The 288,358-nt window shown below is 37.4% G+C and overlaps 2 protein-coding genes and 1 long non-coding RNA gene across 3 annotated transcripts; all 3 read right to left on the bottom strand.

Moving 5' to 3' along the window:
• Positions 1-78,963: 78,963 nt before the first annotated feature.
• On the bottom strand, positions 78,964-81,376 carry LOC123647962. The gene is made up of 2 exons (XR_006738443.1): positions 79,562-81,376; positions 78,964-79,198 (listed from the first exon to the last, which is right to left on the bottom strand). It is a non-coding gene; the product is annotated as an uncharacterized LOC123647962 (long non-coding RNA).
• A 7,438-nt stretch (positions 81,377-88,814) lies between these two features.
• COMMD10 (COMM domain containing 10) lies at positions 88,815-254,611 on the bottom strand. Its single transcript, XM_045565625.1, has 7 exons — positions 254,498-254,611; positions 251,819-251,909; positions 247,955-248,065; positions 246,415-246,570; positions 217,227-217,337; positions 90,365-90,424; positions 88,815-89,639 (listed from the first exon to the last, which is right to left on the bottom strand). The coding sequence occupies exons 1-7, from the start codon at positions 254,536-254,538 to the stop codon at positions 89,601-89,603; spliced, it is 609 nt and encodes a 202-aa protein (XP_045421581.1). The 5' UTR covers positions 254,539-254,611; the 3' UTR covers positions 88,815-89,600.
• Positions 254,612-272,689: 18,078 nt separating this feature from the next.
• On the bottom strand, positions 272,690-277,712 carry ARL14EPL (ADP ribosylation factor like GTPase 14 effector protein like). Its single transcript, XM_045566068.1, has 3 exons — positions 277,617-277,712; positions 275,822-275,961; positions 272,690-272,912 (listed from the first exon to the last, which is right to left on the bottom strand). Exons 1-3 carry the CDS (start codon positions 277,710-277,712, stop codon positions 272,690-272,692), a joined length of 459 nt encoding a protein of 152 aa, XP_045422024.1.
• Positions 277,713-288,358: the final 10,646 nt, after the last annotated feature.

Here is a 288,358-nt window from a genome sequence, read left to right as displayed (position 1 = left end):
GCTTTGCACATGAAAGACTCCCTGGGCTAAGCAAGCTGACCAGCCCTGGGAGAAACTGGTTCCTTCAGGATCCTGCTCTGCTGAGAAGCTGGAGGGCAAGCTAGTCTAGACCTGGCTGTCTGCCGGGTGTTGAATAGGAAGTAAAAGCCCATCCTTCTTGAAGGGCGGAGTAAGATGGATAAGACAATGTCTGTTACGCATGTAGAGCATCTTGGAACGATGGCGCTCTGTGAAGCTTATAAACTCTCTGTCTGCCCTTAGTATGCCACGCTGTCCGCACGATGATCATCCGCTCCCTCCAACCTCTGCAATTGCTCCTTTCTCAGACCCAGCCCAGGCCTCCTGATCTCTAGCACGTACTAAAAGACTCAGCTGTGTGGGTCTGAGTTTAATTACACTCGTCAGGCAAGGGATTTGGGGAGCTTTAATTTAAGGCTGTTGTTGAATGCTTTTGAATTATTTTAAATTTTCTGAGGCACCCAGGTGCAACACACATCTTTTATAAATTACAGAACAAACACTGTGGAGGTTGGGTGCACAGAAGGGCCAAGGATGGGAACAGATCCCCGAAGGATGAAATATATTTCTAGCAACAAGGAAGAGCTTCGTGCACACCTATCATTATTGTTAATGGGACTGGAGTGGTTGGCTTGCTCTGGAGGCGCAGCACAATGCAAATTTGGCTCTTGGAATTCAGTTCTCAGCGCTCCCTGCCTGCTCAGTAGCACCGAGCCCCAGTGAAATGTGTGTCAGGTTCTTCAAAACAATTATTGCTGCTGGAGGAAAAATGATCAGCGAAATACTCTGAAGTTAACACCTCCTCAGAGCTGGAAATGGAAATGGAAATGAATTCTGGAAATGTTTGCATTCTGTTTAATATGAATCCGCAGACATCTCGGCTGCTGTGTGCAAAATGAGAGATGAGGTTTTAACAGATGATAACGAGCTTAGGAAGGAGCTTGCAAGGTGTACCGGCCAGAGCAATGGACTGGTGGTCACACTCCGAGTTCTTGCCATGGTTCTGCTGTGTGGCTTGGATGAGCTACTTAATCTCTCTGGGCCTCTTTTTGTAAGCCTGACTCACAAACGTGTTTGGACCAATAATTTATATTAGAATCTAAGTAACCATGCAAGATACTGGTAAAAATGGCTAGAAGTCCCATCGGATGTGACTGAAATCCTCCAACTGAGCAAGGAGCAAGGCATCTGAACGAACACTCCTGTGGAAAGGTAAGTGTTTCTATCCCCAGAACCACAGTGGCCCAGATCCTATTGGTTCCTCAACAGAGATAACTGGGGGAAAGGCCCAAGGATGGAATGGGAGATGCCTCCACCAAGAACATGCTGCTTATTGTGGAAGTAGAACCAGAAAATTCTGGCATGGACCACAGGGCATGGACTGGGATGTTAAATGGGACTGATTAAGTATCAGTGAACATTAGATGGCAAGAAAGCCCCAATTGAGAGTGAAGTGCCAGACCACTTATGCCAGCCATTGTGAAGGATTGTCCCCTGACCATAATCTTCCTGGAGGATATAAAAGGGTTGGGGGTAAGGGAGCTGCCTGACTGTCCTTGGAGAGTGATGAGAGTGTGCTCTGAGTTCTGCAGATGCCCTGTCCCTGCACTGGGGTTGAGAAGGAGGGGTGACTTTCCTCCTTTTACTCCAGCTGAGACGGGCTTCAAAAGAATCATTTAGAGAATTTGACCTGTGGCCCCTAGAGTATGTGGGGTCAGACTCATACCTGAAGAAGACCAAGGGAAGAGGCTTGATGAAGCAGCCTGGGTGGCAGGGTAGAGAGAGCAGATCAAGTGCAAATTACACTTCTGTGATACAGTGATAGATTCCCAAGGATTAGATAGGGGACCCCAGGAAAGGAGCTGGCTTAGTGAAATCTTAAACTCTGCCCACATGGACACCTGGAGAGGAAATGGGACCCAGAAGGACCAAGTGAACTGCTGACTGCGCAGGGGCTGGAGGGGCAACGGTGATGTCCACTGCGGTGAAAATTGCTCAAGCAGAGAATGTCCCCCACAGAGACCAATCAAAGGGTCTCCCTTGGGAATCTGCCCAACCAAGAGTTAACAATGTGGGTTACAGCTACGGCAGTGAGAGACAACAACATTTCCCACCCCTCACCTCTCCTGCCTCCACCACCTCAAAGCCCTGCAGGAGCAAGAAGCAGCCTGGTGAAGGGGGAGGAGGAGAAGGACCAGGCAGGGGGAGCACAGGGAAGAGCCAGCCACTCTCCCTCCCCTACTGCCCAGGCCCCAGCTGGGAGGAGGGAGAAGATTTAACTTTTGAATTAAGTTAGAGGTTTTAATTATTAGGGCAGGCTGAATATTTTAATTATTGAAATGAAGCTATCCATGTAACTTAAAGTGACCAGAGAATTTTTTGTTATCTAGGAATGACAGGAAAAGCCATGGGACTTGCCTGGTCATTCATCCCATGGGTGGGGAAAAATGGTCCACAGTGAAAAAGAATGAAATTGTTTCCTGCCTGTACCACACCAAGTTTAGGTCAATGTGCCAGCTATATACTCTTCAGAGACTACAGGTGTATTAGCAGTGATTAAAGTACCACCCTCTGGTAGAGGTCTGACTTGGTGAAAGCAGTTAGTCAACTCACTGACCCAACTGGACATAGGAGATGGCTCACGGTGACAGTGAAGCCACTGTTCCCTGGATGCCGAGCCCAGAAATGTTTAGAGATGTGTTGTTTCTATCCAGTCCCTGAATGTTTAGTTGATGTTCCAGAACAAATACACTTCCAAAAGTGCTTCATTGCCTCTAGAATGTATATTTGAGTCATAAATACTCTTTGATAAAAGAATATCATTTTAATTATACACTAAAGCTCAGAGAGGTTAAGGCATTTGCTAAAGTCACTGTCCTTTTGATTGTAAATGGCAAAATTAAGCTAGAAATGGAAGGAAGGAAGGAAGGAAGGAAGGAAGGAAGGAAGGAAGGGAGGGAGGGAGGGAGGGAGGGAGGGAGGAAGGAAAGAAAGAAGAAAGGGAGAGAGAAAAGGAAGAAGAAAAATGCAGAGGAGGGGAAACATTTATTAACTCATGTGTTTGAAAACTCCAGGCATTACTTGCTGCAGGTATGGCTGCATCCAGGTGCTCAATTAATGTCCCAAATGTATCTTTCTTCATTTCTTGGCAACGCGTTTGCCTTTCTATGAAGTCACAAAAAATAGCCACCAAATGCTTAGCTTTATAGTCTAGCCACTGTGCAGCCCCAGTGAAAATTAAGAGATTCTTCTCAGTAGTTCCAGTAGAAGTCACAGATTGAATTTCACTGGCCTAGTTTAAATTGCATTATCGAGTGCTGAACTGATCACCATGACTCTGAATGTCCCTAGGGCTGGAGGGAGAATCAGGTCCAGGGGAAACATGGATTGTGGGTGGGAAAGCGCTGTTGCTACTTGAAGACAGGAAGGTGGGTGACAGACGGTCAAAACCAACAAATGTCCACTCTGGACATAGACCCAGTAAGGAAATGGCAACGCCAGAGTTAGGAATTACATCTCTTAATTCCTAATTCAAAGATCTGTGTAGGTCCAAAGTAATTTCATTCATGTGTCCCTTTGAAACATTTTCTTAGCCGGTATAAATACAGTAAATTTGAGGTTCAAACACTAAATTTATCCTGCACTCCCAGGTAAAGAGCCTGCTAAAAATAAACCCATGTAAACAATATCATTTCATATACAAGACAGCAAATGGAACCATCAGGCTCATTTTATTATTATTCAATAAAATCATTTGTGCTCTAATTTACTCTGACACTAGAGAAAGCTCTAATTTGATAAGCTCCTGATTCAGGATTACAAAGTAATGTTGCTTTCACATGAGTAAGAAAAAATTTAGAGTAAGCTGGGAATAGAGTCCAATGTATTCTTCAACACTCTCTGGAGTTCTGTCAACCTTTCACAATTAATTTCAAAAGTGAAGAGCTTAATATGGCTTGTGGAAGTGACGAAGTTGTTAATTTGTCAGACAAGAGATCAAGAGAATAAATATTAATAGAATGTCTAATGTGAAGTTTGGGGTTTTTTGTTTTGTTTTGTTTATTTACTTGTGCATAATAAAAGAAAACTTTTTTTCCCAGAGATTTTTAAAAATCCATATCCCTGCTACACAAAACTTCGAAGCTGCAATGAAACAGGCGTTGGTTCATCCTGGTGGTTGGCCAAGCCTGGTCTGGCCATGCAGTGCCTCACCTGGAGAGCAGAAGCACAGCGGTGGGAGGGCGGTGGGCTCTGATGCAAATGGAGTGGGAGTTTTATAACCCTCCAACTCCTGCTTCATGGGATTAAACTCAGGATTGAAAATCCACACCCTGATCTAGCCCAGCCTGAGATGGAGTGAGAGAGAGTTGGGAGCTGGAGGGCCCCGAAAAAGACAAACTGAGGGTGATTCCTGCTGTCTGACTTGTGCAGGGCTACTAGTCTAATGACAGGACTAGGGCTAGGTCCAAGTTTATCAATTACTAGTCCTAGATCTAGAGGTCTGGCCTAGGGCCAAGCATTCAATGAAGGCCTCTTTAAAGCTTGATAAACTTCCATCCATCCTTCCACCCATTTGTTCATTCATCTGTCTGGCCATCTATCCATCAATCCACCCAACAAATCTCCCCTTAGCGCCCACATGTGCTAGACCGTGCGAACGAGACTTAAGCTCTCACCTTTTGGAGCACATAGCATGAGGGAAGCAGCCATTGAATGAGTCATTCCAGGATTGCTGAGTATGGTAGGTGCACAAGGCCCTGACCTAGTCTCTGGGGTCCTGCTTTCAGGAAACATGACTGCCCCAGGTGTGAATCTCTAAGAGTGTCACAGCCAACGTGGGCCAACACCCGGAAGGATGAGGCCGCTCAGGGCGCCCTGCACAGAAGGAAGGCTTTGTGCTAGCTCAGTGTGGAAACTCTGAGTCGGGGCAGTGTGGGCTTTCAGATGGATTTCCTATCATTTATCTTCTTATCAAAAGGTTTAATCACTTTCCTCTCTCCTGACCGTAAGGGAATAATGAGCTTATTCTATCCCTACCAATACAATGCACAATAGAAACAGTTCAGAGACTCTTTGGCCTTCTAAAATGAATGTTTTTATTGTGTAAACATCATTAAAACCACAGTTAAAGGAATGTTTAAAGAAGAAAAATCAATCTCAGTAATCCCACGCACAGCTACTTCGTCACTGTATGTAGACTGCTGGTCTTTGTGTGAACACCAAAATGCATTCTATGTGAAAATTAGTTGTCATCTCATTTCCCCAAGAAGCTGAATGTATTCTGACATGTTATAGACCTGTGGTTTTTGGAAAAGAAAGCATACTCCCTCATGATTTTCAACTTCTCTGTCCAGAATGAAAAAGTACTTAAAAATGGAAAACTAATTGCTGTGGTTTCTGAACAGAGTTCAGAGCGACTCAAGTCTTGTTCTGGAAACAGTTAAAAATTGCATTACATTCCTTGAGGGCAAGGTCTATATCATATACCTTGATGCTCGATTAGCTCACCCCCCTAAACAAAGCTTCTTTGTGTGAAGTCAGACATATTAAATAACAAATGCAGCGTGAAACTCGAGACATTCTAAGAGGCATTGGTCACTAGGACTTGTTTAGCGGGTCCTGTGCAAAACGGTTGAATCTTCGAAAGTGACTCTGGCTCACCCAGACTCCTTTTTCTGGCCTCTCTCCCAGGTCAAGGTCAGGGCCCTCATCCTCCCCCCACCATCAAAAAGGGAGAGTTCTTTGCAAGTCATCAGTCATCTTGTCCTGTGAAAAGATTTATCATTGATACTGTTACTCAGGCTATGTTCAACTTTTTATCGAGTTGTACAATGAAGGTGGATTTAGGCACTTGCAAGTAAGTGAAGAGGTATTGGGGGGGCGGGTAGATGGTCCCTAAAAGCACCGCAAGGCCTTGCTGCTCAAAGTGTGGTTCCAGGACCAGCAGCATCAGCATTCCCTGGGAGCTTGATAAGAAGTCAGAAATCCAAGCAGTACCAAAGGGAAGCAGCACTGCAACAAGACCGGGGGTGGCGGAGGAGGCGGGGGGTTGGATTTTGCTGGTCAGGGACCACACTTTGAGAACCGCTTTCTTGGAGCTAGTCAGGGAATCCACACCCTAAAGTAATCCTCCTGGGTGTTTTGTGGTGAGGGCAGAAGAGGCAGTTTATTGGTTTTCACTGCCTTGCTGTTGGAGGAGACCAATTGGCAGGCCAACGCTTCACTTTGCCACCAGCGGTTTCCCAGCTCCAGCCTCCCCTGCAGCCCTGCCTCTGCTCCTCCTCCCCCTGCAGGATCTCCAGCCTCAGTTATCAGGCCCATGGGGCCTCCTTTAGTTATCACAGCATGGCCACATTTCATAAAAATCTTCATTGCGCAAATCTGAAGCTGTGCCATGTAAAACAGTATTGGTAAAGTCTCATGTTCTACACAACATTGGAATTAATGTCAATCCTCCAAAATTAAAAAAAAATAAAAATCCATGAAGAATTGCACAATTCTAAGACTGGCAGAGGTCTTTGGAAACAGTTTGCACTTTTTTCACATGTCAGGCCACAGAGATGCCTGCTGTCCTTTTTCAGAATCTGTAGCCTGTGAACCTTTTTATTGTTTACCTATATCAAAGAGTTTGTTATTATAGTATCTGGGTGACTATTTTGCTATTATGTTTACCTTTACCAATAAAATTTATTATCTTTTAAAAGTCTGTGAGAGCAATATCATCTAAAAACCCCCTGATCGGGGATGCTCATGCTAAGGCTGATAAAAAGTTCCCCCAAATCAAAATCTTAGCAAGGGCAGTGGGATGTGGAAAAATGCCTCAGCAAGGCCCAGCCACACTCGCTGATGTACTGTTAATGTGGGAAAAGGCTCTGCAAAATATTAAAAATAATGCTAAGAAAATAAAAAGCAGCTTTAAAGCAAAAAAAAAAAAAAGTAGTAATTACAGATTTATGTTTTCCTGGAACACATCCGACTTTACATTTATTGCTATGGAAAAATTTGTCTTGAATTATGCAAGATCTTCAGAAAAGCATCCGTTGCATAAAATGCGAGCACCACATCTATGAGAATATTTTATTCCTCAGGTAGCTGAAGCCAGAAATATATCCTGATGTGTCCAACATGATTTCTTCACTTGGTTATGGAGCCCATCCCTCACTGGGCAAGGCCTTGCAGTCTCCCTTTGTCCCCTGCGGCCCCATACATCACACTGCAAGCAGTGGACACCCAATCACATGATAATTATGCCATTACAAGAGAACTGGCTTTTAATTCACTTTGTTTTTTAATCTAGGCTGATAATTTTTTTTTTTTTTTTTTTTTTTTTTTTTTAGAGGCAGGGTCTTGCTCTGTCACCCAGGCTGGAGTACAGTGGTGTGATTATAACTCACTGCAGCCTGGAACTCCTGGGCTCAAGCGATCCTCCCACCTCAGCCTCCCAAGTAGCTGGGACTACAAGCATGTGCCACCTCACTCAGCTAAATTTTTAAATTTTTTGTAGAGATGGAGTCTCACTATGTGGCCCAGGCTGGTCTCCAATTCCTGGCCTCAAGTGATCCTCCCACCTTAGCCTCCCAAAGTGCTGGGATTGCAGGTGTCAACCACCGCACCTGGCCTTAATGCAGGCTGATGATATTTTTTGAGCTCTGGTGTTGAACAGGGCTCTTGTCCACTCTGCTCAATGGGTGTTTTACTTATTGCTGCCTCAATTTCCCATCTGCACAAAGATTTGCCCTCTGCCTGACAGTCATTGATGGAGGGAGTTGTATGAAGACATTTGAAGATGGGGCCCTTCACAAGTGAGGAGAGGCAGGGGCCTCAGCCGTGTCTGCAGCCAGTGGGGGTGGGGAGGTACTGGTCCATCCTCACCCTCACCTTGTGGCGTGGAGGCCATCACAGGGGGGAACACAACCATCACATTCTTTTCCCTTTTGCAAGACCTATGGCAGGACCTCCTTGACGGAGGAAAATGAAGGGCTGTCTCTTAGGAGAGAGGGTAGGGTTAGCTCTGGGGTCTCTGGGAAGTGGCAGGTTGAAACTGTGAGTGGCTGAGCCCTGAGTGTTACGAGGTAAGGACCAAACAAGGTGGCGCCATGGGAAGCCCTCCTGCCTGAGGAAGGAGAGGAGGAGGAGTCTGCAAAAGAAGAACGGGGGAGAAACTATCAGGCAGGTGGAGTGACGGGAGCCCCGACAGGACAGGCCTCTTGCCCTTCTCTGCAAACTCCTCCTCAGCCCTCACCCCCCGTGGTGTGAACTATATAAAATTGCCGTTCTTAGGTAAAAATGGTTGACTATTGGCAATTTCATGTGGTTTAACCTAAAATTGCCTAGTGGGAAGGCTTGGAAGAGAAGGTGGGACCTCTGCGAGTAGTCTGTGGCGGGAGGAGGGCACGGGAAGGGTGGCGGCGAGTGCAGCTGTGCAGTGGGGGGGGACTGTGTCCCACCGTGGGAAGGCAGCCTCAGGTGGGAGTGGGCTTCAGACACGGATCCACCTCTCCGGGTGGTGGCTGCGCATGACAGAGAGGATTGTTCCTATGAGCTGCCTCCACACCAGTGGTGCCCCCTTTGCCCTGCCGTGTCCTGTTTTGTTTTCAGGTATATTCCAGGGGCAGGGACAATATCTTAGTTTCCAATGTCCTCCTAGTACATGGCCTGGGGGGCCTGACCCACAATGGAGGCTCCAACGAATGGTGACGAAATTGAAGCAGAAGCCCGCTCATGTTGATGAAAGGTCAATAAAAAGGAAAACCTCCTTATTGTGGATTCCAATAATACAACAATTCTTGGAAAAACTAGTACCTAGGAATCTCTGAGAGTAAGGAATAGGATACAGTATTTCTTAAAACTATTTGACCACATAATGTGTTGTTTTCATGGAGCATCTCCCAGGACTGGTGTCCCCAGAATGTATTTTGGTCATTCAGACAGGAGCTGGGCTGAAATACCTATGCACTGCACTGTCTATGAACAAGAAACTAATAGTGTAAACTAGATTTCTATTTTCCATAGAAATATTAAAATACTTAGGGGGAAAAAACTGTTTCCAGAGACCTGGGAAGTATTTCAGAAGCACCAAGTACATATGAATAATTGAAATAATATTAATAATAAATTAATTATTCATCAAAATAGGTTCCCTAAAGATATGGACGAGGCAAGACTAGATCAGCCTAGTTGAAGATACATACTTGAAAGTAATATGACTATGTTGATTCAAATATATCAGACTTTTCAATAATTCCAATGAGTTCCACCATTTTACTCTGTACCTTAATGATTTTGATCTATTCATTTAAAGCACTAATTTATTTGAAAATATGTGAAGAATACAGTGCTGGGTATCCTGAGGCTACAAAAATGAATCAGGCAGGAAATTTGCCTTCAAGGAGATTTCTATAAGAAGAGGTGCTAAACCAGGTAGATTAGACTAAATGAATGTTCTTCAAAGTAGAAAGTAATTATATGGTAGATGAAAGACAGGTAAGTGCTAAGGGCTTCTGAGGGAGGGAAGCTGCTTCTAGCTGTGGAATGAGAGATGACTTTGGGAAGGGAATTCTACCTGGGGACGCAGGCGAGGAAGGGCTTTGCAGATGGCGTGAATGGCCACAAGAAACAGCGTCCTTTGGTGGATGCCATGGGCTGTGTTTGGGCCCCTGAACACAATGTTAGTCCAGTCAAGTAGCCAAGCTAAGGTTTAGGACTTGATTCTGTAGGTGATAAGGAGCCACCAATGTGTGATCAGAGGACAAACCAGCCTGTGACAGAGTGTGTATGGGAGGTAGAACTGACAACTGCAAACTCAAAGAGCAGGAGATTGTGAGAAGCTTTAATGGAAAGTCCTGAGTTAAAAGAAAAAAACATGTAATTTGAAAATATATGAAGTCCCCAGATCGGCTCTATCTGCCTTGGTATCAGCTTATTCCACCAACACACACCTGAGAGTAACCAAGGGTATTCTGGCAATTTGCCAAATGAATGAGAGTGGAAAGTGCCCTTTGGGGTCCCCCTATTTAAAATCGTGTAGGAACAAAATAAATGCGGCTGGGCCATTTCAGTGTGAGGACACTGGGAAATGTCCGGCCAGTACCACACCCACCTCACATTGGGTCACCATTCATGGTCAGTGGCTCTGAAAAGGCACTGCCTGCGAATGGTGCCTGAGCAGGCACGGAACAAGACCACATGGTGCACGGGCCATTGGTGGACTACAGCCGGCGTGACCACATGACTGGACGTCAGCCATGTGTTTCTGTTAATTTTCACGTCAGCCCCATGTATTATATTATTCCCATTTTATAGATAAGGACACTTAGGCTTATAATAGTAAAAAAAAAAAATTTAAAAGATACAACTTTGCAAGCCAGGGACAGGCCTCCATTTGAATCTAGGCCATTTGACCCCAAACCCAGGACTCTACAAAAGTCTCACCTTTTCCCAGCGCACACCAGCTCCCTGTCTTCCATCTGTAAAATGAGAAGTGAGTGTGCGGGAGCAGTAGGCAGCTACTAAGCCTGCTCACCTTACTGGGCCATTTTGAAGCTCAAGTGTGGAAATTTCAATTCTGAAGTCGGGACTTGATTAACAGGTGTGTTTTGATCAAGGGATGGAGCGCTGCGGGGGCTGCGCGAGGCAGGGACTCCTCTGAGAAATGGCAGAATCGGCACAGCTGGGCAGACAGGGCAGGGACATGCATTTAAGGGGGTGGTCTGGAGGAAGTGGCCCTGAGAGAAGCTGGAAGAATAAAAAGCGAATGCCTCAGGCTCTCTCTGAGGCCAGCTCTGGGTCCTAACTAAGTGGGCTTGGAACCCCCTCCCCCTTCTGTTTGCCCCTGAGGCTTTGAGATATAACTCCCAGGCCAGGGCTGGGCTGCAGGATCACCTCAGTCACCCACACAGAGTCTTCCCCGGCTGGCCTGGCCCCAGCCTCTGGCCAGGTGCTGAAGCTGATAGACGGCCCCGAGCCAAGGCCACCACCAGCAACACTGCCAAGGGGGTTGGTCTGGGGCCATGGAGCTTGTCCTGTCACTGGGAGAGAAATGTATTCAAAATGCAGCCAGGATGCCTTCCTTTCTCTGCTAGCAGAGGGGGCTATGGCTCCCCACCGTCTGCGTGATAAATCAGCTCAAAGACACCAGCTTCCAGACCATCAGCGGCCTTTATTATCACAGGCCAAACACAGAATCAGTGCTGCAGGATTTATTTTCTAGCTCGTAAATCTTGGTTGATTGGAGCATGTCCTCCCAGCTTTGCTGAGCCCCCTCTAGCAGGAGCTGTGCTCAGAGCCAAGAGCTATGGCATGGCTCTCAGCCTTTGCCTCCCGTCCCCAGGCCAAGAGTCTAGGGCCAGCAGAGAAAGTACCATTTACCTAGCAAGCAACAGATTTTTGGTTTGAATTTCCAGTATAAATAAATATTGGAGGGAGGGAGGGAAGGACAGAGGGAGAGAGAGGCCCTACCTAAATTATCCAGAAAACGGCCTCTCCTGCTTGGCTTGGTGTGTGGAGAGTTGCTCTTTGGGGCTTTGGGTCGACCACAAGTTTTTCCTGGGCTCCAGACTTTCAGCAGGCCTTTGGCGGGGTGTGAGCTGGTCCATGAACTTCCTGAAGTTGTCAGGGACATGTCTGCATTGTGTGTGTACCCGTGAGAATTCCCACTGGGACACTATAGGGTCCACAGCTTTCTTATTTCTTGAGGGAACCATGATCCAAAAATAGTTATGAACTTGTGCTCTAAGGAGATAAACCACCTGTGTTCTTCCTCTCTGAGAAGCAGGGCCCTTTGCTCCCAGACTTCATGAGCTGTTTTCACCTGCCTGGAGCATGAGCTGCAGACAGGTTCTGTGGCTCTGGAGTTGGTATCTGGCTTCTCAGAAATTGGCAGCACTTTTTGGCAGCATACTCTCCCTGACTCTTGCAAGGACGCTCAGCCTCACCCTTCCTGGCCCTTCTTATAATAAAGCTGGTTTCCAAAAGAGTGGAAACAGACATTCAGATGCCCCTGGAGTGGGTACCGACCAGATGGCTGCAGGGGCCTTCTGGGGACAGAGTGCAATCTTCAAGGAGACTCAAGAGCCTCCTTGCATTCTGAGGCCTTGTGAATTGGAGGAGCCGCTGACTAGCCCCAGGAAAAGAATGTAACAGCTTGCACAGAGCTGAGCGTGCTACATAATCCTGTCTTAAAAGAAGGAATACCCCCTAGAGGTAAACAAGAACTATCAGAAGGCCTCAGAGAAGCAGCAGCCACCCTAGCCAGAAGAGACATGACAACAGCAGAATCGTAACGAGCTGGCTGAAAACAGCACAAGGATGTGTCTAGATGCAAAATATTTCCAGTGCAAAAAAGAAAAAAGCCAATTTCAGAAGCCAGGGGGATTCAGGCAGCAGAAGTGCCTCTCCTCCTGTCTCCTTCTGGAAGCGATGTCCTGGGGGTCCTTGAGAGCCGGTAGTGCTCCCCAGAGAGGCAGGGAGGGCTGAGCCCAGCCGTGCTCCAATTAAAGCCCAGGAACCCTGCAGCAGCCCAGCTGTGCTGCCGCCGCACTTGGGAATGCAGACCTGGAACAGCGCTGCCGTTCAGGAAAGCTCCAGGTCCACGTCGCGGTGCTCGTGCGTAATATAAAACCCTGAATCTTCCAGATCCACTCTTTTGAGCAGCTCAGTGCATCTCTGCTGCTGTCGCCTGCTTCTTCAGAGGGAGAGGGGAGGGCGTGGAAAACAACTCTTCCCAGCAGTCTCCTATCTCTTTTTAACAGTGTGCTCGGCTCCCAGCTCTGTTTCCCAAGGGGGTGGGGATGGGGCAGCAGTGGGCACCTCTGATCTTGCAGACCCGCTTTTACCATCCTGCAATCTGTGAGCAAGCCCAAGTAGGACTGCAGCAAATGCAGGGCAGCCTCCGCCCCAGTGGCTTGTTGCCCTGATAGAATGTGCACTCCATGTCTTCAGATGGGCTGGTTTTTCAAGGCAAGCAGGGAATCTGTGTTTGTGAGTGAAATGTTCCCTTTGTATTGATTGATTCAAAAACTTAAAGGGTTGTTCTGTAGGACAGACTCAACCAGAGCTCTATTCTCTGCTCCCCCTGCGCTGTAGGGAGGAGCTCCCACAGGGACGCGTGCTGTGGAACCCCAGCCAGCTATTTCCTCTCCTCGCCCACGTGAGCAATGTGTGCTCGCAGGGCACAGCCTGTGTGGCCACCCAGAGCAGCCACCTTTAGGAATTCTTGAGGCTAAAGAGGACATGTCCTCCTTCTGTGACATGTAGAATCTGCAAAGGCACAGACCCACTGATCCGAGCAGTAATTCTGGCCCCTCCATGATCACTATTTCTGGTCTGGAACAAGTTATCATATCCTTGTCAGCTGTAGAATCTGAAACAAGAGATGGTAGAATGACACCCACTTTTGCCTTATGCAGCTATGATGGAAGAATAATAGCCTTTAGGTATTCAGAAATCCTCTAAAAACAAATCATCATAATCGCTTCATCATAGCATACTAACATAATAGTTATCGGCATTATTACAAAACCCTAATACTCTTAAGGCACGATACTCTTGCCATATCTCGGTGAAGTACCAGAGAAATCTGCTCTTTTCCCCATTTCATTATGTTGATTGAAACCGAGGAATGAAAAGTTTAAGACTTCTCAGAGCCCCCACCTGCAGTCAGGATCAGGATTTGGGCCTCAGGGGTCTCATCTTAATATCATTACATGGGGTTTCTTCTAATCCCCCAAGTCCTGCAGACATTCCTTTTTTATCCTGTGGCAGGATGGGGCTTCCTTTCCCTCTCTTTCCCTTCTTTTCTTCTTCCCTTCTTAGAAAGTTAGAGCAAATATTCAAAGTCTTAATTCTTAGAATAATCTATTAAAATTTTGCCCCCAAGAGGAGGTCAATATTAGCAAGGTGGTTTTATGTAGGGGCCAGGGAAAAGCGTTCCCTTTGCCCTCTGAAGGTTTGCTGAAAAATCAACAAAAGGCAGATTAATAAGAGAAATGGCATACACATTTATTAATGTGTACACAGGGAGAATTACCCAATATCCCATGGGGTATAGATGCTTATATACCCTACTTCCTAGGGGAAAGGGAGATGGATGATTTTAGGAGGATAGTAAGTGATTATGAGTAGAATTTAATGGGTTTGAAGAATATACAATGGCCTGAGACAAAGTCTGTTGGGCTCACAGAACAGACAACGGTTTGTGACAAAAGTCTGTTGACAAAAGTCTGTCCATGTTTGTCGACAGATTTTAGTCTGTCCTCTTGCATATAAGTTTAGTTAATAAACACTCAGAGAAGGGACCAGAAGTAATTGTTTCCTTTTTTTTTAACAGATCCAGATTTTAGGTGGATAAAAAACCTTAGACCAGTGGTCCCCAACTTTTGTGGCACCAGGGACTGCTTTCATGGAAGATAATTTTTTATGTGGTGGGGGGCATGGTTTCAGGATGATTCAAGCACATTGCATTTATTGTGCACTTTATTTCTATTTTTATTACATTGTAATACAATGTAATGATACAATGTAATACAATGTAATACAATATAATGAAATCATTATACAACTCACCATAATGTGGAATCTAATGCTGGCGCCGATCTGACAGGAGCCAGAGCTCAGGTGGCAACGTGAGCAATGGGGAGTGGCTGTAAATACAGATGAAGCTTTGCTTGCCCTCCACCTGCTGTGCAGCCTGGTCCCTAACAGGCCACAGGCCGGTACCAATCCACAGCCCCGGGGGTTGGGGACTGCAGCTTTAGAGAAAACTGTATCCTGTGCTTCGGCAGACACAGAGGACTGAGAGACGGGAGGATGGGGGAGAAGGTCACAGAGTCCTTATGACTTCTTCAGTTCTGCAAGTCAAAGTGCCATATTGTGGGGTATCAGTTTCTGAGCCCCAGCATTTGCTAATAGATGACTTACTGTGGATAAGCTGAGCCCAAATCCTCCTTCAGTGACATGGTTATGGCCTCACTGACCAGATTCTTGGACACTCAGCCCCCTCCACAGTCCTTTGGGCCCCGTGAGTACTCATGACTGTTGAATGGACAAACTTACTTTCTGGCAATGGGATGACCATACCCACATCTCCTTCTAAGTATTACAAACAAAAACAAGGAATTATCCACTTGCATACGTTTCTTTGCGAAGCATTTACAATATGAAGCTGAAGCAGATGCAACTAGGAGAGTCCTTTCAACTTCCCTTTAAGTACATTGCTCTCTGGTTTACTAGGCTATTACATATATTTCATAAGGAAATGAAACATTTCTTGTATCAAATCGTTCAGTCTTTACAACAGAATTATATACAGTCATCCCTGGGTATCTGTGAGGGATTGAGTACAGGACCCCAAATCCACGGATGCTCAAATTGCTGATATAAAATGACGTGGTATTTGCATATAACCTACACATGTCCTCTTGTAACTTTAAATCATCTCTCAATTACTTCTAATGCCTCATACAATGTAAATGCTATGTAAATTGTTGTTGTACTGCATTGTTGAGGAAAGACATGACAAGGAAAAAGTCTGTACGTATTTCAATACAGACGCAACCATACATTTTTTATTTTTCAAATACTTTTGATTTGCAGTTGGCTGAACCTAAGGCTGCAGAACCCACAGATACAGAGGGTCTCCTGTAATTACAGTGAGTAATATTATACCCATTTTACAGATGGAGAATTTGAAGTTTAGGGGGACAATCAGGATTATACTTATATGTACTGACTTTCTTCTCTCTAGGTAACTTATTGGAGAATTTTAAAAACAAAACTCATTTCAGAGACAGCGATTTCCTCCAAATATGCATTGCGATGTCTGATATTTAAGCAAAGGAAAGGGTGCTATCATGCAGATCTTATTTATTATTTTGCCTCATTACACAATCAAATTAAAGCTGCTGATATATTGAAGTGTGAGCCCAGTGTTTCGTTTCGGTTTGCTTTGTTTTGTTAATCCCACAATGGGGTTTCTGGTCTACTAATCAACGCTACACCCAGCCTTTCCTCCTCTGGAGTGCTGTCTCAGGAAGGAGGAAACGCTCTCTGTTGGAGAAGCCCACCTGGCCAGCTCTGGGCGATGGCGATCTGAGCAGGCCCAGGACCCTGCCCTTCTGCCTCTCACTGCCAGGTCTGCGCGGCCCCATCCCCGTCCCTCCCTGCTGAGCGCCTGTGCTGCCCTGAGAGGAAGAGAGGGCACCAGTACTTTCCTCCCACTTCAGATTCTTCCAGAAGGGCTGCTGCTGGCTTCCTCATAGCTCTTTTGCAGCCTCTTCCTCCTGCTTTGAAACACCCTGATGATTTCAAAATAGAGGCTATGATCTTCAAAACGAACCCACACCAAGACAGTCCTTATAAGGGTGCAGGATATACTCCCAGTTTCCTTTTATGCTGAAAAATAAACTTGGGAGGACAAAAGACTGTTAGGGAGCCGAGGTCCCCTGGTGTGGTAGGGTTGCCATGCATTGCTGTGAGCAGAAGGGGCCCTGCTTGGTTTCAAGAAGAGCATTAACAGAGCTGGGAGTTTTGCTTGCTTGCTTTGTTTAGCAGTTCTTCAGATGTTCTGTTTGTTTGTTTTAGAAGAAATGAATTTATATGTCTTTCAATTTAATGTAATTTTTTGAATAGGAAATACTTTGCATAGTTCAAAAGCCAAAATAATATAAAAATGAATACATGGAGAAATCTTTCTAAACCCATGCCTCCACCTCCTCATTCCCTCCCCTCCTTCTAGGCAACCATTTTTATTGTTAATAGTTTCCTATGTATCCTTCCATTTTTGTTGTGTAATATACTTATTTTCTCCTTTTCTTATTGAACAGGCATTCTCAATAGCGGTGAGATCACCCCCAAGGGGATGATAATTGGCTTTTGGAAGTGAAAAATTCTTATTCTTTTTTTGAATAAATCACAGATATACATTATATACACAGTACATAAACATATATGCATGGTATTAAAATTATAAGGGAGGGTGGGGATTAGGAAAATATGTCTTAAGGAGGCTTCTTAGGTGAGTGATAATGAAAAAAAGATTGAGCAATACTAATAAAAAGGAGTGCACTATATGGATAGTTCTGAACCGTGCTTTTGTCACTTTATAATATATCCTGAAGACAGTTCCATATAGATTATATAGATTTATCTCATGCATAGTGTTCCACTGTGTAGATGTACCATTATTTATTTAACCAGTTCCTTACTAACGACTGTTTGGGTTGATTCTAATCTTTGGCTACTATAATGTCAAGGTGAATAGTCTTTACATACACTGAATACATTCAGAGGTGTATCTGTACATAGATCCCCGGAAATGGGGTGTTAGGTCCAAGGGTAAATTGCCAGAGTTGCCTTTGTTTTGAACTCCCAACTTTGTCTATCATCCCATAAATAAGAAACAGCTTACTTACCCTTAAAATGGCATTGTCTGACTCCTCCTAAGGATCATGTCAGTCATCGCTGGGCTAGGAGCAAGGTGGTCATTGGGGTTCTGGAGCCTTCTTGGGGCTGTACGACACTACCTCAGACAAAAAAGGGGATCCTGCATCTTGGATGAAGAGCTTTCAAGCTATTAGAAAAAGCATTACTTGGAATAACCTCAGGCCATGATGTGAGATTTAGCACCCCTCCCCCATAATCTGGAGCCTCCCACTTGTGAGCTAGCAGCTCCCTAGATGAGCCGAACACAATCCAGCCTTGACTTTCTCATGCCTGGGAGCACAGGGCCTGGCGAGGGAGATTGTTACTGCATGGAATCTTCAGGCTGCCACACAGCTCCACTCCTGAGGCAATTCCCTTCCCACCGTCGTCCACCTGCCGCAGCTGTGCAGGAAGGGAGTCAGGTGGGCAGCAGCCTCACCCTCCCTGGGCACCGGATGGCACAGGCAGGCAGGACCACGGCAAGTGCAGTGCCCTCGGTGCAGCCCCGCTCCCCCTGTGATCAGAGCGGCGATTAACTGCCAGCTCACAGGCCAGACATTTGTGCTTAACACCTAAACTGATTCTGCAAAGACTTGATCTGGTCCTTAAGTTATTTGAAACAATGTGATCATATTTGTTTCCAACAGAAATCTGCTGTATTCACAAGTTTGACAGCGGCCAAAGGAAACCTCTGGGCGAGCTCGCTGCTGCTTTGGGTTCCGCATCTCCCCCGGGAGGCCATCACCCATCTCAGCGTTCTCCTTTCCCTGGTGCTTGTTAACTGAGGTCAGATAAATCACAAAATACAGAAACTTTGTGCTGCATTACAATCACATCCACGCTATTGCTGGGCAGGATTTTGACTCTTATAATTTATTCACAGCTTCCTCTCCTTCCTTGTTTCCCAGTCGACTCTCTGAGCCCACCGTCTTTCCTGCCTAGTTTTGTAAGGAACTCTGGACTCCCACCCTGCTCAAAGGATACTTTTTGGTTGAATGAATGAATTTAAATAAACAAACATCGGCCATAAACAGAGATGAAGTGGGCACGGCCCCTCCCCTTGCCTCTGCAGCATCTTGGAGTGCAATAAAGCTCTGTGGCCGTCAGAAACATGATAGAAGTGTCAAACTACATAAATTGCAAATCATAAGTCACAGTTCCATTTCCTCTGCCACAGTGTAAAAATTGCAAATTTTTCATCACGAAAGAAGAGCGATGAGCACCTCGGTATAACTCAGCTGCCACGACACCTCCGTCACCCACGCCCACCCAGCCGCCACACCAGCTCTGCCCCGCAGCCCGCCTGTCTGGGCCAGCACCTACACAGCTTGTCTTCCCTGGGTGCACACCTTCTTCACCTCCTTCCGTTGATCAATATTTCAGACAGGTTCCATCGTTGTTGCATTCATTGTAGCAATAGTGGAAAAAGATGTCAAAATTGAAATCTCTTCTTTTTCTGCCTGGTCATTTTCTCTGTGGTCATTACTCTCCAACACTCCGCAGCAGCTAGTGCTCACTCACTCTCACCCTCTCTCGCTCTCCCTGCCCCCACCATCCCTTCTCTCCCCCATCACCACATTTTCTTCCACCTGCCCCGGAATTCCAAAGAGAGATGGGACAGAAAACAGCAGGGTCCCAGGCTTAAGAGAAACAAAATGATCCTCGGTACTTATGTGAGAGCACCCCCAATATTTGAGGGGTCACACTGTATCTATGACAAAAATTCCATGGTTTCCCCAAGGCCATTCCTAGATATGAGTGCTCCTAAATCTTGAATTTCTGCTTCCAGCCCCCACCGCTGTCTGGCCTAACTGGCCGATCTCTACATACCGGGCCAAGCTACGTTGCCAGATGCCAAGCACTACTGGACGGGTCTAGGCCCAGCAGGGATTTATTTCTTACCGAGCTGTGGCTAGAAGGTCTGGTTTGGGTTATGGACTCTCAGAGGACCAGAACCAGCTTTATGCCACCTAGAGGGTCTCAATATTACCCCTGGGCAGTGATAGCATAAGATGGCATTCTGAGATGGAGAGTGCAGGATAGTTTTCCAGGCAGCCTTGGGCCAATTTAGTTCTTCCTCCGTTCCCACTTGTAGTTCTCAAGGACAACTGTAGAATGTGCTGGGGATGCAACATCCGGAGGTAAGGGGGAGCTGGCTGGAGCAGTGTGTGCTCTGTTCCAGTCCCCCCTTAGAAACAGGATGACCGTCAGTGTTTTAACCTGGAGTATAAAACCAGTGTGGGCTGCTCTCCCAAGTCCCACAGCTGTGATGCAGGTGGGACACACGCAGTGGAGACTCCATTCACCACTGTCAGGGTGCTCTGAGCACTCCGGGGCTCTGGGGAGCCAACTCTCAGTGAACCTCACTCAGCCTTCTGTTGTCCCTTGCTGCCCATCTGTAAGTGATAAACCCACTTCATAAACTCGTCATGGGGGGAGGTGTTTTGTCTTACTGGACTCAGACAAGTTGGTAACCAATGCACAGTGAACCTGCTTCACAGAAAGGATGACCATCTGATGTATTAATATTATATTTAAGAAAATGTGTTAATACTGTCATCTGAAATCTAAATCAGTTTTACTGAGTTCTCTGTAGCTCGTAACTAATGGAGGAAATTAGATCAACTTGTAAAGAATAAAAATCTTATTTATTCTTTGGCCATCCACTTATCTATTTTATAAACATGTATCAATATGCCAGGCACCATGTGGTGGGGTGGAAAGATAGACAAGATGAGCCTCCGCCATCAGGAAGTTGAAAGGAGAAGATACAATAACAACAATGATGATAATGAACATAGTAATAACCACAGCTAGCGTCGCTGTGCACTGCCAGTCACTGTTCTGCACACTCAGCCTGGATTTGCTTATTGGATTTGCACAAAAGTCCCATATGGTAGTTTCTCATTATTTTCCAACTTACCTATGAAGAAATCGGTGCACAGAGAAGCTAAGTCTTTGCCCAAGGTCACATAAATAATGCCTAAGCAAGGATTTGTACCTCGAAAACCTGCCTTCAGAATCCACATATTATACTTAACCACTATGCTATGAAGCTAGACGTCCATGAAATGATGCAGAAATTAATGAGATCCCAAAATAGGCTGAAATGAATAGCTGTCAGAGTCTAGAGGAGAAGGCGATCACCTTTGGGGTGGGGAACAGGGGCGCTGGGGTCTCAGCCAAGGCTTCATGGAGGGCGTGGCATTTGTGTTCAACCTTAAGAATGGGTGGGTTTGGAAAACGTACTGTCAGATGAGCTTTCCAAAGTAGAGATGATGTGGTCTCAGAATCAACAAGGAAGCACATGGATTGCACAGGAACAGTAAAATGTCCAGCAAAAAGAGTTTAAGGGAACTTGTGAGGTAGGACTGAAAATGATTGGTGAGAGGAGGTCATGCATTTTATATTGTAAAACAAATCTTCCAAGCATTATAGGACTCATTTGGGCCTGCTTCCCTCACAGAGAAGCCCAGAGAAGACAGGATGTAAGAGCATCCGGGGTGCTAGGAAAAGTGGGGTGTGAGCTGGGGGCACCCAGCAATGCAGTATTGTTGTGGTTTCAAAACTCTCCCAGTGAAACACAAGTTTTTATTATCATAGTCAGAGTAGACTCAAGCCCATGCCTCAGATTGGCTCAGTTCCGTTTTTAAGGTGAAATGTCATCAAGTTGCAAAGAGAAATGACTTGATCTTAGCCGACGGCTGCTCCGGCTGACTGGGACAGTCTGCGGCCGTGTCTTTCTGCCCCGAGTCTCAATGCACGTGTGCCCTGCTGAGACGGCTGGCAGCTTCTTTCCTCAAGTTGAGTGGCTTGTCTCACTGCTGAAAATACCATTCTTGCAACAGTGTGGCCTCTGATAATCCGTTCAGGGTTGTCCCAGCCCCTGGGTTACAAGCAGAGCGACCCCCCAAGAGCTGACGCCTTGCAAGCCCGGACAACATAGGCTGAGAGGTGATGCCTGAGCCCGGCCTGCAGCTCTGGCCTGGCCAACGGTGGGAAGATTCACCCCAGTGATGAAGTTTCCAGTGGTCCCGAGACCGAGGAGGCCTGGCCAGAAAGCACAGTGAGGGAAGGCGCAGGAGCCTGAGGATGATCGTCAGACTCCTGGTTGATACGCTCTCAGTTGCTCACTTGACTAAATATCAAACTTAGGCAAACAGATGGTAGTAAGATAACATCAGATGCTTCCACTTCCTCTCCCTTCTCCTTCCTTGTCCTCAAGAGAGTTCCAAGGGTTTTTGTTTTGTTTTGTTTTTGTTTTTTAACAAAGGAAACTAGACAAAGCAGAACATAGAAATCTCTGGCACACGGTGCGGAAGGGAGAGGGGAAGTATGTTGTCTTTGCAGAAGGACAGCTGGCATTCTCTTCTGCTCTGCACGGATCAGTGCTCAGGACAGGAGCTACACTAGCAAAGAGCAGACGGGTTCCTGTTCCTGGGCATGAGACCACATCAGGCAAATTAATGGGCCTTCTGCGCTCAGCCGAAATCTATCGCAGGGCCGCGCGTGGCGACACGGGGGAGGCGGCACGCGCTGAGATACGCATCCCAGCACCACTTCTCCACCCGTGCTGGGGAAAAGAAAGCATTTTCTTACACGTTCGTTCGTCAGACATCTTGGGCTTGCTGAGGTGAGAGAGGGAAAAAAATAACAGACCTGAAAATAGCACAGCATTGCGTGGGAAGGATGATAAAATTGTGGCACTCTGAATGGTGACAGACATGGAGGCTTCATTTTGTCACTCTGTAAAGTGCGCCTTGGGAGGCTCGCTGTTTCTACTCCTCTTCTTCCTCCACGTCCCCATGTTTGCCTCACATGAATATGCACATCGTGGAATATTTTACTTCACTGTTGGCTGCTTCGCCCTCGTCTCTCCCCGCCTCACAGCCACGCAGCCCTGCTGCTCAGCGATGGCTGAGTCTGCCCCGCGCAGCGTGGGAACGGTCCCCAGCCCTGCGTGGCGAGGGGCCACTCCCAGGGAAATGCTGGCAGCCCTTGGCTGGCCTCCGGGCCACATCATTCAAAGACCAAGTAGGCTGCTGCCCCTCTGAAGGCAAATGCAGCCCCTGAAGCTGGGAAATGGACTCCCTGGTATTTCTTCTCACCACCAGTTCACAGGAGCCAAGCACTGAAAATCTCCTGAACTGAAAGGAAACAGCTACGTGCAGCTCTCTGCCAGCCACGGCAATCTGCAGCAGCTCTTGCATCTCACCATCCCAGTTTTGTTTTGAACAGGTTGTTCCCCCAGTTGCGGTCATGTGCACAGAGTCCACCACTTCTCCATCAACCCCGATCCTAACCTGAACGGCCCAGGGTGATAGGGAGCCTGCACAGAGCAATCACTCCAGAAGTGCTATCCATCTGCTGGAGCAGACAGGGTTAGATCAGAGAAGCACAAGCACACATGCTGTAGATGACTTGGAATAAGGAAGGACTCTTTAGCGTTTGCAGGGCTTGGGCCTTCTGCAAGGGTGGTGGCAGACTACGTAGTGATGCAGTCTACACAGGCCTTGCCTCTGCGTCTACTGCTAAGGGTGGTGGCAGAGTACATAGTGATGCAGTCTACACAGGCTTTGCCTCTGCATCTACTGCTAAGGGTGGTGGCAGACTACGCAGTGATGCAGTCTACACAGGCCTTGCCTCTGCGTCTACTGCTGAGTCTGCAGTCACTACTGGTCAGCCAGAGCATCAGCTGGAAGGAATTGGAACCTGCAAAGATGAACTGAGACTCACATGACAACTGGAACCCAGAGGGACAAACTGGAACCTGTTTCCATGTCTCACCACCTCAATGCCGGAGGTGACCTGCAGGAGAAGCTGGTGCCCATTGCCAAAGTGTGGCATAGTCACCTGGCACAGGGCTCGGAGAAGCTGCAGGAGGAGATCCGGTAGGAGTTGGAAGACCTGCCGCCACAGGTGCTGGCCCACACCTAGGCGAGCCAGCAGGTCAGCATATGCACTTGGTGCCCTGCGCCCACACGCAGAGCTTAAGAACTGTGGCTCCTGCTTCACCTCCACCTTGCAAATTTTATTCAAAATGCTCACCAGGAACTCTACAGGGTAGGGAATTCAGGGTACTGTGATTCCAACTTAGCCAAGTTTGTACAGTACAAACACCACGACACTTAGTAAGAGAGCCGCAACCTTTCACCTCCGCCTCCCTCACCCCGACCTGCTGAAGAAATACTGATTCAAATATGATGTGTTCATTTCCATCAACACCTGCTATGACACTGTAAGGGCCCTGAAAGCAGGGAGTGATGTGTGTTTTGTTCACTGTTGTATCACTGTGCTCCATACAGTTTGGCTGAAGGAGTCAATGCCAGAGATAATCAGAACAAACGCTGATCTTTGCTCGTCTTCAGCCTGCTCTGCCTGTGTTTTTACATCAGTTTATGCATTAACAAACATTTACTGAGCACTTATTTTGACCCAAACACTGGGCTAGATTCTGAGATGAAAGCAAAGAAGTAGAAAAAGCCACTCACGCCTGAAAATGTATCCATCTTGCTTACAAGGTAATTCATCTAAAGCTAAATGATATCACAGTGTTACCTTTAATAAGTGGCAGGGAGTGCTAATAAATACTACAGGAATTCCAAGGCAGGAGCCATCCTTAGGGGTGGCTTCAGGGAAGGCTTCCCAGAGGAGGTGAGACTTCAGCCAGCATGTGAAGACAGAAAGCAGAGAGGAAGAGGAAGGAGCAAAGGAGATGAAGTCAGAGTTCCAAAGGCCCACTAGGGCTGCAGGAAGCCCTAACCGGGCTGGCTTTGCCACTGTGCCCGGAGGTTAAGAGGACAAAGTTGGGGTTCATAATCAAAGATGACACCAGGACTGCCTGAGCTCTCCCAGCATTAAGAATGGAAAATGAGCTCATGTGGAGCTTCAGTGATGATTAAAAATAGCTGTCATCACTAAGCATTTACAATACGCCAGTGCTAATACGTCCATCACTTCATCCCAAACTAACCATCAGGTAGTCATTATCCCCATTGATGGATGAAGAATCTGAGGCTTAAAAAGATGATGTTCCTTGTCCAAGTTCACCCAGCTCCTCAGTGGCTGAACTGGGACCTGAGCCTGTGCCAGCCAAATTCATGCCTGTGCCCTCCCTCCCTAACTGCGTGAGGACTTCCCAGCCAGGGCTGCAGCGGGAAATTCTAGTGAGGGAGATGTTGCTGCAAATGCTAAGCAACCAGCCAAATGCTAAATTCACGAGGGCTTTCTGTCGTTTAATTCCAGTTTTGATTAGGAAGGAAACACCCTAGAATTTAAACCAGCTAAATTATAAGAGAATTCTGCTGCCTAAGATAGTGGCTTTCTCTACCCAGAGGGGTGGACTGGGGAGAGAGCCTATAGTATTTTGCTTGAAATGAGCACTTGGTACCTTTTTGCTTTTGATGTTTCAGGGTTTTCCCTTGTAGATTATAGGTTTCTATTGTGAAAAATGTTTTCAGTTCATAAGGTTGAAACACACTTGTTAATGCTGGTAATGAAAATGTGCGTGCACACAGAATTTGTCACCTACATGTCCAGCCTGCCACCGCCCTCCAGGCAGATCGGAGCCTGGCCCTGTCCCGGGGAGCCCACCCCACGGGCTGAGAAGCCCGGCAGTGAGGCGAGGCCCCGCTGAGGTGACAAAGCTGCCGGAAAGGAGCTCAAGCTAGTAAATGTGTCAATTTATTTGGACTCCCTGCAATTGAGAAGCTGATTTCAAAGAAAAATTGCTTCAGGCTTCAGACTCCTTCTGTTGTTGCCAACTGTGGCCCATTTTTACAGCTGACTGACCACCATCTGAAAAGGGTGCCTGGTATCACGGCAACCTTGATAGCTCCCGGCCACCTCCGCTGCCGGGAGCAGAAGTCATAAGCATAATTACAGCTAATGGAGGCAGGCTGGGGCAGGCCAGCCCCGAGTCACCGCCACCTGCTTCCCCAAGGACCTGGCCGTGGCTTGCACGCGCAGCTGTTTGTTGCGAATCCCAAGTCAACAGCTGACATGATTCATTAGAACTTCACAGCCCTCCACGGCGGTCCCCACACCTCACACACAGCCCCGGCCACAGCGTGGTGCCCCTGTCCCCGTCCCTCCCTCGCCCCACGCGACCTCAGGGGTTAATTATGCCGCCTGGAGGCCTCCACCCAGAAGGAAAATAAACAGTCTGACTTTGCTGGGAGTGACTAGATGGAAGGGACAGGGGGAAGAAGTCCGCCCCCCGCACGCATAAATCACAGCACAGGCCTTTTTCTGAGCAGCCTAAATCTGAGGTTGCCTCATTTAAAATCCGTCTCTCCCACTGCCAGCCTGAGGTTGGGGATAAGGGGTTATCGGACTGCTCTGTGGTAAGAAGGAACACATTAATCTCAACCTAGTTTCCAGAGAGATTTTTTTTTTTCCTTTTGGTTCAGAAAGGGCAGTTATTTAAAAAGGGTTGTTTGGAGGGTGAACCATTAATACGTTGTCCCCGCAACAAACCCTTTAAGAACCTATTAACAGAGCCTCAGTTGTTCAGAGGGGCGACTCCTCTGCGCGGCCTATCTCGGGGCAACTGGAGGATGCACAGTGTCTGCTGAAAGAGAGCCTGTTCTGGGGAAACAGGCTCCCCGGGAAGCTCTGAGATGGGGCCTCCGCCCGCAGGGTTATCCTAGGCCGAGGTGAACCGCGGGAGGCCAGAAGCAGCTGGCAGGGGCCCCAGCCGGTGGGGCCCAGGGGACCGCAGGGCGGGGCCGACGACCTTGCTCCTCTGCAGCATCCCAGCCCAGGGTCTGCACTTTCTCCTTCTGTGAAGACAGCAGTCTAGACGCTGGAGATAACCTTTCCAGACCAGTCCCCCACGCAACCTTTGGCTGGGACATTTGCATGCCATTCTTATGGAAAGGTCACCCAGAAAACTCTGTGGTCAAAGAGCATCCTTCCAAACAACAAATGTGACAATTAAAACAAAGCACCCTTCTCATCTGAGGGGGAGGAAGCAGCTGGGTTTCAGGACAGCTTGGCTGGCCCAGGCCTGTGGCATTTGTTACCTGAGGGAAACAATAGCAGCTCTGTGGGCATTTCTGCCTGAAAGGGCAGGAGCTGCGTGCCTGCTTCTCCGGATCAGGCCGGCAAGAAAGGAGCATCAGGAGGCTTCCCATCAAGGCCGCAGGCCAGTGTCACATCGTCCCCAACACCCCGTCTTCCAGTGTGTGTGCACGTGCGTGTAGGTGACGAAGACACACTGTTCTGATTCCAGAGCAGGACTTGAAGTGGGAGCACAGGGCAGGCCTAGAGGCTGTGAGTGTGTCTTTCATTCCACTCGGAAATAGCCAGATCGTCCATGGCTTTGTCCTTGAATTGCAAAGGTAGGTTGGACTGTTATTTCTCACCTTCTCCCTTTTCCAGTCTCCTGGGGAACCAGGTCTTCGTGGAAATGACAGCTTATGGGTAGCTGATGGCTCCTCTAAAATGACTGCCAGGTGCCCACACATGCTGGCTGTCTTGGTGGGTGCCCGGTGCCTGCCGGGACCACACTTCTTTCAAAGGAAAGCTGGCCCGAGTAACGCCCCTGCTGTTTAGGGGGTCTAGTTGTGACCCATTCCTTTTCAACCACATCCCACCCACACAGCTGATTGAACCACGGATGGGAGCCCTAACCCACAAAGAACCGATTGAAACTTTTACAATGACCCACAACCCACATGTTTAAAAAGAAATAAAAGAAGGGGGAGGAGGATGAAGAATGGAACCAATTAAATTCTCTCTCGTGTAAATCATGGATCAGAGAAGAATTTCCTACGGACAGCAGTCAGCTCAGAACCCAAGAGGCCAAAATTAAGGGCGAGCAGAGCCGGGCGGTGGGGGGCGAGCCGGGAGCGGTTGACGGTGGGCGTGAGAGAGAGGCCGTGGTGCGGAATGGAGGCATTTCATGGCAACGTGAGTGAGGACCCCCTAGCGTCTCTGGCAATGGCTGTAGAGCCCCTGCCCCCTGCCCCCTTGAGTCCTTGTGTTCTAGTTCCAGGGGGTTCTGCCCCAGGGTTCCCAGGAGCCCCTGGCCTTCCTCATCGCCCCACAAACACTTTAGCATCAGCGCCCCTTTACCCACCCTGGCCTGAAGAGGTCTGTGCTCCTTCCCTAAAAACAAGCCTGGAAAACAATAACAAACATCTTGGGAGACTTGTTTCCCAGGGCCCAACAAGAAAAGAGTGATTACATTACAAATACATTTAATTGTTGTTGTTCTATTTGATTAAAGGAAGGAAGACAAAAGCCCTGATTTATGAGGCCATCACCCGTGCCAGGCAGGAGAATCCGGGCAGCCAGAGGCAGTGTCATTGCTGCAGACCGAGTAACCCGATGGCTGCTGCGGGAGGAGGACAGGTGTCTGAGCCCTCCCACCAGCACAGCTGTCCATGTGGAAACTTGAGAAGCTGAAGCAATGCCAGGCGCTCTCGGGTCTCTCCCTGGGCAGGGCTCGCCACACCAGGCACCACAGCAGACGTGGCCCGGGAAGAGGTCAAAACCCTGCTCTGCCTCATTCCCTCGGCTCTCAGAACCTGACAGAAGATAAGAGGGTGCAGGAGAGTCAGGTAGCTTCATGCTCTAGGCTGGGTGTCAGGCACTGAGGTGCTTTATCTTTTTGATGTTTGATTTACAGTGGATATGCCCGAGGCTCGGGAGAATGCACAGTAATTTTATAAATATCAAGAAGTTTCCATGTCACTAAATATTCTTCACAACTTGTTTGAGGAGGCTAGTAGAACAAAGAGCAGTCCATAGGGTGTGAAAAGACCTCAACTAACCGGAATTCAGCATTCAAACTTCTCAATTAACCAGATATTTTACTTTCTTTTTTTATAAACATCAAAGATCAAATGACCCAGAAAAATCAATTTAAAAATGTCAAACTATAAGATATTCACAGAGATTTCTAGAATGATGACCTTGAGCTATTGCAGCATCTTGAATAATGTGAAAATGTCAGTTATGCTCATTAAACTCTACTTACTAAGGCATGGATGTGGCCAGAAAAAATTTGGAAAGATGTGTAACTAGACAGATTTCTGTTTTCATGGCAGCAGAGAATTGGATATTTAAATGCCACCCATGAGATACTAATCACCATTCTTTAACACTATGCAACATCAGGAACATCACGTTTTTTTCTGAGAGGGGGGATTATGAGGAGGGATTTGCCTGAAGGCCCTTGAGCCAGATAAGGACCTCAAGCACTCAAAGGCATGAATGAGCCACTGGACACAAGCAACTCTTGAGATTTGGACAAGGGAGTCAAGAGGCATGGGTTCAGGCCAGGCGCAGTGGCTCACGCCTGTAATCCTAGCCCTCTGGGAGGCCGAGGTGGGAGGACTGCTTGAGGTCAGGAGTTCAAGACCAGCCTGAGCAAGAGTGAGACCCCATCTCTACCAAAAAATAGAAAGAAATTATCTGGACAACTAAAAATATATAGAAAAAATTAGCGGGGCATGGTGGCACACGCCTGTAGTCCCACCTACTCAGGAGGCTGAGGCAGAAGGATTGCATAAACCCGGGAGTTTGAGGTTGCTGTGAGCTAGGCTGATGCCACAGCACTCTAGCCCAGCCAACAGAGTGAGACTTTGTCTCAAAAAAACAAAAACAAACAAAAAAAAAAGAGGCATGGGTTCAAGTCTCAGCCCTGTCACTCAAGATATGACCTTGGGAAAGCCCCTATGTCTCAGTTTCCTCAGCTGTAAAATGAATAAAATGAAGAGACTGCATTGCATTAAATGATCTGTCTCCAAAGATTAGCTCACTTCTAAAACTCTGTACCACTATTTGAAGAGATAGTTTAGAGGCTGCTTGTCTTCATATGTAGCCCTGATCTCCAGGCAAGTTGTAGGAGTGGGTATCTTTCACTGAATCTCATGTTTTTCATTATAATTTCACCCTTTGAGGGAAACTTCACCTGGCATAATATTCCCGCATGGCTAGTTCTAGCTCACAAAGTCCTTTTATGGAGGCACAAAGATCTTGGAGATTCTACAAGATTAAATGCCTAGATGTGGCATTTAAAAATACATTCCACCCACAGTAGGGACCTCCTGACCAAACCTGAAATGATATAGCCAGAAGACTCCTTTCTATTCCACAGGCCCTTAAACTCAGGCCAAAGCCAGGAGTTCTTCCAAATCCACGTGGAGGTGAGGAAGTGGGAGGCTCCATTTGGGGAAATGATGAAGTGCTTCCTTCCTCTTGGGGCTGAGTGAGCTGCCTCTTCAGGACTCCCACGGCCTCAGAGGCTAAGGTTCAGGGGTCTGAGAAATAGGGAAGACTCAGGTTTCCCTTTAGACCACAAACAGCAGGTCCGATTCCAAACTCAACCCATTGCAACACATGTGCCTAATGACATCAAAGCGGAAGAGAGTAGTATTTCTAATGATTACCCTCTTAGGCTCTGGGGTCACCTAATTTAAATAAGTGACTTCTTCCACTTAAGTTTTAGTCCCTCATCTGTAAAACAGACCTAGTAAAAGTCTTCTCTTCCTAAGGTTGGTGAACAAATTCAATGAAATCATTCATGCCAAGTACTGGGATATAGAAAGTATAGTTCTTGCTTATGCTGTGTCCCCACAATCCTAAAACCCATTCTTTCTCTGTCTCCTCAAAGTCTCACCTGAGGACAACGTATCACCGGAGCTAAATTTGATATGACCTACATGTCTCATCTGTGAGAAGGGGGAGGGACTGCAGAACCTTCTGGTTTGGGGTGGGCATGAGCCAGTTCACTGGTTGTGAACCACAGCTCTGATTTTTGCACCTGTGATTTCACTTCCCTCAAAAGCCCCAAGGTACCAGCTCATCCATTTGTAGATAGAGGTGAGAAATGAATCATTTTCACCACCCTCCTTAAAGCCCTGATCATTTCAATCACACCTATGTTCATTCCTGTTCCATGTGAAACATAAAATCACTTTTAATTGAGGTTTCAAATGCACTCAAGCTGAAACAGAAAAGAGGTGGTATAATTCCACACAAAGAACAGCCAGTGGATGAACCAGTGGGATGGAGGATGCAGCCGTGATTCACTCATCCTGGCTCTGTCACTTGCCAGCTGCAGAGTGTGGGCAAGTTGTTGAACCTCTCCAAGCCCACATTTCCTCCTTTATGAAGGAGAGAAGGGAAGAGCCTCGGGCAAAAGCCTTCCTAGGGTCACGAGAAAGACAGTGTTGTGTAGCTAAGTATTTGTTGCTACAGTTGAGTATTGCTTATTCGAAATGCTGGGGACTAGAGGGGCTTCAGATTTCAGATATTCTCAGATCTTGTAATATTTGCATTGTACTGGGTGAGCACCCTTAATCCAAAATTCAGATTCTGAAATGTTTCAGTGAGCATTTCCTTTGAGTGTCATGTCAGTTCTCAAAAAGTTCCAGATTCTGGAGCATTTCAAATTTCAGATTTTTGGATTGGGGCTGCTCAACCTGTACTGAGTCCACTGAGCTTCTGTCCCAGACGCCTGGTGGCCAGTAGGCTCATGTGTTAGCCGTTGGTATTTTCCCAACGACAGCAACCACAGGCAGGCAGCAAATCCTCCCCTTGGGCCCATCTTCAGCTTGCACCATGGGCAGTACCTGAGGGACCCCAAATCCAACACCAGCAAAGGTGCATTTTCTAGTCACCCACATGTCATCAGTCTGGGGATGAGTTGGAACCAATAGAACAAGAACCACTTTCACCTGATTCCCACTAGTCATCTCTTACCCCTAGAGAGAGTCCACACCCAGCTGGAATCTGGTGGGGACAGCTTGGGGGGAGGGGATTCTAGCTCCAACAGCATCCAGAAAAAGCCTCCTTCCCTCCTTCCCTTGACTACCTCCAGGTCCTCCCGTGGGACTTCCTCTGATGTCCTTCAAGTCTTGGTCACAGCCCTTCCTCCTTTGACTTACTGTTCACTTAGTTTTTTCTTACTATTCAATTTTTAGTCATTAATAGCATGGCTTAGACTACCTGAGTTTAAATGCTCCTCTTCCACTTACTACCTGTGGGACTTTAGCCAAGTTATCCGGCCCCTCTGTGTCTGTTTCCACATCTGTAAAATGGGGGTAATAATTGCCGCTCTTTGATAGGGTTGCTGTGAGGCTTAAATTGGCTTATGCAGGTAAAGCACTCAGCACAGTGTCTGGAACATAGTAAGCAGCATATGTGTTCACTATTTTATTCTTGCTTTCTTATGCCTCAGTGACGTCTCGTAATTAGCAGGGTTCATCCGAGGTCTCATCCCTCAGGACAGAGAGGATAGCAACTGCCCAGTCAGCTCTTCACTCAGGACATTGAGTTAATCCATCATCTCGTAACCCACAGTTGGACTCTTTGTGCCTGTTTATTGTGATCCCAGAGAGACTCTGGTCCTTCCTGTTCACGGGACAGTTCCTCTTTTTCCGGAACTATCTGTTTACTCACATTTCTGTATATCCACCCTTCCCCACTTAAACAGAGAGAAATACATATCTATATTTTCCAACAGATATGAACTTCATTTAAAAAAATCCAAATCCTGAAATATATCAGCCCCACCCCCACCATGCTCAACCCTACACCATGACCCAAGAAAAAGGACAGCTCTGTTATGTCCCTAAGTCTCCACAAATATGAGAGGCACATAGGAGATCACATTGGGTTTTTTAAATATTTCCCCTCAATAGCTATCTTTTCTAAAGCCACAACAACAGAGGGGTTGAATTAAGAGTTCTCTAAGGTAAGTTTGTCTTTTTTGCCACTTGAGTAAAACATATGGAAATAATATTCCAAAGCACCACATGACCCCCTGTCCCTACCCAGACCCCCAATCCTCAGGGTGCACACAGCCCCTTGGGAGCAGAGTCCATCTTCACATGAAACACCCCTGAAAGACTCAGGTGGAGAGAGGCGCCTGGCCTATGACCATGTGCCTTCCCCTGGGTGACCGAGCACCCCCTCGCTTCTCCCGGCCTGTGTGGCACAAGACACTTGGTAAAACAAAAGGCCATAAATTGGCACTTTCTTTTCTCTCTCTGCCCAGGCTGTTCATGCAGGGAAAAAAAAAAATATTTCAAGTCTACAAGTTGAAAAAAGCTTTTTTTCTTTAAAAGCAGCTACCCACATTAAAGGAAGACTGTTTAATTCTAGATCTACAGCTAGAAGATCAAAAATAGGAATAATTAAAGCCTGAGATGTAACTGTTAAGAAAGGCATTTTTTTTATCCTCTTTGCCAAGTCCTTAAACAGGTAAACCACATATTTAAAGAAAGCACGAAGATCTGAAAATCCCAAAGGGAATTATTTTTATGTTTAAGACGTAATGAATTCAGTCTTCAGAGACCATGAAGCTGGGTTTGTTAAGCTCTCTGAACTGTCAGCTGAATAATTATGTAGCAAAGCCCGCGTGGAGGTGACTCCCTGTGATTCAGCTTCTTTCCTGTTTTGAAACAGAAGGTGATTAACCTCTGGAACAAAATTTGGCAAAGTCAGGGAATGTCAGTTTTATGCAAACAGTATTTCCTTTTTGTGGCCTTCCTTTTTGTCCTATGATATTTGATTTTTAAAAGTCTTATAAATATACTGAATTCTACTCAAATACCCTTTCCAAAGGCCCCCAAGAGCAGGTGGAACTTAAAAGAAAGAAAACAAACAAAAGAAAAGAACAACAACAAAAAAATCTCCCTTTTCCAGGGTGGCCGGAGCCAAATGAACTTTATGTCAAAACCCACGAACAGTCTGCCTGGCGATTTATATTCCAAAGAGAAGGTGAGACAGGCACATTATGGGTCGTATGCAAAATAAGAATTCGGGAAATAAATCTCATTACTGCCAAACCTGTTGGTTAGTTTAATATGATTATAATTTTAAATTGTGGCTTTAAACACTGTCTGAGTATTTGGATGTTATTGCTTTAAAGTCTTCACTTGAGAGGTTGTGGCGGTGGTTTCCCTTTTACCTAAAAGTAATCCGGACAGCTGAATAATGGGCTCACCCTTTTGTTGCACGGACCTGTTCATCATATTTTGAAACTAACTTATTCAGCCTCCTTTCCCACAGGATGCAAAGTACCTTCAAGCAGAGACAATGCATGTCATTATCCTAACCTGACTGAAGGAAAAGCTAAGCAATGAACTTGAGATCAGATGCAAAACCTGAAATGGAGCAGAGCCTGGCTTGCTGGTGTCCCAAAAGAATCTTGTCCGGGTGTTAGACAAGGCTGTTGACTATACCTGACCAGGCAGGAGATGTGGGATTTGCAGAACAGAGCACAAAACCTCAGTTCATTGCGTGTAAAGAAAGAAAATTAACAGCCCACCTGTTCCAGAGCTCGCCAGCTTCCCTCAAGCTGAGTCAAACAGGATATTTTGTTCTCTGCTCTAAAAACAGAAAACTACCTACTACTGTTACTGCTGCTGCCTGTGGCATCTGCCACATGTCAAAATGAGCCTGAAGTAGGCAGGTGATTTCCTGCTTTGCTCTCAGAGTGGGAGTGGAGTTGGGAGAAGGGCAATGAACAGGAATGCTACCCTGTTCCCAGCTAAAAATAAATCGCCTTAGCTACACAGTCTCCATTATCCACGTAGATAAAGGTGGTTAGCAGAAATGGACAAATCCCCAAAGTGATTGCAGCTATTCGTGATAGGACCTTATTTCTAGACTGATTAGCCTGGGCTGTGCTTTGCAGAATGGAACCCAGTAGGCACGCCATCAGTAGTCATTGGACAAACCAGCAAATGAAAGAACAAGCATAAAGAAGCAATTTTGCAGCCACATGTTGGTAGTTTCCTCCTGGAACCAGGAGTTAAATTGTTAGAGTGCTTTATTTTACCCTGACTTTTTTCAGGTCACCCAGCCCTGGAAAGGCACATGTCTGTGACTTCCTCTCACCTCAAGACAAGCTACCAACTTCTTGGGAAATTTCTCTATCCTAACACCTATACTTCAAAGTTTGGGGTTGGCATTCATCTCCTCTCGTTATTCAGGCTGCTTGATTCTCGGTGTTCCAAGCACCTTAAACATCAAAGCTTCTTTGACTGTTTCTCTCCCTAAATTTCAAAGCCCTCATCAAAACTGACTCCCGAGGTCTCTGTCCATCAGATCTTGGAGTTCCCAGCCCAGATGTGAAGATTGGGCCCTGATTAGTCTGCAAAGCCAGTTTCCAAGGTGTGGCACATACACATACACCCAGGAGAGCTTGGCGGCTGCGACCTCAGTGCCAGCTTGCCTTTGCAACGAGGGAAATGCACAAGCACTCAGTCCACAAGAGTTGCTGAGACAGTATCTCACATATCCAGAGAATGAGGGTTCCTTTAACCCCCTATAGTTTTTTTTTTTTTTTTTTTTTTTTTTTTGAGACAGAGTCTCACTCTGTTGCCTGGCTAGAGTGAGTGCCGTGGCATCAGCCTAGCTCACAGCAACCTCAGACTCCTGGGCTCAAGCCATCCTCCTGCCTCAGCCTCCCGAGTAGCTGGGACTACAGGCATGCGCCACCATGCCTGGCTAATTTTTTTTGTTTCTATATATATTTTTATCTCTCCATATAATTTCTTTCTATTTTTAGTAGAGACGGGGTCTCGCTCTTGCTCAGGCTGGTCTCGAACTCCTGAGCTCAAGCGATCCACCCGCCTCGGCCGCCCAGAGTGCTGGGATTACAGGCGTGAGCCACTGCGCCCGGCCAACCCCCCTGTAGTTTTTTAATAACATTAACTCCATGGGTCTGGTGATCACAGCTGTTACCAAATCCTACTGCAGCCAGTCGCAGTCTTTCCCTGCTGCCTGAAGTCCAGGGAGAGCTGTCTTCATCCCTCCAATCCACACTCTTTCTCTCTAGAAAACTGGGACAATTATATGACATGCTTGAACTGACCAGTGCATACTTGGCAAGAGGTCATTTTGAGGGATATCTTTCAGTTCTTCAAAACCTATCAAAACAAAAAATACAACAGCTTGGTATCATCAGGGTACAGGATGGAAATAATAAATATCTAATTTTGAGAGGTCAATGAAACTATCTTTTGAAATTTTGGCAAACCTATCTGAGAAAGAGTAAACTCATGGCCTTGATAGAAAGTCATGGGTCAAATATTACAATGTGAACTGAGCTCACCCAGACAGATCCCATCAGAACTCCTAGGTACACTGATACCTAAGTAATTCTTTATAGATTTCCTTAACTCTTTAGAAAATTGTTTTTGATTTTTTTCCCATGCAGGTCTTACACATTTTTTATAAAGTTTATTCCTGGGTACCTTAGAGTTTTCTAAATGTCATCTTTTTTCCCTCATGACATTTTCACAATTGCTTATTAATGAGGTATATAGTGTCTGGCTAACTTGCTGAATTCTCTTATTAGTTCAAATAATTCTTCAGGTGATTTTCATGGATTTTCTAAGTAGACAATTATCTTGACTGCAAGTAAAAACAGTTTTGTCTCTTCCTTTCCAATATTTATGTTTTATTTCTTTTTATTGTTTTATCCCTTTAGCTAGGATGTTGAATAATAATAGTGTCAGTGTCTTATTTTCTTTGTTTCTGATCTAAAACTAGTGATTCACCATTGAGTATGATGTTTGTGTAGGGTTTCTTTTCTATATTAAAATAAAGCTGTTTTCATTTTGATTTCTAGTTTAAATTTTTTAATCATAAATGAGTCCTTGTTAAATTTATTAAAATTTTCTTCTAAATCTATGAAGATGATGTTATGACTTTTCCCTCTTAATTGTTGATCAAATGAATTATATTGGTAGATTTCCTAATGTTGAAATATGCTGCCATTCCAAGGATAAGCCCTATTTCATTAAGATATATTGTTCTTTTAATGGATTTAATTTGCTAATGTTTTATTTGGGATTTGTGTACCTTTGTTCATAAATATGATTGATCTATAGTTTTCTTTTCCCACGTTATCTTTTTTCGGTCTTGGTATATGGCTATGCAGTCCTCACAGATGAGTTGAGAAGCTTCCAATTTTATTCTATGTACTGAAGGAAGTGATATAGCCCAAAAATTATCTGTTCTTGGAGCTTTATGACTAACTTTGACTAACTTTTAAATGATGCTGTAAATTCTTTTTTTTTTTTTTTTTTTTGAGACAGAGTGTCGCTTTGTTGCCCTGGCTAGAGTGAGTGCCGTGGCATCAGCCTAGCTCACAGCAACCTCAAACTCCTGGGCTCAAGCGATCCTCCTGCCTCACCCTCCCGAGTAGCTGGGACTACAGACATGTCCCACCACGCCCGGCTAATTTTTTCTATATATATTTTTAGTTGTCCAGATAATTTCTTTCTATTTTTAGTAGAGACAGGGTCTCGCTCAGGCTGGTCTCGAACTCCTGACCTCGAGCGATCCACCCGCCTCGGCCTCCCAGAGGGCTAGGATTACAGGCGTGAGCCACCGCTCCCGGCCTGTAAATTCTCTTTACAGTTAATGTTATAATTTATATTTACCTAGAAAATCATTCTTTTTTAAATCTGGGCTTTCAAATTTATTGTAATGAAGTTGAACATTGTATGTTTTTATATTTTAAATTTCCCGAAAGGATATTAGTGTCTTTTGTCATTTCTAATATTGTTTTATGAATTTCCTTCTTTATCATAATCGTAGCCTTGCTCAATTTTTATTTTTTTCCTTTTACTCCATTAACCCCTGCATCATCCCATGTTTATCTATTCTTTCCTTCTACTTTTGGGGGGGTTTACCTTATTATTTGTCATCTAGCATCTGATCCATAAAATTTAGTTTATTTTTAAAAACTTTTTTCATTATCTAATTTGAACATTTAAAGCTATAAAATGTCTTCTGAGTATAATTTTGTACACATTTTCTGAGTTTTTTTAGTGCTGTGCTCACATTTTCACTTATTCCCAAGTTGTTTGTAATTTCAGTAAGTTTTCTTCTTTAACCCAGAAGTTATTTAGAAATCTGTGTTAAAATTTCCAGGTTAAAATTTCCTGGTAGATGTATCTAGAACACAGTAAAAACACCTACAAATTAATACTGAAAAGACAAATAACCCATTATAAAAATGAACCTAAATTTGAACAATCTCCTCACAAAAGAAGTTATTTAAATGGCCAATAAACTTGTGAAAAGGTGTTGAACATTACTAGTCATCAGGGAAATGCAAATTAAAACCACAATGAAATGTCTTACATTCTCTCTCTCATCATTATATGATATAATAAGATGATGATGAGAGAGAGAATATAAGATATGATCTAAAACCTCATGGAGCTTACCTTATAGTGGAGAAGCCTAACTTTTTATCAAATAATCACACAAATTTGACTCATTTACATATATCGTAATTACTGATGATTGGATGTATCTCTACAATCTTATTTTCTGTTTTTCATTTACCTAGTTTTTTTTTTTAAATCTTGTTAGTTTTCCCTGTTTTACCATTTGTTTAATTTTAAATGTTTTGAATTTTTTTCTCTAGTAGGTTGGGCATTATAGATCCTATTTTTATTTTTTTCTGGTGATCATCCTTAAATTTTAACACACATTTAAGCATATATTTTTCTATGACTATCTAGCATTAGTCAATATCTCTATACTCTGCCTGAAAGGTTATCTGTTGATTTGACACAATTCCAAATTAGCCTGCTCTCACTTTCCCCACATCCACTCCATCCCAAAGTCACCATGCTGAAATCATCTGGGACTTTTGTTCCAGTTTAGTTCTATTAATTATCTTTTTTTCTTTTATTTTCTGTTTAAAAATATTATGGGGGTACAAATGTTTTCAGTTGTATGAGTTGCTTTTATAATGCTTGAGTCAGGGTTATAAATGTGCCCGTCACCTGGATAGTGCTCACTGTAACCATTAGGTAGGTTTTCACCTGTCCCCTCCTCCCCCCTTCTCCCGATTGATTTGTGTTGAATTGTACTGCCCTCTGAGCACATGTGTGCTCATCACCTAGTTTCAATTTAATAGTGAGTAAATGTGGTGTTTGTGTTCCATTTTTTAGATACTTTGCTTAGGATAATATTCTCCAGTTCCATCCAGATTGTTGCAAAAGGCATTAAGTCATCCTTCTTCATGGCTGAAAAGTACTCCATGGTATACAAATACCACATTTTGTTAATCTACTCACTAACTGATGGGCATTTGGGTTGATTCCACATCTTAGCAATTGTGAATTATGCTGCAATAAACATTTGAGTGCAGAGAAGAAGAAGAAATTAAGGGTATCCAAATAGGGAAAGAAGAGGTCAAACTATTGCTTTTTGCAGATGACATGATCTTATACCTGGAAAACCCCAAAGATTCCACCAAGAGACTCCTGAAATTGATAAATAAATTCAGAAAAGTCTCAGGTTACAAAACAATGTACATAAATCAGTAGCATTCCTATATACCAATAACTGGGAAGCTGAAAATCAAATCAAAGACTCAATACTATTCACAATAGCTACAAAGAAAATAAAATACCTAGGAATATACTTAACCAAGGAGGTGAAAGATCTCTACAAAGAGAACTATGAAACACTGAGGAAAGAAATCTCAGATGATACAAACAAGTAGAAAAGCACCATGCTCATGGATTGGTAGAATCAACATTGTTAAGATGTCCATACTATCCAAAGTGATTTACAGATTCAGTGCAATCTCCAACAAAATACCAATGTCATATTTTACAGATCTAGAAAAAATAATTCTATACTTCGTGTAGAATCTGAAAAGAACTTGGATAGCCAAAGAAATCTTAAGCAAAAGGAACGAATCGGAAGGCATCCCATTACCAGACTTCAAACTATACTACAAGACTATTAGTAAACAAAACAGCATGGTATTGGCAGAAAAACAGAGACATAGACCCATGAAACAGGACAGAAAACCCAGATACAAAACCATCCACGTACAGCCATCTGATCTTTAATTATCTTTCACATTGTGCCAACAACTTTTTAGATTTAACTTATAATTTTACAGGTTTATTAATTTATTACTTTCTTGTTACTTTTTGACCACTTTCTTAGTTTCATTTTTCTTCTTGCTAGAAATGCTTGAGTATATCTGCTCGGAGAAGGTCTATGGTGGTTATCTTTCCAGTCCTTGCATGTCAATGGTTTTATTTTGCCCTTCAACTTTAATGCTAGATTGGCTCAGCACAGAATAGTACTTCTCTTGTAGCTGTTCTCTTTTCTGCAGTTTAAACCAGTGAATTCCCCTAAATTGCTGTCATTTTTGTTCTGCTGCTTTTCCTTAGATTTCAGTTTAACAAATGCTTGTTGAGTCCCTACTATGTGCCAGGCACATTTCTAGGCACTGTGTTCAGTGTGCTGGGTTCATGCCCCACTACTGCCCCTGTTCTCCCTGAGTTTCTTCCAGTGACCACCTTCTCTCCAACGGGCCACCTTCCTCACGGGAAGCCAATGGTGAGGCTGGGCAGCAGCCAACGGTGTGGTCTGACATTCAACAAACAAAACAACTGAGCTGCGCTGACTCAGTTCTCATTCTTATGCATGAATGGGGAAATGCCCAAAGAATGAAGCTGTGAAAAATAATGCTGCCTGCTCTTTGGCCACCTGCCCACTAAGGGCAGAGCTCAGGGCATCTGGTCTCTTCTGATAAATGCTCTGACCCAGCTCTGACTGAAAAACCACATCTTTCTCACTATCACTTTCTGAGCACTGACATTTGGCAGAGGGAAGACTAGCTTCTTGGCCAAGTAACTCCCTGAAGAAAGAAAATAGGGCTGAGAATGGAGGGAGCATTTAAGAAATTACCTGGGGAACTTTTTCAAATGCACATTCTTGACCCTAACCCCCAGAAAATGAGATTTGACCTCCTGGGGGGCCCTAAATACATATGTTTTAAAAAAAGTGTTTTGAGAAAGTATCAAATATATTTTATGCATGATCAACCTGCCACCTCCAAGTGGACAACCACTGATGTTATCTAACACTTTCATTTTCCAGAGGAGAAACCATGGCCCACAGAAGAGAGGTGACTGATTTGTCCAAGGCTACAGAGCTGGTTAATAGCAGAGCCAGGATGAGACTTGAAGACATTTGTACTCTTAGAGACCCAGTGCTTGTTCTGACATCACCTATACTTGCCCTTTAACTCTTGTTTTTCTGGCAGTGACCACCACCATCATCATTATTGTCGTGGTCATCATCTTTACCAGACACTCTACTAGACACATTACATAAAATTATCTCTCAAGCTTGAAATAATCCTACAAGGCACATATTATCTCCATTTCTCATTCCCAGTCTTTACATACTGTGTATCCTGAGACACGGGATCTGTCATCAGCAAGTTCCCCTACATCTTTTGTCCCTTTTCATAAGGTCTCTTCATAGCTTGCCTAAATGGCAATTTGGCAGCCCCCTGCAAATATCACTTCATCTGCAGTCTTTCAAGTGAACACATTCTTGCCCTGCCCCTATTCTCCTTATTATAGAAGGCCTGAAAGTGGGGTAGACATCTCAATGTACTTTCAATTCAATTCTCTTCTCTCCTCCTTCAAAACCCCCAGATCCTTTGAATTGTAAGCCACCAACTTTATCATCTACCAACCTACTCCCCTTCATTCATTAATAACTTTAGCACTTGGTGCTCCACCCCTATTCCTATCACCACTCTTGGTGACTTTCAGCAACCTTGTAGAGTATTGACTGATTCAATACCTTGCCCTCTGAGTTCCCTGACCTCCTTACCTCCAACAATCATTGATCTCTACTCCACCTCAGCCACATTCTCATGCTTGTGTCCCTAACCCTGTCATCACCAACTCCAAAATCTGTATTTCAATACACTCCATCTTAGGAAATCAATCCATTGACCCTACATCTTTATCTCTTTATAAAGATATAAAATATATATACTATATATATAAAATATGTTTGGATGTGTGTGTGTTCTTATATCCTCACTTCCCTTCTTGTTCTGCTTAATTCTGTGGCTCAGCATTATAACTACTGCTTTATAAATTCTCTTATTTTTCTTGCCTTTCTCTTTCTGTCAAACTTGTCTGGCAAAAGTTCATTGAAGATTAAGTCTATATTCACATATCTCAAGACTACACCCGAGATGCCTGAAGTTGTGGCAGAAAACAGAAAGGTGCTAATGGGTTTACCTTAGACACATTACTGCACACCCCAAGTAGGCACCCAGCACACCTGGAAATTTTATGATACTTCTTTTAATGTGCGCACTTTGCCACTCTGTGATAATACTTTTTCACATCCTCCCCTCCTTCCTTATTAAACTTTACACATGGCTGTCTTAGCCTGGGTTCCCCTAAAAGCCATGCCTGAGACACAGGCCTACCTGGAGGTAGTTTTGGTGGGAAGTGAGCTCAGGGATCCAGAGAGAAGACCCAAAAAAAAAAGAAACAGGAAAAGTGGGAAAGGCAAAGATGTGTGACTGAGTTGGCTGCTCCCAGGGACAACTGATGATGAGTCCCTGGGGACTTTCTGAAGACCCTGATGGGATGCAGCTCACATTTCTCTGCCCAGGGAATGAAATGGTTGGACATTTATCCATAGGCTCCTGTCTTCCACTGGTCAGAGGGGGCCCTTCGATACTAACTCCCCTCCATCTCTAGACTGTCTGTGGTGAGTGCCCAGCGGATTCTGTGGGCATCTGGCACAGCAGCTTTGGGGAAGTCCTGGGGCAGATACGACCTCATCACTGCAGGGCAAAGCTGTTTTGAGGCCTGTACAGAACTGGTCACTACCACAGTCAGTAGAGTAGGAAGCGACAGAGGGTTTGAAATGGGGCACACGATAAATCCCTTGCACTTCTCATATCTGTCATGGATCCTCTAAGCCCAATCTGAGTCTTTTTCAAGGCTGCAGCCTCTGCCAAGACTTAATGCAAGAGCACGAGTGACACAATCTCTGAACCCCGTCTCAGCTGATGTCAAGGCCATAATTGATATTCATCACCTACTTCTACCACCCATTCTCCGTGTCCCTCACCCTCAGTCAGCACGTAGTTGGTGTGAGTAGCTTGTTTGGGGCAGTGACAGAGACCCTTTATCCTCAAGAGGTCTGGTCCCTTACATGTCCTTCCCGGGTTGTGGGCGCTGAATTGTGGGTCTACCACAGTTTGGGTAAGAAAGTACTGAAAATCACGCCGGTAGATCCCGGGGTTCAGACAGAAACCTCCCGGCACTGGTTGGCTGGAGAGCAGCAATCCAGCCCCTCGGGACAGTGGGCTGCGACCACGTAGGCAGCATCTGGGCTCTGGCCCTGGGAGAAGGTGAGGGAGACGGATGGTCCCAGAGTTTTACATAGCAGTTGGGGCAAAGACCTTCGAAGTTAACTTCACAAAGAAGGGCCTATCAGTTCTTGAGGACCTACAACGTGCCAGGTAGTTTGGGTGACTTGTTTCTACACAAGAGTGTCCTTGTTATCCCAGTTTTTGTAAGGGAAACTGCAATTCAGAGCAGAGAACTAACTTGCTGTGAGCTCGAACTCGCACCGGCAGGGACCCAGAGCCCCTCCTCTCAGTCCCCAGCGAGCTGCCTCTGCCCGGGAGGGGGACGAATAAGAGGTGACATGTGAGAACGCTCCTTTCAAGGCCCAGAGAGCTCAACCTGGCTAGACTTGCGTGTAAAATGTAAACAATGACGTCCTAAGGCACTGCCAGGGAGTCGGCTAGTGACAAGGCCAGCCGCACGGCATGTGGCCTCTCTCCCTCCGCCCTTTCTCCGCTCCGCCTCTTCGCGGCTTCCCTCGCTGTTGTTTTGGGAGCGCGGACCGTCTCGGGCGATGGCGTGTGATCCCTTTCAAATGCATCCAGTAAACGCACTTTCTCCTTCTTCAAGTCGCGCTCTCTTGCCAGGAGCTTCCCGGTCCACCCTCGCAAACCTGACACCCGAGCAGGTCACCTGTCGGGTGGCCCTGGGGCCGGCGGGGCCTGGCCGCGTCCCCTCTGCGGAGCCGCCGCGACACCCCGCGGCAGGGGGCGTGCCGGGCGGACCCGAGCTGGAGGAGTCAGGACAGGCGGGGACCGCAGCTAAGTCCCCCTCGAAAGCACCAGGCGGCCGGGCAGGAGCAGTCAGGGGGAGGAGCCCTGAGTCCGGAGCTGTCTGGAGCGGGCCGCGGCGGCGCCAGGCCACGCTGTCGGGCCAGGGGACGTCGCCGGGGCTGACTGCGGCCGCAGCGCGGGCCCGGGCCGGAAACAGACTGCGGGTCTCAAGAGCGCCACCAGGAGGGCAGCCCGGGTGCCCGCGGAGGGAGGACGGCCTGGAGGTGGGTACAAGAATAGACACGGCCACCGACCTTGTTTCCCAGCCTCATTTGCCGCGAGCCCTCCCCGCCCCCGCGGGCTGTCCCCCTCCCTGTCCCATCCTGCCGACCTTGCGGGTGCAAGCCGCGCGCCCCCTGCCCGGACTCCGCCTCCTCTTCCTGGGTCTCTGTCTTGAACTCTGCTTGCTGGTCCCCGATGCCATTATCCTTCCAGATGGCAGCCAGAATGACACGCTGACCCTGAGGTAGTAAGAGCAAGGGCTACTGTTCCCTGTGTGCCTCCCCTGGCCAGGCCTGGCACCAGGAGCACCCCAGGCTTTGCCAAAGGCGGGAGAGCACAGGCCCCCTGTGCGGGCTCCGGGCCAGACTCCCCGCCCGGAATCTTCCTCTTCCGAGGCTTACGGACTGTGAGACCTCGGACAAGTCACTTAACTTCCCTATGCCTGTTTCCTCCTTCATAAAACAGGGATGCCCAGGGTGATGCTACTTCCCTTCTACGGTGGTGTGGATTAGCGATGTGCGGAGTCCTTAGACATGTGCAGAGCTGATGTGTGTTTTGAATTACTTCATTTACTTCTTAGAACAATGTGTGAATTGTCACATTTTACAGATGGGGAAACTGAGGCTCCAAGGTGAATGGAATGACATACATCTAGCAGGAGCTGAGATCTGAAACCCAAACTTTGTGACTGTAAGGCCCATGCTCTTTTTGGTCTCTTGAAGTCAGAAACACAGAAAGATAGACAGGTAGACAGGCAGAGAGAGCCCCTGACGTGCCTAGGCTGGCCCTGGACCCCTGCCAGAAGCAGGGATTCCAAGTGGTGCTGCTTCACTTTTACTTGTACTCAGTACCTTGGAACCAGACCAGGGTCTGGGGCCAAAATTCCTCCTGCAGAATGAGAGGTCTGACTCCAAATTAGATGGATAAAAGAATAGACACAGGTAGCCTTTTCCAGCTCTTTCCTTCTCCCCTCCCCACAATCAGCACCTCCTGGCACCCTGGCCACCTGCTAAGAAGCCACAGGCTCTGCGGGAGGAAGATGGAGCACTGTGGGGCTTGTACTAAGGCAGGAGTTGCAATTAGTTTCAGCATCACATCGAAGTCCTTCCCTTGGCCTTTCTGAGGTTCTGTTTCTGGACAGAAACCAAGTGGAGGAACAGAAGTTGTGGAATTACACAGTGTGAAGCTTCCAACCAACCGCATTCTTTTAGCTCTCCCAGTCCTTGCCTTCCTCCTCAGTTTACTTCTTGCAGCCCTGTGCCAAGCATTCAATTAACCACCCTTCTCCTTCCCTCTCCCCAGTCAAATGGGTACCAGATGCACCATGTAGACCTCAAAGTGGGGAAGAAAAACTTTACTCAGACAAATCAGCAGAGAAAACACAATTAGGCAAAGCAAACAGAGCTGAAGAGGCAGTAGGCAAGCCGAGTGTCCAGGAGCCCACCTGCAACGCATTTCCAGGAGCCCCTCGAAAACCATCCCCTTCTAATGGGGGCCATATGGAAGCCCCTGCCCAGCAAAGCGAGGCTCTGAGCATAGCCAATCAAGACAGATGCCATGCCAGGGGCTGGGGAAGTGGAAAGAGGTAAATTTGCTTGTGTTCCACCCGGGAGTCTCCAGGAAGGATGTAGGGCCTGTGGCTGCTGTAAAAACACAAGAGCTCAGTGCCAAAAAGTAACCAGAAAATTGGCCCAGCTCCTTCCTTATCTTGCAATCTAGACCTCCAGCCAGAGCTGGGAGTTGCAATCACTGGAAGAGGGAGCGGTAAAGGCCAGGTTTGTAATAACTCTTTCTTCGGGAGGCCTGCTCAGATCCCTACGCTGGAAATGATAAATAGCAGCTGCTACCTGGGGGGCTGCCTGATGTTCTGCCAACAGACAAACACCCAGAGCACTAGGCGGTTTGGTCTTGCCACTCTCTGGGAGCAGCAGCTGAGGTGCGGTACTCATTCACCCTCCACGAACACCATGGATACTAAAGTGAGATGTGCAGAGCTGCCTCTTACCTCACAGAGCAGTGCAGTGCTAGGAGGAAGTGCTGGGGCAGAACCTTTGGGATCAGACAGATATAACCTCAAATGGCAATTCCACCTCTTATGAGCTGTGCAATCTTGAGCAAGTTGCTAAACCTCTCTGGGCTTATTTTGTCATTTGCAAACTGGAGATAATAGACGTAATACACCTAAAGTTGCTAGGAAGATTAAGGGAGATATACACATGTGTGGTGCAGAACACATACCTGGTGTGTGTGAGCACTCAATAAATGGCAGCAGCTTTGTGCCGAGCTCATTAGAAAGACCTAAACACCTTAGAAATGGGGAGGTGGGAGAGAGAGGAATGAATATTAGGAATAAATCTGTAGCTGAGAGGTGTGAGGAGATAAAAGAGCTATAGTTGGAAAAAACACAGCAAAGTGTCAATAGAACCACGTCATCCACACCCTCTTATAAAAAGAGAAACATAGCTCTGCTAGCTTATTAGCAGGGAAATGTTCTATTTTAAAAAGCAAACCAGCCCAAAGTAGACGTCAACTGTACTGCATCTACATGGCAGGAAGGATCACCCAGCGCTTTTCCTATTCCAAAGCCCTGCATGCTACCTGCTTGGCTCTGCTCCCCTTTTGCCCACAAGGGCTGCTTTTTTTCTTTCCTACCTACCATCTTTGCACAGAAATGATTCCAGATGAAAAGTGGTGGGTGGATTCCAATTAACAAGGAAAAAATTCCAGTGTCCTGCTGGAGACTCAGTTTTGTTTTGTTTTTTTTTTTTGAGACAGAGTCTTGCTCTGTTGCGTGGGCTAGAGTGAGTGCCGTGGAGTCAGCCTAGCTCACAGGAACCTCAAACTCCTGGGCTCAAGCAATCCTACTGCCTCAGCCTCCCGAGTAGCTGGGACTACAGGCATGTGCCACCATGCCCGGCTAATTTTTTCTATATATATTTTTAGTTGGCCAGATACTTTCTTTCTATTTTTAGTAGAGACGGGGTCTCACTCAGGCTGGTCTCGAACTCCTGACCTCGAGTGATCCACCCGCCTTGGCCTCCCAGAGGGCTAGGATTACAGGCGTGAGCCACCACACTCGGCCTCTTTCTATTTTTTTAGTAGAGATGGGGGTCTCCCTCTTGCTCAGGCTGGTCTCGAACTCCTGAGCTCAAATGATCTGCCCGCCTCGGCCTCCCAGAGTGCTAGGATTACAGGCGAGAGCCACCACGCCCGGCCAGAGACTCAGTTTTATGGCTGAGTCCCAGGAGCTGGTCTTGACAGCCCAGAGGTCTGGCCAGGGCTCACCACCTCTGTCCATAGATCTGACACACCCACACCCACCAGTGCAGCCTGTATCTGCTCTGTGCCTCCCCCAGGCTGGCCAGAGCTACAGACCTCGGCACTCACAGGGATAGCTGGAGGGGGAATCACATGGCTGAAACCCCGGAAAACCTGGCCAAGTGTTATCACTCCAAGGAGCTTGGATTTGGGGATTTAATTTAACAATGTAACAATAAATCTCACTGTGGAAAATTTAGCTTTATTTTCTTTAAATTTAAAATCCAAGCATAAGCTGCCAATTCAAGTGTCTGGTAAGAGAGATTCAGTCCAGCCACTGTCAGGACCCTTCCCTTCCCAGGCTGCACCGGAATCTGGGGAGGCATATGTTGCTCAGAAGATTGGGGGTGGAGGGGACCACGAGTGGTTCGAGTCTCCGGCTGCCTGCACATCAAGGTTGCCTCTCACCTCTTGCAGCCAAACCCACTGTGATCCCTTGAAATCTCATGGCTCTTGGCTGAGTGACAGATTCCCTGTCAGGCTGGGAGTTGAGGATGGAGGACCTTGGGCTCAGCCTGCTAGGTGTACCCTGCAGCCATCCCCTCCGACTTTTGAATGTGGCTACCAAATGGGACTGAGGTTTCACTCTCTCCACCCCCACAGCTCCAACATTGTTCAGTCAAGAGAAAAAATTCTCCCTCTCCTCACTCGTTGCCCACTTAGGCTCTTTAGTGGTTGAATGGTATTCCTCCAGAAGATATGTCCACTTGGAACCTCAGAATGTGACTTTATTTGGAATAAGAGGTTTTTTCAGATGAAACTAACATAAAGATCTCAAGATGAGATCATCTTAGATTAGGGTGGGCTCTAAATCCAATGATAAGCATCCTTATAAGAGACACAAAACACGGAGAGACAGTATGGAAGGCCACGTGGAGACAGAGCCAAGGACCACGTCAAGGGTTGCTGACGGCCTCCAGGAGCTAGCAGAGAGGCATGGAACAGATTCTCCCTCAGAGGCTCCGAAAGAAACCAACCCTGCTGACACCTTAGGTTTGGACTTCGGTACTCCAGACTTATAAAGAATAAATTTCTGTTGTTTTAAGCCACCAAGCTCATGAGTAATTTGTTACAGCAACTCTAGGATATTCACACAAGCCCTAAGGATTCTTTCTTTAATTACCTTAGGCTTTTGCAAAGGACAGCCTTTTATCTCCAGTAGCTTTTGCTTATTGACTTGCAAAAACCTCTAAGGCACAGAAATATTAAGGCACAAGCTCCCTGCTAACAAAGGCGTGGAAGAGATAAGTACAGAGAAAGACATGCAAACTAAACTCTCAATAAATTATACTGTCTCAAAACATTTATGGAACCTTCACTTGGAACAAAGAACCGTGGTGAGAGATATGTCACAGGACACACAGCTTAAACCATTAAGCACCTGGGCTGAGTCTGGGCTTCCAAAGACGAATATTGGAGGTTGGAGGTTTACAAGTCTGATCTGGTGACATGGTTGATGGTTCATTTGCCCAGGAAGTCTAAGGCATCAAGCCAGGCAAATCCACCTGGTTCGGAATTTACTCATAATTCGCATAATATGCTGCTGTGAGAAAGTTGCAACTATCGGGGACCAGTGGCCTTGGTGAGAGCTTTTGACCCAGGCAGATAGACTAGATATGAAGGATAAGAATAAAGGAGAATATAGATAAGCTCTTTCTCTCCTCCCTTTGGCTCCATTCCTGGGTATTTATGCCTGGGATTGATACTGCTCCCAAGTAGTGCAATATTTTTCCTAAACACACCTAACTCTTTCTAAGTAATACATAGTGTTAATTTTAGTCTCTAAGAAGTGAATTAACATGGGTATCTAGCAAGATTTTAAAGAACTAATGATTTATGGATATAAATGGCTGCTTTCTGACTAATATAAACTGTTTTTGTTTATGTTTTTTCCATGTATCATCTCAGAAAACCTTATATTTTTTAATCCAGATCTCTTGGTTCTCCATAGGTATCCACAGATAACTTATGACGTCAATGTCAGGAGTTCTATGCAACATTCGAAGGCTTCTTTAGCATTTCTTCTGCCCCCATAAAATGCAAATGGGAAAAAAGCAACAAACCAGAAATGAGCTTCTAGCCAACTTTAATCAGTTGTTGTTCAATTGTTTTGATCCCTCTTGATCAAGTGAGTCCCATGCCTCCATGGCCCTGGCTCCCGATCTGTCTAACCTCACCCTTTGACATGGCCCTCAGCACTGCTTGCCTCACTGCCTCCCCTCCATATTTGGCAGAACAGTTACAATTTGAACTGGCTTAGCCAAAAATCCAAATCCTTTGTAAGGGAAGGAGCTGACTCTCAGAGCTAATGGAACAAAGGATATGAATTTTACAATGTTTCTTTTGTTCCAGTTCCCTCTCTACTTCTCTCTGGTGTCCAGTTCATTTTCTAAGATCAGTTTCCTTCACATGGTTGGAAGTTGGCCATCAGCCACTCACACAACTCAACCCTTTCATCAGAGAGGGATCTAGCTCTTTCTACAGCACCAATTAAAAAAAAAAAACAATCCTAGGGAAAGATTCTGATTGGCTTGGCTTGGCTTAGGTTATGTGCCCATTCCCATGACTATTGGGTTTTATAATTGACAGCACCAAAAAAAACCCACATATATGGTGGAAGAGTAGTCCAATTTCCCTTTGATAGTCAAGATTAATCACCTCAGCCACTACAGTAACTTCCTGCTTTGCCTATTATTTCAGAGCCACGAGGAGCCCAAATTGGCTAGTTGGCAGTCTTAACTCCCAGTTCAATGGAATACTTGTTGCATTTCCTGGTGGAAGCGTTTCCCTCTCTGGAATTAAGACCTCTAGACTAGGAGAGCATAAAGTCACAGGAACAGAAAAAGCAATTTTTGCTAGTGGGTCACTGGGCATAATAGCGAGTGGTGCCACTCTCATTTTTACATCTTGATTCCTAGACGCTCAATCCTGACTATGGGGGAAACACCATGCGTTGGATGCTAGATGTAGAACATATACAGCCTTCTGGAGACCTTGCCCCAACCCTGCAAGGCACTGCCACCTAGCTGGTGCTGTCACTGAGTCATCAAAAGGCCACTTCACTGTTCTATCAAGCCAGCTGCTTCAGGGTGGTGAGCAGCACTCTCTGTCTGGTTGGCTCCTTAGTGCTTTAGCATTGTGATTTTTTATATTGCATCTAGGATTTTAGTTTTCCTCAGCAGAAAAGTTTGTCTGAATATCTTAGTTTGCCATTGTAAGTGTTATTATATCATATGTTCATAAAAAATATTAAAACAAAAAATAGGAAAGAAAAAAAGAAAAGCAAAATCATTCAAAATACCATCCTCATAGATGGTAATAAAATTAAAGATATTTTTAGAACTCTTTCTATACATAGACTCACATGTAAATTATTCTACATAAATGGAAACCTGTATTACTAGTGAGTCTGTAACTTTTGCTCAATGTGATCATTTTCCATGTTAATATAAAAATTACAATTTATAATGTTTGCATAATAATACAGTTGACCTTTTAATACACATATTTGAAATGCATGGGTCCACTTACACATGAATTTTTATCAACAAAATATATTGGAAAAGTTTTTGCAGATTTGCAACAATTTGAAAAACTCACAAACTACATAGCCTAGAAATATTGGAAAAATTAAGAAAAAGTTAACTATGTCATGAATGTGTAAAATACATGTAGATAATAGCCTATTTTATCATTTACTACCATAAAATATACAAAAACTGCTATAAAAAGTTAAAATTTATCAAAACTTACACACCCAAAGAGTATGCCTAGAGCCATTTGCAGTTGAGAGAAATATAAACAAATGTAAAGATGCAGTATTAAATTATAACCACATAAAATTAACTGTAATAACATACTGTGCTACTGTGATAACTTCACAGTCCCCTCCTGTTGCTATTGTGGTGAGCTCAAGTGTTGCAAGTATCCACTTAAAATGTGTGATGCTAATCATCTTTGTGTGAACAGTTTGTCTCTCCAGTAAATTATGTATTGCAGTAAAAAGTGGTATCTCATGATTCCTGCATATTTTTCATCATGTTTAGTGCAATACCATAAACTTCAAATAATGGGACCCACACAAAATGCCACTAGTGATGCTGGCAGAGTTCCCAAGAAGCAAAGTCATGACATTACAAGAAAAAGTTGAATATACCATAGATTGAGGTCTTCAGGTGCAGTTGCCTGCCATTTTAAGATAAATAAATCCAGCATAAGGACCATAGTAAAAAAAATAAAAGGAAATTTGTGAAGCCATGGCTACAGCTATGCCAGCAAGCATGAAAACTTTGCACATTTTGTGAAATGTGTTTATATCTCATATTGAAAATGCAGCTTCTTTGTGGATGCAGGGTTGCTGTAAGAAAGGCATACCTATAGACTCTAATATTATGTGAGAGAAAGTGAAGTCATTATGTGACAAATTAAAACAACAGGAAAGTGAAGGATCTAAAGCTGGAAAATCTACTGCCAGCAAAGGATGGCTTGATAATTTTAGAAAAAGGTTTGGCTTAAAAAATGTCAAGATAATAGGAGAAGCAGCTTCTGCCAACCAAGCAGACATGTTACCAGATGCCATTGAGAAAATCATTGAGGGTCTTCTTGTTACGACAAGGAGGTCCATTCATCATCTGTGGTGAATGTATCTTACTCTTGCTCTGTAAGCCTATCTTGTCCTTCCTCAATAAACTTCATTTCATGCTTGGCTTATTTTCGGTGTGTCCGGTCATTCTCTGGCCAAGAGCACACCAAGAACCAAGAACAGACAAGATTTCTGACCCTGAACCCTGAAATTTTGTTGCCATGACTCGAATGATTGTGTCTAGGTAAGCCAGCTCGCCTTTTCCCACGAAAACTCTGTTGCTTTGGATCTTCCCACTTTGCAGCCAGCACTTGAGGGGGCTGTGGTGTTTGCTTTCGCTTTTCCGTTCTTGGCATTTCTCAGCTTACTCTTACTCTGTCAACCTATATCTTGCTCTTGCTCTGTAAGTCCATCCTGTCCTTTCTCAACAAACTTCATTTCATGCTTTAATATATATCTTTATGTACTTTTTATTTTTATTTATCTCTTCAGAGAAAATTCCAACAAAGAAAATTGCCATGTCAAGGGTATTGTGTGTGTGTGTGTGTGTGTGTGTGTGTGTGTGTGTGTGTGTGAAAAATTAGAAATGACATAGATGTCCCATGAAATAGAAACAGTTTAAAAATTTGATTTATAAATTTTAAAATTATAAATTTTGGTACATATTGCCAATCAAACCTCCAAAAAGGTTTACCAATTCACAGTCCCTCCATTAGTTTATAAAAGTGCCCATGCATTGACATCCTTTTTAGCATTGAGGTTTGTCAATATTTTCTTTCTCTGCTGCTCTGAGCATTGAAAAACAGGGTTCTCATTATTTGCATTTCCTTTCAAACTGTGTTTATTGAACTGTTACTGTCTAATGAGCTGTCTGGATTACCATTTGCTGCCTTTCCTCCATGGAGCCTTGGCTTTGACTCTGCTTTTTTCTCTTCATCAGTTTGTCCCAAGGAGAGTTCAACTTTTTAGTTATGCTTCGTTTCAGAACAGAAGCAGCCTTCAGGATACAGGATCACCCAGAATCTCTCATAACCCGCGAGTTCTGTTAGGATGTGGTTACTTAAGTGACCAAGATGCTAATTTCAGAGCTGCTACTCTTTGCTCCTCTTATACCCCAGAATCTGCTCACTTCCTCTCTCCTTTCTAATCAATGAGTCTTCTAACAAAGAAACCGCACGGCTGGCAGTATCCCAGAAGTTTTTTCCCAAGCCTATATAATCTTCTACTGAGTGTGTGAGCTTTTAAACCTGTTACGCTGCTAAAAGTGACCCACATGGTTCATCTAAAAGCTATGTTACAGTCAAACTTCAGTCTAGCAACCAAAACAGAATTTTCAAGATAATATTAATGTATTAAAGAATGTTCCTTTCCTTTGGGTATAGGGAGGACACCTCTGGAAGGCTTTATGACCACTTCAGAAGAAAGCTGGAGAGTTCTTTTTTGTCCTGCTTCAGTGGAGAATCAAGGGAAGGGGTAACAGTGAATTTCTTGCTTCTGCTGTTTCCTCAGATGCCAAGAGCCATATTTGGGGGTAGCATATCCTGAACCTCATCATAAACATGCGAGTACGTGTACACACAAACCTCCATGGGAAAACTGGAGTCATACCATGTGTGAAACTGTGCACCTTACTTTTTATTCACAGTATTTTGAGCATGATGTTAAGTATTTTGTTCCAAATTATTTCAAATAGCTGTGTATTATTCTGTTGTGTGACTAAATCAAATTTATTTAACTATTTCTATTTCATTTGACATCTAGGTTATTTCTAATTTTTCACTGTTATAAATAACACCATAATAAAGATTTTGTATATAAATCTTTATTTTCAACTCTGCTTATTTTCTCAGGATAGGTATCAAAAAGTGCATTTGCTAGATTAAGGAGTAAAACCCAAAGATTATTGTTTCATATTATCAAGTTGTTTTTGAGAAAAATAATTCCAACTCAAAGAATGATCCATGATATGTAAAACACCCTCTCTGACAACACGCTGGTGTTTCTATGACAAATAAATTTAAATTGTATTTATTTGTTGAATAAATAATACTGGACATAGTGCAAAATTTAAAAAAATTTAAAAGCAGTGAAACTTTTCCTCCCATTCTTGTCCTCCAGGCAAAACTCTCTCCAGAGGCAACTGTTACTTCTTCTGAATACTTTCAAAGACATTTTGTGCATATGTTAGCAAATATATGTAAATGTATTCTCTTCTCCCCCTCACAATCTTGCTTATTTCAGTTAACAATATTGAATGGATCTCACTCCATATTTGTGCATAAAGGATGTTCTCATATATTTTTGTTTTGTTTAAAAACCCTGTGCAGTCGAGAAGAATGTGTATTTTGCAGCTGTTGGACAGAATGTTCTGTAAATGTCTGTTAGGTGCATTTGGTGTATGATGTAGTTTAAGGCTGATGTTTCTTTGTTGATTTTCTGTCCAGATGATCTGTCCATTGTGGAACGTAGGGTGTTGAAGTCCTCTACTGTTACTATATTGTGGTTTCTCTCTCCCATATGATATTTGCTTCATATGTTTGGGTACTCTGATGTTGAGTTCACATATACTTAGAATTGTTATTTTCCTCTTGTTGAATTGATTTCCTTATCATTATATAATGACCTCTTTTGTCTTTTTTGAAAATAATTTTTGACTTAAAGTCTATTTTGTGTGATAAAAGTATGGCTACTCCTGCTGCCTTTGGTTTCCATTTGTGTGCAATTTCTTTTTCAATTTCTTCACTTATGGTCTGTCTTTAACAGTGAGATGAGTCTCTAGTAGGCATCATATAGTTAGGTTTTTTTAATAGGTTTTATTTAATTTTATATTGCCCAGGCCAGTGTGCATTGGCTATCACAGGCTGATCACAGTGCTCTACATCCTCAAACTCCTGGCCTCCAGGGATCCTCCCATCTCAACCTCATTAGTAGACAGGACTGCAGACACCCCCACACCCAGCCAGGTTTTGTTTTTAAACCCATTCTACCACTCTGTACCTTTTAATTGAAAAATTTAATCTATTTAACATTCGAGATTATTATTGATAGGTTAAGGGTTTAATCCTGATATTTTGTTAATTATTTTCTATTTGTTTTGTAGATCCTTTGTTCCTTTCCTCCTCTCTTGTTATTTACCTCTGTAGTTCAGTGATTTTCTGTGGTACTAAGCTTTGTTTCCCTTGTATTTATCATTTGTGTATCTGTTCTTTTTCTTTTTTTGGTAATTATCATGGGGCTAAAATAGTCTTGTAGTTATGATATACTTTTTTTTATGAAGGGGTAAGGGGTTGTGAGGAGGGGTGCTCACTTGCCTTGTTTGTTTTTGTTGAGACGGAGTCTCACTCTGTCGCTCTGGGTAGAGTGCAGTGGCATCATTGTAGCTCACTGCAACCTCCAACTCCTGGACTCTAAGCGATCCTTTTGCCTCAGCCTCTCAGGTAGCTGGGACTACAGCCATGTGCTACAACACCAGCTGGGTTTTTTTTTTTTTTTTTTTTTTTTTTTTTTTGGTAGAGACAGGGTCTCACTTTTGCTCAGGCTAGTCTGGAATTCCAGAGCTCAAGAGCAATGCTCCCAGCTCAGCCTCCCAGAATGCTAGGATTACAGGCATGAGCCACCATGCCTGACCTATAATAGACTATTTTAAGCTGATAAGAAATTAATTTTGGTCACGTAAAAACTACTCGACAGCCCCCCTCCACCATTTGTATTTTGGTTGTCTTAATTTACATCTTTATCTTTTGTGTATTTCTTATCTACTGATTATAGCAGATGTTTTTGAACTCTTTGACTTTAGACTTTCATACTAGAGGATTGAAAGATTTACTTAGCACCATTACAGCACTGGGGCATTCTGAAATGATTATGTATTTACCTATATTGGTGATATGCTTTCATGTGTTTTTAGGATAGTAATTACTGTTCTTTCATTTCCAGTTGTAGCACCACCTTAAGCATTTCTTGTGCGTCAGTCCAGTAGTGATGAATTTCCTTAGTTTTTGCTTGTCTGGGAAGTTCTTTATTTCTCCTTCATTTCTGAAGGGTAACTTTGCCAGGCATAGTATTCTTGGGTGACAGGTTTTGTTTTTCACAGCACTTTGAATATATCATCACATTTTCTCCTCGCCTGCAAGGTTTCTGCTGAGAAATTTGCTAATAGTCTAATGGAGATTCCCTTATATGTGATTTGATGTTTTTCGCTTGTAGGCTTTAGAATTCTCTCTTTGTCTTTGTCTTTTGACAGTTTGATTATAACGTGCCTTGGAGATAATTTTTGGGGAGTTGAATCACACTGAGGGCCTTTGAGCTTCCTAGATCCAGATGTCCATATCTCTCCAAAAACTTGTGAAATTTTCAGCTATTATTTCATCAAATAGGTTTTCTATGCCTTTCTCCATTTCTTCTCTCTGTCTCTCTCTCCCTCACTCCTATAATTCAAATATTTGTTCACTAATTATTTCCCCTAAGTTCCATAGGCATTCTTCATCACTTTTTATTCTAATTTCCTTTTCTCCCTCTGGGTATTTCAAAAGACTTGTTTTCAAGTTTAGAAATTCTTTTTCTTAATCTAGTCTGTTGTTGCAGCTCTCAATTGTATTTTTTATTTAATTCATTGAATTCTTCAGCTCCAAAATTTCTATTGGGTTTGTTAAGATGTCTATGTCTTTGCTAAATTTCTCATTAAGATTATGAATTGTTTTCTTGATTTTACTGATTTTTCTGTCTGTATTCTCTTAGAGTATCTTGCTGAGTTTCCTTAAGGTCATTATTTTAAATTCCTTTTCAGGCACTTCATAAATATGCTTTTCTTTTGGGGGCCTGTTACTGGAGACTTATTGTGTTCCTTTGGAAGTGTCCTGATTCCTTGCTTTTTCATGTTTCTTGGTTCCCTACATTGATATCTGCACATGTAGTGGAATAGTCACTTTTTCCAATTATATGGAGTAGCTTTTGTATGAAGAGACTTTTTTTTTTTTTTTTTTTTTTTTTTTTGGTAAATGGATCCCAGAGTATCAGTTAGGAATGGTGTATTGACTTTGGTTCTGGGTGGATTCAGTTGTGTGGTCCCTGTACAGATTCTGTCTGTGATTGTCTCAACAGCATAGGCTGTGGGAGTTTGTGACAGTGGTGGTGCAGTTTTGCTGGGAGCAGAAGTGCTAGGTTGGTTTTGGGCTGGGTGTGTGTGGGTGTGGTGGGCCAGCAGGCTGTATCATGGGCTTTCTGAGAAGACAGGGCTGCCTCTTAGCTGGCTGTTGGTCTGGGCATAGATATGTGTGGGCCAGGCAGGTGTGCAGGGCTCTATCCAGTGGGGTAGAGCCACCTCTGGACTGGTTGTTGTGCTAGGGGCCAGCCAGCCAGGTGGCTGCACTGGTCTCTCTGTAGTAAGGTGAAGCTGTCTCTGGGTCGGCTGTTGGGCTGGAGATGGGTCAGCAGCTACACAGGACTCTCCCTGGTAAGACAGAACTACTTCCTAGCCAGCTGTTGTGCCAGGAGTAGTCATATACAGGCCGGACAGTTGCATGGGGCTTCTCCATTGCACAGGTCTACTTGTTTCCCTGGAGTTTATGGTGCCTCATGGGTTTGGATGGCAGAGTCTTAGTCATTTCTTTAGGTCTAGGTTATGGGTAGCCAGGAATATTGGTCTGCAGGCACTTGTGAATGTAGTGAAATGATGGGAGGGTCATGGGGATGGGGGTTTCATGGCTACTGTCTCCCAGAGCAGGACACAGTACACCTGTGGGTCCTGTTTCAAGATGGTGCTCTGCCATAGCAGCTTATGTCCAAAGGGTGGGCAGGTACCAAGGAAGTTCCTTGGGTAATGCAGCCATGCAGATTCCCAGCAACTGTCCACACTAGATTCAGAGTGTGTGAGGGCTGGGGAACCCTCCTGGAAATTATTGCTGGCACCTGTGATGGTGATGGGGCCTGCCAAAGGTTTTTTGTTTACCTGCCTACCATAAGAAGAAGCGCCCCCCAACCCTAGCAGGGGAGACAGTGTGGCAGAGGCAGGATGCCTTGCTTCCCTTTCTGTTGTGCCATCCTGGGCTTCCATGCTCCACAAGGATTTTCCCACTCCCCTGGTGCTCTCCAGTGTACTTTCTCAGTAACTCCAGTTGAAATATAGCTGTTTAATTGTTGTTTTTGTCGGCAGGGACAAATACCAGGCAACTCTAGTCAGCCATCTTTCTGCTGTCACATTGTTCTCATATACTTTAACAGCTACTTGGCATTCCATTGTGTAAAATGTACTGTAATTTTTTAAGCCAATACTCTATTGACAGACATTTGTGCTATTGCAAAAAAAAAAAAATCATGTCATTTCACATATGTGCATGAATATCAAGGCCATGTTCCTATAAGCAGAATTATTGCTGCAAATGGTGTGTGTAACTAATAACTTTGTTAGATATTAACCAAATAACCAATTGTGCTACTTTATATTCAAAACAATAGTAGCATGAGAATGTCTATTTCTCCACACTCTCACCTGGTGTATTGGTAAATAATTAACAACTGGCTTTCTGGGGGAGGGAAGGAGGGACTTGATATATAGCATTTATCAGTTTCCATGACATAAATACCTATACTATGACTGATTTTGAGTTATCAACATGAAATCACTGTATGGGGAGTTTGAAAAAGATGTCCACAATCAGTCATTACATTGTTCTTGCCTATACAGTGTGTTAGCAAACAGTTTACTCTTTATCAATCTGACATGTGAAAAATGATATTTTGCATCAGACTGAGTATTCTTTCATATATTTAAAAATATTTGCTTTTCCAAAAGCTATTTTTTAATGCTATTTGTTCATTTTTCTTTTGGGTTAGGGGTCTATTTCTTATTTGTAGAATCACTTCATATAATATTATCTTTACTTATATGATTGAAGTAGCAAATATTTCTTTTGGTTTATTTATATTTTGACTTTACTTATAATGATTTTTACCATGAAGAAATTTTTATTTTCATATAATTATATTTACACTCTTTTCTTTATATTCCTTACAGTTAGATCTTCTCTAAGATTTTTTAAAAAACCTACTAATTCTCACTTTTTTTGTACTTTTATCATTTCAATATTTTTTTACACACACAAAAAAATCTTTGAAACTTTTTTCCCGTTTTATTTTGGGAGCACATTCTCTAAGTCAAATAGGTCAAGTTAGTTCATAGTATTGCTCAAGTCTCCTATATACTTTCTGAACTTTTTGGTCCACTGGTTCTGTGAATTGAAATGTTCAACTATATCTGTGGGTTTTTCTTTTTTCCTTTCCATTCTATCAGTTTTTGCTTCATGTCTTTTGAAGGTCTATATTTGGGAACTACATACATATGTAAGTCTTTATTTTTGTTGATTTTTTGATGCCTTTATTATTATGTAGTTGTTTTCTTTCTCCTGGAAATATTTCTTGATTTGAAACCTACTTTGTCTTATATTAATATAGCCACCCTAAATTTCTTTTAATTAGTGTTTATATGGTATATCTTTTCCCTTCTTTACTTTTAATCTATACCTATCTTTATATTGGAAGTGTGTTTCTTATAAATTATTACAAAGTTGGTTCTTATTTTTAATTTTATAATCTCTGTCTTTTAATTGGAGTGGTTAGACCACTTATATTTAATGTAATTATCAGATTTGGTTTATAGCTATTATATTTCTATTTGTTTTGTATTTATCATATTTGCTGCTTGCTTCTTCATCCTCTTTCTTTTTGTATTAATTTAATATTTTTAGTATATGATTTTATCTCTATTAGTTTATTAGGTATCTCTTTATATTTATTTTTAATAGTTGCTCTAAGCTTTACCATATATAGCTAAAATTTCTCACAGTCAACTTTCACATAATATTGTACAAATTTATGTAAGGTTAAAGAATCATAGAACAGGATACTTCCATTTCCCTCTTTCCATCTTTTGTGCTACTGTTTTTATATATTTACTACTACCTATATTGTAAGCCCCACCACTGTTACTATTTTTGTCTTAAACAGTCAATTATATTTACATGACAGTAAAGATTAGAAAGAGTATTTTTTATATTTACCTACATATTCACCATTTCCAGTTCTCTTCATTATTTTGTGAATGTGTGTGTGATTTCAAATTTCTATCAGAAACCATTTCACTTCAGCCTAAAAAGCTTCCTTTAACATTGATTTCTCATGCAGATCTGGTAGCAATGAATTTCCTTAGCCTTTCTTTGTCTGAAAGTCTTTATTGCGGCTTCATATTTTAATAATGTTTTCATTGGGTTTAGAATTCTAGGCTGACAGTTCTCTCATTCCCCTCTCCATGCACTTTAAAGATGTCATTTAAGTGTGTTCTCAAGAAGTCTCCTGTCATATTTATCTTTATTTCTCTGTATATAATGTGTATGTATTTTTGTACTGGATGCTTTTTATCTTCACTTATTCCCTCTCTAATGTACTTTCTTTCTTTATACAGATTCAAGTTTCTGACCTATATCATTTTCCTTCTCTCTGAATAACTTTTTAAAAACATTTCTTGCAAAACAGGTCTACTAGCAACAGATCTCCTCAATTTTTGTCTGAGAAAGTATTTCTCCTTCACTGTTTGTTATGGTCTGAATGTTTTTGTCCTCTCAAAATTCATATGTTGAAACCCTAATCCCAATGTGCTGGTATTTGGAGGTGGTGCCTTTGGGAGGTAATTAGATCATGAGGATGGAGCCCTCATGAATGGCATTAGTGCCCTTCTAAGAGGCTAGAGAGCTAGTTAGCTGCCATTTGTAGATACAAGAAGTTTGCCATCTGCAATGCAGAACAGAGTCTTCACCAGAAATTGACTATGCTAGCACCCCAATGTTGGACTTCCAGCCTCCAGAACTGTGAAAAACAAATTTCTGTTGTTTGTAAGCCAACTAGTCTATGATGATTTTTTATAGCAGCCAAACTAAGACACTTTTGAAGGATAATTTCACAGAATACAGAATTCTAGGTTGGTGTTTTTATTTTTTTTTTTCTCACAACACTTTAAATATTTCACTCTACTCTCTTCTTGATTGCATGAGTTCTGAGGAGAAGTCGGATGAAATTTCTATCTTTGCTCCTCTATACATAAAGTATTTTTGTCTTCTGCTTCTTTCAATACGTTTTCTGTTCCAATTTTTTCAGTCTTTCAGTTTCAGAAGTTTCTATTGACATATCCACAAGCTCACAGATTCTTTCCTCAGCTGTGTCCAGTCTACTAATGAGTCCACCAAAGGCATTCTTCATTTCTGTTACAGTGTTCTTGATTTATAGCATTTTTTTTATTCTTTGTTAGAATTTCCATCTCTCCGCTTACATTAGCCATCTGTTCTTGCATATTGTCTACTTTTCCCACTATAGCCCTTGGCATATAATCATAATTGTTTTCAATTCCAAACCTGATTATTTCAACATCCTTTAAGTCTAGTTCTGAGGCTTGCTCTGTCTCTTCAAACTGTATTTTTTCCCTTTTAATATGCCTTGTAATTTTTTGTTGAAAGCCAGACATGCTGTACTGGGTAAAAGAAACTCTGGTAAATAGGCCTTTAGTTACATGGTGATAAGGCATGAGGAAAAGGAAAGCATTCTTTAGCCCTGTGATTAAGTCTCAGACTTTTAGTGAGACTATGCATTTGGGCTATGAACTTCACAATGGCTTTTCAGTATTTTTCCCCACTCAGGTGGGATAGGATGTCTAGAATGTGCTGGAGCTGGGTATTTCTCTCCCCCCAGGTTACCTTGGCTCTAATAAAACCCCAATAGGTTGGGCTCTGGAAAAATAGTTTCCCCTGGGGGCAGTTGTTAAGAATAGAATGCTTTGGCATATTTCAAGATAATTACTTTTTCCCTCCCACTGCCAGAAGCATGAGGGAATTTTTTCGTCAATATTCACTGTGCAGACCTGGTGAAGCTCCTGAGGTAAAACTTGCAGAAGTGAATTTTGTGACTCACTTTTTGAGTCACACTCACTTTTATGACTGGTGCCACCTGGAGTTTTTAACTCTCAGACTTGTCCATACCCAACCTCCAGCAATTTGTTAACTATAGTTTAGTTTTTCCTACCCTGGTACTAGTTCCTCCAGAGGTCTCTGCTTATGGGTTTCCGCTCTGGTGAGTTGCAACTCTCTGTGTTTGTCTGTCTGTCTCTCCAGTTTTGGCGGCAGTGGTTTGTCCCAGACCTCACTACTCTGACAGATCCAAGAATAGTTGTTGATTTTTCTGTTTATTTAGCTTTGTACTGTTAAGATGGAGTGATGACTTCCAAGCTCTTTATGTGCTGAACCAGAACCATAAGTTGGATGCTTTTTAAGATTTGTCTTTTTATCATTGGTTTTCGGCAATTTGATTATGATGTACCTCGGTATGTTTTCGGTTATGTTTCTTTCTTTCTTTTTTTTTTTTTTTTGAGACAGAGTCTCGCTCTGTTGCCTGGGCTAGAGTGAGTGCAGTGGCGTCAGCCTAGCTCACAGCAACCTCAAACTCCTGGGCTTAATAAATCCTACTGCCTCAGCCTCCCGAGTAGCTGGGACTACAGGCATGCGCCACCATGCCCGGCTAGTTTTTTCTCTATATATATATTTTTAGTTGTCCAGATAATTTCTTTCTATTTTTAGTAGAGACGGGGTCTCACTCTTGCTCAGGCTGGTCTCGAACTCCTGACCTCCAGCGATCCACCCACCTCGGCCTCCCAGAGTGCTAGGATTACAGGCGTGAGCCACCGTGCCCGGCCCTGTTATGTTTCTTACGCTTAGGGTTCATTGAGTTTCTTGGGTCTGTGGGTTTAAAGTTTTTGTCAAACTAAAAAAAAAAAATTTGCCCACTACTTTTTCAAATATTTTTTCTGTTCCCTCTCACTGCCTCCCTTTCTGATATCCCACTTACATATATGTTTGACTGCTTAATATTGCTCCATAACTCACTGATGCTCTGTTCATTTGTTCAAGTCTGTTTTCTCTCTTTTGCATTTTGGGTAATTTATATTTCTATAACTTCAAATTCACTGATCTTTCCCTTTGCAGCATCATCTGCTCTTAAACTCAGTGTATTTTTCATTTCAGTCATTGCATTTTTCATTGTTTGAAGTTCCAATTAATTCTTCATCTCTTCCATTTCCCTAATTATGTCCATTTTTTAAATTAGTGGAACAAACAGAACATATTTATAGTAGGTGTTTTGACATCCTTTTCTAATAATTCAATCATCTCTGCCATTTTCAGATTTATTTGTATTAACGGATTTTTCTTCCAGCTATGAATTGCATTTTCCTAATTCTTTTATTGGCACTCAGACATGTGAATTTAAAATTACAGAATGCTCAATTTTGTTGTATTCCTTTAATTAGTGTTGAACATTTTCTGCCAGGTAGTTAAGTTACCTTCATATGAATTTGATCTTTTTGAGGTGTTTTTTAAAAACTCTATTTAAAAAGGAGTAGAGGAGCCCTTATTTTATGGCAATTTTGCCCCACTTTTAAAGCTTGGCCCCTCTCACATTTCTGTTGAATGTCCTTGAATTCAACAATATCTATTCATTCTGGTTGGACAGTAGTCAAATAATCCCAGTCCTGTGGGAGCTCTGGGAATTTTTTATCTTACAGTTTCCCTGTAATTATTTTACTTTTGAAGCTGTTATTGCCCAACTTGATGGGGTGTCTTCCCTTTTTCTTCTCATTATGTTTATGTTTTCCTTTAATTTTCTGAACAAACAGAGCATACACAGATTTGTAATCAACCAAAGACTCAAGGAATTCCTGTGCACACTTCTATAGCAGTTAATACTTCATGCACAGAAACAGAAGTCACTATGTCTATGTTTCATTGGGATGGAGGGAGACGCAGAAATTTTGTACCATATTTTTGCCCTCAACTTCTCATATCCCACTCAAGTGATCAAAGGTTATTTTTGAAAATATTCTCCAAAATATTTATGTATTAAGTATTTTCCTATGGTTTGAATACTTTTGTCCTCTCCAAAACTCTTGTTGAAATTTAATCCCCAATGAAACAGCGTTGGGAATTGGGGCCAAATGGGAGGTGGTTAGGTCATGAAGTGTCTGCCCTCATGAATAGATTAATGCCATTATGAAAAGGCCTCAAGGGAGTGGGTTCACTTGCTTACACTGTTGCCCTTCTGCCTTACATCATGTGATGGCTCAGTGAGAAGGCCCTTGTCACATATAGGGTCCTTGATCTTGGACTTCCCAGACTCCAGAACTGTGAAACAATAAATTCCCATTCATTATAAATTACCCAGTCTCAGGTATTCTGTTATAGCAGCACAAAACTGACTAAGGCAGAAATATTCCCTATCCTTAGAGATAAGCCATTCAGGACCATATCTAAACTTTTTTTATATCCAACAAAACTTGTGCTCTCAGGATCCTTGCTTGACATAAAGCAACAAATACATGATGAAAGGGGTTCATACCTGAGCACAATAAATGGTCCAGCTTTATAAGAGATAGGAAAAATCTATTACGCACTTCTATTTTCTTGTGAGTGGGGCTTAGACTTTAACTTCTATAATCTATCTGAACCAATCCCCACTACTCCAAGCCACTGAAAAAATTTAGGGACAACAAAACAACTGCACATTCTCCCCTCTTGTCTTCTATCACTCTGAACGGAGATGCTCAGAGAAGTTATATTATTACAAAGACCTCTGACTGTATCTCCAAATGTTTCCTGGGTTATCCAAGACTTCTTATGTCAACAGCCTAACACCCAAGTCTTCTCTGACCTGTGAACAGCTCTGGCAGGGCTGTAGCAGGATTTTGGAAAGAGAATTCACTGCCAGAGAGACCTCAGCAGCAATTCTTATGGTTTTTTTTCCCTCAATAAGTAGCACAGAGCTGAATCCTGATAGCACACTCAGTCCTGATCTCTTTTCTACTAAAGATAGAAAAATTGGGAAAACAGTATTTTCTGAGATGAAATAGTGGAATGGAAATAGATTATTCATAATCATTTTAAATGTTGGTATCAGCAGAGCTGGAAAAATCCCCTGGCTAAATCCCACGGTAAAAATTTGCTAATTTTGAGGGGATTACATCAAGTGAATAGTTTTGGATGGGCAGATAATGAAAGCAGCCATTCTGACACTTAAACTACTCCAGGAGGAAGGAAACTTAATTTTCAAGTCTCTAAAAATAATTGCAAGTAGAATTTGGTATTTTTTAAGCCACACAACTGGGACTATTTCTTATGATAAAATTTACATTTCTATAATCTCTGCATGCCAGTAGTGTTAACATTTTATTCATATAAATATATAGTTTAACTATTACTGTTTGGAAACCATTAGATAGTAATCTCTCCATTTACCTTATCAAAAAAGGACCCAGGCCTGCTTGGATCTTGTTGATATAATAATCCCCCTAGAAGATTTTCTTTCACATTTTCAACACAGTGGTAAAGCTCTGAGAATGATATTAATCTAGTGACCAGAGGACAGTGGCCTGTGGGGCCAGTTTCAAACTATGAGGAACACAAAACTTTCCCAGTTCTCTTGCTTACAACTTTCTGCCCGGTCAGCACTAACTGAAAAGATATAAAGTTGGCAGAAGTTACAGGCAGGAAAGAAAAACAAAGAACATCTCATTAAGCATATTACTAAAACTCTTCACTGAGCAACTGCTAGGCCATCAAAATTGCAGAAAAAGCTGTGATGAGGAGTTGGGAACGCCTCTGGGGTAGAGATTTGTGTTTCGTTTTACTCCTGCATCCTCAGTGCCTAGTACACAGAGCAGAGGTTGAACACATAACTGATGCATCATCAGTGGCAGAACCTTGGGGAGCCCCCTCTCTCTGAGAAGAGATGAGCCTCCCTTTCTTCCTTTGCGAAGGCAGTGGTCAAGAGGAGGAAATAGGCCCAGATGGGGCTCACTCCTCCTCTCCCCAAAGACATGTCTTCCCTGATGGACTTTTATGGACTTCATTTTTATGGCCAAAATGTGAGGTCTTACTGTTTCCACCTGTCTCATGTCTTGTTTGAGAATTAGGATTTTTCCAGCAGAGGAAACAAGATGTGGTAAGGTAGGCAAGCAAAAACACTGCAGAGCACGTTTGTGAAATTGTTGGCTCTTGGGCATTCTCCCCCTGTCCTTTTTCCTGTCTGGGCTGTCTAGAGCAAGTGAAGAGATTAGAGTGAATCGTTCTCCTTTACTCATGCTATATTATCATGATTGGGCTGTTTAGGTTTCTCTATTGTTTTGTTTATGTAGCTATTACTTTTCTTGTAAATGGGCTTCTGTCTTGTGACAAAGGCTCCCATTGATTATTACATTGATAACAGATAACCCCTGTGACAAAAAGTCATATGAAAATTTTTAAAAAGAAATCATTTGTATAAAGACATCTGAGGGGATAAGGTTCTGGAGAGAGACTGAAGAGAAGTGTACTGAACCCCTACAGCTCCTCTTCCTTAGGAGGCATCTGTTGATTGTGGCCAAAGGCCAAGAGCCTGAGAATCAGGCTTTGCCTGAGCACAAGCAGAAAAACTGGCAGAACCTTTAGGCAGTCTCACAGGGCTAGAGCCCTGAGGGGCCTCAACATACTTCCAGTTTTCCCTGAAGACATTTGCCAAATTTTGAAGATGCATTAATTGGGAGCCTGAAAAGCTTAATAAGAAAGCCTTTGAAAAGCGGAATGTAGTTTGGGGTGGTCTCACAGTGTGGAGGAAATAAAGAATAGAGTCTAGGACTTAGCAAAATGAGGGCTGCAATGACCACACCAGGCTCACAGTGGAAAAATTCGGAAGGCTCGAGGTGAATTCTAGGTAGACAGAGACTTATAAAAATTGCAAGTAAACATTTTCTTAGCTCAGCTTCTGATTGGATCAAGAAATCAGTACCCACTCTATGTCTAATAAAGAAAAGGGTGAAACAACTCTGGTAAAAGATATTCATCATTTGAAGTCTCTAAAATTTTTAAAATCCACAATGTCTAGCATAAATAAAACTAGAGTTAAGAAGCAGGAAAGTGATTGATAATCAAGGGATTAAACAGTTAATAGAAGTAGATGGAGAAATGAACCAGATGCTGAAGTTTGCAAACAAGGACTTCAACATAAATAAGATTAATAGGAAAAAAAATAGACGAAACGCATGTATGGAACAAATGAAACATTGTAATAGAGAATTTGAACCTGTATTTTAAAAGAGTCAAGTTGACATTTTAGAACTGCAAAATATAGTATCTGGGAGGTTCTGCCTCTACTATAGAAGGAGTGAGCTCCTAGTGCAACTGATCCTTTTTCAAATAACAGTTAAAATACTTTAAAAATACAAAACAAAAAAAACTATCTAAAAGCTCTGGAGATTAAAAAACACAGGCTGATTATGGAAGGGAGCTGAAATTTAAAAAGTGATCAGCACAGAGTGAATTTCTCATTTTTAAGTTACTTTGCTCTAAGCTCAGCAATAGCTTTAGTAACAACAGTGCCAGGTCACCAAAATACTGATAGAAAAACCCACCAACTGATTGTCTAGAAGAAACAGAAAAAAAAAAAAAAAAAAAATCCTGGGATAACTAGAGTCACTGAAGAGTGAATGGGGAATCTTGGAAAATAGAGGGCCAGAGAAAGAAGTTCTACTTCCATGTGCAAATTTTGCTCAAGTCTATGGTTGACCAATGAACTATGCATGCTTGGGAGAAACAGGAAGCAGCATGTAGATAAAATTTAGACAACCAAGCCACCACAGATATGACAGTATGCCATTTGAGTCTAAATATTAATGAATATACTTCTCCATGTTTGCACTCTTGAGGTTAGAATGGGCTCAAATCAAGTGGGGCTGTCAGGATCATCACAAGAGCTGATAATTAATAGGAGTCTGTTGGGACTCTTATGGCTTTAGCTGTCACCAGTTATGGAAAGAGGCTTCAGGAATATAGTTTTAGTTATTCTATTATTTACCAAACCCCTATGTCTCATGATAACCTGGCTCTCTGGACTCGCCAACATGCCATTCTCTACACTTAGCAGTATATAAATCTGCAGCGGAGATTTGGCCTGAGCTCCTACAGAAAATTGTTTTATTTTAGTTTCTTGACTGTGAGAGGATGATATTCTACTGAGTCTTGAGACAGGCAATATGTTTTGTGTGCTGCCATATCCCCAATGCCTAGCACAGTGCCTGGCCTAGGGTAAATGCTTGCTTAATAAATATTTGCTGAATTGAACTTTGGAGAAAAATTTAGTGACTTTATCCCAACTATCCAAGAACGTATTTTTCCTGCTCCCTGCCACCTGTAACAGGTAAAACTTATAAAATCTCTGTGTGGAAGTTCCTCAGGCTTATGTATGTAGATTGACAGCTGCTGTGTGGTTACCAGAGCCTTCATATACTTCATGCATTTAATGTGGGAGTTCCAGTTGTTTTCGATCTTTGTCTAAGATTCAGATTCCTGCTGGAATCAGCATAGATTGTGTTCCCGGGCTTAGGCCATCTCCACTTCCCAAGAGGTGGACAACGCCATGTATGAATCAAAGTTCTGACTACTGGGAAGATTTTTTTCTACCCTACTGTCTTTCCAGACACCTTGATTGGGACAGTAACATTTGCAGCATTTGCAGCTGCCAACATGTCATGCAAAATCATCTGTAATTGATCCTGAATTTCAATTTGTTTTCTCCTCAGGTAGCTGGTCATAGGGAACTTTCCATGAGGCCTGTAAGATGTGGCAGGCCCTGATTTCAAAAACGTTACTTCCTGTAATGGAAAGCTTCTTGGCCTGCTCACTGTTATAGACAGAGAAAGCAGAGAGCATTCATGGTGGGTGGTTTGGATCATGTGGTCACCCAGCAGACCCAATAGAGTCCAGTAAAGAGCCAGGGCAACGTTTCACAGAAGAAGAGTTACTTGTCAAAGAGGCTCCAAAACCTTAAAGGCCTCACCACAGGCTTGATATGACACCCCAAGCTGTTGCAGATACCACAAGACCTTTTGGAATACGCTGGGTTTCTAGCACTGATGCCTGGGCTCACTGGAGAGCCTTTTCTTATCTTAAGAACTACTTAAATCTCAAATTTCACAGTTTTAAAAAATCACATGTCAGATGAAGGCTACAGTATCCACTAAATGAACAGAGTATATTCTTAGGGGGAGAAAAGAGACAGACAAACAGAAGGAGAGAAGAATATTGAATGATGACCTTTAATGAACATGTCTAGATTTTTTGAAATCTGAAAACCTAGAAAAAATTCTTTAATTTTAACAAAGACATAATTTGTGCCTTTTTGTAAATTAAAATTTTATTTTGGATTACATAGCAAAATAATTTCAGTGCTTAGGTACTTGAAAGGTCTTAACCAGATATTTGATAAACTGGCCGAAGCAGCCACCCCGATGAGAAATATTTTACCTCCAGAAACCAAACAAGTCCACCAAGCATCATGCCCCCTCTTTAGTAGAATGGGCACAAGATTCAGCAACTTGTTTGGCATGTACCTGACCCCTGGCCAGATCCTCTCCTATTTAACTGAGTTGAAAACTCTCTATATTTTCAGGAATGTAGCTCTTTCCTGTTGACTCATGTATCTTTTCAATCTTCAAGCTGTAAGCATCCTAGCTGAGAGTTCAGAAATCCTCTACGGTTTACTCCAGTGTGGCAGACAAATATTTCTTGTGTGTAGCACGATGTGAGAGAAAGTTTGAGAGGCACTGAGGTCAACATACTAACAGTGACATTTGGTAAAAAGGGTTCTTAACGTTTCCTTAGGAGCTGTACTGAATTTTGCCCTAGCCTGGGTATCATACTCCTCTCAGTGAAAATTATTAATAAATACTTCTAAAAAAACACATTATGATTTAATAGTTATAATTTTGTAGAAAATGCTTCAATATTGGCTATGTCATTCCTAAGGACAACCTAAGCCCTGTGCCTATTTTCTTACCACAGGCATCACCATTCAGCTAGAGACAGGCACCAAAATTCAATCCTAGAGCATAGAAACAGTTAATCATGACCTATAAAGTTTATCCTTGTAACTCAAAGCTTTTAATGATGGAGAATGTCACCTAAGGAGAAAGGAAATCTTAACTATACTCACTAAAACCTCGTGGCTACGATACTCTGTGTTTCAGACCCAATGTGTCTCACTGCTTGACTGAGGTCAGAGGGTAAGAAGAATTCTTTTATCTATGAACCCCCAGAATGGTGCCTAGAACCACAATGGTCTGTGGAATCCATGATCAAATCACAAAGACTTTTAGCCTTTTTGTCCTGGGATTCTCTCCTTGGGTCTCTAAGGAGGTGGTTCAGTTTTCAGTTTCATCTTTTCAGTTATCTTCCTAGCATTGACATATAAAAGGTGATTTTTGTTTTCTCATTGAGGCTTTTCTAATGCAAAGAATTATAGGTGGGGAAGATCACAGGGAGATTCTTATTGCTAAAGCAAAATAGACAAATAGCAAGCAGCTGTACATGTTCATGTTCCAAACATGATCTCCAAGGGGTGTGGGGGAAGGCAGTCACACAGGCCCTTTCCTCTCCTCTGCACGATCCCCACAATGCAGGCCGAGCTGGGCTACCTCGTGAGGGTCCGAGAAAGGAGATACCAGAGTGCCACCCTCAGTCTCATCTCTTTTCCTGGGTTCCTGCACTGCGGGGGTGGGGAGAGGGGCTGCGAAAGTGTTACCCTGAACACTTTCTCCAAAAGTAGTACCTTCAAGATCCAGACACTGTTAAATGGGCACAGGCTGGTGGCTCTTTGGTTCCCCAGTGGTAGAACCTGGTCAGCCCTGGGTTTTCTTTCCTGTGGGGAACAGGCCCCAGAATCCTTTTGGCTGCATTCAGAGAGCATATCCATGAGAGCTAGTGGATGATCTTTAAAAACAGTAAGCTGCATGTAGCTGAGGCTTCACTTAACAGATTCTGGGAGATTCCTTACTACTACATAGTGGAATAAATCATTGTGAGGACATGAGTATAGTCACACAAATCTCTTCTGTGAGCAATCAGTGAGACATACATTTCCACAATCTAAGAGCTCAGGTAGAATATGTGCTTTAGTGCTTTTTGTCTAAAACAGAAATTTTTAGAATGTTTTTCATCCCCAAATTCCTCTGCATTATTATTAGAGTTACTTATTTAAATTTAGTTGTACTACAATTTCAATGTTTTCAGCTTCTAGATGCAGAGAGCAGAGATCTGGACTAGTGCAGGCAAGTAAGGCACTTACCTCAGTAATCAAAATAAATCATATCTTAGCCATTGCACTCTAGCCCAGGCAACAGAGCAAGACCTTGTCTCAAAAGCAAAAAAGTCAGAATTGGTACTCACTTTTTGGAAGGCAATACTAAAAATTTTAATATTCACATTTTTGACCCCACAATTGTACATCTGGAAATTTTTTCTAAAAATGCAAAAAGATGTATGTTTAGAGATGTTCATTGCAGCAGTGTTTATGGTCCATCTATTTATAGAGGAAAATAGGGAGCCACTAAAAGAGGTAGCTGGAGTCTGCTCATGCTCATGCTGATCACATGTCTATATATATATGTAAATTGTATATTGTGAGTATGTAATCAAAATAAATTTTTGAAAATAAAAATTAACAAAAAATTTATAATGAAGAAAATAACAAAATTTTTAAAAAAGGATCAGTAATAGTGCCATTCTGAGCCACATCAGAATCTGAGACAAATGAAAAATTCAGAAATATTTTGTTCATTACGGACACATGATCTCTTCATATTATACAAAGAGATAATTATCAGAACTAGACTCAATTCACATGTTGGAACTACCAGACAATTTAAAACAGCTATGATTACTAATGTTAAAAGCTCTAATGGAAAAGATAAACAATATACAAGATCAGACAGGTAATTTCAGCAGAGAAATGGAAACTATGGGAAAAAAATAAATGCAAATGTAAAAAATAGAAAAACACAACAGATAAAGATTACCTTCTACAGGCTCAAAAGGAGACTTCACACAGCTGGGAAAAAAGACTCCATGAACTTAAAGACAGGTCAACAGAATTTACCCAAACTGAAACACAAAGACAAAGAGGGTAGGGGAAAAAAACTGGAACAGATATCAAAGGGCTGTGGGACACGATCAAATGTTCTGGTGTGTTTGTAAGGAGAATACTGAAGAAATAATGCGTGAGAATTTTCTAAAATTAGTAACAGACAACAAACAGAGATTCAAGAATCTCAGAGAACAACAAAGAAGATTACAACAAACAAACAAACAAAAGCAAAAGAACTAGGCATATCATAGCCAAACTGCAAAAAAACAAAGAGAAAGAGAATGTCTTAAAGGAAGTCAGGAAAAAAGGACACATTAACAAGGGAACAGGATAAGAATTACAGCCAATATCTTCTCAGAAACCAAACGAGCAAGAAGACAATGGAATAAGATGTTAAAGGACTGAAAGAAAAACTGTCAATCCAGGATGCTGTATGAACTAAAAATATCCTTTTAAATGGAGGAGAAATAAAGACTCTCAGACAAACAAAAATCAGGGAACAGAGGGATTTCATTGCCAGCAGAACTACTCTATAAAAAATGTTGAAGAAAGCTTTTCAGGCAGAAGGAAGATGACATAGGTTAGAATTTGGGTCTACACAAAGAAATGAAGAGGGTTAGAAATGGAAAAAAATGAAGATAAAATGATGATTATCTCTCTTATTTTAAAACATTGCCCTGAAAGGTAACTGATTCTTTAAAGCAAAATAGTAACAATGTATTATGTATTTATAGCATACCTAGAAGTAAGATATATAACAACAATAGCACAAATGAGAAGTGGGAGGCATACAGAAAGTGATAAAATATTATTTGAAGGTAGATTCACGTTACTTTAAAAATGTATATTGTAAATTCAAAGAAACTCACTGAAGTTTTTAAAGCATAAATAGTAAGTCATTAGAGTAGATAAAATGGAATAATAAAAAATGCTCAGTTAAACACAGAAAAGGCAGGAAAAGAGGAAAAAAGAAACAAAGAACAAATGGATTTTAATCCAACCATATCAATGGTAACTATAAACGTAAATAGTCTAAAAACAGCTAAAAGAAGAAGAATGTCAGTTGGAAGGAAAAGCATGGTCCTGTATGGACTGTATTCCATAAACCAAGAAACCCACTTTAAATATAAAGACCTAGATAAGTTAAAAGTCAAAAATGGAGACAGTTGTATTACTATCATGCGGAGACTCATGCTTTCCCTCTAAGATAGGGAACAAGGCAAGGTTGTTTGTTCTTATCACTTCTATTTAATACTATCCTGGAAATTTTAGCTAGTGCAATAAGGTAAGAAAAAAATTGCATAGAGATCATAAAGGAATAAGTAAAACTGTATTTTTCCCACACTACATGGTCACATGTGTAGAAAATCTAAAGGAATCCTCAAAAAGCTACTGAGCTTATCAAGGTCACAGGATAAAGATTAAAAAACAAGCACTATTCACAATAGCCAAGATATGGAATCAACCTAAGTGCCCATCCATGGGTGAATGAAGAAATAAAATATGGTACATATACACAATGGAATATTATGCAGCCAAAAAGAATGAAATCCTGTCATTTGTAGCAATATGGATGGAACTGAAGAACATTATGTTAAGTGAAATAAACCAGGCACAGAAAGATAAAATCTGCATGTTCTCACTCATATGTGGAGCTAAGAATTTAAAAAATTGAACTCATGGAAATAGAGAATAGAATGATGGTTACCAGAGGCTGGGAAGGGTAGTGGGTGGGGTGGGGAATAAAATGGGCATGGTTAGTGGGTACAAAATGAATAAGATGTAGTATTTGGTAGCACAATAGGGTAACTATAGTTATTAATAATAATAACTTACTGTAGATTTTAAAATAACTAAAAGAATAGAATTTGAATGTTCCTAACATAAAGAAATGATAAATGCTTGGGGTAATGGATACCTCAATTAACCCAATTTGATCATTACACATTATATGACTACATCAAAACATCACATGTACCCCATAAATATAAAGAACTATTATGTACCCATAATTAAAAATTTAAAAAACTAAAATACAAATGAGTTGTATTTTTACATAATAGCAGTGAACAACTAGAAAATAAAATATAAAAAATAACATTTAATGCAGCATTAAAAAGAAATGAAACCATAAGGGATAAATTAAATAAAACAATAAAGACCCAAATAAATCCAAATTGTTCAGTAGATTAAATGCAGTCTCAATACAAATCCCAGACTTATTTTTGTGGCAACTGACAAGCTCATTGTAAAATTTTTAGGAAAATCCAATGACCTAGGACATCCTAAGCACTCTTAAAAAATTATAAAAAAGTTTATTTCATGACTTACTATACAGCTACAATTATTAAGTAATGTGGATTTGGTGTAAGGATAGATATATGTAATATATGGTACCAAATAAAGAGTTCAGAAATAGATCTATAAAATTAGTGGTCAAATGATTTTGACAAAAGTACTAAGTTCAACAGGGGAAAGATATTCTTTTTCACAAATGATGCTGGAAAAACAGGACATCCATTTAGAAGGAAATGAACCTTGGCCTTCTCTCATATCATTTATCAAAATTATCTTAAAACAAATTATAGATTTAAACATAAAAACTAAAACTATAAAACTTAAACATTGTGACTTTGGAGACGGCAAATATTTCTTAGGACACAGAAAGCACAAATCATGAAAGAAAAAAATTGATAAGAGTAGACTTTTAAAAATAAAGCATTCTGCTCTTCAAATGCAAGGCACTGACAGGGAGAAAATATTTTCAATAGATATATCTGAGAAAGGAGTTGTTTCCAGGTAGCATAAAGAACTCTTATAAATCAACAAGGAGACAACCAACACAACTTTTAAAATGAGAAAAATATTTGGAAGGACAAGTCTCAAAAGAAGATATATGAATGGCCAATAAGCACAAGAAAAATTGCTCAATATCATTAGTCACCAAGGAAATGCAAATTAAAACCACTACACATCTTCTTGAAAAGCTAAATTAGAAAGAGTCACAACACCAAGTGTTGGTGAGGATATGGATCACTAAGAACCCTCATAGAAGGGTGGTGGGAATATAACATGGGACAATTATTTCAGAAAAGTTTGGCAATTTCTTATAACATTAAACAAACACTGTCTATATGACTCATCCCACTCCTAGGCATTTCCACAATAGAAATGAAACCATGTGTCTCCCAAAAGACAGACACAAATTTTCATAGCAGCTTTATTCATAATAGCCCCAAACTGGAAATAATCCAAAAGCCTACCAACAGATAAACAGACAAACATTTTGTAGCATATCCACACAGCAGAACACTCTTCACCAATAAAAACGAACAAACTGGATACACACAACAAAGTGATAAATCTTAAAAATATGCTAAACAAAAGAAGCCAGACACAAAGTATACGTATTGTATATTTCCCATTTGGCTGAAGTTCTAGGATAGGCAAAACTAATCCATCCTAACAGAAAGGACATCAGTTGTTGCCTGGGGCCAGGGTGGAGGAGACTGTCTGCAAAGGAGCACACAGGATGTTTTTGGATGGCAGAAATGTCCTATCTCAACTGCAGTGGTGATTACATGGATCTGTGTATACACTTGTCAAAACTTATTGAACTACAGTTAAAATGATCTATTTTATTATATTTAAATTAAATCTCAATAAAGGTGACTACAAATAAATTCTATTTTTTTTATTTTTATTTTTCCAATAGCTGATCTCAACATTCAGGATAATGCATTGCAATAGAGCAAGCTATACCATTCCGAGGCCAGAGCTCTACTAGCCAGCTGCTGGACCAGAGCCTTGAGACTGCCTTCCTTTCAAACTTGATGACATCCCAGGTCTGAAAGTCCACTATTCTCAATGTCTCTGTTACAGAATCCCATACTAGGTGTTAAGAGAGGATGGCAAAGTCTTAGCTAACACAGAAGTCTCATGAAGGGCTGCTGTATTCCCAGAGTTTAGCACAGTGTCTTTTGAATGAATGAGTAAGACAAAAGTAAAAGAAGTGTATTTTCAGAGAAAACCTTAGAGCTCTAGAGTGGTATATATGCAAAGACTGAGAGTCAGGGGAAAAGAGTAGGAGAAAAATAATGGTTTTGTGAAAACCATCAGGCCAGAAAATGTCTCAGTACTGGCTCGTAATAGCAATCCCAGGCTATGAAGTAGAAAGCCTAAGTAAGCATTTCCAAATCCTGGCAATGTCTTCCTCACTGATCTCACTGGGCCAGGCAAACAGAACCATCCTCACTGTAGCAGACCCCCCAGTGATGGATATTTTGTGTCCCATGCACCTGCACCTCCCAATGAGACACATCTCCAGCCAGGACTCACCTGCAAAGTACAGCTCTCGTTTCACGGGAACTCCCTGCAGAGCATCTGGCCTCTCACAGGACGCTCACAGGCAGGTACATTTTCCCTGGACCCACGTGTCTCTTGCTTCCCAAACACAGGGGTGTATGCACATCCCAAACCAATTAATCAGCACGGGCTCCTTCCCAATGACAACCAACAAAGACATTCTAAACATGGCTTGACTAGGCTCATAAAGCTCTTGCTACTCCACATTCCTCCTTGGCTCATATGTGACCCATCTGTTAATGAAAAATTAATGAAACAGTGTGTCACATATGCCCATACGTTCAATGGAGGAGTCAAGCTAGAAGTCATGCTTTGCGGGAAGCTTCAGAAGAGTATGCGAAACAGGCTCTATTGGCTCTCCCCCACTTAATAACGGATTCCATGCCTTGGCTCCCTGGAAAAACATCTGATCTGAAATAGCAGAATGTCCTGCTAAGTAAACCAACATGATAAAGGAAGATCATTAGCATAATTAAGCTGCAGATGTTGGAAAGAAATGATGCAGAGGCTTTACATAGGGGTAATAAGACCAAATCAGAGAAACGAGTGATGCTCTGAGCAGGGTAGGACAGGGAACATATTGCTGTGCCTCAGAAGCCTGGGATGCCGTGGTTTTACAGGTGACTGATTACCTTGAGGGGAGCCAAATTCCAAATTCAGCATATTTGACTGCTAGCTGCTTTGGTAATAGCATTGGCAGGGAAATTTCTTGAATCCCCCAAATGGACTTTTTTAGAACTACTAGAGATAACCATATTTTGGGGTGTTTTATTTATTTTTTTTACCATTTTCCACGATGGCAGTGTATTCCCACCCCTTTTCCTCCCGCTTGGAAAAGCAACACAGTGTAATAGCAAAGGTCTGGACTGAGGATAAGGAGACCTGCTTTTTACTCCTGGCTCTGCCACGAAGGGGCCACATGACACGGGACAAGTCACTTATCTTCTCTGAGCCTCAGAAGTGGTTAGACCACTTGGTATGTCCCTGGTTCCTTCCAGATCATTCTATGTTGTTTTCATTCCTTCCTCCTGAACATTCCCTTAGCTTGTCCACTAGTAGCAACCATTTACTTGACCCCCCAGCTGGGGGCTAGTGCTGCTGTTTGACCTGCTGCTGGGACCGATGCTGCTTATCTTAGTCAGAATCAATCAATTTTATTGAACAAACGAATGATCACATTCATAAACAAATTTCTGACTCTGTGCATGCTGGTCCTCTCAGTGGGCTGCTATTACATCCTGTCAAACAGGGGTGTGAAAATTAACTTAAACTGTGTTCAGTTAATCAGTACTTATTCAAGACTTTCTATGTGTCAGGCATCAAAGTAGGCAGGTGCTTGTAGTGATCAAAAATATATGACAAGATCTCTGCCCGCAAGAAACTTTAACTCTTTCCTTTATCTTATCTGTGACTTCACACCAACGTATGGTGAGTGCATCAATTTTGGTCCAATAGGAGACAGGAACCACACAGTGATTTAAATAAGGGATGCTTAATACAAAGCATTATTAAGTCATCATAAAACAGTAATATAAGATGTAAGAGAACGTCATGGGGTACCACAGGGCTGAGGGAGAGGGCCTAAGGAGGGATGAACTTGGAAGGGGATCACCCCTCAAGGCTAAGGTTCATACCTGGCTGGAGAAGATGTAGTTGCAGTCCACTGGATAGAAGAGAAATTTGCTGACTTGCCGTTCCAGAGCAATCCTCTAGGTAATAAGTGAGCCACACAGGTGCACAGGGAGTGCCACTGTGCGTAGGAGGCTTGGCATAGCTGGTGTCCATGTCAAGACAGCAAATCTTAGGGACAGGGTGCAAGTGTGTCATAGTTAGTGGGCAGCAGAGTGGGCATGCAAAGAGGCTGGAGGTCCTGTCTGGGCAAGAGGCCCAGAGTACCCAGTGTCTGTGCTGGGAGGGCCACGGGAAGGCGATCACTAGGCTAGGACAGGGCTGCAAGTTCAGCAAGGGACTCTGTGCTCTGGGCGTGGCTGGGGCAGGGCACCACCAGATGCTCTCACATTCGTACCAGTGACCGACCGTACAGTTGCTGGAACTTGCAAGAGAAGTCCCTTCCTCCTGCATTGTTCTTCCAGCAGCCTCTACTGAGAAAGCTTAACATGGCGCTCACATACAGGAGAAGGGTGTAAAGGGACTCCAATCATTATTGCAAAGCAAATATCAAAGGGAAAATTTGGAGCCAAGAGGCAGAAATTGATAACTGGCACAGTGAGGTATCAAAAGGGATCAGAAGTTCTGAGTTCAGCTGTGTGATATTAGGCAAGTGACTTAGGTGTCCTAGTTTTAGTTTGTTCATTTATGAAATGGAAATAACACTTATCCAATTTATTAAAGAAGAATACCATGAGGATCAATTGAGATCAAGCATATGAAAGGGCCTTGCAAACTGTAAAGTGCTACAAATTTCCAATGGGTCATTGCTGTGGTAGCTGTATTCAGTATCACACTCACTGCTCCGTCAAGGTGGGTAACGTCCCGCCTAGTATTAAGGCCACAGAGACGAGACTGTCTTATTTTCAATCCATGGTACCTAGCACACTAATTGGAACAAAATAGGTAGTCTTTGTTACCAGAACTATCCTGTTTTTCTTATTTATTGATGGATATTCTCACTAGCTAAGGAGCAGAAAGTAATGCTGTGTCTGACCAATCAAGGACCAACCACTGTCCCTCAGAGGTGGCCCACACTAAAGTTCCCCCATCTTTCTTCCTACCAGATTGCCGCTGGAGAAGTCAGTAGGAAGAGCTTCGTCCTGATCAACTTCTATCTGAGGACCTGGGCAATGCCTTTATTGTGGATCCTGATATGCAAGTAAAAGAAAATTCCTGCAGTACCTCACTTGCTGGCCCATTAAATAGTTAGTGGATAAATAAATGTATAAATGAATGAATGACTAAGTAGAGCCGCCCAGCTAAGGCCTTGCCCAGCATCCTATTTGAATATGATAATCATAAGGCCACCAAAAAACATTTTTTCTTAAATATAATGCCTTTAAATATACACACATAATCTTTGTCAATTTCTTTCTTCATTCCTCCCTCCCTTCTTGTTTTGTAATAAAGTAAAAACCTGAGTATATACGCATAACAACTGTTGATTTATTGACTGACTAACTGATTGTTTGATTGTAGTTTCGCTGCAAAAACTTCACAGTAGAATATACCAGGGTTCTGTGCGGGCATCTTGGGCACTGCTGTCTGAGATCTGAAGAGTCTCTCTCTGCGTGAAGGGTAAGTTCCTGGTGGTCTGTGGCTCCCACTCTGCCTTTCCTGGAGCTGCTAATGATTCCTGCAGGCAGGAAGCTGGGAACAAGCTGTGGGTGGAAGGGGCAAAATACTGAGGACACGCTGACTGGTCTGGGGGAGGACCCTCTGCCATCTGGCTCTCCTCCCCCGCAATGGTAGTCCTAAAGAAGCAGCAGACAGAGGCAAACAAGTTTAATTACTCTGAAACATATCCTGCAACATTTCAAAGCCCCCTGCAAGGAACTGAAATGTTGCATGTTCTTCAAAGCTAAACGTCATTAATTAGAATTTTTTTTTGTACTGCCTTATTGTTGTTCAGCCAACAAGCACGATTTTGGCATCGTAGTAGTTAATTGTTTGAGGCAGAAACAACTTGGCATTGCAGAATCAGTTCGTCCTGCCTTTGATACACAGTGAGATGGGTTAAATACCTTAGGATTAAAATAACATGTGGAGGAAGACTTTCATTCATTCATTCCCCTGTCCAAAGCACATCCTGTGGGTTTCATGTGATGTCAATCAGGCCTATTCGCAGATGACCAAATACATTTAGAAAACAAGGCACAAAGGTAGACCTGAAGTGGCTTGGACATCTGTTACTGGAGCACACAAAGGTAACTTCATCCGTCAGTTAACATCTCATCCTTTCTTTTTCTTGGTTTCCTACTTAGCTGTGTTGCATTGCAAACGCTTAATCTGGAAAGAGAGGATCAATGTTTTCTATTGTTCTTTTTCCTTCCACAAATGAAGCAAACCATCAAAAGGCAGAATCATGTCAGGCTAACAAGGGCACATTCCATACCTCCTTACTTTCCTAGGGAGCTTGTTCAAGTTCTCACTCAGAAGCTTAGAAGGTGTGTGTGAGGTCAATTTCCATTCCACCAAGAACTGGGAGCGAAGCCTCTCACTCTGCTGTGGCCAGTGGTTAACCAATGAGCCTTTGAAACTGACCCAGCAACGTCCCCCCTCTGCTTTTAGAGAAGTGGAAATTTCTGCTTATTTGGAATGGAGGGTTAGAAATGTTAAGGGGTCTTCTTTGGAAGGAGTCAGAGTCATTGATTTCAAAGCTGCCTTCTCTTACTCAATGCCCACGTGAGAGTTGAAAGGTTTGAATGATGCCTTTGATATTTTTGTCCATAGCTCTCTATACATGTTTATCACTGAAAAATAAGACAGATCTGCCAAGAAGAGGTGTATGGGATAGAGGTTGAAATTGTGATCACATTAATCGCACTTGACTAGAGAACCTTCAAATGGCCAAATCTTGTCCTACCATTTATTCCTCACCCCAGAGAGCTGCACAAAGAAAGAACGAGAGCAAATGGGAAACAAAGCGACACTTTATCACTATCTTTCAGAGGTTGGCAAGGTTGGGGTAGAGCACATGGTTCACTCTTAAGGCCTGAGAACACCCTCCACCCTGCACCAGCCTCCCTTTCCCCACACACTTCAGCTTCCCCTCAAATTTTGGACTAAGTCTAGTCCCTGCCAGGTACACGGCATGAAACTAGAGAAATAACTATTTGCTGAAGCAGGGAAAGACAGCCAGACCCTGAGGGATCCTTGGTATTGGCAATTCCAATCCGTGGAGCTGGGCTCTTTGTCAGAGCTTTGGTGCTTCTTACTGCAAAATATGTTCTGTCCTTTACTTGTGTGTTTTAAAGTAACCAGAGTATATAAAGAAAGTCAGAGTTTGGATGCATTAGCTTTCTGGACTTGCAAATTACCTGATGTAGGCATTCCTCACACAACAGGCTTGGAGGGCTCTGGGGCTGGCCACCTTTGCTAGATATGCTATTAACCTCCCTCCAGTGTTTGGGTCAGCATTCTTGTGAAGTTCTGCTTGGCAGTCTCAGATGTGTTGATAGGTGCCCTAAGCTGATTGACCAGGAGAGTGTGACCACCATCTGTGAGGTTATTCCTTCAGGTTCTCAATGAGCAGTTGCCCAAATGTTCTGATTTTACAGTGCTCTGTTCTCCTATACTGGCTCCCCTGAACCACTCATCTCCACCTTTGATTTTCCTGGATCATTTTCCTTGGGTTAATGACAGTCCCATAAATGCATTTCCTATACATGAATTTCTATGTTTGGACCCCTTTTCTTTAGTTTACACCTTCAATTAAACTTGTGATCAAGATAATCTTAAAAATATTTTAATTCTTACATTGAGCTCCATATTTTATGCAGTGGGTTCAGGGTTATAAGAGTTTGCCTGAAAAGAAGGGGGCCACAACAAATGAAATTTTCTTTCCACAGAATCAAATTTTTGAGATGTGAAAAATTCTCCTATAATTAAGTAATAACTCCTTATTTCAACAGCTAAGACTAAATATGTATTTCAGGGTTTACTAAAGGAAGCCACCTCACTTCCATCAGCTTCTCTGAATAAGGTTTCTAATAGAACACTTTTATGGGGAGAGGGTAAATGTTTTACAGGGGAAGAAATGCTTCTGCTTCTCCACTTAATTCCCTATCAGCCCTCTTTCTAGCTCCCCTGCGTCCTTTGAGGAAGAATGATTTGCCATTCTGTTTGGTCAGTTACCATGCTGGCTGGCCATGTCCACTGATGGACAGAACAACTGTCTATGTCCATGGATGGTGCTCCTCTCTTGCACTTCTTGGTTGCATAGGGAAATTTTAAACTAAAATGTTACTGAACAGCTTGCTGCATGGCTCTCAGCACCTTGCCTGCATTCTGCATTATCTACGTGAACTTTTTCAGATTTTTGTCCAGTCAGTACATTTGCGATAACTTGGAACAATCTTTGCCATGTAAAGGAAGACTTCTTTTTAAAACTTTGTCAGAATTGTCTCTCATCAGCGAGGAAAGCATCTTTGTAGGCAGTGTGTCTATGTGTGTGTGTGTGTATATGTGTGTGTGTGTGTGTATGTATGTATGCCTGTCTTTAATCAAGACACACTCTTTTCAGTAGGAAATTAAAATTTTCTGGGTAATGAACTCACAAAATCTATACAACTGAACATATGTCTCAGTATAAGAATGTTGATGTCTCTCTGGAGCACTTCATTTGAACCTGTCACATAAGTCACCTCTGAATTTGGTAGGAATGTAATTGTTTTTCAGTCTTTGCAGCATCAGTACCCAGAAGCATGTCCGGGTCAACTTCATGACTATCATAAATCTCTTCCCAGCTATGGGAGAACTTGCTCTAGCCTTCTGGACAGCAGAAATCTGGGTCGCTAGCTGGCTATAAGGCTTTATTCTGCTCATGTATCTCCTGGTCAATGAATAAATGGATCAGTGACTTCAAGAGATCCTCCCCAGCAGAGATGTGGCTATTCCCTAATGGAATTACCAATGTATTTGCTAAAGCAGTTTGAAAACTGCTCTTGTACATCTTGAGCTTTACAATGATTTTAAGAATTTAGATGGTACTGTGCAAATAAAGGGAGGCAAAAGGAGAGAAACCATTAAGGTGCTCCATTAATTCATTCAGCCAATATGTCTTAAGAGTCCCAGTGTTCACAGAACTACTTATATCAGCACGTAATAAAGCGAGAGGCTGGATTGCAAAGCAGAACACATGGTCTGGGATGCTTGAGTCACTCTTCCTCCAATCATTTGGAAAATTACCGTGCTCCTCTGCCAAAGCATAACCATATTCCTGGATGGGGAGAGATGCTGGAACTTCCAATGTTGAAGTATTAAAGCAGCTTTTTGCTTTGTCACCTTAGGTAGCCTGGTTGAATCTGTGGAAAGAATCTGAAATGTGGACTAGAAACAGATCATAAAGGAAACAGAAATCTTAGAAGCAAGGAGATAGGAGTAAAGACCTTGAGAAATCACTGAGCTCCATGCCTCACAGCAAATCCACATTGATTATAGATGAGAAAAACTTTATTATCAACTTTTCTTTAAACAATTTAGGTAGAATGTATTGTGTTCTTTAAAACTCAATTTCAAAAATAAATGTCTATAATTTTTATTTGTAAATTAAAAAACAAAAAAACAAAATAAATCAGAAAAAAATGAATAAATGCAACTAGTAAATTTCCTATCAACTACTTTCCCCTGCTTTCCTTTACTTAGATTTCTTGGAAGGAAGAATATTTTTAAAGCATCAGGTCATTTAAAAAATGAGATTCTAAGATCTTATTAAAATATGCTAAAAATGACTGAACTCTGGTTTTACTAAAGGAACAGTATTGTATATTCATTATTTTTCTGCCTTGGAGAATAAAACCATCTAAGCCAATAGCACCCTCTTCCTCACAAATTTATAGACTGGACCTGCTTCACCTTTCTTGTCTTTGCAGACAATTTCTTTTGAAATACAAACCAATAACTTTCCATTTCAAATAAAACAAAGCAGGCTATGAAAACTGCCGTCACTTAGACTTGGACTGTAGGGCTCCATATCAGCTAATACAATCTCATACTTCAGAGAAAAGCAAAAGAGCTTTTCAAAAAGATTTCCAGAGTGCATGTGTATGTGGGGAGGGGAGAGCAATGATAAAAATCCTTCAAATTCTCCAAAATTATAAATTCCATTAAGCTTTACTATAAAATCCCTCAAATTAATGTGTTCCTAATTTTAGCATTAAATGAGGCTGGTCTATTGAGTAGAACTATTTGCATAATGATGACAAAAAATCAAAGTTTTAGGGAAGCAAAATTGACTGATCTGAAACTTAAATTCTAATTCCTGAGCTGCTTCTGACTAATGAGCCTGAACAAGTCAGAATTGTCCCAGGCTGCTTCTTCAACAGTAGAAAAGGAATTATCTAAAGACTTTGGGGGAAATTTACAATACATACCTATGGTTTCTCAAGCTTTTATTTCAAAGTAGCCACACTGGGGGAAGAGGGTGAATAATATGTTCCCAGGAGCTCTGAGAATTTAGCTTGAAGTTGTAGGCTGCATTTGAAGTCTCCCATTTTCTTTTTAACATGTATATGTATTTTGAACTATATGCCGCAAAATGTTCATCTCTATTTAAAAATGTTTTAAATTACTGGCCAATTAAAATTATGTTACTATCATATTAGTTAGGCTACAGGCTAAACTGGTGCTTCTACCCTAAACTGACCCCAAGTATAATTGTTCAAACAAGATCTTTTATTTCTCTTGTAACAACTCTGCATGTCAAAGGCGTGTAGACATTAGTGCTCCATGAGGATATTCAGGACCCAAGTTTCTTCCATCTTGTTGCTCCCTACCTCTTAAGGCATCATCATTTTTGTCTGCTCAGTTAAAGCTGACACAGCTGCAGATCTGTTTCAGTCACCGAAAGGGGGAGGGAAAAGTAGAGAGGAATATCATTTTCACTCGCAATTCACTGATAAGACTTAGTCACATGACTGCAGTAGCTGCAAAGGAGGATGGAAAATGTAATTTCTAGTTGGATGGCTATGTGCCTAACAGAAACTGAAGTGATGCTATGGAAACATATACCACGTCCATCTTAAAACTTTGTGTTCCTGACCAACTGCTACATTCCTCTAGAGATGCCCTAGTTTAGGGAGCACAGTATAAAGCAAGGGTCTGCATATGTTTTTCTGTAAAGGGCCAGGTGGTAAATATTTTAGGCTTTGTGGGCCATATGGTCTCTGTTGCAACTAATCAACTCTGCTGTTGTAATGCAAAAGCAGCTACAGACTATATGTAAACAAAGAGCATGGCTGTTGTTTTACCTGTTGCTGTGTTAAAAACTACTACAAAGAGGTTTAAAACAACGCACAGTTACCATCTCACAATTACCTCGGGTCATGAATTCAAGCATGGCTTAGTTGGGCCCCTTGTTTAGAATCTTACAAGGCTACAAATTTAGGAGTCAGTTGGACTGTGTTCTCATCTGGAAGTCTGACTGGGAAAAAATCTACTTCCCAGCTCATTCAGATTGTTTGCAAAATGTATTTCCTTGAGGCTGTAGGGTTAAGGGCCTCAACTTCTTGCTGGCTGTTGCTGTCCCTCAGCTCCTAGAGTTCCTTGCCATGTGGCCTTGTCCATAGCCTCTCTCATATCATGGCAGATTACTTCTTCAAAATGAAGAAGGGAAAAAGTCTCTAGAGTGAGTTTGGCAGTAAGACAGCTGTGTTTCAATAAAATATGATTTATAAAAACTAGTGGTAGGCCACAGCCATCATTTGCTGTCCCTTAGTATAATGAATAAAATGTAGAAGACATTATTTAAGGTAAGAAGAAATCAAAATTCATTGAGTAGAGTCATAGAAAAAGTTAGATTTCTGAGAGACAGAAGAGCCATATGGAAAGGTACTCACAGAAAAATATTTCTTTCATTCGAATCCCATAATACACCTATAACCTTACTTTGTTAATAAATAAAGTGGGACTGGCATTGCATTAGAATCCAGTTATTACAAGATAGAGCTGTCATTAGAATTCCAAATAAATTCAAAGTGAAGGGGCTTCATAGCAAGCTTCTTGCAATTTTGACTTTAATTAAAACCTTACCTGGAACAATTTCAGCAGAAGCCTGGTTATTTTCTTAGTGATTATAAAATGACAGTTAATACTTATTATATGATTGAGAATCAGGGATTATGCAAAATGTTTAACATGAATCTCATTTAATCTTCAAAACACTCCTATGTTATTTAGGTTATTATTCTTCCTATTACAAAGACAATGAAAGTGAGCTTTAGCAAATTAAGTAACTTGCTCGACATGTATACACAAAGTTGTAGAACTAGGATATGCTCTTGCATTTCCTGAAGGGCCAGATCATTACATTTTATTTGATGTGTAATGGGATCCTTTGAAGGATTTTAAACAGGGAGATGGTATAATTAATAGGATTACCATTTTAAAAATTAGCTTTGTATGAAGACTGGACTAGAGGAGGGTTAAATTAGAAGCAGGACAGTCCAAGGCAAAGATGACGGTGGCTTGGACAGAGTAGTGCCCTAGAGATACATTTGCAATATATCTTGCTGGTAGAAATGACAAGACTTGGTGAGAGAATGGCTCTTTGTCTACCTCTAACTGTAGAGCACTCCACTGTGCCATTTGTTCACCTCACTTTAGTATCTAGAGTGTAGTGATCTGTGGTTCCTGAAATGCGCTAAGCCTTTTCCAAGCTCTGGGATACTGCATGGACTATTCTCTCTGCCTAGAATGCTTGCCACTCTATTCTTCTATTGTGTCATTCTAACTCCTTCTATTTGAAGAGTCAGCTCAAATGTACTCCTCAGAGAAGTCTTTCTTGATGTCCCAATGTAAGTTTGATCCTATGTTCAGTTTTTTCTTAATAGAATTCAATTATATCCTATCCCATATTTGTCAATTTATTCCATACTTATTTGCTTTTTTAATTGACTAACACATATTTCAAGAAGCTAAACATTATATTTATTTTGTTCCTCACTGTTAACATGGTGCCTAGCATACACAGTTCCTGACACCATAGCCACTCAGTGAGTATCTCTTGAGGAAATAAATGTCTGACTTCCAAGTTCTTAAACTTAAATACTGTGCTATTGCCTCTCACATTTGTTAATTTTTGAAGACTTCCTTTTCAATCCTTTTGGAGTTATCAACATGACATCACCCAATTAGTAAGCGATGCTCCCATCTCCAACTCACCCTCACCCTATGCTCTTCTCAAACCCTGATCTCAGGTTAGAAAGAATGTTGAGGGTGAAATGTATAGCAGGAACAAGGGACTGATGGAGATGGCTTTAGGTATGTGAATTCTCATTCATTGTTGATGAGAGTATAAACTGATATGATTCTTTGGGGAAACAATTTATCACTATATATCAAAAGCCTCGAAATAAATGTAAACAAAATTAAAAAAATACACAAGAGGTGTATATATTTGTATCATATAAGATGTCTGAAAAGATATTTAATATAAACCAAAATGTTTGTAGTATTAGGTAGGTACTTCTAGGGAGTGAAATGGCAAAAGAGAACAACTTTATATTTTTAAATGGGCAACTATTATTTTCATAATAAAAATCCTATTAAAGTTAAAAATAGAAAATAAATCCTCATACTTTGGTCATAGTAACTTGAATTCTAGGAATCTATTATGAGAGATGTGGTCTAGGGTTTATGTATAATGATATTTACTCATGAGTTCCTTATCATTTTCAAAAATTAGAAATAATCTAAATGTCCAATAATAAAGGTGTAACTAAAGTATAGCTCTCAAATGATAAACTATTTAATATATGCTGAAATTATTTTAGATAATATTTAAAGATATAAAAATGCTTTTATAATGCTATATAAACAAAGCTAAGTATGAAACTACATTTATGATATTATGTCAATTTGTTAGGAAAATAAAAAAAATGGAAAAGACATGTAAAGAAAAAAAACTGCAATAAAATCTACCAAAATGACATTAATGGCCATTTCTGAATGATGGGACTCTGTAAGTTAGGTTAGTTTCTTTATGATTCTTTTGGACTTCCTAATTAAAAATAATCATATGATAATTATTCAGAGAAGAATTGCAAATATTTGTAGTTGGCATAAACATAGTACATTAGTCCCTTTTTCTAACAAGTAATTCTATTTCTATCCGTTCCTCATGTCAAGCACTCACAGAAGACATATGGCATGTTTATTTTCTAAGATGGTAGGTTTCAGTCCCCACTAATCCCCCAACCCATCTTACTTTTGCAAAAAAGTAACATGCATTTAATATTGTTTGGAAATGTCACATTTTCTTTAACTTGCACATCATAACAATAGTAATACCTTAAGGAATAAAGTTATCTTCAATTAAATATATTTCAGAAACAATTATGTTCTTAGTTGGAATTAGACCTTTTACTTGGCCCTTTCTTCAGTGTCTTTGAGTCAGACTTTGTTCAACTAGGAGAGAATATATTTATCAAGTTTTTGTACAGGTTTAGATATACTCTTAGAGAGTATAAAACTAGCTCTTTTAGAGAGCATAAAACAAACTACTTTTAGAAAACTTCACTTTTAATTTTTTTATGAAAACTTCATTTCTAACCATTATATTTAATTTAGATACCTACACTGAGAATTAAGTTTGACCATTAAACCAATTAAAACTTCTACCTATCTATATGGCCACTGTCAAAAATGCCAAATTCAACTTGGGATGATACATATTTATACATACATGATGGAAAGTCTGAAAGAATGTTTACCAAAATGTTTATAATATCTCTGGGGACTGGCAAAACAGAGCATAAAAAAGTAAGAGAGATCCTACAAGCCACATATAGAAACAAATCCCATTACATTACAAACATGCCTTCCAGATATCCTATCAATAGAACTTTCAGTTTAAAAACTTTTAAATCAACCAATGATGGACAAAAATTATAATATTTGCTTTCTGAAATAGTCTAAACTCTCAATTCTTTTAAGCAACAACATACAAATACACATATAAACAAATGTGGGCATAAATTTCATATACTGGACATCTATTTGAGAGACATTTAATACTGGTATTACCTCAAATGAGAAATATGCTTCAATTTCAATGGTTTTATTTCACTATATTTCTAAAATAAAATTCCTTCATGTGAAGAAAGTCATGTGTGAATCAATCTCTCTCTCTCTGGAAATAATACAAGATAGATATTTCATTCACAAAAAATTCAATTGATTTTTTTACAGGCAACCATACTCACATTTACATACATTATTAGCATAAAATATACTATAAAATACATAAAATAAAAATACTGCACATTTTAGTCCAACTAATCCTAAGATACCAAATTTTATTAACTGAAATCAATTAACATTTACAGAAAGAAAATGTAAAAGTTACTAGATTTGAATAAGGATGCCCATTTAGAACTCATTATAATTATTTTTATTCATGATCTGAATCTGTCTCCCACACTATGAAGTGAATCATTATTAATGTGAAGTACAAAGAAAAACACATAAAAACATGCACTGTTAATAAATCATTAAACTCAAAGAAAAAAATTAAAATTAACAGAGAAGCTCACACTGGAATTAATTGATATAATACTCCTAGCTCTATTTTAAATTTCTTTCCTATATTATTTCCCAAGCAAAATATACACATCATATTCAAGGAAAAAATGCCATAATGTATTTGATTACATGTGGCTATATTCTTAATTTTATTAACGTAATAATGAAAGCTCTGTATTCTGCTAGGGTACACATTATACTTTGTATCCATGGATCCTCCCTGATATATAAAGATGTCATCAAATATGTAAAAAATAAGCAGGTCAGGCAATAAAGCAACAGTATTCACTTTTGTTCCTTTTAAAGCAAAAGCATTCTTAACAATTGCTGTTGGCTCACAGAACTAGAGAAAGTATATTAGAACCTCAGTACTGTTAACAGTGATCTCCCTTGGCTGTCATTTGTCTAAGAAGTGATAAGCCATATAATTTACAGAAAGAAAGCCACTGAATCCTTCAGAAAACACAACCTGGCAATCTATCTTCAATGCAAAATAATGAGGTGGCAGGAGTGTGATGCAAAAACCAGTCTTCGAATACATCATGTAAGGGAATCCAGCTGTGCTTGTATGGTCTCTAGCTATTTACAAAGACAAAGAAAAAAGAAAGTTAGTGAAGGGAACAAGATTCACATGAAGTGCTGTTTAGAAACATGCAAATAGAAAGTAAAGAATGGCATTGGTAACTATGCATATTAAATCCATTCAAATAGCAATAAAAATACCACAGAATATTTTTCTTTTTATGTGAAGATATTAGGATTCATGCTTGCAATTTAAGTTTCAAATTTGTAAAGAAAGAGGATTACTAAACACTGCAGTTTTAAATACCCCCAGCTGTTTCATTTTAACTTATCACTACATGATAAGATTTTAAAGTTGGGGGTATGGAGAGAGTACATTTTCCTGGATTACAAAATCAGTATTTGGAAGGAAATATGAAATATACTCAAAGATAAATCCCTAAAGGCATGTTTCCCTTCAGATTTGGGGCCAGAAATTAAAGTATTTAACATTATCTATATTTAAAGTGTCAGTGTGGCTAGGTATGACATAGTTCATTACTTAATGCTTCATATTAAAGCAACAATCCTATTGCTTTAATTAAAATCATTTCCATTTTCTTCCTGATTTAGTTCTTCAGATCCCCTTTACTTTGGCTATTGCTTCCTACTATGAAGATAAGGTGCTTATAAGGGAAGTTTAAAGAACTCCATTGAACAGGACATTTAAAAATAAGAATTCATAAAATGAAGGAAACAACACAAAAAACCCACATATCAGAAAATTATTTTAAAAATTAGACCTTGTTATAGAAATCAAACAACTCCTTGTGACTGAATTCCACAAGAACTTTCTCCAGGTTCTGTAAAGAAGAAAAACAAAGAAAAGACAATTTAGTTGCATGCAATTTACATTGCATTTTTTCCTCTCCAGCAAGCCTCTGAATATGCTATAATATCATTCCCAGAGTGGTTTTTAAAAAAATACTTACCTGCTCTACTCAACCCTACAATTCCTAGAACTCACCAATGCACTTAATAACACTCCACTTTAGCAAAAGGTTTCAACTCTACAGGGACGTCTGTTCTTTAAGTTGATTCTACAAAGGTTAATAAAATATATGCCAGCAAGAGAACAATTTCATTATCTATTTTTTCAAGATGGAAAGATAATACATGAAATTATATTTCATCTTTCTCAGCAGTCCATTTGAAATCTAGTAAATACCATTACACAAAGACACTGGAGACAGCATCTCTGACTGAACTCATGCAGCCGTTAATGCCTCACATCAGCACAGCTACTGCCTCCAAGCACTAATCTAGCAGTTATGGTCTTAACATGCTGAGACTGTTACCTTCTTTAATGTACAGACTCAGCAAAAGTTCACAATTAACACAACAGTTTCAAAGCTGGGACTTAAACACTCTCCTTCCTTTCACCTCACATACATTAGAGAAACCTTTATGGGTGCTACAGATGCCAAATAATATTGTGTGTGTGTATGTACATATGATGGGGTAGTAAAGTATGACATTAAAGTAAACCCTGCCCAACTCAACCCTACCTGCTTTTGGTTGATTCTGTACACTGAGGAAACAATTCAAACTAGTTGCTAAGGATTGTTCACGTGTTAATTTTATTCAAGGTCCCTTTGGAGAAGTGAAAGTTAATGAGGAAAGAATGACAATAATGTGCTACCTGCTCTGACCCCACTGCTGTGCTGGAATGACACAAAATGGGTACCATGAACTGAAGAAGTGAAAAATTGCTGCAAATAGTCATTGATTCATTCACAATTTGCGATCATTTCCAACTTATTATTAATCCTAGTTCCCAGATTCTATGTTCACTTTTTTGGTTCATTTTATCTGTTTTAATGATTTCCGTTTCTTTTTTCAAAGCCAACATTTTCATACCAAGGTATCTCCAGCTAACTCTAGGAGACTTAATGGGGCTATGTTCAGAAATAGCACGTCTCTCTTCACGAAGCTAAGGCATACGGATCAAATTTCACACTTTTTCATTTACTCTCATTCACCTAAGTACTTAAACTTTAAAATGAATGATGAAGTAATCTGCTTTAAAGCCTCTTCCTTTAGCAACTATTGTCACAGGAAAGTAATTCCCAATGCTGGGAATCACTTGAAGTCCAAGTGGGTCTTTGGCTTCACGCAAGAAAGAATTCAGGAGCAAGCCGACAGTGTAAAGTGAAAGCAAGTTTTATTTAGGAGGTACAGAAAATCTACTCTACAGGCATAGTAGAGGCTAGTTCACCCTGCGGAGGAGAACAGCCACCATGTTTCCTTTAGCCCCTCTAAGCAACAGCTTAATTATAGGCTAAACAAGGGGAGGAATGTTCATGTTATTCCTCAGAAAGGGGCAGTGTTTTCCTAGAATTAGGGTGACACCCTTCTTTTGACTAAATGTGGTCAATCCAGAACTGTGATGGCGGGAGATACATGATGGGAGTGAGAGGTTTCCTTAGAAAGTTTTATGGTAATGAGGGTATAATGAAGATGCAAGGTCAAGAAGTGGTCGATTCCTCTACCATCTTGATTCTAACTGGTTGGAACTTGTCCTGTCCCCCATCTTGGTTTGATCAGGGTAGTTCAAAGCTTCCTGATTTACATCCTATATTGATCAGAATAGTTTGAAACTTCCTGACTCAGTTAAGCAATGCCTGCCAGTTTCCTACCTCAGAATGATATAAAATTATGAAGTTTTAAGATTGCATTAGAAACATTCATTGGCTAATTGTCACATATCATTAAACCTCCAAAGGTTCAATCAGCATCATCTAGCACTACATGTTCTCCGAGCAGTTAAAGGGGGATAATATGTCTAGGTTTAGCCCCAAGTTCTAAAAAACGCAAGGCAAGTTCACTACTCTCAGCTCTATGCAAAAAAAGAGGCAATCAGTATGTAAAGCACTGATCTGATGTACCCCTAGAAGTAGCAGTCAAATTACATTCTTGTTTGTGTATTTTGATTTTCTTTGTTTCAAAATGGTGTTTCCTAAAATGTTACATTGAGGAAAGAGAAAGAATGTAACTTTGAAAACACACTTCTTAAAATAACAATAGCTACAGTGGTAGACTAGGAAGGTAGGTCCTACCTCCCCTACAAAGACACCAAGTTAACAGTATATGGACCAGAATGCCTGCGAGAATTCTAGAGAACAGGTGGGAAGCTAAAGCATGCAGCCCACTGTAAAACCAGGAAGGGATGCCAGTGAAATGGGAGAAATATCATAGCATTTGGTGCAGCCAGGTGGGACCCTCCTCCTACGTGGCATAGTGGAACAGCGAAAAACCAGGTGGAAAACCCCTGCCATACCAGAGCTCCTGCGGCAGGACAGAAGCAAAAGAGTGAACAATGTATTCCGACATTCAAAAGAATCCAACGCTCTGGCTTGTCGAGGGACTGCTGAAGGCACTGGTTTCTGTCTCACCTGAACAGGAGCACGCACAGGACCTTCACCTCTGTTGTCAGCGCCTTCAGTGCCTTCCAAACTCTGGGGGAGGTCCTGTGCGTGCTCCTGTTCAGGTGAGACAGAAACCACTTCCTTCAGCAGTCCCTCGACAAGCCAGAGCGTTGGATTCTTTTGAATGTCGGAATACATTGTTCACTCTTTTGCTTCTGTCCTGCCGCAGGAGCTCTGGTATGGCAGGGGTTTTCCACCTGGTTGCTCTGCCTATAATTATCTGTCTCATACCAGTGAATATACTTAACACTACTGAACTGTACACTTAAAAATGGTTAAGATGGTTAAATTTTATGTTCTATGATTTTTTACCACAATAAAAAATAATAGTAGCTAACACAGTGTACATGTGAATGTATGTGTGTGTATGTGTATTTATATATGTAGATAGACATAAAATTTGACTTATGTCTGGCATAATCATTGGTATTATCATTGTCATTTCCCATTCAACCCACAGTGACTTAGAGTAGACCATGGGGAATTTGAGAGTGGTAAATGTTTTATATCTATATATAGATAGTATATACTCAGAATTTGAGAATCTATGATTTCCCAAAGGGTAACCCAGAGCCATCCCTTGGGGGGTTGTTTTGTAGGGGAATAAGGATGGAGCTTGGATGCATGGAATAAAAAGGAAAGAGTGGCTGGCCAGGGGCCAACTCCCCACATTATCATGTTCTGATCACAGAGTCCAAAAATTTTCAATTTAAACTTGGCTTTCCAGGACATCAAGAAGATATCTTATTAAGTAAGAAGTATACAACACATTTTAGATAAAAGTTTGATAGCTTTATTTATGACTTTTAAATTGAGACATATGATATGTGGCCTCCATTTTTACTCTTGCTTCAGGTCCCACAAATATTAGGAGTAGGTCTGGTCAAAAGCTCTTCTGGGGCTGAGTGTGGTGGCACGTGCCTGTAGTTCCAGTTGCTTGGGTGGTGGAGGTGTGAGGATCATTTTAGCCCAGGAGTTCGAGGCTGTAGTGAGCTATGATTTTGTCACTCCAGCCTGGGCAACAGAGTAACATTCTGTGTCTTAAAATAATTAAAACAAAAAAAAAAATACAAAACCAAAAGCTCTCCTGGGGAGCCACTGCATTTCTAAGAGGAAAACACACTCAGCTTTCCTTAAGATTATAATTAGGAAGTCACAAATTTGCTTATAAAACCAGAATCAACTGTCTAACTTCATTTTTTACTCTTCAGAAAATGTATGGAAGGATTTATCCATTAAGAAGTATGTTTTTGGCTGGGCATAGTAGCTCACCCCTGTAACCTCCTAGCACTCTGGGAGGCTGAGGTGGGAGGATCACTTGAGGCCAGGAGTTGGAGACCAGCCTGAGCAACATCATAAGACCCCATCGCTTCAAAAAATAGAAAACTTAGCCAGGCATGGTGCACGCACTTGTAGTTCCTGCTACTTGGGAAGGCTGAAGTGGGAGGATCACTTGAGCCCAGGAGTTTGCAGTTGCAGTGACGCCATTGCACTCTAGCCTGGGCAACAGAGCAAGACCTTGTCTCAAAAAAAAAAAAGTATGTTTTCAAACAACTTCTCTTCAATTTAATGTCTGGACACAAATCAGTGACAACAAAAATGTATGAAAAGCATTAAGTTCAATGAGAGTTCAATTATTAGTATTTCAGTGGTGCTTCTCTTTGGATTGTCTAGGCTCTATATATCTCTTCCTTATATATGAAGCAGTGCTTATTTTTATAGGCCTTTGAGCCAACTCATGGTTCGTTAGTATCTTTGTTAAGGGAAGAAGAGGAGAAAATAAATTGAAATTCAAACCTGTCATCTTAGCTATCAGCAGCAACTCTAACAACAGACTTTGTGGAAGAAAATGTAGAAACTCCTGGTTAAAGTAGTTTTATAGGCTGCATTTGACAATGGATTTAATTATCCATGTGCTTCCTGTCTATCACTGCCATTAGATAATGGGATTTGACTATTTGGTCCTGTTTTTTTCCCCCAGAGTCAGAAAGATAGACTGGATAATAAAATGTAGTCTACTATGTCATACTGAATAAGAAGAGAAACATCCTAACAGCATAAAACTACGTCGTGAGTAATGAAAATGCATCCTCATCTTGTCAATCACATAGCAAAACTATCTTAAATTTGAACTAAACCAAAATAAGTATGTACTTAGAAAGTACTGTACCTTTTTTTAAATATTCATGTGTTTTCAGAAAAAGGTTTATATTACATCTGCATTCTTCCAGAAATCAGATACAAAGGATATTTTTAAATAATACAAAACTGGGGATTTTAAGTTATAAGATTTTAAAGAAATTGATTTTGCTGATAATTCTGAGAGTCTTCCAAAGGAATGACTGGATAAGTAATATGAACTATTTCTGGGAAGACTTTTTGTGGCTTATTTAAATCTTAACAGTAGTATCAACAGATCCTGCTATTATCCAGGACTACTAATGGGAAACATTTATCAAATTTGGTTAAAAAGTTGTCATTTGGTGACAGCTATTAATAGATAGGCCAAGATATTGATAAATATACAAATTTTTCCAACACAAATGAAGAAGTTTTTTAAACATAAAGATGAAGTCAGTAAATAAGGTAGTTTTTTTTGTTTTTGTTGTTGTTGTTACTGTTGTTGTTGTGGGTACAGAGAATGGTGGTTGTCTTTGTAGGAGAGGTGGCAGATCTGCACTGAGTCATTCACACTATTGCATGGTCCCCCCAAGACAAAAGTATCTATATGCAATATGTTTTGGAGGCAACTGCAAATGATACCTGCTCATGTGAGAATAAGGCAGGACAACATTTTTCTTAGTCTTCTTGGTTTTACACAACCTTCCTAATCTAACTTTCTGGTTTTATTTCCCACAGAGCCACCAAAATCTCTGCTCCCACCAAATTCGTGCATTCATTGTCTCTCAAATACTCCACACTTTTCTATCTCTGTTTTTGTTTATGTGGTTTCCTATTTCCAGATGGATTATAGTTCTAAATGGGAAAGGTAAAACAAAGAAGCTTCTAAAAGAAAATATTATGTAAATGAATATCTCCATAACCTGGGGATATAGGAAGACTTTGTAAAAAAACATAAAAATTGTATAAAGAAAACAATTCAAGAATTAGAATATATAAAAATTCAGAATTTCTATTCATCAAAACACACCATTAAGACAGTGAAAATGTTAGCCACTGATTTATATTCAGAATATACGGAGAAGTACAAACTATGAACAAACATGAACGTGAAAGAGCCAGTCCTTTGGGATGGATCCCAAGTGGCCAACTGGGCTTTAAAATTTTAAATAGAGCCAAGTGGTTATTTGCTGACTAGAGGTCATGCATGTATTCTGAGTTCTCAGGAAAACTCACACCTCTGTTCAACTTTTGGGACTTTCAGAGCTCACCTGAACCAACCAATTAGGACTCAACTCTATTGACGAATCAGAATTTAGCTGTGGTGACTAATCAGAAGTAAGCAAGTTTGAATCTTTCCTTTGTTCTTTCCTAAGGAAGAACTTTTGCTGTAAAACCTTAACCCTTCCTTTGCTCTCTGGAACACACCTTCATTTTACACCAGGATTCCTCTCCCTGGTTTGCAAAATATTCAGTGGAATAAAATCTCTTTCCTCCAAATTCCTTTTCAGAGAACTGACGTTCATAAAAACAATAAAAAGAGACAAAAACCCAGATAAAAATGGACCAGAGACTTGAACAGGCACTTCACAGAAGATGATATCCAAACCATCCACAAACATATGAAAACATATTCGTCATTATACTGTTAGAAGGAGTGAAAATTTGCATACTACTTTGGAACTTGCTTTGCATTATTCCCTATAGCTGAGTATATGCACAACCTATGATCTAGCAATTTATTACTAAGATTAATATTATACTCAATAGAAATGTGTACATGTGGATACCATGAGATGTGCACAAGAATACTGATAGCACTGTTATTCAAAATAACCAACACTATTTTGGAAATAAGGGGTGATGGCAGCACAACACTGTAAATGTAATTAATGCCACTGAATTATACATATAAAATGGTTAAAATGGCAGATTTTATGTTATATACATTTTGCCACATTAAAAAATAGTAAAAAAAATAAGAGTCAAGGAAGCAAACTTGATAATTAAGGGAAAAGCATTCTAGGAAAAGTGCTATATGTCTGTAAGAAATATGCCTTGTTTCTGAATGCCTTTGTCAGAAACTATACTGATTATTCTACTTCATATCCCTGCAGAGCTGACACAGTTTCACAAAGTAAGTTCATTTGTTCATTCATTCAGTTCATTCATTCATTCAGCACATACTCATAGAGCCCTTACAGCGCACCAAGCACTTTGCTAGGTATTTGGGATGTGAATAGTCCTGGACTTTATGGCAGTCAGAGTCCGGAGTCTGGAGTGGAGACAGGGAACTAAGGTGTCGGATTATAATCAAAATTGTCTTAAATGCAATTTAAAAATGGTGGTGGTGGGGGATACAAAGTGGTACTTCATTTACCAAAAAAGAGTAAAATTTAAAGTATGATTTGGAGAAATCAGTCAGATGAATGAGGGTATGAAGAGGAAGAAAACAAAGGAATTTTAGAGTAAAGGAAATTCCAAGCAGAGGAAAGAGAATGAGTGAAGAATCTGAGGTTAGGTGCTTTTGATGGACAGGAAAAGATCACGGCAGGAGTAAGGCGTGGAAAAGAAATGTAAGGGTTGCTCTTCTGAAAACATTCTCCAGAGGCACTATCTTTTCAACAACTATTTAAAGGACTATGTTGACACAATAATAGTTAAGGTTTTGTTGAAAAGATAGTAGAAGGAAACACGACCATAGGTATGAGCTATTACTCAGAGTAGTACATTCTGTATGTGCTTATTCCTCCATCAACTGTCAGTTTAGGCTCTGTTATGGGCTGAATTCTGTTTGCTCAAATTTCACAAGCTGAAGTCCTAACCCCCAGTACCTCCGAATGTGACTCTACTTGGAGATAGAGCCTGGGGTAATTAAGGTAAAATGAGGTCATGAGGGTGAGTCCTAATCCAATATGATTGGTACCTTTGTGAGAGGAGACGAGGATACAAACACTTAAAAAGGAAAGACCACATGAAGACACCAGAGGAAGATGATAATTTACAAGCCAAGGAGAGAGGTTTTAGAAGAAACCAATCCCGTCTACACCTTGGTCTTGGACTTCTAGTCTCCAGAACCATGAGGATACAACTTCTGTTGCTTAAGCCACCCAGTCTGTGGCATTTGGTTTTGGCAGCCCAAACAAGCTAATTTAGGCCCCATGCCCTCTTTTGGGACAGATAAAAGAGGAGATCTTTATTATAAGAGCAAGGAAAAGCCATTGCTGAGTTTTAGGTATAACAATGATATCATTTTATTTACATATGTAACAACTCGCTTTGGGTTTTATTTGGAAATGGATTAGAACTGGACAAATTATATGAGCAGAAACCAGTTAGGAGGCTACTGCATTAGTCCAGGCAAGAGATAGTGACTTGATTTAATGTGATGACAGCAGTGAAAGAAAAAAGTGAAAAATTTTGAAATAATGTTTAGAGGTGGAAGAGATAGCACTTGGGACAGATTTGAGTTGGGGTAGGGGTTGGTGAAGGAATAAAAGGAGTCAAGAATGACTCTCAGGTTTCTGGCAAAGAAGCTGGATGGATGGAACTGGGATTAGAAACACTAGAGCAGAAGATCTGAAGAAGGGAAGAATCAAAAGTATAGTTTCAGACACAATTAGCTGTAAGATTTTCCTGAAAACATATGCAATAAGTCTGGAAAGCCAGAAAAGAGATTTATGTAAGAGATATGCATTTGGGAATCACTGATATATTGATAATATTTAAAACCATAACAGTGTATGACATTTAAAACCAAGTTTCCTTTGACCAGGAAAAGAATGTAGTATGAGAAGACAGGTAGCCTAGAACTGAATCCTAAGAACTCCAATATCTAGGGTAGGCAGGTGATCAACAAATGCTGAGTATCACCAGCTTCACAAATGTTTTCTGCATGGTATTTTGAAATGTACAGTGGACATTTATTACATGAAATCAAAATAAATCAGTAAGTTAGTATACAGGCAATAAAAGTGGGTGGCTTATTTTTAAATATGCCTTCAATCTTCCATTTCCCTGTAAAAGCCACTGAAATCACTAACATTGTTAACTAAACATATACAGACTAGAATATTTACTCTCGTTCTTCTGCCTTATGCATAAGATTACAACTAAGAACCCACTTAGGAAATTCATTACTTCTATTGTCTAAGCTGATCTCACGTATTAATTACCAAACTCAGACTTTTCTGCACCTGATCTGAAGACACTGCAAAGTGAAAATGAAAGTGCAAAGATTAACACTCTGCCAATTTCTTGGAAGAAAGATGCATTTGTTCACCCATTCCTTTTTATTTTTAACTTGTAATCCTATCTATGAGCACCTAGATAATGTTGCACATACCCATTAGCAAAATTCCCATGGAAATAGAATTTGGTAAAGTCTTTAGAAAGGTCTGACTTGATGAAAGCTGGCACTAAAAATAGCGTCTGCGTTCCCATTAGTTAGTATTAGGAACACATATAATATACATTTTTCAAGAAAGAAATGCATTAACCTCTTTACAAATTATCCAAGCAGAAATAGTCTGTAAATAATATAGATACAAACTATATAAGAATTAAAACCAAATTGACATTGCTTAGCTTTTAAATTTAAATTGGATATCAGAATTAGAAATTATATAATTATCCTTTCACCTAGAAGATCAAGAGGTAGAATATTCCAGTAAAAGAAATATTCCTCATCTCTTGTCCAGGTTAAATCTGAAAATACTTTGCTAGGTACTTAAAGAGGAAGTTTCCTTTTTAGTTATAGAAAGGCTGAGATAAAATCTAAATAATATTTCAAGTCCTACTGAATGAATTTATAAAACAAAAATCATTAGGCATCATTTACTAAATAAATGTCTATAGATAATATTCTTTATAACCATATACAATTATAAATAATTGCAAACATATTCTAGTATCTCTATTATTTGTTGACTATCTTTACTAAGTATTGCTGTTCAAAAAACTAGGGATATAATTTCAGCTCCCACCACAGACAGAATAAACCATGGAAGTCTACCCATACGTGCAACTGTTAGTCATTTCTGTCATCCATAATATTCAGTCATCCAATAAGCATTTAAAGAGTACCAGGTACTATGCAAGGAAGGTGCTCATGATACAAAGATGAATAAGCCACAGGAAGGAATATACTCTTGACCAAAGAAAGGTCCTTCTCTATGTTAGCAGGTTGCCCTCCACAACTAAGCTCCCAAATATGGGAAGAATGTACATGGGACAATGAAGGAGGAAGGGGGTCCTCTTCTCATCTGCTGGATCCATAGAATCAATCTTGGCAACCAAAGGGGTAATAAATGTCACAACCCGCCATGATTCAAAGGGTGCCAGCTTGAGAAGGTGTAAGCAAAGCATCCTGAACGGGAGGAATGAACAAATTTCCACTTTTCTCTGAGGCAGCTTGACTACATGATCTCCCAAGATTCTTTTCAATTCCATGATTCAAGGATGTTAAAAAGTACACCTATATTTGCAAATCAAATTAGTGAACTGAGGTAGTTAGAACCATGAAATGTCAGTAAGAACAAGCTTTAAAAATAACCTGGTTCAACTCTCTTATTTAATAGAAGAGGAAACTGGTGCCCACAAAGGTGAAATAACTTACATAGTATATAGAAGTGGGACAAGTCATTGTTCTCTCAACTGCATTACTATGGTAACTCAAGACTGTTACAGAACTTGCACCTGCGTACCAAGATCATATATAGGACCCCTCACCATAAATTTTCATAATTACTCCCATTCAATAACTCATTCTACACAGAAATATATAAAAGCTATGCAGAGGCTAAATATTTTGATAAACATAGCTGATGAAGTGTCAAGTTGTCTTAAGTAATAAGAGGTATAACGCGAAGCTACAATCTTCAATTTCTCAAAAATGTTCCAAAAAAAAAAAAATCAAATCTCTTTGTCTTGGCCACATTCATTAAATCAAAAGCAACAAAAAACTAGCCAAATGAAAATTTCACAAACATAATCTCATTGCCATGTTTAAAATCCTAATGCCAAACCAAAAAAAAAGTTATTAGCCCCATGAATATACTATACAGTATAGAAACAGGGCAAGAAAAATGATCACTTTCACCCGAATTTCAGCTGGTTTCTGTTACTGCCTCAAGCCCTCTGATTCCAAAGCCTCTTCATTAAAATATTACCCAGTCCAGCAGATTCCAAAAACTCACAGGCATGGCCCTGCTCATTGAGAGCAGTGGGCAAACTGAAAATCCTGAACTTACATCAAAGTTTGATAAAAGTTAAAGAAGGACAACTATAACGAATACACAGAATACAAGACACAAAAGGCATTTTCCCAAGGTTAAGTCAACTAAATTACAACTTTTTTTTAATCTTTGAAAATAACAGTTTGACAAAATGCTTATCTATTTAAGAATATAAGAAGCATATAAACAGCAAAAGCAAATTCTAAGCTTATTATCCTGACATTCAAGACTTCAAAAATCTGGCTCATGACTCCTTCCACAGATCCACCTTCTGCATATGCAGGGAGTATGGAAGTACTGAAGTAGTGTTCTGCACACTGCCCTGTGGGTCTTCGTTCACGCTGTTTCCTGTGTTCTCCCAGCAGTGCTCCCAACTGCATGCGTGCACACTCTCGCACACACATACACGCACATATACCAGCTATTTGGCTAGATCCTTTATTACATATAATATCATTTTGACATGTCATTTTTCCCTGAAGAAAAAAATATATGTGGAGAACATCAGAATAAGTGGATATGGTCTGAATGATTACAATATTTTCCTATTATACTGCAGTACTGGACTCCAGTGATGGTAATAGTCTTGTAGGTCTCACAACTATTGTTCACTCAAGATATATGGGCTAAATAGTACAGTAATTAAACCCTAAGTATTGATTCCTTAGCTTGAAAAATGGCTTCTTTACACTTGAAGGTCTATGAGTCAAGCTGGTTAAAGCAGAAAATTTTGGATTTTATACATACTCGGCTAAAAAAATACAATAGATTTGGCTGTCAAAATGACAACAAACCATTTTTTGGCCAGAAATCTTTATTAAGTATAAAAATTATTTAAGAGTGTGCATGAAATATCTTCACTAAATGTTTAATCAGGTCTATCTATTTTGGCTGTTAGGACATTTTACCTGTTATCTGTATATGCCCTTTTCATTCTGGCTAAGATATTACTTTGCTCCTGTGTAGATAAAAAATATGTTTGGCAGTCATACCATCACGTTCTTCCCTCTTAAAAATACAATGTGCTATGCATGAGCAGATCACAAACTTGGAGCCAATCAAAATACACTTCCTATAGCATTCATTAACTGTAATTTATTACGTGTGTGCTGATATGTCATTATGATTTTCAGCTTCAGTACTGAAATATTTAGTTATGGTTGCTGAATATAATCAGCAAGAGGTTTTGAATATGAGTACATGAAGCTTCTTAAACAGTGAGAAATTATGTTAAGAAGAGCACTGACAGCTAAAATAAATGAAGATTTTTTTTCTGTACAAAATACTATGGGTGATGCTATGTTTTTCCAGAAATTATAATTTATTCTAATTACAAATACTTATCTGATTACTTAAACATCATTTGGCATAGCTACATTACTTAACTTCTTAAAATGTGCTAATATCCTAGCTTAGGGATTCTGGGTAAATTAAAAATACCAAATTGAAATCCTGTTATGTTTCTGGTGTGTGGTTTTAAAGAATAAGAGCTCAACACCCAAATTTAGGTTTCTTTTTTCTTTATAAAAGCACTTTATTGTATTCATAGGCAGAAACTTAAATGATACAGGTATACTTTCGGGAGCTACTATGTATTTGGCATCCTAAATTAAATAACCTAATATAATTCATAGTTTAAGAAAAAGGTAATTAAAAACATGCTCATTTAATTTTTTTCTATCTTGTGCTATCACGTCAGTCTTCAAGGAAAAGAGGACCAATATGTGCACCTAAATGAGTGTTAATTTCAGAATTTAGTTAAATTAACATGTCTTATCAGCTAATTGGAACCTATGTTTCGGCAAAATAAAAAGGGCAAGTTCAGCATTTGCTTCATGTTAGGAAGGACACTGAATTTATCAAAAAACGTTCAACTGAAAAGCCATTGTTAACTGCAGCATAATAATAAGAAACACCCTATTTCTTATTAGGGTGTTTTATAAGTATTTTACCCCAACACTTGTAAACCCAAATTCCTAAAGACAGGTATAATAACTAATTTGATAGGGTATGTGGTTAATTTAAGGCAGTAACTATCTAGAGGAAATTTTTAACCTGTAATGGTGTTGTTCAAAATATATATATGACAGATGAAACTGAGCTCATTTTTCCATCCACATTAGTTCTCTGGTGACCTAATTACCTGATTATTATTTGCAAAATCTTCTTGGAATTATCAAGTGAATGAATGATTCATATTCTAAAAGCTAATTGGTTTAAACAAGTTGATGTATTTCTAGAATCCTTAGTATATCTGGAGCTCAAAAATAAGGTTTTCATTTTACGTTTGAAATACAGTGTCTTTAGCATTCTAATGTGAATTCAACACAGCAAGAGCAGATAGTTCAGTCTGTACTATGATACTTGAGTAGAGGATGAAGCATGGGTTTTATTTTTAGTGAAAATCATACCATTGAAGAATTTAGCTTATTTTTTGTAACAGCTTTATGGAAATATTCACATACCATACAATCCATCCATTTCAAGTGTATAATTCAATGGTTTTTAGTATATTCGTAGAGTTGCAAAACCAGCACCACAATTAAGTTTAGAACATATTTATCACTCCAAAAATAAACCCCATACCCTTTAGTTATCATCCATCAACCTTTCTGGCCTACCCCTAGTACCCTTCTTCCAGCCCCAGGCAACCAGTAATCTACTTTGTCCTTATAGATTTGCCTATTCAGGAAACCATTATCAATTTTTAAATGGAATCATTTAATATGTGGTCTTTTGTGACCAGTTTCATTCATTTAGCATAATGTTTTCAAGGTTTATTCATGTTGTAGCATGTATCAGTATAACTTCTATTTAGTAAAAATTGTATCTCAGTTTAAACAACTAAATTGTTAAGGTTAGATTTTAAAATTTAGAATTTAAAAAAAAATCACATGACACAAACACAGGCTTAAACATAATATATGGTAAACAATGTTACTAACACATTTTTATTTTCCTTGGACAATTAAGAAAATATTTCTGGATCATGTTTTATATGATGTTATATATTTTATTTATTTGAAATTAATTTCTTTTTTTTTCTTGACAACCTCTTACTCATACTTTAAGACTCTTGAAATGTCACCTCCTCTGTGAAACCTGATTTCCTCCACCCTCTTATCCACCTGTTGCCTGTTTTAGTGCTCTACAGCACACTAAGAAGACCTCTGTTAGTACTTACAATGATGCTCTACAATGGAGGCTTCTAAAACAATGTGTGTTCTTTGAGGTCAAGGGTAGTATGTGTATGTGTGTGTGTGTGTATATATGTATGTGTGTGTGTGTGTATACATTTTTTTTTTTTTTTGAGACAGGGTCTCACTCTTTTGCCCAGGCTAGAGTGTGGTGGCATCATCATAGGTCAACGCAACCTCAAACACCTAGGCCCAAGTGATCCTCCTACCTCAGCCACCCAAGTAGCAAGGACTACACATGTAAGCTGCCAAGCTCAGCTAATTTTTCTATTTTTTGTAGAGACGGGGGTCTCACTATGTTGCTCAGGCTGGTCTCAAAGGATCCTCACTGCCTCTGCCTCCCAAAGTGCTAGGACTATAGGTGTGAGCCACTGCACCTGGCCACATATATATATTTTTAATCCCCAGAACCTAACATAGAATATGGACATGGTAGGTTTTCAATACATATTTCTTAAATGAAAAAAACTGCTAAATTGTAGACACATTTTAATTGTATTAGACACTCTTGAGAATTTTCAATGGCCACTTATAAAATTTAATGTTTATCATTTCAAATGATGAAGTAAAAAATACATAGAATACAAAGTTAGAAATAATTTAAATAATAATGGCAAACACTTATGTATCAGTTACTATGTGCCAGGTACTGTTCTAAGTACTTTATACCTATTAGTGAGTTTAATTCTTGTACTAATCCCATGAAGTATTATTATTTCCATTAACAATAAGGAATCTGAAGCACAGGGAGTTTGGGTAATTGACAAAGTTCTTAATCAGGCCATGAGGCCCCAGAAGCCTATGCTCTTACCAGGGTCTCTGATGTGTTTTAAATTTTAGAGGCACTATGGTGAAGAATGAAGATCTGGAGTCAGAAAGACCACCTAGTTTGAATCCTGGTCACTGTACTTCCTTGAGCTTTTAGTGCCTGGATTGTCAAATAGCAGTAAGAATACCTATTCTGCCAGGCTTAGCGAAAGTGGTTCAATATTTAGCACAGAGCCTGTAATATACATAAATGTATATTTAGCAATATGTATACACTATTAAAAATAATTAAGGCATTAAACTTGTATATTAAGGACTGTAAGGCTGAAGACATGGAGCTACTTTTTAGTTTCAGCACATATCACCTCAATCACTTCTAGGATTTTTTTCCTTCTGTTTCTTTATAATAAACATACTTTTTAATGACATTAGAAATTCTCAATTGCCAGAAAAAAATACATAATGCTATGCATTTTTACCACACCATACATTTTAAAGTGATAAATCTAGGAGAAAAGGGGTATATGATATAATTACTACTCTTTAATTTGTTCTTTGTGTGAAGTTATGGAGAATTATAGAATATCCTTTTTTTTTTCAGCTTATTATGGGGGTACAAAAGTTCAGGTTATATCTATTGCCCATGTCCCACCCATCCCCCCGAGTCAGAGCTTCAAGTGTGTCCATTCCCCAGACAGTGCGCCTGGCACTCATCATGTAGTCATACCTCCATCCCCTCCCCCCACCCCCCCACCTCCCCGAGTCAGCACCCTCAAGCATGACCATTCCCCAGATGGTGCGCAACGCACTCATCATGTAGGCATACACCCATCCCCACCCCCCACCCCCCGCATCAGTCTGATCTCCAATTGGTATCATTCCCCAATGTGCATTTAGGTGATGATCAGGGAAACCAGTTTTCTGGTGAGTACATGTGATGCTTGTTTTTCCATTCTTGGGATACTTCACTTAATATAATGGGTTCCAACTCTCTCCAGGAGAACCAAAGAGATGTCGTATCACCATTATTTCTTATAGCTGAGTAATACTCCATGGTATACATATACCACAGTTTACTAATCCATTCGTCAATTGATGGGGATTTGGGTTGTTTCCACATCTTTGCAATTGTGAATTGTGCTGAAATTTTTCAAAAGAAGATATAAGAATGGCTAACAAACATATGAAAAAATGCTCAACATCCCTAATCATCAGGGAAATGCAAATCAAAACCACAATAAGATATCACTTAACTCCAGTGAGAATGGCCTTTATCAAAAAGTCCCAAAACAACACATGTTAGCGTGGATGCAGAGACAGGAACACTCATACACTGCTGGTGGGACTGTAAACTAGTGCAACCCCTGTGGAAAGCATTTTGGAGATATCTTGGACAGATTCAAGTAGACCTATCATTCGATCCAGCAATCCCATTATTGGGCATATACCCAGAAGAACAAAAGTCATTCTATAACAAAGACACCTGTACCCAAATGTTTATAGAATATCTTTATGTTTATCAGATTAATGCTAATGGACGTTTTTATAATTTTCATTACTAAAATGCTATACTTCTTTTAATAAAATACATGCAAACTGAAAATGTATTTAAGATCAATTGAAAAGGAGATGGCTCTTACCATGTTTCTATGAAATCAACCTCTAGAATTAATTTCTGATAATGAAACAATCTCTAAGAGGTAGCCTTAATATATTATGTAAATCAAATTCAGTTTACTTCTTTACTTGCCCTCTAAAATCCAGGATTCAACAAAAATATGAGATATTTATATTACTTATAAGCACGGTGATTATGTGTATGTACATTAATATATAGCAAAACAAATCTGGCCATAAGCAGTGTATGGGTTGGTGATTTAGGATCTAATGTTCTATGAAAAACACCTATGTGAAGTGTGACACCTTGATATCATTTATTTATTCAATTTTCTGGTTATATACTTTCTTTAACTAATCCTGCAAATTAAGCTCACCAGGTATGTTCTTCTGGTGCTTTGATATGTCTAGAACACTGTGTATTTTATAGATATTGAGACTAATTTCATTTCTTTTTTTTAAACATATATTTACAAGCAACGTGCTAGGCTGTTGGGGTTATAGCAGTGATGAAGACAATGCACATGATCGTTGCCTTCCTTAAGAGTCCAACAGAGACAAATAAGCAGAGATTACAAAATGATACGATAAATGCCATACTAGGCAAAGTATAGGGCACAAGGAATAAACACTAGATGCAGATTTTGGAATCAATAAGGGATTCCTAGTAGAAGTGATATCTAATCTGAGACTTGAAAGATAAAATATTGGAAATGGAGTAGGGTAGGGGGATATTCCTACCAGCAAAAGAGAACATGAGAGGGAAAAGCAGTGCAGTGTGGTAGTAACTGAAATTAGAGATGGGTGGCCTGAACTAGGGTAGAAACAATAGAGAATTAACAGAAATACATACATTTAAGAGCTATTTAGGAGGCAGGATTCACAAACTCCGTGATTCTTTCAATGAGAGAAATGGGTGAGACAAAAGTAGTTTGGAACCAGAGCTGAAGCATAGGTATCTGGCTTGGGCAACTGAAAGACGGGTAGGACCATTTACTGAGCTAGGATGGGGTTGAAAGAAGCAGTCTTGAGGATGAAATGGAGGCTGAGAATTATTAGTTCAGTTTAAGACATGTTGATTTTGAAGTATCTTTGGATAAATAAGTGGAAAAGACCAGCAGGCCAGTATATATACAAACTCAGTATTCAAGTTAGAGATCTGGGCTATCGATTAATACTTCAGAGTCCTCAGGAGGGGAAAAAAAAAAAGTCAGGAATTCAGCTATAGGAGCACAAAGTATAGCCTAAGGTGAATGTGTCAAGAAGATCAAAAATAAATCCCTAAGGCACACCAATAATTAAGAGGCTGCCTTGAAAGGTAGGTTAAAAACTAGAAAAATACTATCATAGACTCTAAAGAAAAAAAGAGTCTTAAGCAGGAAAGAGTGATTATAACGTCAGCAGCTCCCAGGAAGCCAACTGAGACAAGGACTGCTAAGTTTTTATTTTAGATTCAATGACAAGGGACAATATTACTGATATAGGAAAAAGTATTTATGGTGGAGTGATGGGGAAAAATGAAGATGAGTTGATTAGAGGGGCAAGTATAGAGTAAGGAAGTCAAGTGAATGCAGACCAGGGGCTGATAAACTATAGTTCAGAGGCCAAATCTGACCTGTTGTCAGTTTTTGTAAATAAAGTTTTATTGGAACACAGATACTCTCATTCTTTTATGTATTGTTTACACTGCCTTTGTGTTACAACAGCAGAGCTATATAGTCTGCAAGCTTAAAATATTTACTGTTAGGCCCTTTACAGAAGACTAACCTTATTTGGCCAACCTTATTGTAGACAAAGGTCTTAGATTATTAGTTCTGTTTACCAAAAGTGATCTAACAAGCATCTATATTCCTCATTATGTTCATCATTGCCAGTTAAAAGGACCTGTTGTCTATATGTAAGTGGAAGTAAGTAAAAATCAGCTGTACTGAATATAGTATAATCACTACCCTCTAATATTGCTGCTTTATAGGAAAGGCTGCTGATAGTTGCAGAGTCTGTTAGATCATATCTCTGTGATAAAATATATTACTTAGCAGATCATATTTATATATATCTACATTAGTAATGGCTTACATCATGTAAACTTTTTTAAGAGAAAATGCATACAATTTTAAGATTGATATTTTCAAAAAACTAAATTATGAGATAAAAGAGATAAAAGAGTTATCTCTTTTCTATAGTTTATTAATAATAAGTGCATTTTTAATGAAGACTATGGTTACTTCCAAGTACTTTAATGAGTCATATATTCATACGAAGTCAATAAAAAATTTGAGTGTCTGTTTTAAAACTACAGTTTATCTACATAAAGAAGTAAGAAGTCAAAGGCTTGGATCAGAAACATTGTAACTGTGCTATTCAGCTTTTGCTTGTGATATGTAGTCTTTGTCTGGAATGGCTCATTGCATAACAAAGCTTCGCAATTTAATGGTTTGTATCTGTTAATGATTAGAGAGGCTAAATGCCTCTGTAGTCTAGTTGTTAATATTAATGAGTTTTGTGACCTAGGCCAAGTTAATAAAACAAACTTTTAAATATCCTGTTAAAAAGTTCTCAGTAATAATTTTGAACTTGAAATTGTTTTATAGATATTTTTGTAGTGTTGGAAAATAAACAAAGGTTTCAAAGGCATTTCCCGTCCTGGACAAGGAAAAAAATGACAGAATGGTGAGAGCATCTATCACACATATCACTTTTTGATTATAGGTCACATATGGCTGCTTCAAAATCATAAATTGATGGAATAGGGAATTGTTAATAAGACATAGATTGCAAGGGGTCTTCAAAAAGTTCATGGAAAATACACATTATGAAAAAACTATGCAAGGATTTCAAAATTTTTTTTGCACCAAAATATACTTGTACTAACCTGCACATAGCATGTCTGAACAGGATCTAGTTTGAGGCATGAAGAAGTATTAATATAAGACATCTGTTCAAAAAGAGCCCCTATCAGAGCAACATGAATTCTACTAAAATTGAAGCAGGAACTTCAAACTTATGGTGAAGTTTGAGTGGAAGAATGCTTTATGAAAATTTTATGGGGACAGTGTTCCAAAGAAGTCAGCAGTTTACAAATGGATAATTCTTTTTAAGAAGGGATGAAATGATGTTGAAGGTGAAGCCCTCTGCAGCAGACCATCCACATTAATTTGTGAGGAAAAAATTAGTCTTGTTCATACCCTAATTGAAGAGGATTGGTGATTAACAGCAGCAACAATAGATTAGTAGCAGAAACAATTATGTAAACTGAACCAATTGAGATATCTATTTGCTTGTACAATTCTGACTGAAAAATTAAAGTTGAGCAAACTTTCCACTTGATGGGTGCCAAAACTGTTGCGCCCCGATCAGCTGTGGACAAGAACAGAGCTTTCAGTGAAAATTTTACACAAGTGGGATCAAAATCCCAAAGCATTTCTTCAAAGAATTATAACAGAAGATGAAACATGGCTTTATCAGTATGATCGCAAAGACAAAGCAAAATCAAAGCAGTGGCTACCAGGAGGTGGAAGCAGTCCAGTCAAACCAAAAATGCACTGGTCAAGAGCAAAGGTCATGGCAACAGTTTTTTGGATTGCTCAAGGCATTTTACTTTCTTACATTCTCGGAGGCCAAATAATGATAACATCTGCTTCTTGTGAGAGTGTTTTGAGAAAGCTAGCCAAAGCTTTAGCAGAAGAATGCCCAGGAAAGCTTCACCAGAGAGTCCTTCTTCACCATGGTAATGCTCCTCCTCATTCCCCTCATCAAACAAAGGCAACTTTGAGAGAGTTTTGATGGGAAATCTTTAGGCATCCATCTTACAGTCTTGATTTGGCTTCTTCTGACTTTCTGTTTCCTAACCTTAAAAAATCTGTAAAGGGTACCCATTTTTCTTCAGTTAATAATGTAAAAAAAGACTTGATTGACACGGTTAAGTTCCCAGGATCCTCAGTTATTTAGGGATGGACTAATGGCAGTATTATCATTTACAAAAGTGTTTTGAACTTGATCGAGTGTACATTGAAAAATAAAGTTTATATTTTTAATTTTTATCTTTTAGTTCCAGTTTTTTTACTAACTTTTTGAAGTCTCTTCATCTTCTACAGATGACTGGAATGCAGTATGGCAACAAGTTAAATCTTTTAAGTCCCAAAGAGGGTATAAGTAATTTTTACTTTCATGTCAGATATAAGTTAAAAAATATAAAATTGAGAGGTTGGTGGTTATTAAAAAACCCCTTAATTTTTGGGAAAGTCAATGATTTTGCAAAAACAAAACGCATGTTTGAAGCAATATTGGGAGTTGGAGTTGGGAAAAAGTCAATGATTTTATAAAAATAAAATGCATGTATGGATCAATATTCTTTAATGTAGGGTGAAATAATGGTTTAAGGGTTTCCTATTAGACATATTTAAGCAGGGACTGACCTTATAAATAAAGTTTTGTTGAAACTTGATGAAGAAGCCAAAGACGATGTTGGAAATCAGAACTCTTCCAAGTAGACACCGTCTCTTTCAAATTGGTCCATGCTAATGTGAAACCAGGTAACAGAGATGACTGATATCCTTCTTAAAAGATGATCTTTCACATTGGTGGTTTAGGAGTAAAAACCATATTACTGGTCATGCTCTCAGTTTGGTCTTGGTTTAGAATGTTAAACTAGTTCATACAGAGTGCTTATATTTTTCAGTAGGAACTAGATGTGAGATAGGTTCTAAAGCATACCAAATGTATTAAGCAGAATTAGTAATATACCCCTTTATTTGGGAATGCTTACAAAAATGATTATATAAAGAAGCAGCATCTCTTTACATTCCCCTTTTCTTTCTATTCCCCATGCCACTACCTCATCTAAGCACTTACTTTTAAAAAATTAGAGTTGAACTGACTTAAATTCTTAGCCAGGCATGGTAGCTCATGCCTGTAATCCTAGCACTTTGGGAGGCCGAGGCAGGAGGATCACTTGAGGCCAGGAGTTTGAGACCAGCCTGGGCAACATAGCAAGACCCTGTCTCTATTAAAAAAAAATTAAAAATTAGCTAGGCATGGTGGCATGCACCTATAGTCCCAACTACTTGGGAGGCAGGGTCAGGAGGATGCTTGAGCCCAGGAGTCTGAGGTTACAGTGAGCTGTGATTGGGCTACTGATCAAAATGTCACTTTCTACTAAAAACAGTCTTTTCTATCACCAAAAGTAAAGTTCTACCTCTTTTGCCTAGAAGTTAAGGCTTTTCATAAACTGATCCAGTCTAATTTTTCCATTTCAATTACAAAATATTTATAATATTAAAATTGGAGGAATAAACATAATAGATATTCATGTAACCCAACACCCAGATATAATACACATTAACTTTCTGCCTTTGAAATGAGTAAATAAAGCATCTAGCGAAAGTCTGCCATTCATCCATTTCTTTTCCTTTAGTAGAAGGATAAAGACTTGCTGTGTCTTAGTCCATTTTGTATTGCTATAAAAGAATACCTGAGGCTAAGTAACTCATAAAGAAAAAAGGCTTATTTGGCTTACAGATCTGCAGGCTAGACAGGAAACATGGCACCAGCATCTGCCTCTGGTGAGGGCCTCAGGAAGCTTCCACTAATGGCGGAAGGCAGAGGGGGACAGGTATCACGTGGTGAGAGGAAGGATGCAAGAGAGAAAGAAGGGAGAGAGGTGCCAGGTTCTTTCTAACAATCAGCTCTGGGGAGGGGGTTGGAGAACTAAGGAAACTAATGGAGTGAGAACCCACTCATAACCATGAAGATGGCACCAAGCCATTCGTGAGGGATCCACTCCCCATGATCTAAACACCTCCCACCAGGCTTCATCTCTAACACTGGAGATCAAATTTTAACATAAGATTTGGAGGGGACAAATATCCAAATGATATCATGCTATAAATAAAAATATAAAAATACATTTTTTCACTGTTTCAAGATTTGAAGAATGATTTTTAAAAATGCTATCCATTTACTAACCTTAGATAAGAAAGTTGAAAATAAGTCAGAAAATAACAATAAAATTGGCAATTAATACATCTTTTATCTTCCTTTCAAGTTTGTGACAGAAGTGAAATTAGACCTAGTCTTTGGAAATGGGATTTAAATATGTAGAAATAGGGTAAAAAGTAAACACTAATTTTCTCATCCTTATCTCTCATTTCTCTAACAAAAGGTAGTGAAGTAAGACTTCTTCTAAGTAAGGCATAGATCAGGAAAGGTGGAAGGCAATTATCTTCTTTAATAAATTTTATGTATGCAAACTAAGATGGCTTACAACTTGAGGAACCAAAATAATTGGTAAAAATCAATGCTTAGTACATTTATGAAAAAGTTGAGGGGCAAGGCAGGCTTAAAAGGAGGCTAAAATATCAGAGATGAATCAGTATGGTATTTTTAGAAAAAGATAAGAGAAAATCCTAAAATTTAAAATATAAAATTATGTAAAAATTATCAAAAGGAACACAAAAGTGCCTGAAAAAAGAGACCAGATAAAAATATGGCTCAGACTAATCTAATTTTTCTAACTTGAACTATGTAAGACTTTTTACTCAGAAGTCTAAAAGTTAACATTAACCTATGAAGTAAAATGTGAAAGTCATAAGGAGAAATCACAGACTGCAGAATGACCTCATTGTAACTTGGTTCGCAAATTGGGTCAGGAAATCACAGGTTGGTGGGTGGCCCAAGAGTTTTCCAAGTGTTATTAGTTTTTCTTTGACAGGCTTGGTAGGAAATTTTTTTCTCTAGAAATACTATGCTCAGAGAACACTATTTCAGCACTTTGAAATATGATATTTACATGCAGCTATTCGTATGACAGTAAAATGAACTTTGTTGTGAGTGTAACTCTCTGTAGTTGTACTTTAAATATTGATAGGTTATGGAAAGAAATTTAAATTAAAGAGTATAAGAAAGTAGTTCCTACAGAAGTTAGGTTTGTTTCTGTTCCATCAACTCAGACCTATTACTATTAGTTCTACTACAGATAATGTCCTCTAAGATTAGATGTAAAACAATATTGAAATCTCTAAAACATTTTATAATATTTTTATAAGAAAGAAATGTTAGTCCTTAGCACCTTGGCCAGATTTCAATTTGGATAACTTCATTCCATTGACATATACCCCTACAGTTAAAAAAGAAAAATATAACAATTCAATCTTTTAAAAACCTATAATTTAGATCTATAATTTATTAATACCTCAAAAAATTTATATAAAGTTTCCAATTTTCAAGGAAAACATATGCATTATATTCAAAGGTCTCTGTAAGTATAAAGATTTTTCTTTTTCACATAGTCAAATTACCTCTGGCCACTGCATTTTTCTCAAAACAATACCTTTGTTCCCATTGCCTCCTTCAGTGAGAATGGATTTCTCTAATTTCCACTTGGCAAAATCTTGCCTATTCTTTAAGGTCAGCTAAAACAGTTCTTCCAGACGCCTTCCTCACTTCAATAAATGGGCAAAGGACATGAATAGAAACTTTTCAAAAGAAGACAGAATAATGGCCAGCAAACATAAAAAAATGCTCAACATCTCTAATCACTAGGGAAGTGCAAATCAAAACCACAATGAGATATCACCTAACCCCAGTGAGATTGGTCTTTATCAAAAAATCCCAAAACAACAAATGCTGGTGAGGATGTGGAGAGACAGGAACACTCTTACATTGCTGGTGGGACTGCAAATTGGTGCAACCCCTGTGGAAAAGAATTTGGAGATACCTCAAAGAGCCAAAAATAGAAATACCATTCTATTCAGCAATAGCACTATTAGGCATTTACCCAAAAGAACAAAAGTCATTCTAAAAAAGAAAAAAAAAGGTCATTCTATAATAAAGACACCTGCACCCGAATGTTTACGGCAGCACAATTCACTATTCCAAGGATGTGGAAACAACCCAAGTGCCTGTCAATTCATGAGTGGATTAATAAAATTTGGTATATGTATACAATGGAATATTACTCAATTATAAGAAATGATGGTGATCTAGCACCTCTTATATTTTCCTGGATAGAACTTGTGCCCATCCTCCGAAGTGAGGTATTACAAGATCAGAAGAATAGGCTCCATATGTACTCGCTGTCAAATTGGCACTAACTGATCAACACTATAGTGCTCACACAGTAGTAATATTCTTCAGGGATTGGGGGGCTGGGGGTGGGTAAACTCACAGCTAATGGATGCAGTGAGTGTTGTGGGGGGGAAAGGCACGCCTCAAATCATGGTTTGGGTGTGGCAAAGTCATAACATGTAACCAAAATGTTTGTACCCCCATAATATCCTGAAATTAATTAATTGATTTTAATAATAATTGTAATAATAAAAATGTGATCTCTGGCGTCAAACTGCTGTGTTTTAAGCCAGTCTTCCAAAGTCACTGGATGTGTGACCTTAAGAAAATTATAAAATGTTCTATGCCTCAGTTTCCTCATTTGTAACATGGGATAACAATAACGCCTACCTGACAGGGATATGAGGATTAAATATGTGCCAGAAGCACTTAGACCAATAGCCTGGTCTGGTACTTAGTAAATAATCAATGATTGCAAGTGTTTGCAATCATTGTCATCATCATCATTTTTTATGTTCCACATGTATCTAGCTCAGGGCTTTGAATGTAATAGATGTTTAACAAATGCTTATTAACTTGAATTTTTTTGACTTTTCAAACTGAATGGAAAATAAAGCCACATGGAAAATGCTGAGCAGGGAAAAAAAACACAAAAACTCTCTCAAATGTAATGTTTTAAATAAGCAATAAATAGATAAATTTAAGTACATAGTATTATATAAATGTCCCAATAAATTACTTTTTGGGTATAATATCACTGCTTGGATATAATCTAAATATGGTTACAATTCTGAAAGCTATTCTCATACTTGTAGGTTCTCTGAAAGCCCCTTTATATATAATCAAGGTCAATTTCAACAGTATTACCAAAACTTTAAGAAAAACCCTGACTTTGGGGGACAGCGAAAAAGAGCCAATATGTAGAATATTATTCTCTGGGCAGAGAGCATGTGGAGAGTTGGCCTCCTTTCTCACATAACATTGTTTCATATTAAAATCGTAATTTCCAGCTATTTTTAGATGTGATGTTCTTGAACGCAGACCACTAATAATGCAAAATTATGTTATTGTTTTGTGAAGTAGACAAAATATCTAAAATAGAATGAGTCTATTAAATGCATTTCACTTGTGACCAAATCCAGAGATTAAGCCATAATAATATCAAAAATATTTTCACTACTCTTTTTAATGAACACATGAAAACAAAATCAAATGTCAGCTACTCTGAATATAGGCAGTATCTGAGATTTTTAGGAAATAAAGTTATTCATGGTAAGCCATATGACTGTGTTATTTATACAGTATGGACTTGTTTTAAAAATCAAATTATGTCTTAGACTAAAAGAACTGACCACATTTAACATTTATATGACACCTATTTTTCAAGGAGTTCAAGACATTTTGTAAAATCTGACAGATATCTTATCTCTCTCCATCAAGATGCTAACTAGGAAAAATATATGTTAAGAAACAGAGAAATTAGCAATATGGTACAGTACTCAGACCTAACAGCGATAAAGGAGATCCCAATGCTGTATCTGTTATATAAGCAGGTGGGGCTCAAAACTGCAGGCTTCTATTTTCAAATTAAGCCTTGACTTGTCCTTTATATGGCATTGCAGTTAATGCTCTCTCACCTTCTGATAACAGAGGAGACGGAGATGTAGAAAGAAAATCCTTGCATGCTAAGTGCTATAGTGAATGTAACAGTAATGTCAGGTGCTGTAAAGTGAACTGTCAAATTACAGACCTAGATTTTACAGGAGGGATATCCTGACTAGCTGAGCTTTCACTAAGCAGTAATTTCTGTAACGACTAAAGGGAATGAACTGAAATATTAAACAGTATTATGGCTTCACACATACATTCAAAATTTGACCTGACTTACAGTTGAACAAACCTGCAAAATAACCCCCTCTTTCTTCCCTCAGTGCCATGTCCTGTACTTGAATCACTAAAATTCATCTAAGAAGAATGTACTGATGGGAAAGCAGGCCCAGGTGGATCCTATACAGCAAAAGGCACCTGGGACACAGAATAGTTTGACTTGATTTAGGGGCCACTCCATTAGTCACAGGGTCTAAAGCTATGGCATTTTAAACACCAGGCATATATAGGTTCACGCTCTGAATAAAGTCCAGCTCCAACTCTTACTCTTCCTAGGAAGTATGGCTTGCTCCAATTCAAATAATCTTAGTATTTAATACATGTTTTTAAAAAGTCCTCTCAGAACAAAATATGAATTATTCATTTTCAAAAATGTATGTAAATAAAAACTTGCTTATATATTAGTGAATAATATCTATACAACCATAGAAATTTTTAATCATGAGAATCAATATCAAACCAAGCTCAAGCAATTAAAAATAATTTTAGCATGACAACTCATTTAAACCAGTATCAAGTTTTTTACTTTCCTTAACTATTTCTATTATAGTGACTAAAGAGACAATTTCCAAAGAACTGTTTTCAAATTTTATGCTCTTTTAAAAAAGGAAACAATAGTGCCTGATAATATTTACTTACATTGGCCATTTTAAATGACAGATTATAAAACATTTGACATAGAAACATTGCCAAATATTGTGCAAATGAGCATAACTTGTACCGCAAATAATTTTTAAAATGAGAAATGAAGTTATGAAAACTCATTTTCTTTTTTTAGTACAAAATTAAAGAACAAAATGCTTAGGCATTGTATCTTCAGCTTGCTTCAGAGTAAAAGACTTGAGAATACACAGATTTGAAAACCAATGCTTAATACACATGAAAAAACTAACCCTAAATTCAACCTTCAACTCTAAGAAAATCATACTTTAATTGCAATTGATGAAATCCAGGCATTATAATGTTTTGTCACAGTATTGGGAATTAAGAAACTGAACAATTATGGATTAAAAAAAACACACATATGTACGTCACTTCTAAATCTTCTTAGGTCTAACTTTGAACCTTGTAATGATTGTTCTGTTTAAAGTTACTTTCAAAGGTCAACACAAAGAAATTTGTCCATAACATGTATCAAACTTCCATTCTGTTGAAAACTATATTCACTGGTACTTGAACAGTTTCGAGGGATGTAAAAATTTTTAACATAATATGTCTGTGTGAGCCAAATGAAAGTGTAAGAAACTACGCCGAAACAGGAGAGATGTGAGAAAACACTGATGAGAAGTGTAGTACATTATAGCATCTAAAGATTAAAAAGTCAGATTGCCCGTGTTTGAATCCCTGGTTCCATTACTTACTAGCTGTACGGCTTCACATAAAGTAATTACCTCTCTGTGCCTTATTTTCCTTATCTACAAATGGGAAAAATTATACTAATTTATCTCAAAGGATTGTGATAAAGAACATATGATATGTAAAATGCTTAGAATAATGAATGATACAAGGTAAGTGCTCAAGAAATATTAGCTAATATTATTATAAAACAAAAGGGAAAAGAATATTTCTAAAGCTAAAATAGTGAGAATGGCTGGCCAGTAGTACCAGAGGTCAAAGAGAGATCTAGAAGACACAAAACACAGATAGCAGCACTGCATCTACTAGGAAGTCATAAACAATAACAATTTAAGTTGATAAGTGAAAAGTCAGACCACTAAAAGTCTGGTTGATAGGAATTAAGCCATAAATCTGCATATATATAAAAACATGCAAAATAAAGAATGAAAAAATGGATAAAAACAAAGAAGAGGCAGGAGTCAGGTCAATAATAACTAGAAAGATGTCAAATAAATACACTGAAGTGAAAATTTCTAGTCATGATAATCTATTTTTAGAGGTACCCAGCCTTCAGCTGCATTGACCAGTGATAAAGGACCTTTACTAAGATGTGCTAAGAATATACATCCACATCACTCATGCCTTACCAAAAAACAAAAAATAAAATAAGGAGGATCACTACCACCTGCAATAAGAAAATTCTCCAAATACACATAGAACTACTCAGTGTTATCCTAGCAAGATTAGCAAAACCTTAAAAGGAAATAGCAATTGTCACATTAAAATTTTCAGATTCAGTATCCCCACGGGTACACCTCTGATTTCTGATTGCATCCAGCTTTTCTGTTCAATAAACAGTTTTGAACATTATAATCAACTTCTTTTTAATCAAAACTAGTCATATTGGCAAATTAGGTAGTACTGAGAAATGTAATGCATTATGGCTGTTTTCTTTTTAAAGTATGTTTTTAATCAGTTTTGGATGCAGGTGCACTTTTAGAAGAAAAGCAACAAATTTCTATGGGCTACTGATGTCTCTAAAGTAGCAATTGCCTTTGCTAGAAAAAAGTAAAAGAGAAAAATAAAGTCAAATTTTCTAAGTCTCCACAAGGCAGTACACGTACACAAGCAATCCCACTGATTTGTTAATAATTCCCAACATTTGCAAAGTGAACGTGTTGTTTCACTTATTCCTATTTTTGAATACTTTAATGACAAATATGTAATACTTATTCCATAAATAAACCTGAGCGATACAAACAAAAATCTTTTCTTATTCTCTTCAAAACATCTATTAGCAAACTGTTTCAATATACTATTATAAAAAATATGACAAATTCAAGCCCAGGGTCTAATTTTAAATTGAATTTATTTTCTAAAAATGTAATTCATTAAAATGAGGTTATAAATAAATCTCTGTCCATTTTATCAGTTAATTTACTTGTGCAGATTAGGTATTGCTTTGCATGACCATTAATATAACACCTAATTTTCTCCATTTACTAAATCTTGTCTAGAGCAAGACAGTGAAGTTCTTTATAATTCCTATTAAAGTACATCAAGGTTTACTTCTTTCCTACAAATAAGTTAAAATTTACCAATCGAAAATGCTGACATACCATCCTATTTTTGAAAATAACATGCCTATTTTAAAAAAAGGGTCAACAGTATTGATAAATCAAAATAATCCATTTATTACCATAAAATAAAAATACCATCTTAGGCAAAGCAAGTTCTTCTTAAACAGTATGACTAACAATAAATACTGCGCAAGAAATTTCTCCAAAGTCAATAGTTTCAATTTGTGTTCTTGGGAAAAAATAATGAAGTCATAATGGAGGCTAATACTAAATAAATGGCCTCTTTATATTCATTATACATCATAAACAGTACATTTTCCCCCTTTAAAATGTGTTAAGCCTCCACTACTATGGTTTCATCATCTATTTAATTTCTCTTAAATTCAAAATCTATACTTCTACATTTTACTTTAAAAGAGAATGGATCATAACGTCAAATGGGGACACATTTACTTTTTCCCCATCCCCTCAAAGTCCGTATAGAATATATTTTTAAAAAGAAGAAATATTAATAGTGCAGGAAAATAAGAAAGAACATCATTGTAGACTAGAAAATTTGATGAAGTGCTATAAAATAAAAATCTAAGGAGATTTGATTAAAGGCAAAATCACATCAGGGAAAACTGCAGCTAAAACAAGCAAATGAGAGTATACTACAGAGGCCCAGAGAAACTCAAAGCTCAGGATCAATAAATAACAAAAGCAGAGTATATTTTCTCAAATGGGAATTCTGACTGTGGAGTACCCTAGGGTGGACAATAGGATTAGAGAAACAGAACAAGGAGGCAGGTAACTTAAGGGAAAGAAGTTTCAAACCCAGATGAAAAACTCCTGCAACAAGTAACATTCTGTCCAGCCATACCCCTTCTTTTGCCCTGCAGTTACTCTTCTGTGATTGGAATCCACACACCCCAAGAAGTAAAGAGCGATTCGCATTTGGACTGAGGAGTAAGTATTCTTCACCCACCAAGACTACTTAATGTAGGCTCTCAACTATACATATTAACCTAAGGATAAAAATTCCAAAATCTTCTAGAGGAAAAAAGAGAGAGAGATGAAAGAGATGGAAATAGTTTATCTACAAAGGTATGAAAATTAAATTGATATCAGAATTCTTTTTAGCAATATCAAATAACAAGTCAATAAAATAGTACCTTCGAAGATCTAAGATAAAATTACTTAAACATAGGAGTCTATGTCATGTCTAGTTAGCATTCAAGTGAGAGATTAAATATTCATTTTCAGTCATGTGAAGACTCAGGCTAGCTTAACACCTTCAGATACAATCTAAAGATATTGATTACTAAATGTTCAATTCTAGTACAACAAAAGAAATTAATACGGAAACAAAAGAGATGTAAAATAAAAGAAATATGGTGTCCAAAACGCAGTAAAACTAAATTTAATTACTGAATAATTTTAAAAATAATCTAAATTCAATATACAAAAGTATTTGGAATAGCATCAGAGAGGAAGAAAGTTAAGTGTGCTAGAAATCTTGCATAGGGAGGAATAGATACAAACTACAAAATTTTAGACATTGTTAGAAAAGAATGTTGACATTCAGTAAGAGAAAAAGCTTTTGGATGTCCTCAAAAGATTCCTTTTATTCAGTTACATAAAGAGATGTCTGTGAGTGGAAAAGAAATCCAATTTATGTGCTTTAGGGTCAATATGAGTTTGTTTTTCTCCAAATACACCCATATTTGTATATCCGTACTGCTGTGTAAACATCATTCACCATTATTCCTGGTGCTGCTGAACCCTCTTTAATTAGACAAAAATGATTATATATGGCCCTGAATGTCCCATATGAAATACAACCAATTACCAAAATCAAGTATACAAAATTATGACCCAAAAAGCTTCTGTATTAATTCTTGGAAAATTACTTCCCCCAAAATTCAGACAACCACAAAATCTTTACCTTTACAAAACAACAGTCCATATATGAAAATCCTAAAATTTTCCATTGCTAATGTTCCAATTAAAATGGACTTGAATCCACTACAATATTCTTCCTTTTAAACAGTAAATAGTTTGATGCATTTTTTTCCTGAAAAATTTACCTAATTTTGAAAAGAATTAGTATTTACAAAAAAGAACATGAAGTCCTAAACTAGTACCGTGATTTCAAGTAGGTGGTCCCCTGCTAAGAAAAATTTTCAGGGTCTAAATGAGCCTTCCATTTACTGTGTACTCATATGCACTCATTAAGAGCAAACCGACTGTCAAAAGTTGTTTTGTCTTATTGTTTTGCTAAAATGCCCTCCTGTGCATTTTCCTTTCATAAATTTCAGATGAAAATAAATAAATGTTTTTACGGTATGGAGCATCTGGAATTGGGTAATACAGAAGCTGAAAATATTAAGTCAAGGGAAAAACAAAAGAAGTCTTTCTACTTAGTAGACAATAAGTATGTATTTAAAATATCTATAAAGACTCTTTGCAACACTTAAGCTTGTTTGTATAGGTTGAGCATCCCTAATACGAAAATCCCAAATCCAAAATGCTCCAAAATCTGAAAATTTTTGAGCACCGACATGATACCACAAGTTGAAAATTTCACACCTGACCTCATGTGATGGGTCATAGTCAAAACGCAGGTGCAGAAACAAACAATTTATTCAGAATGACTCCTTATCCCTAGGGCACCCACTTCCTTTTCCCTCAATGGCTTCTGATGTTTCTTCTCACCTAAAAAAATTTAAAATATAGTGTAAGTAACCTTTCAATCAAAACACAGAATTTTAGGTGGAGATTGAAAGCTTGCCATTTGTTGTTGCTGTTGTTAACTAGCAGACATTTAACAGTGTTCTGGTGATGCTACTGTGCTGCTTAGTCACTCTGAACATAGTATTTTTTCACTGTATTAATGGTATGTCATACTTTCTGCTATTAAGCATTTATGTGCAAATAAGTTTAAGAAAATGATTGCTTATTGGTAGCACATAAATTCAGAGCCAGGAACGATGGTGATGTCAATAACCAGATTGTCCAATATGGGTAGCTGAGATGGTGACATCTTTGCTTTCTGATGGTTCAATGTATACAAACTTTGTTTCATGCACAAAATTATTAAAAATATTGTATAAAACTATCTTTAACCTATGTATATAAGGTATATATAAGACATAAATATTTTATTTTTAGACTTGGGTCCCATCCCCAAGGTATCTCATTATGTATATGCAAATATTTCATAATCCAAAAAAATCCCAAATCCAAAACACTTCTGGACCCAAGCATTTTGGATAAGGGATGCTCAATCTGTATCTTGTTTTAAATGTCAAAGTAAGACAGAGAGGAGAAAAATGCCCATCCTCTGATTTAAACATAAATCCAAGGACCATTTAATCAGGGCTCTTCAGATCTTAACCATTACGTAGACGCACAAGGAAAGATAATTTTTGTAGCACCCAAAGTATAAAACATTAAAGTCTATTACAGATTAAAATTAACACCCAAATTATACTTCAGCATAATCATGTCAATGCTACTGACTTTCAGAAATGGAATAATAATAGTCTTCATCTACTCAATAACCCAAAAATGAGTAGAAGTTTCCACTAGTCTCCAAGATAGTCACATTCAGTGATTCATTTTTGACTTTACAACGGTATTGTTAACTTTCGTTACATTTTAGATTCTTTTCTTCTGGTCATATATCCATCCAGAAGCCAGGTACATTTTAATAAAGTAAAATATTACAGACTTGCCACTCTTGGGATATTTTTCAAATGCTTTTGGAAATTTTTATAGCAAGTAATTTCAGTCTTGCATATTTGGGCTTATTTATTTAGTTGAGATTGAATACAAAAATAGCCCAATATGCATATCCATGAAAATTTAAGGAAATGAGAAAAATGAAGAGTGTATCTAACTGCAATGTTTCTGAAGATTACATTTAATTTATATTACTAAATGTTTTAAAGACAAGAAATATGCTCTTCTCTTCCACTTAATATTTCTCAATGTTTTAACAAGACATTCTATATCTCTTACAGGCAAAAAAGATACAATTCAAAGAGTAAATAAATATGAATTTGCAGTTTGCATATATGTACACTATTAAATACTGATGTTAGCTTATGCTATTATTAAATTTACACTAAGATTATGAAATGTAAAGATTATCTAATTGTTCCTAAATTACATCCCATCGATATATAAGCAAATGAAAATGCTTCAGAAGAAAAAGTCATTTCTGGTAGATTCCTAAGACTAGTCTACAAAAGTGAACTACTCTTGAAAATAGAGTCTGCTTCAATTTGTAAAAAGTCTGTACAATGGGGAACAAATACTTAATGAACAATAAAACAAGATAAGAACATAACAAAGTCAAACATTTGAAATGAGGCCTTCAGAAAACAATGGGCAAGCATAATAATGAAAATAGATTTCATCTGTTTTCTTGCCTGCTTGGCAGCATTAATTAGGAGCTCTGTGTACGTGGGTACCCTTGGACACTGCCAAGCTTCAGTGTAGGCAGAAACTTAAGTGAGCAGGTAGGAAACCCAGCTGTCAGGCTGCAACTCCCACAGCCAGAATAATGTAGGCTTAGTTGTGGAGTGCCAAGATGCACAACAGAAACCTCACCCTTTCCCACTACCTTTCTTCTGGTTCATTACCTTTCTTCTGAGATCAGATTGGTTTCTAACCTGGGGTTGTAGAGTAGGGTAAGGGAGCCAATTGTCCTAGTTTCAGATACAGAGGTTTAACTAATTTTCCTCTTTTCAGCTGTAAGTCTTCTTCATGCCCTTCTTCATACTTGCAGATTCTCAGTCCAGAGACTCTCCAGGGTTCAGACAGGTTGACTGATCCCCTCCCACTTCCCCTACAGCCTTCTCACAGCTTATTTTCTCATCTCACGTCTATCTTTCCTTCTCTAAGTAATGTCTCGAAAACTTCAAAGTGCCTATGAGTCTCTCTGATTTTCTTTGCTACATGGATCTATTCCTTGGTTTGCTTCTATGCTCTTATTTTAGTGAGGTTCTCAAAACTGATGAGAAGTCATCACGTATGTTCAGTTCTCCATTTTAAATCAGGTAGGGCTTACTTTTTCTTTTTTCCCCCTTTTTAACTAGACAACTTCCATCTAGCATCTGCAATTGTATATAAAAATCTGATCTCTTAACCTATAAAACAACTAACCTTTCTAAGATCTAAACAAATAAACAAAAACTCCACAGCATTTAAATTTAATATAAATTGCACATAGATTGGAAACCAGCAGTTATTTTCATACCTGAAAGAGGAAACAATATTGTTACTATACCCAAAGCATAATTAAGAAAACCTAATTCATCTAGTGAATCTCAACAAGATTCAGTTTCTGTTTCAGGTTCAAAAGTTTCCTTACAAGTTAAAAGATAAAAATGTAATTGTTTCCAGTTATCATGGTGATCGAATTAGCTGCAAGATAATGAAAACTAGATGTTTGAAAGTAAGAATTCAGATTCTTTCCAAAGAAGGCAATGAATAGAAAGGATCAACATTAATAGTATATGGAAGTTTGGGGAATTATAAATTATCATTATTTATAAAATCAAAATTTGAAAAAAATAGCAATAATATAAACTTTAAAATTCTGGAAACACATATTAACTTTATGACGAACATAGCACTAAACAAATATGATTGCTAAGTGACTTACGTAAATCATAGCTAATTGAATCATTACGTTGACTTATTTTTGTACTGTCACTGTCTCATTGTTGGTTATATTTCATAAAATCAGATGTGGACCTGATCTCTTGCTAAGAATTCCCCTCAAAACAGAAATATAACAAGAAGCATAAAAAAAAAGGCATAAGCCATATAAAGACAGCTTGAGATCTGTACTATCTTAAATACTCTATTTTTAAGATTTTAATTGGCAATAGAAAGAGAATAACATTTTTAAAATTATAAAATAGTTTACTTGATATAAATCCATCAACCGTGATAGTCGTGCCAGCATTATCTTTCAGAATTCTAATTTTATGTAGCCCAAAGTGGGTAACAGTGAGTATGGGGGAAGTGACCTTGACTTGTCTCTTCTCATCTCATTTCTAAATTCTCTAGTCAATTTCACATTCTAAATACTTTATTTATTAATACTTTAATATTTTATTATCATTACAAATAACAGTTACTTTTTATTTACTATCACAGTAACTTCAATATCCTTGTGATGCATCAAATGTGTTTAGAATGAAAATCCTTCACTGAAACAAATGAGTGCTACAAAACCAAGTTTTGTGGTTTGCCATGGCCAGGCTATTTGGTTTATCCAGATGTCTGACAGATGAAAGTTCTAAATACTAATCCACAATAATCACAGAACTAATGTTTGGGAACCTACCTAATTGCTGTCATAAAATGAATAAAACCAAAAAATATTTCAATAAAAAGTAAACATTCATTTATAATTATTTACATATTTGAAATAGTCCCAACCACAGTGGTCCTAAATATACCAAGGTAAAGAGAATATGTGGTGAAAAACTTGACTCTAAGGGAAGAATATGGCCAGTAAAAATGCTCTGATGTGAACTAGTAAAATATTCTAGTAAATATTTTTTCTTTCACTTATAAAAATAAGAGTTGCTAAATAAAGACAACATCATTGACATTTAATGAAGCTTCAAATTATAATAATGGGTATTATACTACTTATTGTTATTTATTATTCCTTGATTTTAGAAATTTCCAGGATGTTTAAATAAGATGTCGATAAATTCATTTTGTTTTGTTTCACATAATATACATTCTGAGAAACTGTCTTTTTCCTCCTTTTATCTAGTCTTCTATTTGAATTTTGTTAGTACATTTCAGGATCCAAGCAATAGTGACATACATGGGTTAACTCAAACGATAGATTTTTGGTTTTCACTTTAATCTTGTTTTAAAAATTGGTAGAAAAGTAAAGGAAAACAAGATTATTTGCACAGCCAGGCCACGGTAATTCTCAATTTTGGCTCTAACAGAATCAACAGGGACATCTATTAAAAAATTTCTACATAGAGGGCCACTCCCAGAGATCCTGTAAGTCTTTAGACAAGGGCAGGTATATTTAAAACAAAACAAAACAAAATTACAACAACACAAACAAAACTGCCAGGCTATTTTGATGCCTAACTAGGATCTGGCACATCTGGCAAAGATCAGCTCTAAGGGCTTTATTTCTCATGTTTCCCTTTACTTTTCTCAAGTCTTTATTGTATAAACCTTAATTCTTTCTCTCTGATACAGGTTACCTGCTCTACATATGCCCAACTTTCACATTATACGTTTTAAAATTATGCCCCACAGGAGTTTAAGACTAGCCTGGGCAAGAAAGTGGGACCCTGTCTCTACCAAAAAAAAAAAAAAAAGAAAAAAAAAAGCTGGGTGTGGTGGCACATGCCTGTAGTCCCAGCTACTCAGGGAGCTGAGGCAGGAGAATCTCTTGAGCCTAGGAGTTCAAAGTTACAGTAAGTTATGATCATGCCACTCTCCAGCTTAGGTGACAGAGCAAGACTCTGTATCTTAAAAAAAAAAAAGCTACACTGAAGTCAATTTACGCACTCTAAAATCTTATTTAAGGGGAATTCAAGGTCACAGAAGGATGACGGCTTAATGAATATTCTGATGTGACCACACACTGGTATAGGGCTTAAAGAAAAATGCTCAGGTTTAGAGACTGCATTTAAGAAAAGCAATACATGACAAAGAGCAAGAGTTTATGGTGAAAAGCAGTGCAGGTGAATTTAATGATGTATCCATTTCTACCCGGCAGATTTCTGTATCCCATTATACATTGCTTTGAAACTCAACCATCATCCAGGTAAAGCATAAAAGAAAAAAAAAAGAAAAAGAAAGAAACCCAGTAATCTGAAGGAAAAAAATCTTGATAATCTTTTGGTCAAAAGCAATTTTTTAATATTAAGGTAATCTTCATCAGTTGTTTCAGGAGCTCTACTGAACCGGTCTATGCATGGTACCCCTCCTGTGGATTTAAATAGATTATGTGGCCTAGAAATGGTTACATGTATCGTGGTTCAGTTTAAAATTCACATCTCTACTCTCTTTGCCTTTTACATTTTTGAACATTTTTGAAAATGCTTATGTTTTTCTAACAGACTTACTTGGCTTTAATATTTTCTAATTTCTTACTTATACTTTGATTACTAATCTCATATGAATATCATAAAAATAACTACTGGTCTTACGTCACTATCATACATAATTTACCAACCTTCAGACTACATACACATGTTAATAAAATATATTACACTTCAGAAGTTACTACAATTAGTTTAATCATATCAGACTTTTGCTTTTGTTTTTTCACTTCATATCCAAACCTAAAACTTTTTACTCTGGGTCAAGTGCATTAAAATTGGATTTCATCAGAATTCAATTTTTCTGATAACTACGTAATCACCTTCAAAAACTAATGGCTACATAGTGGAGGTTACTGGGAAACTAGATGCTCAAATAATTCCAGGAAACTTATCTCCTTTCTGATTGTTTGAAAATCAAATTCATACTAAGATATTCTTTATATTGTCTTCCTTTGACCTTAAAGATTAAAGAACAAGTTCAAAGGTTTTATTTTTGAGGCAGGAGAAGACTCTAACATTAAAAGAATACTTGCTTAAGAGCCAAAAAATGACCCTACTTTTCTTTCTTTCTTTCTTCCTCTCTCTCTCTTTCTTTTTTGCTAAAGATCTCAAACTAAGTTGTCCAAGATACAAATAGAAAAGGTTAAAGTTAAACAAATTAAAGTTTAAGTTGAGAGAATATTCCTCTTATTTCTTTTTAAGCAACACATTCCAAACCTAGATTTCATTTAAAATATGCCGATTCCTACAGAAAACAGACATTACACATGTGCTTATTCCAAAATAACATTTGTAAATGGTCTAATTTGAGCACTGCTGATCCTATATACATAAAATAAGAAGCTTTCTGAGACAGAAAGAGTTGGAAGACATTTATTGGGGTTAGTGACTAAAGTCAATGCAAACCACAAATTATGTACTGGTGAATAGTACAATTCTTTAAAAAAAGAAAAAAAAGTCTCTGTCCAGCTACTGAACAACAACAAAAAAAAAAGAAAAAAGAAAAAAATGAAAAGCAAATTGGACAATTTTCTCTTAACTCTTCATGGTTAGTTAAAATATTATAAATATTTTACATAAATAAGAAATTTCTTACATGAATATATAACGTAGGGAGCTTTTTGGTGAATCATTTGACAACTTAAAGTAGAGAAATAAAATGATTACATTTACATTTTGGAAAACTCAAGTATTTGCTGAATGTCTGTCATATGCCTAACTAATGGGAGACTATGGTAGTTCCTAAATTACCATATGTAAAAATTTTGAGAATAACTTCTAACTTTTAGATAGAATATTTTTCTCAAATTTAAATCAAGGGAAAATTTCCAAATAAAACTTTCTGGCTAGACAACCAATGAATTTAGTTTCCTATTTAATACTCTAAATAATATACTTAACTTTATTTGATTCTAAAAAGGCTGATATAAAGTTTAGTATACATAAATCAGGAAATGCAAAACATGATACTGAGGCATGAAAAATATCAGAACATATATGTAATTACCTAATTCTTTTCTATTTTCTGTGCTTCTATGTACAAATGAGGACACCATACATATATGATTCATATAAATTATACATATATAGATGGTACATAGTCCAAAATTTTTATTAATGGGTTATCTAGTCAAGGAAGGCTAGAGTGAAACAATAAAATTTTCAGACATAACACTGGAGAATATTTCATGGCCTTGGATTGGAGTTATTACTTAAATAGGGTACACAAAGAAGAACACTCAAAGACAAGTGAGAAATAAGTCACATTAAAACTGAAAATTTCTCCTTTTCAAAAGACACCTTAAAACAATTAAAAGGCAAGCCATAGAGTGGGAAAAGATAATGCAACACACACGTTCCACAATAGGCTTGTATAATTTCTACAAAAGCCCAAAGCCATCAGAAGAAATAACAAAGGTTAGAGCAGAACTAAATAAAATGGAAAACAAAAAAAGTAATACAAAGGATCAATAAAAGTTGGTTCTTTGAAACAATAAACAAAATCAACAGACTTCTTGCTAGATTAACCAGGAATAGAAGAGAAAGAACCCAAATAGACTCAATCAGAAATGAAAAAGGAGACACCACAACAGATACCGCAGAAATATAAAACATCATCCATGAATACTATGAAAATCTCTACACACATAAACTTGAAAACATAGAGAAAATGGACAAATTCCTGGAAACATAAAACCTTCCAAGACTCCATCAGGAAGAAACAGAATTCTGGAACAGACCAATAATAGGCAAAGAGATGAAAGCAGTCATAAAAAATCTTCCAACAACAAAAAACAGCCCTGGACCAGATGGATTCACAGTCGAATTCTAACAGCACTACAAAGAAGAGCTGTTTACTCATACTACAGAAATTATTCCATAATGTTGAGAAAGAGAGAATTCTCCCCCTCTCATTCTATGAAGCCAGTATCACCTTGATATGAAAGCCAGAAAAGGACACAACAAAAAAATAAAATTACAGACCAATAACCCTAACAAATATAGATGTAAAAATCCTCAATAAAATACTAGCAAACTGCATTTAACAGTGCATCAAAAAAATAATCCACCATGGCCAGGTGGGCTTCATCCCAGGGATGCAAGGATGGTTCAACATATGCAAATCAATAAATATGGTTCCCAGAAAACATAAACAAAAACATATCACATGATCATCTCAATAGATGCAGAAAAAGCATTTGACAAAATGCAGCACCCTTTCATGATGAAAACTCTCAACAAACTAGGCACAGAAAAAAAATACTCAAAATTAGAAAAGCCATATATGCCAAACCAGCAGCCAACATCATACTGATTGAGAAAAAGTTGAAAATATTCCTCCTAAGAACTGGAACAAGACAAGGGTGCCCACTGTCACCACTTCTATTCAATACAGTACTAGAAGTCCTACCCAGAGCTATTAGGCATGAGAATGAAATTAATGATATCCAAATTGGAAGAGAAGAGGTCAAACTATTGCTTTTTGCTGATGATATGATCTTGTATCTAGAAAACCCCAAAGATTCCACCAAGAGGTTCCTAGAATTAATAAATAATTTCAGCAAAGTCTCAGGTTACATAATCAATGTACATAAATCAGTAGCGTTTCTATATACCAATAACAGTCAAGCAGAGAGTCAAATCAAAGACTCAATACCATTCACAATAGCTTCAAAAAAAATAAAATAGCTAACAACATACTTAACCAAGGAGATGAAAGATCTCTACAAGGAGAACTATGAACCACTGAGAAAAGAAATCACAGATGACACAAACAAATGGAAGACCATATCATGCTCATGGACTGGTAGAATCAACATTGTTAAAATGTCCATACAACCCAAAGCGATTTAAAGATTCAGTACAATCCCTAACAAAACACCAATGTCATATTTCACAGATCTAGAGACAATAATTCTACACTTTGTTTGGAACCAGAAAAGAGTCCAAATAGCCAAAGCAATTTTAAGCAAAATGAACAAATCTGAAGGCATCACATTACCAGACTTCAAGCTATACTACAAGGCTATAGTAACCAAAACAGCATGGTATCAGTACAGAAATAGAGACACAGACCAATGGAACAGAATAAAGAACCCAGATATAAATCCATATACCTACAGCCAAGTGATCTTCGACAAAGCAGACAACAATGCACACTGAGGGAAAGAAACCCTATTCAATAAATGGTGCTGGGAAAATTTGATAGTCACATGCACAAGAATGAAACAGGACCCTTATCTCCCACCACTCACAAAAATTATTTCTAGATGGATAAAAGACTTAAATGTAAGGCATGAAACCATAAGAATTCTAGAAGAATATGTAGGAAAAACTCTTCTAGATATCAGCCTAGGCAACGAATTTATGACTAAGGCCCCTATGGCAAATACAGCAACAACAAATATAAATAAATGGGATTTGATTAAATCAAAAAGCTTCTGTACAGCTAAGGAAATAATCAACAGAGTAGACAACCTACAGAATGGGAGAAAATATCTGCAAACCATAAATCAGATAAAGGGCTAATATCCAGAATCTACAAAGAACACAAGCAAATTAAAAGAAAAAAAGAAACCAAACAACCCCACTAAAAGTAGACAAAACATATGAATAGAAGCTTTTCAAACAAAGATAGACAAATGGCCAATAAACATATGAAAAAATGCTCAACATCTCTAGTCATCAGGGAATTTCAAATTAAAATTACAATGAAGTATCACCTTACCCCTATTATAATGGCTTTTTTTAAATGTAAGAGCACTTTTATTGATTGATTGATTTAATTTTCAGAATATTATGGGGGTACAAACATTTTGATTACATATATTGCCTTTAACTCGCCCAAGGCAGAGCTACAAGGGTGCCCTTCCCTCATACAGTGTGCTCTGCACCCACTAGTTCTGAGTTTACCCCCCCATCACCCCCTCCCACCTAACTGGCACCTGATAAATATTACTTCTATGTGAGCACTTAGTGTTGATCAGTTAGTACCAATTTGATGGCGAGTATATGTGGTGCTTGTTTTTCCATTCTTGTGATACTTCATTTCAATGGATGGGCTCCCACTTGATCCCGGATAATATAAGAGGTGCCAGTTGACCATTGTTTTTTCTAGTTAAGTAGTACTCCATGGTATGCACATACCACATTTTAATACACTCATGTATTGATGGGTACTTGGGGTGTTTCCACATCTTGCAATTGTGAATTGTGCTGCGATAAACATTCGCGTGCAGATGTCTTTATTATAGAATGCCTTTTTTTCCTTTGGGTAGATGCCTAGTAGTGAGATTGCTAAATCAAATGGTATTTCTGTTTTTAGTTCTTTGAGATATCTCCAAATTACTTTCCACAGGGTTGTACTAATTTGCAGTCCCACCAGCAATGTAAGAGTGTTCTTATCTCTCCACACCCATCCCAGTATGTTATTTTGGGACTTTTTAGTAAAGGCCATTCTCACTGGAGTTAGGTGATATTTCATTGTGGTTTTGATTTGCATTTTTCTGATGATTAGAGATGTTGAGCACTTTTTTTATGTTTGCTGGCCATTATTCTGTCTTCTTTTGTAAAGGTTCAGTTCATGTCCTTTGCCCACTTTTTGATGGGGTTGTCTGATTTTTTTCTTGTTAATTTTCTTAAATTCTATATAGATTCTTGTTATCAGCCTTTTATTGGATGTGTAGCATGCAAATATTTTCTCCCATTCTGTAGATATCTAGATTTCTGGCCAGGCCAGTTATGTTTTCCTCCCTTATTCTGAGAAATAGATTTTCCAGCCCTTGTGTATTTTCTTCCTCTCTCTCTGGGATGCCTATAATTCTTATGTTTGGTTTCTTTATGTAATCCCACATTTCTCATATGTTTGGTTCATGTCTCTTGCTTCTGTGTTCTTTTCCTTCATCTAATTTGTTTAGCACATAGGCATTAACTTCAAGCTCTAAGATCCTTTCCTCTGCATGATCCAACCTATTCTTAAGGCTTTCCACTGTGTTTTGTAGTTCCTTGAATGCCTCTTTCATTTCTAGTATTTCTGTTTGGTTCTTTTGTAATACTTCAATTTCTTTACAGAATTTTTCATTCATTTCTTCCATTATTCTTGTGGCTTCTTTGTGTTGGATTTCTATTTTCTCTTCAATTCCATTGAGTTTTCTTAAAATCCACATTCAGAATTCTTCCTGTGTCATTTAAATTGGTATCCGTTGTTGAGGATCTAATGATTTCTCTTGGGGGTGACTTTTCTCTCTGATATTTCATGTTTCGTGTGTTTTTTCATGGATTCTTTCTTATCAGGTTTCTGGGTCGAGAACTGGGGGTGCTAGGACTGGTTTATGGCCCTATCTTCAATTCCCCAACATCATTCCTTGACAGTGACAGGGAGAGGTGGGCTGGTCCTGTATTGCCTTAGGGTTTTGTTTTAGCAAGTTGGGTTACCTCTGATCTGTTGTCTTCACCTCTTACCAATTGAGGCTAGTGAGTTTGATTCCCCAGCTTAAGCTCCAAGGTGGATTGGACTTGCGGGTATGATTCCACGGCCCTCTAATAGCTTGAGATGGAAGGCACTGTGTTAAGTTTTGGGGTTACACTCTCTGTTGTTGTTTGTAGTTTACATGAAGGAGCCAGTTTTTGAGGTAATCTGATGTCTCTGTGGTAGGCCCTGGTCCCCTGGATGGGGTATTCAAATGCCCCAATCTTTGGGAAGGGCCTTGCCTCTCCTGAGGGTTGCTTGGACGCTGTTCTCCCTTATGGTGGGAGTACGGGCAAGACAGACCACAGCTGGTGCACCCAAGCCTGGGTGTGTGTGAGTCTATTGTTGCTTGACCTGCCGCTAGGGGGGAGCCACTAATATGTTATTCAGGGCTCTTTCACCACACTTGGAAGGCTGCTTCTGATGGGAGGGGTCAATTGGTGCAATTGCTGAGGTCTCTGGCCAGATTTTTCCTTCCCTGACCACAAACCCCAATGCTGGTGGCCGCCTGGACCCGGAGAGCAAGCCCTAGAGTTATGTTCTTATTAGATGGCCAAAGCTGGTCCAGACGGCCAAATTAACAGGCTGCCAACTTTTTTCAGCACCAAAGCCCTGTAGATTCATGTGAACCACACAGAGGAAGGGGCTTTTCTTGCTTCTCCCCACCTCCAAGGATGGAGTTCGCTGCACCCAGCACAAAAGTCCCTGGGCTCAGGGAAGGGTGTTGTCTGAAATGGTCCCGCACAGCAGCATCTCTGGTCTAGGGACCCCAAAGATGGCAGCCGTCCTCCCCTGGAGAACTGGTGTTGGGGGTGAACACTAAAGAATCAGCGGACACTGGTCCAGTGAGCCAAATCAATAGGCCACCAACTATTTTTGAGCATCAAAGTCATGCAGATTCCTGCCAGCTGAATGGAGAAAGCAGTTTTTCTCTCTTCTTCCCACCTTTAAGTGTGGAGTCTGCCACACCTGGCACAAAAGTAACCACTCAGACCAGTCCCTCCCCCACCCAGTGAGCTCCCAGCACCAAGCACGGAAAAGTTCAAAATGTTTCCTGTTATTGTCTCCTCTCCACAGCCTCCGCCCTCCTGTGCCAGAACTTTGCACCAAATTCATGCGTGTCCCTGTCTGAGTGGGTGTGGAGGTCTGTGGGGGACCCGGGCATCCTCCGGTGGGTCAGATCCCACTGCGCTGGCTGGCCAGGTGGGTGACCCTCCCCTGCTACTTTCTATTCTCAATTTTATTTCTTGCACTCTCCAGTCTTTGCTAACGTATCTCCCTTTCACCTTTTTTCCTGCACTGAGAGTCCCACACTATTTCTCTGCAGATTCACGATGCTATTCTAAGGCGGGGGAGGTGGGGGAGTGATCCACTAATGTGTAGCAGCCCGAGTCCTTCACCTCCTTCTCTGGGAGCAGTGAGCCAGGAGGCCACCACTAATCCACCACTTTTCACTGCTAAAAGAATGGCTTTTATTAAAAAGTCCAAAAACAATGGATGAGAGTGTGGATGCAGAGAGAAAGGAATGCTTACCCACTGTTGGTGGGACTGAAAATTAGTACGACTTCTATGGAAAGCAGCATGGAGATTCCTCCAAGAATTAAAAGCAGACCTACCATTCAATCCCGCAATCCCTCTACTAGCTATCTACCCAAAAGAAAAGCAGTTATTTTATCAAAATGCCACCTGCACTCAAATGTTTCTTGCAGCACAATTCATAATTGCAAAGATGTGGAATCAACCCAAGTACCCATCAATTCATGAGTGGATTAACAAAATGTGGTAAATGTGTAACATGGAGTACTACCAATATTCGCCCATAAAAAAGGATGACTTAATGCTTTTTGCAACAATTTGGATGGAATTGGAGACCATTATCCTAAGTGAAGTATCTCAAGAATTGAAAAACACCATATGTACTCTCTATTAAATTGGAACTAACCAATGGGCACACGTGTGCAGAGGGAAGTAAAAGTTATTGGAAATCAAACAGGGGGAAGTGGGGAGGAGGGAAGAGACAAAAACATACCTAACAGGTACAATGAACCCTACTGGGGTGATTGGCACACTTATAGCCATGACTGAAGCATTACAAAAGTGATCCATGTAATAAGAACATTTGTATCCTCTTAATATTCTGAAATAAAAAAATAAAATAAAATATTTAGAGAAAAATCAATATAAAAACCAGACAACTGGATAGATAAATGGACAAAAGACTTGAAAAGGCACTTTACATAAATACATATCTAGATAGTCAATAAACATGTTAAAAGGTACTCAACTCATTAGTAATCAGGGAAATGCTAACTAAAAGCTCAATGTGACACCTTTATACTAACTCATCAGAATGGCTGTGATTTAAAACACTGATAATACCAAATGTTGGAAAAGATTTGTACCAACCACAACCCTCATACACATCTGGTAGGAAGCAAACTGGTACCAGAAAACTGGCATTATCTGCTAAAGTTGAACCCATGATTCAGCAATTCAGACCTAAGTACCTACTCAACAGACATGCATGTACACATGCAACAATCATAGTACCAACTCAAATATCCATCATTAAAATATTATTACATATATTGTGATATGGCCATAAAATAGAATACTTACTGCTTGGAACATAAAGTATTACTACATAAAACATGGAGGAACCTCATGCTGTAATGTTAATGTAATGTTGAGCAAAAGAACCCAGAGATAAAAAAGTACACTCTGACTGATTCTAGTTATTCAAAATGTATAAAACAGGCAAAACTAATCTATCATATTAGAATAGTTGAGAGAGTGGTTAACTTTGGAGAGCAGAAAAAGGGAAGTGGTTAGTAAGAGAGGTGGTTATAGGGATGTGTTCATTTTGTGATAACTCATGAGCTGTCATATACATTATGCTTCACTAAAACATATGGAGACCAAAGGCAAGCAGCTTTATTCTGAAGACAAATTTAATATTTTCTTAAACAATGGGCAAAGTTTTCTTCTCACTTTTCATATTTCTATCGACTAAAGGGAAAAATAAAACTATTTTAGTATGATAGTCAAAATGCTCTCATTCTTTTAAAATCATCATTAGCAAGTATATTATTTATTTTAATTTTTGTATTTTGTATTCTTTGTCTTCAAAGAAATCATTTGGGAAGAAACAGTTGAACATGAACACTGGTGTGGTTCCTTTAGGACAATCCAGAAAATAACAGATAAAGAGTATACAATGTAACATTTTTTACAAAAACAAAAGTCAAGTTGTGTTTAAAGAACAGTTTAAGATAAGTAGGAAACAACTACTACTGAACAATGGAATGACTACTTCATACTCCCCCTGTGGCAAAGAGGTCACCCAAGTTCAGCTGTAGTCAACTGCACCACACTGAGCTAAATTTCATATGGGAGCTGGAGAGAGCCACAGAGTTCACTGCCACACTCCAAAGGGCAGGAAGCCTGCTTCTGACACCAAACAGTATGTCAGGATTATACACTGTATCTATTTCAGAAGTCCAAGTTACATTTGCTTTTTTTTTTTTTTTTTTTTTTTTTGTCTGTCACCAGTAGCAAGTAAGCTGCCTTTTGTGATTTATCCATTGGCTTACTGGGGTGCACCAAAGTAGCTCTGAGTAGAAATGAAGGGCTTTGAGATGTTACCACTAGGGGCCCAGAAGTGCGTATAATATTGGAGATATACAGACTGAATATCACCATCTTAAAGCCTTTTATGTTGAAATATCAAAATCATGATTAAAAACAAAAGATAAATGAGTTAGGACAAATTCAATCCATGGTGTTGGGACTAGTACTCTCCACCTCAAAAATGTTCAGAAATAACAAAGCTCAATAAACTGAAAAATGTAACAAAGAAAATTTGATGTTGCATATTTCCTTAGACATAAAATTATAGAGTACACATATATGCCAGGTACTGTTTTAATTGCTTTACATACATTAACTCACTTAATTTTCAAGCAACCTATAAGATACAGGATAAAACAAAGAGAAGTCAAATATTTGCACAAGGTCACATGAATGGCATTTGAACCCAGGCAATCTGATTATAATGCCACGCTCTTAGCTTAAAGGGACTGGTCAATTCTAGCTAAATAGTATACTCATATCAAATATGAAATATAGTACATTTATGATATTCATTCACTCAACAAATATTTATTGAATGCTCATGATGGGCCAGGCAATGTTCTAGGTGTTTAGAATATATTAGTTCCCCGCTCTTATCCTCAGTTTTGCTTTTCATAATTTCAGTTACCCCTGGTCAACCACAATCTGAAAACACGTGCGTATAATATAGTAAGATATTTTGAGAGAGAGAGAGAGAGAGAGAGAGAGAGGGAGAGACCCCACATTCACATTTTTATTATAGTATATTGTTATGATTGTTCTATTGTATTATTGGTTATTGTTGTTAATCTCTTACTGTGCCTACTTTATAAATTAAACTTTATCACAGATATACATATATAGGAAAAAACTTAGTATATATAAGGGTAAGTATTCTCCGTGGTTTCGGGTATCCACTGGGGGTCTTGGGACATATCCACCACAGATAAGGAGGACTACTGTATAACAGTTTATAAAACTAAAGTCTTCTGCCTTTATGAAGCTTACATTCTAGTGGAGGTTCATAGATGATAAAACATACAGCCTGTCTGTAGCTATGAGGCCCGGGGTGTGCTGGAGGTGTGGGGAATTGTTATTTGATAAAGTGGTCAAGGAAGGCCTCACTGATAAGGTAACATCTGGGTAAAAATCTGAAAGATGTAAGGGGATAAACCATAAGATATCTGTAAGTATAACTTTCCAGACAAAGGAATCAGCTAGTGGAAAGTCCCTGGAGAAAGTGTGCTTGGTGTCTTTAAGAACAACAGAGACAGTATGACTAAAACACAGTAAATAAGAGCGAGACTAGCAGATGAAAAGGTGAGAGAGGTAGTAGAGGGAGAGATTAAATAAAGCCCTGGTTAGCATTTTGGCTATTGTTTTCAGATTGGAAGCCATTTGAGGGATTTGCACAGAAAATCAAAACCTCAAAGTATGCAGGGCTTTAAGGGTTCTAGAAGAATCCTTGGTAACTAGAAAAGTGAGGTTTTGCATTAACAGAAGAGGTGAAGAGTAATAAACAAAAATAGAAAAATTGTAACCAGTGATGCTAACATGTCTGAAGGGTCAGGGTCCCTACTGGTGACCCTGTGAGGAAAGGAAGTGAACAAAGGCTAAAATTTTCACTCACATTGTACTTGGAAAGACTGCGGTCTGAGTGGACATCTGCTACAGAAGCTAAGTGAGAGCGGAGGCAGAAATAACAAAGGAAAGTAGGGAAATTCTCAGTAGCATCAGAGTCATATAATGAGATTTCTCATAGAAATACTATCAGGAAAAGACAGAGAATGCCATTGCACAGCTATTCCAATCAACTAGGACAGCTTTGCTATCTAAGAGACACTCTTAAATCTGGCATTTGAAAGACTGCCTGTTTTAAAAACAAACAAAAATGTACTAGAGAGCACTGAAAGAAAAACAATTTCAATTTTACAGTAATTATTAATACAAGGTCACATAGACAGGAAAAAATACCCATATTCACATATAAATTCTCATGGTAGCAATAATCTAATGCATATGGCTTTAAAGATGGGTAAAATTATTACTTTAGTACAATAAAACAGGTGAATCAAGAATGATATAGACTGCTTATGCAAATACATTGGAAAAAAAGTAAAATTCAGTGTTCAAATGGAGAAGCTACTGAAGTGTCCAGTAATGATGCATTTAAATAAGGCAATTTGGCTGAAACTGCATTCATCTGTAAATAATTTATACACAGAACTAGTTATGAACTACCTAAAAAAATAGTATGAATTCTAAAAGCATACCCAATTGGATAATTTCATCTCTAAGTTTAAAGAGTGCTGATTTTAAAAGGGTCTCAGAGTCCCTTTTGTGAAGAGAACTTAAAGTATAAATGGTTGACAGAACACAGGAACAGCTGACTTGGAGCCTCAGGAGTACTGGGGGGAAGGGACACAGCTCCACTAACCAGCCACTTAGAGCAGAGTTGAGTCAGAGCAGTCACTGCAGGGCCTGAAACTTTTCCTTTCACTGGAGAATCCTCACCCGGTCTCTGTTTACATCCTACCAGTGAACTGCTTCAAATGTAAAGCTATTTGTAAGAGGATATACAAATCAATCATTTGTCCAATGTAATTTCAGGTCTGTGCCTTTTATACATATTTTTATAATTTATTTTTTGGCAAATTGTGAAATGTGCCAACAACTACTTTTAAAAAAACAAATAAAAAAAAGGAACACTGATACATTTAAGAAGAGAGAATATGGGTTACTAATAAGAAGCTAATCAATCAGAAACACAGATTAAACAGAGAACAGGTTGATAATGAATACTTTTTAACTCCTTTAAGGAGTGTTTTTGGTCCTTCAGTATTCAGAATTATGAAATCCATAATTCCCTTTGGCTATTAACTATAGGACTGTTGCTTGCCTGTTAGATTTTGAGTTCCAAGTTGAATCAGTTGCTTTCTTGGACAGCTGCAAAATGGTCACTTTAGCATTTCAGGTATTTTACTTTCCTATTACAATCGTGAGTAAGATTCATTGTTTCTTGGCTCTCACCTATTCATCTATTATAATTTTCTCCCTCATTTAATTGGAGTAGATTCTCAGGGCTCTTCCACAGAAAAGGCATAATGGAGATTCACTTTCAGAGTCCTTCCATCTCTGATTTATTTTTGTTTGCTTTCACATTTAACGGATAGTTTGGCTGAGTATAGACTTCTAGTTTCAAAATCATTCCCCTACAGAACCCTAAAGGCAATTCCTCCATTGTGTCCTAGAATTCAGGGTTGCTGGTGAGAAACAGAATGCCAATTTAATTCATGTTATTTTATTGGTAACTTCTTTTTTCCCTCTTTGGAATCTCTTAGGATTTTCTTCTTTATCTTTGGTGAACTAAAACTTTAAAAGAATATATTTGGACTCAAGTATTTTGTTTATTCATTCCTCTTGATACTCACTCTGCCCTTCCATCTGAAGATTAATAGCTTTCTTCAGGTCTGGTGATTTTTTTTTTTTTTACTATTTCCTTAATTTTCTTTCTTAATACACATAAATTATTTGTGCCCATTCATTAGTTTTGAACATCCTTTTATATGTTTTATTTCCTACATTATGGTCTTAAAAATAAGAACATTATACAGTTTGTTATAAAATGATGCATGCTATTGAAAAAGAAAAAGTAGAGCAGAGAAGAAAACCTAGAAGACCCTGGATACTGTGATGATTTTTTAATACACCACCAAAGACAGGATTCATGAAAGAAATAATTGACAAACTAGACTTCATTAAAATTAAAATTCTCTTTTCTCTTCCTGTATTTTTTCCATTGTATTAGCTCTATTACCTCTTCCATTTTCATCCATTTTTCTGCATTCACTTGCATACACTCACATTCTCATATTTATGTACCTTATTCACTTGCCATGCTGCCTTTCCTTTATTAAACCTAAAAGAGGACTTACCATGGCTTCATACAGTGATCTCCTGTTTTCTACCTGTCCTTCCTTATGTTCATGTTTATGAAGCAAAGTACAGTAGAAAGAAATTCAAGGCTAGTGTGATCTTATGATACCTCAACTCTTCTACTCTAATAACACCACAGGTCAGTCTGGACTCTATTCTCTTCCGGAGGAGTGAAAAGGCTGCTTTGCTACATGGCCTCCTTACACAAAGCTAAGGAGATTACTGTACTCTTTAAGGCCTCCTTTTTAATGAATATAATTCAAAACACCTTAATATTGGAAAAATAAATTGTATTTAGATGATACATAGAAGAATACAATTCAGAATACCTAGATATTGAAAAAATAAACTGCATTTAGAATACTGCAAAATAAAGTGAATGAACCTTTATGACATATGAGGCAAAGAAAGACTAGTGAATAAAACCTAACGAAGTTTATACTCAATGGATTGAACAATTAGCAGGTAGTAAATTATTCTTGAATTTATTTAGTGTCTTATGTATGAAATGATCATATATCTAATTGATGCTTTTACACTGGGCTAAAGGATACTTTAAATAGACATCTTTTCAATTAGTGGGGTTTTTTCCCTCATTTTAAATAACCAAAGATCTCAATTAAACCAGGCTATGTTACTTTATGCTGCCATATAAAATTTCACATCATAAAGATATATCTTTCCACTTGCTGGACAAATAAATTGTGCTTGCATTCTGTTGTATGAACAATTTCACATTCAATCATATACTGTCATATTTTGCTCTCTAGCTGTTTCATATATGAACTGTTTATCTCCCAAATTAGATGATAAACTTCTTTAGGGCAAAATAATATTGTCTTATCCTTTTATATCCTTTAGCAGCTAACAACACAGTGTTAAGCTATAGAACTGCTCAATAACTGCTTGTTGAATTGAACAGTACCCTTAATCATTACCATTTCTTTTCTCTGAAGTATAGTTGAATAGATTTAATGCTGTGGTACTGTCAGTTTTTATACCTCGTCCTGCTTCTGTGCCCACCTTGCCAGAAGAAGGCAAATTCAATCTTCATATTTATTCAATCAATGTTGCACCTGCCAGGATTATCGACAATGACAATCAATGCCAGTTCAAGTGGTGAGTTTTATTATACGTGACTACCTGTCACCTAGAGATTGAGCCCAAAATGCCTGTATCAGACTTAGTCATTACTGTACTAGTCTGCCCTTGACTCATAACAAATGATCAATCTTAAATACAAGTTCACTGCCTCTTTTATTTTGTAAGTGGGAATAAAAAATAGTATAAAGGAAAATAATAAAAATAATTTTTGAAGTAGATAAATTATAAATGCCCTCTATGCACTGCCTCTTTTATACCTAAATGTAAAGGCAAATCAGATTTTTCTAACATAAAACCCCTCCAGTCTAAATTGTAATGTCTATAAGCAGATATTTATTTCATACTATTTTAGAAGAAGACAGAATAATCTACCTTAATCCTATCCAAAGCTGGAAGTAAAAATAAAAAGTCTGATTCACACAATAAGTTTCCAAATATGAGAATATGTCTCAATGCTTATTTACTGAAGTGAAATAATTTTTCTTTGCCAATGCTAAAAGATTATATTGAATTAAGAAATATTAATAGTTAGAGCTTATTTATAATCAAGGCTAAGTTATGGCATGAAACTAATAAGGATATAGTTGCAGTGATTCTAAAAGGTTTTATTTTAATAAGCTGGAGAAGAAAACGACCAGAATCCAGACTTGTCATTTACAATCCTATATAAAATTCATGAAAAACCACAATTGATACAACCATAAAAACACTCATTTAAAAATCACAGGACCATATTATCTCTTAAGGTTTAATTGAAACTTTGAAAAGAAAAAAAAAGCAGTGGTCTATTGAAGAAACCTTTGACAAATCTACTTTGTTATTAAAAACAAATTTTCAAATATTTTTTAAATCTATAATTCAAGGCCAGGCATGGTAGCTCACTTCCTGTAATTCTAGTACTTTGGGAGGCTGATGTGGGAGAATAGCTTGAGGTTAGGAGTTTGAGACTACCCTGGGTAACATAGCAAGACCCCATCTCTACAAAAAATTAAAAAAACTACCTGGGCATGGTAGCTCATGCCTATACTCCCAGCTATTCGGGAGGCTGAGGCAGGAGGATCACTTGAGCCCAGGAGTTTGAAGCTGCGGTGAGCTATGATCATGCCACTGCATTCCAGCCTGAGCAACAGTGAGATTCTGTCTCAAAAAACAAAAAAAAAAACAAAAAAAAAAAAAAACAGCCATAGTTATTTTTTTTGAAATAAGAAAAATTATTATATATGAAAGTGATAAAATAGGATATTTCCTTACTTTAATTACTTTGCTTAAATTAACTCAAGTTAATATTAATATCTAGCTTTATGTGACTATGCAGAATCAACAATGTGAATAAAATTTTCTATTTTTGAATTTTGAAATTTTAAAACTGTAGCCTTGAATATGAATGATGGTAACTTATCAAAATGGTGGTTTTGTGGCTGACATCACACTATATTTCATTTCTCCCCCTTACTCAGTTTTTAAAAGTGAATTAGAAGCATATTTTTCAATAAAACCCCTACAATGACTGTTATTTATGTGGCTGAAAAACTCTTATATGTAAACAAAATTGAGTTTTTTGGGTTTTTTTTTTCTAATTTAATGAAAGCAGGGATGAGACCTAAGTGAACACCTAAGAAAGACTCCTAGTGACAGTAACTGTATTCACATTTACCACTACAAGGGAGAAAAACCTTCCTAATATTGTTTCCTATAAAAGATTTTAAGCTCCATTGAAATATAAGCATGTGTGCATTATTCTGATGACGTTTTATTCCCTTTCTTGCTTTGTTGACATTTATAACCTGACCTAGTTCAGCTAACATTACCATAGTGAAAAAGTAGCTGCAGTGTGATAAGTGATTTTACCTAGACATGATGTCTGGTTCCCACTGGTGTACATACACACTGACATCCCTGGGTGAGAGAACTATTCCTTCTACTTGTCTTTTTCGTGATAAAAGGCATTGATAGCGACTTTTTAAAATTCCTTTCTTCTAAGCTGAGAAACTGAAAAGCTGAGAATGCTCAGCATCACCAATCAAGTCAGCAAACTAGGCCCTGTAATAACACAAGGAAAAAAAATATCCTGAAGCCAATACCTTGGGAAATGAAGATAACAGGAATGAAATCGCCTAAAAGTGTAGTCTTAGTTATTTCTGGCCATCTTCCCTAACCCCCACAGGTAACAGCAGACTGGCAGGTGGGAGGCATATGAGACAAAACATAAATGTGTAATATCAAGGATAGTACTGTTCTATCTTAAAGTGGCAGGAGTATGAACTGAATAAAAATTTTTTGCAGGTTGTGTCAGATTAAAGATATAAAGAGAAGGGGACTCTCAAAGATCCTGCAAAAGACAGAAGAAGGAAATTATAAAAGTACCTAAAATGAACTGAGAGAGAATAAAGAGGATGGGTAATCGTGATTAAATTACAAGAAAGTTATTAGAATTATTGGTAGGGATAATTATGTTTGCTCAAAGGATCTCAAGCCATGTTGATTGAGAATGGAAATTTTCCATTAATGAGAAAACTAGGTAAGAGGCTTAGGGCCATGAAATATGGAGAAAAGATCACCATGGAATTTCTGTTAACAGCAGCTGGATCCAGTGCTCAAGTAGTAATACATTTTAAGTGATGAACTCTAATTTATGCCAAAAATAGAGAACCAATATAGTACAGATAGAAATGGATCCTGCTTACCACCCTTGTGAAACCAGAAGGCAAGAGAGAGTGAGAGTGAGTCAGATAAAGTTTACTACACTAGAGCAGTAAACTTAACTATACCTTGGGCCTGGGGCACAGAATAATATGAGCTTATACGAAATGAAAGTGAAGTTAGAAAAAGTCTGAAAAAGAGTGTTTAATGTTTTAAACTGTCAAGCTCAGCATTTTGACTATATATAAAATCCTTAGGAATTCATGATTCCTGCCACTTTAACATAGGATAGTTCTATCCTCGGAATTCCACATGTGCCTCCCAGCTGACAGTCTACTATTACCTGCGGAGGTTAGGGAACATAGCCAGAAGTACTAAAGCCACCCACTTGGGTGATTTCATTTCTGTTATCTTCATTTCCCAAGGCATGGGCTTCAGGATATTATTTTTTCCTCGTGTTATTACAGGGCTTAGTTTTCTGACTTAATTGGTGCCTTTTAATTCTAAGTTTCCCAAGAGCACTACCAAGTTCAATGTCAAGCTATTTTCCAACCAAATGTCTAGAATATCTGAAGTAGTGGCAAATGAATAGTGACTTTAAATACACTACTAAACACACACACACACAAAATTAACAGAAACTGAGTAAAGTCATAAAATATAAACTTATTGTTCCTTAAAAAAAAAAGAGAAGTATAAACTGTAAACATGAACTCAAGAACTTGGAAGAATTGAGGTACAAGTTAATGTCTAAAACTTCACTTAAATTTTATTGAATGCTTTATAAGCCCTTTTAAAAAATGTACTATTTAGAATCGATAGGGATGAAGAAGTTCAACTTCTGGTCATGCTGAAGGACTGAAGTGGTCACACAAAACCCCAGACATGACAATGATAAAATACTAGATTAAACCAACCAAACAAACAAACTACTTAAAGGTCCTTTAAAGCTTTCAAAAGCAGACATAAGGCTGAAGACAGTTTAATTTTGAAAACTGAAAGTGGAGGAGGTAAGAATTGATAGTTCATGGCTTACTGGCCCTAGGGCACTGACCAAGCTCTATAGCTACAGTGACAAAAAAATGGAGAGGAAAAAAAATAAAGTCATACTGGCTAAAGGTGCTAGGAATTAAAGTTTAGAGCTGGGAAAGTGCTGAAAATTTAAAGGAGAATTCTTGACAGCAAGCCAACCTCAGAAGGCATGAGACCCAAACACAATGCACAAACTACACAAATTCCCAGCTGACAGCAAAGTTATATATGAGCAAGAGAAACCTATGAAGCCGAGTGAAAAAGCAGGAAGAGGAAAATACTAGATTTTTGAATCTGTGATTCTTTTATTAACTTAATACATTCATCAATCTTTTGTAGCTTGAGAGGGAGAAAGACGAATCCAGACAGTCCTGATTTGTCGGAGTATAGTGCTCAAAGCCAACAGAGCCACTGTCAATTATAAGGGACTTCTGAGAAGCAAAGAGACAATAGAGAGGGTGAGCACCATCTTTGCCAAAATCTTTGGGCTGACTGCCAAACTGTGCCTGTACAAGGGAGACAGAGAAGGATGCAGGCTAAAAAAGCAGCAGTGGGAAGCTATAAGCTGTATAGGAGAAGGAGAAGTGAAGAATTACTTCACTAAGTTCGCAGTTTCAACCCAGGCAAGTTAACTACCTACCAGAACAAAAAGCCAAGGTCTTCAAATGAATATGACAGAACTGAGAGTCACTTCACTATATAATCACAATGTCCAGTTTTCAACCAGAAATTCCTAGACATGCAAAGAAACAGGACAGTGTTCATACACTTTGGAAAACAGGCAGTCAATAAAAATGACTCTGGGCTCAAATGCTGAATTTAGCAGATAAAATAATTCAAAGAAGCTCTTATGAATATATGCAAAGAACTGAAGGAAAATACACTATCAGTGGAGTGAACACAGAAAAAAATCTCAAGAGAAAAATGGAAACTGAAAAAAGAAAACTCTAGATCTCAAAAGTATAATAAGTGAACTAAAATGTTCACCAAATGGGCACAGTAACAAATTGGAGATACCAGAAGAATCAGTAAAATTGAAGATGGATTAATAGAAATTACCAAGTCCAAAATTGAAAGAGAAGAAAGAATAAAGTAAAATAATCAGAACATCAAAGACCTGTGTGATAATAGGAAAGAATCCAACATATGTGTAATTTGGAATCTTAGCAGGACAGGTAACAAAGGGGATGAAATAAAATTCATAGATACAATAGATTAAAAATTCTAAAATTTGCTAGAAAACAGTAGGTTAAGATCTAAGAAACTCATTAAAATCTAATCACTATAAATACAAGGAAAATTTCCCCTAGAAATAGCAGTAAAATAGCTGAAAGGCAAAGATCAAACAACAAATTTTCAAAGGGGTAGGGAAAATGACATACTTTCCATAAGGGAAATAATGAAAAGACTGACAGCTGAATTCTCATCAGAACCTATGGGAGCCAAAGGAATTAGAACAACACATTCACAGTGCAGAAACCAAGAATTCTATTTCCAGGAAGGCCATCCTTCAATAATAAAAGTAAAATAAGGACATATTAAGAAAAAAAAAAACTGAGAGAATATGTTGCCAGCAGGCCTGAATTACAAGAAATGCTAACAGAAATTCTTCAATTTGAAAAAAAAGAAAAAGTCACTAAATGGCAACTCAGAACTATAGAAAAGATGAGAATGGGTAAATATAGAATACATATAACTTTCTTTGCTTAATTTAAAATGTTATATATACATATGACTATTTAAAGTAAAAATTATAATATTATATGGACTTTATTTTAGTAATAATGTATTAATATTGATTCATCCATTGTAACAAATGGGCCACACTAATGCAAGATGTTAATAATAGGAGAAACTGTGGGGAGGTAGGAAAGGATAGATGGTCATTCTGTACATTCAGTTCAATTTTACAGTAAACCTAAAATTGCTCTAAAAATCCAGTCTATAATAATTTAATTACTAATATAAAGTAATATAATAGTAATTATATCATGATTCCAATTTTAAAGAATTATTTGGTATTAATATAATGGCAACCCCAGCATTAAACAAAATCTTAAAAAAAATTATCAACAAAGTAGGTAGTAATGGAGGAGAATTTCCTCAAAAGGCATATATGAAAAACCTACAATTAACATCATGTTTTATAATGAAAGACTAGATGCTTTCCCCTTAAGTTCAGGAACAAAGCAAGTAGGTATGCTCTAATCACTTCTACTCAACATTGTATGGGAGGTTCCAGAAGGAGGAATAAGGCAAGAAGAAGAAATTAAAAGCAAAATATTTGAAAAGAAGAAATAAAATGACTGTATTCTCAGATAACATGATCCTGTATATAGAAAATCCTAAGGAATCCATAAAAAAAAATTTACTAGAACTAATAAACACATTTACTAAGGACATAGGTTACGAGGTCAATATTAAAAATTACTTATATTCTATATACTGGCAACAATTCAAAAATAAATTAAGAAAATTCCATTTATAGGAAAATTCAAAAATAAAATATTCAGAAGCAGAAAACCTAATCACTGAAAACTACCAAACACTGCTAAGAAAATTTAAAGAAAATATAAATAAATGGAGCTGCATCTCAGGTTTGTGGGTTGGAAGACTGAATATTGTTAAGATGGCAATTTTTCAAACTTTATCTATAATAAAATGCAACCTATAACAAAATCTCATTATTTTACAGAAATTCACAAGCCAATTTTAAAATTTATACATGGAAATACAGAGAACCTAAAATAGGCAAAATAATTTTGAGAAAGAAAAGCACAATAGAAGGAATACATTACCCAGTTTCAAAAAATTTCTATAAGGCTAGTTAAGACAGTGTAGTATTGATCTAAAAACAGATATATACATCAATGCAGCAGAATAGGAAGTACAGAATAAAACCCTTCCACTTATGATAAATTAACTTTAGACAAAGATACCACCAAGGCAATTACATGGAGGAATATACACAGACACACACACGCACGCACACACACACACACACATATATATATGTATATATATATATGCATACATATATACAAACTTAGACTTTTTCTTCATACTACAAAAAATCAACTGAAAGTAGATCATGGACTTATAAAACTTTTAGGAGAAACTACAGGAGAAAATCTTTTTGACTTTGGATTAGGCAAATATTTCTTAAATGATATATAAAAGAAAAATATATAAAGGTAAAATTTGATAAATTAGACTTCATCAAAATTAAAAACTTTCATTCTTCAAAAGACACCATAAATAAAATGAAAAGATAAGTTACTGACTAGGAGAAAATATTTGCAAATCTGGTAAAGTACTTGTATCCAGAATAAATAAAGATCTTCAACAATTCATTAATAAGAAGATAAATAACACAATAAAAAGATCTGGGCAAAAGATCTAAATAGATATTTCACCACAGAAGATATAAGCAAAGTAGATATAACGGCTAAGAAGCGCATGAAAATTTGCCCAACATCATTAGTCCCTAGGGAAAGCAAATTTAAAACCACAATGAGATATCACTACAGAACTACTAGAAGGGCTATAATCATACAGATTTCATGGTTATCAAGTGTTGGTGAGGATGTGGAACAACTGAAAGTTTCACTCATTTTTGGTGGGAATGCAAAATAGTACACATACTTTGGAAAGGAGATCAGCAATTTAAATGTAGTTTCATTTAAATTAATTTAAATTTAGTTACATAGTTTAATTTAAAAAGTTAAATACAAACTTACCATATGACCCAGCAATTTCACTCCTAGGTATCCGTATAAGATAAATATCCACATAAAGACTTGCCCATGAATGTTCACAAAAGCACTATTCATATTAATCTTAAACTGCAAATAATCCAAATGTCCATACACTATTGAATGGATAAATAAAACAAGATATATTCATACAATGAGAAGCCATTCATGGATACATTCTATAACATGGAACCTCAAAAACATAATGCTAAGTGAAAGAATCCAGACCATTTATATGAAATTTCCAGAAAAGACAAATCTATAGAAACAGAAAACAGATCAGTAGTTGCCTAGGTCTAGCAGCAGGTGCAAGAATCACAGAACTTCTTGGGGTGACACAAATATTCTAAAACTGGACTGTGGTGTGGTCATGGTTGCACAACTCTGTAAAGTCATGAAAAATGACTGAATTCTATACTTACAATGGGTAAATTTTATGGCACATAAACTGTACTTCAATAAAGTTAATTTAAAAAATTGATTTAATAGTGGACTAGTAAAACTTAGTCTCCCTACAAATAAAAATGTAGCAGTTTACAACATCTAACTGCTTTGTCTGATTCTCTGTACAATTAAAGCATAAAACTTTAAGAAATCCAATTCTTATTCTTTTTATTCTACAATATATGCCTTCTTAATATTAAACTCCCACTGATTTCAAAAGAAGCCTCATAAACTAAAGATTAACATACAGATTGCTAAGTGATATTATATAAAATGTTAAAATAATATTCTTATCCATCTTATATTTAAATTTAATGGAAATGATTATTCAAATAATATTATAATATTCCATTCACTGTAGGCCTAAATTTTAATCACAGAACCACAGAACTACCAAATATCCAACAGGACTTAGAGTAAAAATAAAATTTAGTGTTGATGAAATTTAGTATTAATTTAATCAATAATTAGTGCATCAATTATATACCAGAAAATGGCCGGACACTGAAGACAAAATGATAAGTGAAAAGCAAAGATGTATCTGCATGTAGTTTCCTCATTCTAGCGAACAAGCATAAAGGAATTTCCCTACTGAAGTCCTCATATAGATTAATGATTTATGTGAGCAGCAAGATTTATAGACTATTTCTCATTGAAAAAGTATACTGGTTCAATTTGTAAAGAAGGATTACGAGTTACACTTCCAAACTCATATTCCTTAGAGGACTTGGGTTGGGAGACACAAAGATCATAGTTAACAGCCCTGGAGATGGAAGTTGAAAATGGAAGCTTTGTTTGTTAAAAACATATCACAAAAGAAGAGACAAAGAGTAAAACTATTTCTAGGGTCTTACAATGGTGCTTCTAAGACTTGCTTTACTTTAAAAAAATTTTTTTTAAATTAATTCAGTACTTAGAAACATAAATATATATATATATATATATATATATATATATATATATATATACATTTTTTTTTTTTTTTTTTTGAGACAGAGTCTCACTCTGTTGCCCGGACTAGAGTGAGTGCTGTGGCATCAGCCTAGCTCACAGCAACCTCAAACTCCTGGGCTTCAGCGATCCTCCTGCCTCAGCCTCCTGAGTAGCTGGGACTACAGGCATGCACCACCATGCCCGGCTGATTTTTTCTATATATATTTTTTAGTTGGCCAGATAATTTCTTTCTATTTTTAGTAGAGACAGGGTCTCGCTCTTGCTCAGGCTGGTCTGGAACTCCTGACCTCGAGCGATCCACCCGCCTCAGCCTCCCAGCGTGCTAGGATTACAGGCGTGAGCCACCGCGCCCGGCCCATAAAAATATTTTTAAGCAATTTGGCATGAAGAATTAATTAGAATACCTTCATTCTTAAGGCTATGTTGGAGTACATAATTTTAATCAGGTCATTTCAAGTGTTGGTTTTTGAATCATTTCAGTCTGGCTTTACTTCATCTCACTGACTCCATTCCAGTGATCATGAGTATCTTAAAATACATTACAGTTTCTTCAGGGTTTCTGAACATACTATTTCTGCATTCCAATCACACTCTCTCCAAACCCCTTCTCTCTATCTCTGGCTCTGACTCAACTTTACAGTCTCAGCTTATGGTCTCTGTCACACAGATCTTTCCTGAGTTTCCCTGAATTAAGTTAAATTTCCCTGGACTTTGCTCCAAAAGAACCATGAGCTTTCCCCTTTTTTAAAACTCTACAAATTTTTAATTATAAATTTAATGTCTGATTGATAAATATGTTCACAAATATATTCACCCAGCCTAGGATAATCTCTAGTACCTAATTTGGAACACGATAAATATTTGTTAAATAAATGACATTCAAGTAAAATGTAGATAATCATACTCTCATTAGTTTCTTGCTTCACGTATCACTTTATAGTGAAAACTCTTCTCTCCAGTGTATAAATTTAACTTATTTTATACTTCTCCATACTAAAGAAACATAAATCCACTGATTTTTCTAAGGTAGTTCTTAGATTTCATTTCCTCACATTTTATCACAACTCCCTTTCACTTTATAAGAAAAATATCATTTAATACAGAAAATATAATTCCTATAAAGATTTAAATGTATAATTTTATAGATAACAACAAAAATACAAGGAAAGATATCAACTTCAAAGAAATAAGAAACACAAACAAGTAAAACTAAAATAACACAAATTATTAAACATTTATATACTTAAGAGCAATTTGAAGATACCAATCAACTAAAATAATCATAATATTAAAAAAGGCTAAATGTTGTTTTGAATTATAGTTATTTCATGAACAAAAGGTCAAAATGAAAAACTGAGATAACTTCTTGTAAGATTATCTTTCTACCCAGCCTCATGTTCCTGAACAGAACATTAAATTCCCTCATAAAACATTGTGTCAACTTTATGACTACAAGTAAACTGTATTCTACTTATGAAAGCATATTCCCATTTAACTGAGTCAATGAGTCCATTTAAAATCTGAAATATAAGAGTTTGATAGTCTAAAGGGTACAGAAACTGTAACTGTTGACCAAAATAATTCTAATCCATATTAAAATATTTCATGTTTTTACCAAGAGGGATTTCAAGATGTGTAGATTTCTAAATTAAACTATTAAAATTTATTTCCAACAAAGTTAGTTTTGACTAACTAACTTTTCTTAAGATCCATAGAGACTGCCTTACTATTTATTCTCTTCAACTGTTGGGAATATTTTCATGAAAATGGAATAACAGGCTTAAATGGGATTTAACTATCATTACAGAGGGTAAGAAATCACAATTTCTTCTCAATAATGCTCTCTGCCCTTCCCTAACTCCTTAATACCCCAAGGAGCATTAACATTTTTTTCCTCCTTTTATCACATCTCTATTTGGAACATATCATGCACTTATTAATGCTGGCTGCTGCACCAACGCTTACCCACATCCACTCTTGCTAACTAAACAGATCAGTACATCTTCTCATAAACCTGCTACACAGATTTTATTTTTTTCTGGTTGAACTGCCTGCCTGTCTTCCTATCTATGTATCTATGTATCTATCTATCTATCTATCTATCTATGTAGCTATTTTTCCTCTGGTAAGAAAAATTCTGGGAAAATAAGCAAAGGACTCCAAAAATCCATGCGTATTTTCCCCTTGACTTCTTATCCATTAAATAAAGAATGGTGGCTAGAACAACTAAAGCCTAATGTACAAAACAATCAGTGGGTCCACCTCAAAAATAGTTCACTGAACTGGAAGTACAAAAAAGTTAAAATTTAAGAACAATTTTATAAAAACAGGAGCTATCCTGCATCTTTCAAAAAGCAACAATGTAACTTTCAATTTATGCATAGCCTATAGTCAGGAGTTGTGGGTATCTATAGTTTTTCAAAGTAAAACACCTTAATTAGTACTGTAATCCTAAAATGTTTTCTTCTTAGCATTGCTAAGGGATCTTGAATGAGAGCCAGACAGGCTCTCATCAGAGTTCTGTGACTAACTAGCAATGTAACCATGAGTAAATATATAACTATGATTATGCCAGCAATAAGATAAAGGGACTAGTATTTAGAAGATGGCCCCTTTGGGGAAAAAAAAAACCAGCAAAAACCCACTTTGCAGACTTCCAAAGGATAGTAAGTACAAGCTGTTATTATTTATTGCTTGAAAGCATTAATGACTAAAGTCACCAAAAAAATTCAGAAACATACTTTTTTTCAGTTTACATTTATGATTTAGATTTATTTATGAAGTAATCAAGTGTATTTCAAAATCTAAAATAATAGATGTGTGAGTTGTATTATTTTTTCAGTGTTTACATAGTGCTTGGGTTGTATATGGATCCATGGATCGATCCTTCATAGTAACTCCACTTTTCGTTCTCTCACAAAAAGTCCAAGACCACAGCTCAGAAACTTTCATCTATACAAATACTTCTCCTACCATCCCCTAACATTCTCAAAGTTTATGATTCTATGGTGTTCGCTTCTTCCAAACCAGAACAAAACAGAATGAAAGAACCACAAGGAGAACATAAATATAATTGCCTCTCAGTCATCCACTATGATATTCTCTAGTGGCTTAGAATTCCTTTGCTTCCTGACTGAATTCCCCAGAACTCACAAAGTCTTCACTCCTGAAGAACATAAATGGAGCAGAATATGTTTGAAAACTCAGTACCAAGATTGTTAACTGAGACTATAATACTTGATTATGCTCCATAGGTAACTATAAATGACTTTTGGATGTACTGCTATGTCTTACTATCTAAAACACCTCTTTCTTAAGGTTTCTCCTGCTTAAGAACCAAAAATAGCTCCCAACTGCCTATCACAGAAAGCTTCAGCTTTGACGTATGACTTTCAAGGTTAGCATAATATGGGCTCCCATTACATATTCAAAACAATTTAACATAACCTTTAAGACCAAAACCTGAGACAGAGAATAAAAAATAAAAATTAGAGATTAATTTAATTCCTTAATATAAAATTCTGTCATCAAAATATTATTAAATCCACTGGTATATTAAAAAATATACCAGGACTAAGTAGAGTTTATCCAAAAATAAGATGATGGTTCAACAATAGAAAAATAATCAACATAGTTCATTACCTCACAGATTAAAAAGCAAAAGTATGATTCAAAATCATAACATGACATCATTAGACACCAAAAAGTATTTTGTGTTTTCAGTAGCTATTTGTATCAGTTTCCTATGGCTGCTGCTTTTCTTTTTTAAGGCACCATTTACAGGGTCCGAGGATTAGCACCTGGTATCCATGGGGAGCTGTTATTCTGCATACCACACTTTTCCAAAAAAAGAAAAAAAGAAGAAGGAAGGAAGGAAACATTACTCTCTGTATTGATTTGCTAGGGCTGCCATAACAAATTACCACAGACTAGGTGGCTTAAAGAATAGAAATTTATTTTCTCACAGTTCTAGAGGCTGGAGGAAGCCTAAGAACAAGATGCCAGCATGTTTCTCCCGAGGCCTTTTTCCTTGGCTTGCAGATGGCCACCTTCCCACTGTGTTCTCACAGGGCCTTTCCTCTGTGGTGTGTACATCCCTGGTAGCTCTTCTGTTTTTTTTATAAAGACATCAACCATACTGGGTTACAGCCCCACCCTGTGACCTCATTTAACCTTAATTACCCCATTAAAGGCCTTATCTCCAAATGCAGTCACACTGGGAGCAAGGGCTTCAACATACAAATTTTGAGGAAACACTATTCAATCCATAATACTCTCTAAGAATGTTCATTCTTAGAGAACATTCTAGGGTAGCCCTATTCAAGTCTAGCTGGAATTTCCTCATGACAAAAGATTCAATGTAAGTTCTTTTTGAGCCCTTACTACTCTTCTACTATCCAAGATTGGCCCTAAAGGGTTCTTATCGTATGTATTCTTTCTTCTATTCTGCCTCACCAAGAGACTGCTTTCTGAAAATATGGTTTTACTTCCTCTGCTTCCTGAAACTTTCTACCAAATCTGGCTTAGAGAAGCTCCTACAGTTTAACCAATATGCCTGTTCCTAAAGTTCCAAATAAAGAACTCTTGGTTTTGTTTATCAAGTTCTATTGATTTCTTTAGAAAACTGTGTACTTCTGTTATTAGGAAGCAACCTTTGAAATCGTGCAAGGCAAAAATATTTTTAATAGTGAAACAACCTAAATCTATACAATAGTCAATATTTATAAAGAGTTTACTGTTAAGAGAGGTTGACTTGCATGGTGGGACTGGGGGGACTTTTTTTCTTCTTTATATTTGTTTGTATTTTCCAAATCTACCCTAGTGGTCATCTATTACTTTTAGAATTTAAAAGCCCTTTTATAAAAATATATAAAGCTTTGTTGTTTTAATGACTATTTAGTGACTATGTTAATGCAAAACCAACTTCCAAAAGATCTATTAAAATCTATCCCCCTAAAATATCCCTCTAAATACTATGATCCTAATTGAAAAGTTTTCACTTTTATTGTACTGAAGGTATAGTGAAAGAATTAAAGAGATTAAAAACTCAAAATTGCAGTGTAGAATTGATATAATGTATATCCACTTTAAAAAGTTTTATGAACCTGTAACATTGCTGATGACTATGATTACTATTTGTAATAATTGTGGTGAAAAATGGATCTTAGACAAAAACATAACCTAATATTATGGAACTATTTCTATGAGAACATCAGATTTACCTTATGTCTCTACTGAAAGAACAAGAACAACTTTCCTGTTCATATAAATACTGTATATATGCTACATGTTTTATGTGATCAGTTTTTCTCTTTGGTTAATATACATAATTGAGAAGTATGTAAAATAATGTTCTCAATTAACAGAAAAAATTCAAGCTTTCTTCTTGATGTGAAATCTTCTGATCAGTTTGCTATCTATTCTTTTTCCAATAATAAAAATTTTATGTAATGGTTAAAAATATAAATCAAAGGAAAAAGGATTTCCTTAATGTTATAAAAATGCCTCTTCTGAAAGCAAAAACACTGTACCCCAAAATATTGGATATTGAGTTCTTTTAGGATTAAACCATTAATCTGTCTAGTCATAGAAAATTATCAGTACAGTAATGGTCTGGACTCTGGACTGTTTTATTTGAGAACAACTGTCCTCTCGACATCAAACTCTATAAATGATAAGGCTTTTCCTTTTCTACAGAGGGCAACTTCAAAAACAGCTCTTCTACTCTGCCCTCAATATTAAGAAGGAAAGCAAAGTTATTTTCCTTCCAAGTACTCAGTATATCTTCCAATATTCACCTCAAGATTTTCTTCACAAATGAAATTTTTATTTAAAAAAGGCTCTACATTTAGTACAAATAAAAATATTAAGATAGTGATTATAAACAAATGAGAATAAGGGAAAATGCATTTATTTTTAAATTAAGTGCTATACTTACATAAATAAAATATTTAATATAATCCCCATGAATTTTTAAAAATTCTTCCATTTTATAAAAGTTACATGTAGCAGGACAAGACAATGTTATTTTCTATCATATTCCCTCAACTAAATGAATTTGACCATAATGCATCAATACTAGCTATAACACTTAAAATACTGACACATTTCCTTTAATAAAAACAAACTTTCTTTGCATACTTACATCTTTATAAAATGCTGGCTATACAATGAAATTTTTCATTTCCTTTTCTCATATACCATAACACATATATTTGATATCTATTTGCAGAATTAACAGCTACTATTTAAAAATGAGGCTAACATGTTAAAATGAGAGACAGCAAAACTATAATTATGATGTATCTATAAAAATATATAGTATCTCTAAAGAAACTAAACCAAAGTAAGTAAAAAATATATTAAGAATTACTTTTTAGGGAAAACAACACAAACTATTAAGAAAGATGAAGATCCTTCTCTATTGGCTGTGCAGAAAAAACCTCCAATATCACAACCAATCTCCAGCCCAATAATTGGTGATTAATAAGTAGGAATGGAAGTAGTAAAAAAACCTGCTTCACTTAGCTTTTACTTAGGATTACAAAAGAGATCATATTTCTGTGAAATGTTATGATAAAAGCTTGCTACACACTGCTTTGATTATAAAATGAATAATCACTGCATAAAACAGAAAGGCATATATTTCACTGGGTGCATTTCCATATGCTATGTGTATTGAAGCCTGGGGTCCTAAGGCCATAATTTAACTATAGATAAATGGGGAAATAAAAATGGTAAAAAAGGTAAGGATCAGAGTTTCACAGATTTCAATGCAATTCAATTTAACAAATATTGATCACTTAATATTGCCTGGTTTTGAAGGTCGCATAGAACACCTTGAACAAGCTGCTATGTATTTTAGTTTCCTCATCAAAATGTCAATATTCTTTCTTATTTCTTACAGTTTTAAAGATCAAATGAGGTGATATGTAAAAGTGCCTGTAATAAGGTAAACAGCCAATGAATGTTAATTCTAGTATTTTTATTTATTAACATAACTGACATGCTTTCTTTCTTTGGTGACAGAATAAAAAATTTTGCTTTAAAAATTTAATCCCCAAATCAGCAAAACAGCTCCACATTTGCTCATTAAGGTAGTTGGTAAATTTCATGATAGTAGATGCTGTAATTGTGAAATTATTGTCTAGTTCATAAACATTAATTAAGGTGAGACTACAATTACATTTCCTAATTCTTCCCATTTTCAACTTTCTCTATGGTTCCACTTTCTAAGAAGTTTGCATCTCTTAGGCAACAAAGGTCCAGAAAGCAATAGCTAAAGCTTTAAAGACGAAGTCTCTTTCATAAAGTCCAGTTCAAACAGAATGAAATATTCACAAACACAACAATCAACCATTGTGGCTACCCTGTATACAGTACTACTATTTTCTGTATGATAAGATCCTAGTTTTACAGAATGAATTAGCATTATGTATTTCCATAAAAGCAGATATTCCTAAACATTTTCTTAAACATGAAAATTAAAAATTCAAGCCAAAATTTGTTTTAAAATATTCTACTTCATGAGAAGCACTGAATGTAAAACATAAAAATTCCTTTTTGATCCCTTAAATAATAAATTCAGGTATATAAATAAATCTCATTCACATTTTATCAATCACATTAACATTGTGTTTGCATTAAAATACGAATTTGCACACAAAAGAACTAGCACTATATTTTGAAAATACCACAAATTTTCTGCACTGTAAAATTAAAATAAGACTGATAAATAAACACACATTTTGCTAGAGGTAAATGCTGTATATCAAGAAAATGAGATGCCGAATGTTTACTCAATGCAAAAGACCTCTGAAGAGGTTATGAATCCATCGGTCCTTAACCTTTCATGGGTTACAGACTTAAAGGTACTCACATATGGTTCACAGAAAAAATGTATATGCACACATACATAAAATGTAGCTTATAATTTCAGAAGCTTCATAGATGTTCTGAAGATAGAACTCATACAGGTTAAGAATGTTTACATAGATCCTTAATATTCAGTGATTATTTTTAACATGACCCAAAGAAAGGTCCAGGGCCTGTACTAATTTCTCATTTTGCTAAAGCCCACATTTGAATCACACTAACAGAAAGCTGTAAGACTAATGTGAAGCAACTAGTGACTCAACTGGCAAGGGAGCCTAGCATTCACATGTCTGACTCTGGCATCTTTACAACTCATATTAGTAGAATAATTATTAATAGTGCTCTAGTGATAATCATTAATACACTCAGAAAATCTTTGAACTTCTCATAATAAAAATGTGTAGATTGTGCTTTTATACCCTAAGGCTCCTTGGCAAGTTATGTCATAAAGGTTCTCTAGAACTGTGCTCCCCAACCCCCAGAGGCCGCGTACCTGTACTGGTCTATAGCCTGTTAGGAACCAGACTGCACAGCAGGAGGTGAGTGGCGGGCAAGGGAAGAAGCTTCATCTATATTTACTGCCACTCCCCATTGCTCTCATCACTGCATAAGCTCCGCCTCCTGTCAGATCAGCAGCACCATTAGATTCTCATAGGAGCATGAGCCTTACTGTAAACTGCACATGGGAGGGATCCAGGTTGTGCCCTCCTTATGAGAATCTAATGCCTGAGGTGGAGCTGAGGTAGTGATGCTAGTGCTGGGGAGCAGCTGCAAATACAGTATCACTAGTAGAGAGGTTTGACTGCACAATAAATGTAATGCACTTAAACCATCCCCAAACCATCTCCCTCCCAGTCCATGAAAAAATTGTCTTCCATGAAACTGGTCCCTGGTGCAAGGTTGGAGACCACTGCTCTAGAAGAAAGCCTACAAAAGATGACAAACCAACAAAAAAAAGGAAGTATATTATCTTTGTAGATAGTCATTAATATATTTATTAAATTCCTATTCTCTAGAAGGTAATTCCTATCATTGTATGACTTATACGGATAAAAGATAAAAGACCTAATTTTCCATACACATTTAATATTATATACCAAGCTTATTTCTGGAAATACCTACCCCAAAAAACCACATTACAGAAGTTTTTTTATAGATACCCTAAACAAGCAATTATAAGTGTCAGAAATATTTACACTATTCCACAATTCCTATAATCACCAAAATTCTAATATCAGTTTTCTGATAGCCTTCAATGTTTGTACTATTATACACCACTATCATATTAAAATAAACCTTAAAAAATCCAGCCAGTTTTCTTAAAATAAATAAAGTTGGGATCATAAAATGTCATGAATTCATTATTTAATTTCAATAAAATACCAAGAGGAATTCCTTGAAATGGTGTATAGTTTACATGCTTTTATTAAAATCAGAAGTTTAACACATCCATCATGCTGGCCTACCTCTTTTCTTTACACGCTCTTGGCCCTCTCTATCCAACAACCCTCACCCCTTGCCATCACACACATATACACACTGTCACCACCACCCCGCCACACACACACATACACACACACACACACACACACACACACACACGTGTTTCAGCACCTCCTGTCATTGGAACCTTGCAAGGCTCGCTCTGCAAAAAACCCCAAGCCCCAGGCAACTGGAGCCACCACCACAGGCTTGGATATGTGGATATATTTACTTCTATTCCTAAAATGGTACAAGGGTGCCTGGGGAGAGGATTACTGCTTCTATTCCTAGAACTTTAGGAGGGAAAAATGTAGTTTCTGGCTTTTTATATTGGAACTCTGACTGTATTTTCCCATCAAACCACTGCTACAGATGGTTGTTTCACTCCATGGTGTTAGTTACATTATGCTAAGTTACATTATGGATCAAATCAACTTTTGAGAGCTGAAACAAAAACCCAAATGATATTTATCAATTTGTGCTGAGGGGAAGGAAATTAGAATTAAAATACTGATGGTTTACTGAGTATGGTGTATGTCGGGCACTGTGCTAAGTAGTTTATACATATTGTCATTTAATCAACAGAAAGAAGTATCATGATTTGACACGTAGAAAATCAAGGCTCAGAAAGTTCAGGGCTGCAGTTCAAATGCAGTTCTATCTGATGTAAGCTGGTGCTCTTGGCCATCACACTTCATTGTCTTAAGAGTATTTAAAGTATTAAATATCTCTGTATAGTATAATCTTATTTCATGAATGGTTGACTGCCTTTGTGTGTGTGTATGTGTGTGTATGTAATGTGGTGTCAAACAGACATGTACTGAAACAAATTTGTTTTGATCTTTGGAATCCATGTATTTAAATTCTCCATATATTTAAGAAGCACTTTAAAAAATGCTCATCTATATAGGTGATTTGAGTATTACTAGAAATTCTTTTACACAAATGCATATTAATATATTCACGAGTATCAAAGATATATACAGTCATGTGTCGCACAGCAAAGTTTTGGTCAACAATAGACTGCATATACAATAGTGGTCCCATAAGATTATAATAAAGCTGAAAAATTCCTATTGCCTACTTATGACATAGTTGTCAAACACTGCAGCCATCATAATGTCCTAGCACGATACATTACCTTTTCTATGTTTAGATATACAAATACTTACCATTGTGTTACAACTGCCTACAGTATTCAGTACAGTAACATGCTGTCTAGGTTTACAGCTTTGGATTAATAGGCTATACCATATAATCTAGGTGTGCAGTAGGCAATACCATCTTTGTGTAAGTATACTCTGTGATGTTTGCACAATGATGAAATTGCCTAACAACACATTTCTCAGAATGTATCCCTGTCATTAAGTGATGCATGACTGATTATACATAATACATATATGTATGATTATATAGGGATATAGTCATTCCCTATTAGTTCTGTTTCTCTGAAGAATCCTAATATGATTCCACTGTGATTTTGTTTAGTAAAATTTAAATTCTTAACAAAATATACAGATCACTGATAAAAACCTAAAACTAGCATTAAATATAACAATAATTTCAAAAGTTAAATCTCCTTCCTCAATTCTGTTTTTGTAACGTGATATTATTACATTTTCTAGAAAAATAATATTACGCAGAGTCAAAAATTTTTAAAAATTACTTGTTCGTTTCTATTTTTTATGTAACGTGCAAGAAAAATAAGTTCTTTCACCTACAATGAATGATTGTAAAAAAAATCATAATATTATAAACACTTGGACAAAACACCATAGTAAATAAGTGAACTCTGGTTTTGAAGTAAGGTGGTAGTGATAAAGGTAGCTAGAAGTGGTTGCATTTAGCTTATATTCTGAAAGTAGAGGTAAGATTTGTTGATGAACTGGATGTTGGGTGTGAACACACTGATCATGATAGACATTCATAAATGTTGACTGGATAAATAACAGTGTCTAATAATAAGTTTGTAGTATGATCTATTACCTGTCAACAAATACACCTTAATTTATTAAGCAGTTTTCAAAGTATTGAGTATATTTTCTATAATATTCAGATTGTATTTCAAATCTTCATCTGCTGTCATTCATACAGTCAATATCTTTTTAAATAATTATGAATCTTCCCAGATAAAGAGATTTATAAATGCACATATAAACATATAAGTATGTCTACATATGTATCTTTGTGTGTATGTGCATATATACATACATAATTTTAATAGCATCAAATGTTTAAGTTTGACAAAATAAGTAACTGCTATGGTTTGAATGTCCACTCCAAAACTCCTGTTGAAATTTAATTGCCATTGTGAGAGTACTGAGTGGTAGGACCCTTAAGAAATGATTAGGTCAAGGTGTACCATCCTCAAGAATGGATTAAGGCCATTATCACAGGATTGAGGTCAGTTACCTTAGGAGTGGGTTGGTTATAAAAAAGATAAGTTCAGACCAAATTTTCTGTCTTCTAAGCATGCTGCCTCTCCATGTGATATCCTCCATCGTGTTACAACGCAGCAGGAAAGCCCTCACCAAATGCCAGTGCTATGCTCCAGTGTCCAACTATGGGCCAAATAAATCTCTTTTCTTTATAAATTACCCTGTCTGTGGTATTCTGTTATAGCAGCAAAAAACAAACGAAGACTACATAGAAAGTTATTTTTTAATCAATATGTCACCATTTCTGTGACTGAGTAGCTAACAATATCTTAAAGAATGCAAAATATAATAGATCTATCCAAAAACTTTTTAAGTACATAAAACCATGTCCTTTAAGAGAAGCTCTGAGGAAGTTAATTTAAAATGTTTTAAAATGTATACTATGATTAAAGTAACATTTCAGTCCCTGCTACTAATTGCTATTGTATTTTTACCATTGGCATTTTTTAGTGTTTTAATTTCAATTTAAAACAATTTAGGAGGCAGATAACATATATTTCAGTTTAGTAACACCACCATATACTAGCCATATGAATGAACAAATAAGTCTGTTTGACTCTCCTAAGTCTATTATTTCCTCTACAAAATGAGAATAATGATAGTGATACTTGCAAGGTACTTCTATAACTAAAAATCTGTAGTTTTGGGTTGTGATTTGCCAAGAAACACTACTTTGAAATCAGTATTAACTGAAACATTTAGTGGACAAAACTGGCAATATAAAGTTAATGGTCAGTTAAGATAATCTTTTCTCTTATAAAACAATGAAAATATTAAGTGCTAGGTATACAAAGCTGAGCGTGTATTTGTTTTTTTAAAAAGTTTTACACTTAATCTTTTGTTTTTATAAAGGTCATAAGAAAACAAAATAAAAATTTCAATACAGAATTATAACAAAAAAGAAAAAAGAGTATTTATTTATTTATTTTTTAGAGACAAGATCTCATTCTGTTGCCCAGATGGGAGTGCAGTGGCATGATCATAGCTCACTGCAACCTTGAACTCCTGGCCTCAGGTGATCTTCCCACCTTAGCCTCCCAAAGCTCTGAGATTACAGGCGTAAGTCAGAGCACCTAGCCATAATTATTTATTAAATGAATGAAAGTATAGAATATAATATGCAAACTATGAATAAAAAGAAAAAAAGAAGAACTGACTTAATCACAATGTGGCCAATGAATATAATCTAATTATAAGGCTTTGAAAGGCTTTAGGGGAACACTTGGACAAACCTCAACAGCTATGGAAGAGAAATCAGAGATCAAGAACAAAGAAAAGAGAGGACTATCTGGTAAATAAATCAAAAATCAAAACAAAAGTAAATAGTTAGAAAATTATAATGGAGAAATAGTACCTGCATTCCATAAATACACAGCTAAAACTGTGTAAAAGCTTAATAATAAAAGAGGTAACCCTTACAAAGGGTGCAACAGAAATTAGTATGCTGATAAAAGGAAACAGTTCTTACTGCCCTGTTTTTCTCAATCACAGAGAAAGACTAGTGAAAAAAACAAAAATAGCAACAAAACACTTGTGGCCACCTCTGCTCATCCATGGGGAAAAAAAAGCTATGCTCACCTCCACTGAAATTGTTCTTACATATTTCAATTATTAAATGCCTATTGTGCAAGCTATCACATAAACCAAGGCAGATTGCTATGATCCCTACAGTTCTAAGGACTTATAATTATAAGTAAATAATGAATAACTGATAAGATGCCGGATAGTCACATTTCAAATAAATAAATAAATAAATAATCCACATTAACTCCATGTACAAGGAAGAAATAACTGGCCATTACTGCACAGTGCATAACGGGAAGTTGTGGTTACCACACATATAGGACTGTCTAGCCAGGAGATGTTAAATGAGAAAACTTCCAAGAAGTGATGGAATTTCAGGAACTTTTTAAAAGAAAAGATGAACAGAGGGTATTCCAGAGGTTATATAGGACTGGGAAAAGACTCCAAAGGTGAAATAAAATGTTTATAACTGAATAAAGCTGGTCAAATCACTTTTACAACATAGCTAGAGACACTACTTTATATGTTCCCTTTCCTAACATCAGTGCTATATGTTTTATAAGCATTATTTAATCCATGCATTATCTCATGTAAGGCAGAGTTATTATATTCATTTGGGCAAGGAGGAAATTGAAACAAATGATGAAGTGACTTGTTCAACTTCACTACTAAAAGTAGTACAACCAAGAGTAGAACCCAGGCAGTACAATTTAGGAGCCCATGTTTTCATCTGCCATCCCTACTATGCTGTAACTCCGTAATAGCAGAGACCATTAAGCGCTCTTATTTCCAGAGATTTACACAATGCCTGGCTTATGGTAGGAAATTCTTAAATAACAGCCAAGAGAAAGAATGGGATGCATTGCTAAAGGTCAAAAGTGTGATACAGAAAAAAATATTGATAATATTTTTCCCCCTCTCTGACACTACGATGTTTTAAAACCAATTGAGAAAACTTGATGAATAGGAGAAAACACCTCCATTATCTTTATACAACATCCTGAAGGGCCAACAAGAAGAATCTAAGAAGTTAAGAGATCTCGAACCCTGTTCATGTCCTTCTCTAATACGGGGAATTGTTCATTTCAGTGGTTCACTACTTGGATACACAGATTCACCTCAACTATTAGTAATAAAACATAATGAAGTTCATGTCAACTTAAAACACAGCTATTAGACATTTATAACATCTAAAAATTAAATGTTTACATGCTTATTTCAAGACCATGGGAGTAAAAAACCCAAGTATTCTAGATTGAATATAACATACATAGTAATGCAATAATTATAATTATTAATAGAGAAATTTGCCTGATTCAAGTGACTCAGTTGAAGAAGAGTTAAAACACTTCAGAGTCTCCTTAAGCTCACTAATCTTAGTTCTTAAAACTTAAAGGCCTATTAAAGTAGCAAAAGAAGAAAAAGCTAGATTGTATATTTGCAGTTATTTTCACACAGCATTTCTATTTATAATTTTTGGGTGGAGGAAGAGAGAAGAGCTGAATGCTTCCTCGTGCCTACCAGCACAACAACATGGTGTTGCTCCTGCTTCTCAAAGGAAGTTACACTGAATAGTCTACATTGGTTGGAATATATTTCTGACTTAAAAATTTGCCAAAGAGGTTTGCTTATTGCAGTTTATCTTCCATAGAGTAAATATATAAATTTTATTTTTACTTCACTAATCTTATTTTCAGGAGAATTTCCCAAGATTATTCTCCCTCCTTTAAATCTGTGAGCAAAAGCATCCAATTTCTGTGGTTTTTCCAGTGCTAGAAGTCAATGATAAATGTGTATATGGATTCACCTACCTATTAAAAGTAGAAACTGCTGTTTCAACGCTAAGGCTACTCAATGGAACAAGTAGATTAGAAAATTTACACAGTTCAGTTGGCCAAAAATTCATAATAAATTTGTAGAAATCTTCTCCAGGAATTTTGCACAATAAACAATCATACTCCCATCCCCATAAACTAAATATGAAGCCCCTTCCTGGTAGCTGATATCCTGACTTGAAGATATTTCAGCAACGAACTAATAATTTCAGAAAACAATTTTTAGAATTAAGTATGATGAAATTTTATTCACCTTTGTTTCTAAACTGCTTTCTTACTTTCAGATAGTATCATATAAATGATGTATGTAAACTAACAAAGGAGGAAAAAGAATCAGTGGAGGTAGAATTCAAAGTGTTTTAGGGAAATAAACACTAAGAATAATATGAAGCAAATATATAACTGAGAGGATCAAGAAAACAAAGTAGATATCAAATACATTCTAAAAGATGTCTACACTAAATTAAAAATACTCAAGTATCTGTAATATCTATGATGTGAAGGTGAAAGAACTGTTTTAACAGCTTAATTTCTTGAAAGGAATCATCTTGACCTCATTTTTTATTATTTTATAATTTTCCAAGGTATGACGTGGAATACTATTTTGAAAATAACCTACAGATACACATAAAAACATACATGACTATACATATAATGCATATACATATACACATATATGTGCATATACATGTGTATATGTATATGAGACAATTTTCAACAAATCCTGTAACTGAAAGGAAGACTAGAAAAGTTAACTAATGAAACAGAATCCTGGAATCTTTTCCTCCAGGTAAAGAATGATAACTGCACTGCTTTTAGATGCTGGTAAAAATTCAGTAACACCAGCTGCTACTATAGACAGTATGGCTAATTAAGATTTAATATACTTTTCTGCTTCAACAATTAAATGGTAAGGGACTGCAGGGCATTGTTTTATATTGCTAGGAAAATCATATAATGGCCAGAAAAGTGAAAATAAATTCCATGAAAAATTATTTGCTTTCATTTGTTTAAAAAACATTTTCACATATGAGGTAGCCCCTTCTTCCCTTTCAGTTGGAATTTAAAATTTATGTTGTAGATTTTAGTTTTCAGAGTAAGAAGGTTCATGTCATGACCATCTAGGAAATCTACATTTAATGGAATAAAAAGAAGAGCCGCTGGAGCTTGGCAGCCATTTTATTACTGTCTGATTTAGCAGCATCTAACAGAGTGGCAAGTTTTATCATGTACCTTTAACTACCAAATTCACAAAACAAACAGAAGGTTTACCATGGGAGGTAGAGAATGATCAGACTATATCCTCTAGTTACTCTTCCAGTAAAACAGCATGTGTTGTCTAAAATTGCTATGGGAACCTGGGAGCTCATCAGAAAAATTGAGTTTTCATTGAATGTCTTCTTTAATGTCCTATGCCATGACCTCCACAGTAAATAAAAGGTTTACATGCAGATATCCATTATACGTAAGATCAAATATTAACATTAAAATGGCATACAATGATGTTAAACTTTATAACTTAATTATGGGACTGAATTCTTATTAAACATGTAAATAGTTTCCATGCATGATTTTTTGTTTGCATGTTACTATTGATTTTAACCTACTCTGTAAATTAAAATGAATAAGGGGAAAGACGGATTTGTGTTCCAGTTCCTCTTCTACTTATAACATAAAATAGACAAAGAGGATTATGGTATTAAGATATTTCCTCCTCAAAAATGGCAGCTTTCCTCTAAATTATTCAGTACCATCAGCAATCAAAACTAAAATAAAAACTATTAAAGAAGGCGCAGAAGACAAGGGGAGGGGGAGAAAACACCTGAATGAATATGAGATTCATTATAATATTCGAAACAATAACTTAAGTCTCATTGTAATATTTCCCTATATGAAACATTTATATTACCTTTCAGAAAACTGGAATTTGATTAGGAGTCTAAATACTTAGGTTACAGTCCCATCTCCACCATTTACAGGTTTGTGTAACTTTGGGTAAATCAAAAACCTTTCTGACCTTTGTTTCACAGACTTAAAACCCAACCACAACTTATTATTCTCTTCAATTAATGCTACAGTGTAATCAGTATCCATTTGTGACATTAAACTGATTTCCAGGGACTTAGGGTTTCTGGTCCAGCATATAGGAAGATTGGAAATCACCATTCTGTCCTAACAAGTAAAAAGCTCAACAAAGTGAAAAACCAACAACTCTTCTTGGATCCATGAGAGAAGTGGGGTCACAGGGTAAACAACTGCCAAAAAAGTTGGAGAGCCAGACAGGTGAATACAGAGGATCATGACTTATTGGAACATTAACCCATAAGCAGAAACCTCTGTGGGAACCACTGCTAATGTAGGAAACTTTGAACAGCTACTGACTAACTGCTGGAGTCTCAGTGTACACAACTGTGAGAGTTAAAAGCTCAAGAGTAGGAGCCAGCAGTAAGAGGGTTCCTGCCCTCCAGGAGCTCAACCTGGTTCTCACAGTGAATACTGAAGAAAAATCCATTCATGCTTCTGACAAGGGAAGGAGAAAAGGAAGCATTTTGAAATAAGCCAGATCACTCTCTTCTTAACGAGGACTACCCACAAAAATAACTATTTAAACAGAGCCTAACACACTGGGGTTTTATTAGAGCCTAAATGACCTACAGGAAGGGAAACATCCATCTCTAGCCAGCACTAGCCTTCCAGGTGGGAGAAAGAAAATGCCCAACTCCAACCCACACTACCCATCTGTCCAGCTGAAGGGGGGACTGAAAAAAAAAATTAAGAAGCACTTGTGAAATTCATAGTCAAGAAGCACAGGCTTTCTAAAAGATTGATACCTAATAATAGGATAACTGAATATTTCCTCTTCCCCCACAAAAACACAGTTCAAAGAGGACAGGACTACTACTAAATCTGAGGAAAGAATCTCTAAGCTTGAGGATATCTCAATAGAAAATTCCAAAACTGAAAAGCAAAGAGAAAAAAGACTAGAAAAGAAAGAGAATATCCAGAACTGTAGGATAACTATAAAAAGTATAACGTATGTATGACAGAAACTCTTCAAGAAAGAAAAAAGAAGACAAAAGCAATCAATCAATCAATAACAAATAAAGTAATAATGACTGAGAATTTCCTCGAATTAATGCCAGACACATAACTACAGACCCAGGAAGCTAAGAGAACACCAAACGGGATAAATACCAAAGAAACTATTAATACACCTAAGGATATCATATTCAAACTACTGAAAATCAAAGATAAAGTCAAATTCTGAAAGACTCCTGAAGATAAAAACATCTTATCTATAGAAGAGCAAAAATAAGAATTATAGCCAATTTCTCCTTAGAAACAATGTAAGCAAAAAGAGAGCAGAACAAAATATCATTTGTTGAGAGGAAAAAACCCACTACCTAGAATTCTGTACCCTGAAAAATTATCCTTCAAAAGTGAAGAGAAATAAAAATTTTCTCAAACAAAAACAGAGGAAATTTTAAGCCAGTGGGCCTGCCTGGCAAGAAATGTTTTTAAACGTTCTTTAGAGAGATGGAAAATGATATTGGTCATAAACTCGGATCTGTGTAAAGAAATAGCAAGCACTGAGAAATAATAAATGAAGGTAAAATAAAACTTTTATTTTTATTTTCTTAATTGATTTAATGGATAACAGCTTATTAAAAATAATAGTAGCAATAATATATGCAATTATGCATGCTTTTTTACATAAAAGCATACATTATATATGCATATGTATGTATTTACATATGCTTATTCATAAGTGAAATGAATGACAGCAATAATACAAGGGGCAGGACAGAAGAATTTGGATTATTTTGTTATTATAAGGTACTCACATTATCCCTGAAGTGGTATGGTGTTATTTGAAAATGGACTTGAATTAGTTGCAAATGTGTATTGGAAACCCTAGGGCAACCACTAAAATAATAATTGTAATAATAATAATAATGGTTTTAAAATAAGTATAACAGACTTGGTTAAGAAAGTAGAGAAATGGAATCCTATAAAATGACCAATTAAAACCACATAAGGCAGAAAAAGAAAGACAAAAATAGGAACAAATAAACAAGGAAATAAATAGAAAACACTAACAAATATGGCAGATATTAATCCAACTATATCAGTAATAACTTTAAATGTTAATGGCTAAATATACCAATTAAATGACAGAGACTGTAAGAGTGAATAAAAAAAAGAAAACCAACTATTATATATGTTGTCTACAAGAAACCTACTTTAAATATAAAGACACATATAGATTAAAAATAAATGGATGGAGAAAGATATATTATGCTAATATTATTCAAAAGAAAGCAGAGTAGCTATATTAATTTCAGATGGAACAGATTTCAGAGCAAGGAAAATTATCAGGGATAAAAAATGTCATTACATAATGATAAAGGGGTCAATTCTCCAAGAAGACGATAATCCTAACAACAATGTCAAAATAGATAAGGCAAGAACTGACAGAACTACAAGGAGAAATAGATGAATCCACTATTATAGTTATAATAATATAACTATATATTAGTCTTTGATATACAGTTATATCAACATTCCTCTACCAGAAATAGATTCAGCAGGCAGAAAATTAGTAGGATATATTGATAGTTTAACTCAGCACCACCATCAATCAACAAAATATAATTAGCATCTATAGACATCCAACAATAACAGAATACATATTCTTCCTCCAGCTCATGTGGAAAATTAACAGACATAGACCACATTTGGAGACATAAAGCACACCTTAAGAAATTTTAAAGAACAGAAATTATACAATAGCTGTTCTTGGATCATAATGGAATTAAACTAGAAATCAGTAACAGAAACATATCTGGAAAATCCCAAATACTTGGCGATTCAACAACACAATTATGAATAATACATACTATGGGTCAAAGAAAAAATCTGAAGAAAAAGAAATAAAAAATATTTTGAACTAAGTGAAAATGAAAACACAAATTACCAAAATTTGGGGGATGCAACAAAAGCAGTGCTTAGACTATAATTTATAGCATTAAATTCACATATCAGAAATGAAGAAAGAATTAAAATCAATAATCTAAGCTTCCAATTTAAGAAACTATAAGAAGAACAAATTAAATCCAAACTAAGCAGAAGAATAAAACAACAAAAATTATAGAAGAAATCAATGAAATTCAAACCTCACCACACAGATACACACACACACACATACAAATGGTGACTATGAGTGGTGATGGATATATTCATTGACTGTGTAATCAGAATATAATGTATATGTATATGAAATCATTTTGTACACATTGAATATATATATTTATTTTTCAATTAAATATTTTAAATTAAAAAATTTATAAAAGGAAATCAGTAGAGAAAATCAACAGAGAGCCCCCAAATAGACCCACATAAATACAGCAACTGATCTTTGACAAACGAGCAAAGACAATACAATGGAGAAAAGACAGACTATTCAACAAATGGTTCTGAAACAAATGGACATCCACATGCAAAAAAAGCCAGGCTACATGCAGACCTTACAACCTTTACCAAAATTAACTCAAAATGGATTACAGACCTAAATGTAGAATGTAAAAGTATAGAATTCCTAGAAGACAAAATAGCAGAAAACCTAGATGACCTTGGGTTTGTTTAGCAATAACTTTTTAGATACAACATCAAAGCCATGATCTGTGAAAGAAAGAAGTGATAAGCTGCACTTCCTGAAATTTCAAAATTTACATTCTGTGAAAGACACTTGAAGAAAAGAAAAAGACAAGCCAAAGATGACTGGGAGAAAATATTTGCAGGAGACATGTGATATAAAGAACTTTTATCTAAAATATGCAAAAACACTTAAAACTCAACAATAAGAAAACAAATAACAAAAGTAAAAAATGGGCCAAAGACCTTAACAGATACCTCACCAAAGAAGATATACAAATAGCAAGTAAACATATGAAAAGATGTTCCACATCATATGTCAGCAGGGAAATGGAAATTAAAACAAAAATGAGAAACCACTACATACTTATTAAAATAGCTAAAATCCAGAACACTGACAACACCAAATGTTGATGAGGATATGAAGCAACAAGAACTCTCATTCATTACTAGTGGGAATGCAAAATGGTACAGCCAATTTGGAAGACAGTTTGGCAGTTTCTTACAAAACTAAACATATTCTTCCCACACAATCCAGCAACTGTGTTCCTCGGTATTTACCCAAAGGACTTGAAAGCTTATATACCCACAAAAACCTGCACATGGAAGGTATACTAACTTTATTTATACTTAGCAAAACTTGGAAACAACCCAGATGTCTTTCAGGAGGCAGATAAACTATGGTACATTCAGACAATAGAATATTATTCAGTGCTAAAAAGAAATGAGCTCTCAAGGCATGAAAGGACATAGCGGAACCTTTAAATGCATATTACTAATTTAAAGAAGCCAATGAGAAAAGACTACAAACTATATGATTCCAACTATATGACATTTTGGAAAAGCAAAACAGGAGCATAGAGGATTTTTAGGGCAGTGAAAAAACTCTATATGATACTGTAATGGAAGATATATGAAACCTCTGAATTGTACAAGAGTGATAATGATGTGTCAATGTAAGTTCATCTATTGTGACAAATATACCACTCTGGTGGTGGATGTTGATAAGAGGGTATGCTATGCACGTATGGGGTAAGAGAGTATATGGGAAATCTCTATACCCTTCTCTCAATTTTGCTGTGGACCTAACACTGCTCTAAAGTCTATTAAGAAAATAAAGTATGGTCATCCTATTAAAAAATTATTTCCACAGTAACCAACTAAGTCAATATAGTATTAAGAATTCTTTCTAGTATTAGCTAAAATCAAGAGACTGGCTTCTAAAGGTTAATATCTACTAAAAGCATGTATCTCTAAAATACACAAGGAAAACCAAAATGTACTTAAAGCTTAAGCTGTTCCTTCTAGGTTTCCTCCTGTCTCTTCAGCTGTTACTAACATTAAGGTCTCGCTCCTTAAGGGTAGCAATGAACATTTCTGAGAATAACTTAATTTAGGTTTAAAAAAAACTAATCAAAATTTTGTGTAGGTGTGTGTATACTGGTAGAGAAAATTATCAAAATAATGAAGATTATATATGTGGTGTGGGCGGGGGGAGGCAGGAGGGAGGAGAGAAGAGATGCTCTTTTCATCTTTGACTGTCAAGTCTTCCAGGTAATAACCACAAGGAAAGCATCCATGGCTCTGAGCTTAACTGACTTGTGAATCAGGGCCTAGTACTTCAATTCCACCTCTCCTACTGACTCAATATATAACCTAGGCAAGTCATGTAATCTCCCTGTGCTTCTGTATCTGAACTGGGCTCTACTCAAAGGGTAAGTGGCCATTTACATGGGGAACCATACAGTAATTTGCACTTAACTGCATTTTCAGAAACGTAGAGAAAGTGGCAGAGTCCTTCCATGAATTTTCTGTTTCAATAAAAATAAAATTGTTTTCAACTATACTTATAATTTTTATTGGCAAGAAATATAGAAAAGTATTGTAATTTCATGTAATGTTTACATGAAATATAATGACATTTTGGAAAATAAAAAATGTTGCACTAGGTTTTAATTTCTTATTAAGTCTTCAAAGCACACACAGTACCACCAAATGGATGGAGAATGAATGAAATGACCTTTACGGTCTCTTCCAAAACTGAAGATTCTATGACCATGAACTAGACTATGCAAAATGTAAAAGACAATCCCACACCATAAACTGCCAAGAATGTTTACTACAAAAAATATTAAAAAGGATATTTGACAGAAACATTGTTTTCTTGATTATATACTTCTGATTTAAATTATTGAAAATCAATAAAGGGAAAATACTTAGCATCAAGTTGTTATCTTTATGTAAGCACATATTAATGACAGGAATACAGATGTAGCAATGCTACTAAGCTTTATTTAGTAAATCATGTCACAAAAAAACAATATCCATTTTTTAAGGTTTTGCTCCATGTATTTTATTAAGTTGAAAATCAGTAATATATCCTTTATATATGAAGATAAAGATTAATTATTTAGAATATACTATATTAGCTATTTTTCCAGTCATCACATTAGACTGTGACAAGCCATTTGTACAAACATATTTAGTATTTCTGTGACTAAAAGCATGATGAATGTTTGAATATAAGCATGCACTGTACATAGCCATAAACAGGAAATTTTTATTAAAAGTAAACCAGTACAATATCAATTCTATAACCCTCTTTAATGTCATGTGATAATCACGTATACTCACTAAAGCAGGGTCAGGAGTGCTAACAGATTTGGCTATTAACTTTTTTACATTAGAAAGTCATATTATAGCTCTGTGTGTCTAAGATTATTGAACTTACTGATAACAGTTGAAAGTGTCAGATAACTTTTTCAAATAGGTATCAATACAATTACTCTAAATTCTCCAAATATGAATAGCCTTTAAAATATTCATCTGTACTGTTATTAATAAAACTTGCCCACCCTCTGTGTGGCTGTGTATGTTTATCCTGGCATATCTGTGTAACTTTCAATGAGATAAGTTTTCATAATTGTCTCAAGTTCAGAAGAATTCTTGTCTGCTTACCATAAAAACATTTCCTAACACTGAGTCAATCAACACACTACCCTAAAGGACTACAGGACTACAAGGATATAAAGTAACAGGACTTTTAAAGAGAAATACTAAATATCTGAATACAAAAGTAAAATGAAAAATCTTGAAATTTCATTTGCAGCTTAATTTGTCCAATCAAGCTACCCCCAAAAAAAGCCACATGATAACAATATGACTTTTTATAGCAGTTAGCAGCCTCCGCAAATACACTTTATTCTTTTAGAATATACTTTATTTCTACCATTTTATTAAACAGATTCTGACCCTTACTTACCTGCCTGCCCCTCATAAAAAGAATAACTAGATATAATCTAAAAACACAGTAAACATAGGCACGTCTCACTGAAGAATGAGTTATGTTACAAAAATATATTTTCTTCAAGTTGAAAAAAAACTTGAAACCCATTTCTTTATAGAATCAATGTTATAAATAAACAGTAGTAAGACTTCCAGACTAGTATATAAAATTTAATGTGAGCCTTAATTTAATGTGTTCTTAGTTGAACTACAGAACACTGTTGACCTCTTAATTCTAGGTAATTGGGGCCACTGGGAATGGGGTAGCAAAAGGGAAGTGTTTATCATTACTAGTTTTAGTAGAGGGAGTAATAATATCAGCTATCACTTATGTAGCACCCACGATGTGCTAGGCATTATAACAAAGGCTTTACATAGTTTGCTTCATTTAGTTTTCATAATCACTCTATGAAGTAGGTGTTATTATTTTCATTTCACAGGTTAAAAAATTGGGCTTTGAAAAATTACGTGACTTGCCTAAGGTCATACAGATGAGAAGTGGGAGAGTCCCAGCACTCATATCCAGGTCCACATAATTTCCAAAATCCACACTGTCTACCACTTTGCCACACTGGCAGGCTTAAAGATACCCAATTTCCTTCCCACAGCCAAAATTTCCAATCCTTCAATAAAAGTGATCCCAGCTACCTATTATGAGACACCATTCCGATCTAATTTATACTGGGTATAAATGATCCAATCATGCTAAAGGAGTATTTTCATCTTTTAAAAAGAAGGTAACTTAACTAAAATAACTCAATTATGGTATATTAAATAGTAAAATAAAAGTAAGGGAATCAGCTTGCAGGGGAAAAGTAGGAAGACAAGCCCTACTTAAGAGGACATCTATGCTTGTCTGACTGGCATCTTTGCTTTTTTGGAAATATCTCTACTCCATTCAATGTGATTCTGATAGAGTCATGAATCATGTGGCCTTCCTTCCTCATTATTTTTTTCCCTTGGAGATTACTAATTGCCACTGGGGAAAACAATAATCACTCATAATTATATGAAATACAGAACTATTAATATAAGAATGACAGACTGCACATATTCAGTCCATGAAGAGACCCTGGCAGAGAATAAAGCCAACACAGAGGAAAGAAAAGCAGAAGGATTCAGAGGCAGACTGTGCTGCTTGAGCCCCTGGATTCTGCCATGGCTGAGGCTAGAGATTCATTTCTTCTTTCATCATTCATTCACTTGAAGCATTAAATTTCCTATCTTTATTAAGTTAATTTGTGTTAGGTCTCTAATGCTAGCATTCAAAAGAATCCTCACTAACATAGGTTTCTATGAGTTTGCTCTTAGAAAACTCTTGAGGTCATGTTTCCTAGGAAGTGCTTTCAGAAGTTTCTTTATCCATTTTCATACCTATAGATGTGGTACAAGAAAGAAGGAAAATGAAGAAAATCAGTTTCATCAGATGCTATTTCTGCATCTATTGAGAGGATCATATGGGCTTTGTTTTTGCTTCTATTTATATGGTGAATTATATTTATAGATTTGCATATGTTGAATCATCCTTGCATCTCTCGGATGAAGCCCACTTGGTCATGGTGAATTATTTTTTTCAGGTGCAGCTGAATTCAGTATGCTAAGATTTTATTTAGTACTCTTTTATGATAACAACTCTTAACAAAATAGGCATAAATGGGACATACCTCAAAATAATTAAAGCCATATACGATAAACCCACATCCAACGTCATACTGAACGGGGAAAAATTGAAAGCATTCCTGTTTAGAACTGGAACCAGACAAGGTTGCCCACTATCGCCAGTTCCATTCAACATAGTGCTAAAAGTCTTGCCAGAGCAATCAGACTAAAGAACGAAATCAAGGATATCCAAATAGGGAAAGAAGAGGTCAAACTATCGCTCTATGCTGAGGATATGATCTTATATCTAGAAAACCCCAAAGATTCAACCAAGAGACGTTTGGAATTGATAAATGAATTCAGCAAAGTCTCAGGCTACAAAATCAATGCACACAAATCAGTAGCTTTCATATATGCCAATATTAGTTAAGCTGAGCATCAAATCAAAGACTCAATACCTTTCACAATAGCAACGAAGAAAAAAATACTTAGGAATATATTTAACTAAGGAGGTGAGAGACCTCCATAGGGAGAACTAAGAAACACCAAGGAAAGAAATTGCAGAGAATGTAAACAGATGGAAAAACATGTCATGCTCGTGAATCAGCAGAATTAACATTGTTAAAATGTTTATGCTACCCAAAGTGATTTAGAAATTCAGTGCAATCTCCATTACCACACCAATGTTATTTTTTGCAGACCTCAAAAAATAATTCTATGCTTCATGTGGAATCAGAAAAGACCCTGAATAACTAATGCAATCCTGTGTAATAAGAATAAATCACGAGGCATCACTTTACCAGACTTCAAGCTATACTACAAGGCTATAATAACCAAAACAGCATGATACTGGTACAAAAACAGAGACAAAGGTCTATGGATCAGAACAGAGAACATAGATATGAATCCATCTTCATATTGCCATCTGGTCTTTGACAAAGCAGACAAAAACATACACTAAAGAATTCCAATTCAATAAATGATCCTGGGAAAATTGCATAGCCACATGTAGAAAGCAGAAACAGGATCAGCACCTCTCACTTTTCACAAAAATTCATTCACAATGGATAACAGACTTAAACCTAAGGCATGAAACTATAATAATTCTAGAAGAAAATGCTGGAAAACTCTATTAGATATCAGCCTAGGCAAAGAATTTATGAAGAAGACCCCAAAAGCAATCACAGCAACAACAAAAATAAATAAATGGGACCTGATCAAGTTAAAAAGCTTCTGCACAGCCAAGGACACAATCAATAGAGCAAATAAACAACCTACAAAATGGGAGAAAAATATCTGCAGGCTATACATTCAATAAAGGGCTGATAATCAGAATCTACAAAGAACTCAAGCTAATCAGCAAGAAAAAAAATCAAACAAGCCCATTAAAAAGTGGGCAAAAGACATGAACAGAAACTTTTCAAAAGACGATAGACTAATGGCCAACAAACACTGAAAAAATGCATTAAGGAAATGCAAATCAAAACCACAATGAGATATCACATAACTCCGGTGAGAATGGCTTTTACCAAAAAGTCCCAAAACAACAGATGCTGGCGACGATGTGGAGAGAAAGGTACACTTATATACTGTTGGCGGGACTATAAGCTAGTACAATCTCTATAGAAAGTAGTATGGAGATACCTGAAAGAACTAAAAGTAGACCTAGCATTTGATCCAGCAATTTCACTCAGTATTTACCCAAAGGAAAAACAGACATTTTATAAAAAAATACATTTGCATTCGAATGTTTATAACAGCACAATTCACAATCACAAAGATGTGCAATCAACTCAAATGCCCATCAGTACATGAGTGTATTAATAAAATGTGGTATATGTATACTATGGAGCACTACTCAGCCATAAAAAAAAAAAATGGTGATCTAGTATCTTTTGTAACAACCTGGATGGAACTGGAAGCCATTCTTCTTAGTGTAGTATTGCAAGAATGGAAAAATAAACACCACATATACTCAATACTAAATTGTAACGAATCAATCAACACTTATGTACACATATGGAAGTAAAACCCAAGAGAAATCAAGTAGGTGGGGGGTGAAGGGATGCATACATTCACATCTAATGGGTACAATGCACACTAACTGGCTGAAGGGCACACTTATAACTTTGACTCAAACTGCACAAAAGCAAATTATGTAACCAAAATATGTGTACACCCATAAAATTCTGAAATTAAAAAAAAGAAAATCAATTTCAATTTCAAATCAAGAATGACTAGTGAAGGGTATATACAGGGATACAGAATGAGGTTGGGGCAATTAAAGGAAGTATTGATAAATATATTTTCCTGCTTAAAATATCTATGTATAAAAATCTGGAAATAGCATGATTCCTACCCATGAGCTCATATTTCACTCATGATGTTTGACAGAAAGTCAAGATGTTATAATATCAAAACTATGGAAAGTTATAATACATAATAAGGCAAAAAGAGAGTATAAAATGTAGAAAAGTGCATATTATTCAGCTTGGATTCAGCTTAGAATCCTTTTCTATTATACAAATCAAATATAATTCCAGCAAATACTGGTAACATGTTTAACTTGACTTTTTAAAATACACATTTTACACGACTTAAATATTCTTTTCAAGTTTTTGTTTCCTCACTTGTATTCTATAGCTTTAAATCACATAGAAAATAAAAATGTGGCTATCTCAACGTTTTATAGAACTTAAGGTTTGAGTTCTTATTTTCATATTTCTGGATTAGTACTTTACCTTCAAGTATTAGTTGCCTTTCCTTGTTAATATTTCAGGTACAAAAGTTATATGTAAATAAGATATAAATAAAAGGTAACCCTAAAAACATAGTAGCGATATATTATGACCACAACTCAAAGATTATTTAGCGTTTATATTCCAAAGAAACATAGAACTTGCCAATGACAGAAAACCGAACTCAAACTGGCATAAAGCAAAAAGACAATGCATTGGGTCATAGAACTGAAAGTATAGGAGTAGGAATAGCTTCAGGCACAGCTGGATTTAGGCCTCAAAACATATCACTAAGATTCAGTTTCTCTCCCTCCACCATCTCAGTTCTACTTTCTTATATTCTGGCTTCCTTTTCAGGCTCCATGTGATGTGTAAGAAGGGACGTAGCGTTTGAGGCTGCTACAGCTATCTTTCAGTCAAAGTATTCTGATATATACTCATCCAATCCAAACCAATCACTGTGTCGAAGGAGATGCAGTGTGCTGATTGCTCAGCTCAGGTGTAGGTTATATACACCATTACTGAGTTGCTGGGCTTAGCACAGGGTAACAGATGGAGTCCTCAAAGGAAAATCAAGGGATGTTTTTCAGAAGATCAAGAATACATGCCCAACATAAACTATGTCTTTCATAATAAAGAATATATGAACAAACAATAACATCTACAAAAATGCTTAATTTTGCTAAAAAATGAATAATTTCTTAAAATAATACTCTTCATGAGATCTGCATTCTTGTTTTCTTCTGATACCACAACTTAAATAATTTAAACTTTCATTTTCTCTCTTTCAAATTTCTTTTACAGTGTTAACTAAAATTCAGGGTTTTGATAGCTGTGGCTGTCACACACACAAAAAAAGATATATTTCCCAGTAGCTAGAGATTAAGACCAACTTTTCCCAAGAGTAATTGTACTAGTCAGAATTCTTGGTTGCAAAGCGCGCTAGTGACTTCTGGTTAACTTAAGTGGAAGAGGACTTGGGTAGCACACAAAAATGATGAAGCTGAAGAAAGAGGCTTGGGAAACAAGCTGGCACTAAAGGTGGCTAGGAAGTAAAAATAATGTGGAAAGAAAAGCTGGCTTAGAAAGAGCCTCTGCTGGGAATGTGGCATGATCACCATTTTTGGTACCAGTACATCCACTGGTATCAGACACTGGGTGCTGCTATAGCCACTACAGGAATAAATTCTAAACTGTTCCCTGCTTCTTTGCATCACTCACACACAGACATTTCCAGCTGGTTGATGGTAGGTCATGTGCCCCAAACTTTAGCTGTCATAAGAGTTATGGGAAGAACTATCTGCCCGTATTTTGGCTTCCACAGTGGAGGATGAGCCCTCAATAAAAATAATCTATTATTTTCATAAAACATTGTTTAAGTAATTGCATGGCATATATTGTTTTCACAATGGCACAATATGATTGATAGCATAACCTTCATTAAAAACAGATACAAGAAACATATCACCAATACTATACAATTATTGGTAGAATAGAGGCAGAAACTGATTACTCTGAATCAACCCTTTTGGCTGTAATTCCAGGCCCCCCTCCAAAAAAAAACCTTGAAAATAAATTACATGCTCCTCTCCCCCAATTTATCTGTCTTTAGAATATACTTTAAGTGGGCTTAATAAGGAAAAACAATAAACCTGAGAGGCAGTCAAACTCTGACCCTCTAAGGTGGACCATGGTTGGTCATGGATAGGTTATTCCCCTCTTACCATGAGCGATAATTGGTCAAATAAAGTCAGTTACTTCCTGCAAAGTAGGTACAAATGTTCATCTAGGTTAATTTCCATTACAGCTATTAGAAATTAACAGAGTCAACCTTCCATTGTAAAGTGACAGAATGATGTGTTAGCTCACCCATAAAGATTCCTGTCCAGACTCTGGATCTATATATTTGGATAGGAAGAGCTGTCACTTGGCTCCTACATTACCAAACTGCTTCTGTGATTGCAGGATAAAGTCTATTATTACTCTCTTAGAATTATATTTAAGACACAGGGATATAATTTAAAGAAAATGAAGTATAAGATATAAAGGAAGTATTTAAAAGGAAAATACTGCTTACAATATACAGTGGTTTTAATTAAAGTACAAGTACTTGGAATCCAGAAATTTTATTTATAAAACAGCTTTGTCAAAAAGAAGACAGAATTTAATTACTACACTGTTTTCTCAACTCTGTTAAACACAAACAACATTCATTTCCATATTCCCACTGTTTATTTGAATTAGAATATGCTAGAAATATATTTATATATAAATGTTAATACATTAATTTATAAATCATTTAATCCACTTCATAGTAGTAGCCCAAATTCTATCATTCTTCTGTCATATCTACATATGGACAAGTTGCTGGAAAGTTTTCTTTTTGCATCAATAATGTAGCTATGCAATTAATATAAAGGTTATTTCTAAACACTAAAATATCTTTGAAATCCAACTCTATCTACCAGTCCATAAAATATGGCAGCAATCTCTGTACATATGTGTAACATTCAATTATATTTAAATTCATATACTATTATTTCGTGTACAAATGAGAAGTTTACAAAACAAATGCACTGTCACTGCTATCTGTTCCTTTGTATGTTCATCATTATATATTTTTAGCTGTACTTTTAGCTGTCAAATAGTTCTTAATTATAAAAGTTCCTTAACATTTACTACAGCATTATGAGCTGAGAAGGGTCTAATATATTCAGATAGAAAACAGAAAACGGAATTTCTGAGGCTTCTTTTGAATACAGGTACTACTACACTGTTTTTAAAGTTTCTTATGTTTTTTAGAAACTTGAATCATTTCTTTATATTTTAATGATTCACTTTAGAATACACACTGAATACTACTCAAAAATGTGATTTGATTAACTCAAAATGCCATAAGAAACAAAATATTCAACTTCCTAATAAACATTTGAAATGATTACATATTTCTAGCTATTTTTAAAGAAAAAAGCAGAAGACAATAAAGGAAAAACTACATATGCGATGCAGCTATTATGCACTATTGGCTGCACTGCTAGGGGAAGAACTAATAGTTTTATCACCACTTAAAATTCATTAAACCGCCAAAGGAAAGAAACTTTGATAAGGTCAAGGATACAAGTGATGTACTAAATTAGAAAAGGATAAAGTTGTTAATTTACTCAGTCATTTCTTCAACAAATATTTCTTGAGCTCCTTTTAAGTATCAGGCCCTATAACCAGTGAGATCCCTCCTCTCTGGAAGTTAACATTAAAAGACGTGGGAAGAAAAACATTAAATCAATTATGACAAATGTGACAAGTGCTGAGAAGAGGAGGTATAAAGTAGGAGGATTCAGCCAGGTCAGGGAAAACCTCCTTCAAGAGATGACATTTGGTACCTGAACAATAAGTGGGAGGGGTGAGGAAGGAGGAGCATATTCTCCAGGTCGAGTTAATAGAACCTGCAAAAACCCAGAGAGGAGGAGAAAACTAACTACATTTGATGAAATGAAGGAAGTGCTCGTAGCTAGAAAGAAGCAGAATGGTATGAATATTTAGTTAGGGATATGACACCATCATAAGGTAATGGGAAGGCTGTTAAACATTAAGTAGGGAAGTGGAACAAATCTGTAAAAGCAGTTTTGGTAAAGGGAGCAGAACCTATATTAGAGTGGGCTAAAGATCATGAAAATAAACACTTTGTTTAAAAAATTTGGCTGTGAAGAGGAAAAGAGAGTTGTAGCTGAAACAGCAGAATTGATTCATTTGATATTTTCATTTGATTCTCGGATTCATTTGAACATGTTTAAATGTTGATTGTAAGAGGCCAATAGGGAGAAAGGTTGAAGGAGGAGAGAGAAATCCCTCTGATGACTAAAAGGGATGGAACCCAGAGCTCAGGAAATTATAGGTAACTAATCAGGCCTGTTTTTTATTTTCTCCACCAATGCTTGATGGCAGAATGAAGTCAGACAAGATTCCAGGGTCAGAGTTCTTGCTGGTGGGTACAGGGAAGACTAGTAGGAAAAGAACTTGTGGACTCTGAAAAGAACAGTAAAGTGATGGATCAGAGTCTAAGATAAATAGGAAGATAATGAAAACAGGAAGGGTTTAATAAAGAGATCTCAGTGAAGATAGATAGGAGGAAGTCATCAGAGGCAAGATGTCTGTATTTGATATTTAGCAGTTGGAAAGTTTCTGGCTCAAAATGTAGCTCTGTATGGATAGAGATTATTGCTAGAGCTAAGGAGGTCAAGAAACTCTTCCATCAGGAGTGCACAGGACCTCCTCTTTGCATGGGACCTTTGTCCTTTTGTTATGCTTTGCTCTCTGAGAACTCCATGCAATAAGACAGACTGGAACTCCTCCCCATTCTCCCACTCTGCCCCTCACCAATTCCCACAACATTTAAAAGGCCAAGGAGAAAGTAGGGTGGAACCTGAAAGGGAAGCCAAGGAATGGACTGCTTGAGTCTGTTTTCTCAAGCTCTTTTTGTAATACACAGACCCCTTTGTTCAATCAGTATCTTACATTGAAATACAAATGGCAAAACAGATTAGTGTAGCTGCTCTGCTAGAAGTAGGACCTAGGGTCCCATTAAACTCTCCTTAGTCCTTCCTACATACTTGTATCTGGCAGGCACCTAGGACCTCAGAGCACAAATTGACATTTTGCTCAAAGTAAACAAAAAAGTAAAGATTCCATGCTTTCTTAAAACATACATCTTAGTTGGGATCATTGTGGATTACTCAGGTTGAGACAATATAGAGATCTATGGGCACAAATCTCTAGCAAATGATGAAGAAACTTTATTCATATCTCTCTTTCTATACTTAGCAGTAGGACTTGTTCATCTTCAGGGAAAAACCTTTCCGTGCCAAAACTTTCATTAGGCATTTTGTGTATGCAACTGCATTCTATTCTTTCAAAATTCTTGTCAGGAAGTCATAGTATTCTCATTTTGCAAAATAGGAAGTTGAGGCCCAGAGAGGTCAAGTAACTTTCCCACAGTCACAAAGTTATTAAGTGAAGGGGTCACGATTCAAAGCTGATCCCAAAGCTCCAAAGTCGATTCCATCACCTTGCCTCCAAGTTCATAAATGTTACACACTGTTCCTCTATTACCCCTTGTATATAAAGTCTTCTGGCTAAAAGCCCAAAAAATGTTTTCTCACACATGCTATTAAAAACAGCTCGACCCTTAAGAATTACAATGTAACTGTTTTAGAGTAATAACGTATAATGCAGTCATTCTAACAGATCTCTGCTCAATCTGTTTTCTTTTGGTAAAAAATTATTCTCCCCATGCTACTGGAGTAAAAAACTGATATTGCTTTTTTAGGCTTGGTGTTCATTATATCCTATTTCTACACCTACATAATTGATGAGATTCTACTCTAGGAGTTAATGTTACCAACACTATTAACCCAGAAAGACTGGCTGGAGGTGAAATTGCAACCACTAAAATGTGTTGATATATTAATATAAGTAACAAAGGTCATGGCAACAAATATTTGAGAAAATATTCACTGAATAACAGGATCATGAGAAAAAGGAACCCAAAGCAATTCAAATTATTATAGAGCAAAGCTGATTTTAATCCAGAGCTTCAGAAAAAAAGTCAAGTACATGATTATGAAAAATAAAGAAAGTACAGACACATAATTAGGGAATGAATACAAAAGGACTGACATGCTAGATTAAAAAAATAAAGAACTATATGGGCCAGGTAGATATGTCTGTGATTTTTCTACATGTGACTACAGTAATAAGTATATTAATTGGACTTCCAGAAACAAATCCAAGTAAAATATCTCATCTGAGATCCATAAATCTTCTTTCATAATCATTAACGATATTTGTTCCCAAGAGCATCATGAACTCAATAATTTACAATTTGGAACTTAGGAACAACATAGTTTATTAATCTTAAATAGGAGAATGACTGAAATAATTAAAATCCACACAAAATCTAAAAGTAATTTATATTTGCTTTAAGACAAACACCAGTATGCTCTGCAATGCATGGAAACATGTAATATCAAAAACATCTTGGCCATTTCTGATAAGCACTAACCTTATTCAGGTACAGCCTGCTATCGTACATACTTGATACAGTCACAGTGTTATCTCCTAGGCCACCACAAAAGAACTGCTTTGTAAATATCAGCTTTCCAGATAACCCAAAACTCAACATCAAATTTACATTCATACATTCATTCAACAAGTATTTATTAAATTCTTACTATGTGGCTGGTAGTATGCTAAGTGCAGTAAATATATTAGTGAATGAAACAGAAATGGTCTATTTCTTTCAACGTAAAGAAACAGCGTTCTCTTAGAACACAAAGAAAGTCACAAGTTTAAATTAAATATTACTCAGAAAGTCTGTACCTTTATTAATCTTAAGAAGGCCTATAATTCACTTTCATAAGTATACAGATTATTTAAGTACTTCCAATAGTTCCTTGGAGAACTGGAAAATATCGCATTAAAAATAGAAACAGGATTGACTTTCACTTTAAGGAGTTAATATTCTATGTAATCGTTGACATTCTAAGGCATGAGCTAGCTAAACCAAGATTTTCAAAACTACTTTAGGCATTTAAATTTTTTCTCAACAAGTTTACTAAGATCTTTAGGTTTTAGATTCTTCAGAAACTGATTTTTCTTTCAATTCTGGCATTGCGCCGTTAGTCTCCCCTATTAATACTAACATTTCATATTTCAGCTATAATGGCTGATATTGTATGCACATGATAATTAATTTATTTGTATCTTTTCTGGTGAGCCAATGGCCTTTCTCATCAACAATCTTTTTATGGTTATGTATCTGTTTACTATTTTCACTTACCTTCTGGACAATCTGCCTTTTTCCACTTGGCTAGAATTTTAATCACTTTTTACTTGGCTTTCTAATTTTTTAATCTTTGTAAATGTCAATATTCATTTAAAGCCCGCAAAGTAGACTGCTTTTCTTTTAATCCTTGCTAATCTTGGTGTTTTCTCTAGACTACTACTTTGTTTCCCTAAATTTTATTAATATATCAGGAATATTCTAAATTTCTCATAATAATTAATTAAAGTTTCTTCTCTGTGGATTCTTACTTTAATGTAGCAACAATTTTAATCACCTCAACAGACCTTTTCTTTGCCCAAACTCTATCAAAACACACCCAAGCTCCCAATGACCCTATACACACACAAAACTCTTTCCCATTTCAGAAAACAGTATTACCATTCATTTATATAAACCAGAAACCTATTGATTACTCTTAATTTCTTTCCTCCTTCTCCCTAACCTCCCTCACTATCTTCCACCCATAACTTTACTAGTAGGCTAGTGAACTTTCAGTTCCTAAAGAAACTTTTTCTTGCGTCAGGGCCTTTGTACATTCAATTGTCTCTGCTAAAATAATGTTCTACTCTCCTCTCAACAGACCTAGTTGCTTCTTTTCTGAGTCTCAACTTCAATCTTAGGCCTTCAGAGATCACCAAACCTAACATAGTTTGCTCTCTCATCATATCAATCTTCTCCTTGTCTGTGTCCTTCATATGATATATTTCAACTGGCAACTACATAATTTGGCTGTTTACCTGTTTTTGTCAATATATGTCCCCTAAGAGAATGGAAACTCCATAAGGACAGAAGCTATGTCTGTCTTAATCTTTATCTCCAGTTCTAAATATGCCTGGCACATATGTTTAGTAAACAGTTACTGAATAAATGAAATGAATACATTAGAAAGTTTAAATGAAGAAATGCTAAGATGCTAGCCAATTTTATAATATACTGCCACTGTGATAAGCAAGACCATGATGCTACAAGTTAAAGATTGCTTTCTTAAATTAAAAAATCTTCCTTCTCATTTTCATCTTGATTATGTCAAATGGTTCTACCATGATCTATTATAGTGGTTCTCAAAGTGTGGGCCCTGGACTAGCAGCATCAGGATAACAGTACTATTCAAAAATGATGGTTCTCTAAAAATATTTGTTGAATTCAACTGAACAGACTTCCTATTACTATTTCCTTCTTTCTTTATGTAAATATTTATGATTAACTATGTTTTATACTTTTTCAAACCTGTGACTCATCTAACTCAGTAGCAATAATGTACATAGATTTAAACTATTTTGACTTCTGATAATTTCTTCCACATTAGTTGCAAATCACTAGCATAATTTTAATTTACTTTGTATTTTTATTTCATATAACTTCAGAATATGGGCGATATAGAGCATAATCTTGGTCAATAACAAGGACATTGGTAAACAAACATCCCATAGGTATAAAAGTCAGTATTTATCAGTCTCATATTGAATAGTCACAGACCAGACACCTACATACTACTTCCACAGATCTCAATTTAATCCAACAGAGAAGTATACCTGAGAAATAAAATAGATTTGTAACTACAATGGAGGCACGGCAAAAATAATAAAGATTTTTTAAAATAAACATTTCTTCATTTTCTCCTAAAAATTGCAACAAAAAATTCAGATTAATACAGAAAAAAATGGAATTGGAAAAAATACCCATTTCTTCTATTGCTCTATTTCAGTGGCCTAGGACCTAAACAAAAGATAAGTGAATAACCTAATGGGAGAAGGAATCTGATGAACAGATTTAAAAATGCATTCTAAGCAACAGAGCACTGACAATTACAAATTCATGTATATTATTGCTAATTAGTTTTAAACCACATCCATTGTGGGTTTTGTAAACTTGAATATAAGTAGTATTCCACTCAAAAATGTTTACACATATAACTGAAATCATACAAAGTCTCTAAGTGTATACAACAGACATAACTGATTATTAATCCTAAATTCAAAAACTTCTTTATTGACTGTACCAAGATATGGGAAACTCAAATGAAAATCTAAAATCCTATATTTTACAGTAAGCCTTCCTTAACACTTAGTAGTAATCCTTTTAATATTAAGAACAGTAAAAGCTTCTACAGTTCTTACTCTTTAAATTGGAATCTACTTAATTCTACTTCAAAGCTGACTCATCACTGCACAATCTGCATACAAACGTGTATCTAATTTAACTGCATTATGACTCCATTACACTACTTTACCCAAAACCCATCCTCCTAAGCTTATATATTAACTTTTGTATTTTTCAGTGCCAGTGACATTTCTTTATTCTTTATAGACTTTACGGCCCTATTTATCTTGTTTATTGAATGTAACTATGTTATCAAAGACTGAGCTAAGCTCTTTTCTGGCTTAAAGCTCATAAGTAACCCTTACCTAAACTATAGGTACTATAATTATCCCATTTTACATATGAAAATATCAACTTTTAAAAAGAGATAACTTATCTAAATGTAACAAAGCTAACTGGAAGTAGAGGATGAACTCCATCCTAAGTCTGTCTGGGACCAAAGTCCATACTGCTCTGAACTATTCTCCTTCTAGACTTAAGTTTTTAATTCTTGGTGTATCCTTTTTAGTTCCTCTACTTTTCCTTTTCCTCTTCAGTTATAGGTTACATTGCCAAGACTGCCTCTACTACTCATTTTCTACTGCTATTCCTTTAGTAAGCTCATATACCCTGCCTGACAATTTCAACATGATCATGTAGATAAGAGTCCAAACTCTTTCTTTGGCCCTTTCACTTCAGTGCTGTATTTCCAAATACCTAAGGGATATATTCAGTGGGGCGACCTAATATCATCCCCAAACTCAGCATAGGTTAGATGATTTCCCAAATCCTTTACTACTTCAATCTTAATTTCACACAAAAAAATCTCAATTCATTCTAGCCCTCCTTTCAAGTTGTTTTATTAGTGTTTCTGTCCATGGAAATACCATTCTTCTACACTCCTCTTCATTCTCTATATAAAACTGCCAACTAGTCCAATCATTTCCCCCCGCAAGAAATATCTTGTAGATTTAAATTTTCTACTTTATTAATACTACTACCACCTCTTCTTGGCCTTGGTATTACTTTACTTCAATCTTTCATGCTCACCAACAAAGATTGATCTTCCAATTGATAAAATGGATACAATTTTTATCAAGTCATTTTGCTCAAGAAAACTATAAAGCACCCCAGTGCCTACCACATAAAAACAACCTGGTTTGCAAGGACCTCCTTAATTCAAGCCCAGGTTACTAACTAAACTTAGTTCCTTCTATGTGCCTTCTACTCTCACTGTTCTCCAGGTCTTCTGCACTTCCATGCTATTCCCTCCATAGAGGAACACCAGCTCTTCTCCCCACCATCTACCCATTCTTTTCAATGTCTCCCTTCCTCTGTATGCCTTGAATCAAGCCCACTTCATATAGGCTCAAGAGTATTTACAAATGGAAAGAGTAGTAGGCTAAAGTCAGGAAACCTTAGTTCTAACTCTGGTTCTGACTTTATCCAATAGTGAGACTACAGGCAGATTTTTTGAGGCAACAAGAAGTCTAGTAGTTCAGAGTTCTGTTTCCTCATCAGTAAAGTGAGGTATTGGATTGGATTGTCTCTAAAATCTCTTTGTTTTAAAACCCTTTAACTCCTAGAACACTTATTATCTTAATACTTTACCAATTAATCATACATTAAAGGTCTAATGTGTATTTAATCTTATTTACTAGGTTACAAACTTTTTGAAGACAAAAGTTATGTATTGTATGTTTCATGTTTTTGTAAACTCAGCAAAGCATGGCATAGTGTTTGATAGCATAGTGGTTTTCTTTCAGCTGTTTTATTTTAGTCATGGGATCATAAAATTTCATGGATAAAGACGGGGCCAGCAGCATGATGCATTACATTTTAAAACATGCTTATTCTTCATAAATTCTTTGCCTACGCCAATGTCTGTAAGAGTCTTTCCTACATTTTCTTCTAGAATTCTAATAGTTTTGCACCGAAGATTTAAATCTGTTATCCACCGTGATTTGATTTTTGTGAGAGGTAAAAGCTATGGGTCCTCTTTCAGTCTTCTACATGTGGCTATCCAATTTTCCCAGCATCATTTATTGAATAAGGATTCTTTTCCCCACAGTACGTTTTTGTCTGCTTTGTCAAAGATTAGATGGCTATATGAGGATGGTTTTATATTTGGATTTTCTGTTCTGTTCCACTGGTCTGTGTGCCTGCACTTGTGCCAATACCAGGCAGTTTTAAGAACCACAGCCTTGTAGTATAGACCCATAAGGCAATCACAGCAACAACAAAAATAAATAAATGGGACCTGATTAAATTAAAAAGCTTCTGCACAGCCAAAGAAACAGTCACGAGAATAAACAGACAACCTACAGAATGGGAAAAAAATTTCACATACTACACATCAGATAAAGGACTGATAACAAGAATCTATTTAGAACTCAGGAAAATCAGTAAGAAAAAATCGAACAACCCTATCAAAAAGTGGGCAAAGGACATGAATATAAATTTTTCAAAAGAAGATATAAGAATGGCTAACACACATATGAAAAAATACTCAACATCTCTAATCATCAGGGAAATGCAAATCAAAACCACAATGAGATATCACTTAACTCCAGTGAGAATGGCCTTTATCAAAAAGTCCCAAAACAATACATGTTGGTGTGGATGTGGAGAGACGGGAACACTCATACACTGCTGGTGGGACTGCAAACTAGTGCAACCCCTGTGAAAAGCATTATGGAGATACCTTAAACAGATTCAAGTAGACCTACCATTCGATCCAGCAATCCCATTATTGGGCATCTACCCAAAAGAACAAAAGTCATTCTATAAAAAAGACACCTGTACCCGAATGTTTATAGCAGCACAATTCACAATTGCAAAGATGTGGAAACAACCCAAATGCCCATCAATTCATGAGTGGATTAGTAAAGTGTGGTATATGTATACCATGGAGTATTACTCAGCTATAAGAAATAACGGTGATATAGAATCCCTTTTGTTCTCCTGGAGAGAGTTGAAACCCATTCTACTAAGTGAAGTATCCCAAGAATGGAAAAATAAGTACCACATGTACTAACCAGCAAATTGGTTTCCCTGATCATCACCTAAGTGCACATTTGGGAATAACACCAATTGGGTATCGGTCTGAGGTGGGGGATGGGGGGAGGGGATGGGTGTATACCTACATGATGAGTGCGATGCGCACTGTCTGGGGAATGGACATGCTTGAAGCTCTGACTCAGGGGGATGGGCAGGACATGGGCAATATATATAACCTGAACTTTTGTACCCCCATAATAAGCTGAAATAAATAATTTTAAAAAATGCTTATTTTATATCCCTTTAACACAGAATATCTGAAACCCATAAGTCTCTGGTCCAGGTACATTATTGAATAGCATATATCTAATACAATTGAATGATTAAAGTATACAATATTCTATTTTCTAACTTTGGAATGGAAGATGTTTATATGAATACATTCTATTGGCTGTTTTCATCAACTACCAGATAACTACTCCTGAGAATATATTACGGCATCAAACTTTATGTTAAAACCTGACTATCAAACCAATTTTCCTTAAGGCTACTGAGAAAAGCAGAGTCAAAGGCAAAAAGCCTTATCTAGGCTGGAAAGTAAACTTTGCCAAAGAGACTCTATATCTTGGTACTATAATTTTCAGTGCTTCTTAGGAATTAGAATGGTGAACTTTTTCAGAGACAGGAAGTAAAAAAGGGGGCATCATCACCCACATTGCACTTATGTGCCAATTTAAAAAATTATAAATAGGCACACATGTATGTGCATGTACAAGATATATTTTTGTGTCCTCAAGGGATATAGCATACTGTTGACTAAATTTATAATTTTATTGTATTTTATTCAATATGTTATTTTATAATAAATTCAAACATTTAACCTAATCACCTACTTTAGAACAAATTTAAAATAAGCTTTGTTTAAGGCTTAAATCTTACTAATTAGTCATGGAATCTCAGAGGTGGAAGACAACCTAGAATCACAGTTCTAACACGATTTGTTACATAGTAGGGACTCAATAAATAAATATTTATCTACTTCATGTTGCAACAGTAGAAAGAATAAAGAAAGACAATCCAAAATGAAGAGATTTCTAATTTTAACTCCATCATTCATTTAAACATTGGCTCATTTTCACCTTACTTTCCTTATCTCTAACTTGCTGTACCTATCCCATAGCAATATATACTTAAGTATTAGGAAAATGGAAGAATTATAGAAATTAATGTATTATTTCTTTCACAGGCATAGAACACACAGAGCCCCAATAACTCTCAATCATAATATATATCATTCTGAACCATATCTTTTTAAGTTATGGCAGATAATCAGATTATCTGAGTGAAAAAATATTAAAGCCAAGAATACATGTTTATTCATGCAGATAACAAACATTTATTGGACACCCACTATGTGCTGTATAGTACACTAAATACCAAGAGTAAAAAGACAAATAAGGTAACAAAACTCACTTCCACAGTGTGATGAAAGATACATAAATAGAAGCATGTTCAAAATGAAATGGTCATCTATCATTGAGGAAGGTTTGGGCAAACAGGGAAAGACTAGGTTGGAGTTCAGACCTTGCTAGAGAAGGTATGATTACAGCCTACTGGATCTTTAAGTCAACTCAGGTTATTATTTGCAAATAATACGAGAACCAATAACTAGCAAATTTAAAAAGAAAATAAAATAAGGAAATGAAAGTATAACACCTATTAAGAGTACAACCTTACAGGACCTTAACATCAGAAAACATAGAATTTAAGACTTTAGAATAAGAATCTGATATATACGTAATTAAGCAAAAATTATAGAAAAATAACAATTAATAATATGAGCTTAAGTACTTGGAAATGAGAAAATATAAAATTAAAGGCCAAAGAATAATACTAGCAAACTCCTATCTCAGTGAATATCAGGTTAGATGCTTTGGATTCTATCTGTTAAACCCTAGAGTACAACAGTGAATAAGTCCACTTATAAGCACTTATAACAACCTGTTAGAGTATACACTTATTCAATCTGTTTATGTTCTTTTTCCACTTACTGGAATGAACGCTCTAAGCAGACAGGGACTTTGCTTTGATTACTACTATATCCCTAATACCTGGAAGTACCTGGCACATGATATGCTTTCAAGAGATGTTTGTTGAATGGAGAAATGAATGAATGAATCCATATTACTAGTGTTCTGACTATCCTTGTTCCAGAAAAAAAAAAGTTAAAACTGCATCAATGAGGAAGCTATTAGCCAATGTTTTGGCTTCTTCAGTTAGCACATGCAATTTTATTTGTATTTCTATAATATATCTAGAGCATATGGATGATTTATGAAACTATAACTTCTCTACTGAAAACAAAGAACTGACCAGGACTTTTGGAATGACTTTTGGTCATAGCTAGAGAGACGGAAATTGAAAGCTACCAAAAATGAAGGGCAAACACCAAGTATTTCACCCTGTAGACAGGATCAGAATTATTCTTTTTTTAAAGCTTTTCATAATGTGATGGCTGAAAATAACCATTACCTCTTTGAATATAAATATATTTATACTAACTATATAAATTAAATTGCATGATCCAGCCCACCAAAGCAAAGCAGACAGTTAAATTGTTAAAAGTCAGGAAATTCCAAAGTTTATACTCCTACTCTAATATTAACTTGCTTAACTTGGCTTATATAACATTTTAAAGGCATAACAGGAAAATTGAAAATCACTGTACCCACAGAAATCATGTTGAAATATGGTTGCTAGAGGAAGCATAACTTAGGAATTTCCTGATTTCTAAGAAATGGACTTTAATGCCAAGACATTAACATCAATTTTTTTTTCATTTGTAAACTACTTTAAAAATGAAATAAATGGGGAACAAGAGGCAGCCATTAGATGAAGATTATATGACTTTGTCTTGACCTTAATATTTATTACCTAAATATGTTCACTATATATTAAGAGATAATATGCATACAAAACAGAGGGTTATACATATTAATTTACATTATAATAATCCTAAATAAAGACTACAATGCTGCCGTAATTTTAGGTAGTTTAAATTTTACAAAACTTTACAAGCACCAAAGTCAAAGATCTGATTATATTACATAAAATTATTAAAGATGTCCTCTTATATTAAATCAATCCTTGCTTTTACAAGAATAACCATACTGAAATATCAATTTTTAAAAAAATTATAAAGCACGGAGAGTTTAAGCTCCAAAGTCTCATTATGTCAGATGAGTAACAGATTAGTAAAATATTTTTTAATTTTAACCTCCATATATGCACAGTCAGGACTCAGGAGCCCTGGGCCCGTCTTCTCCACGGTTCTTGCCTGGTCCAGGGCTATGGCTACAGAAGACATACTAGACTTCACAACACAAAACACTGTAAGTAAATCTTTTCAAATGGGAACTCAGCTCTGCTTTCTAAGTTATCAGACTAAACTCTATAGGACTGAATATTTCCTACCTAAGACTGATACCATAAAGCAATAGTTAGTCTGAACAAATGCTCCAGATCTGAGGGAACTCTTATGCTTTTGCGGAACCAAAAAAGCTAAAGGTCCCTGGTAATTTGAGGTAACACATTTCAAAGAGGCAGCATCCATATTCCTACAAAATACAATTAGCATCACCATAGTATTTTCCTTTATGTAATCTCTTACACTCTCCCTCTGTCTCCCTGCCTACTCCTTTCCCCCCTTTTTATCCCTGAAGTAGTGTAAATAATAACTTTCCTACTCCTTTAAAAATCCAAAGCTTTTCTCTACTTTCTTCCCATCTCCATTTAGCCTTAGATATTAACTTAAATCAAATTTTTTCTGTATAAAAATACCAGCTGCTAAGCCAATATGGGATGTTTCCTTAACATTTTGCATACTTCTCAATATGTAATACATGAAGTTGCTGGGCTCAGATATTTTTCCAGTCTTAGATTATTCTGTAAGCTTTAGACATATCACTAAGCAAAATCTTTTATTTTGGGCACCAACTACCAACAGCTGAATTTAAATATGATAATTCACAAAACAAAGCACAGCATTTTGGTTTATTTGCACGTGATAGTACAAATAAAACTTGCTAAAATTTTCCCCAGAGTGCTTACCCATATAGAATTACAATTATCTTTGGAAAATGGGCATGTCTGGCCACTTACAGAGTCTTAAGCTCAGAATTAGAAGATCTGGGTTCAAGTCCTTAAGATTTGCGAGTAATAACAACACTATACACCTTTATAAAAAATAACTAACCTCAGAGGCAGATACAGGGTAACCAAGTATTATGAACTGAATGCTTGCGTACTCCAATATTCACATGTTGAAGCCTTAAATTCCAGTGTGGTTGTATTTGGAGATGGGGCCTCTAAGGAGGTAATTAAAGTTAAAAGAGGTCACAGAGCAGGGCCCTGATAGGATGGGATTAGTACCCCTATAAGAAGAGACATCAGGGAGCTTACTCTTTCTCTTCCCACATGCATACACCAAGGAAAGGCCGTGTGAGGACAGAGCAAGAAGGTGGTCATCTACAAGCTAGAAAGAATGCCCTCACCAGAAACTGAATTTGCCAGCACCATGACGTTGAACTTTCCAGCCTCCAGAACTGTTAGAAATAAATGTCTGTTTTTCACGCCACCCACTCTGTAGTACTTGCTATGGCAGCACTAGCCAACCAATACACCAAGTACACAGATGTATAAGAGTGGCCAATTATTAATTTACAATAAGTACAATTACCAAAACACGATTATGATCTCTACAGCTCTGTGTTCCTTGTCAGGGCTGTGCTTAGAGTCAGAACCAAAACCAGGAGAACTTGATAAAGAGGCTATTTTAAATAGCCTAAAGTATCCTTCTCACCCTTGGCACTCCGTCAACGATGGAACCAGATTATTCAGACTTTTCTGATTTAAATTCCCTTTCTTCATGCACTGCCAGTGCTGATCCTAGTCTCAGAGACTATCACTAGGTCTGAACAGCACAAGGCCACTTCAGCAACTTGAAAGGAACACACACTTTCTTTAGCTATGTTAAATAATTAGAAAAGCTATAAGCATAGACTGAGATTAATACTGGCTTTATCTATAATTTTTTATACCTTGGTCATGATTAATTCTGTGTAAAACATATAAGATAACTCTCCAAGGGAAAAGCACTTTCTTCACTTCCAAGTTTTTAGGGGGTGTTTAACTCTACCTCCAAGGACTTCAAACAAATTCTAGGGCTCAGACTGTAACCTCTAGGTGCATTCTACTTTACCAAGGGCACATTATAACTTATTAAGTGGCTATATGTAAAATATCATATTTGATCTGTACAACACAAGCCCCCTGAAAAAAGTATAAATTTTTCCCCCAAAAAATTATGAAGCTAAGTCTTAGTAAGCAGTAAAAATCCACACTTTTTACTACTTCACATATTATTTTGAGAAAATAAATGAAGTATCCCAGAATTCCCTTGAAATAAAGATGTAGGTGGTCATTTGTAAACCTTAACAGTTAGCTTTTACAATGAGTGTCTTAGAAGTTAGACAGGTACTATTAACATTTTTGCTTAACATTTTTATTTCATTAGCAGTAATGGCATGAACATTCAACAACATAGGCATGCTCACTGGGAGGACTTATTCTAAATTGATGAAAATTTCATCACAGAACTATCTAAAGCTTTGTACAAACTACTGTCAATTTCCCACACTTATCTGGTAGTAAGAGAAAAGATAACTAATACTTCAAAACAGAGGCTAATTAGAATTTGTTTATATTAGCTAAGTAAAATAGTTACACAAAGTACCTCAATCACCACTTTGTAGCTAAATCCACAACTTCAACAAGGAAAGACAGGAAACTATGTTTATTTACTCACATACAAGACGTAACAAAAACTTATACATACATTTCACTCAAATGGAAATTGGGTGGGTTTTTCTTTGCACATCATTTAATTTTAAAAATTAAAATAAACATTTCATCTTTTTTTAGAAAGCACAAAAGTGTTCTAAACAAAAATGATTTTATGAATAAAATATCATAATTTGCTGCTACATATTATAATAAAAGCATAATCTCTTACTAATTCAAGAATGTAATGCCCATAAAATAAATCCTACTATAAACTATTCAAAAATTGTCAAGATAATTTCCTTATGTTGGTTTTTGAGTTTGTCTTTCTTTTTAATTATCTTTCCAAGAAGAAAAGGGCAATATTTTAAAAATTTTATAAAGATGCTTTAAAAAGATCTAAGAAGATCTAGACAGTAGGTACTAATAAGCATGTTTTATCTTTTGATATCAAAAGTGTTTGCATACATCTCTTTAATTGCTATATTATTTAAAAATTATTCACTAAAGTAAAATAATTATTATTTCCCTTTAGCTTATTCTTTAAGTCAAGACTTCTCTTTTCTTATTTGAACCTCTAAAGAAGTGGCAAGGAGCCCTAAGAAGGGCAGAGAGATTTCTAGAAATTTAGGGGGAAGAATGAGTAGGACAAATTATTAACAATGCATGACTCCCTCACTCCAATTTACTCAAAAAGAGTTACTCCATTTTTGTCAATATATAAATATATTAGGACTCTGAATATTTGATATATTTTTTAAAGGGTGCTGTATCTAAAATAGTTCACAAATTACTGCTCCAAAGTAATTACAAGGTGTCCTCTATATGATAATCAAACACCAATGGAGACATTCATAAGTATCTCTCCAAAAGATTATATTTCTCAACTTAATCTCACACAAACTGTCCTTTCAGACAGCAAGGTGCACACTTGCCACTTTTGTGGCTCATTATAGTGTTGTGTCATCTATAAAGTCTTCAATCAAAATTAGTTCAATTATGCGGAATGATAAATGTACATAATCCACCCAGCTGGGCTGGGGCTTGGTTACTCTCCACCCCCACCACATACATTCTTTTTTATAGCAAAGAAATTTACCAAAAGCTACTGAGTTGGATCACAACCTAGCCTGGCATTTTGGTAGCTAAGTATAGAGACAACAGTTAGTAAAGGTTACAGCCCATGCCTAATTAAAATTTTACACATACTATGCATATATATATATAGTCTATCTATACTGATATATAATCACTAAATGAAAATTGATTTGCATATGTCTTATTTAGTTGAATTACTTTATATAGAAATCTCTAAGTGTTTAAAGCAATTTGAAAAAGGTCCTCTAAAATATATAAATTAAAAAAAAAAACAACTGTTGCTCATAAACCTGAAAGACAGTATCTGGGCCTATTCCAGCTGTCTACACCAAGAAAGATTTCCTTTGGCTGACTTTATCTAACCGCCATGGCAACAATTCTTGTCATTGTAGTTCAGTGCAAGCAAGGGGGTTTGGTGATTAGATATATTCTGCTTCAGAATTATAAGGTTATTAATGTGACCTTGGGGAAATTATTCTCTCTGTCATAAAACTCCCAATTTATAAGAAAATAAGGATTAAAATGTTTCATAGGAGGCAAGAGAGAAAAGTAAATGCTGAAAACACACTAGGTCCTAATAAAGTTGTCCTTGACATAAATAACAGCAAAATAAAAACACAAAAGACAACTACACTAGTTATCTTAACATCTAGCTCTGATTATGATTTATTAACCATGACTAACTATGCTAGTAACTTAGCCATCTTGGCTACAGTTTTCTCTTATATGCAAAATGGAAATATTAATATATATAGTATATATCATACCTACTTAGAAGCATTAATAACATAATGCTTGAAAATACCTTGGAACAATAAAAGCCATACTTTGATAATTACATATTATAGTTATAAGTATAAATAATGAGACTGGGAAAATTTACATCTAATACTTTGCTAACATGACAGTGTAAAAATGGTGGGTTCATTACCACAGTATTTTGTTGAATGCCTGATTTATTTTACCACAATAAAATTTAAAATCTTTAAATTTTTCTCAAATTTGAGTTATTTTTCTTTGCTATATCACTCAAACACTATATTAACTCCCTTATCCAATATTTTCAAATAATTTAAAATCAATACATATTTATTAAATTCCAAATATGGACACGGAACTCTGCCATGTCCATTTACTAAGAAGTTCAAACTGTGGATTGCCAAGGCCCCTTCCTTTCTTCATTTTTTCTCTTGGGTTTATATTCAGCTTAAAGTTGACCCTTGAACAACACAGGCTTGAACTTCGTGGGTCTACTTATAAGCAGATTTTTTTCAATAAAAGTTACACTGAATGTGCCTGCTTCTCTCCTGCCTCCCCTTCCACCCACCTCCTCTACCTCCTTTGCCTCTGCCCACTCTGAGATAGCAAGACCAACCCTTTCTCTTCCTCTTCCTCCTCATCCTTTTCAATGTGAAGATGACAAAGATGAAGACATTTATGATGATCTACTTCCACTTAATGAATAGTATATATACTTTCTCTTCCTTATGATTTTCTTAGTAACATTTTCTTTTCTCTTACTTTACTATAAAAATACAATATATAATACATATACTAGACAAATTTTGTGTTAATCAATTATTTATGTTATGAGCAAGGCTTTCAGTCAACAGCAGGCTATTAGTTTTAATAGTTAAGTTTTTGGGGACTCAAAGGTTATACTTGGATTTTAGACTCAGAAGAGTCAGCGCCCCATCCCCTGCTTTGTTCAATGGTAAACTGCACTTGTAACTGTACCTGGGATTCCCTGTACCCACAACAACTTATAAGAAAAATGAAGAAAGGAAAGTAAATTTGTTCAGCTCCTATTATGCACCTGGCACTACAACATTATACATACATTATTTCAGTCAATTCTCACAACAACCCCAGTAAGTAAGTATTCACATCCTCATTTTAGAGAAGAAAAAGATTAAGAGCCATAGCAGGGAAAAAATTTGAACCAGGTTTGCTGAATCAAAAGCCCAGGATCTTTCTACTCAATCAGTAGTTCCCAGACATTTAGATTTCACAGACCTGTACAATACATACATATATATACACACACATACACATACACACACACATACACACACACACAGAAACACATAACTGGTGGACTTCATGGGCCTGTCAACATTTTATTTTCTAAGAAATGATATATTTCTTTTCAAAGCCCCACTATTTACCATCAGCATTATTTTATAAAACAAAATGATATTAACATGAAAAAGAATAGACATAGTATCAAAATAAGAAACAAACTTTCCCAAACAAAGCCCTATGCTAGCATTTCCACCACAGAACAGCACAGGTTCTCCAAGTAGCAAGTGAGAATAACTGCACTGAATCACACTATTTCCCATAAGAGAAAAGCACAACACAGAACCTAAAACATTCTTCTACATACTCCTCCTAATTTCAGTACAAAGGACGAGAAAGCATGCTGCCTTGACTAAAAGTCAAGGGTTTTGTGAAAGTTTTTATGTCAAGGTTCCGAGGACAAAGAATATTATAGAGGCTTAAAAAATAAGTTAAAGAAGCTTCTGGTATCAACGAATGTGTTCATTTTCAATACAGGTATTACTTTGTGTTTTCACAGATAGCAGTTTTTTCCTTAGGCTTTTCCTTCAAATAAAATCTGTATATCTGATGCAATCGAAACAGCTGTTAAAAATTACCTCATACCTAAGAGACTCATCCATCTTCAGCTGCTTTCCTGCCTTTACAGCCTTATCTATCACATTTAATTAAAAAGAGCAAAGATCTCGTCTTCCTCATGTTTTGGTGCAGTATGTGATATTAGGATGCTAAGTTACTATTTGAGGATAAATATACAATGGGTTGAGCTTGTTGCCAATGCCAGAACAAATATTAAATATTAATAAATGAATCTGAGCTAAATTTTCAGAATAAATTTACATTTTTAAAAAATTCATAGTTTGTCATCAAAACAGTAACCAGCAGAAGTCATAATAATTCTGAAACACATAAATCTGAATATTCACTAGTCTCTCCCGTATTGCTATTTCTAGTTTCATCTACTTAATAGGCAGAGAATGGGATCGAGGGCCTAGGGAAGGAAGCAAATACACAGAAAATAACCTGTTGTTTGCTGTCCCACTGCACGTGGACACCAACCTCTAAAATCCATTATCATTTATGAATATCTAGTGTATCAAGCACCACATTAGGTACTTTACTGCCTCCAATCCCTGGTCCATCACTATTTCATCCTGAATTATCCTTAAATGTCTTTTTTTGTTTAATCCTTAAATGTCTTAAGAATGAAGTGGTATCACTAGATACCTAAAGCTTCTAAATGATCACTTGGAAATAAAGTTCACAGTTTTATGAAATAACATTCAGGTCAACATACTTGAGAAACTATGTCGTTTAAGGATTGAACAGTATCCTGATTAATCAACTATACTTTACCTCGTAATTTAATAGTATCATGATTGGTCTACTACATTTTACTGGTACAGTATACTGACTAATCTTTACATGGTACAGTTATTAATTTTAAAAATTAAAATAAATACCTGATTTTGTCACTGACTCTCTTTAAGGTCATAATACAATGTTATTGGAACAATCTACTCATATTGTAAAATGAAATGCTAACTGTTAAATTCAAAAGCCATGAGGGAGGTTAATTAAGCATTTTTCTGGGCGATACATTTAAATTCAATCTTTCTGAATTTAGTCATTGTGTACACTCTTCCCTTTACCCAGACTATCCATTTCTTTTTCCACTCACTTACTAAGGGCTAATTCAAATGTACTTTCCTCTGTGGATCTTTCCCTATGGATCTAGACAAGATCAATCCCACGCATCTGTGCACTCACACTGCACTTTGAATAAGCCTCCATAATTCATTACCATTTATAAGCACCTAGTGTTTGGGGCACCATTTTAGTGCTTAACATATTTCCTAATTAACTGCAGTGCATCCAAGCCTTTTTCTCTCACATCACTGTGAGTCTGACTAAAGTAGAAATTTTAATATCCATTTTCATCAACTTAATCACCTAGCTCAGAATCTGGATAAAGAGTGAAGGAGGAATGCTATAATTATTTGTAATGTGTGTTCAGAAAAGGCCTCTCTCTAATAAGATTATACTTAAGCAGAGACCTAATGGAGGGGATATGCCAATCCATGTGGATATCTAGGGAAGAGGCATTCTAGGAGAGGAAACAAAAATACAAAGGCGGCCAGGGATGGTGGCTCATGCCTGTAATCCTAGCACTTTGGGAGGCTGAGGCGGGAGGGTTGCTAGAGGTCAGGAGTTCGAGATCAGCCTGAGCAAGAACGAGACCCCAGTCTCTACTAAAAATAGAAAGAAATTATCTGGACAACTAAAAATATACATATAGAAAAAATTAGCCGGGCATGGTGGCGCATGCCTGTAGTCCCAGCAACTTGGGAGGCTGAGACAGAAGGACTGATTAAGCCCAGGAGTCTGAGGTTGCTGTGAGCTAGGCTGACGCCACAGCACTCACTCTAGCCCGGGCAACAGAGCGAGACTCTGTCTCAAAAAAAAAAAAAAAAAACAAAGGCCCTGAGGCAGGAGCATTTTAGAATATCAGGAAAAACAAGGCAACTTCTATAGTTACTGCAAAATAGGTGGGGGCAAGGTAAGACATGAAGTCAAACAGGCAGTGTAGGTTTAGATCTTACAGGCTATGCTAAGGCCTTTGGGTTTTACTTTGAGTTATAAGGAAAGCCTTTAAAATATCCAGAACAAAGAAATAGCGTAATCTGAATTATATTTAAAACTTATGACTACTGTGAGAAAAATACACTACAGAGGACAAAGGTGGAAGCAAAGGAGACCACAGGCACAGATCACAGATTCATGTCAAATGTAAATGATTAGCCACAGGAGAAATAAAATTTCCTGGAATTAATTAATGAACATGGTGACCTAGACTCTCTATTCCCTGTGATAAGACTGTAAAAGATGTTAGCACCTGTTACTTGTCAAGCACAACAAAATTGTTTGTCAACAAATTAGTCTTGACCTCAGGGAAAAAACAATTGTTTGCAAGGCGAATGATACTTCATTTACAAAGGACTTTACAAAATGCACACTAATGTTTAAATTATTAATGCAAATGAATCCTTAACTAAAAACTTGGCAAAATTACAAACAAAAATTTAAAAACATTGGCTTAAAGGCAATAGAGAGGTATAAGCAAAGTTAAAACAAATAATGGTTTACAGGCCTGGATCTAGGAGAAATGGCAGCCCAAGAAGGTAAACTCAAACTCTGGAGGCACTCCTCCCCTCCCCTTCACCTAAGTAGATATTCGAATAGCCAATTAAAAAAAAGGATAAAGGTAAGTCATCTGACAAGCAATTAAGAGAATAAATATTAACACCATAATAAAACACCATTAGATACCCATCAAATAGCTAAAACTAAAAAGACTATTACTATCAAATTCTAGGAACAATGTAGGAGTAGGGAAATAGATTCTAATTGTTGATAGAACATGCTGCAAAGTCATACTTCAAAGGTCATGTCTATAGTAAGGCGTGAAGAACTGAGATCATTTTTGCAATTTACTAAAATATGTATGTGTGGGTGTATATATAAATACATATGTTTAATTTTAAAGTGGTTGTACAGTTTACACTCCCACAAGCAGTGTATAAAAATTGTTATTGTTCTACATAGAACCTGAGATAAACAGTATATAAGGCAATATGGCTACACTAAACAACAAATTTTCAATATAGGTGTAACAGCCTTCTATTGGAAGAGGATGCCATCTAGGACTTTTATAACTAGAGAGGAGAACCCTGGCATCAAAATTTCAAAGGACAAATTGGCTGTCTTGTTAAGAGCTAATACATCTGGTGACTTTAAGTTAAAGCCAGATGTAGAATTGTTTTTGAGACATACTTCCTTCTCCTAGACTTATTTTGGATGCGTCAGACTGCTCTGAGACAATTCTTTTAAGATTGAAGAAGGCTTTACTGTAGCTTGCAGGATTTAGCAGGCATCTCCATAATCTTTCAGGGGCATTAACACAGGGTTTTACAGCTATTCCCCTAATTTGATCTACAGTGCCAGGCTATATTGTATTTGGAGAATATTTTGCCAACTGAGAGACGGGAGATGAGAAACAGTGGTATTCTCCAGCCCAGCAAGTCCTGGCCCCTCTTTATTCCTTATAAATTTTGGTTGTAACTGATCAGTTTTTTTCTTGAGCACATCTCTTTCTTGTCATATGGTCTTATATACAGCTAGAAACAACCAGCTAACTTTCAACATTCTGCCTAGATATCTCAGGCAAATCCAGATGTTTACTAAGTAGATTTTCTTCCATCTTCTGAGTTATACAGACAACACAATTTTGACAATTGTTTTATAACTACATATCTCAGGTTCTATTTTTTCAGCCTCCAGTAACAATTTCCTTACATTTTCTAGCTGCTGCTAATAGTTTGCTCACCATTTTTCAAGTCCTAGGGCACTATTTGGTTCCAAAGCCAATATCATATATTTTGTTTTTTAAAATTACAACAGTTATCTCACTTGTTGGCTAGATCTTCTGGATAACTGGCCACAGCTTCTGTATCAGCACTTGCTGCTTCACCTTACACTTTTATGTTATGGAGACATTCTTTCCTTAAACCTCATGAACCAACCTCTGCTAACTTCTAACTTTTCCTCTGTAGTTTCCTCACCTCTCTCAGTCTTCACAGAATTGAAGAGAGTTAGGACCTTGCTCTGGAGTAGGCTTTGACTTAAAGGAATATTGTGGCTAGTTTGATCTCCTATCTGGGCCACTAAAGCTTTCTTCACATCAGCAATAAGGCTGTTTCCCTCTCTTATTCCTGTGTTCAGTGGAGAAGCACTTTTAATCTCCTTCAAGACCTTTTCCTTTGCATTCACAATTGGGCTGTTTGGCACAAGAGGCCTAGCCTTCAGCCTATCTCAGCTTTTAACATGCCTTCCTGATAAGCTTAATCATTTCTAGCTTTTGATTTAAAATGAGAGCCAGGCAACTATTCCTTTCACTTGAACATTTAGAGGCTATTGTAGCATTATTAATTGGCCTAATTTCTACATTGTTGTGTCTCAGGGAATAGAAAGGCTCAAGGAGGATAGAGAAAGAGACCGGGGAATAGCTGGGCAATAGAGCAGTCAGAACACACACAACATTTATTAAGTTTGCCATCTTACACAGTTGTGGTGTGTGGTGCCCCAAAACAACTACTATAGTAACATCAAAGATTACTGATCACACATCACCATAAGAGATAAGATAATAATGTAAAAGTTTGATATACTGTGAGAAAAATCACAATGCGACACATAGACATGAAGTAAACTCATGTTGTTGGGAAAATGGCACTAACAGACTTGCTGGATGCAGGGTTGCCACAAATCTTCAATTTGTAAAGAATGCAGTATCTGTGAAGCACAATAAAGTGAAGTTCAATACAATGAGGTATACCTGTACAATGAAATATTTAGCCTTAAAAAGGAAGGAACTTGTGACCTATGCTATATACCTTGCCAATAATACTTTTAAATTCTTCTTCCTTTTTGCTTATGGTATTTGTAATTGAGAGCATTGCATGCTAAACAATTTTGCTTGACCAAGTGACAATCTTAAGTAATTTTTTAATTAGGTTCAATTCATTGAAACTTCTTTCCCAGAACATCAGTATTACTGGTAATACTAAAAACAAAAAAAGTCTCAAAGTCACTTACACATTTGGGTAAGATTGCACTAAGCATATTTCATGATCCAGTTCTAGAAGATCCAAACATCATACTGATTTTAATATTATTACTATTGACAGTGTATGTTGCTTAAAAGGTAACATTTTTTAGTGCTTAAATAGCATGAATATTTAAGAACCAAGTCAGTGGCTGCTTTTTGTAGATAGATGTATTCATAGAAAGCAACTCTCCATTACAAATTCAAAAATCTGAAGATACTTCATTGAACTTTTCATATGTCCATTACAAATGTGAAATTGGGATGTCTATAATCTTCCTAATTTCTATTTGATATGTACTTTTCCCATAATAATGAAATGATTTGTACATTTCTAATTTCTTTACTTTTTTATTTTCAAATTAAGGAAGCATAATACATATCTCTGTCTAAAGTTTTATATTCATCAAACATTCAAAGTTATAGTCTCATTTTTTATAAGCAAGGAACATACTTTCTATTAAGCAAACAGCTTTATATATAGTTTTTATTATAGAGCTTTATTAACTTTTTCCACTTAAATAGTCACAATAATGAACCCAAATTTTTACTCCAACCCCAATAACAAAGGTTAAAATTTGCCATCCTAGCAGAAAACAACCAAATAAATCCTAAGTTCAAACGCCACTACTGTGCCTAATCCATCAAGAATATTTAACAAATCAGTATATATACAAAAAAAAACCATATAATTACCAATACACTCAGTTCAAGGCTACATGCAAAACAGGTTATAATTAAAGATCCAATAAATTTAAAAATACCAATGTAAAAACAAGAGAATGTTCACAAATTCAAAAGAGAGTCCATTGTATTAAGATTTCCTCACATGAAAATTCTAATAGGAAATGTTAACAAATTATAGTAGGCTTTTATTATTTGTGTTTCTAAGTGAGTCATTTCCTCCAAAATGTTCTGACAGTATCTCTTCTTTGATTTAATATTTCTAAACACAACAAGTTTTCTTTAAATGTTCAAGACATCGCATATATTCTAGTATTCTTAAAATGGACATTATTTCTAAAGAAATTGACAATTGCTGAGTGGCTTACCCAAATTCATTCAAAAAGTTACAGAACTGGAGCCAGGTGCAGTGGTATATGTAGATCCAGCTACTCAAGAGGCTAAGGCTGGAGGATTGCTAAGCTCAGGAATTTGAGACCAGACTGAGCAACACAGTGAGACACTCTACCACCACCACCACTACCACATCCTAGTCTCTTAAAAATAAAAGTAACAGAATTGGATCCAACTGTTTGCCTGAATGCTTACTGAGTATTCTTTCCTGATTTTTACTTAGTATCCTTTTCTGATTAAGTTCTTTATGAAAAGAAGATTACTAGAATCAAAGAACAAAGTTCAGTAAATCCTTTTAACAGACCTAACATTCCCTTAAATATTTTCTTCCAATGCCATCAAATAGCAATAAAATTTATCCTAAAGATATTAGAGATATTATTAAAAATAGAAGGAACTATCTTATGTCTTCTACTTTCACAGCTAGTTTCACTTTTGTCAAAGCTCAAATTTGTAAGCTGTGGCCTTACAAAGAGCTGGGCATTTTAATTCTCCAGCCCTAACCTGGAAAGACCTCTTCAAGGAATGAAGATATCAATGAACGAAACTGTACTGTAATAGACACTTTCACATTTGCTATCATATTTAATTCTCAGAAAAACCTTATGAGGTAGCTATTATTATCCCAATTTTCAGATCAGAATATAAGTCTTAGTCAGATAAGTAACCTGCTTGAGAGCCTCCAGCTACTTTCTAGGTGGCAGACAGTCAAACCCTGTGCTGTTGTTACTACCAATGGCACCATCAGTCCTTCACCTTATTCTCCATTATCTGTTAAAATATATTACAGGGGTTTTTTTGAGTTGGATGGTAGAGATCACTTAATTTAAACCCATTATTTTATACATGAATGCACTAAGATAAGAGAGGTAAAATGCTTTGTCTCAGGACAACCAGCTATTTTTTTTTTTTTATTTCACCTCATCATGGGGGTACATAAGTTCAGGTCATATACACTGTCCATGTCCTGCCCATCCCCCCGAGTCAGAGTCCCAAGCGCGTCCATTCTCATTCTCCAGACAGTGCGCCTGGCACTCATCATGTAGTCATACCTCCATCCCCTCCCCACCCCACCTCCCCGGGTCTGCACCTTCAAGCATGACCATTCCCCAGAGGGTGTGCAACGCACTCATCATGTAGGCATACACCCATCCCCTCCCTCCACCCCCCATCCCAGTCTGATATCCAATTGGTATCCTTCCCCGATGTACATTTAGGTGATGATCAGGGAAACCAGTTTTCTGGTGAGTACATGTGATGCTTGTTTTTCCATTCTTTGGATACTTCACTTAATATAATGGGTTCCAGCTCTCTCCAGGAGAACCAAAGAGATGTCGTATCATCGTTATTTTTTATAGCTGAGTAGTACTCCATGGTATACATATACCACAGTTTACTAATCCATTCGTGGATTGATGGGCACTTGGGACAACCAGCTATTTAGTAACAAAGTCTAAGCCCTTTCTAAGCACTCTCTACATTATTATTAACATGAAGAAAAAAGAAACCACAAATAGTAATCTTCAGCTAGACCTTTTTAAATATAATAAATTAGATGTTACAGTTCTCTAAAATGTTAGGACCTTAATTTGTTAAGATAATTGATTTCTATAACTTCTTGTGCTAATGAATGTAATATGTTTTAATGTTCTAAAATGAAGAAAAATTAATGGATAATTAATGATACTAATATAAATAAAGGTAAACCCCTACTGTCTAAAGCATACAAGTAAAGCCTACAAGAGTGGAAATCATGGCAGAGAGTCATATATGAAACTAAATCTAATAAAAATAACTTGGCTGAAAACAATAGAATCTGCCTCAATATATTTGGAGAGTAAAAAAGAATCACGTAATCATTAGAATTCTTCAAATTAGATACTCATTAAGTCAATATGCTCACATCTTTCCCTTTGTCAATTTAAAAATTAGCACCTACCACCTATACTATCTTGTCTTCTCCGTTTTTCACTAGGACACACAAGATGTCTGTTTATCTGCAAAATTTTCACAAGAATATACTTATCTAGCAAATACAGAATACCAGTAAGTTTATATTTAAGAACGTTTTGCTCTCCTAACAGGCTCTGATGCTATAAACCGATAGGTGATTGGTAATAGGTAGGAGGCTTTCTTAATGAACACAGTAATACCATGAAATTCTAAGAAATGAAGGGAACCTGAAGATTCTGATGGCATCAATAAGTAAAACGTAAGAAAGACAAAGCACAAACAACGCAAGTCATCGAATAATACAATAGAGTAGCTTGATATTTAATTTATGTGAATTTAACTATGATTCACCTGTATGAATTCAACCAGAAACTTTGCAACAAGAAATAGAATAAATAATGCAGCAATTAAGTCCACAATTTTCCCCAAATAAGCGTAAGCCCTGGAGTGAGTATGAGATGGAAAATGTGAATCTGCTATTTCCTCAGTCAATGCATGACAAGATCTCATTTGTTTCCAGGGTCTCATATGTGCCAAAGATGATTCCAATGTTAAAAGAATGAATACACATGTATTCTAAATGCTTAACCAAAGAAATAGCAAACTGTTCCAACAAACTGCTGAAGAACAACAATATGGCTTCATGGACTTATTTAGAAATTATGCTGGGATCTAATGAAGTACTTTCCTAAGGGACTCCCCCTCCCTCTCAAGAACAGTGCTGTCTCTATGAGATTATCACCTTCTGCACTGATGAAGTTACACCCTGAATCCCACCCCTCCATAAAATGAGATTTCACTGTATGTTAAAAAAAAAAAAAAGGCCATTACTCTTTTTAAAATTAATGTGCAAAAAGAAAAAGAACTTTTGTGGTAGAGGCTGGCAGAGTTGAGGATTAGGGAAAACTATGTGAGACTAATAAAGCTGGTCTTTTATGTAAATTTGGTCCAACTTGCTATTAATATATGAATCACTTAATGCATATTAATCAGTTATAAACTAAGTCTTACCTAAACTATCTGAAAGAATTTTTATATCAAAGCTTCAAAAATTACCTAAAGCTACTAGTAATCCAAAATTCCCTAAAAGGTATATTGGAGGCGAAAAGCACCCAGGTGAAAATAGGTCACACTTGCCCTCTGTCAATTAACACAATTGACTGGCGGACACACACTGGTCTGGAAATGTTTATACTTTTATGCCAGTCACTGCTGTTAACTTTTCAGATCACTAACAATAAGCTACCAAGTACAACTTTCAAGCTCTACATTCAGTATGAATGTTTTCTACATCCCACCAGCAATTATACAGTGGGAGAGAGAGAATTAGGTTTAAAAAAAAATAGGAACAAAATAGTTCACAATTTCTACTTCTTTCCATTTCTGAGTGAAATTATGGTTTCCAAGCCTAACTCACACCCTGGCACTGAAAGAAAAGGATAATGTTTATACTCTACACTGCTGCTAACCAACAAGCGAGTCTGAGGCTAGCTGACTGGCTGGGAACTCCAGTTCCCCCCAGATACTACCTGGCTGCCCCAAGGGCTTAAGAGGCCAATCAATACCGCAGTTGACCTACGCCTACTTGTACTTTAGTTGAGTGGCTGGCTATTCTCTGGAAAAATTCAGTTACAGACTATATTTTACTCCCCAAAATTCTCTAATTCTTTAGTACTGTAAATATTCTAATACCCAGAAAACCCCACCAGAAAATAGCAAGAACAATACTCGATCTAATCCTTTATCAAGGTCATTCTCTTACTCTTCAAACTTGGCAAATGGGAATACGTCACCTACCCTCAGGAGAGCTTCGTGGCTATCAAAACAAAATATTTAGCATTTTCTGAGAATAGAGTTTATTGGACAAGCCAAGAACCTCACTTAAGACAGGTGGCAGAGTAACTCCTATGAAAGCACAGTGGCTATGTTACTAAATTGTAAATTATTTTCAACCCTTCTAAGCCAATAAAAGAAGTGATTCACTGCTTATTAATTTCAAAGGTCCAATAAGACTAAACATAAAAGCACAAGAATAATACCTGGCATATATTAATTGGTCAATGGATGTTATGTATTGTCATTATCTTCTTGATCATTTAAATCATTTAGTGGTTACTGTTTGTGCCCTGCATCTACCCAGACACTCAGCTTTGATCAATACCATCCACCCAGGCTGACTAGAATTCAAGGCAGCAGCCCTTACTCACAAGAGAAACCAAGAGGTAGCTCAGCCATCTAAAAATTTTATATAATACTATGAAGAAATTAGATGCCCCTTCAGCCTCCCAATGAGGCCTGACTCACACTAACTGAGGCAAGGCAATTTATGAGTTTACTTCTTGACATAAAACTTTTTCATGCATATAATTTTTTTAGGAATTACTATTAATTAGGCCCTATTTTAGTTTGTGTTTTTAAACTGGTTCTATATCTTAACCTATAGAATCTTTCTCTATCTCCACTCTTAAAAAAGATACAGCCAAAATATATAGGATTATTCATAAAGGGCGTGAGTACCCTTGAAAAGAAGCATAAATATGATATTACGTGGCAGCAGTCTTACTATTAAATAGTCATTACCATGCTGACCTAAAATACCTGAGTGGGTGATTATTACATAACTTTTAAATAACTGGAAACAAAATAACTACTTGCAAAGATAAGACATCTATAAATGATTGTGCTCACCTGTCTATAGCAAGAAAGATTTAATAAATTTAAATAGCACAATGAAACTACTTTTGCCTTCTAATTTTCATATTTTCTTGTACTTTAGAATCACATGAGGTCAATAAACATTATGATTAGTTAAAAAGTGGAGAAAATACCCAAATAAAAATGGGGATGAAATTTTGACCATCATTCACATGAGGCAGAAGACCTTTTGGTTTCTCATTTTAAAATAAGACCATGCTTTAACTAGCAGCATACTTTCACTGGACAATTTCTTCTCTTATTTTAGCACTGACAAATAATGTCATTCTCCTCCTCTCTTAACAAAAAAGAATGACTACTGTATGCCTGCCTCAGTGGAGTGTTTTGACACCCAATATTTTTAAAGAGTTTTGAGCCCTGTAGCTGAAAGCTACTAAGTAAATACAAGGTATTATAATTGAAGATGGTAATATAAAAGCAAAAATGGCTTAATATAATAGCAAATTACATTTATAGTTGGCACATTGCCATACCACCCTTGTGGATTTCTTCTTTCAGAGCTCATACTCTATGAAAAGTCACTGTGGGTGAAAAAAAGAAATCTCACAGAGAGTTCACATAGCCTACAATACAACATTAGTAATTAAGGAAGTGGTAGTCTTCCTCTATATTCACCTGGGAATCATTTCCACTAATTAGGAGAAAAGGAACAGTGATTTGTTAAAAATGATGGCTATATACAACTCAGTCTCAATTCTAATAGCTAGGTTACAAAGCAGAATATTGTACCACTGAACAATTTTTTTTTCAAAGACCAAACTATTATACAAGCCATCAAGGGAGTATTCAACTATCCTCCTAGATAATAAATTCCAAGATAACATATTCCTAAAAAATATTTTCCAGATTAATTTAAGTTTCTAACATAATAGTAAACTAAAGGATTGAAAATTCAAATTCAAAGCTAAAGTACTGATGTCATGCAAAATTACCAACATTTGTTACATATTTGCTATTCCCTATAAATAAAGAAAATTCAACTGACTATAATTGGCCTGGAACTAGTTACACTATAACCTAACAGAGCCATTCAATTATCTTGGGAATTATTTTATTCCCTTTTATCATAAAGAAATTACTACATGTAACAAAAAAGTCAATAGTGTAGAAGGCTTTTTACTAAATTCCATTTTGGCAAATGATCATCTACAAATTAAAAGCTGCATGATGATGATTTCATTTATTTGTCCTATATATATCTGATTAATAGGCATTAATTTTGTTTATGGGAACAAAAGAACTCTATTGTTACATACAGATTAGAAATGTAAACACTTAGCATCTCCCACAACTACTGACATCACAAATTATTTTGAATGTTATTTCAAATAACACTGAATGCCAGAAAAAGTTAGGCAAGCAAAGCACTCTACTGCCCCCTAATGAAATAAACTTTTTAAAAAACCAGAGAACAGGAAAATAATCTTACTTTGCTAAATGCAGTAGACAAACACTGAGACAATTAAATGAAAACAACTACAATATATATCAAAATACTGTAGGAAAGCTACAATCACCCAGCTTTCATGATAAAATTAGTAGCAAAACAGGAAAGCCTTGAGACAAAAATGTTCTAAGAGAAAGCAGACCACAGTCAAACAATGTTATCTACTGTGATACCAATTAAAACTTCACTGCAGGCTACATTTTTCATGTGTATGTTGGAAGTGAAAAAGACGAACAAGAGCTCCTTAGAAACCACACTCTTTGGTGAATTACAGTTAAGTTTTCAGTTCAACAGCTCAAAAGTAAACACCATCAAAATATTTGCCTCCAATTTACACTGACTCTAATCCTCTCAGATGTATTTTACTGTATGTATATATTCAGGATTACTATCCTGTAAAATACACAATTAAAAAAATTTTACCTAATAGCTTCCCGTTTTAAACAAACACCCATTTAATAAGTATGACACCTTTGTATTTTATGGTACTTTATATTGTAAACTAAGCTGTGGTAACTTTTAATCTTCCTTTTTTTTTATTCTTTTTTTGCTTTTTTCCTTTACTTTTTGTTTTTTTTCTATTTTTTTTTGTATTTTTGCCTAGACTTTACCACTATACATTAATCTTCCTTTTAATAAAAGCTCTCCCTTCCTTTAACAAGCTTAGTTTTTAAAACACACTCCATACCCCTACTCCTTTTACTTAATATTCCAACCTGTCAAGAATTCCTGAAATCTCATTTCAGAACAGAGCAAATATTTGGCAGAAAAGTTTATGGTCTTTAATAACAGGAGTTACATAAAAATTAACATCAAGGAACCAGATGAATTAAGAGTAAAAAGAATAGAATGCCAAATCATAAAAGCAGGGAGAATGTAAACAAAAGAAAAAGCAATAAATCCAAGCAGCAGTTCACTGAGGCAAGTAAGTATAGTAGTTAACTGTGCCTTTATAGCTAGGGCACATCACATCACTTGGAGGGCATGTTTCTGCCCAGGTTGACAGTGGTTCTATACTTCATTATGTGTCCACTGTTTAGAAGATATAAGAAATAGGGACCAAATCCCCCCAATGCCATAGGACAGAAAGACAATGCAGAGACAAAAGTCATTTAAGTCTGTATACTAGATGAAAAAAAAAATCTTCTACATTTGTGTGCTGTTGCTCTTCCTCTGAGTGTCTGTTAATGAAAATAATGCACTAGGTCTGCAAGTTAAAAGGCTTACCAACATGTGTGTATATATTTATTCAAAATTTCAAAATAGTAACACATATAAAAACATAAATGCACTCAAGCTCATATCTCAGGTGAGTTGGATTTCACATCTATATTGACTTCCTGAATAATATAAATTAAAACGTGGCTGTTTTACCAGAAGCATTACTCTTTCATTCCTACTACCTAAAAATATAACAGACATATAGGCATATTTTAAAGCTGCAAAGAAGCTAGGAGGACTTAAGAAACCCAAAGTCAAGCACTGCCAAAGTCATGATGCTTAAAGCATATCCAATATATGGTTGAAATACTATCCTTCCAACCTATAAGATGCTTTTAGCTACTCAGACTTAGCATACAGTAGTCATCAGAAAAAAAACAAGAAGATGTATAAATACTTGGAGTATGCATATATGTATATTTGCATTTTTACTCATGGAATAGTCCAGTCTACGCTAGTGAGTTCCAGATCCTAAACCTAAAGGAATGCCTTCCCCAGTTCATGGGAGAAAAATAAAGGGACTTTCTATGCTTTCCTTCTCCTACTTACCAATAAGTATATATATATATGTGTGTGTGTGTGTGTGTGTGTGTGTGTGTATACATATATATGCAAAATATAATCAAGAAAAAAGGGAGGGAGAATGAAAGGAATGGGGGTAAAAAGGTAATCATTTCATCAGGAAATATTAATAAATTGAGAACTTTGGCTTAAAACAAAGGGCTTTATTTATTTTAGCACAAAAATAGTTTTATTAATGATGGTAGCAGCCTGCATTTACTGAGCATATACCATAATTCTAAGCACTCAACTTTCCCTATACTAGGTATTTAATCTTCATAACAATCCTGTGAGATAGAAACTATTACCCCCATTTTACTGATGAAGAAACTGAGACTCAAAGATAATGTAACATGCCCAAGGTTACACCACTACTAAATTTTAGAGCATACAGCAATACCCCTTATATGCAGGGGACACGTTCCAAGACCTCCAGTGGACGCCTGAAACCACAGATAGCACCAAACCCTATATACACTATGTTTTTTTCCTATACATGTATACCTAAGACAAACTTTAATTTATAAATTAGGCAAGTAAGAGATTAACAACAGTAACTAATAATGAAACAGAATAATTATAACAATATACTGTAATAAAAGTTATGAGACTGTGATGTTTCTCTCATACACACACACACACACAATCTTACTGTACTGTACTCATCTCTTTTGGGATGGTAGTTGACCACAAATAACAAAAACCATAGAAAGTAAAACTACACGTAAGGGGAAACTACTGTACATAATATCCCAGTCAGTTTGACTCTTAACTACTAAGTTTATATTACTTTCCAGTGAAAATGTATAAAAAAAAATGATACTTTTGAGATGCTGTAATAAACTAATAAATTATATTAATATAAGACCCAAGTCAATTTTATAGAATTTTGTAGTCATGCAACCTGTGCTGGGCACTGGTCTAGGTTCTTAAAGACAGAAATGTGCATGATATAATAAATAATAGTGAAAATGCTAACAAAAAAGTAATAATATTCCCATCCTTCAATGTCCATCATAAATAGTAACATTTCTTCCATTTTTCTCTTATCAAATTACACCACTGTAATCTCTCCTTCTTAAGATCTTCCATAAAACCTCATTTTTAATTCTATTTTATCTTAAAATGAGATAAAGTCTCCTCTATTGAAGGAAAAAAAGTCACTCCCTCTTTTCTATATTAAAAAGATAATCAATTACAATATAAAATATAATAGCTCTCATTAAATCTAAAACATATATTTCTACATATGCCAAAGTAAGAAATACTATTCCATAGCAATTCTTTGATCTTTGGTAATCATGTTCAAGTTGTTCCGAAATGAACACTAAAGGAGAAATCACCATGTGGTATAAAACTAACCCAAAATGCTATTTTGCAAGATCTGGGATTTAAATCATGCCCACATACTACACACACACAAATACAATTCAGGTCACCATCATATCATATTATTCTAGGCATTGGCTAGACAACAAAAAATACTCCCTCTATTATACGTATGCAGCTTAAAACACAAAATACCCAGGAATATCCAGAAATATTTAAAACATTAAAATCTTAATTTTATATTGTCTCCAATTTTTTTCATTGCAGAATTTAAAAGAAGACATTATGAAATGTTCCAGTAAGAAAGGTACCTTGCAAGATAAGCTGTTTCTTCAGATAAATAACAGTGATATTTGAATGTGACATCAAAATCTGTCACAAATAAAGATCTATCAATTTATTAATCCTTTTTTAACTGAAATACGTTTAGATTTTAAATCCAGAGAGCAAAGACCCTGCTAACAATAAAACCTAACAAACAAAATGCATCATTGCAACAGGATACCATTACTTACCTTTGACTCTTCATTGCTCACTCCTAGTTGTAACACAGCTTGAGGAGATTTTAGTTTTGCTTGAGCAGAGTGAGCCATTTGAAGGTTAAGCTGCCATCCGACAGTCTCTAGCTATGAAAGACAAGTGCAGATTGGAATCAGATGGTACAGAAGGAAGAAAATGGTCAACTTTAAGCAAATCTCCACTCAACAGGAATGAACAAAGATAGCCTGGGCTTCATGGAATGTCAGTTCCAGGGCTCCTTTAACCTGCATACTCTGCAAGTTCTCCCTTTGGGCTCATTAGATTGGCCTCTTGCCATGCCTGTCAAATTCAACAGTAAAAGTGATCTTTAAATACACTCTATTCTAAAAATAAAAATTCTAAAACTAAGCAATGAAATATACTAAAAGAGCCAATGGTTTTTAAATAGTAAATTACTATTTTAAAACAGTATTTTTTAAAACCAATGAATTTTAATTACAAATTTCAACTAGTAAATACCATAAATTGTTGAAAAGCATTTTAATGACTTCCCATTATCTTTGAATAATCTTTGCATTAGGTATTATACAGGTAGACTTGCTTTTTTTTTTTAATTTATAGGGACACTTTTAAATTATAGGGACACCACCTACATGGTAAGAGGTTCACACCTTTAGACACAGTGAGATTGGAATAGAGCCAGGCAAAGATTGATTATCTAGTAGTCAGCAGGTGTTATCCCACAGACTATCATACGTACCAAATTACTCTAACTTTCTACGGTTCCCAGTTATGACAGAAACTAATTAGAGCATATCCTTTGAATCTATTAATTAACCCAACAGCAAAATTTAATCAGGTAAGACAAAAATAGTAAAGAAAGACTAAGGCAGGATAAATTTTTTAAAATATTAAGCAGCACAAATGTGGCTTTATTGAACTTGACAGCTTATTGGTGCTTCCAACCTCAGGAGTATGAGTATAAGATTTTAGATTTAATTTCCTGTAACTCTCAAGTATCAACATTTAGGGATGTTTTGTGAAATGCAATTGTCATATGCCTCTGAAAACCTGACCGTAATAATGCATTTAGTAAAAGTACCTTAGCTATACTGGGTAAGAATGGCAGCCTCACAACAATTTTTACTTGACCAGAATGCTAATCACTTAACTTGAAAGACTGTTCAACAACTAGAATCACAGCAGTGACTCAAAGCCAAGCTGGAAAGAGAGCAATGAAAGTATTATCTATTCGAGAGAGGATGTGATGAGAAAATAAAGATACAGTTCTGTTCTTTCCGACACTGATCCTTTTAGAGGTTATGGGTAAAAAAGGGGAAGATACTGTAGAGACATAATCTATGATACCTAATAAGTAAAAAATCAATTTAATGGTGCACGTTATAATAAGTAAGGATCTCTGATGTACTCATCTTCAACACTAATTATAGTAAGCATAGTGTTTGATACCATCCTGCTACTATTTTAAAAAGTAACATGTAATAGATCCGCCAATAAAACAGGAGTAAATATGTTATAGCCACACTCATATATCCAAAGCATTTTGACACATGTCATATCTTAATTGAAAAGCACCTTCTAGGTGTTCATATGGACCCGTACAACACTGCACTGACATTACTTAAGTGACTCTATCTCTGTCCATTAGACACTTAACTGATGAAGACAAATATTAGTGATTAAATTAAAACACACACCCCATTGTGGTGAAGCCTTGACATTAACTAACATGTGCTTAGGCACTACACGGAGGTGGTACGGGGAAATTAGAAACAACCCTGAACTTATGAAACTTATGCTATATATGGTTCAAACTATCACTCACTAGCTATGTGACCCTGGCTAAGTCACAATCTTTCAAGATCTCAATTTCCTCATATAAAATAGAAATAAATCTATCTGAACTACCTTCTTTTCTGAATTACTGATAATACCAAATAAGAAAATGCATATTCAAAGTGCTTTAGAAACTGCAAAGTATTATAAATATAAAGCATTTTGGTAACCTAATCATTTCTATAGTATCTTTCAAATATTTTCGAAAATTTATGACCCAGTTCAGACCCTTATCACCCATCTCTTCCCAGACTGCCACAGTAGTCTTCTAAGAGGGTTACCTGCGTGCTATTGAACCCAATCTCATCATTCTATTTCCCTTCTTAAAATTCTCCAATAGCTCCTTACTACCCACAAAATAAAATCTAAACTGTTCTTAAAATACAAATCCCTCAAGATGTGATGCCTAATTACCTTTTAGTCCTATGTTCTAATACACCTGACTATCTGTAATTTAGCCACATTGAACCAAATGTCATTCCTAGAACACACTATGCTATTTCACACAGAATAGTCTTTTGCTCCAGTGTCACCTCCTGGTTTCCCTTCCCTCTGCAGTTTGCCACTCTGTTCCCTCAGCACTGTGTATCCTCCTCTATTAGCATTTAGATCAGTATATTGCAATAATTTACCTACATGTCTATCTCCTCAGAGTAAACTCCATTAGAAGAAGGCTGGGGTCTTATTCACCTTTATTATCCCTGTGACAAACAACAACCTCTGACGGAGTCAACACTTGAAGACTCTTCTCAAGCAAGTGATCAATCACATGACATATATGAGCTTTCAAGAGGGAGTATTTACATGAAAATGAATGTCAAAAAGGGAAGGGAAAAAAGTTATTTCCACTTAGATATGGCTTTGTAGAAGGCAAGATTGTAACTTACAGAGCTGGCATGTGGTTGATTCTTTACACACACACACACCTGACACACACAATAAATTTTCGTATCTGCATACCAAAGCATGTCCAGAAATCCTTTTTATAATGTGTAAACATTACCCTAGTTTTCATTCAGTTTACTGAGTAGCAGTTAAGAGTGTGGGCTGTGGAGTTCCATATTAGTTGACCTTAAGTAAGTTATATATTCATCTCTCTAAGCCCCAGTATCTTCATCTGCAAAATGGAGGCAATAAAACTCACCTCATTAAGTTATAAAGGATTAAATGCTATATTATCACATATTAAGTTAGTGGTATCTCCTCTCTTGACTTCTCCAATTTGGTATTCTTTCCAACCTCTCTATTCTTTCCCTAAATAGATACATGTATATTTATCATATGGTTATGAGTTATCCTTCTTTGTTCACATTATATGTTATCTTTTTGAAAATACAACTTAGAATCTATATCATCAGTGCAAGAAACTATCAAGCATTTTCATTTAAAATGATAAACAAAAACTACTTTAAACTGTTATATCCATAATATATTTATTATATTCATTTTAGAAAATTATTAAAAAGCAACAAGTCATTTGATGAAAAGATACAGTTACTAATTGGGGATAGGTAAAGAATGGCTAGTCTGCAAACCTCATGTTATCAAGATTTTGTTATTCATTCATGAAACTACTTAGCCATGTGGCTAGAAGAAATGACAAAATAGAGCAGTCATTTAAATATTTTGGGTCACAGACCATTTGATAACTGAATGAAAGGTACAGAATCTCAGAACAATGCACATACATTCAGAACCGCATCCAATTTTGAAAGACTCATGCACTACTCAGTCCCCAAGTTGAACCAAGTTAAGAACTAGATTAGAGTTTCTCTGATCTCAACTAACAATGAGAATGACTGATACAACAAATGCCCAGGAGACAGAGAAGCAGGGTCAACAAATTCATAAAGTATATTCTCAGACCCTGGATAACAGAAAACTAGTAAGTGGATATGTATGTATGTCAATACTTGCTCTGCTTTATCTTCCTAAAGCTATCATCATATATACAGTATTTATTTGTTGACTATCACCTACGATTCTAAGCTCCTTGACAATGGAAGTTTTTGTCCTTGCTGTATCATATTAATATATAGTATTTATTTGTTTGGTTGACTATCACCTATGATTCTAAGCTCCTTGAGAACAGAGGTTTTTATCCTTTTTCTCAGTATTGTATCCAGAGCACTTAGAATAATACCCAGCATATAGCAGGCATTCTGTATCTATCTGTTGAATTGAATTTGTATGAATCAGACTATGCACAAGGAAAGGTAATTTTTAAGAATCATGACTAAAAAGTATTTGTGGGTTGACTTTCTTAATTTCCAGAGCCTTTTCCATTGACTTTTGTGATTTAAAAATATTGTCCCAGAACAATAAAAAAGTAAACAAAAATTTCTAAGCTCCTATGTGGGAATATGTGCATACAAACACCCACACAAAGTTTTACGGAAAATAATCAGTATTTGGACTTTAAATGAAAAGGGAGATAACTAGTATTATAAAAGAATACTTACTAGTTACAGAAAGCAATAGGAAAAACAAAACAAAACTCTCTTTTTAGTGAAACTAGAAGACAAAGAAAACTAATACCACTGTGAGATAGGTACTCTTATTATCCCTTTATAGATTAAAAATGTAAAAGAAATGCAAAAAATTGGTGCATCAGGGTAAAAAAAATATGATTCCTACATCATTATAACAACTTTAAGTTTGAAATTACATAAAAATCAAAATTTACAAGAAATTTATTCAAGTAAGAATTGTCAGTGGATACTAAATCAAAGTGGGGGAAACTTGATGTGGAATTGGATGTTTACATAGTCACAAATATCTACCCACAATTGTTTTTTATTTACAAAAGAAAAAAAGTAATCACACAGTGGAGAAAACAAATACCACCACCTTATCAAAGAGATCAAAATTAACATCACCAAAATGTGACAAATGGACATGGAGTATCTTGAGGTGTCATATTCTGCAAAGACTACAACATCACTTAAATAGTATTCTAACCAAAAAATCCTTACCTGAATTAGATGATAAAGAAACAACAGAAGAATTAAAATTAAGGAATACTCTATAAAATAAGTGGCATGTATACTTCAGAAATATCAATGTCCTAAAAGACAAAGAAAAGCCAAGAAAGGAAGTAATTCCTTACACGGCTTAGAATGTATTATCATATTATTTTCCAGGTCTGTAAAATAGGCATTAATGATGTAAATATGAACAAAACACAGTTCCTTTGCTAAGGTGAAAGTCTCATGGTATACCTCTGAGACCTGTAACCAAGAAACAAATAAGATAGTCATTAATATTTTAATTACACAGAAACAACAAAATCTAGTGTAGAGTTTTGCCTTAAGTTAGCTAAATCCCATTTTCTTCTATTTAAAATAAAAGGCCGGGCGCGGTGGCTCATGCCTGTAATCCTAGCACTCTGGGAGGCAGGTGGATTGCTCGAGGTCAGGAGTTCGAGACCAGCCTGAGCAAGAGCGAGACCCCGTCTCTACTAAAAATAGAAAGAAATTATATGGACAGCTAAAATAGAAAAAATTAGCCGGGCGTGGTGGTGCATGCCTGTAGTCCCAGCTACTCGGGAGGCTGAGGCAGGAGGATCACTTGAGCCCAGGAGTCTGAGGTTGCTGTGAGCTAGGCTGACGCCACGGCACTCACTCTAGCCCGGGCAACAGAGCGAGACTCTGTTTCAAAAATAAATAAATAAATAATAAAATAAAATAAAATTCTGTGTACATCATACATTTGTACACTAAAATACCAAGGAACTATTTAAATGTAACTTGTTTTATTATTTCATATTCAAATTTAAGTCTCAGGGTCCTTGTATCTTAGTTAACATCCTAGGTTTAAACTGTCACCAAAATATAACAAAACAGAAAAATAAGCCATTAATATTTTTAAAAGCTTTCAACCCATGCCAAAACTATGGGTTAATACGGTAGTTCTCAGGCATCTCACTCACATTACTTCTCACCTTAGAATGTTACTAAAATATCATTTCAAAATATAATGACTTCATTCTCCCTCTAATTTCCATGTAACAACTTCAAAATAATCTTCAATTCTCATAATTGCTCTGTAAACCACAATATTAAGCACACCCAAAACTAGCCAAAATTATAATATTAACTCTTTAAAACTGAAAAAGAAAATGTAAGATTATCATCTAAATTATAAAAACAGTAGCGTTAAAGTTTTTTACGCCACGTTCCACAGTAAGAAATACTTTTTATGTTGCAAACCATTAAACATACACAAAAGTTTCATAAAACAATTTTTATCCAGAGCAGTGTTCTCTGATAATCTCTATTATGTTTCTTTTTTTAAGATAATATTTCAGAATCTTCTAAATTTATTTCATTACCCAGGACTAAACCACTAATAGATCAGGTCATCTACAATTTCAAAAACACTGCTGAGAAAGAATGAATACGTTTTAGGAACTATGTGTATGAGTATTCATGAAAGTTTTTTTTAATAATAAATCATAAAAACATAATGTTAGAGCCATAACTACCAAAATTGAAAATATCATCTAAGTTCTGTTGTTATAATCCACCATTCATTTTATAACTGGCAAATAACATAAACAGAAATTCTACTAATATATCTGTATGGCTCCTTACAGATGCTGCAGGCATACCACACATATATTGTGGGTTTGGTCCTAGACCACCACAATAAAGCAAGTATCACAATACAATAAGTCACATGAATTTTTTGGTTTCTCCATGCATATAAAAGTGGGAGACTTAAACACCCCACTCACAGCACTACACAGACCATCAAGAGAGAAAATCAACAAAGAAACACTGGATATATTGGACTTTACACTAAATAGACATAACAGACATTTATAGAACATTCTAACCAAAACTGCAAAATATGCGTTCTTCTCATCAGCACGTGGAACATTTTCCAAGATGGATCATATGTTAGGCCACAAAACTTGCCTCAATAAATTTTTAAAAAATGAAATCATATCAAGTATCTTCTCAGACCACAGCAGAATAAAACCAGAAATCAATACCAAGAGGAATTCTTGAAACTGTAAAAATTAAGCATGTTCCTGAACAAACTTTGGGTCAATGATGAAATTAAGATGGAAAGTAAACTATTTTTTGAAATGAATGAAAATAGATACACAACAAACCAAACCTCTGGGATATAGCAAAAGTAGTGCTAGGAAGGAAGTTAATAACATCAAATGTCTACATCAAAAAAAAAAAAAAATAGAGCCGGGCGTGGTGGCTCACACCTGTAATCCTAGCACTCTGGGAGGCCGAGGCGGGTGGATTGTTTGAGCTCAGGAGTTCGAGACCAGCCTGAGCAAGAGCGAGACCCTGTCTCTACTAAAAATAGAAAGAAATGATTTGGACAGCTAAAAATCTATACAGAAAAAAATTAGCCGGGCATGGTGGCACATGCCTGTAGTCCCAGCTACTCGGGAGGCTGAGGCAGTAGGATCGCTTGAGCCCAGGAGTTTGAGGTTGCTGTGAGCTAGGCTGACGTCACGGCACTCACTCTAGCCCTGGCAACAGAGTGAGACTGTGTCTCAAAAAAAAAAAAAAAATAGAAAGATCTGGAAGCCAGGCATGGTAACTCACATCTGTAATCTCAGCATTTTGGTAGGCTGAGGTGGTAGGATCACTTGAGACCATGAGTTCAAGACCAGCCTGGACAACATAGTAAGACCCACCTCTACCAAGAACAAAAAGAATAGATTAACAACCTTGAAAAATCTCAAAGAACTAAAAAAAATGAACCAAACCCAAAGCTAACAGAAGAAAAGAAATAACCAAGAGCAGAGCAGAACTAAATGAACTAGAAAAAAAAATACAAAGGACCAAAGAAATGAAAACATGGTTCTCTGAAAAGACAAACAAAATTGATAAACCCCTAGCTAGACTAACGAAGAAAAGAAGAAAGAAGGTCTAAATAAGCATAATCAGAAATAAAAACAGGAGACATTGCAACTGATATCACAGAAAGATAAAAGATCATCAGAGACTGCTATGTACAACTATATACTCACAAACTAGAAAACCTAGAGGAAATGGATAAGTTCCTGAAAATATACAACCTCCCATAACTGAAGCAGGAAGAAACAGAAATCCTCAACAGACCAATAATGAGTAATGAGATTGAATTAGAAACAAAAAAACTCAAAACAACAACAACAACAAAAATCCAGGACCAGATGGATTCATAGCCAAATTTTACCAAATGTAGAAAGAAGAACTGGTATCAATCCTCTGAAACTGTTCAAAAAAATTGAGGAGGAGGAAATCTTCCCTAACTCACTCTATGAAGTCAGTATCACCAATACCAAAGCCAGGAAAAGACACGAAAAAAAGAAAATTACAGACCAATATCCATGATGAACATAGATGCAAAAATGCTCAAAAAAAAAAAATACTAGAAAACCAAACCCAATAGCAAATCAAAAAGATAGTGCATGGGGAGAAAAGGTACACCATGCAAACCGTGCACATTAAGAAGGCTGTACTGGTTATATAAATATCAAATAAAACAGACTTCTAGTCAAAGAGCATTCTTAAAAATGATTTATTAGGAAGGCATAGCAATCAAACACATGCACGTGCCTTACAATATATAAAGCAAAAATTGATGGAATTTTAAAACAGGGTATGTTTCAAATGCTAATACACAGGCTACTGCATACCTAATACATCTTCCAATGGTGGAAAATGGGAAGATCAAGGGCAGAAATTATGATTTTCTTTTACCTGTTCAAATTTAAAAAGAAAAATCTATTATTTTCTTCAATACTAGTAACAGATAGGAAAGGAAGATTGTTTAAAGAAGGGAAAGAAAGAGGTATACTAAGAAATATGGAGATTCTCAAGGAAAACTGGACAAAGATAGAGGTTAATAAGACTTAATATTTGGAGGCACATTTCTTTAGACATGATTTTGGGCAAATCTGAACAGTTGCCTTTTTCAAGTGACAAATTCAGAGATGGGAGCAAATATCAGGGAATTGGACTCATATTCCTTAAGTACTGGTATAACCTCCTTAATCAGAAACTGACTTTTTTTCCAGGTTTTATAATTGGGATGTAGACTTAACCAATATTTCTGCAATATTTTGTGAACTCTTTGAGCCTCCATAATAAGTTCATTATTTGTTTTTTAATCAGTCAAACCTGTATTCAGATTTCAGGCCCACCACTCTTAGTTGCATGCTACTGGACAAACTACCTAATCTTCCTAATCCACAGTTGCTTAACACTGTGTAAAATAGAGGAAATCTAAATTTAACTATCTCATTTGGCTTTTGTGGGTAATAAGTAAGATGGTAATATATTAAAGTACCAGCAAAGCATCTGACAAACAAGAGATTAAAAATATGTTACTTTCCAGTCCTCCCTTTCACTTCAACATCAGTGTCAATTATTTTCATAGTAATATTTTACAGTCTCTTTAAAAGACCTTAAAATTTTTCAAACAAGTTAAACAGTATCCTTTCATGTTTATCTAATTTATTTCATGGAAAGTGTTCCTCATTTGCTGAAAACTTTAATCAAAATTATGGCAGGGTGGGAAAAGGGGAAAAATTACATTATCTCTTCAAAAGTATTTTAGGATCAAAACTTCTTCCCTTCCTGTGTATTAAATTGCAGGATTCAGTTCTAGACATATAGCATGCCTTATATGGATTTATTTCTTTTAAATGCCATTGCCCCAAAACATCTCTTGGTCATATTCCAGTGTCTATAACTATGTCCCAGCCTTATTCTTTCAGTGCATAAGTATACACTGATTCCTGGCATGGAACTCCAATTTCTGTTTTCACGTCTGTTTCCTTTTGACCTTTGAATCACATATCTGTTGTTTTTCAAATGCATTAAATATCAACTTGTTTTGGATATATCTCTTGTGTAAAGCCCAGAGTTGGTTTTACCCTATGATCTGTTGTCCAAAGAATTTTCTATAAGTAGGTAATTTGGTAATTTCTATTTATTGTTATAAAAAATGTTTGATCTTTGTTCTGAATGATTTTATATTACATATTCTATTTCTGTAACTTTTTAAATCTCATTATGTGATCTATTTGCTATATATGTATATGTTACTTTGGATACACATATAGAACGTATTCTCTGAGCACAATAGTATCAAACCACAAATCAAAAACAGAAAGATCACTGGAAAATCCCCAAATATTTGGAAACTAAACAAGACACTTTTAAATAATCCATGAGTCAAAGAGAAAGTCAAGAGAAATCAAAATACACTGAACTAATTGAAAATGAAAATCAAAATGTGTGAAAATACAGTCAGAGTGCTAGCTCTCCTCCATCCAGACTCTTTTCCTTCCCTTCCCCTGCCCTGCCTGTGGGTGCCCAGAGAGGCAATTGACCCCGGGTTCTCAGGAGCTGCTGTTTCGCCCTGTTAGTGCATATGCCACAATGGGGCTTCCTCAGAGAGAGGAGCTCAAACCTTTCCTCTTAAGGACCTGGAGAGGACTAAGGGATGCTCAGACCGTGAGTTCCCTGCTCACCAGCCCTCCCCAGTGCTGCCTGACTGGCTGCTCCGTCAGAGCAGGGCATGCCTTGAAGCAGAGGGATATCAAACCTGCTTGAGCACCCCACAGGCAACTTGCACCAGCACACCTCTCCCTGCCATGGTCAGGGACTGATCTTCAGAGACTCCAGGATAGGCCCACAGGCCACATCCCATACCCACAGGACTCGATTGTGTTGCCTGGGGACACAGGGGAGATTTGAGAACTAATCCTGGCACACAAGGGAGCCTGCATGGGCAGAACTGAAAAGAAAGTGCGGTGTGGGTCCCAGCCACAGCACATTCATGAAGCAGCCCTCCCCCGACAGGAAGGCAGTGCTCTCAGCCTAGGCTGGGATCCTGGACAGGAAAGGTCCCAGCCCACAGCACCATCATGGGGGAGCTCAACTAGTTTGAGCTCCTGCCTGCTAGCAGACACAGAGGGATATCGCAGAGCAGGAGAAGGGGGACAAGAGTGAAACCTGCTCGTGAAAGCCAGATTGTGAATCTCAGACAGTCCAGCCTCTAAAAGCAGACTTTCTGGCTGGGTGGAGCCACTTTAGCCCCTCCCTAGCGGCTGGCTCCATAAGCTAGGAACAGACCTTTGACCCCTGCTGAAACAACTGCCTTAACAGCTTTTGCAGAGCCTGAGAGTGAGCTTGCCCACCCCAACCCCACCCAGCCTCACTCCCTCAGGTGTCTCTGCTGTGGAGGAGAATAAGGACTCACCTGGAAGTTCCAGGGCCCCACCCACCACCTGGGGCCTTCCAGTGCTGCTCCTGAGGGTTAGAACCAGTCACAGGTCCCAAAAACAACACTGCAGCTTATTCGTGCTGGCAAGCACCACCCACTGAAAGGGAGGTCAATTTGTACAGACCTTTACATCATTTACTGACTCAGTCACACAGGGTATGGGTGACTCTTACCCACAAGCACCCACTAGTGTCTCAGAGACTAAATTGGGCATGCCAATACAATTCATGCTACCAAGAAGACCACAGGACTGGGGAAAGAGAAAGGATTTCCAAGATCTCCATTCTCCCTCAAAGAGAGACAAGGAATCTTCCCACACACACACACAGCTCACCACTGCTGCAGCCTACAAACAACTAGCAACTGAGAAAACCACCAGAGTAAGGATATCTAGTACCAAGGCATCCATCCAGAACCTAGATCACCATCAAAGCATCCACAAGCAAAGCCAAAAATTCTTACCCAACATATGCTACAGACATGCCTTTACAAGTGAAGGGGGAGGGGAACCCCATCTAAACAAAAGAAAATCCAAAAATAAGAAGTGATAGCTGCCCCACATGAGAAGGAATCAGCAAAAGAACCCCGCAAGCATGAAAAACCAGAGAGAAAGGACACCCCCAAAAGGGAACACCATCTCTCTGGCAATGGATACCAATCAAACTGAAAATACTGAAATGACACATAAAAAATTCAAAATATGGGTTGTAAGGAATATCAGTGAAATCCAGGAAAAAATGGAAAACCCAAAATAAACTGGAAAAACAATTCAGGAAACGAATGAAAAATTCACTAAAGAGATCAACATACTAACAAAAAACCAAATAGAACTTCTGGAAATGACAAATTCATTTAAGGAAATACAAAACACAGCGCAGAGTTTTAATAGACCAGACTAGGCAGAAGATAGAATATCCAAGATTGAAGACAACTTTTTTGAATGAACTTAAATAAAAATAAAAAACAGATAATTAAGATGAATGAACAAAGCCTAAAAGAAATACGGGATTGTGTAAAATGGCCAAATATAAGAATCATAGGCATCCCTGAGGGTGAAGAAGAAAACACAGAAGGGCTGGAAAACCTATTTGAGGGAGTAATTGAGAAAAACTTCTTTGGTCTTGTTAGAGATTTAGATATGCAGGTATACGAAGCTCAAGAAACACCTGGGAGATTCATTGCAATGAGGCAATCACAAAGACACATAGTCATCAGACTGGCCAAAGTCAACACGAAGAAGGAACTCCTGCAAGCTATGAGGCAAAAACATCAAGTAACTTACAAAGGAAAACCCATCAGGCTAACTACAGACTTCTTAACTGAGCCCTTACAAGCCAGAAGGCACAAGGGCCCCATTTTCGGTTGTCTAAACAAAACAACTGCCAGCCTAGAATTTTGTATCCTCCAAAACTAAGTTTCATATATGAAGGAGAAATAAAGACTTCCTGACAAGAAAACACTGAAGAAATTTGTCAAGATCAGACCTGCCCTACAGGAAATACTCAGACCTACATTACACATGGATAAGCACAGTAGAAACCAACCAGCGTAAAACCACACAAAAGGTAAAGCTCAGAGCTCAGATGCAAAACAAAACAATAAGGTACTAACCAAAAGGATGAAAAGAACAGCATCCCACATATCAATTCTGTCAATCAACATTAACAGTCTCAATGCCCTACTCAAGATACACAGGGTGGCTGAATGGCTGGAAAAAAAAAAAGAAAACAATTATCTGGTATCTCTAGGAAACACATCTAACCCATAAAGACTCATAAAGACACAAGGTAAAGGGATGGAAAAAAATATTCCATGCAAACAGAAACCAACAGAAAGCAAGAGTAGCCATTCTCATATCAGATAAAATTGACTTTAAATCAACAATAGTAAAGAAAGACAAGGATGGTCATTACATGATGGTAAAGGGAGCAATTCAACAAGAAGACATAACCATCCTAAATATTTATACACGTAACACAGGACTGACCAGAGTCATAAAGCACACCCTACTAGGTCTAAGCAAAGAGATAAACAGCAGCATTGTAATTGCCAAGGACTTCAATATCCCACTGACAGAACTGGATATATCATCAAAGCAGAAAATAAATAAACACTGGATTTCAACAGGACTCTAGAACAAACAGGTCTAGCAGACTTTTACAAAACATTTTATCCAAAAGCTACTGAATATACATTCTTCTCATCAGCACATGGAACATTCTCCAAGACTGATCATATCTTAGGCCACAAAACATGGCTCAACGAATTCAAAAAAACAGAAATCACACCATGTATCTTCTCAGACCACAGTGGAGTAAAACTGGAAATCAGCTCCAAGAGAAACACTCCATTCTATACAAAGTCATGGAAATTAAACAACCTGTGGCTGAACCATTATAGGGTCAATAAGGAAACTGAGATGGAAATCAAAAGATCCTCAAACTGAACTACAAAGGTGACATAAGCTTTCAAAATCTACGGGATTCAGCAAAAGCAGACCTAAGGGGAAAATTCAGAGCCTTAAATGCCTACATCAAAAAAACAGAAAGGGCCGGGTGCAGTGGCTCACGCCTATAATCCTAGCACTCTGGGAGGCCAAGGTGGGCAGATCACTCGAGGTCAGGAGTTCGAGACCAGCCTGAGCAAGAGTGAGACCCCATCTCTACTAAAAATACAAAAGAAATTATCTGGCCAACTAAAAATATATATAGAAAAAAAAATTAGCCAGGCATGGTAGCACATGGCTATAGTCCCAGCTACTCAGGAGGTTGAGGCAGTAGGATGGCTTAAGCCGAGGAGTTTGAGATGGCCGTGAGCTAGGCTGATGCCACGGCACTCACTCTAGCCTGGGCAACAAAGTGAGGCTCTGTCTCAAAAAAAAAAAAAAAACAGACCACAAATCAATAATACAATGACAAGTCTGAAGAAAACAGAAAAGGAAGAGCAAACCAAACCCAAAGCCAGCAGAAGAAAAACAAATAACTGAGGTCAGAGCAGAACTAAATGAAATGGAAAACAAGAAAGCAATACAAAGGATCAATGAAACAAAAACTTGGTTCTTTGAAAAGATAAACAAAACTGATAGACTTCTTGCTAGATTAACCAGGAATAGAAGAGAAAGGACCCAAAGCTCAATCAGAAATGGAAAAGGAGATATTACAACTGACACCATGGAAATACAAAACATCATCCATGAAGACTACGAAAACCTCTATGCACATAAACTAGAAAACGTAAAGGAAATGGACAAATTCCTGGAAACAAAGAACCTCACAAGTCTCAAGCAAGAAGAAACAGAACTCCTGAACAGACCAATAATAGCAACAAGATTGAAGCAGTAATAAAAAAGATTCCACCAAAAAGAAGCCACGGACCAGATGGATACACAGCCAAATTTTACCAGACCTACAAAGAAGAGCTGCTACCAATATGACAAAAATTATTCCATAATATTTAAAAGGAAAGAATCCTCCCCAACTCATTCTATAAAGCCAGTGTCACCTTGATACCAAAGCCAGGAAAGGACACAAGAAAAAAAGAAAACTACAGACCAATATCCCTTATGAATACAGATGCAAAAATCCTCAATAAAATATTAACAAACTGAATTCAACAGCACATCAAAAAACTAATTCAACATGATCAACTGGGCTTCATCCTAGAAATGCATGGATGGTTCAACAAATGGAAATCCATAAATATGATTCACAACATAAATAGAAGCAAAAACAAAGACCACGTGATCATCTGAATAGATGCAGAAAATGCATTCAACAAAATCCAGCACCCTATTGTGATAAAAACTCACAACAAACTAGGCATAGAAAGAACTTATCTAAAAATTATAAAAGCCACATAAGACAAACCCATAGCCAACATCATGTTGAATGGAGAAAAGTTGAAAGCATTCCCAAAGAACTGGAACAAGACAATGGTGTCCACTCTCACCACTTCTATTCAACATAGTACTAGAAGTCATAGCTAGAGTAATCAGGCAAGAGAAAGAAATAAAGGGCATCCAAATCAGGAAAGAGGAGGTCAAACAAAAACCCAAAGACTCCACCAAGAGACTCCCGGAGTTAATAAATAATTTCAGCAAAGTCTCAGGTTACAAAATCAATGTACACAAGTAAGTAGCATTCCTATATAGCAGTAACAGTCAAGCTGAGAATCAAATCAAAGATTCAATACTATTCACAATAGCTTCAAAGAAAATAAAATACCTAGGAATATACTCAGCCAAGGAGAAGAAAGATCTCTACGAAGAGAACTACAAAACACTGAGGAAAGAAATCACAGATAACACGAGTGGAAAAACATCATGCTCATGCACTGGTGGACTCAATATTGTTAAAATGCCCGTACTACCCAAAGTGATATACAGATTCAATGCAATCCTCATCAAAATGCAAACATCATATTTCACAGATCTAGAAAAAATAATTCTACACCTCGTTTGGAACCAGAAAAGAACCTGAATAGTCAAAGCAATCTTAAGCAAAAAGAACAAATCTGGAGGCATCACATTATCAGACTTCTAACTATACTACAAGGCTATAAGTAACCAAAACAGCTTCATTTTCACACAAAAATAAAGACATAGCCAGTTGAACAGAACAGAGAACACAGATATAAAACCGTCTACATACAGCCAACTGACCTTTGACAAAGCAGTCGACAATATACACTGGGAAAAAAAGCCCTATTCAATAAATTGTGCTGGGAAAATTGGATAGCCACATGCAGAAGAATGAATCAGGACCCCTACCTCTAACCCCTCACAAAAATTAACTCAAGATGGATAAAATAGTTAGATATTAAGTTTGAAACCAAAAGAATTTTTAGAGGAAAATTTTGGAAAAACTCTTCTAGACATTGGCCTAGGCAAAGAATTTATGAAGAAGACCCCAAAGGCAATCACAGTCACAATAAAAATAAATAAATGGGACTTGATTAAATTAAAAAGCTTACACACAGCTAGAGAAATAATCAGCAGAGCAAATATATGACCTGAGAATGGGAGAAAATATTCACAAGCTACACATCCAATAAAAGTCTAATATCCAGAATCTACAAAGAATTCAAGCAAATCAGCAAGAAAAAAACAACCCCATTTAAAAGTGGGCAAAAGGACATGAACAGAAGCTTTTCAAGAGAAGTCAGACAAATGGCAAAAAAAAATATGAAAAAAATGCTCAGTGTCACTAATTATCAGGGAAATGCAAATCAAAACCACAGTGAGATATCACATAACTATGGTGAGAATGGCATTTATCAAAAAATCCAAAAACAATAGATGCTTGCATGGATGCAGATAAAAAGGAACGCTTATACACTGTTGGTGGGGCTGCAAATTAGTACTTCTATGGAAAACAGTAAAGAGACTCCTCAAAGAAGTAAAAGTAGACCTACCATTTGACCCAGTAACCCCATTACTGGGTATCTGCCCAAAGGAAAAGAAGTCACTTTATCAAAAAGACACTTGCATGTGAATGTTTATTGCCACACAATTCACAATTGCAAAGATGTGGATTCAACCTAAGTACCCATCAATTCATGAGTGGCTTAACAAAATGTGGTATTCGTATACTATGGAATACTACACAGCCATTAAGAAGGATAAATTAAGGCCTTTTGTAACAAATTGGACAGAACTGGAGACCATTATCTTAAGTGAAGTATCCAAAGAACGGAAAAACAAACACCACATATACTCACTATTAAACTGAAACTAAACAATGAGCACACATGTGCACAGAGGGAAGTAAAACTCAGTAGAAATCAAGCAATGGAAGGAAGGAATGGGCAAAAAAACCTACCTAACATATACAATGAACACTATCTATGTGATGGGCATGCTTATAACCCTGATTCAAGCATGACAAAAATACTGTATGTAACCAAAAACATTTGTACCCCCATAATATTTTGAAATAATTTTTTAAAAGGCTTAGGCTTAATTTCTGGTGCTTTATGTTATGGTTTCTGCAATACCCCAACAGACAAGGCAGCAGCCTACAGATGCTTCAAGATTTGGGCTTATTGCAATCTCTTCATGAATGCCTCCTCCTAGAACTCACTGGTCTAAAAGCAGCCCCCGGTTGATTTTATTAGCATTAATGGCTTCTGCCTCTGTGAGCAGTTTCAAAGCTTTCACTTAGAAGGGATCTCAGAGAACATGGCTAAGACTTTTTCTTTCCCAGAATCCCATCCACAACAATCCCAAGAAGCTCTTATTCTGTCCGTGTGGGAAAATCTCCAGTGATGCTGAACTTGCTACTTTCCACATAGCCCCTTCCACACAGGGACCCTGAAATGAGATCATGGCCTAAGCATAGGTGTAAGATTCATAAATATGAGGCTTTGGCATGAAATGCAGAGGTTTGATAATATCAGAGCATGGAGCTCAAACCCTGATGGAAAACACCACCTGAGACCCACCCAGAAGAGCAGATCTCTCTTACCCTACCTGCCACATACATGGCACCAGGATGTCCCAGAAGGCACCACTGCTGAGAATGCCCAACCTAAATGGGGGTGAAGTGAGGCCCCGTGGAGATGCCAGTGTGGCACACTCTGGTTTTCACCGTATCTGTGGCAGGAAGAAGGCTGGGCTGCGGGCAGGCACGTGCGCCAACCACACTGGAAAGATGATACCACCTAGTGCAGCTGTTCTCCAACCTAATGGTCTCAGGACCCTGCTATACTACTAGAAATTACTGAGCACCCTACAGAGCTTTCCTGAGTTATAGCTACCAAAACTAAAAATTAAAACTTAATATGTTCTTAAATATTTATTCAGTAATTTATTTTAAAATAATAAAAATAAACCCATTCTATTTTCTAAATGAAAAAGAAAATAAACAAAATAACAGATTGAGAGTAACTTTACCTTTGTCTAAAATAAAGAAGTTTCCATTCTTTCCATCTTACTGCATGGAGATTTATTTCCTCAGGAAACATGGACTTGCCAAAGGAAACAGCATGACATCATGAATTTAGGAGTGCATTTCACTGGAAACAAACTCTATATACCAGAGCATGATACTGTAGCACAGATGATCACACCTCAGTTTTTTACCTAATTTTCTTTGGAAAGAAAATACTACAGAATAAGAAGAAGGTACTTATAATCAGCTAAAATAGTTTCGTTAATCAAATGAGCAAAATTTTAAACAATCTGTCATTTGGAGGCCTTCCAGGAGATTCCAAGTGTTATTCCTCATTTTTAGGCTGACAGCACCCAACTTATAGAGTTGCATTCTAAAAATATAGTTGTTTGGAAGTTAGAACAAATTTGCAAACAGAATAATATTATAAATGGTGATTATATCACTAAATAACTTAATAGAAGGAACGTAAGTAGTTCCCTACTTTTGTATATAATAGATTCCTAACTGGAGGATTGTCTAAAATTCAAAAAATAATAAAGGAGGTTTCACCACCCCTAATATCCAGGGCTAAAAACAAATTACACCACAGCAATAAGACAAATCTTCAATTTCTAGCATTTTATATATGTGGTTTTCTTAAATATTATATACATACATAACAGCCTGAAAACACCAAGTATCCAATTTGAGAAAAAGCCTGGTGTTTTCAGGATACTAATGATTGATACCTCTATGTAAACTGCATTATTTATGAAACCTATTCTTATTAATAGAATCAGACTTTCATCTTGGTTTTCTATTCATTTTAATAAACAATGGCAAAATGATATAAAGATTACATCAATCATCATTGCATTGTAAAGTGGGCAATGCTATCAAAGCTTAAGTTTTAACTGCAAGAAATAGAGAAGGCTATATTTTCAAATGTCCATCAGTCACCTGATGAATGTAAGTCTGTGTTTAGCATTCTAAAAAAATTATAGTGATACTGATGGAGAATATATGATAATAAATATTAGTAAAGAAGTCAAGAACCACCTATGTAAATAAACTCACTCTCAGTCTGAGGCCTCTACCTCTTTTTTACCTTTGGAAGAAATGAAGGTATTTGGATAAAGGTGCTACCCTGTCCATCAAGGGACTTAGAGAGAGAGGGCGGGGAAGATGGCAAACCAGGAGCCCGCGTGTGCGCCACTCTCAAGGAAAGGATAGAAAATTGCAGGCAAATGCCTAACTACAGATGACTCGCCCAGGAAAGAACATTGTAAAACCCCCATAAAGCGACATGGGACACACAGAGTGAAGGAGAAGGTGACAGGGCGATTAAATAAACATCAGTAAATACCATGCTCATGAATTTAAAGGTTCAACTGATATAATCTAAAATGTCTCCCTAAAGTGATCTACAGATTTAGGTAAATGCCAATTAAATTCCCAGCAGGCATTTTTAAAACTAGAAACTGATAAACTTATTCTAAAATTTAAATAGACACGCAGATGACCTAAAAGAGCCAAAGCAATTTTAAAAAACTGGAGGAGTCACACCACCTTACTTACAGAATCAAGATAATTGATGTTGGCCAAAGGATAGACCTATAGACCAACCAGTTAATTTCTTACAAAGGTGCCAAGGTAAATGATGTTGGAACAACTGGAAATCTATTATTAAAAAAAACAAATATCACCTACCTCACACCCAACATAAAAATTAACTCAAAATGCAATACAGAACTAAATGTAAGCTCTAAAACTATCAAACTTCTACACAAAAGAAAATCTTTTTGATCTTGTGATAGGGAGAGATTTTAGATAGGCCATTAAAAGCATAAACCATAAAAGAAAAAAAAGAATAAAGTAGAATTCATCAAAATTAAAAAAATTCTGTTCTTTAAAAGTCATTACTGAGGAAAAGAAAAGGCACACCATAGACTGATAAAATATTCACAGTACATATATCTGACAATGGACTTGTATACAAAATATATAAAGAATTCTTACCACTCAGTAATAATAAAACAAATTTATACCAAAATGGGCAAAAATGTGAAAGGTAATTCACAAAAGAAAACATACAAGTGGCCAGTAAAATATATAAAAAGATGTTAAACATCCTCAGTCATAATGAAAATGCAAATGAAAAATGAAAATGGTGACATACCACTATATACTCATTAGAATGGCTAAAATGAAAAAAACTGGCAATACCAAGTGTTAGCCAGGATATAGAGCAATTGCAGGTTAGAATGTAACATGGTATAAACCACTTTTGAAAATTGTTTGGCTGTTTCTTATAAAATTAAACCTACACATACCCTATAATGCAGCCAATTCACTCACAAGTACTTACACAAGAGAAATAAAAATACATACCACACAAAAACATATACATAATATCAGATTTATTCATAATAGCCAAAACCTAGAAATAGCCCAAATTTCCATCAACAGGTGAATAAACAAATTGTGGTATATCCATATAAGAGAATACTACTCTCTAATAAAAAAGAACTACAAATACATGTAACAAAATGGATGAATCTTAAAATCATCACATTGAGTGGACAAAGCCAGACATAAAAAAGTATATCTGAATGATTCTTTTTATATAAAATTCTAGAAAATGCCATCTATAGTGACAGAATGCAAATCAGTGGTTGCCTGAGGCCAGGTGAGAGGAGGCAGGGATGCAAAGAGGCATTAAGGGTAATGAAAATGCTCTGTATCTTGATTATAGTGATCTCAAGGGCGTACATCTATTAAAATTCATGGAACTATACGATTTAAAAGGTTACAGTTTACATTATGCAAATTATAACTGCAGAAGATTAATTTTTAAAGGTACAATATATTAAATGCTATACCAAAAGAACGTATAGATGAAATAAAAGAACATCAGCTGCCTACTACCAATCACTCTCTTTGCCATCTTCTAGTTCTTGGCAAGAACAGGATGCAATAAGCCACCAAGGACCAAGCCGCACTACTGCTTGCCTCCCAGAGAAAGAACCCTCTACTGTGACTGCTGTGAGTATACAAGGACAATGTCAGGATCTCAGAGATGACTGGTCTGCAATACGAAACCTATATTACATAGATGTGTGTATATTATATTTTATATAGATGTAAAAAACTTCTTAAATTTATGTTAGGGTTATCCAGCACCCAAGTGATTGCCTACCACAATAATATATACTGCACAAATCTCCAACAGGGTTACCTGTTAGGCAATCTCCAGAGGACATGAGGAATCTGTTGCCTTTTGCAAAAATCCAAAAATGACTAAGCCAACGCCCTCCTTTTGGCACTCTATGCTTTTAATTTTGCTACTACATCAAATCATAATAAAGCTTCAAATGCTTTATTACAAACACCACAACTTAGGGATACTCCCTAACCAATATCCTCAAGTTTGGACACCACATAAGCCAGCTTAGTCTTACTGCTAGGGTGACACAAACTTAATTATACCTCTTGACCCACAGGCTTGGCCAAAGTACCTAATCATGAGATTGGACTTCATATCCAAGTTGTAAGGAGTTGAGGAGAAACATCAATGAATTATCTTTCAAATTGTCACCTCTGCATACCAAGAATATATGAAAATAATAGTACAATTTTGAAAACATTGAAGTGTCATTCAACAAATGCTCTCACAATTGGCACATTCTGAAAATGTACATCAACTCTATTTAGCAAGTGCACATCTTTGAATACTATGACATCAGGGTAATTTTGCTAACAGCACAGTTCCTTGGCATTAACAAAATCTTTACTCATTTTGTTAATGGTCTGGTTTCAGCCAATTACTTATGAAGGCACAGAATATATTTCTGTTTCAAATAAGACTGATTAAGGGTCTCTTAGATCTAAAGCTCTTTAAATTGATTGCTGCATCAACAGCTAAGTCCATTACATTTTTTCCTGGAGAATTTCCATCTGTTTCAAACTAAAGCAATTCTTTCTATGTTACCACTTTTAAAAAGGAAAATTTTTATATGACTGAAATCAAGTATTCCAGCAAAATTCAAGAGCCATAAAATAAATGAACCACAAAAAGGCTTAAAGTATACCAAAATGAAAACACAAAAAAAATTCAGAAATACAAAATACAAATCATTCCCTCCTCTCTTTACTGTTCTTTTCTCTACCAATAAATAGAAATATCCCTCTTTATAAGAACACTCAATAGACTGGACTTCAAAATATCACAATTTGCAAAGCAAGGATATTGAACATTTATTAATTCAACAACTATTTATTAGGTCTCCACTAACTCCCAAAGGCCATTAAAGTAGTGAAAATAGAGCAGTGAGTCAAAGAGACAAAAATTCCTACCCTTGTGGAGCTTATATTCTAATGGCAGAATGTTTTTGTTTCTCTCTAGAAAACAAAAAACTTAACAGGTAAAATACATAGTGAGTGAGATAAAAATAAATATTATGGGTATATATGAGATAAGAAAGTGCCATAGAGGTGGAGGTACTTTTAACTACGATATTCAGAGAAAGACTCATTGATAAATGTCACATTTAAACAAAGATCTGGCCAGGCACAATGGGTCATGCCTGTAGTCCCAGCAACTCGGGAGGCTGAGGCAGGAGGATCACTTGAGGCCAGGAGTTCGAGACCAGCCTGGGCAACATAGTAAGATCTCGTCTCTAAAAAAATGGAATAAAGATCTGAAAAAGCTAAAAAAGCCAGGCCTATGGACATCCAGGAGAAGAACTTTTGAGGTAAAGAGATGAGAAGTATTCGGAGTGAGCCAGACGGAGGATTTAAGAAGTGAAAGTCAACAAGATATGTAGTGGGTCAAGGGGGATATAGATCATGTAGGTCCTTAAAGAGTTGTAAGGACTCTGACTTCTATTATAAGCAACACAGAAAGACTTTAGTGGATGTGAGACAAGGGAGGGATCAAACAGGACTTATAGTTTAAAAGAACCACTTTCAAAGTTGCTGATAGAGTAACAGGTGGTAAGTACTTTGTATCACTCTAAGCTCTGAGATAAAAATGATAACCTCTAGACAAAATATTTTTGAAAAACAACAATCTGAAGGCATTTAAGAACGAGTAGGCTGGGTGCAGTGCCTCATGCCTGTCTGTAATCCTAGCACTCTGGGAGGCCAAGGTGGGAGGATCGCTTGAGGTCAGGAGTTTGAGACCAGCCTGAGCAAGAGCAAGATCCCATCTCTACTAAAAATAGAAAGAAATTATCTGAACAACTAAAAATATATATGGAAAAAATTAGGCAGGCATGATGGTGCATGCCTGTAGTGCCAGGTACTCAGGAGGCTGAGGCAGGAGGCTCACTTGAGCCCAGAAGTTTGAGGCTGCTGTGAGCTAAGCTAACACCACGGCACTCCAGCCCAGGCAACAGAGCGAGACTCTGTCTCAAAAAAAACAATGACTAAAAGTAGGCAAAAGTTAAAGGGAATTCAACTTTTAAAAGAAGGGAATCACCACAATACACACGGGAGGGCTGTGGATGGCACATTGAATAACAGGTTTTAATGAATAAATTGCTCAGGAAACAAAATCAAAAAAGAAGGGGAATCACCTAAGGTGAGAGATTCACATGTATGTGACATTTCCCAATCCACGTAGCATGGGGCGGCTAAAACTCAAATAGAAAACCTCAGACGTTTTGGCTTGTGGGGTCAGCAATGCCATCACTGGATATTTACACAAGGGAAATGAAAACATTTGTCTATGACTTGTACACAAATGCTCATAGGAATCTTGTATGTAATAACCAGAATCTAGAAACAACCCAGATGTTCATGAACAGAAATACGGATAAACAAATAGTGATATTTTCATATACCGCAATACCACTCAACAATAAAAGAATTACTTATACATGTAATAATATGAATTAAACTAAAAAAATTATGTTGAGGTACATTAGTCAGACACAAATTATATGAGTTCATTTATATTAATTCCAAGAGCAAACAAAAGTAACTTATAGTGACAGAAATCAGAAAGTGAGGATGAGGGTAGAGGGAATCGACTGAAACTGGGCACTTCCCAGCTGATGAAAATTTTCTATATCCTGCTTTCTATATTTTGTTATAGAACAAAATATGACTTATATTTTCTTTAGTCATGTATTTCATATGATTAAATGGGTATATATAATTCCTGAAACCCATCAAACTGAACACTTAAAATTTATATTTTAATACAGGTAAATTACATTTCAGTAAAAAGTAGTAAATAAAAATACATAGCAACATTTAAACCACATAACAACTTATATTCAGTTAATTCAAGCACACAGAAAAACTATGCCTTTCACATGGTAACATGCCAACAATCAAAGTAACAAAAGAGGCGGAGATTTGAGTTGTTATGTGGATACAATTACAATCTTTTCTATACTTTTCCTATAAATAAAAACAATAATGTTAAGAAGCACTGAAATCTTGAAGAAGTTCTCATATATATATTCACAGTTATATATTGTGTTTTAAGATTTAGCTGTATAAAGTACGCTTTTTCTGTCCTGTTTATAATAAAGCCATTTATCCATTCTTAGAATTCCAAAAGAAATGAAATAAGATTAACGAAAATAATGAAACAATAACAATTTCAAATTTCTAATTTATTACTCCATATAAAAGATAGGTATTTAATAATTAATGAAACAATTAGTTGCTATACTTAACAATAAAGTAAATTTTACTATGGCTTAAAGGGGATTTTTTTTAATGCTATAGGGACAGTATTGCCTTAGGAATACTGGCCATCCTTTTTTTTTTTTTTTTTTTTTTTTTTTGAGACATGGTCTCACTCTGTTGCCCAGGCTACAGTGGCCATCCATTTTTACATGTAGGTTTCTCAAGAGCCTGTGAGAAGATACAAAAATTCACGATATAATGAAATGAGTTTATATTATGAAAAAAATTGCCATGTAACTGGTAAAGTTAAGAATACTCTTAACAGGAGAAAATCACATTAAACACATTTTGAACATTCAAAACAGATAAAACTGTCAAATTTGTATTTTAAAACTCCCTAACAAAAACTTAAGTGCATGTTAAGAATAGGAGTCAATGAATGTATCTTTTAAAGAGCAAGCTACTCAGAAGTGCTTAAAATGTGACTTACATATATGTCTCATAATCTTATTTGCACAAATATTTTGGAAAATATATACAAAAGAACTCAGGGCTTTTCCTCAAGCTAGAAAAAAGATACACTGATGTCAAAATATTTGGCATGTCAGTTTTTACATTTAATATAGTAGGAATACATGTAAAAGAACTTTAAAAAGAATTACAGAATTAAAATTAAACATAATATTTAATTTCTGTCTGAAAGGAGATTCATAATTTAATAAATGTTATGACCACACAAGCATTAAAATAAAAATCAAACAGAAAACCCTATTAGAAGAACTCTGCTGACAGTCAACATTAAAAAAAGAGGAAAGAATACAAATTCTAATAAGTAGGGGTGACATTTCAGTCTCAAGTACCCAAAGAGGTTAAGATAAAGTGTTAAAAACTGAGATAGGATAAAGGTTGAAAGTACCTTCAATCACATACTACAAAAAGTTATCATTAAGATTATTTTTCAATCTGCCTCTCTCACTTAGATCTAAATAATAAAACATAAAAAGGTGTTTTTCAACTAATGTTTGACAAGGACACCAATAATACACAATGGGAAAACCATGGTCTCTTCAATAAATGGTGCTGGGAAAACTGGATATTCACACACAAAATAATGAAACTGGACCCTTATCTTACACCATATACAAAAATTAACTTAAAACGGATTATACGTAAGACCTGAAACAGTGAAACTCCTAGAAGGAAACACAGGGAAAAAGCTTCTTCACGTTGGCCTTGGCAATGATTTTTTGATATGACACCAAAACATATGATTTTTTGGATATAACAAAGGTAACAAAGACAAAAATAAACAAGTGGGACTACATCGAACTGAAAAGCTTCTGCACAGCAAAGGAAATAATCAATAAAATGAAAAGGCAACCTACAGAATGTGAGAATATACAGGTTAAGCATCCCTAATCCGAAATCCAAAATGCTCCAAAATCTGAAACCTTTTGAGCTCTGACATGATGCCACAAGGGGAAAATTTCACAACTGACTTTATGTGATGAGTCATAGACAAACCTTTATTTCATGCACACAATTATTAAAATTATTGTATAAAATTACTTTCAGGCTACAAATACAAGGTATATATAAAACATAAGTAATTTTCATGTTTAGACTTGAGTCTCATCCCTAAGACATCTCATTATGTATACGTGAATATCCCAAAATCCAAAAATATTCAAAATCCAAAACACTTTTGGGTCCCAAGCATTTCAGATATGTGATACTCAACCTGTATTTGCAAACTATATATCTGATAAGGGATCAATATCCAAAATATGGAACTCACAAACTCAATAACACAAAAAACATATAACCCATTTAAAAACGGGCAAAGGATCTGAATGAACATTTTTCCAAAACAGACGTAAAAATGGCCAACAGATATATGAAAAAGTGCACAACATCACTAATCACCAGGAAAATGCAAATCAAAACCACAATGGGGTATCATTTCACATCTGTTAGAATGACTATTACCAAAAAGATAAGAGATAGCAAGTGTAAGCAAAAGTATAGAAAAAAAGGAATTCCTTGTACACTATTGATAGGAATGTAAACTGGTATAGCCATTATGGAAAACAGATGAAGGTTCCTCAAAACATTAAAAATAGAACTACCACACAATCCAGCAATCCTACTTCTTGGTATATATCCAAAGGAAATGAAATCAGTATTTTGAAGAGATATCTGTACCCCCATGCTCACTGCAGCATTATTCACAATGGCCAAGAAATGGAAACAGCCTAAATGTCTGCCAATGGATGAATAAAGAAAATGTGACAAATCTATATAATGGAATATTATTCATTCTTCAAAAAGGAAAAACTGCCACTTATAAGAAGATAGATGAACCTGGAGCACATGATGTTAAGTGAAATAAGCTAGTCACAAAAAGACAAATACTATATGATATCACTTTTACATGGATTCTAAAAAGTCAAACTCATAAGAAGCAGAGAATAGGATGGTTGTTGCTAGGTGCCGGGGCATGAAGGAAATGGGGAGATGCCGGTCAAAGGATACAAACTTTCAGTTATGAGTAAGTTCTGTGAATCCAATGTATAGCATAGGGACTATAATTAATAATACTGCATTATTTACATAAAATTTGCTAACAGAGTAGATCTTAAATGTCCTCATGCACGCACACACACATACACACACACACCCCCAAAAAAGGGGGGGGCAACTATGTGTGGTGATAGATGTGTTGATCAATTTGATTGGGTTAATCATTACAAAATATATACAGATACCAAATCATCACATTGCACAACTTGAATACATACAATTTTTATTTGTCAATTATACTTCATGAAGCTAAAAAAAGGTGTTTTTAAAAATTGAATAAAAAATAAAAATCAATAACCTTTTCTTAAACTTATTATTTAATTGAATCTTACTCTCTTTGAATTTAGAATTACTCTTCCCTCAGTATCTGTGGGGGATTGGTTCCAGGAGCCCCCTCAGACACTAAAGTCTCTCATATAAGATGGCATAGTATTTGCATATAACCTATGCACATCCTCCCATATACTTTAAATCATCTCCAGATTATTTATAATACCTAAAACAATGCCAACACATCACTTCATTTACATGAATTCAACACAGTACTTGGCAAGCAGCAAATTCAAGTTCTGCTTTTTGGAACTTTTTGGCATTTTTTGTTTTCTAAATATTTTGATCTACATCTGGTTGAATCCATGGATGTCCCCATGGATGCAGAATCCACACATAAAGAGGACAGACTATATTACCCACATACATTCCACTGCAAGCACCACACAGACAATTTCCACGGGTAAGCCCCTATGTTACCCTAAACCAACAGTTAAAGTACACCTTTTCTCATCATATAAATCAGTGTCAGCTACCATTTAAGTGGTATGATCTAATTTCACACATGGCTATTTTAGCCACCATATCCTAAATTGTTATCAGAGTGAAAAAGGAAGATAGCATTATAGCTGCCAGAGGTAACACAATATAAAAGGAACAAATCTTAAGAGATAGACAGATCTGATTCTCATCTCAGCTACATCATAGATCACTTGGGATAACAGGGTATAGTTATTTACACTATTATCTAAAGTTTTATTTCCCTACTTTTCAAAGATGTAAAACACCCACACAACTATATATATATATCACAGCAAAATGCCTGACACAGAAAAATTTCACAGCTAACATCTATGCGGTAATATAGTATAATGGCTTAAGAGCATAACTATTAATGTCAAATCCCAACTCTGCCACTTACTTAGCTACACGACCACAAGCAAGATATTTAATCTCTCTAAGCCTCAATTTTACAAATACGTATATAAACTAGAACTATTAATGGGTTTTGTAAGATATAAAGCATTTAGCCCCACTACAAACACAATAAACGTTTGCTATAATTATATTATCTTAATTAAGCATTTAAGGTTAAAAATAATGTATTAGCTATCCTATGATTTACACAGAATTAGCAAAAGATAACTTCCAGCATTTTCAGTGAGCCAATATACAATTAATCAGGTCCTTCTGACTTCTTTTTTGCATATTTTATATGACAACTGATTAAACCATTTCTTAAACAGATGCTTATATAATGCAACTATTGCGGAAAAAATATTAAACAATCATACAGAAGACTTACTATTGGAAGCAGAAGAAAAAAAATATTTTTAACTCTTATAACATGACTACTAAAGTGCAAGAAAAAGTGGGCCCTATAAAATATTATAGGTGATACTGGAAAGTGGCAGTGAGCTGGGCTCCCAGTCAGCCACACAATCACAAAACAAACAATACTCCACAGTGCACTGTGTTGTCAGTGTTTTTTGGATATCGTGTGTTGTGTTTTCACATCCTATCATGTCTACAAAACGCCCATTTTTGACTCAGGATATTTTCAATTTATGATAGACCTATCAGGATGTAACTCCATCATAAGTTGAGGAGCATCTGTGTTTACTTTCTTTCTTTTACCTGACTCCACCTCTCAACAAAATATTATCACTTTAAAAACTCTTCATGTGTAATAATTTATGCTGTACATTACTGAAAAATACCTTTGGGCTAGTACATGCTATACCTTTTGGGGAGCAAGAATCCTGTGCCTGAACTTTTCAACCGTTTCTTGACCCATAGAAGACCAAGCATTCACAAATGCTTCTGCTTTGTCTTGTCTAAGACGGATGTTCTCTAATTGCTGCTGCAAAGCTGTTGGCTTCACATTGTGATATACTGCCTATTAAAGAGAAAAAATATTACATAAATCTTTCATATTTATACAGAGATCTTAAACAGTAATCAATACAAAATTATTTTTAAATGATTTAAATCAAAAGAATATTTCACATTCCTATTCCAGACATTTTTGGTTATTTTACAAATAATAAAACACACAACCAAAGGACCAGAAGGTTCAGGATCAAATGGCCTAAATTGTTCAGGCTAACTTTTTTTCATTTTTGCCTATGGTTTAAACAATTCTAAATCCACTTAATAATCAAAATACTTCTTTATGTTGGTTATGTAAATGGCACGTTATTTAAAATTGTGTTTTTTCATTTACTTATTTCAAAGAAGTATACAATGGTTTTGTTTCCCAACTAACAAATTTTTTCCAAGAAGCATTTTCTCACAACTACTTCATTTACCAATTTCCTCAGTTATATATAACAAAAAATTATAAAATGTTTTAACAATGATACCTGTTCTGTTTCCTACATTACTCTGGAACAACTTTCTCATCAACCCCATGCTGTGCGGTCCTATTCAATGATCCTTTTCTTCTACTGAAGGTTGTAACCAAGGGTTAGAACCACAGTTATCTTTAGGATCTATAATCTGGATAAGGCTGCAATAGATAACTGGCAGCTTGTCCTCCTGATAGTACCTGTTCACTAGAATGTTCATGAAGCTACAGAACTATTTAAACTTTTATTTCACAAATATTCCTATTTAACCAACCAACAGGAATTTATTGAGGATCTATTTTAAGCCCAGAAATTTGAAGGCTTACGCAAGATACACAAAAAATATAATTCTCACTCCCCGTAAGTCCAAAATCCAGTGAAGGAGACATAACTGACACATGTAAACTAATGAAAGATTAACAGTGCTCTACTACGATAAGCCAAGAATAAAAAACATCCAAATAGGGGAACAGCAAGTATAAGGGGTCAAGGCTGAAATAAAGGAGGTGTGACTTGAACAGGAGCTTAAATAATGAACGGAATTTAGATAAGAAAAGACGCAGAATGGCAGCTCAGCAGGAAGAAATATGACAATACTCCTTTTCTAAATGTCCTATTTATCCTCCTAGTCAAAAGTATCCCCCAAATCATTTATTTAACTTGTTAAATAAAATGTGTTCATTTTTTCCAAATTATTATAGCAAGTAGCAATGAATTCAAATCTCTTACAACTGTCTCCAATGAGTCTCGATTCATATTGTCAAATACTTTATAAATCTTCAAATAATTTTACTACATTGCAATTTGTGAGTAAAATATATTTACAGCTTCCATCTTGCACACTTTTTTATAAAAACATAGAAAGTCGTATATATCATAGCACTAAAAATGTGTAATAAACTATGGTCAGGAAATTTGAAGCAATAAAAATACCTGTTCTAAAATAAATGATATTGTTTCAAGAACTAGGTGAAGCTCTTGTTTCTCTAGAGAAAATGCAGCTTGAAGTTTTTCTTCCTCTTCTTCACTGAAGCTGCTCTCAGCCTACAACACAAATAATAATCTATTGGTACACATTCAGGTATTCGAAACTTACACTTGACAGAAATTCATTTATTCATAAATGAGATGAAAACTTTAAAGAAAAGTGAATACATGGTGAAAAGAAATTGATATGCTTATAAATTTCTAAAATGTATGGTACCCATTATAGATTTTTGTAAACACAGTAAATTGAACTAAAAGTCATAATTACGAGCTTCAAAGTTCTGCACTGCAGTATCCTAAAGAACTGCTGAAACACATGGATGATTTTTAACTTTAATTAAAAAAAAACACCTTACTTCTGTGCTTTTACATTTCTTGTGCCTGATTTTCATAATTTTTCCATTTTATTTCATGATCAGTAGTCATTTCATGAAGCTGCCGGCATGCCCCATGACAACAGTACCTTCATCCTCCAGTTTGCTCTTTCTAGTCTGCTACGGTCAGGAAGCCAGATGGCTGACCTCTCAGAATATACAGCATAGTTACTTCAATAACCTTTGTGTGAGGCCTAAAAATCTCTCCAATGGAGGCAAGTATATGAGTTTTTTTATTGCATGAGTTGTGACAGCTACTTTTGAGGCTGAAAAGCCACAAATGTTTGTTTCTGAATTCCTAGCTCTGGAAGTTCATCTGACTTCCATCAGTGTTTCCCAATGCAGACTATTGGCATGCTGGATTGGACAATTGTTTGTGCAAGACTGTCTTACACTTTGCAAGATCTTTAAAAGTCCCTGGCTATTAAATGCCATCAGTACCCCTCCACACATTGTAGCAAAACAAAAACAAAAACAAACCCTATGTATTTGTGTAGGCTAGGATGAGCCAGGAAAATGGCCAGTTCAAAAAGCACCCCCAGGCTGGGCACAGTGGCTCATACCTATAATCCCAGCACTTCAGAAGGCGAGGAGTTCAAGACCAACCTCGACAACATAGCAAGACCCTGTCTCTACAAAAAAATTAAAAATTAGCCAGGTGTATTGGCATGTACTGGTAGTCCTAGGTACTCAGAGGCTGAGTCCAGAGGATTACTTGAGCCCAGGAGTCCAAGATTACAGTAAGCTGTGATTGTGCCACTGCACTCCAGCCTAGGTGACAGAGCAAGACCTTATCTCGAAAAAAAAAAAAAGATACCCCCCACACACACAGATCCATGTTCAAGCATGCCCATATTCTATACCTAAGCTGTCTTAGTTTTCTCATGTTGATTCTTATTAGGAATTAATTCCAAAGAACCAGTCTATACAAAAAAAAGATATCTTCTGCCCATAAACAGATTAAATTTGGTAATACCAAAGTGCCAAGCTGATGGCATTTAGAGTGGCCAACAAATCCCTAAAACTCTTCAGCAATCCACCTGTCTCAGCTTCTACTATTCTAAGGGCTCTGTTTGTCTCAAGGCAAAGGCCAACGTGGCAGACCTAGAGTACATTAAGGGAAGCTGGCAGATCTTGAAATTCACTGCAAACTTGATTTGAGAGCCCTTATCACAGTAGGAGCCCCTCTAAAAGATCAACCCCCGAAACTGTCTAGGAAAAAAAAATTTACACCTTTCCTTACATATTCTTAGCAGGAAAGTATTACATGCATACATTTCTATCTTCAGTAGCTTCAGTTTTCAACAAGTACACCTTCTCATCCCCACTCCACTACCTCTGATGGCATAGCATTCAAGCACCTCTATAGAATACTTCAGTCACTCAGTTAACTCTAAGATAGATAGAATTTATTCTCAACTCCAGATGTGACTGAAAGGGTCAAAAACAAACTACACATCACAATCGTCCCTGCAAGTGTTCCATCCTCCCTCAGCATGAAGAACAAAAAATGTATATAAGGGTTTCTTATCCCATATTGTTTTACATATTTAAGAAGGCAGCCATCAGCTCAAGAAATAAAACAGAACTTCTATTATCTACTGCCTGCATCGTTCACTTTAGGGTTGATTTAGAAAATGTTTCATACTCCTTTCTGAGATTGAATGTAATGGGGTAAGTGATGGATTCTGGAGCCAGACTGCCTTTTTAGCTAGCTGTGTGACCTTGGGCAAGTTACTTCATTGGTTTCTATCTCAGTTTCTTCATAGATAAAATGAGGATGACAATAGCACCTACTTCTTAAAGTTGCTGTAAGGATTAGATGAGTTAACAATACAAAGCCATGAGACTAGGACCAGTCGTGGAGCTAGCAATGTAACTTTACAAATAGCAAATACCACAGAATGCTGCAATTGTTGTTCCTCCTGTTTTCCCATCTACATCATAAATTCCTTATAAGCAGGAATATAGTGACCTACATTTGTTTTGTGTCATGGTAAGAAAAAGAATTAACTCTAAGAATATTTATTGAGTTCCAACTATATAAGTAGCAATGTATTAGGTATAAGAAGTATAAAGATGAGTAGACATGATCCTCAAGACATTTAAGGCCAGAGGAAGGTAAATTGATAAAAAATTTAGGGATGTGGTGGCCTTCTAATCATGAAACAAATACTTATGATACAGTACTAAAGTGAGGTAAGAATGAACTGAGTGTTTTGGAAGCACAGAAGAAAGAACAACAAACTGCTGAGACTGAGACTGCAAAATGCTTGAAGGATAAATAGTTTACTCAGTAAATAAGGGAAGAAGGACATTTGTAGGCAAGGGAAGAGTATATGCATTGACACATAATTGAGAAAGTTCATAGCGAGTTGTAGTAAAAGGTTACTAGCCAGTGTGACTGTAGCACTTACAAAGTGGGGAGAATGAAGGTTGCAGACATATTCTAATAGGTCTTGCACACAATGTTAGGGATTTTGAACTTTTCTCCATAGGGCAATGGATAGTCACTGTTGGCTCCAAACACTTATAAAAATATGATCTATCTTTTTTTTTAGGAAAAAAAATATTTAGAAAGGTAACTGAGATAGTATTATGAAGAAGTGATAGGAATCAAGAAGGTTACAGGCAAGGATACCTGTTTGAAAGTAACTATGGTCACCTAAGGGAGAGATGATAAGGATCTGAACTAGGACTGTGAGGAGAACTTGGATTTTAGAGATACTTCAGAGGGAGAAAAGACATGGCCCTGCGGCTGGCTCCTGGGCAGGAAAAAGAAGTGGACAGAATAAGAGTCCCAGTTCTCATTGGGTGGTGATAACTGGTACCAGGCAGAGCTGTTAGTGGCTGCTCCATAAACGTGTCAGATGGAATTAAATTTTTATAACCTGATAGAGAAATTAACTTAGATTGGCACCAGGCAGTGAATTACTAAATATCCACATGTCTAAAACAACCACACCCTTAAAGTAAAAGTAAAAGAGGAACAAAACTAAATGAAAGATTAGATACTGGCTGATAGCAAATACCACAGAATTATTTTTAAGAGGAAAAAAAATGAAACCATGAAATCAGAATTTTCCCAAAGTATGTTCCACTGAACATTAGTCCCAAAATGTATACCATAACAAAACAGTTTGAAGGTGAAACACATGTGGAAAATGTTACACACCATATTCACCCTTAAATACTTACCACAAACACTAGCATATAAAATACTCTGAAAAGTTCCATAATAAAATAAAATTAACTTTATTGAAAAGAGAGTTTCCGAAATTTTTAACCATGGAATATTATCAAATCTTCCTAGACCCAGTGTCCCTGAGAACACACTGGAGAACATTATACCATGCAAAAAGTTCTCCAGATAATAACAGAGACTTTCATGAAATCAGAAGAAGTATTACAAGCTATAGAATACAAAAATACATACCTTCAAGTGAAGTTTTTGAAGAATCCGAGTGAGCAATCGTGGAAATCTTCCTATATCTATTGCATTTATCAGTGACACTGCTTTTTTCATGCTAAATAAATTTGTAAAACAAAGTTTTAAAATGAGTTTTCCAAGTTGAACTGTACTTGCTATTGTTGTCTATAAGTTTTCATTTCAACAATTCTGATTGCTATATGCTAAGTCTGAGTAAAGTAAAGAAAAACAGAGAAGAGGCAGGGCAATCTGAACATTTCCAAAAACATGCCTCCAAAATGACTCCTGTTGAAAGGGCCCATCTGGCAAATTTCCTTTCTTTTGGGCAAAGCAAACTACTAGGGGAAGCTTGTACTGTATGGGGGAATGGCATTAATTTAGCAGTGGTTGTTTATGTAAACATTTAACCCAAAATGGAACTCTGAAGGAGAGCAGCAACTAAGGCAAACTACTAAAACATAAATAATACTGTACAGCAAATAATGGAATTTAAAAAATATATATGTTACATACAAAATCACTTGGGGTCACTAAGCACACAGTTGTTTTAAAACCCTGTTTCAATTGTAATAATCAACTTTAAATGATGGGATGAGAAAAATTCTACTGCATCATATTGGATAGGTTTACTGATGAAGTGTGTGATTCCCAGGACATTGATATGAGGAAAGAAACTGGCTACTGGCACAAAAAAAATTCAGTAATTAGGAAAAACTTTAAAATGACAGCTCTCACTGTAAAGAATCCTTATTCAATAAATGGTGCTGGGAAAACTGGATAGCCACAGGTAGAAGACTGAAACAGGATGTGCACCTCTCATCTCTCACAAAAATCAACTCACAGTGGATAACAGGTTTAAACCTAAGGCATGAAACTATAAGAATTCTAGAAGAAAATGTTGGAAAAACTCTTATAGACATTGGCCCAGGCAAAGAATTTAAGAAGAAGACCTCAAAGGCAATCACAGCAACAACAAAAATAAATAAATGGGACCTGATCAAATTAAAAAGCTTCTGCACAGCCAAGAAAACTATCACGAGAGCAAACAGACAACCTACAGAATGGGAGAAAATATTCACATGTTACACATCCGATAAAGGGCTGGTAACTAGAATCTATATAGAACTCAGGAAAATAAGAAAGAAAAAAATCAAACAACCCTATCAAAAAGCGGGCAAAGGACATAAACAGAAATTTTTCAAAAGAAGATAGACTAATGGCCAACAAACATGAAAAAATGCTCAACATCTCTAATCAGCAGGGAAATGAAAATCAAAACCACAATGAGATGTCATTATCTACAGTGAGAATGGCCTTTATCAAAAAGTCCCAAAACAATAAATGTTGGCATGCATGCAGAGAGATAGGAACACTCATACACTGCTGGTGGTACAGCAAACTAGTACAACCTCTGTGGAAAGTAATATAGAGATACCTGAAAGAGATACAAGTAGAGCTACCATTTGATCCAGCAATCCCATTACTGGGCATCTATCCAAAAGAACAAAAGACATTCTATAAAAAAGACATCTGCACCCGAATGTTTATAGCAGCACAATTCACAATTGCAAAGATGTGGAAACAACCCAAGTACCCATCAATACATGAGTGGATTAATAAAATGTGGTGTACATATACCATGGAGTTCTACTCAGCCACAAAAAGCTATGGTGATCTAGCACCTCTTGTATTATCCTGGATAGAACTGGAGCCCATTCTACTAAGTGAAGTATCACAAGAATGGAAAAACAAGCACCACATATACTCACTGGTATTAACTGATCAACACTTAAGTGCACATATAGTAATAACATTCATCGAGTGTTGGGCAGATGGGAGGGGGGAGGAAGGGATGGGTATATACACACCTAATGGGTGCAGAGAGCACCGTCTGGGGGAATGGACACGCTTGAAGCTCTGACTTGGGTGGGGCAAAGGCAATATATGCAACCTAAACATTTGTACCCCTGTAATATGCTGAAATAAAAAAAAAAATTTTTTTAAATGACAGCTCTATTCTTCAGGAAGATTTCTGCCTAATCCAGGCACAAAGAAGTTACTCTCCAACTTGAATTACTTGTCTATATACTTCAGTATTTTTTCTGTGCACACATCACCTGCACTATTATTTGTCATTAAATTGAGTCATTTTTACTTAAATAATTTTATTTAAAAAAAGAATTTTACATTACCACCATGGGCAGCCAACTCTACCTACCATACATGGAAATTAACCAAATATAAATAAAATAGAAGCAAGAGCAATGTTAAATACGGCTAGATATGGTTACTAGCCAAAAACTCCTGGCCTGAGGCCTATTCAATCTTGATCTAAAAGGAGTATTAACACGTATCAGGTATTCGAGACCCTCCGCACCAGTGTGCGCCTTTCTCATCACCAGGCCTGAAGGAGACTCGAACACGGAAGCGGAACACCGTTGCACGTGACTTGGCAGTAGCCCCGGGAACTTCCGACACCCAACCCCGCAGGCGCTCGCACCGGCCGCAGCCGCCAGGCGCACGGAGCCCCACGCAGACGGACCGCCGTGGAGGTGGAGGAGCCACCCGGTCCCGCGCGCGCCCCCGCCGCCGCCCGGCGCCCCGGCCACAGGGAGCCGCAGCAGGGACATCCTCGCGCGGGCCCCGTCCGCGCCTCAAGCGTTAAGTGCTCAGCAGATCCGCTACCTGGGGCTCTCCCGCAGGATCAACGCCGCGGACGCCGCCATCCTCGTAGCCGGCTGCCCCGCCCGGCCGCCGCCTGCCCGCTGCGCCGAGCCCAGCCAATGGCGGCCGCGGCGGACGGAAGCCGGGAAGGCCCAAGCCGCGCTGCGGCCACCGGTGAGAGCCGTCTTGAGGCGCCAGAGGGCGGAGGGCGTGAGCTCTCGTACTCCCCGCCAGTCTAGTGGCGTCAGAATTAGGGCTGTGCCTGTAGATTTATTTATATGTATGCATTTGCTTATATAGTGGGTATGTACATCTTGGGTGGATGGTGTGTGTGTGAGAGAGAGAATATACATACATATATTTATATATATATATATATTTTTTTTTTTTAATAGGGCAGGTTTAAGCAAGTCCCGCGGCGCGTGGCCCGCGGAGAGGCGGGCGCTGGAGCGCGTCCCCGGCCGCCCTGCATCCCCGAGCTGGAGGGGCAGTGCCGCCGGCTGCATACCGGGCACTGTGTGATCAGCCCCTCCTGTGTCTGCATCCCCGAAGTGAAGCTTTGCAGGGCGCCACCCCGAGCTTGTATTATGTACGTTCGATTCCTTCAACAACATTCATTGAGGGCCCACTATGTGCTGAACACTGCACTAGGCACTGGGGATACAGAAGACCTGCCCTCGGGGTTTGCCAGCGGTTCGAATGGACAAACATCTGTTGCGACCCTCTCTTTTTCAGCCTGACACTGCATAGTAAGGGAAATGAACCGTCCCAGAGCGTGCCATCAAGGATCTCCCCGGAGGATGGGGAAACAAAGCGGTCTCACTGATACCCTGGGCTGCCTCCGAAAAAAACATGGAGTGCATCAAGGGGATTCAGAGGTGGGAACAGTGAAGGGCTTGGGAGGTGGATCAGGAAGAGCTTGCTGGGGCAGGTGACATACACAGTGGGTCGGCAGACAGAAGGGTGAGGCTGTGCATTTCAGGGAAAGGGAGAAGAGTGCACAAAGGCGGAGGAGTGGAAGAGCTGTTTGAACAGAGTAAGAACGGTCAGAAATTTAGGCTAGAGGAAGCTTTACTGACAAGTTGTGGCATATGCACGTAATCTGGTGAGCAATTAGTAGCCATTAAATGTTGGGGGGTTTTAACTGTTTTCAAGTCAAGAAATTTTGTGATGGGAGCTTTTTTTTTTATTTTTTGGAGATTATTGTCAGCAGAGTGATGAATGGATTGGAAAGAGGTAAGCAGGAAAGCTACCTAGGAAAGTATTGCAATAATTGATGGAAAGCAGTACAGTTCTGTGGTACTAAAAAGGCACTGGGGAATGAAAAGGTAGTGGGTGGATCAGCGGTGGAATCTTAAAGAGCAGGCAAAAGATTGAATTTAATTTTCCTTCCTAATTATGTTTTACTTAAATTATTTAAATTAGTTGGCATTCCTGGAGCAGCCCAAAAACATCCTAACTGAAAGGAGAAACCAGAAACTTGCAAATTAAAAGTTAATAATCTCCACATGGATAATTGAGCCAATTATACAGTGTGTTGAACACATACAAATACATTTCATTCCACAGTACTCAACGCACTCCCTAATGTATGCATATCTGAAAAAGATATATGTGAATCTACATAAATTATAGATCTCAGATGCAAACATAGATTACCTTACCTGCAACTTTAAAAGGGTCCCAGTTCCCTCAACCTTTGAATCATTTCCTTTTTGTTTTGACCTATTGCCTGAAGTAGAGCCACTAAACAGCTAAAACTGTTTCAAATCTTTAGTGAAGTTTACCTCCTCCTCTATTGCCTTTAAAAACATAGCTGGCATTTTGAGGAAAAGAGCATCAAGATGGTTCAACTCCCAAATCTGTGTAACCTTGGACAAAGTACTTAATCTCACTAAGATTTCCATTCCTGATCTGTAAAATGGGAATGAGAAAAATGTCTGTTCTCCTGGACAGTGGTGAGAATTAATTATGATGTGTACACACAAGAAATACCCTATCCTCCTTAGAAAACAAAACACAGACCTCTAAGGTTTTCACAAAAGAGAGTCTCTAGTAGGCACAGACGCCACTCACTCTAATTCTCTTCATTTCCAATGATAGACTCATTATTTCTTATTACCACGTGTTGCTATAAAGGCTTAATGCTGTGAAAATTCCATCCCTCAGATGAGAACCTCACCCAAGATATTTCTGCATTCTCTGGAGTATAGGCATATATGTGCATGAAAAAGTACTTTTAGTTGTCTATCTGTGCCATGTTCTATAGAATAAGAAATGTACTTCTTAGGGGCAGAATTTGAACCACACTTTACCCTTAACCCCTAAATTTGAAAACCCATCTTGAAGGTGAATCCAGAGCCCAGATCCGCAGTCCCTGATCTCTTATGGCTACTAAGCCATGCTGAATACCTAGAGGCTTTTTCATATCCTTCCCTTCATCACAAACTTTCACCAAGTTCACCTTTTTTACATTCTGTGTTAGCCTGGGTTCTCTAAAAAACAACCTGAGTTACATGCCCGTGCCTCACTGGGGACTATAATTGCAAGGAAGTAGGAGTGAGGGCAAAAGAGAAGTAAGGAAGGGAAGGAGGAAAGCACATACAGCATGGAATATTATCCAACTGGTTACAGCTTCTAAAGCTAGATTATTTTTCAGTATTGTGGGATATTTGTAAAGAAACTATTTGAAGTCACTGTGTCATGGAACAGCCTGGGGGTGGGAGTGGAAGAAAGAAATTTCTCTGCAAACTCTTACCAATTTTTTTCTCTTGTTGGCCACAATTTGTCCTATGGCTCATACCACCCTTGCCCTTCTGGAGTGTGTCACCTGGTGCCTCTAGGCAGCCCTGCTGGAGAATCCAGAGCTTCCATAGGTCTGGTAGAGTAGAAACTGAGTCCTGGAGCTATAAGAGCAGAGGAGCTCATGGCTACACCTCTGCCCACACTCTCCTCCAGATTCCTTCCCCCTGCCCTGCTAAAGGTGGCAGTGAGTGACAGGAAAACTCTTCAGAGTTCCCAGGGGCCATTTTGTTGGGAAAGTAGAGGAACATGCTGAAGCTCAGGAAGCAAGTGCGGATGAGCTTATCTGGAGAGGTGTTTAATATATCTGGAGACAGTTACATTCCCTTAATGGAGTCTCAAAACAAGAGTTTCCTGGGCCCGGGCTTCTTCAGTCTATTGTGCAGTTTTTTCAATTCACATATACCTTGTGTTCCCAAAGTGCATCACAGCACAGGTTGGAGTGAGGTCTGGTGGCAGCCCTCCGCCATATCCTGGGAGCTAACACTTCCTTCTGGCTGTGAGCTCCGTCCTGTTTGGAAGGGGTAGAGGGTCATTTGTGGTCTCTGCCTGTAGCCTCAGTGTGCACTGAGGCTCTCCTTACTAGGCAGGGTTTGTATATTTGACAACCAATGAAGTAATGCCAAGGTCTGGGACTTGTTTTCTCCCAGAAGTCTCCTCTAACCCTAAGTAAACTCTGCACACACCAAAGAGCCCCACCCAAATCTATCCTTCAACATTCCAGTCCCAAATGCAAATGATTAGAGAGGTAAATACCTACTCACCCACCAGAACAGTATCTAAGCCCCAAGATCCTAGTCCAGCTGAAATGGCCTTTTAAATAAGTTTTTAATATGTATCATCAAATTGGAGGGTACAGGCATTTTATGATGTGCCCAGACTGTTCTGTCAGTGAGTAGGCTGATTACGTGACCCGGGTCCTTAATATTTTGAAAGTCTGTAGTCCTGTGACTCATCCTGAGTTAATCAAAGAGTCACACCAGGGCAGAGGACTGGAACTACCTGCCACCAGTGCCCTGCTGCCAGGCTGACTGTAAAATGCAAACATATTCAGCTGCTTTGTCACATTTGCTTGCAGAAGCCAATGGCCCTGTTATCTCCTTCCCACCCCCACACTGTGCACCCACCTCCCCTTCTCCACACCATCACTGACATGCCGTTTTTAGCCCTGGTTTTAGCTCTGCAGTTAGCACTTGCCTCATAGGTGTAAGAGAATCAATTGGAGTGTAATTGAAGAACACTTTTCTCGGTGGTAAACATGTAATTGTTCATTCCACACTTCCTCCCCAGATTCCCAGGGGAATGAAGTTTTTAAATTAAATTAAATATTTTTATTTATGAATTATGTGAATGTTGTTTAATGTGATATACACGAGGAATAAAGAACACTTGGACATAATCTAGTCTCTGAGTATTTACATAAGAGGCTATAATGCGGAAAGAAGTGAGAAGCTGAGAAAAAAAAGAAAGAATAATATCAAGGTTGCAGGCCACATTTGCCCATGAAAAACAGTATGTTCTCCCACCCTTAGCCAAATGGAGGGGGGGAGGGGAGAGGAGGGAAACCTTTATTAAAATGTAGCAACAACACTCTTTGTGATAGATGAACAGATCCCATTCTAATCTATTTTCAAAGTTGAAAACCATCTCAAATTATCACCCTTCCGTTTTCATTTGCACCTAGTTTCCTCCATTCTACCTCCCAGCGGCCTGTGCCATTAAAGGAGCTGATATTTACACATAGGATGCGTGAAAGGCTGAGTGGTTTCTTCAGTAATTTTCACCAGGGAACACTGCTTGAAAAGGATCAGATGGTGCTACCCATACAGACATGTCAGAGTAAGGCAAGAATATCAGTTGCCTTTTACCCAGTGACTGGTAAAGGAAATGCAGAATAGTAAACACCACAAATAGACAACAGGAAAAAGAAATCCACTCATCAACAGCAAACACAGAAAGAAGCATAATTTAATAATACACTTGAAAAAAATATCTGAAAAGAAAAGAAATAGAGCTTCTGCCTTTGCTAAGCTGGGTCATAAAGGTGGTCCCTGACTTGCTGAAACAGTGCTAGGAAAAGAAAGTTTGCACAAAACCATGAGAATTCTCTTTCCCCCAAATTGGAGAGGAGCAGAATTAGAGGTGAACTGGCAGCCAAGGAAAAGCCATGGGAAATGCCTGGAGAGAAGTCCCTGCAGGCCAGTGCAGGACTGGGTGGAGGCTAGAGGATGCCCCAGGGGTCACTCGCTCGATGCATCTGCGTGAGGGGAAAATAGAGCAGTAAGGCAGAAAAAAATTTCATTACATCTCATTATCCCAAATGATAAATAAGGAGCTAGCAAATTTGAAGATAAAAGAGAAAATAAGAATAAGAGATACACTGAGGCAAAAAACAAAAAAGCAGTGGAAAAGGCTACATTGTAGCTGCAGTGAAAATAGCCTTCCCTCAACCTCTCTGCCTCATTGTTAACACTGGATGAAACCCACAGGCACCATACTCCTTTCCCTATGCTAAGTGGAAATGAAAGAATGAAATAAGGAAATGAATAGCTAGGGCTGACTGAAGAGGAATCCGAGGCTCTGGGCCTCCACAATTAAGGCAGGGCTGATCTGGAGCCTGGGCTATGCCCTCACGGGTTGGACCTGCCCCTAGCAAGTGGAGTGAATCCTGACACAGCACAGTTAACAAAATCTCGGAGCTGAGATAGTAAAAACTAAATCCACTAACAAATGCTACCCTTAGCCTCAGCTTCTTTTTAAGCTCGTATTAATATTAAAAAGTAGACAGAATGCAATGTTGAGCCGTCAAGCTAGAATCCTAGATGGAAAGATAAACACGTCTCCCATTAATCAGCAAAAGAACCAAAAAGACACAACATCAGAGAAAATAGAGGTCTGAGCAGAGAGATCCATGCCAAACACAAGCAGGATAGGAAGAAATGGCATGACAACTAGGCAATTATCTTATCGAAAAATATATGAAAGAAAGGTTTCCAGCATGCAAAACAGATGAAAATTCTGTGTGAATGCTTCTTAAGATAGAACTCCATGAGGAAATTGATTCAGTGAAATAAGAACTAGCACACAATGTGATAAAACAAAAAAATTAAATATACAGCACAAAACCAAAGAATTTGAGTACTAAAAACACACCATTTCCTATCATATAAATTAGGAACTGCAAGAAAAAAATTAGACACAATTTCAAATTGAATTATTGACAGAGAGGATGGGCTACTCATAGTAAAAGCAACAGGAATGAGCACAAACACAAAGTATACTGAAAACAAAAGCCAACATAAAGATCACTTTGTCCCCAAAACAAAGAACCTAATGAATAGACACAAAAATACATTCAAATATTGTGAAGAGTCTGACTCCATTTTTGAGGTTCTATGGCTGATAGTTTTCAAGCCCCACTGCTCCCTCTCCCTCTTCTGCCTCACATCTGGGCAAAGTGTTAAGGAAACCCAGGTGCTAACTTCCTTGGCACTGGTGAGAAATTCAATCCACAGAAGCCCCAGACTGCATGCGGCGACATCACCCTGGCCCCAGTCCCCAACCGCCATAAAACCCAGTTGCTCTTCCTCCCTCTCAAGCAATTTTGGGATCTGCTGGGGAGTCTGCTCTGCTCTCCCCCAGGAAGCCTCATTATGCAAGTAATAAATATTTTTACATCTCCCTGCCGCATGTGTGGCATCATCAGTCTAGATACCAAACCAAATTTAAGGTGGGGAGTCCATTTTGCCTCTGAGGGATGATCAAAACAATATTTAATAGAAGACATTTTCCCATTAATGTTGGACAAACTGAAATCTGCAGTTTAATGCAAGAGCAAATTGTTTTCCAGAAGGACTGATGCAGAATGATGAGGCTGGGACAAATTCTGGCAAAATTACCAAACTTCAAAGATAAAGAAAAATTTCTTCAGGCAGCCAGGCGAAAAAAGAAAGTCATTTACAGGAGTAAAATAATCGATAACTCTCAGGTTTCTCCATAGCAATGTCTAGAAAGTTTTGAGAAATGTATGTTATGTGCAGCCAACATGTTATTCAATTATTAAGGCAAAAGTCAGATATTATCAAACATGATTGCATTCATGACCTTCAAGAGCTTTTCTCTTTGGAAAAACTGATAGTAGAAAACAAGCCAACCAAGAGATTAATGAAAATAAAGAATTCAGGAATGGAAATGCTATGGCAGGTAGTGAACATTAAACTCATATACAGCTAAAATGTGATTAATTTATGAAATTGAATATAAATGTTATAATGCTTGATAATGTAAAATCAATATATACCTTAGAGAACTAATTTTAAAATGGACAAAATAGGTGGAATAAAGGTTTTAAGAGTCCTAATTTCTTTACCTTTCAGAGCAAGGAAGCAACAAATGCTATCATAAAAGAAACACATCCCTTAAAAAAATAACTATAACTTAAAGCTTTTAATAATCTTTTTAAAAGCTTTGCAAAGGTGACAATCTGGAGAACTGTAGTCGGACCATGGCTCATGATCTGTGGAAAAATTTTGCTTGTTCATTTTGTTTCACCTATTCAGTAATGACACAGGCAATGTAACCAGACAGATTTTTATTTTGAAAACAATACAAGCAATTTAATATCTATAGTTTGCTTCATGAATCATATTGTCACTATTACTAAAGGCATTTAAGTTATGACTCCTGTCTTAGAGGAATATTTTAGGAACAAACATCTCTTTGTTAAAGAAACAACTCTCCAAAATATAGCTGTTTCTTCAGTTTCTTTTCCTTCTCTATCTACTTTAATAAAATCATTTCTACCTATCTATATCATATACGTTACATATATAGCATATAGATTGAGATTTAAATACAAATATGCATAGAGCAACCCCCAGAATTAGGCTTGGTTAATGTTCACAATTATTATTTCTGGTTAATGAGATTTTCTGTAACTTTTCAACTTCTACTTTGTACTTCTTTGTATTACCCGAATTTCCAATAATGAGAATGAATTATTTTTACAAAAACAGTAAAGTCATTACTCAAAAAATAATGAAAATAAAAAGAATTAGTTATGTGGTTAGGATTTTTTATATTAGGTACTAAAATAGGTTACATACCAATAAAAATACTTTGGGGGACCTAAACATTAACATCATTCTTATGGTAATTTCTAAATAATATCAATTCATTAATCATTATGAAAAGTTAATGTTTTCTTGTGTTAAAGGAAAGAAAGGTCCAAAGTAAATTATTAATACTACTGCATTTCGGGGAAAATGCAAACATATCTCCTTAATATAACTGCCTATCTTTTATTTATACAGGACTTTAAAAGGTTTTCTCTTTCCTGTTTGCTTAGATTAGTAAATTAACAAGATGAGCGCAGTTACTTTCCTTCAGGATCGGAGTCAGCATAGCATTGCTAAAGATAGTGGTGCTTCTAACAAGCCAGACAGCGAGAGAGGTTCTTACCTGCCTCCTTAGAGCCACAGGTAACTACGTACAATGTGTAGGACTCTCCCGGCCTCCTCATTGTCCCAGCGTGATGCGCCCAGCCTCAGTTCTGTGTCTACGGTCTTATAGTTTCTTGTCTGTGATATACTTTTCCCAACGGTTCCCGTTTCTCCAGAATGGATTATGTAGAGCTATTTTGGTTGTTACAATGCCTTAGGAACACTGCTAACATATAAATGGGCAGAAATCACAGTCTCACTCAATCCTGAATTATCCACCCAAACTGCCAATAACATCTGTGTGGAGAAATGAAACCTTCAAGACCTCAAGAATCAACTCAGTTCACACTTTCTACTATACAAACCACCTGGTCACCTTCTTCTCTGGACTATCAGAGAGTGTACTATATGAAGCAAACATTTTAGCAAGGAAGCTTATGTGATTGTGTTTCACCATTAACCCACTGTTGTAAAGCTGGGGGTCCATCCTTATTCTTCCTCAGAGACCTCAAAATGCCCAGTATCCTGCCAGTATCTGATAGATAAATTAAACTAATTCAAATCATTTTATATTGAACATTTAATACCTCAGTTAGAAAACCAATTTAGTTAAATGGTATGTCTAAGGGCACAGAAATCTTTGAACACTATACTCAAAGAGAAATAGGGTGTGTCCTTAAGGATGACTTTTTTTTTTTTTTTTTTGAGACAGAGTCTCCCTCTGTTGACCGGACTAGAGTGCCGTGGAGTCAGCCTAGCTCACAGCAACCTCAAACTCCTGGGCTCAAGCAATCCTGCCTCAGCCTCCTGAGTAGCTAGGACTACAGGCATGTGCCACCATGCCCAGCTAATTTTTTTTTTATATATATATTTTTTTAGCTGTCCAAATTATTTCTTTCTATTTTTAGTAGAGATGGGGTCTCACTCTTGCTCAGGCTGGTCTCGAACTCCTGACCTTGAGCGATCCTCCCGCCTTGGCCTCTCAGAGTGCTAGGATTACAGGCATGAGCCACCTCACCTGGCCAAGCATGACATTTTTTGATTCCTTGGTTTACTCCATTATAAAATGAATAAGTTTTATTGAGACCTTGAAAAATGAGTGAAAATATTGCACTTTCACAGTAGCTGTCTTTCCAGAACTCAGGATACTTCATGACACTTTCATGCTACAGCAAAGTAATATTTAAATACTCTATTTCAAATGTGTTTATAAAATATTTTTTTGATTCCCTAATGACTTTTTCCTTATTTTTGTATGACAGAATTTGTTGCATCAAGGTCAAACTTGGTAAGTAGGTAATTGTGGAGCATTTGATCTGAGGTTCTACTTTAACTTTAAAATCTATTAACTTGATTACACCCAGTGCCCTGATCTTGGCTTCTAATACCATTCTCCAATAAAAAGAACCTGGACCCCTTGGAGAAATGGCTGATTCTAGGACTGCGACAGTAAATACAAAATGAGCCTGGAACATCTTGTAGTGCAGAAAGTAAGGAAGTGCTAAAGAATTAAAATAAATTTTAAAAACCTGTAATGATTCAGATATGTTAAAGGGACATAAAAATCAACTGAAAAAACACCCAGTAATAGCCAAATCTGGAATAATTTGAGCCAAAAAGTAAACTAAATAGTATAGGCTTATAAACCAAAGTATAAAATAAATATCTGCAAGTCCATACTGATATAAACAAATTATTGAATAAATAATTATTGGATAAATAAATGAATAGGAGAGGAGAAAAAATCTCCTGTAAAGAATTGCAAATAATTTATATAAATGCCTTGCCCTAAAAAGGAGGAAGCATAACTCCCCACTCCTTAGTTATGGGCTGCACATAGTGACTTCTTTCCAGAGACTACAGTATGTAAAGGAGGTGGGAGAATAGAGTAGTAATTTTGCAGTGAAGACCCTGACAAACTCTGCCTCAGACAGGTAATCAAGGTCAACATCAGCAGTGATAAATGATGTTGATAGTACGTACTCTTGGGAAGGTGTCATAAAAATGGCAATTGCTCTCTCCAGTCTTCCTTCCAAAAACCTGTCCTCCAATTTAATCATGGGAAAAACATCAGACAAGTCCCATTTCAGGGACATTCTACAGGAGACCTGACTAGTACTCCTCAACACTGTCAAGACCATCCGAAACAAGGAAAGTCTGAGAAACTGTCACAGACCTGAAGAGCCTAAAGGGACGTGATGACTAAATGGATGGGATCCTGGAACAGAAAAAGGACATTAGGTAAAAACCAAGAAGTCTGGACAAAGTGTGGACTTCAACAATTTAACAATACTTAGCTCCTTAATTGTAACAAATATGCCATACTAATCTAAGATGTCAATAATAAGGGAAATTGGGTATGGAGTATATGAGAACTTTTTGCACTGTCTTGACAATTTATCTTTTTTCTAAAACTGTTCTGAAAGTTGAAGTTTATTATTTTCAACTTTTTGAATTATACAGGGAATAGTGCTATCAAAATGACACTTATAAAACTTAGAAATGTCATCATCCCTGTGCTTCTTCATAGCAGCATAAATCCATCACGGGGACTGTCGTGAAAGCTGTGCTGTGCACGTAGCCCCAACCCTGGGAGGAAGGATGTATCCCCGCGGCTGCTGGGGAGGTTGCCGGCTAACAACAGCTGTCGGTCCTCTTCAGGAACTGTGTCACCTAAAGAGCACCACCTCGCCCAAGGCCACATCCACGTCTCAGGGCAGCCTATACTAATGACTGGTTATATTTGACAACCAGATCTCTGAAGAAAAAAATGCCCTAATTTGTAGCATTTGCCAATTTCTGTAGTGTAAATGTTTCCACCATGGCCCCTGTCAAGCTCCCAATGTGTCAGTGAATGCCCCTAGGGAGGAGATGCATACGATCACCGCGCTAGCTGCAATGAGCCGGCTTTAGCACACCACTGTGTCCCCCGGTGTCAACTTGGCACAACTACAAATAGCCATTTCAACGTCACAGCTCCCTGCGTGGCCAGCCATGCGCTTATTGTGACTGCACGGCAGCCCACCCTCCTCCTCTGCTTCCTATCCGTCCCTTCCTCAGTGCTAACCTCAAAAGCACTCAACTTCCTGCATATGAATCTCTTCTCAGATTTGGCTTCCCAAGGAACCTAGCTTGCAACAGGGATTTCTTTTTGGATAAACTGACCAAGAAGATTATTCTTCAGTGGTTGCCTAAAGTTCCTGAAGATAATTGTGACGGTGATGATGATGCTAGTGGTGGTGGTAAGGGGAAGACAAAGGAAAGGAAAAGCTTTCATCTGATAGACTCTTGAATTTTATTTGAACAAGCATTCAGGATATTCATCAAGTGAAGCTGAAAAAGTAAAAATGATAATCAAACATTTTAATGAAAATATGTTACTTTCTACAAAACCCAGAGGACCTTTTATAATCTTGCCTATTTTACTTTCATATTCCCTAACATGTAATCCATGATGTCTCTTATCTTTATCCAGCGTGAATTTATTAAATATCTATCTTGTGCCAAGCTCTGTGCCTGGGACCTTGTATGTAAAAAACACAGTCCCTCCTCCTAAGGAGCTTACACACCAGCGTGAGGCCAAAACAACAACAATGAAGAAAAAAATGCAATGATTGATGTTAGCACAGGGCACTGTGGGTGCTCTGAATACATCCTGATAGCCACCATTTATCAAGTTATGTTTGCTGTGTGTCCAGGATTGTTAAAATGCTTTACAAGCATGATTTCATTAAATCTCACAACAATCTGGTTTTAGAGTTTTGCATATACCATTGCAGCAAGTGATTAAAGGCTTACCTCTTTCATTTTTTGGCTTAGTGCTTTAATTAATTGGTCTGACACCTGATAGTTCGGCTCTATCTCCCAGCTTGGCTAAGCTCCTGCCAATCGGTCCTTGAGGACTCTGCCTATGATATGTTCCTACCCAGCTCACAGGACTGCTCTGGTACCTCTTTCTGAGGCCAAGCTCTTCTGCATTTCCTCAGATTTGGTAGGCCCTTTCTTAGCTTAAATTAGCCAGAGCTGTTTGTAGTTGAAAGACCCTCAATGACATTGGCAATAAGCATATGCCGATCATAAAAAGGCAACAAAGAGTAAGAGTGCAAAGACATGGAGAAGAAAGAGAAGAAATGATAATGACTGATACAGTGCTGTTCCTAAAGAGTCCAGGGAAATGAGATCCATTCCAATCGACTGTTCTTTAACAGGAGAGAAATTTGTTTCGCTGACACTAGAGGAATGGAGGCAAGAAGGGTCATATATAGAGATTCTTACCAGAATTTGGGGCAGGAGAGATAATCAGGATGTCAAAGTTATATATTGGACGACCTCTATCATTTCCAAGAAGGAGGCAACATTGCTGAGAGGATGAAGAGGTGAGGATCAAAGAGGCTAAAGGTTTAAATAGCTGCTGTGGAGAACGGCCGAGGAACTGACTGTCATGGGAGTATGGAAAGGCATCCGTCTGCATAACAGGATCCTTCACCACAGTCTAAGAAAGAGACATAGTAGGAGTTAGACATTTTATCTAAAATATCTTCTAAACCTTTTTCTTTTTTTGCTAAATGTATTCTTGTTTTCAGTTACAATTTTTAAGTTAAGAAAAGTTACCAAAATTAAAATATATTTACCAAATTGAAAAATCTATCATAAATTTGAAAACATTAAATTAAAAAATGAATAAACTTTTGAGAAAATAATCTTTTATCCCAAAGAAGAGGCAAAATCTCACCTTAATCACACTTAGATAATCTTCAAAAAAATACGAAATCCATTTGAAAAATAGTTGTCTTGGTTTTGTTCTGTGTAAAACCTAAAGTACATATGAATGGACAGCAGAGGGCGCCAAAACCATGCATGTATTTTTCTTTGTAGCTTTTAGAAAACTGGATTATTAAAAATTATAAAACGCAAATAATCCTTATTTTTCAAGAATATATGCAAAAATAATAGCAATAATATAATGTAGTGCTATCCCACTTCCAAGTACTGTATGGAAAAATCCAAAGCTGGAAAGAAATTCTGAATTTGAAGCAGTTCAAAGAGAAAGCAGCGCCCCCCCCACCCCCCGCCTCCGCCTTCCTTTCCCTTAGTCTCTTTCCTCCCCCTGGGATTTGTTTGCGGTAACTCCCCGGAAACAAGGTAATTTCTATTCTATTTCAGTTGAAACATTTTATGAGTTGTAGCAACACTTTTTCAGTTCCCGTTGCAGGGAACATATTGGTTACAAGAGTATTGAAAAGAAACAGGAGGGCCTTCACTCATGCCTCTTAAATCAGACCTTAGGTATATCTCAGGAAAGAGAAGGAACAAGTTATTTTGTGGAAATTTGTTAAAAAGCAATTTGCTGCAACAACATACAAGTGTCTCTCCATTTTCTGGATAATACCTGCATTAGTTAGGGTGTTTTGTTTATAAACAAGAGAATCCAACTCTAAGGGGGGAAAGGAATTTACTGAAAAGATAGTGGTTTATACTATTCTGTCAATAACTTATAATTAAAATTTGAGAGAAAATAGTTAATAATTAAAACTGATAAGGAGTATGTTCTGTACAACTTTATGTGTACAAATTTGAAAATTTAGATAAAATTGATAATTTCTAGAAAAATAGATATTATATATATATAACATATAGAAAAATAGAAGAAAGAATATAACTATTTTTAAAAATGTATTGTTTAAAATCTTCGTATTAAAAAGAAAGAAGAAGACAAACAAACAAAAAAACCCTCCAGGCCCAAATGGCTTCACTGAGAAATTTCAACAAAAACTGAAGGTTGAAAAATTTCGCCTGAAACAATAGTGAGGGGAAAATAATCTTCGAAAACTACAAACTGTCAACACAAAATAAACATTTTTCAAACTGAATATGAGGCTTAAGTAGTAAATTGTTTATTAAACATGGAGAGTGATGATAAGAGAGTCATTTGTAAGGCTGGTGGCGGGCACCCCTCCCCTCCCTAATGGAAAAAGAAGCCCCTCCTACTCCTCCATACCCGCCCTAAAGCTGAAACAAAGAAATTCCTCACTCTTCCCGCCAAAACCTTCCCTCCAGAGAAACTCTCATCCTCCACCCCTAAAAAGATATATAAGCCCACCAAGACTTCTGGGCAGGGCGGCTTCTCTGGTTCCACTTGTGGGACCATGGGGCTCGCCCGGGCCCCTCTCTTGGGACCCGTTACCCCCACTCGGGAGCACCCCAATAAAGCCTCTTTACTTATCCCTTTTAACTCTGCTTGTCTTTCTTTCTCTGGCGCCGGCCACTCCGTTCTTAAAACCTTACATCATTATCTTTCCACAGAATAAAGAAAAATACTGTGGAAAAAGCAGAATTTTAGGAAATCTATGAATGTAAAAAAGTATTCTAAATCTAGGGTTAAAATATGTATTCTGAAAAAGAAAAAATGTACAAAAACTGCTCAGGTTAGACCATATATATGAACTATTGTCCTAAACTATTGTCCTAAACAACCTCAAAAGTATCTTCTGCTATGTTAGACAACACAGAGAATGAAAAAAAAAAAAACATGGTAAGAGAAGACAGGATAAAGAGAAGACATAGGATTTTTAAGTATTTTATATAAGAATATGAGCTAATCTAAAGTACCCAATTATGGTGTCAACAAATGCTGGACAATCAAGAAATCCACACGTCAAATGGCACCTCTTTGCAGGGCCACTGTGCTGTACCACTCTAGGGGGCACAGTTGGCACTGTACAGTAGTCCATGTAAACGGCACCCTCTGGACTTAAGCAGCAAATAGCCCACATGGCCAAGCACCAAAGCCTTGCTCATGTAAATGTGTAAGTTTCCAAGGCATTACAGAACTACAGTCTGTGATATCCACAAAATATCCAAGACAGCATTGTTTACTTTCCAGAAAAGCAGCCAATAAAGATACTAAAAGGGAGGCTAAATTACTTTTCTGTGAGGTAGCAGCCCAAGGGTCTATACCTGCCATGGATGAAGGATATCGTTGTGGGGGCGGTATCAGAAGGGGAGGTAGAGAAAGATTATCTCGGACACTGTATAGATAGTCTTTAACTCTTACATATGAGACTCAAAGTTGCCATGCAAATTCATGTGATATGTCATTCCGGTCCCAAATCCTTGCATAAATGGGCAAAGGTGGCTTGTCTAAATCCTTCAGTATGTACCAGTTTATATTTAAATAACCTTCTGTAAAATAGCTTTCCTTCAATTTCTATACATATTCATGAAGACACACCGTCAGTATTGAAAGATAGCCAAGCGGAAAAGAGAAAAATCCTGTCACACTGACAAGACAATTTCCCTGGCTAATGTAATCAGATCGCACAGCTACACTTTTTGGTTAATCTGACTTTAGTTCAGATAGCTAAAGAGCTTTATTCACTTTGTGAAAAAATTAGACACTTGCAAAATAAGTTTCTGACAATTCACATAAATTTATTTTCACAATAATCATTTAGTATAAGAAGCTTTTTAAAAATGCATTGAATTGGCATTAGATCAAGATGAAATAACCTGATTTCTAAAAATGCACTACATCAAATGCTTTCCCAGGCTTCCGTCAAAGCAGTCTGAGGTGTCTGCTTAGTAATTATGCAATTTTTTACTTCAGTTTATTTTTTGCTTTACTTGGAAAACTTACCAACGTAATTTGCCAACACAATTTTTAAACCAGATTATTTTCAACCAGATTACTTTATCTAATGCTTAAGACTGAATGACAAGCGAGACAGAAGGGAAGGAGACTTTAATGCCAACTTGCCTGGGATTATGTCTTAGTAAGAAAATAGGACTGCTGCGGATATAACATAAGGCAGTTCTGGGGGATGGACACACTTGAAGCTCTGACTGGGGTGGGGCAAAAGAAATATATGTAACCTAAACATTTGCATCCCTGTAATATGCTGAAATTTAAAAAAATAAAAAGTAAAATAAAAATATGGATTCCCAGATTTCATCCCTTGAGGTTCTAATTCCTGAGATTTGGGATGGAACTCAGGAGTGTGTATTATTAAAAACACTAATCAATTTTATGATTGGGCCACAGTGGTGTTATGGAAAGAACATTGACCTAGTTGCAGCGTTCAAAACACCGGGGTTGCCACCTCTTCTGCATGTCCTTACCCAAGTCATTTAATCTCACTAGGTCTATATTTCCTCAGTTGTAAAAGTAAAAAACAAAACAACAACAACAACAAAAGGATTGGTTTTAGTCAATAAACCCTGTGACGGTGGGAACCAGCCTGCCGCCTGGCACAGACAGACCAGCTCTCCATTAGCATCTGCCAGCTAATTCACTATTTAGATGAGCTGGAAGGTTCCTTTTGGCTTTTAATTAGATGATTCTAAAGCAAAGAAGTAATAAAACAATGCATTTGGTCCACCAGTCATGAAATAATTATTCTCAAAATAAAACAAAATGTAAACTAAGACCCCACTCCTTGTTCTGGTCGCAGAACTGCACTTCCACGGTAAGCATTGCAAAGGGTGCACCTTGGTCATTGGATTTCACATCCTCACTGGGCTGTGATGGTTCCAGGCAACACACTGGAAGCACTTAGCACAGTGTTTGATCACGGTAGATGTTCAGCACAAGTGAGTTGAATCAGGAAAACCCAGTAAATTCTGTGGAAGATGACACAGAAGCATACAAGTTCTCTTGCTACACGGACAGTCGTACTGTAGTCACAGCATAATTTTTAGGGCTTTTGTTACTTGAGTCCTAAAACATACTGTCAGGTAACAAATGCAGAATTGTCAGAAACCTTCCCTGGCACGTGGAGATTCTACAGAAACAAGTATTTTTGAAACCGATTATGGAGGAAAAATGAATCTGGAAAACTCTGCTTATAACATTTCAAATTTATTTTAAAACCAAATGCTCTTATTTATTTTTCAGAATTTATTTAATTACTCTATTTAAATACTTCCTTATGTTATGTATCTAATCTAACCTAGAGAAATGGTTCTCAAAGTTCAGTCCCCACCCTCCAGCATCAGCGTCACCTGGGAGTGTGTTATAAACGCAAATTCTCCAGCCCCGTCCCAGACATAATGAGTCAGAAACTCCGGGTGTGCGGTACAGAATCTATGTTTTAACAAGCTCTCTGGGTGATTCTCATGCACACTAATGAATGAGAACCACTAGCTTAGAGTAAAAAAGACTGGCATAAAAAGTGAATTCAAAGAAGGCTGAATTCAACTTTCCATATGCCTCCTACAATATATCAGAAACAAAAAGACCACACCAGGTATCTAGTAAACTGTTTATTGATACATTCAATTAGCAAACATACAACAGACCATTTTTGTAAAAAAAGTTACGTTTCCTCCCTTTGAAAAAAATCCTGAAATACTGATCTTGAAGTTAAAAAAAAATGGAAACCCCTGGCTTCTAGGATATTCAAGTCCTAATCCTTCCATTTTACAAGTAAAATATACATTTTTAATAAAAATATTACCAAGTCTTACCAAATCTAATTTTAAAATTATTAAAAACATGAACAATAGAAAATAGGTATACAGTACAAAATCACAAGGACTTTTATTTTTAATCCAAGTGGCAATTCTGATTTAGAACTCACAATGTATAAGATTTGTAATACAGATATTACAAATGTATGATTCTATGTTCTACGTAAGAAAAGCTCTTAGCTACAGAGTTCTGAACATCTTACAGCCACATCCTCTCAAGAATCAGCAAATTGGGAAGAGATTTTTAATCTGAAGGCCCAGTAGACAGGGGAGTGCAGGTGAGAGACGCCCACCCATCTATTGTCACATCCTGCGGTCCCAAGTTAAGGAATTTGACAAAACACAGTAAGAAGGTATGAGTTCGAGGTTGCTCTGCAGCTTGAGAGAACACGAGTCCTAAGTATGTTTTTCCAATATTTTCCCCAAGCCCTAAAATTCACCCAAGAGAAAGAGTTCGACTTAAATACATAAGAAGAAACAAATCTGTCCATACATAACAGCCCTAGTCAGGAATATCAAAGGGCAGTGAGCTGATGACCTCTCCCGATTCGGTGACAATGGCGTCGTAAACCCAGCGACGGTTGCAGCGGCACTCGGGCCCGCACTTGTTGGAGTTGCACTTGGGGCAGGGGTAGAAGCAGCCCAGGCAGTTCTTCTCTAGGCAGTCGCACAGGTCAGCCTCGTTGCAGATCAGCCTGCCACTTTTGTCGTACTTCCTCATGACTCTGCAAAGGAAAAGCGTGACACCAACGTGACAGTGCAACTGTCCTCAACATCGAGAATAAATTATTGTGCAGCAAACTTCATACACGTGACCCTTTAACTCCGAGGGACCAGCACCCTAGAGATTACCTAAAAACACGCCAGGATATTCTATGGCAGTGATGTGGTGGGAAATTCAATCAATATGCAGTCAATTTCCAACACAGCTAGGCTCCTCATCTAGGGTAACACTTCATTTGTCCAGTATTGCTGGAAAATGTTAACAAGCCACCTAACAAAATTATGAGGAATAGCTGACTAAAGCTGCCTCCTACAAATCCTCCAGTTTTTTCTTTAAAATACGACCATTCTTGATGGATTTTTCCCTAATAAATTATACTCTTTTTTTCTTTCTTTCTTAAAAGGACTATACTGAATACAACTACTACGTTTCTTAATGACTCAAGATGAGAACTGTCACTTACTACACTATAATCATTTAAAGAAAGAAAAACTCCTTTGCTAACAGTCTCCAGGTGCTATTGTTTCTGCTCTTTTCTGATTCTGTTTCTCACCCAGCGGGGCAGAGAAAGCAGGTGACAAGATGGTGGGACGGCGCACCCCCAGCTCTGAGCGAAGGCAAGGTGTTCTGTGCTGCAGGAGGCCACCACAGCCCAGACCTTGCCTGGGAGTCCCACATTCTCTTCCTCCGCCTCTAAAACGCGCACAGGGGCAAAGGGCTGTCACAGGAATCCCACCACACTCTCAAAACCAAATTATTTTGAAGTCAGTCCTTCAAACTGAGCTGTTTGAAACCCATTTTAAAATAGCAAAATTATCTCTGTACAACTTATATTTGTTATTGCCAGTTGAAGTCCAAAATGCTGGCCGGAAGCTAGTGCGGTAAAGTTGTGTGCTTCTGCACCCCTTGTCCCCAAGCAGACATATTACCTCCTCTCCTCCTGTCCAGGTGAGCAGTGCTGCTCTAGCCTCCCCTTTCCTGACACCTCAGGCAAGGGCGAGGCTCAGTCATTATCTGTGCTCACTGCCTGACATTCACACTTCAGCAGGAATGCTTCTAATGAGGATTTACATGTAAAGTGCTTCATCTTCGGAATGAGACCTTGCTCAAGTCCCCAGGAAATTCAGCAGCAGAGATTTAAAATCTATTAAAGGAATGATGGGGGTGGATGGTCCTGAAATCAACCTAGAGCACAGGTCAGATTCTGCCCTTCTCTCTTTGCCTTAACCCGAACACTCCCCTGCCTTGATGCAGGCATCCAGACACAGATTTTATGGTTTCCTGCCCATCTGATGCCATCTTTTGTAAAATTCTGAACTATCACATGCACAAAAGTATACAAACATATATACTACATGCATAAAGAAGAATAAAAACTTCTGTGTGTCCACGGCCAGCTTAATAAGAATATGACAGCTTTTCCAGTTCATGCCCACCCATTGCACCCTCTACCCAGCCCTCCAAAAGGAACCACACCTTTCCTGGTTTTACTTTAAGTTATGCTGCATATGTATGTATCCCCAAGCACACTGTAATTTTTCTTCTATAATTTTCTTTTTTATTCTTCACCATGATTTGATATTTTTCCATGGTGGTACATGTAGCTGTACTCAAATATTTTCACTTCTATATGTATTACACTGTATGAATATACCAGTTATTTATCTTTTCCATTACTATGGGCATTTGGATGATTAACACTTTATGTTCTTTGCTATAAAAGTGATGCTATGAAACTTCTTAAACGTGTCTCTCCTCATGCATGTATAAAACTCTTCCTAGGATATATATCCAGGAATGAAGATGTTAGGTCCTAAAGCACATAGGTAATGCCAAGCTGTTTTTAAATAGTGGTTGTACCACTTTACATTTAATTCATGTCCCACAGCTTCATCAACTTTGATATCATCAGACTCTTTGCCTATCTGGGGAGTATGGTGCTTGTCCATAGTGTACCGATGAGGTTCAGTATCCTGAACATTTATTAGCCATTTCTTCCATGCAATGCCTGTTTATTATTTTATTACTTTTTCTATTAGGGTGTTTATGCTTTTCTTATTAACTTTGAAGATTCTTTATGTATTTTGGATACTGATTTTTTTTATATGATAAATAACTTCTCCCACTTAGTGATTTGTCTTTCAGTGTTTTTAGGGTGTCTTTTAATGGCATAAATTATTAATTTTGATATATTATTGGCTTATTTTATACTTCTGAAGCACTAACAATCATTGAACTTCATAGTAGCCCTGAAGAGATTGGATATTCTGAATCCATTCCTGTATTTCTCCTTCTAATGATACATTTTTGTTACCTTTTTTTTTTTTTTTTTTGAGATAGAATCTCACTCGCTCTGTACCCGGGGTGAAAGTGCAGTGGCATGAGCCTAGCTCACAGCAATCTCACACTCCTGGGCTCAAGTGATCCTCCTGCCTCAGCCTCCCCAGTAACTGGAACTACAGGCACGCGCCATGATGCCTGGCTAATTTTTCTCTTTCTAGTAGAGACAGATCTCGCTCTTACTCAGGCTGATCTCAAACTCCTGATCTCAAGAGATCCTTCTGCCTCGCCTCCCAGAGTGCTAGGATTGCAGGTGTGAGCCACTGCGCCGGCCTATCTTTGTTACTTTAAATCATCTTTCCTACTAAAGCTATTACTCTAATACAGAGCCACTGGCCATTGAATCCTTTTTTAAAAAAAATTGATTCCTAGTTTGTGATTATAGTCTATTTCTCTATTTCTTGATGTTGCTAACTTCCAGACGCATGGGGTGCTACTGTACTTTAGAAGAGATGTTTTTAAACCATTAAAAAAAAAAAGAGGCAACCTTTAATTACTTTCCTTTGTCAAGGAGAACTCATGCACTTTATAATCCTACAAATCAAATATAATAATAAGTCATGACCTTACTTGTGTTTTGCAGAAAAATACTCATTCATTTTTGACATCCGTGCTTTCTTTTTCTGCTGCCTTGTTTCAGGATTAAAGTCAGCTACCTGTGGGCCTGGGTTTTGAAATGCCAAGCATTTTAACTGCCGCTCTATTTGTTGCTGTGAAACAAATAAAATGCATAGGTAGTAAGAACTAGATAGTTTTATCTGTTTTACATTGTCTCAAAATGAACCATCTGTAACTTTCACCATAATGGCATGAAAGTATATATGTTTTACACAAAGACGTAAACAGTTTAATTAAGTTTTCAAAGGTGGTGTAAGTTTTCTCAAATTAGGCCATTCTTTCTGAATAAAGAAATACATAGCATTTAGTGTGCACAAGTCAATTAAAAAAAGAAATACATAATATAAAACTCATATGATTAAAAGGTAAAAATAGTCAAGGGGGAACAGAAGAATTCTTTTCATACCTGCAAAACAGCAGTCAGCTTTCCAAATTTGATGGGGATGAACATCAGAACTAGCATTTCACAGTGGATAAGGACAAGGGACTAAAAGCCCTTCCTCAGCTGTTAGCCGAAGAAGCCCATATAAAGTGTTTCAAACCACAGTGAGAACCCAGAGTTCACACAGCCCTGCCCCCCTCAGTGCTCTGGGATGTGACTCAGAGCTGCTCCCTGTCCTGGGAGTGTGGGCTGTATCCGGAGCTCTGGTTCAGACACAGCCACCTGAAGGATCCCCTCGCAGTCAAAGCCCAACTGGAACAAGAGCAATCTTGCTAAAATGACTTTCTAAGTGTTCTAGAGTAGTTAAAAGTCCCTGTTTGGGAGCTTTTATAATTAGAAATTAAATAGGGCCTGATCTGGAAGACAAACAACAGAATGCTTCAATCAAATACTGTACTGATAACTTAAATGTGAACATTTAGCACATGCCATGAGGGAAAGGAAGGCTCTTTTGAAGGATTTTAGAAGAAAATAATGTGAGTGGCCAAAAACATATAGGCTGACAAATACATGCAATACTACATCTGGACACAAAAGGGGAACTTTCTGCGTGGGGATCTCAATGCAACAAATTACTTAACAGAATCTCGTAGGCTCCTCTGCAGTTTAGTTTGGTAATAGTCTAAAATATTATAAATATGTTTCCTTAAATTTTCCTCTTGGTGTGTATATATGGGTTTGTTTTATAAACTTAACCTTATGAAACAGCACTGCATTAGGTTTGGCTGTGAAATAAGTACAACTTAGTATCATTTGTTGCTATTCTCAGTAGCACAGCGGGAGGCTAAGAACAGAGACACCAGGCTAAGCCCACCTGTGCTCAAGTCTTGGCTCTGCCACTTGTTAGTGCGGTGCATGGAGCAAGTTCCTACTTCTCTAAGCCTCAGTTTCTCCATTTGTAAAATAGGGTTAGCAATAGTATCTTGTGATGAGAATTAGATGAATTAATGTATACCAAGTTTTAGAACTACTACATGACATCATAAGAACAAAATAAGGGTTTGTTAAATAAAAACATTTGAATATATTCTCCACAAATGCTCTACTCTGAGGGCAGGATTTTACTACTCAGAATGCTGGGCTAAAAATCAGGGGACATGAGAGGTGGGGAGATGAGTGAGGTGAGACCAGCCCAACGAGAGCAGAGGGAAGAGGAGGGAAACGTCCATCAGCCTGGGGGAGCAGAGACCCCTCCTGGGAAGTCCTGCCTGGGCCCACCTTCCCGCCCAAGTCCACGGGCATCTCACAGATCCTCAAGTAGGGACACCCCAAATAACACGGAATCATAGAATCTGTGTGCCATACCAGTTGTTTCTGTCCAATTTCACAGTTTTTCTCAGAAGAACTATGATCTGTGTGTCCTTCTTGAATGGAATTGTTTTTTTCTGATGGTTCACTCATTTTTGATTGCTACAAAAGTCATTGGAAAAAAGAAAAAAACACATTAATATCATATTTGCTTTAACTTCATCTTACCACTCTTTTCTGCTCTCCCTCCACATCTCACTTTTTTTCAAAGCCAGACTTCCTGAAACCGCCATCTGCACCCTGGCCCTTTTTTCTCCACTCGCTCTTAAGCCCTGCATCTGACTCCCCCAGCCCAGGCTCTTGACGCTCCTCTCTGCCAGGAGTTCCATGATCAACTCAGTTGTACCCCTGACAGTCCTTAGCATCATAGACCGATCTGGAACAGGCAACACTGGGGCCTTTCTTCTCCTGCTTAAGAAGACCATGAATTCTTAGATCTCCATTCCCCATCCTTTACACTTACTCCCTTGAAAAAAAAAGGAAGATACATTAATGTCATACATCCCCAGTAACTTAGTGAAAATCTCATCCACCTTTTTTGCTGCCACCTTTTCTTATATCACTTCCAAGGCTACTTCTAAAGGCCCTACCTCCTCACTCAAGTTTTCTGACTAATCTCTAATGCAACTGTGCTAAATGGAAGCCATCAGTTTTCCATAAAACTTTTCTGCTAAATGCCTGTAACTTACTTCAAAATACTGCATTAGTGTATATACAGGGTGTGTGTGTGTGTGTGTGTGTGTGTGTGTGTGTGTGTGTGTGAATGTGTGTGTGTGTGTGAGAGTGTGACTGAGATGGAGCCAACACAAGATGCTAATTGTGAAAGCACAGTCCAGGGCTGGTCTGATCTCAGTGTTCTATCCACTTTCCAGAGGAGGCTTCCACAAACCCTGCTACTTTCCCTAACTCTCATCAACTTCCAATGCTGACTACAGGGTGCCATTTTTACCAGAGGAACCTAACAGTTAGGCTTCACCAAGTTAGCTTGGGTCATTTGGCACCAAATCCCTGCCGGCCAACTGGAAATTTCATTTCTGTCACTGGATCTTCATTCTCCTAAAGTCCAGGGTCAATATCTCTGGACAGCTCATTCTTCTGTATCTCACTTTCCAATTCCCCACATTAGGTTTAAAAGTAATATTGATTTTTTTTTTCTAACATTCCTAACTCTTCCTTTCCATTCTCTATTGAGTAGTCTACCCTAATGTCGGTAGTTGCAGTAATAGTTGTAGTGGTAATAGTAGTAACACCTTACCCCTAACAATTCTCACTTTGAATAAATTTTAGACAGGTTTCTTCGTGACTATGGGCACCTGGCCTCCCTTCCCTTAGCTCATTCTCTTTAGAAAACTTGCAATTATAATTTCTTTCTCTGCCCCTCTGAGATGCAAATCTTCTCACATGCTCCTGCCATTTTATGACACAGGACGGTCCTCTAGGACCTGGAAGCCATCCCTTTGACATGTAGTCATCAAGAAACAGAGCACCTCCATCTCCCGGTCTCTATGGGGGGACAGGAGCCTAACCTTGATAAAGCTCCAATTAGCAAACACACCTGGCCTAATCATAGAGAAAAGTATTCACAAACTCAAATAACTTAATGTACAACACATCCCATTGACCAATCTCCCCCCATCATCCTCCAGTACATTTCTAGTGGTTCATGCCAGCCCTTTGGAATCTTTCCACTCTTTGTTTCAGTGGAGTTGAATTTAGACCAAGTTCTGGTTTCTCTCTCCTATTGCAATGCCAGACTAGTCTTCCTTGCCTGGTCAAAAAATACACTTTGTCCAGAGCAAGTTTTGCTTAGATACCCTCACATGCGATTTAAGATCTGATCAACCAAACAATTCTGTGAAGTATCTTTCAACTTGTAAGAATATAAAAATTATATGGGGCTGTTTTAAAAATCATAAATTCTCTGCTGAATCCTAAACCTACTGGGGTTATAATTTTCAGGGGAGATTCTTGGTAATCTGTATAGTTAATAAGCTCTCCAGGTGAATCCTCTCCTTAGGTAACTATGGGAAACATCAGGGTAGGGAAAGTAGGTATGCTTTCTCCATTCAGTCTTGCCATCTGATCATAAAACTGTTGTCCACACAGATGGTTCCCAACTTAAGATGGTTTGACTTATGACTTTTTGACTTCACCATGGTTCAAAAGCAATATGTATTCTGTACATTTGTTGACTTACAATGGGACTAAATCTGACTAAACCCACCGTATATTGAAAATATCTTAAGTTGAAAGTACATTTTCATCTATATATAATCCCATTGTATATCAAGGGACATCTGCAATTTTTTCCATCCCTAATTCATCTAATACATTCTAGCCTTGTTAATATTCCCAAATCAGAAATTTCTTTATCTCATTGCTATTAAAAGATTTCAATGACTCCTCTCTGCCAATAACACCCCACATCCCTGGCATATCAGTGAAGGTCCATCACAGCAGCTGTCTCCAACCTACTTGTGTAGGCTCATCTCCTGTCATACCCACATTTGGGCGAAAGCTACCTGACCCCATTACTCCCATTAACACACCTCCCACCCCTTACCTAACTGAATTTCCCCCTCCTTTAAGAAGCTCTTCCTGATCCACAAACATCTCCTTCTCTCTTGGGTTCTGTTTGGTGCTTTTTCAAGAAAATCCCCAACAAGGGGCCCCAAACTGTCCAACTTCTTCAAATAACAAATTTTCCTCCCCATGAGAGATCATGAGCATCTCTGCAAGCAAAAACTTTTCCTGAAAAGGTATCACATTTAACTGCACCGAGAGAAATGAATAATTGATGCAAATCCTCGGCTGGAGGCATCTTTGTTTAAATCCTCGTGGAAGACAGGCTTCCACAAATAAACTGGGGGAAAAAAACTTGCTCCTTTGTATTCCAAATTAAGCAAAAGGAAATTATAACAGAATTTCACCAGGGACTGAAATTATAATTGGATTTTATTACAAGCCCAAATTATCTGTCCCAGGAAAAGTAATAAAAAGGTTCAGAACTTCCCCCTTTCCCCTTGCTTGGTATTCCCAAGGCAGGAACTCCCAACCAGCGAATGCAGAGACATGACCCTTGACAAGCCCTTCAGAAAGTGCTACATTGGACTAGCCCCACACAGCCAGGTATTTCTCCAACATTGGAATAGATTATTGTTTCTTAGGCTGAGCATCAGATGAAGTGGTTTGTTTATGCACAGGAACTATGATGGCTGGATTATCTGTGATGAATAAATGACTTTTACCTTTAAACCTCAGAACCACATACCCAGATCACTCACAGGAGCAGCACCAGGTCAAAGTCTCGTACCTTCATACTCACTCTGAGGCACAGGTCACTGAGGGGCACTCCTGGCAAAATGACTCACAATTTAATCACTCACACTTAGGGTGCCCCAGGCAGGTATAGTTGAATTTACATAAGCTGATTGTTTCTTGCATAGGGTAGAATATTTTTCCACCATTATCCATAAGGACACTAGCAAATTATCAAAGCAAGATAAGTATTCAGTTTAAACTCTAGCCAAAAAGTTGATCTCTCTTTTTATTCGGTAGCAGATAAGGCCATTTATTCAGAAATACTATGTGTAAAACATTCCTCAAAATACTTTTGGAAGTAAAAGACATACACACAGAGACACACATTCATACAAGGGAGTCAAGCTATTTTTATCTCATTCTATCTGTAGTTTTAGTTCCTATAACAGCTCACTGAGATAAGTGACAGGTGAGTCAAACCCACCAGGGACATATTCGGTAAAGAGAAATGACCAGGACTACGGTGCAGGTGGTCAATTAAGTCACTCCTTGCTGCTCTTCTAGCTGGTTCAGCTGTTTTGAAAACCACAAAACTGTTCAATAACCTCTAAAAAAATCTCCATTGCCATTTGTCCCTAAGAATTAAAAGTAATTTTGATCTAAGCCTTTGAGAGTGGTGTTAGATAAACAATGTTAAGGCTCTAGAAGCAACTTTATTTACAGTATCCAGATTCCTAGAGATACTTTTAGAGCTGTATTTTCCTAGACACCACACACATACACATACTTCTGTGGCTCAATATAAAATAATGTGAAAACACAAATAGTATATTTAAGACAATTAGAAAGTGCAGTCAGCAGAGAATTTGGTAATCTGTGGAACACAATGCAACCATGCAGTTGCTATGGCTCGTGCCATGAATACTACAATCCGGCATCACTTTAAAACCAACCAACCCCCCTGAAAGGTCCTGTCTGGTCAGTGACAGATCAGCATCCATCCACAAGCGCCTCTCTAACTGCACCTTATTTGTCATATACATCTCTTAATTATACATTCAAATTCTTCCTTGCAATTTTAAGAATTATAAAAAACAGAAGCCTCTCTGTTTACCCGCCTCACCAATGGAGAGCTGAGAAGGAAGAAAAGTATTTTATGAGACCAAAAGGTTAGGCGATTTTCATCATTATCCCAATAAAAGAATCTTCAAAAGCCATCATCTCCAATCTTTAAGTGTGGAGGTTCTTTCTCTCAGATCTCTACGGTCCTACCATGCTCATTCTTAGTTTTCGTTTTTATTTCAGTCCACACTGTACTTCAACTGTCTTCTACTCTTTACAACACATTAACATAGCACAATATATGTTCAAAGTCAGCATTATGTGGCTTGTTTTGTCTCTTCTTTCTCTACCAGCCTCAGAGGGCATCAGGTGTAAAATGCACCATTTGGAAAGGAGTGCTTTTCAAACCATGGAGTTTCACAGTTCCATTACCCCTACTTCCTAATGAGAGCTGCCTTGTGAAGCCGAAGGAGTAGGGTGCTAAAGAGAAAGTTCACATACCTTTAAGTTGGATGAAAAAGAAGGAAAGAACACTGGAAAGAGAGAAACTGTACTGTCTTGTTTCCTTTGTTTTGCTGAGAAACCATAGAACCCTCAAGGGAAAAATCATAAGGCCTCAAAGGCACTTCTACAATTTAATGCTTTTATAATAACGGCTGCGAGGAGGAGAGACGGAAAATGAAGGAGGAGTGGATGCAAATGTTAACTCACTCTTCCACCAAAAGTCTGTTCTAAAATCACATGAAATCAAATAATGATAGTTCATCTCCTCTCCCATCTTCCATGCACAATAAGCAATTAATCTAGAGTTAAGTTTTTATTCTACTGCTCAGTCTCATATCTTCACTTCAAACTAATATTAATGCCAAATTGCCCCCTTGGCTATTTCTGCACTTCAATGTAAACAGCACACTGTAAATACGAACATTTACACTAAAACCATTTAAGAAAAACTGTGTTGTCCCAAGAGAAAACTAAACCATGTTTATAAGCTGTGTCTAAGAAATATATTAATCTCTAAATTATAGCCCTCTAAACATTGTCCTCTGCCACCAGGATTTAGATATTATGTTGTGAGTCATTAAAACCACTTTATTGGCAGGTTAATACTCACCCTGTTCATTTGTGAATTATAGGGTAAAAACCGCTGTTTCATTACTAATTACTTTTACTGCAAAGAACAAGGAACAGAAACAAAATCTTATAATTAAAGATTTTAAAGCAAAACCTGAAGGTGGTTCCAGAATGAATATATTTGACCTAAACCTTATATTCATTAACCCACTGCTATATTTTTGAGATTACGCAGTAAATTTCACAAAATCTTGCTAGTTTCAGATTGTTAAAACTCAAAGCAAGTAAAAATCCTACCAAACTTTTCCACAGTCAGTCACACCCTACAAAAATATATTCTTTGGCCAATGTTTGGCTTTGTTCATACACAGGCAGTAGGAGAAGGTTCTCTTTGTTGATCTTACCACACAAGATGCCACACTAACATCAAAAAACAACAAACGTATCAAAGGCCAAGTGCAAAGGTAGTAATGCTCTTAACACTAGACAGATGAAAATTTCCTAAAGGATAAGGATTGTAACAAAGCAAGAAAAGTCCCAACCAAAAACTTTAACAAATTAAAGTGCCAAGAAATAACAGTGTGCCGTAGAATTAAAAGTTGTTATTTCCTCGCAGAGCACGTAAACACGTGGAAAACCATACCATGCTCGTGGATCTGAAGAATCAACATTGTTAAAATGTCTTTACTACCCAAAGTGATCTACAGATTCAATGCAATCCCTATTAAATTACCAACATCATTTTTCACAGATGTGGAAAACATAATTTTACGCTTTGTATGGAACCAGAGAAGACCCCGTTTAGCAAAAGCAATTTTAGGCAATAAGAACAAAATGGGAGGTATTAATTTACCAGACCTCAAACTATACTACAAGGCTGTGGTTATTAAAACAGCTTGGTATTGGCACAAGAACAGGGACACAGATCAGTGGAATAGAATCGAGAATCCAGACATAAAACCATCCTCATATAGCCATCTAATCTTTGACAAAGCAGACAAAAACATACTCTGGGGAAAAGAATCCTTATTCAATAAATGGTGCTGGGAAAACTAGAAAGCCACATGTAGAAGACTGAAACAGGACCCACAGCTTTTACCTCTCACAAACATCAAATCATGGTGGATAACAGACATAAACCTTAGGTGTGAAACTATTAGAGTTCTAGAAGAAAATGTGGGAAAGACTCTTATAGACATTGGCCTAGGCAGAGAATTTATGAAGACCCCAAAAGCAATCACAGCAACAACAAAAATAAATAAATGGGACCTGATTAAATTAAAAAGCTTCTGCACAGCCAAAGAAACTGTCACGAGAGTAAATAGACAACCTACAGAATGGGAAAAAATTTTTGCGTGCTGCACATCTGATAAAGGACTGATAACTAGAATCTATTTAGAACTCAGGAAAATAAGCAAGAAAAAAATCAAACAACCCTATCAAAAAGCAGGCAAAGGGCATGAATAGAAATTTTTCAAAGGAAGACAGAAGAATGGCCAAAAAACATGTGAAAAAATGCTCAACATCTCTAATCATCAGGGAAATGCAAATCAAAACCACAATGAGATATCACTTAACTCCAGTGAAAATGGCCTTTATCAAAAAGTCCCATAACGATAAAATGTTGGCGTGGGTGCAGAGAGACAGGAATACTTACTTATACACTGCTGGTGGGACTGCAAACTAGTGCAACCTCTGTGGAAAGCAATATGGAGATACCTTAAACAGATACAAGTAGACCTACCATTTGATCCAGCAATCCCATTATTGGGCAACTACCCAAAAGAACAAAAGACATTCTATAAAAAAGACATCTGCACCCGAATGTTTATAGCAGTACAATTCACAATTGCCAAGATATGGAAACAATCCAAGTGCCCATCAATGCATGAGTGAATTAATAAAATGTGGTATATGTATACCACGGAGTATTACTCAGCTATAAGAAATAATGGGGATATAGAATCTCTTATGTTCTGGATAGAGTTGGAACCCATTGTACTAAGTGAAGTATCCCAAGAATGGAAAAATAAGCACCACATGTACTCACCATCAAATTGGTTTCCCTGATCATTGCCTAAGAGCACATTTAGGAATGACATTAATTGGGTGTTGGGCAGATGTTGGGGAGGAGGGGATGGGTGTATACATACATAATTAGTGCGATGCGCATTGTCTAGTGGATGGACACGTTTGAAGCTCTGACTCGGGGCGGGGGGCAAAGGCAATATACGTAACCTAAACTTTTGTACCCCCACAATATGCTGAAATAATAATAATAAAAAAAATTTTTAAAAATCAATATAGAAAATAATAAAGGTAAAAGTCTCAAATCCTTCAATTAAGGATAATCATTTTTTAAATCATCAAAACTTTTTTCAAACAAGTCTCTTTATTCTGAATGAATATAAGATAGATGACAAGAAAATTGTTTACGTAAAATTGTTTCTCCATTCTATTTTTGGTAATAAAATAAAAAAGCATAAAGGAAATGTATTTGAACTCATCAGAAGAAATGAAAGCCAAAATAAAATAGTATTTTTTATTGCAAGCTATTTTAGTTTTTAAAGAATCTAAGTTTGATAAAAATAAATGTGACCTGTATTGAGTGTGAAGTCATTATTCATGTTAACATATTTATGTTAATGTATTAACATAGCTCATAATAACATATTTCAAATTTACACATTAACTATTGACTGTCTACCATAAACTGCCAAGATAATTACTGTAATTACAATTTTCTAAATGTCTCAATTTTTGTAATTTTATGTGTATATTTTCAAAACATATGTATATTCCACTATATTTATAATATGTATATGCTATTTTATTTTATTGCTGAAAAAAAGTTATTTCCTCTTATTTCTTCAATTTAAGTAAGAAAAGAAGTCATACAAAATATTATTTTATATTATTTATAAGTTTCTCAAGCAAAAACTAACAGTTTTTAAAATAATGGTTAAATTAGTAAATCTTCAGGAGAATTTTATATCACTTTTTAGAAAGATAATTTCATTTTAAAAGGTGGAAGAGTATTTTTCAAAGGTAATAATGCCTCACTAAATTTGCTAGTCCAGAATTTATTGCACTTTTGACATGACTTGTACTATAAAAATATACTTCTTTCTCTTCAGATATTCTCAGGTTTTCTAGACAATAAGTGGAATGTGATGTAAAATTGGCTGCTTTCCCAAATGAAGGGTTCACATACTAAAACAATTCTCAGAAAGTAAAAATCTTTATGCTTATGAGTTGTATTAATTTATTTTATCAGTTAGTAGCTATCTGTTTATTCATTTGTAATATGCATTATACTTAAAAGTAACATACCTCATCAGTTTATTCACTGTAGCATTGTTTATAATTGCAAAATATTGGAATGCCCATATACAGGGGAATGGTTGAACAAACTACGGTACATCCTCATGCACCATAAACATGGAGTACTATGCAGCCATTAAAAAATAATGAGGAAACTCTCTATGAAGTGATATAGAGCAATTTCCAACATACATTGTTAAAGGAAAAAAGTAGAGGACAAGGATTATTTATAGAATATGCTCCTTCATGTAAGAAAGAAGTGAATATAAGAAAATTTCTACTATAGCCCAGCAATGTTAATAAATTCAGTATGATGTAGGGTGTGGCTTATGAAAGCCACTGACTTTGAGAGTCATGAGCATCTAGGGAGGGCCTACAGTGGGAAACTCTTTAGCTTTAACTTCCTAAAGTTGTGAGCATCTTCCTCAACAGCTACAGGACAAACCCTCACTGGGTTTATCCAACTGTCTAATGGGAAGACCCCAATTAGAATAACCCTACTGTCTGTGTACTATAACTGCAGGTTCACTGTGGTTATTGTTTGATTAAGGCACTGTTCTACTATGAAGCCATAATGAGTGTTTTTGAAAAGGCACACTTCCCAGTGGGAATCACCCTGGAGGCCCAGAGGTGGATAGAGCTGATAATTTGAACAAGGACCAGTATCTACCCCCACTGCCTTTCAAGACATGCACTCAGCAAGCATTTACCAAATACTCTTCATCAGCCAGGCACTGTGCAAAAGATAAAAGACAAATAAGATGTGATTTCCCTCTTCAAAGAGCTCACAGGTCTGGTAGAAGATGTGCAGTCAAGTAGGTACAAGATGTGCATCACACGTGCTTGAGGCACTGCCGGCCAGTGTGCAGAGTGGAGGGCCTGCTGTGCTTTCCATGGGAATGGAGGCGTCAAGAAAGACTCACTAGAAGAGATGCCAATTAGTGAATGTTGAGAAAAGTAGGGGGAAAACTCACATAGACAGGGAATGGGAAGGACTTTCACTCAGGGTGATTTTTTTTTCCTAATCTGATTTCTCTACCTTCAGTCCTTCATGTCTTCACACATCAATGCTGCAGTTATCCTCCTTAAAATTCTTGTTACATGTAAGGTTTTTTGTATTGGCTGGCACCAGAGAAAGAAAGACGAGCAGAGTTGTAGCGAGGCTTTATTGGAGCACTCCTGGGTGAAGGTAACAGGCCCCAAGAGAGGGGCCCGGGCGAGGTTCTCAGGTCTTGGGAGAGAGAGAGACCTGAGAAGTCACACCGCCCAGAAGCTTTGTGTGGGCTTATATAAGTTTTAGAGTTGGGGGATGGGGGTTTCTTTGGAGGGAAGATTTCTGCGCCAAAGTGGGAATTTCCTTTGTTAGTTTCAGGGCAGGTATTGAGAGCTAGGGGGCGCTGGTGGTATGTGTGGACTCCAGAAACCAAAACTCTTATCTGGGTGTGGTTATTTTTAACTTAGCTGGGCCTGCCAGTTATTTATGGCGGGCCGTGTGGGCTTCTTTTCATCCTAGGGAGGGGAGGGGTGCCCACCAGTAGCCTTACATTCCGGCCTTTTAGTGATAATAGGGCGCTGCGACCTTTTCTGGCTACTTCCTGCTTATGAGGGGTGCAGTGGGGGCTATGGGCTGAAGTCAGCTGGTGGAGGGGTGACTGGAATGCAAGAGTAGAGGTGAAGAAGCATCTGATTTATTGCCATTCTGGATAGTTCTTGTAGGCGACGCTGGAGGAACCATGTGAGAGATATCAGAGTCGGTCTCCGGCGGCTAAGGCAGATGTCTGTCTGTGTGGGCACAGAGAAGTTGTCTGAGGAGACAAAGATATGGGAAATAGGAGGCCAAAGGTGGGGGCTGGGCTGGAAGATGAAGGTCAATGAGAAAAAGCCAGCCATACACGAGTTCGAAATGTCTGTGAGGTGGCATATGAGTGAACTCGACCTGCCAGTCTTGTCTGGGGAGGTGACCAGGTATCTGATAGGTGGACACAGGGGTGGGGTTGAGGCCCCCTTGAGAGGATTAA

Source organism: Lemur catta, chromosome 12 (assembly GCF_020740605.2).
Source record: "Lemur catta isolate mLemCat1 chromosome 12, mLemCat1.pri, whole genome shotgun sequence".
NCBI classification, from domain to species: Eukaryota; Metazoa; Chordata; class Mammalia; order Primates; family Lemuridae; genus Lemur; species Lemur catta.
The sequence above is the reverse complement of the archived record's forward strand: the minus strand, read 5'-3'. Positions and strand labels throughout refer to the sequence as shown.

Bases quoted from the DNA above. Each gene is read 5' to 3' on its own strand.
- COMMD10 (XM_045565625.1), bottom strand. From the start codon at position 254,538: ATGGCGGCGTCCGCGGCGTTGATCCTGCGGGAGAGCCCCAG. The intron at 217,338-246,414 runs GTATAGCATGTA...TGTCTTTCATAG, and splicing joins GGATTCTTGCTCCCCAAAAG to CTAGAGACTGTCGGATGGCA. The intron at 89,640-90,364 runs GTCTAATTTTTA...CTTTGTAAATAG, and splicing joins TGTTTGATTTCTATAACAAG to CTAGAGACCATACAAGCACA.
- ARL14EPL (XM_045566068.1), bottom strand. From the start codon at position 277,712: ATGAGTGAACCATCAGAAAAAAACAATTCCATTCAAGAAGGACACACA. The intron at 275,962-277,616 runs GTATGGCACACA...TTTGTTTCACAG, and splicing joins AAATTGGACAGAAACAACTG to CAACAAATAGAGCGGCAGTT. The intron at 272,913-275,821 runs GTAAGGTCATGA...TTTCCTTTGCAG, and splicing joins TATTTTTCTGCAAAACACAA to AGTCATGAGGAAGTACGACA.